Here is a 245,968-nt window from a genome sequence, read left to right as displayed (position 1 = left end):
ACTCTACTGCTTAGGGGATAAATCTTTTCAGCAGCATATATAAAATCTGAGACTCAATATATTTTTAAAAAGTATCCATCCTCATCCTGTGGGCAATGATTTTGAGCTCTGCCCTCTTCATCTATCCAATGGCCACGTGAAGAGTTCATCCAGGAGGTGAAGCTGAGCTTTGGTGAATCCTTAACATTTATCTGGAATTCAAGGAAGAAAGTGACTAGTGAGGAATAGACCTCACTTTCTCTTGGCAAAATTGCCCTCGCAAAGCAGATTCTTTTTCTCAGCTCCATCACAATGCATTTCACACAGAGCGAACAACTGAACCAAAGAAAGGAAACAAAATAATGATTGGATCCGAGAAAAATAAAGTTTGCTTTGAATTTGGACCTCTGGATATTAATGTTGCCATTAGAGATGGACATCTGTCTGTGCTTTTATGTATCTTGAGGGCTGCTGCTCACATTGAGCGATGCTTGAAATAATTCACTTTCTTGGGTCATTGCATACTGCAATTGTATTCCTGTTCGTATCAAGAAGGCAGCACTTTTTCTTATAGCAGTGCTTGTTTCAATATAATGTGGTACCTGTTATCAATTTCTATAAAGGAGAAAGCATATATTAAACTGCTGTGGGCCAGTGAATAGTAACAACGCCCCCCCCCCCCAGTGTGCATTAATATTCCTTTTCATGCAAGTAATAATGCTATTTTTCATAGCTAGGGGACTCTCTAGGGACACAGCTTATCAACAGGTTGTAAACAGCAGCATATGGGAATATTTAAGAGTTAGATTTTGGCAGAAGCAGACATCAAATCACTAACCAAATACCAGGTTTACTGGGCTACAAGACGTTTACGTACGTTTGTGTGTGTGGTCAAACCTGCAATAACATCTGCTTTATGTTTCTTAGCTTTGTTGTATATCTCTATACAGCAGGTGTGGGGAAGTTGTGGGCCTATAGAGATTTGACTACATCACCTCTGATCGTTTACTATGCTGGCTGGGGTTGATGGGAAAGACATCAGCCTACATAGGAGCAAACTCCTAGGGACTGAGGTCCCTTTGCCCCTCCCCCCAAAAAAAATTATTTGAGGGGGCCAGCCACCACCAGCCATCTCATTTATGGTTATTATGAGGGTTGCCACAAAACTCCCCTATCATCTAAAATTCTGTAGCTAAATTAGATATGCTTTTGGAACATGGGGAGTTTTCATAGAATGTTCATATGGCATGAATTGTGTTCACGCTGCTACTTTATCCTTGGTCAGCCCATTGGTCCAGCTAGGTCTGCTCTGATTGGCAGAAGGCTTTGCAGGGTCTCAGGTAGGAGGCGGGTCTTCCATGTCACCTGATACTTTAACTGGTGATGCCAGGGATTGAACCTGGAGCTTTCTGCATGGAGGCTTACCTAACTTTGTCCTTCGCTCCATCAGTGGTGCAATAGAGGGGAAAATCGGGGGGGGGGGGGCATTGCCATGCAAATGGTATCCGCCACGTCTTGTGATCAATTATGTGGGGCAAGGCTTACCTACCCCATCCCCAGTATTTTATTCAAGCTGGCACCGCTGTCAGCCTATAACATTCTTCCATGCCAGTCCATGTGTTGGTTGGGTTTGCCAGAGCAGCATATTGGTTCAGCGTGTGACTTACGAACTGGAACGTTCCTGTTTTTCCACTTCCACTGCACCACACATTCGGTCGAGCTACTTCAGCATCTGTCATCATGGGAATACTACGGACTTTCTTTGTAGCCTTTCCTTAATGATTACTGGCCTAATTTAGATGAAACTTGCTTCAGAATAAAGGGAGGAGGAGAGCATCACTTTAGTGGCACAGCTGTTAGGCAAAGAAGGGACATAGATTCAGATCGGCTGCCAATCTCTTGCAAGTGAGTAGAAAGAATGAAGGGGGTTTCCTGAATTTAACTCTATTTCACTAATAATAGAGAGTTGCTCGGGGTTGTTGAAAACTTAGGTGTGCTGCAGCAGGAAAAGAATAATGCCCTAATCAGTTTTTATTGAGAATCTTTGATGTTTTCCCTCAATGAAAGAGCTTCCTAAAAGTTCATGGGAACAATAGGGGAAGGGCCTTAGCTTAGTGACAGAGCATCTGTTTTGCATGCAAAAGGCCCCATGTTCAATTCCTAGCATCCCCTGGTAGCACTTGGGAATATCTTGGAGCTAACCCCACCCCAATTGATCTTCCCTTCTACTACACCACTAATGGGGGATGCAAGTGGCACTGTGTGTTAAAACCACAGAGCCTAGGACTTACCGATCAGAAGGTCGGTGGTTTGAATCCCCGTGACGGGGTGAGCTCCCATTGCTCGGTCCCTGCTCCTGCCAACTTAGCAGTTTGAAAGCACGTAGGTAAATAAAAGAAAGTGCAAGTCAAAGTGCAAGTAGATAAATAGGTACCGCTCCAGCGGGAAGGTAAATGGCGTTTCCGTGCGCTGCTCTGGTTCGCCAGAAGTGGCTTAGTCATGCTGGCCACAAGACCCGGAAGCTGTATGGTGGCTCCCTTGGCCAATAAAGCTAGATGAGCGCCGCAACCCCAGAGTCGGCCACGACTGGACCTAATGGTCAGGGGCCCCTTACCTTTACTTTTTACACCACTAACGGAGCGAAGGACGAAAAGGACAGGGGAATTCTGGTCATATCTACTTCTGAGTGAATATGCTTAGGAATAGGCACTATGTGGTTGCTTTTTGTTGCAATTTCTTTGGTGTGTTTGCCTGCCGGCTTAAAATTGAGCTGTGGCTCATTTCAACTTCTTTTCACTTGTTCTCTATTATTATTATGTAAGGATAGAAATAACATCACCTCTGTGAATTAGCTTGACCGCTGAGTTGCTCCATGGTCCTCAGCTGCCAACACTGGCTGGTATGTTTAAGGTAAGCCAAATGATTCAACTGCTGCCAAAACTTTGTTTTTTGCGGTTCTTTCTTCAAGCTAGCAGAACTGTCAGTAGAAATATCTTTCTTTGAACTGTAGATTTTGGAGAACCACCCCCACTATACATATATATATTCAAGCTGTTTGCAAAGTCCTTTTTCTGGGAACTGGTTTATTTATTTTAGGGCTTTAATATTGATTGGCATTGTATGGCAGCCAGTGTATTTGGTGAAAAGTACATACACAAGAACATATGTTGATCAGGTCTATTTGGCAGTGGTGACGATTTGGATCTTGTTACAGGGGGCACTAAGGCTATAATTTGGTTTTACTCTGACGTTACAGTGCTCAAAATCTATACACATCTTTAAAACAAAAGGCCTATATTTAAACAGCATTACCCAACACGGATGAAGTAGAGGTGGATTGGATCTGCCACCTTGAGAATTCGAAAGCATTCAACTGATGAGTTGGGATCTGCATGCTCTTCTGAATAATTGTTCAGACCAGTGCTTTTTTCCTAAAAAAATATGTTTGGGGGGACTCTAATTTTCCTACTCATATTGAAATACTGCCCCTCAATGAAGCCAAACCTAGATTCACAAAATGTTTAGGGATATGCATACCCCTGCCTCCCCCCAGAAAAAAAGCACTGGTTCAGACTGGTGAGTTTCCACCTTGGAGCCAGTTGCCAACCTCCACTTCTTGGGCAAGGCTCTTAAGCAGGTAGTTGCGGACCAGATCCAGGCGCTCTGGGAGGAAACTTACTTTCTAGAGCCACTGCAACTGGGGTTTAGGCTCACTTTTCCCACAGAAACTGCTTTGGTTGCCCTGTATGTTGACCTCTATCGGAGGGGGAGTGTGACCTTTTTAATTCTCCTCAGCGTCTCTCGATACCATCAACAACGGTATCCTTCTAGAGTGGCTGTCCGAGTTAGGGGTGGGTGGCATCACTTTCCAGTGCTTCCATTCTTATGTGGATGGTCATTTCCAGAGGGTGGGGCAAGATGGTTTGAGCATATAATCCACTGCACCAGATATTCGGTCGAGCTACTTCAGCATGCCACTTCAAAGTGCTGGTTTTGACTTAGAAAGCCTTAAAGATTCAGGACCACAATACCTCAAGGACCACCTCGCCCCATATGAACCGACCAGGATCCTGCAATCATCATCGGAGGCCTTTCTTTGTGTGCCTTCTCCACATGAGATGGGGCCTTTTCTGTGGTGGCTCCCTGCTTGAGGAATGCTATCCCCAGGGAGCCTTCATTACGTATCTTTTTTGTGCCAGGCAAAAACATTCCTCTTCTCCCAGGCATTTGGCTAATTAAACAATTGATGGCCTTTTAAATTGTGTACGGGGGAACAGGGTCTATGTTAGGTATTTGTGTGTTTTTATATTGTAAATCCATGGATGAAGCATGGTATAGAAAAGTAAATAATTAAAATTGATGATTTGCAGGACCTATTCTGGGCAACGTGTCGAGTGTATAGACGTCAAAGCTGCCTTCTGCAGAGATCAGCTGCCCCATTGAACTGCTCACAGAGAATTCTGATGTACAGCTGGTCCAGCAGAGTGGAACTTGCCACTCATCAGCTGATGGGCAGTGATTTCAAAGTGGCTTTCTGCACAGATCAGCTACTGATGGGGTTTGGCCAGCTCAGCAAAGTGCCAAGCATAGGGCTGGCAAAGCTGCTTTCTGCCGGGATCAAGTGTGCAATTGAATTCAGCTGATGGCCAGTGACTTCAATCCTCCTTTTATGCAGGGATTAGTTGGATGATCTAGTTGCCCATGGGAAACCTGGTCACACAGCTGATCCAGAAGTGTCTCTGTCTGTCCAACACCTGACACCTGGGGCTGGTTGCTCCTGGTTGAGGAAAATGGCCTTGTCCGCCTGCCCGCCCCCCACCTTATCCTTTAAAACAATTGCCACAGGCTAACACGTTCAGAAGTTGAAATTACTTCCTCTGGCCCTCTGACTTTGGCATTTGTGCTCAGTTAATCTGGCTCAATGAGCAACAGAATTGCTCAGAATTAAGTAGATGGCTCAAGCGGATTCAAATGCCTGGTGTGCGTGTCCTCATTTCATCAGGGCTAATTTTTGCATTAGCTGCATCTTAAAGAAGCAAATTATCTGCATTATTATAACCATCTTCCTGAGCCCTAATGAATCACTGTCAGGGTTTGAATTGGGTTTTTTAAAAAGCCAGATGCTGTGCCAGCATGGAATCAACAGGATCAGCCGAAAGTCTGAAGGGAAAAGGAGAACTCAGTTCATGGCTGCATCCAGGAAAGGTTGAAGGGGCCTCCCATCGCGACTCAGAATACTTACACCTCCATCACCTCTGACTGGAACCAACACCAGGAAGGTACACCCCGGAACATTTTGGGCTGCCTTTTTGGAAAAGATTGATCTCTTTCAGGCAGGACCTGAAACATCTCATCGCTTCCACAGATTTCCATTCTTTACTTCGTGTAAATTATGCCCATCTAAGTGCAGGTAAACAACAAGAAAAGCAGAAGTACTCTGAAAAGTGCAAAAGGGAATCACACAGACACGAGCTTTAAGATAAATCCTTTTGAAAACGAAAAACAATAAACCCTAACTCTTTCAACAATAATTGAGGTGGGTATGATTGTAAGGTCATTTTCAGAATGGCATATGTAGTGTCTCCCTCTGCTCCTCTCGAAAAACCACAGCTCTGAATGATTATATGTGATTGAGAGAAGCTGTTCGTGCCGCGTCGTCGGATGAAAATGGCCAATTTGCTTTGGGCCATGTGGGGGGAGGTTTAAATTTTTGCCTTGCTATTACATGTTCCAAGAGCAGGGTAACCTGAAGTCTGACAAATTTCTTTTATTTTGTTGCCTGAAAATGTACATCAGCTCATGGACAGAGTAGGGGGAGGGGGGGGATGAAACTATGATAACATGTATTTTTCAGATGATGATGAAATTCACCTCTCTTCTTTCTTTCACTTCTAATTAATAATAATAATAATAAATTTTATTTATACCCCGCCCTCCCCAGCCAAAGCCGGGCTCAGGGCGGCTAACAACAATAAAAACAATCCAACATTCTAAAAACTTTTCACCATAAAATCAATCAGAAACAAATTGATGGCAACCAGCAAGCAGGACCCTGTGCAGATTGCCAGAGGAGGGGGTCAGGCTGCGCCCTGACCAAAGGCCTGGTGGAACAGCTCTGTCTTACAGGCCCTGCGGAAAGATGTCAAGTCCCGCAGGGCCCTAGTCTCTTGTGACAGAGCGTTCCACCAGATTGGTGCCACAGCCGAGAAAGCTCTGGCTCTAGTTGAGGCCAGCCTAACCTCTCTGAGGCCTGGGACCTTCAGGATGTTTTTATTTGCAGACCGTAGGTTTCTCTGTGGGGCATACCAGGAGAGGCGGTCCCGCAGGTACGAGGGTCCTAGGCCGTATAGGGCTTTAATTAATTTAGCAATAGCAAAATCAGGTTTTCAACCAGTCCAGAATTCAGTTTGGGTGCATCTTTATCTTCTGTAGCAAATAATTAAAGATTATTTTAAACTGACACCCCACTTGGGACTCAGTAAAGCTTCTAGCCCTCCTAATGACTTTATTTATTTAAAACACACAGACACACACACACATCCCTGTGAGGCTAAAATGGGAGGAATACTTTCCCTCCAGTATTTTCCCTTTGCAACTTGCTTCTTTTCACCATTTTATGTCCAGGCTAAACAAACCCAGCTTCTTCAACCTTTCTTCACAGGTCTTGCTTTTCAGGCCCCTCCAAACCCTTTTCACCCTTCTCTTGGCATATTCCACTTTGCCAGTGAGTTAATTTTATTGTAACCTGGCAGCACCCAGTGCCAGTTCAGGAGAACCCTCAGTGCCACCCCCACGCCGCTGAACACAATGAGATGGCCTTTGGAGTAAGGTATTTATGGGTCCGTGCTTTCAATCTCAGTTTTTCCCCCAGTGCTGGATCTACGTTTTTTTTGCCAACGGAGGCAAAAGTCTGCACTGATGCCCCCGTCTCTTGCAAGTTCATATCTGCCCTGCCGCCACCCGCAGAAGAAGCGGGCAAAACAAACAAAAGGTTTTCTTCACTCCCAGTTTCCTTCTGATGAATAATGAAAGGAAGAAAATCACCACAGAGAGATGCAGTTTCGTGTCCCCTCACCATCACACACCGAGAGGAAGATGCCTTAAGGCAAATCCTCACATGATTAACTTCCTCATATCTGAATTATAAGCTTTGCCATTACACTGTTCTGTGGCAGCCTCCTAAACCTGCCGCCCAACAGAGGTTTGGGACTATAACTCCCATCAGCCACACTAAACTGAAGCTGTTGGGAGTTCCATAGGCATCTGCATTGTGAGAACAGGATGCTGGACTAGAAAGGACTTTGGTCAGATCCAGCTGGACTCTTATGTGCTTACATAGCTGACGCTGACCTTATTGACTTTTTGATACCAGATTAAAACACATCTCTTTTCCCAGGTTTATGTTTGGGCTTTGATGTAACACTGCCTTTTGCTGACTGAGGATCCGCCTGTACTAAAATTAAGACAAGTGCTTTTTGTCTGTGTGACAATATTCATTACCTCTTTTTCTGCTGCCCATGTCAGCCATTTTCTACTGTCACCAATGGCACTTTTATCAAATAATGAGTACCGGCACCTCATTTTTTACCAGAAGAAAAAGAAAAGCACTGACTTAAAATGTTTATATCATGGTTTTCATTTTTTAAAAAATTGATTTTGGTACATTTGATTGTTTTATTCCTGTTATGATGGAACTCATCCTGGTATTGATGATTGATTGAAGGACATGCTAGGAATCAGCCGAATGAATTTCTCCACACACCCACACATAGCTCATTCCATTTTCCTGCAATTTTATCTTGTCACAGGGAGCCTTTCTTTTAAAAGGATGCTAAAATGCCACACTGTGAGATGGAATCCTTTGGAACACACCCTATGAACGTTAGCTGGAGGCATGAATGCCTGGTGTCTGCCTAACAATGCCACAAACATTATTATATTCCCTCTCCAACTTTTCCTGCTTCTCTCTCTTTCTCACCATCTCATTTCATTTTGTTCTCTCGTACTTTACCTCTTCTATCTATTCCCTTTTTCATTTATCCCAGTGATATAATGTGATATTGTTGTGTGTGTGTGTGTGTGTGTGTGTGTCCTCAATGCGGCACACCACTTTGGCTGAAATACAATACAGTCCTTGCACATCGTGGAGAGATCTGCTGGGTTCTGAGGCAGGTGAGACAGAGCACATTTTCACAGCCCAGCTATCCACAAAGTCTTTTTCTATCAGCACTTGAAACAGCCTGGCTGGAGATAGTTCTAAGTCACTCCTGTTATTCCTCCTTTCCCGTCCCCTTCTTTGTCTCTTTCAAAAGTTTGTGCCGGCTGTGATTTTGGAAGGGTTGCACTGAGGCTGGAAGACCAGGCTTTCTTTTCTCAGCAGCATTGCACACAGTGGGTAGTTTGAAGAAGATTATGCCATAAAGAGTAGAATAAAACGCTGCACTTAAAAGAGTTCAGGAGATGAACCACCTTGTACTCGGTTCAGGTGCTAAGCGTGCTTTGCTTTGATACCGGCATTTCAGCTGAATTTTCTTTCAGTGAGACTCAGAACCAGAGGATTTACACTAGGCAATTCTTAAGACTACAGTTCCACCCAGTGAAGTGAAAAGGCAGCACAATGGGACCTGACTGGTACCCACAAATAATCTACTAAAGGGAAGACCTAGATGAGAAAATGTTGTCGTCTATAACTTCTAACTAATGCCACTCAGATGTATCATTCACAATCTATAGGAGGGATAGAGAACTGATACCTGACCATGTGTCATTGGACTACAGCTTTCATCATCCCTGACCATTGGTCACTCTGACGGAGTTGAAGTCCAACAGCAATTGGAAGGAATTTCTGATCTACAGCTCATATTGGACAATGACACTTGTCTCTCACAGGCCTTGAGTGGTAGGCCTCTTGGTGCTTACAGACAGTCTCCAAACTTAAAGCAGTCACTCAATCAGCAACAACAGGGCAGATAACAAAGACATAAACACAGGGACCAGGCCCTGCAACAAACCCATATGTCAACTTTCCCCATGTCTACTCAGGTTTACCTGTTAGAACCTAAACAATAGGCCTCTTCAGCTGTTCCTCTGACCTAGGAATACAATATCTGAGGGAAAGGAAGCAGGGATGAGTGTGCTAGCTCTGACCTTATCCCCACCACCTTCGGTGAGCTGAAGGATGACTGTGTAATATGAGGGATATACATGGAAAATTAGAGTTGTGCATTGTGCACAGAGTCTACATGAGTACATGCGATCTCCCTACTTCAGACAATCTGCCTTCAAGTCTTGGAAGAGTAAAAGTAATGAAGATGGGCAAAATTTGCACACCTGATGAGTGGAACATCTCATAATGTGATGGAAGTGCTCTCCAGGTGGTGGTATGCACTGAACACACCTGCTGGGCATGGTGTTCTGCAATGCAGAAGCAGCATCTCTTGTGGATAAGGTAACACACAGGCAGCAATCCCTTGGTTTCTTGTATCTCTTTCCACGCTACTCACCAGGAGACTATAAACATAGGCACACTGCCTCTGTGATTCACTGTCTGAGAATTACAATCCTATGAGTACAAGAGGCTGAACAATCTGCACTTCATTCTACACATGAATGTACATAGAGATCTGGCGCCATCACTGTAAAGCCAATGGAAGATTTCCCAGGGGTTCTTCTAGTTATTGGAGTCTCCCAGTAAGTTGATTCTGCCAGAGTAGCATATAATTGAAATTGCTAGAATTGTGCCAGTGGAAGCTTCTCATTCAAGGGCTGCTGAGATGGAGGATGTGAGCACTAGTTTCCATTTAATGCTCTCCTCGTCCCTCTCCTCTCCAGACTCCCGTTATGGTACATGTCAAATTATTATCTACATATAAATGGACATATATCCATTAATACTAATTCTCTTCCTGCCCTCCGCCCTATTTTTTCATATATTTATTTGGCTGTACTCTCAGTAAATAAACCACAGAACATTACAATTTAGTATTTCCTTCTAATCCTGGTCTGGTCCCAGATCTTGTTGGATCTCAAAAGATGGAAATATGAAGAAAGACTCTAGTGGAACCGAGGGTGGCAAGGGAACCCTAATCAGAACAGAAGGCACGAGATTATTGGTCTAAGTGGCTGCTATAGTTCTTGAATGAAATAAGGACATCACACATAGTTAAAGTGCAGTTATATTTGGACTAGCTAAGACCATCCTAACCCTGGGTCTCCAGATGTTGTTGGACTACAACTACCATCAGCCTCATGGCCAATGATCAAGAATGATGAGAATTATAGCTCACCAACAAATGGATGTCGTACTACTTCCCCATGGTCTTTTCCCAGGTGGAAAAGACATGGACCACCATTTTGTTTTGTTTCTGCTTAGCAATAACAGCTGATCACACTCCACATCTCCAGTTCAGCAGGTGTCCTTAACACCAACATATAGGGTAAACAGAGAGAGAGAGAGAGAGCTGTGCATTTCATCAGCATTTTGCAGACCAGATGTTTATAGCCAACCAGAAGAAAAGTCTAAATGAAATATGCACCACATAAACAACACACATTACATGCTACGCACGTTACACATAATGCAAAGCCCAGTAAATGAAAAAATTAAGGTGCAGGAATCATGTAATGTCAGTGTTCTAAACATGAAGTAAAGCACAGAGGCCACAAACGAAATTGAATTTGGAACACACTGAAAATGATTCCCTCTGTCTTACGACATTATCACTTTAGCACTGTCAATGTGCTGTTTGTGGTTTGAACCAAAAGGTATTTTTAGCAAAATATAGATATATCTGTCTTTTGCTGTGTCCCCCCCACTGCCCCCGCCGATGTTTCCCTTCACAAATGAATCAATTCTTCCACTGTAGCAGAACAGAGAAATCTTTTGAGATGGCTCTGGAAAAAAATGCACTCGTTGGCAAGAGGATGCAGAAGCAAACAAAATGACCTGGGGGAGAAAAAATCTGAGTAACTCATTATGCCAGCAATCCATTTTTCCAACCAAAGCCTCCCATTGGCTTTAATAAGGCTGCCCTGCGATGATTGTCACTTTCAGAAAGCTGAAATTCACAACCCAAACATCCAAATCGACCATTTCCCACATCTTGATGAAAATAAGTCTAGCACAAGCTTCACAATTTTCCATTTGAACTGTAAGCACATTATTTGGATTCTGCAAGTCTAATGAACTTACTTCCATACAAATGTGGAAACAGAAGTTTATATTGGTCCATATACCGTATTTTTCACTCTATAAGATGCACTTTCCCACTCTTAAAAAGTAAGGGGAAATGTGTGTGCGTCTTAGGAAGCGAATGAAGGTGGGAGGCTCTGCTCAGCGCTCCCTTTAAAGAGCCGCGTGGAGCCCTTCTCCCTCCTCGGGGAAAAGCCCCCAAGAGCCGCACACACGCTCCACACGCTCTTTAAAGGGAGCGCGGCTCTTGGGGGAGCCTTAGCTGTGCGCAGCCTCTCCCGGGCAACAGGAGCCTTCATCCCGCTGCCAGGGAGAGGCTGCGCATGGCTATCCCAGAGGCCAGGGAGCTGAGCTGCAATCCCGCTTGCTGTCCTGGCTTCTGGGATTCAGAATTTTTTTTTCTTCTTGTTTTCCTCCTCCAAAAACTTTATGGTCTGGTGCGTCTTATAGAGTGAAAAATACGGGTAAACCTGTGGGGAAAGGTTGCACCATTTCGGATGTTTTAGTTTAGAGAAAAAGTTTAAATTTTAAAGTAAGTCCATTATGTGGCATATCATATTAAAGCCCATGAAGTTCTGAAGATATTGGTGTTTTTAGTTTTGTCGTATCTCAATGCTGACCTGAGCCTTTAAGGTTTTTCTGTAGCCTGACAAAGCCAAAATGGTTGTGTGGTTTTTTTTTGGAAATTTCAGACCCTCATAGCTCAAAAATGTGATGAGATGAAAAACTAAAATTTTAGATTTAAATTTCTATTGGAAGGCAATTAACATAATTATTGACATAAATTATAAAACTTACATAATTTCACCACAATGGGTAGTGAGATGAATAATGTAGTTTTTGATGGCAGATGACCTGCAGCAGAACAGACCCAGCACAACATCTGACAAATACAGAGTAGAAGAGAAAATGATGCCTTCACAGTAAGAGTCAAAGACCCACTTTTCAATATAGTAAGATTATATCTCCCCTGTGGGTGAAATCTAAATTACATCTTGTCCTCAAGGCAATCACCATTTTTTGTTATGTAAGTTTGTTAGTAGCCCACAATGGGTGCAGAGCTACTGCAATTAGATAAATAAGCTAATACAACTCATGAGTCATGAATTCTGACACTTAGAATTTCTAGGTTAAGGGATTACTGATAATTTGGCCAGGAATTTTTAATTGCACCGGCAGGTCCTCTAGTTGCCATAATTAAAAGCGTTCTCTCCCTGCTTTAGCCAAATAATTGCTGCAAGGACCACAGGTTGTGGTTATGTCCACTGCCCAGCTGATTCCTGGCCGTGCTGTCGTAGGACCAACATGAAGAACAGAACGGTTCCTGCCATTATGATATGCACACATGACTTTTCTGAGCAACTGTGTTTCACAGCAACTGCTTGAGAGATGAGGTCACGCAGTTGAAAGTAATGAATCGTGCAAAACAAATGCAGATGGCTGCAGTCATGGTTTATAGTCTCTTGCAACTTAATTTGAAGTGTTCACCCATTGGGGAGCCTTTTGTTATTTGAAAAAGGTTTAACTGCAAATGATAAGACATGCGCTCGTAAGCTATGGAGATTGCGGGGGGAGGGGGAAAATGTCTCAGTGCTAAGGGATGACTGGTTGAGTGAACAAAATGGAAGACGATGAGTTTGTACATAGAGAGAAAACATTATCTAGAGCAGCCTTTCCCAACCTTGGCTTCCCAGGTGTGGTTGGATTATGATTCACTTCATTCCAGCCCAGTGGCCATGCTGGTTGTACTTCAACCACATATAGGGATCCAAGGATGGGAAAGGTTGATGTGGAACAAGAATAGGCCCCTTTGAGCCTGAGGGTCACATTTACCCTTGGGCAACCCTTTGGAGATGGGCACATGATGGCAGTGGGTGTGGCTAAAAGTGGGTGTGGCTACACACTCTCTCTCAAACTCAGAGGCACACAAGTCCCACCCTCCTCCTGAGCTGCACCTCCTGGATTGCTATGGAGACAGATCCAGGGCAGGGGACGGTGTTCTCAGGTTGGTACAAGTAGGAAACATGGCGTGATCTGGGGCCCAGTGGTCACAAATAGAGGCCACGGGGTGGAATAATCCTACTCATATTACTATACCAAACTGGCTCTCATTCCGATTTTTCTATACCTGGATCTCTCTAGTACTGTTAGTACATATCATGAAATTATTTATTGTTACTTTTTTTTTTAGCTGCATATTATCTTCTCTTATCAATCTTTTATTGTATAGAAATTTTATGATGATAAAAGCAGTACAAACAGCATCTAATAAGGAAACAATATACACTGTGTCCATTTTTTATTTTTTAGTATTTTCGCCACTGCTGCCAAAATTGGTGGGGTCCTGGGGCCCCCAAAAGTTTAATTGGAGGGTCCAGATCAGGCCACAGTTTAGCCACCTCTGCATAGATGATAAAAAGGTAAAGCATGATTCTGGACTCATCTATATTTTATATTCAAAGCAGTATCACACCACTTTAAACAGCCATGGCGTCATGAACTGGCAGGACACCGAGGAAGGTGAAGAGGATCCTAGCAAGGGGTATAGCCAGGATTGGTACCCACTGGGACAAGCTGAAGATGGGGAAGGGGAGGCAGGGGGCTTAGGAGGTACTCAGTGGACATCAGATAATGTCAAAGGGGCAGTAGACCCATCACCAGAAGTGGAGGTGCAGGTGCTCCCTTCTCTGACAACATGATGGGCTCTGAGACGTTGTGAACAGCAGGAAGTGCACTTTAAGAGACTGAGGCAAGCAAGAGAGCCCAGCTTACATTCAGGTGAAGATCATGGGACTCGTTAGGTCCAGGAAGAGGCTTGTGGTCACTCAGCTAGATTGAGCTCAGGGCAGGTGAGGATCACATGCTTCATTAAGGCAAGAGGCACAGCATCTCAGCTGGAGCAAGCTCAGGTGCCTCAAACCAGGTTGGGAAGGGGGGTGGGGAAGCAAAGCAAGCCAAAGATTCTTTGTCTGCTCAACTTCTACACTTGATGGACTACAACTTCACTGTTTCGGGAGCTCCACCAGACTGTGACCCTGGGATTCCAACACTGGATCATCTTCAGAGACAGGAACCCGGCCTTAAGGTTTGACTTTGAATCTTTCTCATTGCATTGCACCTGAATCTGTGTTTGACCATTGGACTGTATGGCTCATTGTTTTTTATTGTCCCTCCCCCCCCCACTCTTTAATCAATTATTGTTTTTATCTGTAAGCTGCCTTGGGTCCCTTTGGGGATATATATATATAAACTAAAACTAAAACTAAAACTGACTTCAGGAGCTGTCATGTTGACGTTTTGGTTGCCAGATGGCTTTTGTGGCCTGTGAAAAGTACTAAGCTCTGTTCAAACTGTTATAGCACTCTTCCATTGGAGTGTTCCACATTTTGAGACAGCTTGGCAGAAAGATATTAACACTTATTGAGAAGGCTGTGAAGGTGGCAAGGCAAGGTTTTGCTTTGTGAATTTGTGGTGTTATATTACATCCTTGTGTGGCATAAAAAGGGCAGAGGCAGATAACATGGGCAAATGATGTGTGCGTGTACACACCCACACACACCCACACACACACACACCTTTCACCCTCCAATCCATGCTTCAGAAATGAAAGTACTGGGAGGGAGGGAGGAGCAAAATGACTTGATCTGAGGGCTTATCCTGCTGCTTCCCCCCACTCCCACCCTGAGGAACAGCACTCTTTAGCATTCAATCAGTTCAACCTACAATTTCGGTTTTCTCTGGCTATATAATGGAATATATATTGGATGCAGGGCATGTGTGGAGCTGCTCAGCATATTCTCAGAGGCGTAAGTGTCCGTGCCCTGGCTTTATCCACTGCCATGATAAGGTCCAGTGTTTGCATTCTGCTATCAATAAAGGGAAGGAACAGATGGGGAAGTCAGTAGTGGCACCAGACTTTGCTTGCCATACACATATGTTTCAGGCAGAAGGAAAAGCTTGAAAGAGCAAAGTGGATCCTTGTACAGCACCAGAGATAATGCAGGGCCAATGCTGTCGTGTCTGCCTAGCGCTCCAACAAAGGATGAGATGCACTGTGCCAAACTCTCTGACCTCAGAGCTATTGTGTTTGCCAGTGCTCAGTGTAGCAGCAGGGAGAATCCGCCCCAACCCAGTGTGGTTTGACTTCCAATTTTAGCACAATTCCCCATTTGCATCTGCAGCCTGCATCAGATTAGATGACTTTGGCAATCAAACTTTGCAGGCGGCTACCGGGAGAAGCGGGAACAACACCGGTCCCTGCTTTGACCCTTGTTTATTCATTGAAAACATTTGCGTCACTCAAAACATTTTGAGTCTTGCCTTTCGACCCAAAGGTCTCCAAAGTGATTTGCAAAATAAAACATGAAATAGAAACCGCAGTCAGGCGGCACAAGTCATTCACGATGGAACCATGCAATAGGATGGAAAGGGGAGCCTGCTGGTTCAGACCAAAGGTCAATGGAGTCCAGCATCTGATTCTCACTGTGGTCAATCAGATGAATGCCTGTGGGAAGCAGAACTAGAGTGCAAGATCACTCTCCTCGCCTGAGATTCCCAGTGACTGTTATCTGAAGGCACACTGCCTGCGACCATGTAGGTAGAAGATGGCAATCGGCCATTGAAGAAGAGAAGAAGAGTGGATTTGATATCCTGCTTTATCACTACACAAAGGAGTCTCAAAGCGGCTAACATTCTCCTTTCCCTCCCCCCCCCCACAACAAACACTCTGGGGCTGAGAGACTTCAGAGAAGTGTGACTAGCCCAAGGTCACCCAGCAGCTGCATGTGGAGGAGTGGGGAAGTGAACCCGGTTCACCAGAGTATGAGACTACCGCTCTTAACCACTACACCACACTGGCTCTCCTTTGACTGACATCCTCCATGCCATTAAATGATTGAATGGACTGCACTGGTGTGAGCTTCCTTACCTGGCAGACCATTATTTCAATGTAGCTACTCCAAGCGTGACAGAGCGATATTTTAAAGGAAAGTGTTGTTCATAAATATTTAAATAATAAAAACAAGGATTTGTATATCCATATGTTCAGCTCCAGCTCCAAGTTCCCCATGATTTAGACCAGGGATGGAGACTCTATATGTTGTGAGTCTCCAGTGAACAGCAGTGGGAGCTTGTAGTCTGGTAATGTTTGAAAGGACACAAACTTTTAAGCCGTGTCTGTTTAAGAAACTCTTTGGGTGTCCTACAGAGTGTAAGAATTTTGCAGGATGGATTCAAGCCCATATTGCTGTAGGTTTGTGTAGTTAAAATGATTTAAAGGGTTCTGTCACCTTCATGCCACCTTCATGCAACAAATCCACTTTAAGAAAGAATAGGACTTTCTGTGATTCTTTTGGAAAGTGACACAGGGAAATGCATTGAAAAGTGTGTGGGTGATTAATGATTGACAGGAAGGCAAATCAGGATGAAGGCTCAGTATCATCTAAATGCCCAGCAAACAAATCAGAACAAATGGTCAATACAGACTGGATGTAACCTAGGCTTCCTCAACCTTGGCCCTCCAGATGTTTTGAGACTACAATTCCCAGCATCCCTGACCACTGGTCCTGCTAGCTAGGGATCATGGGAGTTGTAGGCCAAAAACATCTGGAGGGCTGAGGTTGAGGAAGCCCGAATAACCTAACATCCATGTAAGCTTTGTGTAAGCAGAGCAAGATGAATATTCAATAAATACGTTTTCTGCAGGACCCTCAATAGCATATAATTTTACTCCCCAAGTTTTTCCTTATTTGTTCTGAGGAAGGGACTGAATAAATGGTGGGTGTTTGATTTCTCAATGAGAGGACCTGCCATACCATTGCCCTGAGCTGGAATTCCTACGTGCCCCCATCCCATGGCTGCTTTATCTGAAGAAAGAGTGGTCAAGTTTCAAGCGTGCTTTGAAAGAAAATATGTGTAAAGTAGTTTTTATAATGTGGGAGTGTGGGACACAATTTAAACAGCTCAATTTAAAAGTTTCTGGTTGGACACTTCTTCTGATTAGCCACTATGATATAGATGCAAAAAGAAAGAAACTTCTGAGCTAGATGATGCCCATTCCATCTTGTTCACTTCACTGGATTTCAGTCTGGAAAGTATTTAATATAGCTTGTGCAACCAGACAAAATCAGCTTTTCAATCTGCAAGGAAATTCTCTACTTTCCTCCCACAAAAGTGTCAATTTATGGCACAATGGCTTTAGAACTTGATCATGCTGTGACAAATTCCCTGACTTCTGAGTTTCAAATTAGATTGAAAATTTAATAAATGAAGCAAGTGATGAAACCTGCAAAATAATTCATCGTAAGAGGTAGTCAACATTGTTATTGATACAACATCCATATTTAGTACATTCGTTTCCTTTGTGACCTTACATTTCTAACATTATTATATTTAGCAGCACAATCCAGTTTGGCTATACATTATTCCATTTTTAGTTTTGCTGATGAAAAGCAAGACAGCTTTATGTCAGTTTCTGAATAATATTTGAATAAGCAGTTGTTTAGGAAGCAGAAATGAAAATCAGCAAATATTTTTAGATATTAGGACTAGAATACTGAAGGCATGAAATTGATACCTTCCTTTTCTTACTTGATACCATAGGACAGGGTTGGAGAACCTCTGGTGTGTGGGTCCTAATTTGGCCAACAGGCTCTTTTCCCCAAACCACACCCACCTGACACCCTATGTTGCCACTTTGCCCCTGTTGGGAAGGCAGTTCGGCAGTTCTGCCCTACTACATGGGTGCTACAGTTTGGTGGGATCAACTCCTAGAGCATCCATCATGTATCATAAGGTGGTTGGGGAGGGGTGCAGGTCTGGTTTTTAGACCACATAACAGCTTGAATGAGAGCTGTCACTCAGGGTGGGGTCCACAGGTTGCGCATCATTGGTTCATGCAATAGGAAGCTTATGTTTAAAATGTATATATTTTTTCTTCTTGGAAGCTACTTTACCAACAAAACAGTCCCTCAATATTTTTTGAATAAGTAAATATATATATGAGGCAGAACAATTGACAAAACTTCAGTATTTGGTAGCTGGCATTCTGACGTTAAAAGTTGCAAAAGAACTCTTCTTGATCAAAACCAACTGAGATTTGCTTCATTCCCTCTGAGCAGTTAAGTACGTTAAAAGTTCTTGGTCCCTTCAAAATGCCATGCAAAAATGAAATTAGTAATGATTTGTCTGTTATTGCCATTCCAACCTTGAGAAATTTATTTATTTAGGGAATGAATATTTGCTAGAGTATGCAGTTCTGCAAGATTGCTGGTTGCTTCTTTCCGGCTGATTATTACACAGAATTTCTCACACAAACAACAGGCGGTTATATGTTGCTTCTACTTCTCATTTCACTTAATAGTTTTTGACGGTAAAAGGATGGATGCATTTTAACGTTGTGAAGCTTCATAAAAATTTCTGTGTGCTCTGAATTCAGCTCTTGTGGGGCAACTCAGAAAGGCAGGTTGCTTGCTGTATTTTGGTGAGGCAGCCAGCAATGTGTTGGCCGGAGTCAGGTGCAGGATTGATACTGGACTAGGAAGGCTGTCCATATTCTTCTCTGCTACACCATTTAAGACCTTGACCTGAGTCCAGGCCAAGATGCTGTTGACACAGGATGCTGGTAACACCATCCATTTCTGTTTGGTGTCCTAGCCTAGGAGGAGACTGCTGAGACTGTAATGACATTGCCAGAGAGCCCAGTCTCCAGAGATCGAGTGCACTAGGACAGATGACTCCAGGCCACTTACAGCAATATTGAAATCATTATTGTTTCAGCACAGAGAATAAACTTTTTGGGTCATCTGCTTGAGGATTAGATATTGGACCTGGACCAGAGGATGAGCTGTTTTGCAATTTTAGAAGCTATGTGACTTGGCTGCTCAGCTTTTTTGTTTTTTGCCACATTGTGGTATTTTGTGTAGTGACTTTGCAGTTGTTTTTATTGATTAGTTTAGTGATGGGAGTGAGTTTCTGTTAAATTCTGATCTGTTGATGGTTTGAGAATTAATTTTGTCATTTAGTATTCTATTTGAATTGGATTATGGGTGGCGCTGTGGGTAAAAGCCTCAGCGCCTAGGGCTTGCCGATCGAAAGGTTGGCTGTTCGAATCCCCGCAGCAGGGTGCGCTCTCATTGTTCGGTCCCAGCGCCTGACAACCTAGCAGTTCGAAAGCACCCCCGGGTGCAAGTAGATAAATAGGGACCGCTTACTAGCGGGAAGGTAAACGGCGTTTCCGTGTGCGGCTCTGGCTCGCCAGAGCAGCGATGTCATGCTGGCCACATGACCCGGAAGTGTCTCTGGACAGCGCTGGCCTCTTGAGTGAGATGGGCGCACAACCCTAGAGTGTGTCAAGACTGGCCCGTACGGGCAGGGGTACCTTTACCTTTACCTTACTGAATACTACTTTAATTGGTTTAAGTTGTTTATGTTGATTGTCATATTTTCCATTATGACTTGTTTGCGTTGGATCGGATTGTTATAGGATGTGTGTTGTTTTGTTGTATATTTTGCCATTTCTGTGGCTTGTAGACAGCCTTCTGTTCACAATGCAGAAAGACGGTATACAAATTATAAATGCAGATGAAAAGAAACATACTACAGAGGCGCAATGCAACTATTTCTACACCTTGTTCTCAGGTGTGTTTTTTTAACCAGGGCTCTATTTCTCTCTACTATGTACCCACAATCATTCTAAAAGCTATTCAAATAGATGCAGATTCAACAGCCTACAAAGCTTGTTATCAGTTATGTTTGTTTTGGTATTGCAAGCAGGTATATTTTGATGGAATCCCAGCAACCTGGTTTGTTGAGACATATCAAAAACATGTCAGCCTCCTCAAGATGGTGGGGTTGAAAGTGGGGATGGCCTCCTGAGTTGGAGGCCAACCTTGCAAGGTGGGGATCTTGCTGTGCTTTGAGAGGCTCCCTGACCATTTCAAAACCTTGGTTCCAATAGGAGAAGATGGTGTGTTCGCAGGTAGCAGACGGCAGTAGTCCTCCTCTTTAAAGTGTTGGCTGTTTCTCCTGAAATGCATGCATGCATGTGTGTGTGTGTGTGTGTGTCAGTGGCATAACACAAGATGGCTGTAACAGCGGGTTCTTACAGTACAAAATGGAGGAGCAGCATGGTTGACTTTGTGACCTCATGACTTCATGATTATCAGAAGAACCTGACTAGTCAGACTAGGGACTAAATGGAGCCTTGGCCTTATCTCTCTACAGGGCTCTTCTTACAGGGCACTTTGTTTTGTTAGTGGGCTAGTGATGGAGGTTCTCCAGCCATCCAAGACATTTTGCTGAAAAACAAGATGGTGCCCTTCAAAGTGGATGTCAGCACTGGTGATAGGAAGGAATCCTTCACAACACTTGAAGGCTCGCTTAGGGGATGTAGGGCAGGCAGTGTGGCACATAACTCCTCCCTCCGAAATCTTGTTGCCACTCTCAGCTCTGGCACCTGGCACCTGAGGCACCTGCCTTAGTATGTCTGATGGATTAGTTCAATTACATAATTTGAATACGCTGCTAATGCAATGGAGTAGCAAATTTAACTGTCAGCAATTAACATTTCCCATTGTACAAAGCCACCAACATTTTGACAGGATAAAAGTAGATAAGTTAATTAATAAGAATAAAAAACCCCTAGTTGATATAAACAAAAGGAACATTATTATAATTAATTTTAACAGACTGAATGTCAGCTTCTCAAGCTCAGTAACCTTGGAAATTTATTGTTTTATGCAGTGCAGATGTATTTTACCAGCCTGCTCAATACTAAGGTTATAAAATCCTTTGCTCTTGCAATATTGACATGATGTACAACTAACTCGGAGCCCAGAGACACCCAATTAACATCTATATCCATTTTGTGTGAATACATATTTCATCATGCTCTTGGTTTATGAATGACTGTAGAATATGCCCAATGTATCTTTTTTGCTTAACAGGTGCTCATTGCAGAAATGTTATACAGGGCCTCAAAAAAAGAAAGAAAAAAGGAATGCATTTTTTATTCTGTTTATTTGTCTCACCAACAATGCCCACCCTTTCCATTGCATTTTATGCATTAGACAACTTTGTATTTGGTAGCTATTTTTGAATTCTGAAAAAAATACAATAAAAAGCCTGATAAAAGATGATTTTATAAACTTCTAACATGCCACCTCTTCCTCACCTTTTCTCAAAAATAGAAGTTCCAGATGTTGCAACCTTTCCTCACAGAAGAGTTGCAGTATAGGATACAGCTGTTCTTTTGATTTTCAATCCCCATATTTCAGGCTCTTTGCCACACGATTGGCCAATAAAAGGAGGAACGAATATGGGAGATAGAATGTATTTATGGGATTCCCCTTTTCAGCAATATCCCCACATTGTACACAATGGCTTGGACTCTAAGATAAATAAACTTAAGGAAACATATGGAAGGAGTTGACCCCCATTTCCCCATACCTGCAAAAGTCTCACAACAGAATCAGGGGACATTCTTCCTGAACAACATAGGATGGGGTGGGGACAGGAAACTCTTCTTCTGTGAACTTTGTCTTGGATCCTAAGTCTGATTTAAGGCAAATCTTCCATCCCACTGTTAGGGCTCCGAATAATGTGTTGTTGAGGTAGGGGGCTGAGAGACCCAGAAAAGGGCACGAGTAATTTATAAGGTTTGGTGCTGCCCACAAGGCAGGAGTTGGGGAAGAGTCAGGGCAGTCTGAGAAGAAGGAAGGTGCGCAGGATGTGGTGGAAGTAGCAGCTGTTCTGGTGACAGAAGGGTCAATAGATTCCCCACCTTCCTCCACCATGCAGGCAACTTCCATGCAGGAGATCTCAGGTTGTGAGTGTGCAACCCATTAGTACAGGCTTCCTCAGACTTGGTCCTCCAGATGTTTTTGGCCTACAGCTCCCATGATCCCTAGCTAGCAGGACCAGTGGACAGGGATGATGGGAATTGTAGTTTCAAAACATCTGGAGGGCCGAGTTTGAGGAAGCCTGCATTATTATATAAACAGGCCGAGGCGTGAGCTCTCACTGTTGCTGCAATTGCTTTGCAGGACACAGATGTGAGGGACAACTGTCTAGTGGCTGGAATGTGTGTGTGTGTGTGTGTGTGCGCGCGCACACAGAAGGAATTGTTGTAAGTGCTTCTTTTGTCAATAAAGACTTAACTATCAGGCAAATGCCTTTCTTAGCTGGGGTGAACTAGGGCACCCACACATTGTCCAGAAGGGACTCTGATCTGTGTGTATTTGTGTTTGCAGGTGACTTCAAAGAAAGGAAGGGACGGAATACTTTCATTTTCTAAACTTCCTTATGTTTGCTTATCTTACAATATAAGCCATTGTGTATTTGCGCACTATGGTGCAAAGCTTAGTTTGACAGCATTTAAATGAGCACTCCAGTTATACAAGAGTTCAGATCCTACTAGTGTCCATGACTGAACCATTGAGATTTGGTGTTCCAACAGTGCAAACCTGACCAACCTCTTTGGGGTAGGTCTATTGTCCTTCCCAGATGAGAATTTTGCACATTCTCAGTGTTATTACCATTAACTTTATGACCTAGGGTCCCAGGGCACCCTAATGCAATATGATACATTGATAATAAAGAACATATTATGTAAGCATGAGGTATTTCATCTTAATGTATAGTCTACAAGACTGCACCCAGCATTAAAGGCTTATAAGATGAAGAGTTTTGGCAATGGTAACCTTCAGAAGTAGCTTTTGATATAGAACAGATCTATTGTACAAAAAATAATAATGATCTTCAGAAGTATCTTTCGTATTATGAACAAAGTTCAATGAGTAGAATGAGCTGATGAATCACAAAGCTGAACAGTGTTCCATACAAAAACATGGCAATATAATAAATTCCCAATGATATAATACACTGTGTGAATAATTCCGTACAGATAAAGTATGTTACAGTTTTCAGGACTTTTATGCGTTATGTACATTTCTGTTTCAATAGCCCATTTTTTGTACTAAGAAAAGTTATATAACTACTGTACCGATATGCTAAATCTCAATAAGGATAAAAGGGATCAGAAGTATAACATTCCCAGTAAAGGTGATCTGATTTTTAAAACTGTTTCTCGGTTTTGTTCACTACATCCTAGCAAAGTTAGGAATAAAGTTTAAGAAGATGATCTTGTTGGTAAAAAACAAAACAAAAAAACACTTCCTATTATTTGATGCAGCTCAAGCAAATCTGGTCCCATTCTGTGCTGTATGATGTAATTATGCATTTAATGAATCTGACAGGCTATATTTTCTTCACCAAGCCAGCCACTAAATTGAATTTCAACCTCAGTGACTTGAATCTTTGTAGATCTGATGTATTCTGGTCACCAGTATCTCAATCTAACAATTCTAGTGCCAAGGCAAGAATGAATTTTTAAAATGCAAGCATATAGTTTATTATATACTTTGCATGTACAATTGGTTGATAATTTACTGGAGAGAAACTATGACACCAGATGCAACATACTTTATGGCCACGATCGAACCAAAGTTACACATTTTAAAATCTCACTGATTTCTATGGAAGGAGACTTAGACTGCAATCCTATACACATTTACCTAGGCGTAAGTACTATTGAACATAGAGGAGTTGACATTACCAATCATATATAGATTCCATTGTTATGGATATACCTAAATGACTTCTGTTGAAATAAATGGGATTTCAATAACATTGGATGGATTATCTGGTTTCTTTTACCTCAAAACCTCTGCACAATCTCCCTTTTCTTCATTTCTCTCTTCAGAGAAAAGGTGTAGTCTAACAAATTGCACACTTTCAGCTGTTCAGGACACAGTCTGCATAGGGTTGTGACCACAAATTTGCAATATGCAGAAATGTTTCTGTGAATTTTTGTTCAAGTCGGTTCATCATGGCCTGGTATTGTTCTGTTCACTGCAGTTCTATTCACTGTAGATCACAGAAATGAGACAACTTATAATACCCTCCTATCACTTGATTAACATTTGGCAATCTAATGCCTATCAGTACACTTTGTACTGCACATGTTAAATGGGATTATGTGGGAGGGCTGTGCAAAATGTTCCACATGGGCTGGAGGAGCCTCTACTCCCATCCTGTGTGTAGAAGCTTATGGCCAATGGTCAGGGGTGATGGGAGTTGTAGTCCAAAACATCAGGTTGAAGAGTCATAGAATTGTAGAGTTGGAAGGGCTCCTAAGGGTCCTCTAGTCCACCCTCCTGCAATGCAGGAGGAGAGGCTGACTTAGAGCCACAAAACAGTTTTGAACCCTCAAAACACTTCCTTGTGAATAGAATTTACCTTTAAAGTTGCCTGAGAGATTTAGGCCATTTGCTGAATACTGAAAAATAATCAGTAATACTCTCTCATCAAACACTTGGGAGCAATACAACTACCTCGTGTTCTCTTTAGGACAAGGAGTGTAATGTTAGGCTTAAGTAGATCTAACAATGCTAAGACGCTAAGGCTAATGGATGGGATTAGCCAGCCTTTCTAGCTGGTCCCTGGGACCCTTCCCAGAACACGCCCCTTCTCTAGGCTGGACCCCTGTTTCTTGCTCTCCCCATAAGAGTGTTGCTTCAAATTGTGAGGGGAAAGAGACTCTGGTGTTGGCCATCATGGGGAACACATGTTCCCACCTACCTTGCCCAACCCTCTAAAGTCTGCATAATGGAATTGCTTCCTGAAGAACTCTGAGGGGAGTTTTCTTGCTATTTTGTTTGAGTAATTTAATACAGTCATACCTCGGGTTGAATATGCTTCAGGTTGAGCGCTTTCGGGTTGTGCTCCGCGGCGACCTGGAAGTAACGGAACGCGTTACTTCTGGGTTTTGCCACTCGCGCATGTGCAGAAGCTCAAAATGACGTCACACGCATGCGCGGAAGTGGTGAATCGTGACCCACGCATGCACAGACGGCAGTCACGGGTTGCGTTCGCTTCAGGATGCGAATGGGGCTCCGGAACGGATCCTGTTCACACCCTGAGGTACCACTGTAATGTGTTTGGGGAGGGGAGCAGTTACTAGGTACTAAGGTCATCAGCTTCGGGACTACTTTTGGATGTGAAGGTGGGCATTCTTATCTGACCTTGATAATCACTTAAATGTTGGTATATGCTAAATCAAGTGTTAATATAATAATGATATTACTTATTTTATGGATCCAGTTATCTCAATAATTTAGATTTTGGTTTTTTATGGGAAGTGCTTTGAACATGAATGCATGACAAAATTTACTGGGACTGAAATGCTTTTGACTGGCTTGAATGGGTCCTTTAACTGTAATAATGCCTCTTGCTTATCTGTTGCTGGAGGGAGAGATCGGATGTGTTTGTAGAACCTCTGACTTTTGCATTTGTTAGTCCACAGGAAAAGAAATGCAGAAATTGGACAACCCACTAAGTTCTTCCCCCTCCAATATAGTTCTTTCATTTGAATACGTGTGTGTGTTTAGAAGCCACATTGAACTGGCATGTGCGATGAGGTATAAATGGGGTCCAAAAGTTTAAGTACCTATTGGACAACCCCTCTATGTATTCCTTATCCTTAAGAGTTATGACTTCATTAGCAAAATAAATGATGAATATTTAGAAGCAACTGTAAAATTGTAAGTATTCAGAAGCTCAGAAGTATCAATTTTAAAAAGGAAAAAAAAAAACTAATTTTGAAGTACATTTCACAGTTTATTTGTAGAGAAAAATTGTTCCCTATATCTGCTGGACTGAAAAATATGGCTGACAATTTCCCAATAAATGATTAATATCAAGCAACCAGTATATGGAATGCTGAACAAAGTCTCTTGGGTCCGCTCATTATACTCTGACAGAACCGTCTGTTTCTTAGGCAAGCTAGTCTTTTTGAATGCTTGTGGCACAATAAATATTTTACCTTCATTTCTGACTGTGCTTGATGTCAGAATAATACTGCATGAAATCCTCTTGAGACAGTGAGGATTTAAATATAATGGAATGATTCCTATTGTTTTGCTCTAAATGCAAAAAATCTTTAAGATTTTTTTACTTAAATTCAAAGATCAAAATCTTTCCAGGATGCTGAGAAATAGTTCATGTTTATGGTTCCAAGGTTGAGTGTAAAAAGAAAGTATCTAATGTAATAGCTGTTAACCATCTCCTATACGCTTTTAGCTGAGCTTGGAGAACAAAGATCCATGTATAGAAACAGTGGCATCTCCCAGGTTGTCATGGGACAGCTAATGGATGCTTGTTGTTTTTATTAGTGCATCCCTCATTTCATATGGTCAAGTTCTGAAAACTAGTGAAATTCCATGCTTCTCACTGGCTAGCTCTAGCCTTGGACCTATTGGCCTTTAAGAGTACTGGAGCCATCTGCCACATCTGTTTCTTTCAGACTCGAGCTGTTGCCACCTGTTGCTTGTATATGCACCTGACTGAGCACACTTTTGCAGTCGCCTTGAAGTCTCCTCCTCCTTGTATAAATAAGAAGTCCTTCATTCGTAAGCTAAGCAGACGTCTCTCCAGATTTTAATGCAACAAGTTCAGAGTCTTCTATATACTTTCCATTAAACTGTTCACTGTTGGAGTCGTGGTGGTACGGATAAATTGGAACCTCCGTGATGGAAGTGGCTGTGTAGGAGGTAGATCGCGTAGAACAATGTTCTCGCCGTCTTTGACCCCACTGGGTCTTATACTGCATCCATTGCCTCTTCAAAGCTCCTTGGACCTGCAGATATAAGACAATAGAGTTTAGGCTAGTGCAATAGAAGGGGATAATCTGAATTGATTCTAACACAGTGGCTGATAAATCTTGCCTCCCCTCTAAAAAACCAGCTGGTATGGTGGCTACTTTCATTGTGGGTATAACTGCAAAAGGTGATGGTGAAATCTTGGAAGGCTTAATACATTAGGTGAGATCCAAAGAACTGGCGTGCAAGTGCAAGTCCTAACGCTCCTGTTAGGCAGGGGACCCTCCAGAATGATGTGGGAAGGGGTACTGGGAGTGGCAGAAGGGACAGTTGACAACCCACCTTATGTGTGAGCAGAAATCCCTCCCATTCATGCATGGGGCTTTCTGGATCCAGTCCACTGTATATATTCTACAGTAAACCATATATTCGCAGTGCATGCTTTTAAAAAAGGATTAAATGAGCGTGCTTAGCTATTCATAAATGGGGATCTTGCTGCTGAAGATCAGGTCTGGCATCAGCTTTTGGCATTCATGGGCAGAGGCCCAGCACTCTTGAGTTCTTTGGATGTGCACTGAGGCTGCCACAGGTAGACCTGAGTGATATGTTTTTATGGTCATCACCATCCCCCCCCCCATAATGTACTGGATGTTGGTCCAGTTAATTGTGGAGAACATAAAATGGCATTGACAAGAATGTTGTCTCATAAGAGGTTTGCTATTCCTTAGTTAAATAAGTTTTGACAGTATGAACCTTTTCTGAAGTTCCTTTTGCCTAAGGCCCCCTCAAAAAAAGAATTTAATATTAATTTTCATGATGCAACCATGAAGCTAGAATCTTTCTTTTTCTTAAAAAGAAAACAATTTATTTTAAAATGAGACCCAGCAAAAGGTTTGAAGGCTGCAATCCTATGCAGATCTGTCTGGATGTAAGCCCCACCAAACACAACGGGGTTTACTTCTGAGCAAATAATTGCAATGTAAATAATATGGATGCAGAACAAATGGTTTTCCCAGATTAAGCTGCTAAAGTCCAGAAAAGAACAACAGGTAGCCAACCATGTTGCTGGTTATCAACAAAAGCCACAATGCAAAAGGAGACATATGCATAAGGATTGTTTTGGTCCAGTCAGGAAGTAAAAAAGAAAAAAGAAAGTTATGTTTTGAAAATTAAACTGAATAGAAATTTTAAAGCATTGAATCTAAAACTAGTAATGCAGCAAAGCTGAAAGGCATTTGTTCAGCTGTTTATTCTTCATTTCTTGATTCTTAAAGGCTGTGGATACAACAAGCATTACCAACGCCACTTTGTTAGCATTGTTAATAGATTTCCCTCCCTGCAATATTTGATAATATATTCTGAGTCTAGCCATTTGCTATTCAAATACAAAATGAAGTATTTGAAGAATGTTGAAAGGGCAGAGACTGAGCAATATGAAAGAGATCCTAATTTCCATCTGTTCAAAGTGGTTCATATGCAGATTTCAAAGCGTGTTGCTGAATAACGGCTGTTCCCCCAAACACCACGCATTTTGTTTAAGATTCACAAATCATCTCTCTATTCATTCTGTCTCATTAATGCACAATTCTTGATTATGGAAGGCATTAGCTTATTTCCCCCCAAACAGACCATGAACACTGGAAAGCCAGTGTGGTGTTATTAGGGACTTGGGAGACCCAAGGTTCATGCCTACTTGACTGCAAAACTCACTGGACTAGTCTCTCAGCCTAACCTCCCTCACGTGATGATTGTGTGAGGATAAAATGAGGAATGGAAGAGACCACCTTGAGTTCCTTGGAGGAAAAGTGTGTGAGAGAAATGTAAATGTAATGTAATTTGCTGGCTGGATTTTTCATGGTGGAAATTAATGCCAAAGAACATGACTGATAGGCAAATGAGCAGTGCGGTGCATAAGGCTACCTACCCACAAACTTGACATGAGCCAACAGTGTGACGCGGCAGCTAAAAAAGCCAATGCAATTCTGGGCTGCATCAATAGGAGTATAGCATCTAGATCAAGGGAAGCAATAGTGCCATTGTATTCTGCTCTGGTCAGACCTCACCTGGAGTACTGTGTCCAGTTCTGGGCACCACAGTTCAAGAAGGACACTGACAAACTGGAACGTGTCCAGAGGAGGGCAACCAAAATGGTCAAAGGCCTGGAAACGATGCCTTATGAGGAACGGCTAAGGGAGCTGGGCATGTTTAGCCTGGAGAAGAGGAGGTTAAGGGGTGATATGATAGCCATGTTCAAATATATAAAAGGATGTCACATAGAGGAGGGAGAAAGGTTGTTTTCTGCTGCTCCAGAGAAGCGGACACAGAGCAATGGATCCAAACTACAAGAAAGAAGATTCCACCTAAACATTAGGAAGAACTTCCTGACAGTAAGAGCTGTTCGACAGTGGAATTTGCTGCCAAGGAGTGTGGTGGAGTCTCCTTCTTTGGAGGTCTTTAAGCAGAGGCTTGACAACCATATGTCAGGAGTGGCCTGATGGTGGTTCCTGCTTGGCAGGGGGTTGGACTCGATGGCCCTTGTGGTCTCTTCCAACTCTATGATTCTATGATTCTACCCAACAGTGTTACTATTAGAAAGCCCTACCTAACACAACTGGAATCTGACTGTATGTTACTATAAACACTTTTTAAAAATCAGGCTTAGGCAATTGTATTTTGAAGAAAAAGTAGCTCCAGAATGGCCTCCTGATGGGGGATCACAGCCTCCCATTAGTTTCACCCTCCTCACCCCAGGAAGGCATTTTTTTATAGTATACATCTGTTCTGAATGAACTGGCAGAGGGATAACAATATGATGCAATCCTACTCATGTCTATTGAAAAGTAAATGCCAAAGAAGGGACTTATGTCCAGGTATATATGTATAGAATTGTAGCTGTCAGGTTTTATCCGACATTAGTCCTACTCAGAGGAGACCCACTGAAATTGATTACCTTGACGAACCTATTAAGTTCAGTGAATCTACATAGACACAACCCTACTGTTTATAATACTTCTGAATATTCAAAATGTTTCACACACATTATCTCTGGATTTCTTACAGTATACATGGAAAGAGAGTGTCATAATCCCCTGATTGTAGGGGAAGAGGTGAAGCAAAGGAATGGAGAATTTGCCTGTCCGCCTGGGGGGCTTCTTATATCATGGCTCACTCTCTCAGCTACGACGCACTGCACCAGTTATTTATAAATATGCTGGCCTAATTGAATCTCCCTAAGGGACTGCGGTCTAATTGGGAAAGCTTTGTGCTAAAAGATCAGTCTTAATATTAATAAACAAGAGTTTTTAAAACCCTGTGCATTATAAGCCAGAGTCGGCTAGGAGATTAATATTTGCAACAGACCTGCAAAGATTTCTGGCTCACAACAGTAATAGCAAAAAGCCTCCAGCCTGCTCCAAAGTAGGGTGCTGAAAAGCTTGGGCGGACAACCAGGAAGACATCCAAATTTATATCTGAAAGGATTAGGATGTTGTAAAAATGAAATTTTTGATTGAGCCACCTTGTTTCTTATTTCTAGATATGTTAATTTGTTAGAACCCAATCCACTATTTTGTACCACACTCCAGTTGGTGGAGCTTGAGGTTCTAGTAAAAAAATTCCAGTAAACTACTGGAATAAAATTTCAGTAATTTATTATCTCCTCCGCACAGTCTCTGTAAACACATATTATCTATGCAAAGCAGGCAGGCTGCATAAACACCATCAACATGGTAGCAGCAGGTGTACAGGCACCATTTTTGTATTATAAATGTCATTTTGCGTTCATTCACTTTTGCCTGGTCCTCTCAAACTGATCTCACAAAGAGGAGACGGCCAGCCAATAGACATTCCCCTTTCAGTAACAGTGAGACTGATGCTTTTAGAGGGCTGTGTGGATAGCGCCACCATACAGTTTAGACACTAGGAGGCACTGGACTTAGTTAGTTGGGTAGAATCATGAGTTTCCAGTTACTGTTCTGTTCTTGTTTAAGAAAGGCAATACAGTGCTCGCCTAGCTTCCTAATTGGTATGTCCTCAGACCTTCCATGACAAGGCCTGAACACAAATGACATTATGTTTTCCCACTGATTAAAGCTAATGTCACTTACCTGGGAGTAAGCCCTATTGAATTACATCGGACTTACATCTGACACGGCTAGGCTTATAAGACATGAAATAGAGCTATTCTTTCAGTGTTCTAGACAAAGCTTTTCTGGTACTGAACATTTGTGAATAAATAAGGCTGAATCACTTGTTCCAAACGCAGATATGGAACATTGTTTTTGAAACCATTTATTTTGGATCAGTTTCACCTGATTCTGCCTTCATGCAAACAGTCCAGTAATAAGCAATAAATCACTGAGAAACTGAGCTCCTCTTGCACTGTTATTAATTCCTTTCCTGAGCCATACCAGAAAATAAAACTTTGATCTCTATGCACCTGGCAAGGGCTAGCTGGACAATCTCACTGGAAGGAATGGAGAGCTGCGGCTCCCAAGCTTTAAGCTAACTGGTTGCACTGAATCTAAGGCACAACATCGAAATTTTGGGAGAGGAAACCAGAATTCTTCCAGGTTCTCTGAAAGTGTGCTGAAAAAATCAACTGTGTTTTCCTGCAAAATGAACACAGAAACTAGATTATCACTCAACCAGGGTTGGCCTAAGACTTTTCCTATGTGATGCTTCCCCAGGGACCTACATACTAGTGGTGGAATCATATGACATCCTCCAGTTCATGTGAGGGCAGCAGCCAGCTGAGGAAGCAGAGGGCAGGAAGCACAATGAGGTGGCAGATGGTCAGGAGTTCAGGTACGAGGGCAGTGTGGTGCAAATGCATGGGCAAAACGAACCCAGCACTCCTGCCAGTGTTTGCACCGTGCCAGCCTCCCTGCTGCCTCACCTCTTTCCTTCTCAGTAGGCAACAATTACCCACGTGCTGGAAAGTGAGGGTAGCAGCTCTGCCCCACTTCGTGAATTGCTTTGGGGGGGAAACTGACTAAGCTAAATAGCCGGTCCAAGCTAGTAACAAGCAAGCACTACTGGCACTAAGATGCCAGCTCACGAGGACAAGAATAACTGGCAGGAATTAACTTAGGGAGTTTTCTGCTGCTACAAGATGTGGGGATTGCCACTAGCTTAGGTAGCGGCCTAACTTTTAAAAGAGACTAAAGAGACTTCATGCAGGTCTATCAAATGACTAATAGCTGTGGTAGCAAAATAGGACTTCCATGTCACTGAAAACCAGTTGCCAGGATGGGGGGCAACATCAGGCAATTGCCTTTAATGCCCTGTTTGGGAGTTTTCTAGTGGCATCTAATTGAATACAGGATAAGATGAACTTTATGCCTGATCCACCAGGGCTCTTATATTCTTATTGGGGAAGGACCATAGCTCTGTGGTACAGCCTATACTCTGCATACAGAAGGTCCCAGGTCTAATCCTGAGCATCTCCTGGGAGGGCTGACAATGACCCCATTCTGAAGACAGAGGGAGCTTCTGCCAATCAGTGTAGACAATACTGAACTAGATGGGTCAGTGGGGTGACACGATGTAAAACAACTTCTTGTGCAACTAAAAAATGGGGAAGGTGAGGAAGTTGACATATCTCTTTCTGGTTTATACTTTTTGCCCTCAAACTCAGTTTGCTTTAGGCCAATTCGATAGCTGAAAGCTCCCTGGAAAAAAATACGGGATAGTTCTATTTGCTTAGGAAGTAGTAGCATGAAGCACAGATTCCAGCAAAATTAGCAGTGCCTGTACCTCTGGAGCCTATGTAGACGAGGCTTCCAAATGCCACACAGCGAGTTCTTAGTAAAACTGGGATGTGAAGTCTGTGGTTCCTGGATCCTGGCCTTGACCTCAGGTCATAAGACATGTAACATCTCAACTCTCAGCACTTCCAATAAGAGAAACCACAGATTATTATGAAACTATAGTGTAATGTTAAGTTCAGTATCTAGACTCAGAAAAATATCAGTAGGTTGATGCCACTGTTACGTCTGCACCACCATTATGTGGTGCATTTGTAGCAGCACACCAGACACCTTTATTTGCCCCAGCTGCAACAAAACATGTCTCTCCCGTATCAGTCTCTACAGCCGCAGCAGGTGCTGCAAGCTTGAAACAGTTTGACTTCATTGTCTCCTGAGACAGACAAATGCCTGCCCATATATCTGCATATTGGGAAAATGCAATGTACATCTAAAGATGGCCTTAAGTGATGAAGTAATCAGTAGAAGAGACACATTTCAAGTAAGCAATTTGCTCAATAAGAACACACACACATCAATTTTGTGCTTAAAACTGATCGGATCCAAATTTGGGGTGGGAGATAAAACCATGTGATTTCTAAGTCAGCAGGAAAAAGATTTCACATTGTTTCCCCCTTCCCTTAGAGGTGAGAAATTATGGGCAGACTTCATGCGGGTCAAGTTTCTTTTTGGGTCAGAGAATACATTGGGTTTTTATATTGGTCAGAGAATATATTAGGTTTTATAGAGATATATTGGGTTTTTTTTTTATAATAACATAGGTGTCGTCCCCCCCGAGAACTGTATAATTAGAAGAGTACTTGTGCAGGTGCCGGATAAAACAATTCAGATTCTGATTATTCTGTTTTCCCAGTTCAGAGCCTCTGGAAATCTCTTAGAACCCCTCATTCCAGAAGAGACATCCAGAGGGGCCAATTTATTTTCCTTCAACATCCAGGATCAGTTTTGCCCCGCCAAAGTGAAGGATCATAAGGAGCCGCTTTATAACAAGACAGACCCATTTATCCCTCTAGCTAATTCCTGCAGTGGTTGAAGCAATGGCAGCACTTACCTGACCTCTCATCAGCAGCATTGCTGCAATTTAGCAGGAGGGAGAGGGACTAGGCAGCAGTGCAGTGCCAACGCACTGGCCTGGCTGCCAAATTGTCTCCGCTGATGCATTGGTTTTGCCACTGTCTTCCCCTTCCCATCCTGTTTATGTTATAAACTGTAATCCTACCACATCTGGAGAGCACAGGTTCCCCCTCTCCTTTTATACGAGTTAAGATTTTAGAAAAGAAGAAAAAATCTATATATGCTAACACCTATGCCAAAAAACCAGTAAAGCTGGGATATCTGAGTTTAAAATAATTTACAGCCTAACCGGAAACACATTTGCTTAGATGTTAATTGCCTTAAAATTCCACTGCCTTTCCGACTGAAGGATTTCAGCCCAATTCTTGGAAGTCAGCTTAATATTAAAGCTTTAGTTTTAGGCCCTAAACAATAAATCAACAAAACACAGTTTTTAATATTCAGATTGAGGCCTGCAATCCCTCAAACACTTTCCTGGGAATAAAGCCCACTGAACTCAATGGGCCTTACTTCTCAGGAGACATGCACAGGCTCGCATTGTAAACACCTGTATGGATTCTAACCAGTCAAAGGAAACACACAGATTGCAAACCCAAATGCTTTAGGCCTTGGGAAACACATTTTGTATGGATATTTAATATTTTAAACCTGTCTATGGGAGATAATGTATTCATGCACAGCTCTGATCTGAAAACTAGGCCTTTGGGTTTCTGCGTAAGAACAGATAATGGAAAAGTTGACAGCTCCAACAGGAATTCCTATCTCACAACTTGTATATCCTAATTAATACATTGGCAAAGCTTCAGAATGATGGCATACACAGTATTTCCCCCTTCACTGAGAATGTGTCATTGGCTGCTGCTTCATTATAGCTAGAAAACGACAACAAGCAATTTTAGGATTTCCTCCTTTCCTCTTAGCTTTCATTTTATTAAGCCGTCCTGTATAAATAAAAGATAAAATGCATCTCTTTATGTCAGGCAGCTGTTTGTGAGGATGTTGTGGCAGTTATGTCTGGGTGGGTCCAATGCACATAGCAGCCTATAAAATGGCCGCAGGGCTTCTTCATGTCCCTACAGTGCTAGTGCAACAAAATGGAATGGTGGCTGTTGGCACTGGTGTGTTAGCAAAACCCCAATGTGGCAGTTTTGAGCAGCCTAATTATGCAGAAAATGATGCCAAGTTTGGGAGAGGGAGACCATGGCAGCTGGAGGAACCTTTGGTGATGCCTCACTTCCAGGTTGGGGTCCTTCTGTGAGAGCTGTCACACAAAGACAACAGGGGCAACTTGATGTTCAAATGGACTCCCAGTTTATGCACGCCCTTCTTGAGAATAGAAAAAGAAGAGGAGGAGTTTGGATTTGATATCCCGCCTTTCACTACCCTTTAAGGAGTCTCAAAGCGGCTAACAATCTCCTTTTCCCTTCCTCCCCCACAACAAACACTCTGTGGGGTGAGTGGGGCTGAGAGACTTCAGAGAAGTGTGACTGGCCCAAGGTCACCCAGCAGCTGCATGTGGAGGAGCGGAGACGCGAACCCGGTTCACCAGATTACGAGTCCACCGCTCTTAACCACTACACCACACTGGCTCTCACAACAGCCACTGTGGCTTTGCTTGGATACTGATCTCCTCTGAGCCAGGGGTGGGGAACCTCTTTTAGTCCAAGGACCTTCCTGGGGCCACAAGCAAAAGCAGGTGGCGCGAAAGTGTAAATTTTACCTTGGTACAGCAAACTAGTTTCTACATGCACCCCCCCCCGTCTTCCATCCAGATGTGCAAAGAGGCAGTGCCACAGTTTGAGACATTCCAGTCAGGCAAAAAACACTTGCGGGGCAAAATAGGACCAGTGACGGATATGAGCTTCGAGAGAGTAGGGAAGATTTCCAAGGGCCTGATAAAGAGATCTGCAGGGCCACATTCCACCCCAGGCCTAAGTGAGGTTCCCCACTCCTGTCACAAGCCACCAACATCTATTCTTATAGTTCAGCTTGCAGACTTTAGGATTATAAAAGGGTTGATGAGAGTTTAATGGGCAGAGCCAGAGTTCCCAACCACTCATACAGACTCTGTTGTCACATTCTGCCCAGGGTTCAGGGTTAAAGGCAGTGGTTGCAATTTTGCTCTTTTCGAGATACTGAATGAACACATCGATAAGGGGAGTGTGAGTTTTTGCTTTCCAGCAGGTAGTCAAATAATCTTGCAGCATCATTAAGTTTCTCTCTCCCCTTTTCTTACATGGCCTTTCAAGAATTACTTCTAATAGATATCGAAGGGATGTTTGACATTCTTCCCCCAATGTTTTTTAAATCATTATAGTAGAGGAGGAATCTAAACATAAAGTCATATAAAATATTGATGCAACAAGATGAGAGTGTGAGAGAACACTGGTTCAATGATTTTTTTGGGGGTGGCGGCGGGTGGGTGTGCTTTCCATGGACTTCTGGAAGGCCAGTGCTAGTTATTAAATGTGTGAATGAAAGGCTGGACAACATGAATGCTAAGTAGCCAGCCTTTCAATGCTTCTCAGAATATTTAGAACAAGGAATTTGTATGTATGGGTTCCATCATATAAATGGACAACGTTTGCAGTCTATACTCAGACACATTAATGACATATACATACACTTTCTGTGTCACCATTTTATGGTATTATATTTTATAGCCAGGATCCAAACAGTCATGCAACTATTTCCAGATGTGGTAAGGGATGTTGGGCTTGTGTTTCTCAAAGTGTGTCACAAATCAAGTTTTTTTTTTTAAAGAGCTTTCAAAAATGTCACAATTTATTCAAAAAATGAAAAGAGTCTATGACATTGGATCCTAAGATAAATCAGCTTAAGACAGTGCAAGGGATGAAGTCCCCCCCCCCCCACAACCATCTCCTGAGCCCTGTTGGAAAGGTGGGGAGGAAGAATAACCACTGGACTTTGATCCTAAGATACGTTAACAAAGTTTATGGGAGAAAAGTTCCTCCTCTATCCGCAGCACTCTATTCTGCACTGACACACCAAAATGGCTTTGCCCCCTTTAAAGAGCACATACCTGGCTGGGCAGCAGTAATGATGTTGTTCCAGCCCCAAGAAGGAAGGAAGGAGAGAGATCCCTCCCTTCTCTTGACCAGTGTGCTGCCAGGAAGAAATGCCCCAGTGACCCTTGGGAAATGTAGTTTTCCCAGCAGCAATTTCTTAACATGGACTTCCATGGAACAGAAACCATGTTTTTTCTGTTATTTTCAAAGAAGCAGCTTGGCTGATTTTCCAAGCCAATCTCACATGAGCTGGGAGAAAGTCATCCATGTCTCCTTATTATACTAAGAGTGAACAACAGCCTTGTAAATTGCCATAACATAAAGTTCCACTGTTTCATATGCTTACCTCTCCATTGAAGAAACAGAAAATAGTTGCCACAAGTAAACCCTAAGAAGAAGAAAAGAGAGAAAATTATTCAGACTCTTTATCCATGCCGTGGCTGCTTAGGGTGCAAAGTAATGATACAAAATTTAATACCGCCTTCATTTCATGCTGTATAGTTGGACTCCAATGTAGCTAAAGAAAACTGTCCTACAATTACAGCTTCTCATTGTTGAAAGACAAAACAGTTATATCTGCCAGGTTATATCCCCCTTACCCCTGCATCAAAGCCATCCTCAACTAAGAGAATCAAGAAAGTGGGCGTCTTTGTGTGAGAAACATATCCACTAAATGAGAGAAGGAAATCTGTGGTACATTGGTTTAAAAGCTGCCATACATTCTCAAGAAGAAAAGAAAAAAGGACCAGAAACACATCACGTATGACCCCTAAAAGACAAGCAGATCTAAGCTTCCGTTTGTGCCAGTAGCAGCTTCACTCCTGATTTGGAGTGTATTTTTGTCATGAACACATGTGCGTGAGGAATGGGTTAACCTCTCTCCCCAACCATCCTTAAGGACAGTAGGGTAGGGGCTGTAGTTCAGTGGTAGAGCATCTGCTTTGAATGCAGAAGGTCTCAGGTCCAATCCCTGGCAGCCCTGTGAGAAATCCTGGAGAGCTGCTGCCAAGCCAGTGTAGACAGCACTGAGCTAGATGGACCAGGAGTCTGACTCAGTATCAGGCAGCTTGCTATGTGTTCCTATGATCCTCATCCCCCTTGCAGCTCATATTTGAAAAAGACACCTCACAAGGCACACACAATAGCAAACTATATTGTACTACCAAAATGTGTAGTACAAGGCAATTCAATCCATGTGGCCTTGGAAGTAAACCTTATTGTGTCCAATCGAGTATTTACAGGTGTTCATCAGACTGCAGCCAGATATACTTTTCCAACACCAAAACGCAGGTCTTTCTCATTTGTGGCCCTATCCTCTCTAACGAAAGACACTTTGGGTCACACAATTCCCTCCTTTCCTGCTCTTATCCCTCTAAATTCTCTTCTCGTTTGCAGTTATATAGCCATATTGTCTTTCACAAGAGGATAACGGGGATCATGGCTTAAAGACAACGAGTTTGCTCAGATGGCCTTGAAATCAGATTTTAGTTAACTGTTCCGTAGAGGAGTTTGTCTGAGGTGAGAAAAGGAGCCTGATGTGGAGGGCAAAATGTGTCCAAAAGTGATCTTATTTCTACAAGACAGAAGGTAACAGCAGTAAATGAGTAATAAAAATACATGCACAGTAAAGAAGGTGAAGAGAGGCCTCTGTTTATGACTTGTTTAAAAAGGTGAAATGGCATGGAATTCAGATCTGTAAATGCTTGACAGTTTGACCCCGACACTACTGTCCTTGCTTAATTGGTAATTATATTGCAGATATTTGGTGGCTATATTATATTAAGATATTAAGGAAGATGGTGCAAAAATGCCAGACACCCAGAGTGAGAAACTTCCGGGTTGGCGCTTCTCGTAATGGCAGATCGGGCTGTCAAAAAGTTTTGCGATTTGAAAAAAAATAACAACGGGGAATGGAACACATCTTGATGGACGGTTGAATAGAGATATATATTTTTTCGCATTGGTTTTGTGGTATTTAAAAAGAAGAAAAGTTGAATTGTAATTTTGTTACTGGATTCTGACTTGAAATAACAAAAAATAGAAACTGTTGCCGATAGAGGGAGCTTCAGAAACTGTTGCAACTGTTACATTTGAGAGGTAGAACTTTCCACCAAAAAACAGAGGCTGAGAAATAAGCGGCCTTGAAGAGTCTTAAGATAAGAATGGAAAAACAAGAAGCTCTAGGGAACATGTTTGATAAAATAAATACTCTGTTGGAGCAATTGCATGAAACGACAGACTTGATGATAAAGAAAGTGGACACTTGTGAACAAAGTGTTTCCGACTTGGAACAGAATGTATTTGTCTTGGAACAAAAAGTGAGTAATTCAACAGGAACTGCTCGGGATGTGGAACCAACTTTGAAATGGCAAGCATTGGAGAAGAAGATGGAGCAAACTGTCTCGGCTCTGCAAGAAGAAACTCAAGTGGAGGCCCTGGCCCCAGTGGATACAAATTGATGGATACAAATTGAAGTATGAGGTTATGGACTTTGAAAGCCACAACTGGAGAGGCAGTGCCCCACTTGGACTGAATAAGGCAAGATGGGTGGACTTTCTGTTGGAGGGAGGCACTGCGGGAAAGCTCGGAAAAGTGGAGCTCTGTAACCTCAAAGGGACTGTGGAGTATGCCTTGGAACACCTTTTGGATTACAATTTTGAATATGGAGTATGGGCAAACATGTTGAAATGGAATAAAGGAGCTGCTGAGAAGAAAGCCCTTTGGGATTTAATTTTAGGTACTGAAAGAAATCTGCAGACAGAACAGGGAGAAGAGTTAAGAGCCTCGGACATAAGAGCACCAGGATGATGAATTTTATGGAACTGACAGAAAAGACTGATAAAATTGGCAGAAAGGACTGATAAAATCCGAAACCAGGGAGAAGAGATGGTGGAAAAAGATTGGGAATTTTTAAAACAGTATTTAGTATAATATTGTATAATTAAGGAATGTTGGGAGATAGTGGAATGAATTTATATGACTTTAGTGGAAACATGATAAGGACGTGAGATTTTAGGATTTAAGGGTATAAGATTTAAGTTTTCCCCCCCTCTTTTTATTAGATTGGAGTATAGATAGTTTTTTAGATGTTGATGGGAGGATAAGGTTTAAATGGATTAAGATAAATAAGTGAGTAAGCAGTGAAAGATGGAAAGAATTTGCTGACTTAATTATTAACTGGAATACAAAAAGGGAGGTGGGAGGAGGTCGAGGAAACAAATTATTGAAGGATGGAATTGTGAAAAATGGAAGCGTTTCTTTTTTAAATGTTTTTGTTTTTTCTTCTGTTGGTGGGGTGGAGGTGTGGTTTTTATGTATTTTTTAATTTTTCTCTATCCTTGTTTCTTTCTTTATTTTTACTGTATTTTGTCTTTTTCAATTTTTTCTGTATTTGTTAAAATTGGAATAAATATATTTTTTTTTTTTTAAAAAAGAGAAATACAGGCTGAGTCCTTTAAAAGAGGCCCCGTGGATACAGAGTACACATGTTTCACAGGGCCTCTTTTAAAAAACTCACCCTATAGCTAAACAGTTCCCATGATCTGACCGCTGAACACATTTTAACGACATTTACCCCACGACAAAGCAGTTTTATTCAACAGTAGTTGTTGTCAGACCCCCACATTATGTTACAGCTAAGTTGCAGTAAATCTGCAGTCTGGACTCATACATATCTAGGGAATGACGTGTCACCATTTTTATTAGAGAAAAACCACATTCAGATGCTAATATAAACACTTAGGGGCAGCAGCATAGGAAGCCTCTCAGGCACCTGGGGCGAACTGCCCATAGAGGCAGGGCAAGCGGCACCCATAGAGATGGGCCATCCCTATGGGCGCCGCACCACGCCGCGTCCCCGTCCCATCCGCTCTCCACCCACTGCCTCCCCCTCAGCTGTAGGGCAGCTGAGGCCCTGGGGCACACGGTGCCCTTAGGGAGGGATGAGGTGCGGCACGGGGCCTCAGCCGCTCTACAGCTGGGGGGAGGCAGTGGGCGGACAGCACAGAGCCTGCGGGCGCCTGAGACGCGTGGCTCAGGCACACCACAGGCCTTGCGGTGAGTACTGCCCGGCATTTTGTCACCCTCGACCAGGTGAAATCTGCGGTGAGCCACCCCCTGCACCCCCCTTCCTACGCCCCTGCCTAGGGCAGAATTGGGATTGTGAGCACCCAACTTCCATGCATGCACTAACATCCACATTATAATGGAATTATAGCAGCACATGCAATCCCTTTTCTGCCAAGGTTTGTACTTGTTCATTCAGTGATAAACGATGGTTTGTCATTACATTTGGCTTGGGCTAAAGTATATGAAATGGTCTGAACATTCTAAACCACCATATAAAGACTGTGCCTTATTACTTAGTTTAAGTTGCCCAGCTTGTATTGCATTTCACTTATTTAAGTCAATAGCAATAATTGCTAATAAATCCTAATTAACAAGGATTTAATTCATTAATATATAAATTTGTTTGAGAATGGGCCATGGCTCAGTAGTAGAGTACATGCTTTGCATGTGGAAAGTTCCAGGATCAATCCCTGGCATCTCAGGTAGCAAGCAGAAGTGGCTTGCCAGGCAGGCAGATCTTTCTCCTCTCCTGCTCTCTGAGGCAGCTTGCCAGGTGAGACCGGGCTGCTTATGCTGGCTTCGCAGCAGGTAGATCACTGTTGCTTATCCGAAGGGGGAGGAATGAGCTGGTGTAGAGTTTGCTGCAGTATAAACACCTGCACAGCCAATCTGGCACTCCTGCTGGTGCGTTTGCACCATGCTGACTTCCCTGTTGCCCCTCCCAATAACCAGTAGTGACCCACCTGCTGTGAAGCTAGCATAAGCAGCTCGGACTCACCTGATGAGCTGCTTCTGACAGTACGTGAGGAGAAAGATGTCTAATTAAGCAATAGTAGGCTAGACGGACAAATAGTCTGGCCTGTTACAAAGGCGGCTTCCTGTGCTTTAATTAATATATACCATTATTTATCTGTAATGTAATCTAAATGAAGAAACAGGGTTGGGCGAATCTGTTAATTTTGATTTCTCTCAAGTGTCTTGGTTTTCCAAACTTGAGTTCAGTCTTCCACATTTCTATATCTGTATCTAATTAAATACCTGTCTCTGAATAATGCAGCACTTCACTTACTTTGTTTTTGCTTATTCTTGTTAAGTACCACCTGTGTAACTGCAGATAGAAGGAGCAATCTATTTCCAACCCACGCCAATTTCGCGTGCTTGTTCATTTGTATGTTCTTTTCAGTTTCTGAAGTAATCATTTTTTAAAAAAATAATCCTGCACAAATAAATTCTATTTTATCACAAAATGCCAATGAAGTGCATATTTTATCTCAATATTTGTGTTTCTAAATGTGTTTTATCTTAAAATATGTCTTTTTCCAAAACCACATTATAGGGACCATTTTTTGAGGAAGAATTTTGTATCACAAAATACAGAGAAGGGCAGAGTCCTAAGGAGAATTATGTTCCCATCTGCACACACATCAGGCAGGTAGAGATATGGTCAGTTTGAATCAAGATTAACAAAAACAACTCCTCAAGCCTCCTAATGCGGAGCTATAGGATTTGAACTGGGTATAGAGAGGTGGATCTCAGACCACTTTGTTTTTACCACTTATTTTTAAGCTGTCCACTTTCTTCATATGGCAATTTTGCCCCATTTGTTGCAACAAAACTAGCTCATGCTACTAAAGCATTTATGAGCTTACCGAACAGTGAGGCAGGGTCCTCATCAAATGCTCTGACTGAAACTGCTATGTGATAAGGACAATCTCCTAAAGAGGGCAGATGATGTAAAGAGCTAGAGATGAATTGACTCTCATAGTTCAGAGCCACTTCTAGTATGGGAAACCTGGTAGGGGATACTTCATGGTGTTATTTTCTAGATGAGGATGTTATTCTGCAGAGAAAACGCTATTACATTTCTAAATGGCAACAGGCAGTCTCTATTTCAGCCCCTTGTAGCTTCTTTGTTAACTCGGGAGACTATCGGGATAGCAAGTTACAAGCAATTTCCCTTAATTCAATGGTTTTTTTTTTTGTGTGTACAGTGGTACCTCGGGTTACGTACTTAATTCGTTCCGGAGGTCTGTTCTTAACCTGAAACTGTTCTGAAGCACCACTTTAGCTAATGGGGCCTCCAGCTGCCGCCGCGCTGCCGGAGCCCGATTTCTGTTCTTATCCTGAAGTAAATTTCTTAACCTGAAGCACTATTTCTGGGTTAGCGGAGTGTGTAACCTGAAGCGTATGTAACCCAAGGTACCACTGTATGTTGTTTTCACTAAGATAGGTTTTTTTGTGTGCACTTTGACTTAATACTTGGTTGGTGAACTGCACCACAAAATTCAGAGAAGTACACATTGAAGAGGGATGCTTGTGATTCAGTTCACATGTCGGTTCAAGCAAATGCAAATTGGGTAGATATCTGAACAAATTTCTCCCCCATCTTTACATACCTAACTAAAAAAATAACAACCACAACATAAAAACCATAGTGTTACCAGACCCATACCTGGTAATGCATTAATATATGCATGATGTAATCATATACTTCGCCCGCAAGCTTGTTTTCTGGCCTCCATGGAATAATGACAAACTGAATTCCTAATAAGGGCACAAGGATTAAAGTGGCTCTGACAGCTTTCATGTACATGTTGGACTCGGCGCGATGAGTGTCTCTTAGCTTGGTTACTAGAACTCGCACAATGTTAAGCAAGAAGAAAAAATTGACCTGTAAGAACAAATGCTTTATTAATCAACCATCATTTTAGATTTATTCTATTTACAAAAAAAAAAAAAAAAAAAAAACAGAACTTGTAAAACATTAAAATATCACGCACACATATATTTTGTTTCCACAGACATTTTGAAACGAGATCAATTGAAATTGCATTACTTGAAAACGGTGCATAACTCATATCACTGATATGTAAAATTAAATGGATTCAAACATGAAGCTGACCCTCTGGAACATTGTAAAAATAAATAGTAAGACTAGAGCTGGGAGCAAGGGAAAATAACATGGACCAATGGTCCAGTTTCCTAGGTCACATATTTTAGGACTCGGCAAATTGTATTCTCAGGACCAGACTGACTCTATGGCCTGTAAGGTATTATCTGCATCCCTAAACTGGATGCTCCCTAATCCCTGTCGACTGATCCCTGGGGAATAGCCAACAGGAGCAATAGAGCATCTGGTTCAGGATGAATCCTCCTTGGTTGGATGAAGGTGAAAGATGTTGCCGACTGTCCAAATGCAGGTAACATAGAACTAACAACTGAGTGTATTTAGCAGGGGATAGTCCCCAGTCAAAGAGGTCAAAGGCTGTAAGGAGGCAAGGCACATGCTGGTGCCTTCCAGAAGTTGTTGGACTACAAATCCCATAACACCTGTGCACTGGCTATACTGGCTAGGTTGACTGGAATTGTAGTTCTAAGTATCTGGGGGCCACAAGGCTAAGGAAGGCTGCAGTAGAGACATCTATTGTCTGGAGAAGAAAACCATGTAGAGACAGGTGCTTTGCCACCCTCTGTCTGTTCCTCTATTACACCCTCTCCAATATTCAGAAGGAATAAATTGTTCTCGTTTTTCCTTTTTTTAAAAAAAATAACACTGTTTAAAAAAGTTCCTTTCCCTGTTCCACACCCTGTTCCACACCATGTTATCTGAAGTGTCTTTCTGAAGCTTAGCTCCCTGCTAAAAGTGCCACACTTAATCACAGATACATTAGTAGCTAAAACGCATATATAGAAACCAGAGAACAAATGTACACCTTTCCCCCTTTTAGCATTGAAACAATGCTTAGGCGTGTGTGTGTGTGCTGTGGGGGCGATTATAATTTTATAGTCTTTAAGTTGCTGAGGAATGCTCGTAATTGGTGCTTATTCAAAAAAACCTGCCACCTTAGGGCCAAACTACTTGTGACACTAGAAATGTCATTTGCAGTTGAGTAATTTCATTTTCTAGCATTAATTAGCATGTGTGTGTGGTGCAATTGGGGGGAATCAGGACAACAGATCATGGGAAGGAAGACGCAAGCTTTCTGGTGTAATTGTTCCAACTAAAATTACCCTCTGCTATTTGGCATGGGATGGTTGCTCCCCCAGCACCAAAAATTCCTTTTCGAACAGCTACACATTTAGTCCCTAAGCGCCTTTCAGGGGAAGGGCTATAGCTCAGTGACAGAACATCTGTTTTGCATGCAGAAGGCCCAGGTTCAATCTTCAGCATCTGCAGGTAGGGCTGGGAGAGACTCCCTGTTTGAAATCCTGGAAAACTCCACTGTTGGTTAGTATAGATCAGGCATCTTCAATTTTTTTCAGGACTCACTCATAATCCAAATATGAATTTGAGGACTCATTTCTTAATCTTTTACCATATACTGGTAGTAGTGCTCCTGCTGTGACCCACCTTGGATCAGGCTTTGATCCACTGGGTCCCAACCCATCAGCTGAAGACCAGTGGTGTGGAGAGAACTGAGCAAGATGGACAAAAAGGTCTCTGGCAGAATAAACGCAGAATTATTGGGGTTTTTTTTGTTTTAAAAACAGGTGCTTAAACTGTCTACTTTATTTTGATGACAAAGCACGCGAGCAGTAATAAGGTAATGGTAAAGGACCCCTGGACGGTGAAGTCCAGTTAAAGGCGGCTATGGTGTTGTGGCACTCATCTCGCTTTCAGGCCGAGGGAGCCAGCGTTTGTCCACAGCCAGCTTTCCGGGTCATGGGGCCAGCATGACTAAACCACCTCTGGCACAACAGAACACCATGATGGTAAATGGCACAGAAATGCCATTTACCTTCCCGCCAGAGCGGTACCTATTTATCTACTCATGCTGGTAGGCTTTCAAACTGCTAGGTTGGCAGAAGCTGGGACAGAGCAACGGAAGCTCACTCCACCACGGGGTTTTGAACCGCCGACCTTCCGATCAGCAAGCCCAAGAGGCTCAGTGGTTTAGACCACAGATTCACCCTGATCCAGAATGGACTCCTTTTCTGGACAGTGGCTCTGTACTAGTTTCCTGCTTAAAATCTCCTTGCCCCATTTGTTCCCAAGTATGCAGTTTTACAGCAAATGGTTCATTCAGGGGGCAAACAGCAGATACCCATTGGAATCACAACCTGAATCAGGGCCCCGTACTGGTTTTGTGAGCTCAGTTCCTCAGATTGCTTAAGCCGAAATCATAGGATTCTGGAAGCAACACAGACACTGCACCAATTAAGAAAAGAAAAGACATGTCTGCTTTGAGCCCAAGTACCATTATCTCTCCTTCAGTGGCTTCTGAGTTCATAGCCAATGTATTTTTGGAAAGGCAGCGCTGTAATGAGCAAGCCAGATAGTAAAGGAGAGGATTTGAAGCCAGCAATCATCACACCTGTTTTTTTTCCTTTCTTTCGTTTCTTTTCTGAAAGTGATTAGAGTTCCTTTTAAAAAAGATGATGAGCTTTACTTTGCAGAGTAACCAAAGCATAAAGCTTGGGAGTAGTGGTGGTGGAGTTCAGAAATAGGAAAAGGTTTGCACCTCATCAGCCAACCTTGGCCTATAGGATCCCAGAGGGGAGGGAATCAGACTGCTGCAATAAATCTTGAGCTGGTTGTGGTTCTCGAGAGGCCAGAGGGCATGCAAAGTATTCCCATCCAGATGATAAAATTTAGTATGGCATTAAGCACAGCAGCCCTCTTTCACAGACCGTTACACGGAAAACGATCATGTGTCGTTTCCATTCTGGGTAAATGAATTGAGCCATTGAAGCCTGACTACCATAAGCAACCTACTATTTCTCCAAATATATTATTGTTTTGTTGTTTTTTTTAAAAAGGCATCAAAACTGTCGGAAAACTGAAAGCTAAATTAACTTTGTGAAGACAGACTGAGGCTACCTCATCGCCCTTTCCGCCTTACTCATCGCCAGAGTATTTCTTCTTATGATGCACATGTCTGCAGGCAAAAGCTAAATACCAGGTCATCCCGTTCTGAACCTTCTGGGGTGTCAACATGCCGATCTTACACAGGTTGTGTATATAAAGCTGTGGGGAAGGTGCTTTGCATGTAGAAGGTTCCAGGTTCAATCCTTGGCAGGAGAGATCCCCTGCCTGAAAATCTGGAGAGATCCTGCCAGTTGGTGTAGACTGTGCTGAGCTAGATGGTCTGACTTGGCCAATCTTGCCAGTTGCAATCCTATTAGAAACAGTTGCTATCAAAATCTAGGCAGGAAACAATACACAGGCATGGAACAGCTTCAGGATTCGTGGTAGCCAGTTCAAGAGCTTTGCTTGGCGGTAGCAGCTACAATCCATATTAAGGCCGGCCATTCCTGCCTTATGCTTGGGTGGTGAGCTTTCATGGAAGGTCCTATGGGAATAGTGCACCCCCCCCCCCATTTTGTATACCACCATTTTATTTCTGTGTTGGACACCATCCTTTCTCTTTTTCAGTTCCAAGCTGTTGAATTAGGTTAGCTTTTTTTTGTATTGTTTTAGATAATACTGTATAGATTTCTTTTCTCTATTTATTGACTTTGGGCAGTATTCAACTTACTAACGCTTTGCATTAGTGCACTTCTCAGTGCTAGCGCAAGGGGATTTCCTCCCTCTCCTCACTCCTGTGCGCCCCACAGCACTTCCAAATCGTCTTCGGAACAGATTTAGTGGGTGTGTTGGGGGAGGAGAATGGGGGAGAAGATTGTGTTGCTCAAGGAGAAATCTTTTCAATGGTTGAACCTCAATCTTAGCAGCACACTGAGTACAACTCAGTCTGGTTATTTTTAGGGAGTATGTTTTCTGAATGGGTGGCACTGTAGGTTAAACCACAGAGCCTAGGACTTGCCAATCAGAAGGTCGGTGGTTCGAATCCCCACGACGGGGTGAGCTCCCATTGCTCGGTCCCAGCTCCTGCCAACCTAGCAGTTTGAAAGCACGTCAAAGGGCAAGTAGATAAATAGGTACCGCTCCAGTGGGAAGGCAAATGGCGTTTCCATATGTACGCCGGCTCCCTCAGCCAATAAAGCGAGATGAGCGCGGCAACTCCAGAATCGGCCATGACTGGACCTAATGGTCAGGGGTCCCTTTACCTTTATGTTTTCTGAACTCTTATATTTATTATTGTTCATTTGGTATGCAGTTGTGAGACACTTTGGGCACGTGTTTTTTTAAAAATTAAATTTATTTTCTATCACTTTTGGAGACTTGGGTTAGATTGTTTTGAACCTTGAGTCTGTCTTGTATTATAGTGCTGGTTTTATGTCTGTGTTCTGTTATTGACATCATACTATCACTTCTATTTTGTTATGTGATTTTTAATGATGTGGTTTATTTATTCTTATGTTAAGTTTCTTTGAGGTTATTTTGAAGTGATGAAAAATGGCATATAAACACATTAAATAGAGTTGTTCACCCAGGGCCTAATTCCCCAAATTTCAGAAGGAAAACTTCTGGGTTCCTGAGGGCAGCCAATATGCTACTTGAAGCAGCAACAAAGCTTTCTCCCTCTTCTAGTTAGGAAAAAAAAAGGGGGGGGGGGAGGAGGAAATAACAATTTCATCTTTAAATGTAAGAGATCCACTCCCAGCTGGAAATTCCTTAGTTCCTCCCTGCTCCTGAATATTAATCCAGTCTCTGAGATGACTTTTGGATCATTTGAAAGGACCAAAAACTAATGCTATAGATATATAACTACACAATCAATACAATCATGTTGCTGAAACCATGTCTGGCATACTGAGAAGCTCCCTGCTGCCACCCGTGCTTTCCAGGTATCTGGAGTCAACCAGGAACTACAAACATCCCATAATAATGAGTCAGCTCCTTCAAAAGATCACACGGGGACAATTAACAAGAAGACAAAGACGTATCAAGCTGCAATGATAATACAAGGAGCTGAAGGAAGAACACATAAGAAAAACCTGAGAAAGGCGTGTAAATTCAGCCAAGGAGGCACGAGAAAGGTGGTGGGGTGAAGAGGAGACACAGCATGATTATACAGAAAGGAAGGAAAGGAAACACTTGCTCATATTATGCTCAAGACATTGTGCAGAGAATTGAGGCCTGCCACAAAAACTGTTTCTTTACAATCTTGCAAGGATTGCATTAGGAACACAGGAACTGGCCTTATATTAGAAAACCTAGCTCAAACCTAGCTCTACATCAGGGGCAGCCAAGGTGTTGTTGCCCTACAACTCCCATCAGCCCCTGCCAGCAGAGGCAATGGCCAGGCATGATGGGAGCTGTAGTCCAATACAGTCATATCTCGGGTTACAGATGCTTCAGGTTGTGCGATTTTGGGTTGCGCACCGCGCCGAACCAGGAAGTACCAGAACGGGTTACTTCTGGGTTTTGGCACTCGCGCATGTGCAGAAGCGCCAAATTGCAACCTGTGCGTGCTGCAGGTTGCGAATATGCCTCCCACATGGATCACGTTTGCAAACCAAGAGTCCACTGTATCTGGACTATCCACTGTATCATGTTGGCTATCCCTGCTTTACAATGACTAGCTGTGGCTCTCCAGGGCTTCAGACAGGCGTCCTACTTGGCCCTACCCGACATTTAACTAAGTGAGAGTGGTGGGAACAAGTTTGCACATGCCTGACCTCTACATTTTTTGAAGGTCTTAAAAGACACCCCCCCATGGAAAACAGCTGCACATACATAGGGTAGCCCCCACTGTTTTCAATGGGGTCTTACTCTCAGCTAAGTGTGTGCAGGCTTATAGCCTCAGAATGCAATCCTATGCACTTACTTCCAAGTAAGCACACATAGGATTGCAATGCACCTGTCTGATTCTAACCAGGTTTGCTCAGATATAGTTTTACATTACCGTGTTATTTTAAAATTTAAATAATCTTATATTATTGCTATTAGCAGTGTTGGGTGCCATGCAGAAAAGGGGGGTAAAAATACAAAGTCATAACTGTAATCATTAATAATATCATTAATAAAACAAAAATAAGAAAAAATAACAGGTTGCATTCAGTGTTAGTCTGATTCAGAGCAGACCAACTGAATTTAATGGTCATGGCTATTAATTCCAGTGGGTCTACTCTGAGTACCAATTACTTGGATTTAGATACCGTATTGGCCCAAATATAAGCTGCACTTTTTTCCAATTTTCACTTTTTTCCAATGAAAAGTTAAAGTGCGGCTTATATTTGTGATCTTACGCTGCCGGCAAAGCAGCGCCCCCCCCCCCGGAAGCAGCCTGGGAGTGCGGGGTCGAAGGGGCCCCCGAACTTTAAAGATGCAACTTATGTGGGTGCGGCTTATATCCGGGCCAATATGGTGGTAATAATAATAATAATAATAATAATAATAATAATAATAATAAGCAAAATAATAATAATACAGTGCTTTTAATGCAATAGGAAATGATTTTCTCACCAATAAAGCTGCCATCACAGGCCCATGAACAACATACAACAAGTGAGTGTCCACACTAATCCAGCAGCTGGAAGGAGAGAAAAAAAAAATTTACTAAAAGAGCAAAATTGCTTTGTTTTTATAAAGAAATGCTAAGTAAACTATAAAGAACAAACATGATACTTACTTATCGTTGAAGTATTTGGTTCTTGCCACAGCATGAATTGATGCTGGCACTAAAGGAAACCCTAGAATGGATAATTATATGCATCACATTTCAGTTTTTGTAATGCAATCTGTGTTAGGCTGAAAAAACCTTATGAAAATCTTAAAGAAATGTGAATTAGAGAATAACAAGCCTATTTCTCTGTGTAAAGTGCAGCAGCTATGTGATAAAGAATGTTCCCACAAGACAGCTACTACATAAACCTGCAGCTTTCCAGATCCTGTTAGTTCTTACTAAAGGAGAGAGGCACAGCAAGAGACTTCCCCCAAAGAATCCTGGGAAATGTGGTTTACCATGCTACAATTCCCAGCACACTATAGTTCCCAGCATTGTTTGTGATTTAAATGTATGTTGTGCATGCAGTCAGGGTAACTTGACCACTGACTGTAAATATACAGTGGTGCCTCGCAAGACGAAAAGAATCCGTTCCGCGAGTCTCTTCATCTTGTGGTTTTTTTCGTCTTGCGAAGCAAGCCCATTAGTGGATTAGCGCTATTAGCGGTTTAGCGGCTATTAAAGGCTTAAGGGATTAGCGGATTAGCTGCTAAAAGGCTATTAGCGGCTTAGATCAGCTGATAAGCAGCTTAGATCAGCTGTTCAGCGGCTTAGCGAACAGCTGTTAAGCGGCTTAGGGGCTTGGGAAAAAGGCTGGGAGGGGGAAAAAACCCCCAGGAATTGCAAGACATTTTCGTCTTGCGAAGCAAGCCCATAGCAAATTCGTTTTGCGAAGCACCTCCAAAACGGAAAACCCTTTCGTCTAGCGGGTTTTCCGTCTTGCGAGGCATTCGTCTTGCGGGGCACCACTGTATTTCTCACTCTGGCTGTACGAAAGAACCTTTACAAGCCAGTCTTGTAATGAATATGCCTTGTCAGTGAGAGAGATGTTAGCGCTGCTGGCTGAGGCAAGCCATGGAGTTAAGGCTGACAAGCACATACAGTTATTTTTCCAAAGCATTTTTCTTTTAACACTGCCCTGACAAGCTTGCCCCCTGTCAAATTAAGTACAGGCTCAGGGTGTCTGAAGGAGTGAAAAGTTTTTGCAGTCAAATCATTGCTCTGGTTGAGGTAAGCCTCCAAAAATGCTGAAATAACTAAAAATAAATAAATGTCAGGGAATTCAGTTGGAGGGACTGCTTACAGATATTGATTATACTAACATTTGGGGGGTGAGGTGTAGTGGAGCATGGAATACTTTCTTTGGTTATTGATTTCCGTCTGGTTTTTTAAAAATAAAACACTGCCATTTTAAAGCAAACTGCTGCCACTCATTTTAAGAGCTATTCTTTTCTAGAATAAGGTTCAGAGCCGTATGCCTCTAAATACCATATTGGCCTGAATATAAGCCTCACTTTCCCCCCCAAATTCCGACTGTGAATAGTTAAAATGTGGCTTATATTCGCGACCTTATGGTATGCAGCCAGGAGCATGGGGCAAACAGTGCCAGGAGCGAGGCAAAGTGGCGCCCGCCCCATGCGTAGTCCCCATCCTCTCCCCTAAGTCCAGGAAGGGAGAAAGCGAGGAAGGGGAAACACAGCGCAGCTCCCCCTCTCCCTGCCCAGTGTGCAGCCAGGTGCAGCAAGGAATGGAGTGGCTTAAATTCAGGTATTTTTTCCTCCCCCCCCCTCCAATTTTAAAGGTGCTGCTTATATTCAGGCCAATACGGTAGATTGCCAAAGTCTTCTACACTTTGAAAGCATGTTTCCTGCCTCAAATGGTTTCCAAGGCAAATGGCTAGTGCTGCAAGTATACATGTGCTTCATAGGACTTTAGTCCTATGAAGAAAACGTTGCTGTTAAGGTTTTCTCCCATTCATCACAGAGCACAAAGACTATGGAATTTGCTATTGCAAGATGTAGCGATGATGACCACCAACTGAGATGCCTTAAAAAGGAGATTAGACAAATCAGGGAGGACAGGGCTATCAGTAGCTACTAATCATGACGGCTTCAGTTCTGAGGCTGGTTTACCTCTGAAAAGCAGCCACTGGGGAGTAGGAGTGAGGAGACTGCTGTTGCACTAATGGCCTGATTGCAGGCTTCCCATAGGCATCTGGTTGGCCACTGGGGGAACAGGATGCTGGAAGAGTTCGACCTTTGGTTTGATTCAGCTTTTTGCTTTTATTTACATGAATACAGTTGGCTTGGTCCTCCTTTGTTTTAACTAACAAGTCAGAACAAACCACCGTCCCTGGGTTTGCATGACTCAAGAAACTCTGGTTCCTTCGAAATCGAAGGCCAAAGCTTTTAATCCCCTCCTGTCATTTGTAAAGGAGGAGGAGATGGGAGCGTGTGAATCCAAGGCTGCTGTGTGCTTGTCTCCATAACGCTAAACCATGGTTTGGCATCACTTCTCAGCCGAGTCTATGCCTTCTCGTATTCTTCAGGTTTAAGCAAATGAGCACCGCTCTCTTTTTGCTGTAACTGAAAATAAATTCATCGGAACTGGCAACAGTAACTGGGCTGATTTGAGGATAAAGACAGAAAATAATTCTGAGAGTGCAATTTTATACTCGTCTACTCAGAGATGAGTTGGACTTACTCCTAGGTAAGCATATAAAGGACTGGAGTCTAATTTCACATTTCAAAAAACCACGGCCAGCGTAACTTTTTTACACTTTGTTTTTGTTAGTGTATAAACATTTCAAAACTAGAATGTCCTTTCGATAAAAAACCAATACGTAGTTGAGTTATGTGGATTTTGGGTGAAGGCTTGCAAATGATTTCAAAACTTATCCAAACATCAGCATTCTGGTATGTTAATGTCTGTGATATGTCATTACTGCTGATGATGTTGGAGCGACGTTTGAAAGTTTTATGGAAACAATCTGTATTCAGATTGCTTGAATAAAAACAAGATCATTCTTCTTGCAAGCAGTTCTAATTTCAGCCTCAGATAACACTGATAACTCTTGCTTTCTTGCTCCACCTGAGTGGTTTTACATCTACTGAAGTGAAATTGTAATGTGCAAAGCTGTCAGTATGACAAAGGCAAAACAGGCAGTGGTTTGTCTTCCATGGAAGTATGGCAGGAATCAGTTTTGCATTTTTAACAGCTCTCCTTAATAAAATTCAGATAGTTCATTTAGTCATCTCCCGCTTAGCATTCTCATGGATATTGATTCATGTTAAAATACATGCAGGGTTGGCATATTACCACAATGCACCAAATGCAAGATTAAGCCAGCCACTGTCTCAAGGTTTTTAGTCAAATATATCGGACCCAATGTCAAAATAAATATTTTGGGCATAGAATGCAATTTGGCCCACTTACTGAGATGCACAATCCATTTGCTCTAACGTGAGAGGCCATTTTGCTAAGCTGATTCCAGTTGGTTCACGTGGGACATAACATGCTGTGGGAGGGAGTTACTATAGCTGGAAGCTGTGGTAGCCCCTAGGAGATTATTCTTCTGACAATCTGTCTAACAAGCAATTCATCTAATGCAAAGGCATTCCTTGAACACCACTGTTCCCACCTCAAGCCATCCTAGGCACCATCTCTGGAAATAGCATGCGGGGGTCGTTTAAAAAGGACAAGGGAATCATTGCTCCTCATGCTTCAAACCAGGCGTGATTATTTCTCAGGGGCCCCTATATTTCTGGCCAGCTCACTGGTTCTGCACACTGAGTGATCATGGCTATAAAATATGCAGACTGCAAGAAGAAAATCCTTCTGGAGTAAGGAAAAGAAGATAAGTTAGCAACTGCTTTATTCAGAAATGTGATTTATTTGTTGGTGCAATAAAACGCAATGTATTGTTGAACAATGCTAGGAACACTGCGATTAACAATACACAAGACCTGGCTTTAACATTTGCCTTCCTTTTTCTATGTGTTTATCTGTAGGTGTGTGTGCATTTATATATTTGTAAATATATTGTAAAATAATAATATTATTATATAAATAAATTAATGATTTTATGCAAGCACAAACTTTCAAACTGTAGTGTGTGTAAAGATCCTGCTTAAAGGACACAGACTTTTCAGCCCAGGTGCCTTAACTTCCAATTTCTGTGGGGGGCTTTTGTACCAGTAAATTTGTAAGTGTCTTGCGTCTTCTCTTAAATCAAACATTTTTCAAAGTAGAATATCAGTACTATGTTTTATGATTCAGCAGCAGCACTGCCTAATACTTAACAGAAAAACAAAACAAAACCTTGCTCCCTCTGCAAGGCTGTCACCAGCTGGCCTAGGGGCCCTCACACTTCCAGCCACTGGAAACCAGAAGAGAGAAGAACAGAAGAAAGTAAAGAACAGGAAGGAGAGGAAATGCCACATACCCCAACCCAAGAGGTAATACCAGTGCAGACGCTGCTCTTCAGCAAATACTGCCACCACAATGAGAGTATGAAGATAAATGCCTTCACAAAGCATCCAGAAGTAGTTACAGCCCATCATGTATTGGTGGAAAAACTGAAGCACTTTGCAGCTTACCTGTCAGACAAACAGAAAAGCATTAAACTGTAGACAGACAACCGCATGAATGCCATAGGTAAGCAAGCAAACAAGAATATCAGTGCTAAGATCCAAAAGGATTTTCCATGCCTGGTGTTTGTTGGAATCTTTCAGCAACCGCCACGGACTGTGAGCTACAAATAAATCAGATATATGGAGTACATGGACCTCCTAAATCACCAGGCATCAGGCACAACGAGCCAAAATTCCAAAAGCTACTACCAGCAACTCACACTCTAGAATTTTTTTCCTTCACTCTGAAGTTCTGCAGAGCTAACAAATAAGTAGACCTAGAGGCCAGCTAAAGTGCTGGAGAGATGCTAGCTGGATCCTTCAAAGGTCACGATAACCTGCCTTTCCTGATCCTTCCTCTTGTAATTATAAACATTAAGTGGTGGTCTGTTTCTAAAAGTTAGAATTGATTTCCAAAGTTACGTATGACTGTTTTGGAGAAATGGACTAGTTATCAAAAGGAAACTCTCACGAGACCTCAGGATTCCTGTTTAAAATATGAAGTAGGGGAAACTGAGTATGGGGGAAAGTGCATCAATAATCAGGCTCTATACATTTTGGAATAAGGCTGGGTGGGCATTCTCAGCCTGAAACTTCCAAGCTGATATGAGCCATGAAAACCTACTTTTCACAAATGAAGCACTGAGACAAAAGAATTGCATGTAAGAAGAAAGCAAATATCTGCATGTTCCTTATGTACCAGCCAAAATGTAAGGTCCCTAAATCTTCCCCAGACTGTTTTCCTAAAGCATGGGTCAATATGTTCTATGACTTGTCCTTTGTATACTGAATGAGTCTCTCAGCTGGTGTTCAAGACACCCTCTTCACGTTCTTATTGATCATAGCCTGTTGAGCACTGCGGTGACTGACAGACACACAGGGCTCTGTACATACTGCTCTTCAGTCATGATGAGACTTTATCAAACCAAAACATATCTGTCTCTAAAAACTGCCAATAAACAGCCTCTGTGATCTCGACAGTGCCTTTTGGTAGATAACTTTAGTTTCTTCTATTTGACTGACAGCCAGCTGCTCCAAAAATAATTACAAGAGAAAATTTTGGTCTAAGGAGACATGCAATTATCTAAAAATGTGTTTGTTCATTCCATGGACCTGTTGAGCACAGATTAGGGTGGCCACATATACATAATCAAAAGGGGGGGGGAGCAAAAGAGGGCACATATGTAAACTGTATACAATTTACACATGTTCGTTTATATATATATATAGAAGCAAGTTTAAAAAGAATGACTATCATTTAAACACAAATGCATGTTACCATGATGAGGAAGACCAGGTAACCTATGTGCCTTCTCAGAATGTTTACCATGGTGATATCGATTGTCAGTTTCAATGCCCCTGCTCTCTCTTCGTTATATTTAAACCAGACAGCTCTTCCACTAGAAGACATCTTCAAATAGAGGACTGTTCTTAGACAGCCCTCCATATAGAGGAATGTCCTCTGTAAAGAAGGACACATGGCCACTATAGACAGATGCGAAGAACCACCTGTCAAATGATTTAGGCCCCATCTCTCTCTTAATCTCTCTTTGCAATGCAAGGGATGGGATATATCAACATCACCTAGTGCTACTACGAAACTTCTGGTTCTGAAAACAGTACCATGGGGCAGGCCAAATGGATGCCAGCTGGGATATGGCAAGTGGTTAAAAAGAAACAACGTAAAGTGTATATACCATATGAAGTACCCTATGCAGGTGATCTGATCTTATCAAAATGTCTGCATCTTTCTTTCTTAAAGGTGATGCTTTTAGAGACACACACATCCATCCGGACACTGCATCTGTGGTAGCTAGAGCACTTTCAACCAAAAAGTGGTATTGAGACTCAGCAATCAACAACAGGTCGGTTCTCAAATTATGGGACTCTGGGCCCTTGACTTCCTCAGGTTTTATCCAAAATCATGCCACTTGGTAGCCTTCTAAGAACAGTAGCTAAGAGGACCACTACAAAAGGTAGTAAGAGCAGGTGCCCCCAGTAATTCAAGAACTGCAAAAGGCCACTTCTGATATACTTTGATGCCTTTGTCAACTTGTCCTTTGCTCTTGATAAAACAAGATTGCAAAAGAAAGCTAGCTACTGAAGCCCCAGTGTTACTTTTTCCGCATGGATAAAGCCTTTTGCAACAATAGTTGAATGCAGCCATGAGAGCAGAGTTGAATGAAGCAGTGGAAATAGAGAAAGAGAGAGTTATCTGGAGGAGTCCAGCTTGTCTGAGAGGTACAGCATGTGAGCATCCCAAAGAGCTAAGGAGTTACTGTTATTTGTATTTCATCTCATTGTTCTGCCAATGGGCACAGAGTGGCATAGATGGGCCACTGCCCTTTGCCCTCACAACAACCTGGTGAGGTGGGCTGCACTGAGGCAGACTGACTAAACCAGTAATGCAGTGAGACTGAATCTGAACCTGAACCTGAATCTCTATATTCCCAGTCCAACATTTTAACCACTATACAACACTGGCTTTCTCTGAGGAGTTGGGTTGAACTGCTTATTCAAAAGCATTTCCTCTGCGTCTCCTGAAGCAGGTTGTCAGAACAACGCGGTGAAGTGGATTGGGCTGAGGTATACTAAGCTGTCATGCAGTGAGGCCAAATGGGTATTTGAACCCAGATCTCTACTAGATTTCTAGTCAAACACCTTAACCACTATACCAGACTGGCTCTCTCTGTAGAGTTGGGTCACATATGACTATCCTAAAGTGTCTCTTAAAGGAGATCCTATTAAATTTCTGCCAACTGGCCTGCAGCTCCATTATAATCTGAGCCAAATCAGTTTTTTAAAAAATGGGTGGAAAAAGAAGAAAATTTTCCTAAAATCTGAATGGTTTCTAATCCTGGGGTTCTTTGCTTGTGGCTTAGTTTACTGTTTTATGTCATTCAGAAGGACTTAATCGAATGTCCTTTAGGAAGATAAGCTCTCTGCTTGTGATACAGAGTTGTTTAGATTTAGCCTCTTTGTTGGAGGCTGATGTATTTATTGCTGATCAGAGCTCAATGTGACAGCCTTTTCCAGTCATACGGTTCAGTGTATGTCCAGACACTGTGAGCTTTTAGGACACTTAATTTCATTATGTTGCCCCATGTTCCTACATGTCTTCTGTATTTCCATACTCTCGGTCACATCAAGCGATTGCAGTTTGTTTTCTGATTTAAATTCTGCATCCATCTTCTGAGTTATTTATGGCTTTCTGAGAAGCTTAGTCTCTTGATGTGTAATAGGTTTGGGAAAGCTATTAGACAGGGCATGAGGGATGCATCTGGCTAGCGCTTAGAGTCGCGTCTCATCAATTTGAAAATATATTAGAAAATATTAGAATGAAGAGTTCAGACCTAGCAATACATCAAGATGAACTGTGTTGAAAGAAATAGTGTTGAGGACATGGTAAACATCAGCCTTCACTTGCAAATATTTACGGAATTTTTCATTCATGCTGAAGTGGTTTAAAGGGAATTTCATTTTAATTAATTAGCCTCTCTCAGTCAGCCACTATATACTAATAAGCTTCCAAGTGACTGTAGAGGCAGCCCTCAAGATCAGGCTTCCTCAACCTCAGCCCTCCAGATGATTTGAGACTACAATTCCCATCATCCCTGACCACGGGTCCTGCTAGCTAGGGATCATGGGAGTTGTAGGCCAAAAACATCCGGAGGGCCGAGTTTGAGGAAGATCAATAGCTAAAGGAACCCATTTCCAGTCTTCTCAGTGTCAGAGCCTGCTGCTGCTATGACTCACTCACTCACTCACTCACTCACTCATTCACCCACCTATATTTCAGCGGAAGATGTCTTCTTCTAACAGCCCAGAGGAACAAGGAAGTTGCAATGAAGATATGCTGCAATTATACAGGGTGCGTCTTTTACAAGAGGCCCCATGGAACATGTGTACTCTGTATCCACGGGGCCTCTTTGAAAGGACTCACCCTGTACATCCTATATAAACCCTGTGAATTGTTGAATTACATATAAGCATTTAGGGTGAGATGTAGGAGCTGCTGCACCATTGCTATTCAGCAAAAGGGAGTGATGTGAGCAGAGCCAGGACTTCATGGTGGGCTAGGCAGTATAGCTTAGTGGTGCTCCTAGATCAGGGGTGGCCCACCCATGAGGCAAGGTGGGTCAGCAACCTCAGGTGGCAGGATCCACAGGGGCAGCAAATCCCAAGGTAGATATTTATTCCTCCCTTGTTACTGATGTAGATCTTCACTTACCCTTCTTCCCTAACAGGAAGGGAGGTACCATTTTGTGGCTCGCCACAAGTGCCAAAATGTCTTGGGCCAGCCCTGTCTTAGATGCCTTCTGACCACCACCACTGGATGCGGTATAATGTTATTATGCGGCTCTAGCTATGTGAAGAAGTGTCTAGGTGGTAAATTTATCGGAATTAAGAGTAGGAAAAGCAGTATCCTGAATGAATTTTGCTTGGCTCTGTGCCAATGCAGCACTACTAACGTATCTAGTATGCCGAAAAACAACATGACAAGATGCACTGATTCACTGCAAATCCACTTAAGTCTATAAACGTTACTTCTGTGTTCCAATGGGACTTGGGACTTGTCTGCACATGCAGCAAAGTGAGGTGGAGATGCAGTGGAAAAGTTTTAAGGTGGTAGAATGGACTGTATCCATTTAAATTTATGGATGGAGAATCACTTTTTAAAAAGGGGGGAAAAGAATGCTCCATTACTCTAACAAGACACTCTACAATCAGAAAACTAATGCAGCAGGAAATGAGCTGGGACAGAACCTTTTCCCTTGTCATGCTAGTTCTTAACTGGATGAAGCTTGTTATATGGGAGAGCAATAACAAACAAAGAAAGGCAATCCCCCACAGTCAGACTATTCTGCTATGCCAGAAATCTCACTTCGTTCTACTGCGTATGTAGACCAGGCTAGAAATCACAGGTAAGCTGCAAAGAGCTGTCACATGAGACATCTGTTTAAGCCCTCAACATTCACATGCCCCTGGTGACCTGTCTCAAAAACCAACCCTGCTAAAGTTCTAGTAAATCATAGAATCATAGAGCTGTGGAGTTGGAATGGACCAGGGAGGTCATCTTAGTCCAACCCTCTGCAATGCAGGAATATTTTGCCCAATGTGGGGCTCAAACCCACAACCTTGAGATTAAGAGCCTCATGCTCTAGCAACTGAGCTATGTTGATGGACAACTGCTGAAAAATTTGCTCCGCTGTCTGTTAGTATTGAAAATGGCTCATCATTTTATTACATTTGTCATTTGATTTCAGATCATAAGACATCAGGAGATTTTCCGCAGACAATATAATTCAGTCTTAAATGAGTTTGCGCTGGGTTTGGATCGCTAAGCTCCCTCTGCTTATTAGATCAGCGCTCTATGACAGCATGCTTAAATTCCAAGTGTCCATAGATTCTAATAAATAAGCAACAGACCTTTTCCAAAATAACACAAGGCTCAACAGTGCAGCTTTAAATCAGTTTTCTGTCAGAACGTATTATACCCGTTCATATGTCATTACCTGTTTTCAGATTTTGAGCTGTTCACGAAAACCTATCTCAATTAGCAAAGTGAAAGTTGAGGACTCCTCCCAAGAGTGATGATTTCATTTACTTTTTATCCATGTTAAACACTTCCCACCCCCCAGTAGTCGCATCCTCACCATACATTTAAAGCACATGGCTTCCCCCAAAGAATCCTGGGACCTGTAGTTTACCCACCACAGAGCTGTAATTCCCAGCAGCACCAACAAACTACAGTTCCCAGGATTCTTGGAGGCAGGTCATATGCTTTAAATATATGTTATGGATGTGACCAGTGTGTCGCAGTTCTTTACAGCCATTCGCAACATTATCCAAAAAGCTACAGGCCAAATTAGAATAGTACATGCCTATGCAATCTACATCATAAGAACACAAGAGCCCTGTCATGGACAGATTCCTTTTACCCCTACTTAAAAATTCTGCTCCTCTTACGTAGTCAGGGTTCTGTAATAGCTGAAGAAGGCAAAATAATTTGTCTATAAAAGGGCATTTTGAATGATGATTCCTGAGACCAGAGAGGTTTTCCTCTACGTTTGGGTACAAATGGACACCATTTTGAATCAAGAGGGCAGGCTAAACCTTTCAAAACCGCTTGATCTTTAACCACTGATTTTTAAAATGTGCTGATTTTTTTGGTTTCTTAGAATTCCCAAGCAACATTGGGTACGAGGCTACTAGTTTTTAACATTATCAACTGGATCCTCTTGCTATAGATGACCAATACTTCTTATTCTAACGACAAGAAGTAGAAATCATATCCAACAGTTATCAGCACCTGAGGCTGATGAAAAGGACAGTTAAGTATGTCAACACAGTACAGAAAAGGTGGATCAGTGTCAAAAACTAACAGTTACCACAATCCAAACAACACTTCTTCTTTTCCAAGAGACTCAGTCTCCACAAAACATTAATGGTAATCACGATATTTTTTGGTGAATGTTCAAAACTGGATGAGATTCCAGAAGGCTACTTTGAACGATGTTCCCTTAGCATACAAGCCTAATGGAAGGGGGAAATTAAGTCCAATGCAAATGGAGACACTAATGATGATAAATTGGAAGAAAATACCTTCTCCATCAAGATGCCAGAAGAAACACAATGGCAAACACTATAGAAGCCAGGTCAGTCTGCCCTTGCCCTATTAAGCGTGCTGATCTTTAAAACACTGATCACATATTGTGCTTACTGACAGAGCTTAAATGTAGATTTACAGATTCCTGAAATCCACTTAAGCTTCTAGGTTTCTGCCTGCCAAATTGTTTCCTAAATTCTGTGACTCATTTAGTGACAGCAGATGAACAGCAAAGATCTTATCGCCATGCAGAGCTGCTGGTAATATGGAGGAAATAAGAGAGATTCCTATAGCAGAAGGAGGGCAGGCCCCTGGTGGGGTGGGTTACTCAATCAGTTTTCTGCTGACCATTGTCTTCTCTACTACCATGGTTACTAGCCATTACAACTATGTTCTGCCTCCATGGCTGGAGACTATAATGCTTCTGAACACCAGCTGCTGGAAGCCACTGAAAGGACCAGTGGTCTTGTGCTCAGGTTCTGCTTGTGCATTACTCACAGGCTTCTGGTTGGCCACTGTTATGCTTGACTACATGGGCCATTGGCCTGATCCAGCTAGTTCTTCTTATTTTCTCACAATAACCCTCCTCAAGTAAAGCTCTGGGGTTCTGTATCTTTCTTCTTGGAGGGTAGTAGTGGAAGGAAACAGCTTGGGTGATTCTGAGGGTGGGGGAAGAGTTGGCAGGCAAAAGTAAGTAATGTTCTTTTCAGACACCCATCCTGTGCTCCTGACTGCAATCTCCACTAGCTGCTTTTCATTTTAAAAGGAGAGGAAATCTATATGGCAGGACATGTAATGTGTAATTTGACCTTTGACTTTCACCACTGTGTTGTAGTAGGTAGACTCCCGGCAGTAACTTAATGGTAAGTTGCTTTCTCCAGTTTACCCCACAGAGTTATTGTGAGGTTAGAATGGGATAACTTCATGTGTGCCACCCTGAGCGACTTGAATGAATGGGATAAATTTTATAAATCGATGCTGCTATTATTCATTCATTCATTAGTTACACAAAAAACACCTAATACAGCCCAGTAACAGTTAAATGTATGTGTGTGTGTGAAAGAGAGACTCAGCCAAACCTCTAAAAATAATTATCACAAGCATCAGAACCACTCCGCACTCCAAGCACCGTAAACACAATCACCACTAAAACTGATCAGCCTACTTCTGCCTGTGGGTGAACTTGGAGGAAGGCCTCTGAAGATGACATTAGAACCATACAGGCTCATAGAGGAAGAGAGGTATTGGGGTCTTGAGCCATGTAAGGTCTATCAGTTAAAACCAGCACTTTGAATTGGGCCCAGAAACTGATCAGAAGCCAGTGCAGGTGGACGCTCAGACTGTCTCATCCCTCTTAGCCTTCTGACCACAGTATTCTGCCACAGCTGCAGTTTCTGAACTGTTCTAAAGGCAGTTCCATGTAAAATGCATTGTAGCAATTTGTGGAACACAAGACCAGCGAAGACTTTTTATCCACACCCAAGTAGGGGCATAGCCGGGTGCCAACCTGAGCTGGAGCAATGTATCTTAGAGCTCCTCACTACCACAGTATGAAGATTGAACCAAGAGGAAGAGGAAACAAAGTGAAGAGGAATGAGGGGAAAGTAGGAGTAGAAAATCTAACAACTGTTTGCAGTTTTGTCAGTCTGATTCTTTGCCCAGTGGAGAAGTTAAGTCCCCAACCGCTGGATTCCTGTATGGCCAGGCAGATGTCATCCACAAGAGGTGAGGGTTGTGACCAGCTATTCGCTGGCAGAAACCTTATGGCAATTTTCTATACTTTAACTTCTATGTGAACACTAAATCTTAAAAGTTTTGCATTCAAATACAAGTGGATTGTATGAAGGCTAATGAATGCTAACTGGGATATAAAAGGGACTATCTTTTAAACTTTGCCTTGCAAAGGATTCACTAAAACAGATCAAAAGTAACTGTAACTGGGGAACATCAAATTCCTGCTGAGTCATGCCTCATTACCAACCTGGTTTCAAATTATATATATATATATATATATCTATATATCTATATATCTATATATCTATATATCTATATATATCCTATATGGATTCAAATAATGGCCTGTCGTGCTAAAAGACTCAGTGGGGCGCCTTTCAAAAGAATATAAAAATATTACACTTTTTCTAATTTCACTCTGAGAGATTGTTTAATATTTCCTTTTTAACGCTACTCAAGAGATTTGATTATTATTATTATCATTATCATCATTGTTCATTATATCACACTTTTTAGTTGCTTTTCTTTGCAAAGTGTAACCCAAAACAACCCTAATATATGCTTAACCCTTGCACTGAAATAAAGGGCAAATAGATCAATGAGAAAAAGTGAATTGAAATCTATTTCAATTTCAGCAGTCTTCTAGACAGTTTTAGGTTGGTTCTAGTATAGCTCAAGTTATTCTGTGCTAGGGTGTAGTGTGTATTAAATCTGCAAGTAATATCAAAAGGAGATGGAAGTTGAACCAGAGACTTAGCAACATAGTTTCCAAGACTGGGGTAGTATTATTAGCAATGTTCTAAAAGCCTGGCCCGTACGGGCAGGGGTACCTTTACCTTTTAAAAGCCTAGTAAAGTCTCATTTGGACAGCATTGCAGTAGAACAGGGTTGGAGAACCTATGGCCTTTCATTTGTTACAGGACTACAACTCCCATCATCCCTGACCACTGGCCATGGCGGCTGGAACTAGCACCCAACAACATTTGGAAGGCTACAGGGTCACCCACCCTTGCCAAAGACTCAGAATAGAACTGCCAAGGTGACAAACGTTTTAGAAGATATCTTTTTTTATGTGATAGAAGTCTAAAGTGATCTGGTATGTTTTATCTAATTAAAAAAAATGGAAGGGGCAACGTTTTTTATATTTAGCAGAAATATTACAACAAGGATGGAAGAGTGTTCAGTCTGTCCACCGGCAAACTCCGAATTACAAAATAAAAAGGATGGCGTGTCAGATAAGATAAAGAAGTTGAAAAACTTCCCTCCAGTTAAGAGCGATAAAAGCAGTTAATTAATGCAATTCCCTTTGTAGAGAGGATGTGACAACAGAGAAGGGTATGTATAATTAGCAGAAAGTCTTGTGGGAATCTCCCCCCCCCCCCCAATTCCCGCTCTCTGGCTGAACCTAAATTCTCAGCTGGAGTCACTTTACTGCAAATGGGGACAGATCAAAATAGCTCTCAGAAGCAGTGGGAGAGTGATAAGGGTTTGCTCAGCTTATCTGACGTGCCACAGAGACAAGAGAATGCTTTTGCTGAGAACAGCATGGCTGGAGATCTTTTCTGACTTGGGGACTTTGAAGAGCAGGATGGAGACATATCTGTATGAAGCTCATCAAACAAATGAATGTGAGCAGAAGGTATATGGGAAAATAATAGTAAGAAAAAGGCTCTGATCCAGGCAACGTCAGTTGTGTCCAATGGAAAACAACGTTCCTTAAACTAGTCAGGACTAACTTTATTTTCTTATGGCATTTCTTACCCATCCTTCGCCCTAAGGCTGCTGGGCAGGTTACATAAACTAAGATCCCATAAGAAAAGAATAGTCAACAAACCATTCAACTTTTTTAATAAAGGAACTAAAAACACCATTTGCAAGGTGGACAACTAAAAATGCGTTATGAATTTGGGGGTGCAAGACCGTCTAACTTTCAGATCACGCTAGTGCCTGTGATAGTTAGATTCATGCATGTAATTAAGTGTCAAAAGTCAATTAAGTCAAGACTAGCCTCCTGCATAAGGTGTTTAATTAGGCTTGCTTTAAAATCTACGTGTCATAGAATCATAGAATCACTACCGCCCAGTCAGTCTGACATCAATACCAGGGAAGATTCTGGAGCAGATTCGACAGTGGAATTTGCTGCCAAGGAGTGTGGTGGAGTCTCCTTCTTTGGAGGTCTTTAAGCAGAGGCTTGACAACCATATGTCAGGAGTGCTCTGATGGTGTTTCCTGCTTGGCAGGGGGTTGGACTCAATGGCCCTTGTGGTCTCTTCCAACTCTATGATTCTATGATTCTATGAACAAGCGTTAATGAAGTCAGGCAAACTTCAAAGCCCCTTTTTTAAAGAGCAGGTACTGTCTTAAAGTCCTAGTCGTTTAAAAGAGATGCATGGATCCAGGCGCTCTAAGAGGAAACTGGTTATCTAGATCCATTTCAATCAGAGTTTAGGTCCACTTTTGGCACAGAAACTGCTGTGATCACCCCGTACGATAACCTCAGTTGGGAGAGAGTTGGGGGGAGAATGTGTCCCTGTTAATACTCCTCAACCTCTCAGTGGCTTTCAATACCATTGGCTATGGGCCCGTCTGGAGTGACTGTCTGAGTTGGGGGCGGGTGGCACTGTTTTGTGGTGGCTCCGGTCCTACTTGGAGGGTGGTGCTTGGGGAGTGCTCTTCAACCCTATGGAGCCTTCAATGTGTGGTTTCTCTGGGTTCTATTTTATCTCCTATAATGTTTAACATCTACATGAAGCCAGTGAGTGGGTTTATCCAGAGTTTTGGAGTATGTGGTCAGCAATATGCTGATGACACACAGCCCTACTTCTCCTTTTCATCTACAGGTGAGGCAGTGGATGTGCTGGACCCTTGTCTTGTTTCAGTATTGAACTAGTCAAGAGTCAACAAATTGAAGCTCAATCCAGATAAGACTCAGGTACTATAAGTGGGTGGTTCCCTACACCGAATAGATGGGAGGTGGTCTCCTTTTGATGGGGTTACCCACTCCCCCTAAAGGAGTGAGTATGAAACTTGAGGGCATTCCTGGATCCTCTGCTGTTGCTTGGCTCAGGTTACCGAGTGCTTTCCATCAGCTTTGGCTGGTGGCCCAGTTGCACCTCTATCTGGACAGAGATAGCCGCATGCACCTCTATGGGGGAAGGAGTTCACTGCTTTGGGGCTGCCACAGAGAAAGCTCCTTTACTGCCTCCCCTGCAGCACTCCCCACAGATCTTTGAGGGCTGCAGCACTACCAACAAGACCTCTTCCATTGATTAGGATATCCAAACTGGTACATATTTGTTTCACTGGTCATGGTAGGACTTAGCTGTGGCTAGCTTGGTCTGAAAACCTTCAACAAATGCTATCAATTTCAATTACCTTTAGCTTCTTTTTATCTTTCTCTGAGGAAAATCTAGGTACACCGTGATCTATTATAGATACCTGTCTATTTCTCAAGACAGAGTAAGGTCACATCTCAGCCCTGTCTGCTGAAGGTCTCTGCCAATAGACTGCAGGTCAGCACTATGTCAGAAATTCACACCTGAATTATTCAGGTATTTGAGGTGGCCCTGGCTGCCCTTTAGGAATTGCAACAAGCTCCTTGCAAAATGTTTGGCTTCAGCTACGTCCATGGTTGGGTCGGTGGTGGGGAGGGAGAACACCACAGTGTTTTTAAATCACTGAAGTAAAAATGAAGTTCCGACTGAGATCTCCAGTTTATTTTCAAAGGCCTAGAATTCAGCCTTGCTATGAGAAAAGGTTTTTTTAAAAAAACACCGTTCTCGAAGGCATTGTGAGGCAATGTAACAAATGTTTCCTGCTGAATTTCAATTGGGAAAAGTGAACATTTACCTAGTAAAAACAAACAAAAACGGAAGTACATATTTCTGTCTGTACAGCACTATCCTTTCCCTTTCTCATCTGTGTACTCATTTCAGCTGCACCCTCAGGTAATAGAGAAAAATCAATTTTGTCTTTTGTTCCATAAATTACACATGAATTTCTCTTTGCACTTTAACAGAACAAACCACAGTGCTTTCTCTCTGTCCTCTCATTCCCACCTCTTTGTACAAAAAACTCCATTAGAATGGAGCTACAATGACATACTAATTGTAATGATTAGCTCATTTGTTATCAATGTCTACCTGCCATTCCTATCGTTGTTTTATTTAATTTCTTACATTTCCATTTCTTTCCTCTAAGGAGCTCAAGGTGGTGTATATGGTTCTCCCGCTACCCATTTTATCCTCGCAACAACACTGTGAGGTAGGTTGGGCTGAAAGACTGTCCAAAGCTCACTCAAGGTAATGTACATCAATTGACCAATGTATTACTGCTCTTCTTTGGCAGGGGTGGGAACAGAGAAATGATGCAATCCATCATATCTGCCTGAAATTTATAACACGCTCTGAGCTTTAGGCTCTTCTTTGTGGATTAACAAAGCTATGTCTCAAATTTTAAATTGATGATTAAATTTTGTTTGGATGGCATGATTTAAAATTTGGATGGCATGCGTGCCTATGGTATGGAAAGGCAATTATATATATGAGCTTCTCAAACCATATAATCAGAAAAAACCTCTATATGGTTTGGGAAAAATATGAAAACCTATTAGAAAGAAAAACACTGCTGTGGTTATCACCGACAGAAGTCCTCTCAAGGAAAAAAATTAACAGAGAAACAAAGTGGAGTACATATAGAGATCTTCTGAATCTCATTGGGGAGGAATACAAACTGAAAGAATATGAAGAGATAAAAGACCAAATGACAGATTGATTAAGTTATTACCAGTTAAGGGCAAAATTTAAATTAGACAAAATATACAGTTTTGCTGGAAAGACCTCACAGTTTGAAGATATTAAGATCCAAGGCTTAAATATTGTCAAAAATGTATAATTTATTACTTGAGTGGGAGACTATGGAGGAAACAGTAAAATCTACAATGATAATTTGGGCTAGGGATGTTGGAAACAATATAGATTTTATACTATGGGAACAACTGTGGAAAGTAAATATAAGATTTATGGCATGCTATACATTAAGAGAAAAGTTTATGAAGATGCCGCATAGGTGGTATCTGACACCCATCAGATTAGCAAAAATGTCAAAATCAATAAAAGGTAACTGTGAGAAGTGTAAAACAACAGAAAGAACCTTCTACCACATGTGGTGGTCATGTAGCATAATTAAAAATTATTGGGAAATGATTTATACTGAACTTAAAATATGTTTTAAAAATCTTTTGTTAAAAACCCAGTAGCACTACTGTTGGGGTTAATAACTACAGAAGTTTCCAAAAGAGAAAGAAATTTGTTTCTATATGCTACAGCGGCGGGCTGCGTATTATTAGCACAAAAATGGAAAGCATATTAAGCTGTTAGAATGTGCAAGTTAGCAGGGATGACCACTAGAATAAGAAATCAAAATGATGTAAGATATAAAGAAGACTGGATACTATTTACAGAATATATGGAAAAGTTCTATAAGCAAACAATAGATGAGGTGAACTAAGAAAACATGATGAAAAGAGGGGCTAAAAGGAACCGTAGAAGGAGAGGAGAAGTCAATGAATGTTTTCTGATTTTTTTGTCGATTATTCAAAATCTTTGAAAGGAAAGATTTCTCTTTGCTGTATCATTTTTGTAGATGCTTTGTTGATGTGGAATGTTATCAGAAAATCAAATAAATAAAATATGGAAAATGAACAAAGCTATGTCTTAGAAACCCAGGAAGCTACATGATATACCTAGTCAGACTATTACTCCATCTAGCCCAGTATTGTCTACTCTGATTGCAGTTGCTCTCTAGGGCAGTGGTGGTGAACCTCTAGCATGTGGGTCTCATGAGGCCTGCTAGGCCTCCATCTGCCCTACATGGTATCAAATGTGGGATCATAAAGGGTCTGGAAACCCAGCCTTATGAGGAATGTTTGAGGGAACTGGGTATGTTTAGCCTAGTAAAGGGTAGACTAGGATGAGATACGATAGCCACCTTCAACTATCTAAAGGGCTGTCACATGGAGGATGGAGCAAGCTTGTTTTCACCTGCTCCAGAGGGTAGATCCCAAACCAATGGATTCAAGTTATAAGAAAGCAGATTCTCACTAAACATCAATAACTTTCTGACAGTAAGAGCTGTTCGACAGTGGAATTGACTCCCAAAAGAGGTGGTGGACTTTCCTTCCTTGACAGAGGTTGGATGACCACCTGTCATGGATGCTTTAGACTGCTGAACTGCAGGGGGTTGCAGGAGACCTTGGGGTCCCTTCCAGCTCTACAATTGTATGATTCTATGAGGTGCTGATTGGTGGCAGCTGCAAAGCCCTGTGCCAGGTCCCTTGTACAGCGCTTTGCAAGCCTCAACAACCATGTCATAATGGCATCAGCTAATTGGCTGGAGGGTGGCCTCACCAACCTGTCAACCTTCACTCACAAGAGGGTGGGAGAGTTAAAGATCTGGCCCATTGGCTGGCTCTCAGGGCAAAGTGATCCACCTCACCGCACTACCTGATCTTTTTAACTGGAGATGCCAGGGATTGATAGGAAGATGTATAAACACCCCAAAAGTAAATGAAGGTGAATGCTCAATAAATACTGGAAGCAATCTAACTGCTGTGTAAACTCTATGCAAGTAAATCAGGATCAGGAAGAATGCTAATAACTAGGTCATCTGGAGAAGGTCTTTTAGATTTATTTATTTTTACATATATCCAGAAATAATTGCCTTCCTAAAGTGCCATTTACTGTCAGAAGCCTGACATTATTCTCTTTATTTAGAATATTTACACCCCACTTTGCAGCCCCAAGAGGCTCCTCAAGCAATTTACAAAAGGTTCTCACAATGAAACCACAATTCACCTTGCATATCTTCAATTTTACCTCGCATATTTATCTTCTGATATCAAAAGTACTTTGATCCAACTATTTGCATAAAAGTGGAAACATGGCAGTGGGAACAAATGCAAGCTACTTTTAGAGAATTCTCAATGGAGCAAAATGTCTCCAAAAACATAACATTTTCTGTAGCTTAATACATGCAGAGATACAAATGGACCTCTAGCGAACTTAATATGAATCACTGGCCCGTGCATTAACAAAGATGTACAAACATTTGTTGGCTTAAACTAAAGGCTTAGGAAAAACGAGACACCTAACAGCTTTATCCTATAAGGGAATGTGTCAAACGGCAAAGGGAACTGACTGCGTAGAGCACTAAGTAGCAAACTGCCATATGTGGCATAGATAGTGGTACCACATATCTACTCAGAAGTCCAATGGACAGAGGATTGTAGCCTAAGGCTGCAATCCTACGCACAGTTACCTAGAAGTAAGCCGCGTTGAACTGAGTGGGACTTAAGTGGAAGTAGATAGGCATTGGATCGGGTTGTATTGAAGGTGTTCTTTCTCCTTTCTGAACCACTAAAATTCCTGCAGATGATCATGACCTTATGTGGCTCTTTTTGCAAGACAATTAAGAATATGGGCCAGCACCACAGCAATCAGTCTCTCACCCATGTCCTATACATTTCACCACCAATCAACAACATGGGGCACATCCTAAGGAAAATGTACTCCATAAGGGGTGTTACAGTGACATTAGGGGTCTGTGAGGAGTTATGGAATTGGATAAATTTGATATAAGGCTGTTTTGTGGATCAGCCCAACGGTCTTTGCAACATGAAATTTTCCCCTGAACAATAATCTAGGATCTTACTTTAAAGGAAGATTTTGTGATGGCAAGACATTTGTCCTCTTAGCTTTCAGACCCAAGCGTTCAAAGCCCTCCTGTTTGTAACAGATTCGCCACCTAGCAATGTAAAGGGAAGAATACTTACCGGATCCTTTTTTACCAGGTTTCGATCAGACACTACTGCAATGAGGTGGGCGAGTGTAAACACAGAGTTAAGAACATAAGAAAGAAACAAATTCTTGTGCAGTGTTATCCTTTGACAGCTGAGGCTCCTGAAAGATACGCACCACAAATTGTAAATTAGTGTTTTGATTCTTATGTCACTTTTTAACAAGCACATGCTGGCAAGTTTTTTTCTGAAGAATGCAATCTGGCAACAAGCAGTTGGAAACCCATGGCTGGCAATGAACCCATGGGAGCCAAACACTTTGCTTAAAGATGCATGCTTTCCAAATCACACTTAAAAGGACCTCTCAAACCTGCTTTCTGTCTGAGCCCTATAGGCTCAAACTGTACACCACAGGCAGAAAGGTGCCCCGATACCAAGTGACATTTTTGTGTACATACAAATTGCAAACAGCAAATGAGGAGATGTTCTTCAGAACACTTAGATGGAAATTACATAATGCAGTAGGAATGGGTAATCAACTAAGCAAGGAATTTTAACCTGGAATTTCCCTGGATGTCAGGGAGATTTGTATTCATATTCTGCATGGTTTTTATTCCTTCTTGGATCCCACAAGAATGAGAGACTTATTTCCTGCTTGATTGTGGCCAACATAATCAAGGAAGTGACCTATTTTTCAAGATTTCCACACTCCAAAGCCAAAATTTTACTTGAACTAATCACAAATTATTGTGTCATTAAATCACTAGACTCATTGACACAGAGAACAGCAGTGCTATTGTATGTTTGAACTGGCCACCAGTAGTTGGGATAGTAGAAAAACAAAAAAAGCTCCTACATGTATACTTGAATGTGGACAAAGTGATAGAATTGCTTACATTGAATTTCACCTGCTATTTTGTTGCCCATTCATCCCAGTGTGAAGAGTTCCTTCTGAAGTTCTTTACAACCTGCATTGGAAGTTGCTAGCCTAAATAATTTAGGGTACCCACCCTGTCCCACCCAACTTGGCAACTCACTGCTCAATCCTGATTGCAGATCCTTCAGTACACTAAATAAATGCTGCTGACCTCCTTCCATTATGACTATTTAATTCTACCCCCTCTTTCCTATTTTTGTAAATAGACTATTGGGGCACATACCCATGTCCTTTCTTATTCATGCTCAGGCCATTCATTTCTGTTTCTGTAATGACTGCAGAAAGCATGAACAGGAATATACCAGAAGTGGTTCACCAGGTGGGAGGAAATGTAACACTAGCTTCTGAGCAGGTGAATTGCAGTTGCTTACCAAAAGGTGGAGAGACACAGGCAAGTCTGGAATGTACAAATATCCAGACTATTATTCTCACAAACTGTGAAGCAAGTTTCATCAGAGGAGCAAACTCAGCAGACAAGCAGTGAGCCACCTTTTAGCCCAATGATCAAAATAAGCCCCATGTTTAGGACTGTATGCTGTTTGGGGAGGCAGTAAAATAATGTTGTTGTTGTTGTTGTTGTTGAAGAAAACATTAAGAAGAAAACACCATGCCTGCAACCATGGGTGAGTAGCCCCTGAACACTGCAGTGAATTTTCCCCTCCTCAAATCACTGAAATGCTCCACACAAATTAGATACCTGCAGATAGGCTAGTGAATTTGGAGGAGACATTTTTATTTAGCCCTCATTTGGAGCAGGAGAGAATTATTTAAGAATAATAAACTGAAGCACTATAACAGCATTCCATGTTGTGCACGAATGGAATGGCCGGTTGCATCTGTACATCACACAAAACCATGGTTTAGTGAAACAGAACTGAGACTTTTGGGCTCATGTGCTCTCCCCTCTCTTCCTCTTTTGCAGCTGGGAGGAGGATTTTGGCAGCGTTTAATTTCAGTTTCCTTGAATCTTGGCTTGTTGTGTCTGTTGGAACAAGGAAGAGCAATTCATTCCAAACCAGTAAGCTTCATAACAAATTATTTCAGAATGGATTATTTTGAAACTAATCATTGTTAGGAATAAAACACGATTCCTGATCCAGGCAGCATGGCAAACTGAGATTCAGAGAAACTGAAAAGAAACACTGTCAAAGTCCTCCTACCAGACTTGCAAGAGAAGGAGGTATGGGGAGCGGGGGAAGTTCTAGGTTCATTGTGTCTCCATTCTGCATGTGCAGTTTACAACAGGTAAGATAATTTATTTGAGCTAGACATATGTAACCTGGAAGTATGTCCTACAGAGTACAGTGGGATTTACTTCCAAGTAAACATGCACAGGGTGGCGCTGTAGATCTACTTTGGTAAGGAAAGCAGTAGGCAATCTTCAGTTACACAGAATAGCACATCAGAATTTATCTGTTTTGAATTTTTTTGCATAATTTCAGGTACGCATGGTGCTGTACCTTCAGTGAGATGGAACAAAATGGAATTTGAATAAGGTTATTTCTAGTCACTGTAGGCTGATGAGCGAATTGTTGCATTGCATGGAACTGAGGATGACTGGTTGCTGTCGTTGAAGAAAGAAGTCATTGAAGAAAAGAAAGAAAAGAATACTTACTTGAAATGGAAGAAGATTCCCAAGGAAATCAACAGGGAGGTTATAGACAAAGCATGTCCTACTATAGTCATATAGTAAAGGATGAATACCATCTGAAATTTAAAGAGAAGCAACAAATGGCAATATTTTTGTTTGCTTAGACATCCTTTTGCGACATAGATATTAGATATGTATATTCTCATTTGAAAAATGCTAAAGTTGACGTCCCTCCATGTGTTGAAGATTTAAATGTACATAGGTTTAGTTAAAGTGCTATAAGGCCATATGTAGTCATGGGTCAGGAAGAAAACATCCCTTCATATTCATTTCTGAGCATTATCCCATCATGAATTGTTATAGAATTCTATAACATTTTGGAAGGAAATGGATCAAAACATACAAACTTTATATTACTAAAATAAACCCCTATAGTATGGTACTGATAGCTATAAGCACGGTACGCTTTTGAAGGATGATGTGGCTCATCATGAAGCCCAGTGAACCGAGGAAAATGCTTCCTGCTTCACTCAAGGTACTTTGGGGGCAGTGCGGATGCCTGACAACTACTGGGACTCTAGTTATTCTTCATATAACCATGTTGAAGCTGGAAGAATTTGTTTCAGCCACTCATTGAAACAAAATAATTAAAATTATTTTTCTACAAAGGGATCGCTCTCTTTCTTTCTTTCTCTCTCCCTCCCCCCCCCCCCTGGATAAATTGCAGTTGGTTTCAGATGCCTAGACTACTTTGATGCTCTACTGCACATCATTTCTATTTTATTTGTCTCTGCATTTAGGATAAATGATTGCCAGAGTTCTCACCGAGAATAGAATATCATTACTTCTTCTTACAAAGGGATACAGATTCCATTAGAATATTAAAAGCCATATTTATCAATCTAATTAGACTTTTCCACAGAATTATGTGCTGAGTATTAGGCCACAGCTGGGTCTAAATGTCACAAACAAAATGGAAAAGTCCTCTAACCAAAAGCAGCCTACAAGTTTACAGAATGGGGAAAAAAGTGGGCCCCTGTTATGGGTCTACTCAACTGGTCTACTCAACAGCTGAAATAAGCCAGATAAGCAATTTGATCTTCAGTTGCAAAATGGCAGCACAGAGCTGTATGGCCATGTTGCTTTGGTAAACAACGTTGTTTTAATTTGCAGGAAAATGTGCAGCATCAGTGCCAATGTGACAAGAGATTATTTTGATCGGGTGTGTAAATTTACCATCTCTTATCGTAGGGATTGCAAAGTTGAGAAATGGGCTACATTACAAAACAACCCCCCTCCCCACACCCGGCATATACCAAAGCTGAGAAAAATAGAGTGGGCTTGCTCAAAACCCTCTCTGCCGGGATACTATAGGGATTTGCCCTTGGCATCCACAATTAAGTACCCACTTTAATTTTAAACAATAGCTACCTAGTGCGTAGAATGTGTCCCTGAGGCCTATGTCATCTGAAACATAGGGAAGGGGCTAGCACTATTTTATATTGCATCCTAAATTGTAGGCAGCAAATGTGTAGGAGTCAAATTTGGATAGTGGCAGCCGTTGCATCAAACTTTAGAAGCTTACCTTACGCTTTTCATTTGTGAAAGAATTGCACCGTGTATAGTTGGACCAGGTACGATTACTTTCAGGATGCCGGAACCAGGTTCCAGTCTTGTCACAGTATTTTGTTGCTGTTTCTGTGAATTAAAAAGGCAAGAGTTTGTAATTCATACCAGAACCCTACGCCCAGACACCAAACCATGTTAGCTCTGGCACATTTCAATAATTTTAGGTGATATTTAAAATAAAGCCGATCTATTTATTCCTTTTCTTCGATTTTTGATTTTATAAATAGTGTATTAATTTTCAAGAAAAAGATAAGCATTAACTATACAATTGATTTAGCCCCTTCCCACCTCCCCCCCCAAAAACCCCCCCAGAAGACTAATGTGTCAAATTGTCCCATAAATCTATATGTGTAGGTTGCTGGGTGCCAGACATCAGGACGTCCATTTGAGTATTTTATAAAGGGGTGCCATATTTCATCTGTATCGGATATGTCATTCAAGGCATGGAATATCTTAGTTAGTTTCTCAGATAAAGCAATTGTCCATACGTTCTGTTTCCGCCTTGTGATATATAGGCAATCAAATCTTTTCATTTTTTGCTATAGGTAATTGTGCTGCTGCCAAAAGAAAAGAGACAAGTTCCTTGTCTAATAATTTGGGTATCTTTGAAGATTGTTAATAAACCTAGGCATAGATGACATCTTGGTTCTTGATTTTGCTTATTTCTGTAAAGACCCTTTCCCAAAATGGTTGCACTAATTCACATGTCCATCACATATGAAAAGTTGTGCCAATTACTTTGCACCCTATCCAGCATGCCGAAGAGGATACTTTATCTATATAACTAAGTCTTACAAGTGTTAAATGCCATCTATATATTAACTTAAAAGAATTAAGAGGAGGTGGGTGAGGAAATACGGTGCTGGGAGGGGGTGGAATTATTCTCACAATACCGGATGTTGAAAGCTATTGAAGCAGATAAGGCCTGTTTCTGCATAAAGGAACTATATAATATAACCTTAGAAATAAGTATTTAATAACCATAGTAACAAGCACCGTATGAAATTGTAAGGTAGATGGGTCCCGATTTCCCTCAGAAATCATAATATGCAATTGACATTTGAGTTTAATACATATAATGTAGGCAATGAATGCATCCCGAATACTAAGCCACTCCATTTGATTCCCCAGGACTATTTATTAAAATAGTCGGAACTATTTATTAAAATACTCCCAGAACAGAAATTCATCTAGTATTTTTTTGCTCCGTAGGCACACAGAACAAGGCCCAGAGCTCTGGTGGGCTAGTGTTCTTGGAAAAGTTTTTGGTATATAACATTTAAATAGTATTTAATATTTAATATTTTTAAATTTGCTTTTTTGGTTGATAATCTGCGTTAACTGCTGGCGGTTTTATAGGGCTGAGATCTGTATTATGACTATGTGTCTTGTATACCTAACCAAGCAGAAAATATAAGACGTATGGCTTAACAATTATAGTGCTAGACTAGAATTGAGAAGACCTAGGTTCAAGTTGCAACTGGCACATGAAGCTTACTCAGTGACCATGAGCCTGTCACTCTCTCTTAGCTTAACCAATCTTAATAGGAAAGGAAAACCATCAACATCACTTGGAGCTCCTTGGAGTTGAGGGAGGATGCAAGCATAATAAACGAATAAATAAAAGAAATAAATGAAATGCATTGGGTTATTTTCTAGGAAATTTATGAGTGCGGGTGGGGTGGAAGTGTGTAACTTTAATAGCTTTTAAAAGTGGTTCTTTACACTCTCATAATTTCATGAGTCTAAGTATTTACGTAGCTTTGCTAATCTTTACAGATCACATCGATTTCAAAGAGGAATTGTTAGAGCAGCATATTGCAACACCACACATAACACTATCCAGCAGTCACACCAACTAACTTAACTATTCTTTATTCTTTATTTTATTTTTTAACCAACTAACCTATTAAGAGCAGTTCAAGTTTTGGCAGAATTGTTTGATTCTATCCCCCCCCCCCCGACTATATCCATCTAAAAATCGGGTTGGTTTCATTTCATTTTCATGACCGTATCCTCTGCTTTTAACGAAAGAAGCGAGCCAAAAACTGAGGGAGACGTGTTCTCTTCCTATGACCAGGAACACAACTTTATATAGAAACACTTGGAATAAGCACACTCCAAGCAGTCCAAAGGAAAAGTCTTTTGGATTAACTACAGCTTCAGCACAACAGCTCTGCGGATCCAGTGTTCAAATGCGAATACGTGCCCAAGCAAAACACAAGAAATGAAAAGAACATTGTCTTTCGACTGCCTATCAATTTAACTTGCAGATCATCCTAGACTTGCTTTCCTCCTATCTCCTCCATCGCATCTGTTGCCAGATACTATCTAGGGCTGGAAAGCATCTGAAGTCTTAAACAGAGATTAAAGGTGACTATGTGATAGAACAGAATGTACCAACATTTCACCTAAATGTCCTTGCGCTGTTATCCAAGGGATCATTACATTAACAACATATATTTTTTCTCTTCCAATGGCTGGAGAGGTATATTGCTCCAGCCACTTTGAAAATGCCTGTGACTCCAGGGGGTGGGTGGAGGAGGGAGGGAGAAAATCTTTGGTCTAGTAATTATGAAGCCTAAGCAGTATATCTCTTTTCCCCAGACCCTATTCAACAAGTCTGTCTCACTGGCAATGAGCAAGGATAATCAATCAGAGGAAATTTTTCCTGACAACCCTCTGCTCTGTAGCACTATAATAAGGAGCTATATGATAACTTTAACTGCCTCAGTATGGAAGATTTGTCCCAATACACTGTGTAGAAAGGAAGTCTGGTGGGGGCAGTATGTGCATTTGTATTAGACTGTCTACTTCTAATATTGTTGTTGTTTCTTCTGTGGGAAAGGAGGTCGTGGGTCTATGCCAGGACTAGGCAATAAAGGGCATGATGTTGCAGCCTTCAACTATGACTGCTTTGGGAGTAAAGGGACCCCTGACTGTTAGGTCCTGCTGCGGACGACTCTGGGGTTGCGGCACTCGTCTTGCTTTACTGGCCGAGGGAGCCGGCGTACAGCTTCCAGGTCATGTGGCCAGCATGAAAAAGCTGCTTCTGGTGAACCAGAGCAGCGCACAGAAATGCCGTTTACCTTCCTGTCGGAGCGGTGCCTATTTATCTACTTGCACTTTGATGTGCTTTTGAACTGCTAGGTTGGCAGGAGCAGGGACCGAGCAACGGGAGCTCACCTTGTTGTGGGGATTCGAACCGCCAACCTTCTGATCAGCAAGTCCTAGGCTCTGTGGTTTAACCCACAGCGCCACCCGTGTCCCTGATAATGCCCCTAGATCTCACTAATTTAACACATAGCACATCCAAGCTATGATGGAGAATGCCCTGAAAAGTTGTTAGTTATGAAAAGCAGGAAACCATAGAAACACACATCCTGAAATCTATGATTTTTCCCCCAGAGCACGAACAAATTGAAGTTGAAGACCTGTGTATCCGTACCTAACACATTTCTTCGGTACAGTGAAGCCTGCACCATCAAGCGATGCCCACCTCCATCAGCAAGGACTGGCTTGCCGTCAACTTCAAGTTTCCCCAATTCACCCACTTTTGATTAAATCTTCCAGTGAAGATTAGTCACCTGTGAAGTCCATTTCTAGCTATACGCTAACTTGCCCAACAACTGTGATCTGTGCCTGTGAAACCTGATAAACTGACCTGCAGAGAAGTCTCTCCATTTGAAACAAAAGTTAATGAGCAGGCCAGGGAGGGAAGGGAAGAGTGCCAAATGGAGAAAATGCAGGGGGACAGAGAACACATGTGTGCACATGGGCATGGAAAAGTGTAAGGTGTTGAAAAATGCTTTGTAATTGATAAATGCATAATCTAAATAATCTAGATTCTAGATTCCCAGAATCTAAATAAGTGTTACTAAACTAAAAAGAAGGACAATGCTGACAATTATCTAAAACAAATATCTATCTATCTATCTATCTATCTATCTATCTATCTAATCAATCATCTATCTATCATCATCATCTATCATCTATCATGTATCTATCATCTATTCATCCACAGGTGTGTATGGGGAGTTAGGGATGGGAATCTTGTGTTCAGTTCTCTACATTTCTACACGTTTCCTTTTTTTAAGTCCTCATGAAAACTTGTCAATATTTTAGTGCTAATTTCTTCTAATATATACATTTTTATGTGCAATTTTGCCTAATATTCTTATATTTGCAAAACCATTTCCCCATACATAATACATTATGCATTTTCACTAATATACACATTCCTGTATGCATACCTTACCACAGTACATGCATTTTTGTATACAGTGGACCCTCAGGTTACGTTACCTTCAGGTAACGTAATTTTCGGGTTGTGAATGCGGCAAACCCGGAAGTGGCCAATTGTCTAGAAGGTACCATATTTGCTGCCCAGCTCTACAGAACTGCTAATAATCAAAATCCTTGATTTCATTTCTTTTTGGTCATAGTATTCCTGCTCCCTCCAAGCTGGCATTTCAGGCTACGTCAGTGGAGGCATAGATGTTCCCACACACGTATGCTGGTGTATCTCCCACTGAATGTGAGGCCCCAGATAGAACAACCCAGTAGCATCACTGAAAAACCATACAGACTTTCCCCTTGCAATGCTAATTTCAGATTGGCATATCTGGCTGACCTCTATCTATCTATCTATCTATCTATCCATCTTTTGTTCAAGGAGCTCAGGGTGGCATACGTGTTTCTCTTCCCATTTTATCCCCAGAACAACCCAGTGAGGTCGGTTAGAGCTAAGAGACTGTGACTAGCCCAAAGTCGCCCAGTTAATCTCAGCAGGGATTTTAACCCTGGTCTCCCAGGTCCTAGTCTAACACTCTAACCACTACTCCATACTCTCACTCTTTCTTTTTTTTTACACATCTATCTGTCCACACCCACATGTTTGTCAAAGGTTCCAGAATCTATGTAATTGGTTATATGTATCTCAATGAATGACTCATGGAGCAATATGGGGAAATAGGCATCTGTGACTTAATAAAGTGCTTTTCTTTTTCTTTTTTGCTTCTGTTCTTCCAAGAACTTTTTAAAAATCTGTCTTGGACTGTAAAATATAGGAGAGAGACCCTGGGAATAACGACATGCATTTTACCAAAATGAACCAGCTCTTTAGCAGCTGCTGTTCAGATCACTACGCCTAAAAATGGAATGATTATAAAAAGCAGGCCAGCATATAAAAACAAACAGTGCCACTTCCATTATGCTGGTTTCAAGGGATAAGTCAGACAATATATTATAAAGCAAAGGAATCTGCCCAGGCACCGAGTTGGTAGGCAGGCATCTCAGGAAAGCTATGAATATATGTAAATTACAGTCATACCTTGGAAGTCGAATAGAATCTATTCCAGAAGTCCGTTTGATTTCCAAAACATTCGAAAACCAAAGCGTGGCTTCTAATTGGCTGCAAGAAGCTCCTGCAGCCAACTGGAAGCCGCGGAAGCCCCATCAGACATTCAGCTTGCAAAAAAAGTTCAAAAACTGGAACACTCACTTCCGGGTTTGTGACGTTCGGGAGCCAATTGGTTCAGGAACCAAGGCGTTTGAGATCCAAGGTAAGACTGTATTATAGTCCATTTTTTAAAGTTATAACACCACCGTTATTTTGGATAGCATTCACCTTTCACTTTCAAACACTAAACATATTCTGCATTCAATGAAGACAAAAGTAGACACTCTACCAGTTGGATCAAAGTCTGGGAAATAATCAGGGCAATTTTGATCAGCAAATTCTCCAGCAGGTGTGTCATCCCAACAAAGCCATCCATCCCATGTCCGGTTGCAGAATAGTCCTAGAAATCCAGAAAGAACCAAGCTGTATTATTTAAAGGTGGTGGTGGTGGTGGTGAAACCACTGGCCTTCTCTTTTTTCTTTCTTTGTTAAATCTTTGTAAGATTCACAGAAACTTCTTGTGCTGCTAGTGTTTTTAAACTTGGAAGTACCATATTACTCATTGGTACTTCTCACATTGTGTCCTGCCTTTTCTCCAAAAAGGTTAGGATAGCACCTGTGGGGATTACCTGTTTTTTATCCTCTCTACAACCCTGCGAGGTAGTTAGACTGCAAGAATATGACTTGGTCACAGCTAATTTCATCCTTAGAGCAATCTCACGAGGTGGTTAGGCTGAAAGACAAGTTCACGCTGGAACCTTTGGGGCTGAGTCCACTTCATCAGATGCACGAAAGCTTAGAGGTGTAGATATGCATGTTGTATCTATGGCTGTAACTTCAAAGGTGTTGGGATTAAAGCTACAACACTTGCAATAAGTTACATGACCCAGTTGGGGGTGACAGAGAGAAAGGCAATCTATTATTCCCTCACAGATTCCTCCTTAGTAATGGCTTATTGACATTTTAATTGCTTTTGGGGGGGTTTCCTTCTTTCTGTTCCACGTTCCGATAGTTCATAGCATGTGTTAGTGGTAGCCTCTGGACTCCATGCTGTCTTCATGTGAACTTACTATAATTAATATGCTTTAGGTTTCTTTATCTTTTCAACCAGCTGCCTTATCAGACTACCGTATTTACTCAAAGGTAATGCACACCTTTTTTGGCCAAATTATGTCGCGAAAATTAGGGTGCACATTAGATTTGATGGCACATTTACACTCACCAGCAAATACTTTTTTGGTTTCAAGGTTTTGAAAATCGAGGTGCGCATTAGATTCGACGGTGCATTTGATTCACGTAGATAGGGTATTTATTTCTGCATTCTGCTGTGATATATACAAACTCCAACAAAACGGAGACTCTAACATGAAACCCAATTCATCAAGAAGCTCAGCGCTATCACCTGTGGCTTGAATCGTGACAAAGGTTTTTGTTTTTTTATTACATTATATGTGTCAAGAAGCTTACCAATGTAAGGATTGCCATGTTATCATCATCAGCACCTGCTTTTGTGAATGACCACTGTGAATAATGTAAATAATGTGGTCTTTCAATGAAGGATGGTATATAAAAAAACAAAATAAAATCAATGCCACTGCCTGTATTTTCTGCATATAATTTCCTTCAACCCCCTTCTCTCAACCATGTTACATAATTATTCTGTAACTTGGGGTAATACTTCATGCATCTGATGAAGTTGACCCTACTCCTTTAAAGATTATTCCATAATAAAATCTATTAGTTTTCAAGGTGCCACAAAGCTCTTTGTTGTTTTTATTGCAGCAAACTCAGCTCCCTCTCTGAAAGGGAACATAACAGTCAGAATAATGGCTGCTTGTAGATTTTAGGCGATGACAAAAAGTACAGAAACTTGGCAATGATTAAGGAAGAAAATTGAACTTCTCTGCTTGTAGACAAGCAAACATTCCAAGGCAGATACTGTTGTACTTGAAAACAACAATATTTTTTTTAAAAAACTTTGTAGTTGTGTTAAGTTTTCCCTTTTCCAAGTGCATTTTTCTCATTAGGTGTAAGAATATGATTTCCCCTTAGAAACACAGAGGTTCTAAAATATTTGCTCAGATTATTAATAAATCCTAACAGCATTTCAATAACAGCACTGCGGTTTCGAATCTAACAATACCCTTCCCCAGAAAATAATCTTTCTTTTCAACAAATACTCAGTTTTCACTCTACTTTGGGGATATATTTTCTATGAGATGAAATCAGTGGGAAAGATCAGCAGGAGAACCCACCTGCAATGAAAACACGGCAGGGTGGGATGCATTAGAGGTCTTGTTTTTAATTTTGCAAACATTTGCCATTCTGTAAAATGAGAAACAGTTGCATTTTTCAATACACTATACCAAGTTTCTCACCCAGGGGAAATAAGTATTTGTCCCTCCCCTCCCCTGAATATTATTCTTGTTTTATGAAAAAGAGTAAACCAAGGTTTATTTCTATATAATGTTATTTTGGGAAGGAATTACCTTCTTATTTGTTATCCCCCGTTATTTGTCTCATTAAAATAATCACTGTTTTTCTGACGCTTCCTCCCGCCCCCCATCCGGCAACGTCTCTTCAGTTTAGTTTTATGCAATGCAGTCTTGACGGTGGCGTTTGAAATTGACAGTGATGTAATAAAACTAAATGGTCACTTCTAGTTACACAGAATTCATTCTCTGGCTCAAAATGCACTGAGCATTTAAAACAGTATCAAACCCAGCCAGATGGGTGGGGTATAAATAATAAATTATTATTATAAAAAAAATTATAATGGCCTTCCCCCCAAACACCCTGGGGCCTGTAGTTTGTCGAGAATGCTGGGAGTTTTTGGGGGATCCCTATTCTCCTCCCAGAGCTAAAATTCTCAGAGTTGCTTTGAAAGATTGGGATTGATTGTTCAACAATAGTGGGAACTCTAGCTCTGTGAGGGGAATGTGAAGGTAGTATCTCTATTCTACACAAACCAAATGGAAACAAGTCTCTTATATTCAGTGGTATTTACTTCTAAGAAACTGACTTGCTGTCAAGCCCTTAGTGTGAGAGCGGGGATATGACTGACATGGTCAAGCTCAAAGGCCTTCTTTTGGCATATGTGCACAATTAAAGTGCCCAAAGACAGCACACTTCTTGCGGTTCCTTTTTTTCACATGCCTCAGAATAATCAGAAATGCAGTTTTCCCTGAGGTAGTCTGATGTTGCCTGAAGCAGATTGGCTGCTATCCCTTCAAGATGCCGAGGCATTTTATTTTATTGTTGCAATCTGCTGAGCGGGGTTAAAACTTGCTATGAGGAAGCTTTTAATTAAAGGCACAGTAGTCCTTTCATTCCTGCCCACATTCAACAAACTTTGCATGTCCACCCACAGCAAGGTAAGCGCTGCAGTTGCATTTTCTTTCTTTTTTTTAAAAAAGACCCTGTCACAACTCAGGTCTGAGGGGAAAAAAACCACAGAAAACACAGGAATGTAATGATCTGGCAAGTTTGCCACCCATGTTCTCTGTAAAACATGGTGAACTAATGATGTCAACGCCTTAAAAGGCTAGTGAAGAAGCAAGAGCCAGCAGACAACTTGGTTTTGAAGACGTCTTGCTTCACTGGATGTATCCAGCTCAATTCCAAAATTAAGTTCTCGGAGGTGTGGTAGGAAAGCTATTGCAAATCTCTCTCCCCTCCCCTCCCCCCATTTTGGAAGCTGATATATCCATTTGCTTTTGTGGGTATTCACACAGGTTATTTTTCTGTTTTTTCATGGCAGTATTTCAGATATGAATTAAAATAATTTTAAAGCACCTGTCTTTTCCTTACCTTTTTTCTTGTAAGGAGGCTGCCTGTTCATCCTCTCATAGCATTTGAACTGGGAATCTACTATCTTCTGACGTATTGCTGAATGTTCAGTTTCTATAGGCTCTAATGTGGGATCAGTATAACTTACAGTAGAAGAGAGACTTGGAGCCATTCTCTGTGCAAAGAGGAAAAACTGTTAATGGATGCGAGTAAAACCAGGAGAGCAACATCAAAAACACGAGGTGCCCATCATTCTTACTTTTATCTCATTGTATACTTAAATGTTGCTATGGAGATTTTGATGTTTTGCTTGCAAAAACATGTTGTACCTTCCCTCCAGGACATACAAAACACAGGATTAAATATGGCTGTGCAAAGGACTGCTTGCTTTGATTATGAGAGTTTTTATTGCTTCTCCCTATGGGGAAGCAATCTGCGTGGCAACTGCAGCTGAATGGAATGGAAGCTGAACAGTGGTAAGGCATAGTGAATTTCACACACACATTTCCATATTGCAAATACATTTTTGGGAGAAACAGAATCCCACTGTGAGTCTTCCAAATCTTCCCGTTGGCAAAAATTGAGTTCACACATTTAAATGTCGTCATTAGGTATTTCCCTAACACCAATGACGGAACTATCTAAATTACCAGTTTTCATATTCTCCAAGACAGTGTTCTTCAACCTTGGGTCCCCAGCCTTGGGTCCCCAGCTACAGCCAGGCTAGTCAATGGTTAGGGATGATGGGAGCAGCAGTCTAGCAACATTCGGGGACCCAAGGCTAAAGAACACAGCTCCAAGACATACAACATGCTACACACTGAAGGGGTTACTACTCTGAGCTTTCGTGAGAGCACAACCTTCTGTGAATAATTCAGCTTTCACTTTCTGCCCATACAATGAATTTGCATCGTGTGTGTTACATTTAATGAAAACTGCTGTGATTTAAAGCCCACTGGTACACAATTAAATTGTTGGCAAGCACACCATTGGATTCGACAACTTAAGGGACCCTAGCCTTCGTGGAATGAGTAATCTGCTGTTCAGAAACGGCTGGAAGTGAAATAGCAGGGACCATTCCGTATGTGACTTAAGGGATTAATTCTGTTATTGGGCAAGGCAGACTCTGATTGACTGGAGGTTCTAGACAATTGGGAGTTAGCTGTCAGCGAGGATGGCAGTTGAGATTTGACAGCTGGAGGAGTTGGAGGGAAGAGTGGTTCTGAAGGTATTTTCCCCCTGTGTAAGCCTGAATTCCTGCCTTATTTCTCTGCCTTATTTCTCCTCATATTAAGTACAGTACTGTTTTGTTCAGTTTACCTCAGTAAAGTTTATTATCACTTTCTTTTCTCTCTGGACTCCATCACCTTTATTCTAGCCATTCTGCTAACACCCCTAACCTAAGCTCTCCCTCTTTACTTCTGATACAGTGGTACCTCAGGTTAAGTACTTAATTCGTTCCGGAGGTCCATTCTTAACCTGAAACTGTTCCTAACCTGAAGCACCACTTTAGCTAATAGGGCCTCCTGCTGTTGCCATGCCACCGGAGCACGATTTCTGTTCTCATTCTGAAGCAAAGTTCTTAACCTGAAGCACTATTTCTGGGCTAGTAGAGTCTTTAACCTGAAGCATATGTAACCCGAGGTACCACTGTACTGTGCAGGCTCAAATGTACCGCTAACAAACACTGAGAACAGAGAAAGGGGAGCAGATAGAGAAGAGGCAAAGACTCTTGTCATTCGATTGCTAGAGGACCTGATACGGTCCATCAGTTAGGGATTGCAATGATAAAGAGCTCAAACAGAAATGACTGCAAGCCTTTATGAGTTTCCACAAAGTGTACCATAATTAGCTAAATGCTGGCATAAAGTAGGAGTTTTTTTTCTCCACTCCGTTGCCTGTGCTTAATATAATTTGTGCTGGACAGTAATAGAATGGTAAACTGAAATTACACAAGGCAGACCTGACCATAGATCTCCAGATATTGTTGGACTCCAACTCCCATCAGCCCCAGCCAGCATGCCCTATGAACAGGGTGATGGTAGTTGCAGCCCAGCAACATCTGAAAGGCCACAGGTTCCTGTTCCTGAATAAGGAGGATACTTTCAGACCTGCAGGCAGTCATATTTCAGCCACACTGGCCACCCATTGCCTTGGTTTTCAAGGCCGATGATCAAGGGAAAATGAGAGATGTACTAGCTAAAGAGGGCTTGACTGGAAATGGTCTTCCGCTGTCAGGACCAAGAAAGTATAGCAAGCACCATGACCTACAACCAATGAAGAGTTAGGCACCAGGAATTGATAAGTATAGATTTTCATAATGTCCCATTTCAATCCACAGATCCCATTAAATTCAGTGGAAGAAGTAGATACATGTGTGCAACGCTCTGCACATGAGAATTATCTTACTCTCCTGAAATACACAGGATTCATTTGTTTTAAATGAAATATTTTTACTGAATGCATCAGGGTATTTCATGCTCTCAGGCTGCAATCCTAGGCAAATTTACCAGAGAAGAAGTCCCATTCAAATCAGCGGGACTTACTTCCAACCAAGTAAACATACCTAGGATTGGTCTGTTTGAAATGCCAAGTTATTCCTGTCATTCCCTTTCTTTTCCTCATATTAGGACATCTTGTCCACACAAGAGTTTTGCGTGCACATCTGAGCACATCTTAACTCAGTGGACACAATCATTCACCGCTGACTTGTCTGTTTCAGCCATCTTCTTCTGTTTTGAACAAAGCATGTTTTGGGTTTAAAAATATTGTCGAAATTTATGTGCTTTCCTCAGTGGCAGTCGTTCAAGGACTGAATGGCAAATGCACATTGAAAATAACCTATGAAAGATCAGGTGGTTTTAATGTTTACTTTTATATTTTGGGCACTTGCCTTTTTTGAAACAAAAGTGAGCAGGTGAATCTACCGCCAGTGTTAAAATATTTCTCTTTGATTATATTAGTCTTGGCTTAAACTAGAGTAGAGCTCTCCCATGAGGAGTCTTGGAAATATGGTTATCTGTCTCTTTCATAAGCTATTCACTTCACCTCTGCGGTTTTATAAAACATTTAATGATTTAAACAGAGGTTTGCAGTTGTGCAAGGAGGAAGCATTAACACTTATAGATTTAAATACCAGCTTTTTTCAAAAAGAAGCATTCTATGTCATCATCCTACTTGCTAACACTGTATTCAGTTTGACTAAATACTTTTAGATGACCACAAAAATATCCTGGGGATTGAAACATGATATGGAATCACATTAACTGTTGTATTTCCAGTCTTACATTCAGCACTCATAATATTTATTCAAAGCCTAGAGAAACCTATGTAGGTAGTAAGTGTTTACGCTTTCTTTTATCAAGGATTTTGAATAAATGTTATTCATTCATTCAGCAAATCAGTCAACAGCTAAACACCACCATAAATCATAAAATACTCAACACTTTATGAAAATGCAAGCATAAAACAGACTTGCCTATGCAGAGCAAAACCTAGGCAAATTCAACATCAAAAAGGCCAGGATAAATAATGTTTTTACATCAGAGTTTTGCCAGGCAGACTTTGCTTTTCAAAGTTGTGGGAGCCAAAACAGAAAAGACCCTGTCACTGGTCACCATCCATCTAACTTTTGAGTGACTAGGGACTAAAAAACCAGTATCTGAGATTGGTTTTAATACACTGTATTGATGGAATAAGTTGAAGTATATGGCATTCTTGTTTTCCCACTCTCGGTTCATAATTTGAGATGGCATACATGCAGTAGGAGGAACATTCCTTGCATTACTTTCGGTTTTGAGAAGAAAGTAGTGTTACAGGCTCTTGTCCAAAGTAAAGTGCATAGCTTCAACATACATATTCACATCTTCTGTATTTTGTAATGTCCCCCCCCCCATCCCATCAGGTTGGATTAAACACTGCATCATTACTGAGATCCAAAGAGCTGCCTGAAGCATGGCATGCCCAGTTGATTTTGGTTGTTTGTTTACATTTTCTTTGAATAGCAGATACCCATGCCAGAGCATTAATTACCCTTGAGAGTTTCTTCAGTTTTGAGTGCTAGTATTTGAGAAAGACAAATGCCACTCCGGGTGTACAGTTCTTTGAATGCCAGTCACTGCATATAATATTGAACAAGAACAGATTAATTACTCCCTGAAATAATGACCATCCAGGGCAATATTTTCAATAGAGGAATGAATGATGTTACCGCATATAAGAAAGTGGAAGAATACCTTGAGCATATAGACAATTATTATTTATTAAAAATAAATGATTCACAGCTTCATAACTGTAATTTTTTTTAATGAAAAGGGTCAGCAATAATCATCCTGAAGAGAACAGATTAAATGATGTCCCATGTGGCAGTTTAGCAGCCGTACATATGATGTCACTCCTAAAAGTAAAAGTAAATGACGTCATACATACGACCACCAAGCCACCACGCATTAAATGATTGTTATAAAAGGTGCATTACTATGGAGTAAAAAAAACAGATTTCTTTGAATGCTGGCAACCACTTTATACCTAAAAGATGATAGTTGCGTCTTTTAGATTGAAGCAACCATGCCCCCTGCGAATTAATATTAAGACTTGCTATATTGTATACTCTCAGAATAATTCATAACTAACAATCAACAGCAAAAGGTAATAGAATGGTAGAATTGGAAGGGACCATGAGGGTCACCCAGTCCAAACCCCTACAGTGAGGGGAATCTTTTGCCCAACATGGGGGCATGGTCTTTATGACCAATTCTTTGGATGATGAAAATATCACACACAAATCCTGGGAAAAGAAAATCCTCCCCCCCAAATACTTCAGACGATGGGCAAGCATCCGAAAAGGCGCCTCCATCAATAATGCAGGCATAATATGGAATGTCATTTTTTGTGACCTTTAAAGCAGATGCCACATATCAGGTGAGTTTTCCTTCCAACCCTTTTAAAAAAACAGAGCAAAGCAGAAAAACTCTTAATGTCAAACAGAAGGCAAATCTCAAATACAAATTGTAGCTCGGTACATTTTATGCATCTTGTCACTACTCCCTCTTCCTCCCCATAATATTTAGCAGGAATGAATTGTCAATGAATCCTGAATGTCAAGTCAAGAGTTTCTGTGCCACAGGCGTGGGGAATATCACTCCACAATGCCTGGGATTCAGGCAGTGAGAGCAGCACATCTGGAAGTATATAGAAAACTCTGCAAGGAGCCCAGTCCCTGCCTAAAAGCAATGTGGAGTCCAGCTCTGACCGGGGCAGAGGAAGGGGGGTCACCACTGAGGAAGGTGACAAAATGCCGGGTGGCACTCACCGCAGGGCCTGCAGCACGCCTGAGCCACTCGTCTCTCCTGCGTGTGACACGGTGGCTTGGGCGCTCGCAGGCTCTGCACTGCCCCAAACAGTCTGTCCGCCGCTGCCCCCCAAGCTGTAGGGCAGCTGAGAGGGCGGAGGTAGGCAGAGTCTGGAGGCCCCGTGGATCGTCCTGCCACAGCTGGCCCTGCCCCTGGGCACAGGGCATGCATGCCACCCCAGGTGCCGGATCAGCTTGCTCCGCTGCTGGCTCTGACAAACTGATTACAAGCTAACCTTCCATTCTTCTATGTGTCTCCATAAAAATAAAGGTAAAGGACCCCTGACAGTTAAGTCTAGCTGCGGACAACTCTGGGGTTGCGGTGGTCATCTCGCTTTACAGGCCGAGGGAGCCAGCGTTTGTCCACAGACAGATTTTCCGGATCATGTGGCCAGCATGATTAAGCTGCTTCTGGCGCAATGGGGCACTGAAACCAGAGAAGTGCATGGAAACGCTGTTTACCTTCCCACCGGAGCGGTACCTATTTATCTACTTGCACTTGTGTCTCCATACAGTTTAATAAATAAAAATAAGTATTTTCTCCACACAAAAGAAACTTATTTCAGCTGAAAGGTACTGAACACGTGTGAATATATTAAGTGTATGGCAGTCATATTAGAGAAGCCTACAACTCACTGTCAATTTTTAAAAGAAGGATAAAGATATTAAACTACTCAACAGACATATTAAAATGAAACACTATTAAAAATCCTGTACCACAGGGAATCCTCACATTTACTAGGAAGTAAGCCTCACTGAGCTCAATGGAGCTTGTTACCATTCGGCAGAGATTGGGGCTGGTGCACAACCTTCGTAACAATACTATCATTCTTTAAAAAAAATCAAGATTACTTAGTTTTAACACTGTGCACCTGATTTTTGATTTTTTAAAAAAGTACAGTTTAGGTAATTTTACTGCAGTGAAAACAGATCACATGTGGGTCCAACAAGCGCTACCTGACAAATGTGAATTATATTTTGCAAGTAATTCTAACCAATTATTGCTAGCTATAATTTAAAATTACACTGCACATTATCTAGTTCTCTACCACCAGCCTCAAGCATAATTATATTACTTTATCTTGTAATTTGTCCATGGAAAAAAGCAGGCTAAAAATGAACGAGGCTGTTGCACTACTGAATAACTGCTTTTAATCAGGTCTGCTAAAACCAACCAACCAACCAACTACCCTTTCAGACTCATGTCCCAATGTCACTTCAGCCCTGTCACTCATATGATTAAGCAACTGAGTCTAAATTTTAGCTAGGGGTTCTTTTCCTGCCCTATCTGAAAATATAAGGGATTGGAGCTAAGACTTTCCACAAGTAATGTACGCTCTTGCCTTTCCTTAAGGAAGAGGGGTTCGCGAACTTAAGGTTGTAATCCTAACCTCACTTACTTGGGAGTAAAACCAACTGAATTTCAACAGCACTTACCTCTGAGTAGACATGGTTAGGCTTACACAATCACTCAGCTGTCACTCATGCCACCATTGCTGTATTCAAACACAGATACGGGGGGCTAACTCATGGGGGCCGAGCCTTTTTGGGGCCCCCATGTCCCCAAAATAAGGGGGTGGATGAGGTTGAGTGCAGAGCCAAGCACAGTGTGGCTTCAGTGGCTGACTCCTCCTGCCATGGAGAAGAAGCAGGGAAGCAGCCCTTAGCTGGTGGCAGGAGGACAAGAACCTGCTGGCCACTGAGTGCTGCTGCCACATTCAGCTCTGACACCGACTCCTCCAACATCCTGACAACATGTGCACATCTTAGAGACATCGGGACTTCAGGACCCAACACCACTCCCTGCATTTCTCCTTCGGAAGCTGGTGCCTCTGCATCGATAACTGGCTGAACCTGGGACCTTTTGCTTGCAAGGCAGAAGCTCTGCACTGAGCCATGGTTATTCCCCAAGTGAACCAGACCAATGCCTTACAAGTATTTCCCAAGAAAGGTAAAAAACAACAACCCAGGAGACCCCCAATCACTTCTGTTCATAGTCATTTGAATTGGTGAGCCTGATTTTAGAACAAAGTGAACTAGCACAATGCAAACAGTACCAATCCATTTCACAACAATACACATGCAATTCTAAAAGCCTTCTGTTAGTTTTTATTATGCAACTAGAAGTAATTTTGTTACGCGGTTTGCTTTTACTTACATTTAGTAGAATAATCAGTAAGAAGCAACCCTTGCTTTTTTTATCCATTGCAGATCCTTTCTGGAGCAATGTATCTCCCAGGCCCTACTGGGAATTAGAAAAACAACAACCGCTATCATTAGATTTTATTTATCAACACAATATCCTCATTAAAATGCATACAAGTTTCTTTCTTAAACACAGTGTGCATATTCAGGTGTTACCAGGAATGGCTAACACTTTTCATCCCAACTGCCACATTGAGGATTAGGCAACACGATGACCATATACATACGTAATAGACAATCTTTATAGAATTCCTTCAAACAATAACAAGTTCGAAATGAAATCTTAGACTCAGAGTCTCCGAAAGTCTTTGAATGAAGCGAGGTGCCAAACTTTGCAACACAGGGGTTTGTTTGGATACACTGAGGATTAGCCAGCATGCAACACACTCACAAAACATAACCCACACATGCATATACAAACAAGGAGACCACAGCTGTCCTTCCAGCCCAGCACTGCAATAGGGAGGGAAGTCTCAGCTTACGGTGCAAAGTTGCCTCTTTTACTTCCCGTGCGGCATCACAGCTAGAAGGTATTAGTGCTGAGGAAGTAGGAAACCTACAGAGGCACCAGAGGGAGAAGAGGTATCTTTGCAAGCCAAGGGCATGAGGAGGACGCATCCAGTTTTGGGTGTTCCGTTGCAAGTGGCATGCCCATGAGTCATGGCTTTTCCTCCCCTGCACTAAACTATAACTGAGTGTGATGAAAATGTGCCGAAGAAAACTTCAGACCTGCAGGCTCCCTCCTGTTGTCCTACTTCAGCACAGCTGTGAGTGGGAGAACAGAAGCCTTTGCTTCTGCCTAATATTGCATGCTAAACAGTGGCTAATTTAAATTAATATTGCATGCTAAACAGTGGTTAATTTAAAGTGTGCTAATAATGGCTTGTTTAAATATGCCGACTTCATAACCTACGGTCTGAAGTTGATTAATTTCAAAGAAACCTTAGTGATTAACCACAGTTTGTTGTTGCTTTCAGGTGACACAACCATCCACCATTAATCTAAACTGGAAGCAGTAGATTCTAAACTCCTCCTCACAGCAGCACCAGAGGAGGAGACGTACACAAACCCAGAGGTATCTGTGGATTGGGACTGTCACACTAAACTATGGTTTAGCATAATGTCAACAGGTAGCCTGAACGTGCGTGCACATTTTAAAAAATGACAATATAGGTGCTAAGAACGTTGTCCCAATATGGCACCTTAAAAGTTTTCTCATTAATTTTTCTTCATAATATGTAATTTGCTAAATATGTCAGTGAAGCACAGAATGTGAAATGCCATTTAAGCTAGCGTTGAGCTGAATTATCATGGCTTTCTATTTTCAGCAAGAGATTTGCATGTTCAATGAGGGAGAGCCTTTAGTCAAGCGACTAAGCAAACTGCACACTAATAATAAAAATCCTCTTTATCCTAGTTCTAAACATCATAGTGCAGGCACAGCAATGAAAATGCTCCGAAAGGGGATCTTTAAAACTGAGGTATTGGCCCACAGGGCTGATTCCAAAAAAGGGAAAGCCACAGTACCCAGGGAACTTATCTGACTCCACCATACCAAAGTTTTGGTATGCCTTTTTATATACTCTCTGTGAACCTGCCTCAACCACCAAAGTGACCAGAAACAGTCTCAATCCCAACCGCTTTCTGCAGACTTACGGCTATAGGAGAGGAAGGGCTTAGAGAGAGTATAAAAAAGGTCTGTACAACTTTTGCTCAAGGATTTCTCCAAGTTTAATCAGAGAAGCTCAAAGACTGCATAGCTCCCAAAGACATGAATATTCTGCGGGTTGCACCCTATGGGATAACTTGGGTACCATACAGTTCCCAGTAGCCACGAAACCCAGTATTAGTGGAGGTATTACGCAGATCTCTCTGCTGCCCTAATATACAATTCTGAGTTTGTATTGTACATTGCTTTGTTGTTGTTTAGTCGTGTCCGACTCTTTGTGACCCCCTGGACCAGAGCACGCCAGGCACTCCTGTCTTCCACTGCCTCCCACAGTTTGGTCAGACTCATGTTTGTAGCTTCGAGAACACTGTCCAACCATCTTATCCTCTGTCGTCCCCTTCTTCTTGTGCCCTCCATCTTTCCCAACATCAGGGTCTTTTCCAGGGAGTCTTCTCTTCTCATGAGGTGGCCAAAGTATTGGAGCCTCAGCTTCACGATTGCTTTAAGTGTGGCTTTTAATTTATTGTACCACCAAACACCTGACTTCAAAGCGAGAGGAAAATATGCAAGTTACCCTAAATGCGTAACATTGCAACTACATTTTGGGATTTTAAAGAATAATAATGTAATTCCAGTTGTGCGAGAGGCAGGGTTAGTATTCATCATGGCATGCGGAGAGGGGCATTTAACCCTTCACACCCCAACTGCAATCATCATAAAATCCATCCCACCACAAGCCTAGGGAGCTGGGGACCCACTGGGCTGGTTTTTGCAACAACAGCGACTAGAGCGTTGATGTAGTTTGTAGGTGTGCATGACGGCATAGTCCCATCCATTTCTTTGGCTGGATGCACTGCAGACCACTCCTTAGTAACTGTGGTTAGGATTGCAACCTGAATAATCTTGAAACCAAATAATACGTTTTTATTGGCTCACAAGTAAGGTAGGCTGCTCCTCACCCCCACCCCTGCTTTGTTCTTAAAAATAAATAAGTAAATTTGTGCTACATGCTCTTTAAGATCACTGGTGCAATAAAATAGTCTAGTAATGTACGTTTTTATGTCTTTAAAGCAGTATGTTCCACATACTTAATTTTTATAACAGTTAATGTTCAGTTATTAAGCCTTTAAGGATACTATTAAATTAAATCACAGTAATATTTCATAACACTTTTTATAACCTGTTCTGGGGGAATGGTCCAGCCAAAGTGAAGCACTTTTAAGCCGCCATGATTTGTGAGACAGCTTAAAGCACATGCATAACACATCCAGAGAAATCAATGGGGTTTTTCTTTTTTTTAAGTGCTTAACTTTGAACAGATGTGTCCCTAGCTACTACTTGTCAAATACTTATATATATATTTGCAGCAGTGAGGCAGGTGTATTCAGTCAAGTGTATTCAGCGATGTGCACACGGAGTTCCTGCATGTTTTGGATCTCTTGTTTACTTCAGAAGAAGATGTAGAGCAGGTATAGGCAAACTATGGCTCCCCAGATGTTTGGAACTACAATTTCCCATCATCCCTAGCTAACAGGACCAGTGGTCAGGGATGATGGGAATGGGAATTGTAGTCCCAAACATCCGGAGTTTGCCTATGCCTGATGTTACTGATGATGGAGAGGAACCTGTTACTCTCCAGGTGTTGTTGGACTTCAGTTCCCATCAGCCCCAGCCAGCATGGTCCATGATCAGGGATGATGGGAGTTCGAGTCTACCAACATCTGGAAGGCTGCAGATTCCCCATCCCTGAAGTTGAGAGAAGCATGCAAAGACAGCTGATGACATGGAATGCTGAGAAATAAATATCACCCACCCCACCTCTGAGCAGGAACTGAGGTCTATGGGACCTGGTGCTTTTTAGTGGCAGACATGATGAAGCAGTTGCAGAAGCATGAAAGCTCATGGGTCATGAGATACATGGCTGCTGACTGGCCATCAGCACTTAGCGCATCAGATCACCCTACTATTCCTCTAGCCACCAGTACTTTCTCCATGGAAGTGAACAGGGCAGGGGCAGGAATGAAACATTTGTATTCACATCGGGCTATCCAAACAGGGATTGATACTAGCATCACAGTCCTAAAATCACTCTTCACCAAACTGGCCTTTAGCTGCTTCAGACTACAATAATAATCAGCCTTAGGCAGCAGGTCATGGTGACTGAGGATAATGGGAGTTGTAGTTCAAGACTTCCGGAGGGCACCATGTTGGCAAAGATTCTGGCAATTTACAAATCCTAAAAGAAAGTTGGAAGAAGTGGCATGGGGGTGCCATAGGTGACTGAAAGGGGCAAAATTTGGGATAAATCTACAATGAAAATAATCTCAGGGTAGTCAAAAGAAGGCATGCTCAAAATAGTAATTCAGTGTCATTACCCCTGTAAGATTAGCTCCTATATTAAAAATTTTGCTACAGATTTGGGGTAAGGGCACCCATAACTGAGTTAATGAATGTTAGAAACTGATAAACGGTATAATTTAAATAATATTTGGGAATTGAAGGGAAAAATACACGCTGCAGCAGTTCTCTTGAACTGTGCCAAACATGGAAATTTCTAGGTTTAGCCTATGCAAACTGGCCTGGCAGGGCTGGTTGAATGCAAGCCATGAAACAATGGCTAGTTATCGACTTTTCAAAGAATAAGGATCCTTGGGTCTGTGCAAAACAAAGTTGCCGTGGTTCTTGTGGGTGGATAAAAGTTTAGGATTTAAAACTGGGGGGGGGGGGGAGAGAGAGAGAGAGGCTGTGCCCACAGGAACAAAAGTGTCCTTTTACAGAGGCTTTGAGCAAGGTGTTCTGAGAACAAGGAGGTGGAAATAGGCAGAGTTGATGCGAGGCAGAGGCCATGCATGGCAGAACCACCTTGGCAGGCTGGGACAGAGGCACGGGAATGCTGTGCTGCTGTAGGGAACGAACCCCTCTCGAGAAGTAATGCTGTGAACTCTCTTCTTCTCTCTAGACCCAGGAGTATACAGTGGTACCTCAGGTTACAAACGCTCCAGGTTACAGACTCCACTAACCCAGAAATAGTACCTCGGGTTAAGAACTTTGCTTCAGGATGAGAACAGAAATCGTGCGGTGGCAGCGGGAGGCCCCATTAGCTAAAGTGGTACCTCAGGTTAAGAACAATTTCAGGCTAAGAACGGACCTCCAGAATGAATTAAGTTCTTAACCAGAGGTACCACTGTATAGGTGTAAAATAAACCATATACCTTAAAACACTACAGTCTCTACTGTGTCTGAATTCCCAACAGAAACATAACCCTGATTATGCACCTATGACCCCCTAGAATTCTGCTACCGCTTGGGGATGTCCAGAGTTTTGGTGGTTTCGCAGAAGTTGTCCACTTAAGTGAGGATATTTAGGGGACCAAAAAAAAAAAAAGGATGGACATGTTGTCAAGAAGCTTGTTTCAAAGGTCAATACAAAATAAAGATGACAATCTCAAATTTAGTAATAGCATCCTTCCAGTATAGTTTGAAATGTAATTGCATTTATTTAGAGCACTTCCTGACATTTAATTTACAACAAATTAGCAAAAGTCAATCTATGCTTGGAAGGTTCTATATAAATGTTTGTTTGTTTTTGTTTTTAAATTAAATGGTGAATTTTATCCTCAGTGCGGCATATATTTTTCTGCGTGTACAATTTAAAAATTAATAGAGCGAGCCATGTCAGGAGCTGTAAAAAATGTTTAATGGGCTGTTTAGCAAAGTGATGATTTTGTCCTAATTGAAACTGGGAATTGTTTCTGTCATGTTAGATCAAAGCTCTGAGAATAAGCAGGACTTAATTCCTAGTGGCTGGGCCTGCATGGGCGGAAATAACTAGATCTGTGATGTGTTGCTCCAATTAGAGTTCTTGCTTTCATCTCTGCTAAATGATAGGAATATAAGGTTGAGTGTTTTGCCAGATATCAAAAGATTTCCTTAACTCAGCTAAATTTCCCAGGAGCAGAATGGGAAAGCTAATTTTAAATTATATAGAGAAGTGGCAATATTAAAGCCATGTCTTTTTCTGGCTTGGTCTTTTTTTTTAATCTATACGAGTTGGGGAAGGACATAGATTGGCTTTTACATTCATTTAAAAATGACTGATTAAGTGAGTAAAGTCTGCTTATGTACCCTACACAATCAGCGTTCTACCACCTGCCTGAGAGCTACCTGCTACCTGTATGGCTCCTATCTGCCTGATTCCTGCTATCTGCCTGTTGGCCCTAAGGTCTATCTTCCTGCCTCTTGGGCCTGAGCACCTGACAACTAAGCTGTTTGAAACCAAGGTATGACTGTATTTCATTTTGTTGTTATGAATGCCTAATGAACTGAACAATACCATCGGCAGCTATGTGGACTGCTGAGACCATTTATGTTGGCCTTTTGGTAAATAAACTTTTTGCTCACTTTTAAGGTTTTCCCCAGGCCTTTCATAATCCGTGGACTCAGAAATTAGCACCATACATCTTACAAAATATATAAAGGCAGACTAATATTATCCATTCTGGTTGTTTTGTTTTGCTTTGGTTCTTATGTGATTGGTAGCTTTGAAATGCATGCTAAAGAAAACCATTAACTTTTCCAGCAATGCTGTATCAAAATGGAGAGCAAAACAGTGGTTTGTTCTCGAATGTTTTGGTTCCCGAATGCTGCAATCCCTTAAGTGGCTGTTCTGGTTTGCAAACTATTTTTGGAAGCTGAACATCTGACGGGGCTTCCGTGGCTTCCGATTGGCTGCAGGAGCTTCCTGCAGCCAATCAAAAGCTGTGCTTTGGTTTCTGAATGTTTTGGAAGTTGAATGGACTTCCGGAACGGATTCCCTTCAACTTCCAAGGTACGATTGTAAAAGACAAAACATAACCCATCATGAGACAATGATAAACAGCTAAAAATCATTTTTAAAAACCACAGACCAGACAAAATGTAACCCCTTTAACAATCCTGGGTAAAAAAAAAAGGAAAGATTTAACCTGGCACTGAAAGAATTGTAAAGTTGATGGCCACCAAGTCTCTCTCTAGGGAGTATATTGCAATATACAGAAAAAGGCCCTCACCTTCGTGCATCAATGATGTCATCATGTGATTAACAGTTGGATGGCCATGCTCACCTATCAAATTTGGCCCATGATGCTGATCCTGATCAGGATTGGGCCTGAGAAGCCATTTCTGTAATACCAGCCCCCTGGCTACTGAAGCAGCAGCAGCAAGCACACAAGAAATGCACTTCACAAGGAATTTACCTTGCTCAGAAACCCAACTAGCTAAAGATGCTGAGCTACAATTAAAGGCAAAGGTAAAGGGACCCCTGACCATTAGGTCCAGTCGTGACCAACTCTGGGGTTGCGGCGCTCATCTCGCTTTATTGGCCGAGCGAGCCGGCGTTTGTCCGCAGACAGCCTCCAGCATGACTAAGCCACTTCTGGTGAACCAGAGCAGCACACGGAAACGCCGTTTACCTTCCCGCCGGAGCGGTACCTATTTATCTACTTGCACTTTGATGTGCTTTCAAACTGCTAGGTTGGCAGGAGCAGGGACCGAGCAACGGGAGCTCACCCCATCGCGGGGATTTGAACCACCAACCTTCTGATCGACAAGTCCTAGGCTCTGTGGCACCCACAGCGCCACCCACGTCCCTTACTGAGCTATAATTACTGGGCATCCATAAGGTGCTGTGCAATAGCTGATCAGCTGCAGAAACTCTTGGGATCTAGATAAGCTTCTCCAGTAGTGTAAGAGCTCTGGCCAAGTCCATGAATGGCTTGCCTGCCATTTCAGAAACGTGCAATGCCCAGGTTGCCAAAATAGGCCTGGGCACATTGAACAAGTGTGCCAACAAGCCAAAGTGAAATTGGCCTTCCTCAGAAGTAGCACAGTGGAAAGGAAAGCAGATCAAGGGCACAAAGCAGCAGTACATGCACTGCACAGATGTCTTCTACATCTGGCAACACAGAGGAGGTAATTAACTATATCCAGCCAGGAGGACAAAGACATTGCAGTGGATCAACATTACCAGAACCCCCCTATCCTAGCACTGCTTTACCAAAGGGAAAGACTAGGTGGAGGAGCATATTTGATCTTCCTAACAATTACGTGTGCTTCATGGAGAAACAAGGCTGCTTTTGACAATAAAAAGAAACAAACAAAAACAGAGCGAGGAGGGAAGGGGTTGACTGCCATTCACTATGCCAAGAGCTTTTTCTCACATGCTGGGAAAATGTACCAAAGGATAATTTATCAGTCCCTTTGGCTTTTTGCTACTCCTGCCTGCAGATCTAATTCACATTCTCTCACTTACCTTGGCTTCATCCTATCATGCCGCAGCCATTCATACATGATAAATATAGAAGCGGATAATCTAAGATCTGCTTTGCCCAGCCCATACATTAAGTCCTAGCATGCTGTTTGCCCTTTTATAAATGTTCAAATGTCGTAATAATAGTAATCAAGGTTGTCCCACTCCTAGGGATTTCAAAAGACAACAATTTGTATTTCCATATGGTAATTTGTATGCAGCAATTTGCCACCGGCAGTCTGATGTTCAGCAAAGGCAGAAATCAGGCTAATCAGCATCACACACACCCGTCAAGCAATACCTAACCTTGAAAGGTGGCAGGGGCCAGCCCCAGATGGCTTGCTGCCTGAGGCAGTTTTCTCACTTTGCCTAATGGTAGGGCAGGTTTCAAAGGATGGCAACCAAAGGTATGCCAAGGCAGGCAGGCAAACAGGAGGAATAGGTACAGGGAAAATATGTCTTCAACTGACTGCTGAAAAGAAAAGTCAGCAAGGTGAAATGTCTTGACATATGGAGCTCCATCTCTGAAGATGCACATAGTGCCACCACTTGCCTTTCCTTCAAATTCCTCCTATAAGCCTACCTTTCCTGGACAGCTTTTGCCTTAGCCTCATCTGGGAATGAGGACTGAGAGGATGTGTGTGTGTTGTTGTTTTTCTGTTGTGCTTAAGTGTCAAACAGTTCCAAAAAAACAATGCAGAGGAGTACGCTGTTAAACTATACAAACTGTACAATTTAAAGGGCAAATAATGATAACTATAAACGGCTGCTGTTACTATTATTTACTTAGCTAAACAGGGATTCTAGCATTTTGCTAATGTCTTTTCCACATCCTCAAAACATTTAAGTTTTGCATTGGCTCTCCAATGACAGAGTGTGGCGTGGCTTCTGGCATCAGGATTATGCAGAGCCCCCTTCCATATAGTATCTGTCTGAACAGAAGGGGATTTCCAAATTAATTTGGCATTTGAAACAAAGAAAGGCCTCAAGTAATAAATCATTAGCATGTCTTTATATAATGCTTTTAGCACAATACATAGGTTGATGTTGCATTTATTATCCCCACTGCTTTGCACCATACCACATTTGGCAAGGCTCGATCTTCAAATTTTATTTTTAAAGACAGCAGCTGAAGGAGACACACACTTCAGTGCATTTAAGGATCTTCATAAATTATTTCAGATTTCAGGAACCAGAAATGTGAAAATGAGGCTCATATCCTAATAACACTTGGACATATGTCTCAGTGTAATCAGTGTGACCTTCTTCTGACTAAACACAGTTCATTCTGGGGAACTCCAGATATTAGTGACTTTATATTGTTATCTTAAAAAACACATCCATATGAAATGTATCACAGCTATGAATGAAACTAATTGCAGACATGGTCTCTGATTGCAAGCCAGCAGGACAGTAATCAAAAAAGTTCTTTTCAACTGGTAATGTTCAGTTAGAATATAATTTTCTACAACAGCCATAAGGGAACTCCCCCACCCCTTCTATTTCTGCCGCTCACAAAAGAAGATGGATCGTAAAATAAAATTAAAGGTAAAATCAAATAAAGGCTTTGGCTGCAATCATGCTAAACCAGGCATAGGCAAACTCAGTCCGCCAGATGTTTTGAGACTACAGTTCCCATCATCCCTGACCACTGGTCCTGTTAGCTAGGGATGATGGGAGTTGTAGTCCCAAAACATCTGGAGGGCCGAGTTTGCCCAGGCCTGCACTAAACCATAGTTTAGTGCAGCATGCAAGAGCAGATGAACCACAGAGAGCCTCAGGCAAGCACACTCCTCCACCCAGATGCTGCTGAACTACAACTCCCAGCAGCCCCAGCCATAATGGCCAATGGTTAGGGATGATGGGAGTTGTTGCCCAACAACACCTGGAGGGCACCATTTTGACTACCCCTATTTTATGAAATATTGTAGGGTGGCGCTTTCCTTCATCAGGGCCCCTGTTTTTTTCTGAGGTTCATAATCTATAAGCTATTGTAATACAGACATTCAACTAAATGCATGCAAGGAGAGGCTAGTTCTGCCACACCCAGACACACAACTTCACTCCCCCTAGTTATGCTATGAAAATTTGGCTGCCCTCTTTTCTGTTTATTGCTGGGTTAAAACTGAGCACCATTTCATGCTCTAGCCTTCCTTAGCCATTTGTCTGGGCCACAGGACGAAACTTTGCTATTGCTTCCAGGAATCTCTGATCCCTTGAATTTGGGGCACTAAAAGGACATTAGGAATCAAATCTACTTTGTAGCTGGTAGGAGGTATTCAATACCTGATATTCCATACACAATACAGAGGGGCAGGAAAAGCAAGAACAATGGACTATGTCTGCACATTTGAAAAGGCCTGGAGTTTATGCCTTGCCTGACAAAACACTATTTTGAAGATACTGTGGTCTGCTGTGAATTAGCACCACAGTGTTTGAGTGCTAATTTTTAAGCAGTGGGAAAGTAATGTCATGACTGTGCAGAATCAGAAAATACATATGCTCCATCAAAGCACATGGCGGCCTTTTGCTCAGTATTTTAAGTTGGCATCTGGTTTTATTAACCTGTTGTTTTATTTTAAATTTGCACTGTTGTTTATTTTATTATGTTACTTTTTAATTTATTGTGATAACCCATTTTGTGAGGACTCCACCCTGAAAGACAGATTAAAATGTTTTGACTAAACTAGAACACAACTAAAACACAGGAAACTAGAGCTATACATTGTTAGAGTGGAACCTTGGGTTGCAAACGTGATCTGTGTGGGAGGCACGTTCACAACCCACAGCGTTCGCAATCCACAGCGCCGCGTCTGCGCATGTGTGGGTTGCGATTTGGCGCTTCTGCACATGCGCCGAAACCCGGAAGTAACCCGTTCTGGTACTTCCGGGTTCAGCGCAGTGCGCAACCCAAAAACACATAACCTGAAGAGTCTGTAACCCGAGGTACCATTGTACTTGCATAGCACATTACTACAACAAACACTCTCTGGTTTGGGAAAGGAAGGAACAAAATGAAAGTCTTACTCACACATTACACAGAACGCGGGTACAAGTTGCCTCTGCACATGTGTTTTTGTGAAAGATTGTTGATCAGATCAACTACTGTGTACACAGTACACAAGCTGTACACTCTTTGAACATTGCAAGTGAATGACTGTATGGTTGTTCAGTTCAATTATTCAATGTCACAGGTACAGAGATGACCCGCCTTGAATGCACCATGGGGAACATCCCCAAAGAGCTCTGCCATGAAGAAATATATGCATGCCAACTGTGATGACTACCATGACTACATGGCCTTTTCCTTTGGCTGGCACACTTTTCCTTGGCTGGCACAAATTCCTAGACGTGTCCCCAATGGACAAGAAAGAGCGGGTGGTAGACAGCATCATGGGAAGCGACACCAGGAAGCAAGTTTTCTACACACCCTTTCTGTGCATTTCTCTCTCCAAGGCCTCCTCTGCTAGCATCCCTGGGCAAATCAAGATGGCTTGTTTATTGAACATTCATCCTGATTTGCTAGCAAAAAGCTTAAGGAGATGCTATTTGAAGTCCTCTCTTAACTGCGCATCCACTGTGATTTATTTGTTGGAACGTTATGGAACACTGAACATTCATGGGCTTGTGCTGAGGTTATATACCTTCCCATCAAATAGTCATTTATTCCACACTTTCCTTGTCACTTTCCTATCTGCAATAACAACAACAACAATGCCACACACACAGAATTTGTGTGCCACAGCAATTTAATTGTACAAATCTAAATTTCCGTTATGCATTTGAATCCTGCCTGAAAAATACTGACCATCTAGAGGCAACCTGTGTCCATATACCCATGATCCAGGTTTGTGTCTTTCTCCCTGTGCCCCTCTGTGTTCATATTACCGCAGAGAAAATGTAGACAATTTCCTCAATGAACAAAAGAAAAAAAAAGGTTCTGCTTCAGAAGCACTCTTACTTCTGCATCTGTTAGCTTGCAAGACCCCAGAGAGTGGGGAACTGTACTCATTTTGAGAGGCCTCCTCATCAAAATACAACACGGAGCTCTGCTCACTCCAGAGGGTTTTAAATCAATCGACAGTACACGCCTGATGACTATACGTCGCTTCAAATGCAGGAACGGCTTATGTCTACACCAATGCTCATGCTATCGCTTCCTTGAAATGTGATTCCAGGAGGCAATCTCCGACATAGTTAGCAGGCTGCTTTCCAGGGTTTGGTATTGGAGATAACAATATTCTTCCTCCTGAGAAGGTGAGATGAACTATGAGAACCCAATAACAACACAGCAGATATGACTCCCAGCTGCAGGGCAGAGTGCGAGATAAACAGCTGCTTTCTGATCTGCATGTAAATTTGTAACTCCCTTCATTTTGGTATCTCAGAGGGGTAGAGAGCTTAAAGCCTTTGGCAATGCTGCCTTATTCAGGCATTATTTGAGAGCAAGTGTAGAGGGTCGGACTCGGCCCTTGGAGGCAAGGCCTTTGATCCCCACTTGGCCCTGAAGCTCACTGGGTGACCTTGGGCCAGTCACTCACTCTCAGATTAATCTACCTCACAAAGTTATTGTGGGGATTAAATGAGGAAGGGGCAGTGGCGTAGCGTGGGTTGTCAGCACCCGGGGCAAGGCAAGTAATTTGTGCCCCCTAACCCGTGGATTTTAGCACTCGAGTGTGAGCGCCCCCCCCCAATGTTGCGCCCGGTGCGGCCGGCCCCCCCTGCACCCCCACACTACACCACTGGGAAGGGGAGAATCTCCATGGAGAAAAAGGTGCACACTTTTTCCAGATATATGCATTTTTGAACATGTCATTCAATGAGATAACTTCAGAGAAGTCTGAATTTTGAAGGAAGATTGTGTTTTGGTTTACACACTGCTCCAAGAATGTAAATTAAGAAGTTTCTCATTAAAATTCAAATAAAATCAGATTTCCCATCCATTCCCAACCCTCACTATTTGATTCCTAATAATTTCCCAGAACTTTTTCTTCTTCTTTTCATTCCTACCACATGCAGTAAAAATCATCGCCTTTTTACTGGCATTCTAACATGTAGCTGGATAGTTTTTATTTTATTACCGCTGGGGTAATTGTGCCATCTGCACATTATTGTATAGCAAATCAAATATGTACAGCCATATTCAAAGAGAATCTAAGCGCACTATTCCAAAGCTTTCCCCATGCATTCACTGGGGTGCTTTTGCCTATATCTTGAGCCAATTTAATCATGGAGTCATTCACCTGTTCTCCATTCCACACTGCACTTCCAATAATTTAAAGTTCTTTTGCAGTTTGAAATTTCTATAGCATATTGCCTATGTTATTTTCAAAGAAAATATTATGCATGGAAAACACTTTCTTACACCGTCATTCTGGCAGATTCATAATAGTCAGATGTTTTACTATTATGACATATCTATGAAGTGGGGAAAAGATCGGCAATACACAACGGAGCGCAGTAAGAATCCAGTTTAATTTCTAGACTCCACTCAGCAGGTGCTGTTAAGAATTTATGGCTGAGTTCCAGTTTTACTATGGATTTTAATCCCATTTATACTAGGCTCATGTCCATTTATATGCTAATATTCATGATATAATCATTTCTTTATGGATGCTGAAACTACCCTTTATAAACTATGCCTGGTGTAGGGGAGCAGGGAGGGTAACAGGGCACGGCAAAGGGAGTAAGAAGGCAGTACAAATTAAGGGAAATGTTGCCAACTGGAGCAGCCTGTCAGTATATAATTAAAATCAAATGCAAATTAGCACCGAAAGTTAGACATTAATGCTTCACTGCAGAAACCATTAGTATTGTATTTAGTCCTATGAGACGGCTGAATGATAGAATGGAAGCAACAGATTTAATAGCCTTTCCTTTTTTAAATGATTTGGGCCTGATTTTGTCAAAGTTAAGTGCTTGCAAGTCCTGCTGGTTTTACTGGAAGTTAAGAACTCTCAGCTATTGTAAGATTGCAGTCCTCTATCCATCTACCTGGAAGCAAGCGCCACCAATGGGTTTTATCCAATGCTCGTCAAACTCAAAGGACACCTCTTGAAATTAATGAGCATTACTAAATTAGGTGCATTAATTGCATGAGTAAACATGAATGGGACAGACACCAATTCCAAAAGGCATCCAACTGCAGACAAAAAATGTAAGGGAAACCATTATTTTATGGTATTGATTATGGTGCCTATGCTTTACTGACCACTGTTTGGGGAATTAATTAGCAATTCATCTTTAGGCTCTTTTAGTTCTGTGGTCTATCTGTGACCCAGCCATACTATTCCCTGCATTACAAAGCAAAAGGAAAGCAGCAGGCTTCCTTCCCCTGCCTTCCAATGCTCCAGATGGTCAGCATGGGCAATGGGCAGCTTCAAGTCATCATGTGCCTTACATGAGAGAGAGAGAGAAATTACACAAGTTGTGTTCAACTAAGTCCTAACTCAGGACTTAGTTGAATTGACCCATTGAAATAAGGAACCTAAGTTAGTCACGTCTGCTCTGAGTAGGGCTAGTATTGAATACTACCCTAATTTTAAGCTGCATTTGCTGCAGATGAAAGTGGTCAAGGAACATACTATGCAAGTAATGCTTCATTATGAATGGATGCTTGCAGCTTTCAGGTGTGACATTCCATCTCATGTTTAATGAATAGGAAACGAAGGGTTTAATCTGGTCTTTCAAGCACACCTGTCAAGGGCACAAGTCTTTCCAGGTATCTGAACTTTGTAATACCCATTTTAAGCCCATCAACCTACTTTCTGCTTGATTTTGTTGCTGCTAGGAGAAAAGTATGGAAACAGAGGCTGTATTTGCATGTAATGCAAAACAGTATCATTATTTATTGAAGTAGTTATTTACCATATCTTGCCCAGGGCAGCCCAGGATGACTATCAATCAAACAGACAACCCCTCCTGTAATAGATACATTAAAACCAAGAGGAAAAATAAATACATTAAAAAACATCCCATCCAGTTCTTCTTGTTGTTGTTTAGTCGTTTAGTTGTGTCTGACTCGTTGTGACCCCATGGACCAGAGCACGCCAGGCACTTCTGTCTTCCACTGCCTCCCACAGTTTGGTCAAACTCATGTTGATAGCTTCAAGAACACTGTCCAACTATCTCATCCTCTGTCGTCCCCTTCTCCTTGTGCCCTCCATCTTTCCTAACATCAGGGTCTTCTCCAGGGAGTCTTCTCTTCTCATGAGGTGGCCAAAGTATTGGAGCCTCAGCTTCACGATCTGTCCTTCCAGTGAGCACTCAGGGCTGATTTCCTTAAGAATGGATAGGTTTGATCTTCTTGCAGTCCATGGGACTCTCAAAAGTCTCCTCCAGCAACATAATTCAAAAGCATCAATTCTTTGGCGATCAGCCTTCTTTATGGTCCAGCTCTCACTTCCATACATCACTACTGGGAATTCAAAAGCATCAGTTCTTTGGCGATCAGCCTACTTTATGGTCCAGCTCTCACTTCCATACATCACTACTGGGAAAACCATAGCTTTAACTATACAGACCTTTGTTGGCAAGGTGATGTCTCTGCTTTTTAAGATGCTGCATCCAGTTCTAAAAGGCCAAAAATAAGTAAAGGGCAAAGGCCTGGTTATAGAGCCTAAAGCTATATAATGCCCAGAGCCTAAAGATATATAATGATTGTGCCAGGTGAGCCTCCCTAGGAAGACCAATTCACAAACAGGGAGCCACTGCAGAAAAGATCCATTCTCATGTTGCCACCCTCCTGACCTCTTGTGAAGTAGGCACATGAAGAAGGGCCTCTGATGATGACCACAGGCCTGGGTTGGTTCATAGGTGGAGAGGTGATCCTTGAGGTTTTATAACAATGTGAAGAGCTGCAGCAAGCTCAGCTTGGAGCCTGCACTCTTCCCCTTTCCCCTGTGTGCACTGGAGGAAGACTTCTGCAGAGATCTGTTTCAGTTTCAAATAATGCTTACCTGTTGTGCCCTATGAAACAGGAATCCTGAATGAAAACAGACTCGGTTAGTTAAACTACCCAGCTTCATAACCCATGGTGCGAAGTTGGCTTGTTATGAAACCGACCAGATTTTCTAGCAAGGCAGGGATCCTGGCCCCTGTAACAGGAAAAGCTGACATTCTTTGAGATGGAAGCTAATTTCCAAGGAAGTCTGCATGTAAGCTTGACACCGTGCTCAGACTTGCTGCAGATCACCCACAGAGGATTAACCTGTAGTTTAGCATTAGTGTGAATGCAGTCAATATGCCCTTACTCTTCTTCCAGCGGTAACAAGGTGATCCAAGTAGTCCTAAACCACTGTTTAGTGTTACATGCTAATGCAGTCAACCTCTACATTTTTTAATATTACTCGAAAACTCACCTCCAGCATCTGATAGGGCCTTTCTTCAATGCCACAACACACATGTCTAAACCAAATGGCATCATCTCATAGCAGGCAAGTCAAGAATGAAATTAGCAGAAAGTCTTTCTGCATTTTACGAACCACCCTGAGCCCAACGTTCAGCATCAAAGCTATGTCAATGTAGTGAAAACTAGTGACTCTGGAAATATTCTCTTTTTGGGGGAGGGGAATAATGGCTTGTTTCACCTCTCAAATTGCTATTGAAATTTCAAATGCAGCCTTGGAAGTTTCAGCCACCCCAAAACCCCAACACACAAAAAGACAAGAGAAAACTATACAAGTGCCTGAAAACTCTCTACCACGCACCAAAAAGGGTTTGTTGGATTCTGGCCTTCGTGAAGAAAACAGAAGTGTTGCCACCTAACGCAAAAAGAAAACTGGCAAAATATAAATGTATGGAGGCCTGAATGTGTGACATCTACAACTGAAACAGAAAACAAAGGCTGTTTCTTTGAAAAGCATGTAGGAGGGGGTGATATGAAAAGGGCACTTAAGGGGATTGTTGACAAGGGGCAGAAGATGGACAGAGGAGCAATTTCCCCATAATTTTATGTTTTAAAATGCACTGTTTTACACAAAGTCACTGACTCTGCATCCATAAATGTGTGGACATTTGTTTGTTTTTGGTGTTCAGTAACATATTGTGCAAGAAGAAGGTCTCTAATCAAGTTCCTTCCCTGATTTTGCAGTTATAGGCAGCACAATCATACAGTTGGGAAAGGCTTGGTAGAGACCTAATCCAGCTCCTGTTCTGATGGATAAGTACAGTGGTACTTCCGTTTAAGAACAGCCCTGTTTACAAACTATTCGGTTTACAAACTCCACAAAACTGGAAGTTTGTGAACTTTACCTCGGTATAAGAACGGAATCCGAACGGTGGAAGGGCGGCAGCACGCCTTGGTTTAAGAACGGTTTCGGTTTAAGAACAGACTTCCAGAACGGATTAAGTTCATAAACCAAGTACCACTGTACTAGGAATTGCCAGTCTCTTCAAGCAAGGCAAATGAAGCCAAATCAGGACCCTGGATAGCTCCCACTGGAGCCTACTGGCTGAACTTTGGAAGATCTTGTCTTGGCAAAGAACTAGAGTCATCTGAAGTTTTATGTAGGCATTCAAAGTCTTGCCTTCCAATGACTCAGCCCCCTTGGATCTGCAATCTTTAAAGGGTCTGTAACCCATTCTGCAGTCACATAGTGACATGGTTGTGCAGTAGGAGAAGTTGCAGGGGAGTCAACCTCAAAATCTGAGGATTATGGAAGAACCACATCTTCAGGCTGGGATAGCATAGAAGTGGGTGTTGATGGCTCCCTCCTAAGTGGAGCGACTTGAATCTGAGTCCTTGTCAGGGCGACCCTGGGACCTGGATGCAGGGCCATAACATCATTTATGTCCTGATGCAGGAAGCCCACTAATACAGCACCCCAAACGGGCAGACACCCCAAAAGAAGAAGACCCCACCATTTTGTGAGGCAGTCTGTTCCTACTTTCAGACAACTCACACCATCAGGAAGTTCTTCCTAAAGTTTAGCCTGAATTCTTTTTCTGGCAATTTAAACCCACTGGATCTGGTCTTAGCCTCTGAAGCCCTTCAAATACTTGAAGATGGCTGGAAAATATCTATGTCTTGAGACTCAGAACTCATGGTAATGTGATAGATGTTCCAATGCCCTGACTTGGTATCATGTATCTCTAAAAGCTTGCCATTCTTTACACTACTATGAACTAGTAGTTCCTGGCGACATGTATATCAAATATATCTCATCAAAGAAGGGAAGATTCTTCAAACCTTCCATCATTATTACATCTCAAGGCTGTTAATACTATTGAATAAATTGTGCTTTTTGTAACACTTCTGTGCTCTTGCCTTCCCAAGAAAGCATGGAATTTCCCTCCCCCACCCTCCCCCATTTTCAAAAAAATACAGATATGGTATACAGACAAAATATGACTCAAGAAAACAATTTTAACTCCCTAGCAAAAATCAAATTGAGAAAAGGAATTTCTATTCTTCTCAGAGACTGTCCTTTTTGATTGCTATATTATGAGTAAAATAGCTTTCCTGTGTCTGGCAGATTTCACAATGTGGATTTTTATTTATTTTGATACACAATAAACCAGCTAAGATTTTTAAATAACAAAGCTTGATGAAAGCTTATCTTACCCATACAATACATCTATTTTCCATTTTTTGCTACCTTGTCCTGCTTCTGTATTGTCAAACTCTGTTTTCCAATGATTCCAATAACTAGATTTGATCATATAATACTGAGGGAGACAATATCAAAACAAAAAAGGAAGTTGCTTTATCACGTTTGCCTACGCTATGCAAAAGGTATGTGTCCAATGCTGACTTACTGTTTACCTTTCTAGCAACAGAAGTGCTAAAGAGCCAAATCTCTTCCCAGCATCGTGGTATTCTTAGAGTATTACATATAAACCAACCTCTTAGTTATCATAATAGCTTCTTGACAGTGTGTGGCAATGTATAATTGACCTCAGAAGCATTCTTAGAATTTCCATGCCAAATTTTCAAGAAACAGATTTTGGATAAATACCAGGAGAAAATTCCTAATGGTAAGAGCTGTTCAACAGTTGTGAGCTTTCCTGCAGGAGGTTGTGAGCTTTCCTTCACTGGATGGGTTGAAGCTGTGGCTGGGTGGCCATCTGTCAGGCATGCTATAGCTGTAAGACTGAGCAGCTAAATTTCGCACCCACTGAAATTTATGAATATGAATAAGTTAGCTCCATTAATTTCACTGGGTCTTTTACCCTTAAAGGTTAAAGGGACCCCTGACCATCAGGTCCAGTCGCGGACAACTATGGGGTTGCGGTGCTCATCTCGCTTTACTGGCTGAGGGAGCCAGCATACAGCTTCCGGGTCATGTGGCCAGCATGACTAAGCTGCTTCTGGTGAACCAGAGCAGCACATGGAAATGCCGTTTACCTTCCTGCCGGAGCGGTACCTATTTACCTACTTGCACTTTGACGTGCTTTCGAACTGCTAGGTGGGCAGGAGCAGGGACCGAGCAATGGGAGCTCACCCCGACGCGGGGATTCAAACCGCTGACCTTCTGATCGGCGGCTCTGTGGTTTAACCCACAGCGCCACCCGCGTACCCTTAGATGCTTACAAATATTTACAGGGAGAAAGCAAACCACACAAAAACACACAATATCTGCTTCATCCTTATAGGATGAAGCAGGGGTCAGCAAACTTTTCAGCAGGGGGCCGGTCCACTGTCCCTCAGACCTTGTGGGGCGCCAGACTATATTTTGAAGGGGGGGGGGAGAATGAATTCCTATCCCCTCAAATAACTCAGAGATGCATTTTAAATAAAAGGACACATTCTACTCGTGTAAAAACACGCTGATTCCCGGACCGTCCGCAGGCTGGATTTAGAAAGCGATTGGGCCGGATCCAGCCCCTGGGCCTTGGTTTGCCTACCCGTGTTATAGAAAATTTCTACGATCCAACTTTGCTTTCTAGTGGTATTAAAGTCAGCAGCCCAGGGCATGCTGGGTTGTTTCTGCAGCTTGGAAATCATAAACCTATGGAAGAAGAAGAAAATCCAAGCCAAATAAAAATGTTCCTGTGTCAGATCATGTGTAGAAGGTCTTTTCTAAGCATGGCAGAATGGATCTCTGAAATGAAGAGAAAAATGAGAGAAAACAAAATACCTTTTGCATCTGTATGAACTCCAGTTTCTAATGTAATGAACATTCTCCTAAAAAAAAAAAAATGTAGCTCAATGCTTGGAAGTATTTTGAGGCACTCAAAGCTGCTGGGTTGCTAAGACCCAAGAGGACAGTTTTGCTGTCCTCTTCATTACTGAGTCGAGTAAAGCAGCGATCAATAGACTAGGCTAAATGTGGCAAAAGTTTACACCCACTTATGTGTGAAAAACACTCCACCAAAGAACATTGACTCGCAGCATCAAATGCACTCAGTTCATGAACCCATTGGTCACGCTTAAAGGATCCAGTCACACAACTACATAAAATGCAGGACAGACTTGTCTATCAAATGGGAATTGGGAATTGCTGGTTTTTCCTCAACTATTCTTCTCCTTGGGCGCACAATTCTGATTTTCTTGTGACCTCTTAAAGAAATGTAATCGTTACACTCATATGCTCCCTTATTATGTACAATTTAATGTTACTTCTGTAGCAGGGTGCAGGTAGCACAGATAATACATCTTATTTAATAGTGCTTGCACTTATACTTAAAAACTTATACTTTTGCTGTGCTGATAAGCATACAGGTAGGGATTCTGTGATTAGACCTGCAGTAATGTCATGATCTGAAGCAGGGACCTACCCTATCTACTCATCATTCCCTCTGACAGTCTATCCAGTCTTCAAATGATAGATTTGGAAACAACTGTTTCCTGGCAATGCAGAAATCCTCTGAAACCTTCTTTGAACACAGCCTGTAAAGGTACTCTATTATTATTATTATTATTAATTCAACTTATACACTGCCCTATACCCAGAGGTTTCAGGGTGGTTCACAAAAATATCACAACATATAAAATCAAACCAAAAGCAGTAACCCAATTACCCCCCCCCAAAAAAAAAGTCACATTCTAAAATTCAGCACCATGTTTATGTCCTGTCCTACTCTGGCGAAGGGGGAATGTCATGCTCATCATAACTAGTAGTGAGTAAATAGACAGGTGAGAAATGTTGCCTTGACAATTTCTCCCCAACCCAAGCTGTTTATTCTAGAATTTCTTTCGAGAACTCCACCCCCACACACACATTTTAGGGAAAAAACCAAAACCTTTCTTTTCCAATAATATTTTCTGGATTCAAATATCAGTCCTGCAATGTATAAAATGGCCAGGGGACAATCACTCCATTTCTCCTATAAGTCTGAGCAAAAATAGATATGTAGCCAAGTGTATTTTTTCACCACAGAAAGAGAACAATCTCTGGGTGTCTACAGTGATTGTATGAAGTTGGATAAAAAATGATGCTTAGCTTGATAGCAGAAGCACAGTTAAGAGAGACGTTTACTGATGGATGATGGCCGGTGGCAAACAAACTGCCTCTTGCAAAATGTGAATTACAATGCCTTTGTAATAGTGAAGCAAATTTATCAGATATGACATAGACATATCAAGAGGGTGTGTGTGAGAGAGAGGGAGAATGGGGAGCATCCCATTTTTTTCCCCAAGCTGCAACAGCTAAAAATAGAATAGCTGATCTTTTGCAACTATCTGCAATCAATCCAAAGCATCTCGTATAATCGGTGAATGTACCCCCTCCATTTAAGACATGCATTCCCTGGAAATCAACAACATATTTGGCTGTCATTTTTTGATTTCTTTAGTTGAAATATTTACAACCCACCCTGTCACTGCACTTGCAGCTCTAAAATAGCGAAAAACAATAAAATCCAGCAAAAATTAACCAACAATAAAAATATGAACAGAGGGGGGGGGGGCTCATTCTTTGTCTCTCACACACCAAAATCAAACACAAAAGAATTCTCAACCAACCCTACTGGGACAGAAAAATCATGCCCAGCTAAAAGGGAATGGAAGGGCAGAGGAAGGAGAAACGGACCACCTAACAATGAGGTAGGGTGTTTAGTCAGAGACACAGATAAATCCATCAGAGGCAGTTTTAGACTATCATGACTGGTTTGCCCGCACTGGGCGCTATCACCACTGGCGGCGCCACAACAATAATGGAACACAAGGAGGGAGGGAGGTGCCAAATTTTAGCATCATACAGGGTGCCACTGATATTTGGGAGCCAAAGTCCACCACTAAATCCATCTTCCACATCCAAATCAGCTATGTCTTGGCCACATATACGAAGAAGAGAGAGAGAGGTTCGCCATGAGTTCTTGGGGAGTGGGCAGGCTGGTTATCGGAGAAATCTCCTGCAACAAAGTCATTCTGGACACACTGAACTGTGTCCAGAAATGAATTGACAACCCATGGAGCTGCTGTAAAATAAATGTAATCTAATACATTCTGGGGTGTGTGGGTAAACCACTAGCACCCTTACTATCACATTCTGAATGAACTGAAGTCTTCAAAGCCTCTTCAAAAGGTAGCTCCATGTAGAGTCCATTGAAATAATCCAATCTGGGTTACTGTCAGAATTGTAATTGAAAACATTTTCTTCTTCAATAAAGAAGCTGGGGGGGGGGGGAGTTGTTGAATATATATACATACACACACACACACACACACACAGGCTGACTACATTTAAGTTGCTGATAAGCTAAATCCAAGCACACAGCTTCCTACTGGAACTTGATCTCCCATAAATAACACCTGTACCCAGCAGTTTCAATCAACTTCACTGGGAAATAATACTTGAACGCAGCATAAAACATTTACTAATTTTACACTTGGTACGTCAGCTTCAACTTGTTTATTCTAATTCACCACTATTAGAAATGTTTTGCATTCCTTCACTTCGTTTTAAGACCTACAGCTGCTAAGTCCCGTGTGTGTTTTGTAAGTATTTTTGAATTTTCTCCATGGAGGCATTTGATGATTCTCCCTTGATACAAATATATGTCTTTTGTCACCACAGCTCTTATTAAAAACTGACTTAAGTGGTTTGGTGGTTATGACTCTATAAGATTATAAAGCTGAAAGGGACACATTGTTCAGCCTGAGGGAACAAACCTCTCTTGTAAAAAGTGTGATAGCAGATAAACACAAAAATAATCTGGCTTATCTGTGTGAGAACCTAGAAATGGGCTTTCTCCAGAAGCTTCCACGCTTTAAATAGGAATTTCCGCTCTGCATGACATATCATCGCTGGCCCAAAACACAACTCAGAACGGGAGAATAGTTTGTTCAAGTGATATAACATCCTCCAGCCTAAACACTGGAAATCATCCTAGCAGCATTCTTGAAGTGCTCAAGCAGCCTGTAACAGCTGGACACATAGTTGTTATTGGCCAAACATTACAGTGTGCCCAGCACTGCCCACATGCCTGGAATGGTGTTTTTGTGAAGAAAGGAGTATCCAACTGATAGTAATGCCTAAAACCCAGAGCTGTCAACGAGGGCTCTAGAAAAACCCACAGCAGTGAGTCTTCTGAGTAGGCATTCTGCACAGGCACACATGGCAAATTCTGTATTTCGAAGAGAGGAAGTGACCCTGTAAATCAGAAGAGATGGCCACTCTAGCAATAGGGGTAGCACAGAGGCAGGGAAGAAACTTACAGGTTAAGGCAGAGCCACATTGCTAGTTTCCTAGCCGGTGGGTCACTGTTGCTTTCCAGGAGGAAGAAGAGTGCAAGGCAACAAGGAGATCAGTGTGGTGCAAACCCACTGGCACGAGTGCCGGATTGGTTCTGCTGGTGCATTTGCACTGCGCTATCCTCCTGATAAGCAACAGTGACCAACTTGTTGGTAAGCTCGCATAGCAGCTCCACCCCACCTGATAAGTTGCTTCTGCACAAAGCAAGGCTTTCTCTTTCAGCCATTATTAGGCCCTAAACTTACACAAACAGGAAACTGCTAGTACAAAGATTCTGTGAGTTTGCAATTTGTTAACTTCTCTGGGCCATTAAGTCAGTGTGAGGTTATTTCCCAGAAAATTCTATTTAAAAAAACTCTTGGAAAGAATATTGTTCCTGCTAGGTAGCAAAATCCACAGGTAGTTCGTGTTTTGCCTGTTCTGAATAGAGACACTAATGGCTACCTCTTAAGTGCATTTTACTGGTGTAGGTTGGTTCATAGCTGCATTCCTGGGAGACCTTGTCTCTGTCATACATACCTGAGAAACTCCACATTAGGAAAGTGCAATATGCACTATATGGAATAAGACACTCCCAAACTTCATCTATTAAAAAACATAGCAGCTAAATCACTAACAGGCATAAATAATAAAACCTGTATTAATTCATGGTTGAGAGAACTTCGCCTTTTATCAATTAGTTTCTGGGTAAGATTCAAACTGTTGGTGCGACTCATTGTGAAAAATCAGGAAGGAAAAGTAAAATTCAGATTTTGCTAAGTGGCATCTTGAGACAATATGTAAAACGGGCTTCCGATCCATCAAAAAGTGATTAAAAATAACTCTATAAAAAGCTACCAGAAAAATAAACGGAAGAAAGCCAACATTTATTTTTAAACCATTTTTCCTCCCGAATTCCCCCCACCAAGTCGTGGAGAAAAATGGGGAGGGGGGAAATGCACAATGCAATCAATTATGTTAAAGAAGAAGAGAAAATACAAACACTTCAAGGAGAACAGGAAATGGATATAACTCTAGGAATGGGTGCAGAGAGTTTATCTGAGAGATAAGAAACCTGTAGGTGGCATTCAATCCTAGTCCTGCTCAGAGCATAATTGCAGTTTTTGGCAAAGGGGGGAGTGAAGGGGCTCCAAGGTCAAGCAAAAGGCTTGATCATATCTGGGCTTAGTAAACTAAAATGAAGTTGTCTGAACATAGTCTGTAAAGCACTACATACCATGATGGTACAATCAGGGCCAGTAGCAGATTCCAGGGGGCCATTGGAATGAGGCTTTCATCCATTCCAACATCTACAATTGTGCAGATTTTTTTTTTACAGCTGCCACCACTGCAATAACATAACTCATCGCCTCTTCCCTTGGATGCCTTCCATGTGCCATTTCAGTGCTGGGTGGGCAGCAGAGCCACTTTTAAATGGGTGCCAAGCTTGACTCTCATTTGTGGTGGCTGCTCACCAGTTTAATTTTCCTAAAATACAATGCCCTGGTCTATAGTTCCATGAAATGTTTATAGATCTATAGACTGGGTCATCTGGAGAGGGCAGTGAGTGAGGACACAGGCAGTGAGGAACCTTTCTGAGCTCTTGGCCACTGTCTCATTGGGTCAGCTGGTGTCACTAGATCTGGGTGCAATAATATGACTCATGAAACAAACAGGCTTATACTACTGGGTCGCTATTGGGCCAGTATTAATAAAGAACTGTGTTTAGCATTGCTTTCATCTTACTCTGCCAGATGGGGTGGATATTACAAAATAGAATTTAAGCTTTTGGATAACTGCATGCTACTTAGAAGTGAAAACTATATTTAGTCATTTGATTTTCTTTCAGTGTCCCTGCTGTAGTAATGGAATTATGATCCATTTGTCATTTCAATATTCCATTGTTTGCATTTGTCATAGATAAATTGGGGTGAGTGACTATCACAAATGTGTGGGCTTTGCCATGTGGCTCTCCATGAGATGTTTTGCAGACAGATGGACGGGGTAGAAATAATAACAATAACAATAACAACAACAACAATTTATCATCATCATCATCATCATCAATGCATGATATCAAACTACACTCCCTTGGGTTTATGGGGTGGGTCTTGCAGCAATAGCACCTTCAGATTATATCTGATCAATCCCTGCTGCATTTCCTAAAGTACACTGACATAAGTTCTTTTAATGAGTAAAGGGGAAGGCTAAACCGCTGGCCGGAAGTGAATTGCACTTCAGCTATAATGACAGATCTCTAGTGGGGACCAATTAAGCTGGTATTTTGGGAATGAATGCAGTAGGAACAGGTGGAAGATTGCTCATTTCGTTCCTGTAGACCTACTGATCAACGTTTTATGGCTTAAATTAAATCATTTGTGGAAATTAACCATGGTAAAGAATACCATATAACCCCCCAAAACTATGAACTTTTAGTAAAAGGTCACCATGTGAAATGCAAACATCTGGAGGTCTATGGTGAAATTAAATATTATCCTCACTGCAACTAATATGTTTAGGCAGCTGGTGGAAGACATTTAATCTCTTCCCTCCTTCCCCACTGCCTGGGGTATACATGGACTGCAAAAATACTGTATTTTTAAAAAGATTACCTTTATATAACAGCGTTCAAACAGAAATAGAATGAAGACACAAACACTTCTTGTTTTGTATGCACCATGCACACGTTGAACCGACATTTTTCAGCAGAAAGGTCATTGTACAAGCAAACAGGTATATTGGGGAAAGAGATGAGCATGTAACTGTGCAGCTAGAGTGCAGTGTTGCAAATCACAATGTAATATTGAAATTGCAAGAGGATGTACGAGAATAGAGTCTGAAAGCTGGGGAGGCATGCAAGCTGGGCTAATGGGCAGAATGCAAACAAGACATCCCTCTGTTGCTGGAGGGGTTAGTTTGGATGGCCACGAATCTTATTGGGCACCTCTTGGTCATTGGGGAGAATCTGATGTTGCAATTTATGATTGACGGCCAAGGGGCTATTTATTCCCGGCGCGCAGTGTTGAGCTGTACACATCGGATCACCCGCCCACCCTCCCTATATTTAGGGCTGTTTGCGTTGACCTTCCTATGCCTGTCATGGGGTCGTCTGCTTTGGGGCAGGGGCCTGGTAGGAATTTTTCCATTTGGCAGATTGGCCAGTGCCATTTGGTTTTTTGCCTACTGCGTAGCAAAATCGCCACAACTTGTAAGGCTGCAGTTAGGCATTGGTTAAATTTGGTTGGTGGAGGGGTAAGGATTGGCTGTGCCTGCTCCTCCAATGCTGCTGCTGCAAGGCTATTCCATTAAAGGAATCCAGGGGCTCGCCATGCTCTTGTCCGAACCCCTGTCAAGGGGCTAGGGCCACACAAGAGCCCCTGGGAGCATCTGCTCCCAAGGTTAGGACCCAAACCAATGGATTCGAGTTACAAGAAAAGAGATTCCAACTAAACATCTGGAACAACTTCCTGACAATAAGAGCTGTTCAACAGTTGAAAGGGCTCCCTCAAATAGTGGTAGACTCTCCTTCCTTGGAGGATTTTAAGCAGTGGTTAGATGGCTGTCTGTCATGGATGCTTTAGTTGAGATTCCTGCATTGGACTAGATGATTACTAGATGGGTCCCTTCCAATTCTATGATCCTACATCTCCTTTTAATTTATATTTTTATGTATTATATTTATATACTGTACTATCCATATAACTAAGTCCTCTGGGTGGAATTTACAAACTCAGAAAACGGCCTATTCAGCTCAATACAACTTACTCCCAGGTAAGTGGGCTTGTGCCTGAGTCTCTTTCATACCATTTGTGTAATGTGTGAATGTTGTTAATGGGGGGGGGAAAGGAAATATTTTATACATTCTCACCCAGTGTAGATTCACACTACAGAAGGAGGACTGAACTAAGACTTGCTTAGGCCATCACCTATATGAAGTTTAAGATGCTCCACAGCCTGAACCAGACCTCACCTGCCACCAGTGCTGTTTGGCAGCATATAGATACCTGGCTTAATCAATTTTTTAAATATAAATTACAGTATTTCTACAAAGAATGATCAGTACAATATGGCTAATAATTGTGTGGCCTTTAAGTATATTTTTTGTCACATCAGAATGATGCCTTTTTTAACCTGTTTATATTTTTTACCCAATTCTGTAAAAGCTGAGATTTAGGGACATTCATTCATTCATTCATTCATTCATATTCATTCAGGGGCTCCTCATAATCTGAGACCCTAAACCAGGCACCACCAAACTCAGCCCTCCAGATGTTTTGGGACTTCAACTCCCATCATCCCTGACCACTGGTCCTGTTAGCTAGGGATGGTGGGAGTTGTAGTCCCAAAACATCTGGAGGGCCGAGTTTGGGGATGCCGGCCCTAAACTTTAGCTCACTTAGTTTGTGTGTCAATATACATGCCAAAAATATTTTCTATTTTTTAAAGAACAACAACAACACAACAGCATTACTATGGTGAGCTTAATTACCTTTCAAATAATCCTGCAGCCTGTTCACACTGAAGGGTGCTGAAGATAAATCTCTTTCTAATGATGCTATTAAAAATAGCTTTCCCTGGATGCTTCAGTTGGCGCTTGCTCCAAGCGTAAGACACAGCTCACTGACAATACATTGCAATCTTTCCAGCTATGCTGCTGTGCAAAGGCCTGTCAGATATGTAAGTACGATATATGGAAGAATATAAACTGAAGATGTATTGGCTGAATTTCAGGTCCTGCTGCCTCAGCAGATGTTTGCTGGTGCTTTCTGGTCAATGGTGGAAGGGAAAGAAATCTCCTCCGAGCATTTGCAAAAGGTCAGTCAGAGGGAGAAATAATCCAAAGAGCTCTTTTTCCCCTCCTTTCCTTTTTTAACTACAAGACTAAGGTTGCTTCGGCTGAAACTTTGACATGATTCATGGCTCAAAGGGTCTAGCAAGATAAATAATGTGCTTAAAAAACTGCAGGAGGTTGCAAGAAGAACCAGAAAGTAACAGAGTGTTCATGCACAAACCACTATTTCATCATACGCAATAATGAATACAAGCTGAGCATTGCTACACAACCAGTTGAAAATCAGCTCCGTATGCCCAAAATGGTGCTCTATGGTGAGTCATTACAGATCATTACCTCTAAGAGGCACTCTACGGGTTGAATTAACAGAGCCAAGAGTTTCTGCATGATGGTTTTTTGCCTCTGTACTGTGCACTTCTATGCATGTTTACTCAAAATTAAGTCCCACTAAGTTCAGTATTGCAGGGACGCGGGTGGCGCTGTGGGTAAAACCTCAGTGCCTAGGACTTGCTGATCGCAAGGTCGGTGGTTTGAATCCCCGCGGCGGGGTGAGCTCCCGTCGTTCGGTCCCAGCTCCTGCCCACCTAGCAGTTCGAAAGCACCCCTAAGTGCAAGTAGATAAATAGGTATTGCTTTATAGCAGGAAGGTAAAAGGCGTTTCCGTGTGCTGCGCTGGTGCTGGCTCGCCAGCTGCAGCTTTATCACCCTGGCCACGTGACCGGGAAGTGTCTTCGGACGGCGCCGGCTCACGGCCTCTTGAGCGAGATGAGCGCGCAACCCTAGAGTCAGACACGACTGGCCCGTACGGGCAGGGGTACCTTTACCTTTACCTTAAGTTCAGTATGGCAAGCCTGGCCTATCTAGTTATTTTGAAGGATGATTCCAGTCTATCTGGCTATTATTATCTTGGTGTCTTGGAATTTTAGCTCTGTTTGTGTTAGGTTAACATAAATAGAAATATTTAAAAAATTTAATAAAATTTTAAATTGTAAACCAAGTGTGTATACACACACACGGCCAAATAGACAACAATAGGCTCAAGAACCTTAGACTTTTGTTGTTGTATGTCTGGCTCACCTCTTGGCCTGGGTGCTTAACAATGGATGACAAAGAGGGAACCCAATTTTGTCTGTGGGTCCTGTCATATTTTTGAGGCCTGCCCCTGAATGGAACAGGTAAGTGAGTATAGGATTGCAGCCCCAGTCAATGAATTGTCTAGCACCAGGTAGCATGTGGCTCTTCCCTAACCTATGAAGCTTCCTTGCAACTTAGGAGGTTTTCCAGCACTATATCCTGAAACCCTGGCCTCCCTGGCAGCAAGTCAGTATGCCAGGTCCAAAGTTCAAAGTCTGAAGGTCAATCCACACAAGCAAAGTCCAGAAGTCAGGAAACGCAATCTACGGTCAATCCAAGTGACCCTTGATCACATGGAATGTTTGAAGGTCAATCCAAGTGACCCTTGATCACTTGGAATGTGATATTTTACATAAAATTTATCCTGTGCATCAATTGGTATTGATAACACACAGCTGGTCACTTTGGGCTTGTGTGAAGGGAACCTATAGCATTTATGTCAAATTCCTAGAACTTCATACCATTGGGTAGTGGTCCTCTTTGGAAATTCTGGAGTCTTTGCCATTGGCAATTTTTTTTACAACCTGTCATGGCTTTATAGAGTAGGGAGACACTAGATCAAGGGTGTGGAAACTGTTGCCTACAGATGTTGTTGAACTATGTGCCCAAAAAGCATGGTCAATGGGCAGGAAAGATGAGAGTTGAAGTTCAACCTCTTCATCAGGAGGATGGCATAAAGATTGCTCATCCCTGAGATAGATCCTAGAACTGAGAAAGATAAGGGTAGGATGAACCCACACACACCAGTCACTGGGGTGGCCTAGTCCACAGAACAGGGCTGGGCAACCTCAGGCCCAAGGTCCTAATGTGGTCCTTAAAGCCTTACTATCTGACCCCTCTCCACCATTGCCCTACCCTCTATTCCCAAGCCACAACCCTCACAGCCCTTGCTTCACACCTTCCTTTAATATTTTTGCCTGGCTGGAAATATGCCCGTGGTTGTGACTCCTGCTTGCCTGAATGGAGAACAGAGGTGTGTGTGTGTGTGTGTGTGTGTGTGTGTGTGTGTGTGTAAACTAACCTGCTGCACAAAGGTAAAAATTCCATTCTTTTCTCCACCCACTTCTGCTCCTGGCCCTGCCCACCACTGGCATGTGGGGGACAGGGAGAAAGAAGCTTGCCCCAAAACCAAATTATATCCAGTTCTGACTATAGCTGGAGAAAGTTCAGCCTTGGTGTTATCTGGAGTCTTGCAGCTCACGAGCAGCAAATTTGCAATGCCTGCTGGCCAACCCACACGATCTATGAAATCACATATGGCTACCTGGCTGCTCCCGCAAGAACTTTAAAGTCCCTCTCCCATTGAATCATAATGAATACCACCCTTCTCCCCATCACAGGGTCACCAGAAAGCTAGAAGGCTTGGCTTGGCGCAGACACCTTCCTAAATAAAACAAGAATATTTTTAAAAACAATTTAACTCCCGTAGAATTATGGGGCGAGGGAGCTACAGCCACCCCTTTTGGTTTTACGGGAAATCTTGTTATCATTATTATTTTGTTAGAGAAATCCATTTCATTAATTAATGAATGCATGATGCATACAGGAACAGAGAGTACGGGGGAGGAATTTTTGATTTTTCTGGAATACTAATGTGATATCAGATTTATTAATATTGCCGAGACTTAATTGTGAAGAAACATCTTTCCTTTGAGAAGCTTTAAAATGCCATTAGAAATTTGATTGGACTGATTTGATGAAAGGTCAGAAAGTTATTTTGGTTGCTCTGTGATAAGTACTTTACTGGGGTAAAGGAAAAAATCAGAAGTCTACAGATTTATTATTAGCCAAATGTGACATTTATTAGGGACAGCAGTATAAAAAAAAATACAGTAGTTAATCAGAATCGTGATTATCTTTTGCTTATTGCTTGGGTGGCTGTGCTGTGTTGTGCCTTTCAACATACTTCCACACCACTAGTCCTTGAAACCAGAAGTTCAAAACTAGTGCAATGAAGTGGCTTTAAAAAAAATGGCAGACCAATACAGCGTTACTTTAAGGGACACAAAAAAGGTCATAGGATGAGGTGAGGGGTTTTGCCCTACTCTGCTCGTTGCATATGCCTTAATTCTGCATGAGGGGGTTTCCTTTCAACAAAATATTAAATACAGTTATAATATTCTCTGTGAAAACAAGAGCCAATTTATTTATTTTTTGCTTCTTTCTTGGAGAAAGGAAATGTCTCTGAATTTCTGAAGTATTTGCCACAACGGCTATGTTTAACCTCCACTTCAGAGGCTCTGTGTGGGAAACGGCAGCCTATGAAAAAAATTATCTGTGGCAGCCCTTAAATTGTGGAGCTCCCTTCCCACAAAAGTGCGTCTAGCACTTTCATTGTATAGCTTTTGCCAAATGGGTTTTGTTAAATAATTATAATAATGTATCTGTTTTGCTGAATTGATGTTGCTCTGCCCATTGTGAAAGGCGGGTAATAAATGTTATAGATTAAAAATAATAATAAGAAGGCCCCTCCCAGAAATGTTCCTCTCCCTCCTCCATTACTTTTTCAGGCAGGTTCCATTTTGCACCAAAACAATGGTAAAAAAGAATAAAAGTTTAAAGTTTTCAACAGAATTCTAGTAAATCAAGGAAGAATATTCATAGCTTCCAGCTGTTAGCAATACCCAAAAGGGAAACGGTTGCTTCTTCAGCATTCTTTGTTTAACAGCTTTCTCTATAAAAATGTTCCGCATAACTTATTTTCTAAGTAAGCCATAGCGACTAACACATCATCACAGACATCTTGATAAAGGTTGTAAGTATCTCTTGAAACTGAGGTCAACTTGATTGTTAAGTACTGTAATGTCTCGATTACTGGGGTTATTCACCCATTTTCTATAAGGGTTTTTTTTAACAAACAACAACAACACCCTTTTTCCATCTTCTTCGGTAAGCTTTACATTAAGCACCTGTACAACAATAAACCTTTATGCCAGAAACATTGGTTTCTGCAGATAACCAATGTTTGAAGATGCTTCATATGCCGTGTTGGGTAAATGTTCCATCTAGACCCGGTGTAGGGAACTTCTGGTCCTCCAGATGTTGCTGAATGACAGCTCCCATCAGCTCCAGCCACCATGGCCAATGACTATGAACAATGTGAGTTGTAGTTCAACAACATCAAGAAGGCCAAAAATTCCACACTCTGGATCTAGCCCAATGCTGCCAAGTCTGACTGGCAGTTGCTCTTCAAGGACTCAAGGAGCAGAAGTCCTTCCTAATCATGCCTCCCAAGACCCTTTAACCTGTAAAACAAACCTGTCCTTACCTTACTACAGTGGTACCTTGGGTTACAAACACCTTGGCTTACAAACACTTTGCATCACAGACTCCGCTAACCTGGAAGTGGTACCTCGGGTTGAGAACTTTGCCTCAGGATGAGAACAGAAATCGTGTGCCGGCGGCACGGTGGCATGGCAGCAGCAGGAGGCCCTATTAGCTATAGTGGTACCTCAGGTTAAGAACAGTTTCGGGTTAAGAATGGACCCCCAGAACAAATTAAGTCTGTAACCAGAGGTACCACTGTATCTCTTACAGATCAACACATCTCTCATGATAAAGGTAGGTGGAACATTCAGGTACCACCATTGAACATCTAACTTTGTCTTTTCTTCCAATACCTTACTTTAATAGTAGCCAAGTATTAACTGAGCCAGTTACGATTATATGAATGTAGTGGGACATTTTGGGTTAGTGACTGGCAGGTGTGTCACACAGCTGTGGGTGCCTGGGGCAGTGTGCATGGCCCTAGCACCAAAATTTGTGGGTGCCCTGTCCCTTCATGGGGAATTTTGTGGTCGCTCGGGCACCTGGGGCCCCAGGGAGTTGGCACCTATGGACTGACTGGCCATAGCAGTACACAGAGCACGAGTGTCCAGCTACATAAGAGGCAACATCTTTAGAAAAGGGTTCAAGCATTAGACTTAAACTTCTGTCTGTTTACATAAGTCTGATTCAAGCTCCTAAAAATTACACATTTTCTAATAATATTTGCATGTTGATTCTTGCTGTCCCTTAGATGCTAATATTCTTCTACATAATTTTCAGAAAATAGAATTTGACTTGTATAAACAAACAAGCAGACAAAATCTGAATTAGTCTTACCTGTATACAGGTAATTATCAAGTTCTCTAAAACAAGTATCTGCCATTCAGATATGTATATCTTATATCTAGATCCATATCTTCAAAGCTCTCATTGCTGGCTATGCAAGATGTGTTTCTCTGTTGTTACCAACAGTGGGAGAATCTTGCTTTGCACAAATAGGGCAGAATTACAGGAGCACAACCAAGAGAAAGTTAATTTTCTAACAAATCAATAGTCCTTATTCTGTATAATAAGTTACCACTCTATGTACATCCAATTTATTCTCTAGTTTTTAAATAAATCTATTCCCAAAGCTTGAACTGTCTAATCAGTCAGTTGAGAGACTTGTTTTGCAGACTCAGTTGCAGCCTGAAATTTCATACTGAATTGCCTCAATGCTCAGAGTTTTTAAATGTAATCCTGTAAGATTACTGTGGGGAAACACAATTCTACTAGCATGTCACAGAAGCCTGAATCAAAACCGTCCTAACATCCTTATATTCTAAACTACCCCTTAAAAAAAAGAATTAGAAATGTTAATTAAGGAGATACTTTCCGGGCTGTCATTTTGCATATTTCAGCAAAGTTTTGTGTGAATAAATTATGTGTACTGTTCTAGGGTGAATACCACACTCCCAGTTTAATAGTCGATGCAAGTCCCCATAGAAAATAATTCATTTTCTCATTTCCATAATAAAAGTAACTATATTCCCATAACACGGTGCATTCAATTCAGAAAGTTATCCACATTTATTCATCATTTAACATATAAGGTTAATGTGAAGGAAAAAGTATTATACTGAGAAGCTGGAGCCAAACCCTTATCTGGCACACATCGCTGCGGCTTTGTACAAAGCCCTGGCCCTAAAGAAATTTGCATCAACAATGCAAAATAGCCATAAGGAAAACAACTTTTACATGATTTAAACGGCGAGTGCCTTATGCAGTATTCAAAACTACCTATACTAGTACATTAAGCATCAAGAATCCCATCTTAGGATCCATGGAAAGCATATGCTAAGACCCAAAGAACTAATTTAGGTGGGATTTTAATGTCTTCGCTACTAAAACTTTAAGCAGCAGAAACCTCACGGGACCAACACAAACTAATTCTGAAAGCAGTTTGTCAAAAGCCATCTTGTGCCTGAGCACAGGGAGGCTGCTCTCTTAAGAAAAACAAACCAAATGTCCCTGAAGCATACATAGTCAAATGGGTCCCGGCTAAAAACAACAAAACTCAACACAGTCATCTTATATTCAGGGTAATAATGTGGCTTATATAACTAGTCAAGATATGACATTATAAACTTTTCATTCATCTATTCAATACTGGCAGCCAGTGCCGGATTTATGTATAAGCTAAACAAGCTATAGCTTAGGGCCCCACTCTCTTGGGGGGCGGCCCAAAAAATTTAAAGGAAAAAAACCTGGATGTACATTTCCAAAATATATGATAAAAACAAATAAAATAAAACCTACATACAGCAACAGTGTATATACATATCCCCCCCCCTTGTTTTAGTGGCCCATAAATATTTATTCCATCAATTTTTGCCATCCATAATTTAGCTTAACAAAGTAACCCTAGGATTTGGGGACTGCAGTGATGTATGCTATTAATTCTATTTTAATTACCTTCATGATTAGATAGCTAATGATTTATAATTAGATTGTGGGAGATATGAACTGAATCAGAGTTTGTGGCACATCTCTGATGAATTCATTAAAATTGATTTATTGAGTAGCATTCTCTGAGGCTTGATGCGGCAGGGTTTATTTGAGCAAAGTTCTCACTAAGGTCAATGGGAGGTCCTCCCTCCTCCAGATAAGCCGTCCTAGTAAGGAGAATTGCTAGCACTAAATTGTACCAACGGATCTCTGGTGTAGGGACGAGAATTGGCAGCCATTTAACAAATAGGATCCTAAAATATGCTTGGCTACAAAGCACAGTTGGATTTCTGAACCATCTATATGCTTAACTGTCCAACCATTTTGGGAGAGCTAGCGTAACAAATTTAAGAACAACAAACAAGACTAGGAAGGAGGTTGAAAGCAGATTCACAGAGCCAGATTTTAAACCACTGGGCAGATCAGTTGTATGCATGGGCTTGTCCACTGGGGATAGTAACAGCTGTGCACAGTGATAGTTGCCAGGGGTGTGCATTAGATTCAGACAAATCCCATAGAAAAGCTGGGAGCATTGGAAGGATTTGGGGATTGTCAAAGGTGAAGCGGTATGATATGGGAACTGTTTTCATGAAAAAGGTTATTGAATAAAGAATTGATCGCAGCATATAGCTGTGTGTTTAGTCTCTGGCATTCTGCTCTATAGGAGCCTCCTATTTTAAATAGTTAATGGGGCTGATCTCTCTTTAAATTTTTAAGTTTAATTTTATTAACATGTAAAACACATACATATACATTTACACAATACGCATACACAACACACTACCTTATTTTCATAATATAAAACATACCTACATTACTCTGTATAATACCTACCTATACTATACATATCAACATACCTACACACCTATCCCACATGGACACCCACCAAGTGACTTGACTTCCAGCCGTTCTTGTTACTCTACTTTATTTTTCCAACTAGCTTAAACACATTTCATTATTTCTTTAATCTCTTCTTCTATCTTGACTTCACTCTCCTTTCACTCTAATCATTTTCTGGATTCTCTCAATATCTGTCAGAAATTCTACTTTTTCCATATAAATGTTGATGTATTCCTTAAAGATAGCCCACTCCTTATTCACTTTTTGTACTGTATCTCCTCTTATCCTCCCTGTTAGTTCGGCAATATGGAAGTATTCCATCATTTTAGATGACCAGTCTGTTTTAGTTGGGACGCTGCTGCTTTTCCAATTTTTGGCAATCAATAACCTTGCCACCGTAGTTGCATACATAAACATTGGTCTGACCGTTCTTTTTATTTCCTCTGATGTGATACCTAGGAGAAAGGATTCTGGTTTTTCCCCCAAATGAAAATCTAAACATCTTTTTCAATTCGTTATAGATATTTTCCCAGAATACCACTTTAATGGGGCTTATCTCATCCAGCAGTTAATTGGCTTAAGGCAGAAATTGGGCATAGCAGAGGTTGCCTGATGCTGAATTAGAACACCAATCCATCTAGCTCAGTGCTGACTGGCAGTGACCCCCCCAAAGTTTTAGACTGGTGCCTCTCTCAGTCCTATTTGGAGATGCTTAGAATTGAACCTGGGACCTTCTGCATGCAGAACGTATGTCTCTGAACACCAGCTGCTGGAAATTAGAGGCGGTGTGTGTGCCATTGTGCTTAGGGTCTGCTTGTGGGCTCCCCATGGACATGTGTGGCTGGCCATGGTGAGAATGGCACAATAGACTAGATGGGCCTTTTGCATGATTCATTCAAAGGCTGAATCATATGGTTCTTACAATCTTAAAATGGGTCCTCTACCACTGACCTAATGCCCTTCCCCTATGGCTTAAGGGGCAAAGGCCAGACCACTTGGCACACACAGCTCTGCCCTCCAATGATTCGCAGCTACTCCCACCAGCATCTACCGCCTGAAGCAACTACTTCATCCTACTAATAGTAGAGCTGGCCCTGCCATCATAGAAGGCAAGGTGCTGTTTCAACTTGCAAAATTACTGGTGCCAATGCTGAGGATGTTTGTATTCTCATTGTCAAGGGCAAAAGGGAGGGCGAAAGGATCAGTTTCCGAAAGAATAGTCTTTGGAAATCTGTGCATTGCACCATCATTCTATATATTGAGGTGCACTTTATGTGAGCTATTTCGCATCTGGCAGAATGCTAGTTTCAGCAAGCAGTAGCCTTTTTTTATTGAAGAAATATTCTCTATCCATGGAGATTGAGTGTGCAAAGCTGCAGAATCACTTGACAACTTTGCGGAACACTGTAACATTCCTGTCTCAGTAATTTACACCTATTTAAATAATCACAGCTTTGGCTAGCTAGAGAGGAGAAATGTTACACTTCGGGAAAATTCTGAGCATGTTTTGTTCTGGCAAAAGGAACTCTACATTCACTAAAACATGTCATAATTAAGATATCCTGTTACCATGGGGGAAATTATTGTTAAACCCTACCTTTTCTATCTGAGTGCAGGAATGAGGTTTGGCTTCAGACCCATAAGCTCCCCCAATTGAAAAGCTGACAGACCAACAATCTGTTGGGCAGGCAGGTGCTTGTGGATGCTCACACTAGAACTACATACCGTATTTTTCACCCTATAGGACGCACTTTTTCCCCTCCAAAAATGAAGGGGAAATGTGTGTGCGTCCTATGGGGCGAATGCAGGCTTTCGCTGAAGCCTGGAGAGCAAGAGGGGTCGGTGCGCACCGACCCCTCTCGCTCTCCAGGCTTCAGGAGAGCCCCACCCCCAGCCCCACAAGCTCGGGGGAGAGCAGGGAGGCGGAACGCCGCCATCCCATTGTCCCCAGACCTGGTTTGGAGGCTGGCAGCGGGGAGAAGCCTGCTCCTCCCCATCGCCAGCCCCGCAAACTCGGGGGATAGCGGGAGAGGCGCGGCGCGCCTTTCCTGCTGTCCCCCGACTTGGTTAGAAGGCTGGCGGGGGGAGAAGCCTGCTCCTCCCCATCGCCAGCCCCGCAAACTCGGGGGACAGCGGGAGAGGCGCGGCGCGCCTTTCCCACTGTCCCCCGACTTGGTTAGAAGGCTGGCGGGGGGAGAAGCCTGCTCCTCCCCATCGCCAGCCCCGCAAACTCGGGGGACAGCGGGAGAGGCGCGGCGCGCCTTTCCTGCTGTCCCCCGACTTGGTTAGAAGGCTGGCGGGGGGAGAAGCCTGCTCCTCCCCATCGCCAGCCCCGCAAACTCGGGGGACAGCGGGAGAGACGCAGCGCACCTTTCCCGCTGTCCCCCGACTTGGTTAGAAGGCTGGCGGGGGGAGAAGCCTGCTCCTCCCCATCGCCAGCCCCGCAAACTCGGGGGACAGCCGGAGAGGCGCGGCGCGCCTTTCCTGCTGTCCCCCGACTTGGTTAGAAGGCTGGCGGGGGGAGAAGCCTGCTCCTCCCCGTCGCCAGCCCCGCAAACTCGGAGGACAGCAGGAGGTGCAGCGCACCTTTCCCGCTGTCCCCCGACTTGGTTAAAATGCTGGCGGGGGGGGGGGGAGAAGCCTGCTCCTCCCCGTCGCCAGCCCCGCAAACTCGGGGGACAGCGGGAGGTGCAGCGCAGCTTTCCCGCTGTCCCCCGACTTGGTTAAAATGCTGGCGGGGGGGGGGAGAAGCCTGCTTCTCCCCGCCTCCAGCCCCACAAGCTCGGGGGACAGCTTCCCGCCCCAGCCCCGCACCTGCGGGGGAAATAAATTTTTTTTCTTTATTTCCCCCCCAAAAAACTAGGTGCGTCCTATGGGCCGGTGCGCCTTATGGGGCGAAAAATACGGTATATGCATTTCTGTATCCAGGATCCTTCCCTACTACCCAATATGGAATCAATTGAAAACTTTATATAAATTGAACGGAGCTAGCTATTCTGGTTTTAAGAGCTTGATCTTTTCCATTTGTATTCCTTTCTCATCCATATCCCAGGGGCTTTGAGTGGCTCACACATTTTACAATTACAATTTCCATTTGGGGGAGAAAAAGAAAAGAATGCAAAGCAGAGAAGCTGCCAGCTGGGACGGATCTCTTGCCATCATGGAAGGACACTGGTCATCTGGTTAGTGGGTGACATTTAGTAACACCCATTAGCTTTTTAATTAATATTCAGCGTTGATGACAAATAACACAAATGGGTTAAAAAAAATTGTGCCTTTTTAGAAACAGTTTTAATAAACATTTTGAAATAAAAGGTCAAACTTGGGGACAATTTTTGGTAGCCAGGCATCTAATAAAATTAGGGGTTTTAATTCAGGGGGGCTGCAAGCAAGAGAAAAGGTGTTATTTTTGCCTGCACTATATAAAGCCAAATGCTTCTGCCAGATTCTTGTACTCTTCTCTCTTCCTTACCATAATGCATCCTCTCCAACCATAGTGGGGAGAGCACATGCTTGGCATGTAGAAGGTCTTGGGTTCAGCTGCTAGTCCTTCCGTGTAGGAAGGATCAGGTGAAAGGTGATGGGAAAGACTTTTGCCTAAAATACTGGAGATCCCCTGATAGATAACTGCCAAAGTTGTTGAGCTTTCTTAAGGATTTTACCGGAGGGTATATACTGCCATGTGGGCCAGATTAAATCGACCGACGGGCTGGATTAGGCCCCCAAAATGGATTTTGGACATGCCTGGCCTAGATGGACAAACAGAATGGTAACCTGGAATAAGGCAGTTTTCTACTGAAAAGGAGTAATGGCCCCATCGGGGAAGGAAACATGTGGCATGACAGAATGAAAACCAAGTCTATGAAATGAAGCAGAGCCAATCTTCCAGGTTTGGACAAGAGAAGGTCTCCAGCTAACAAACGAGTTATACTTGCTGAATATTTAGTAACGTGTACAAAATTGTAGATGAATGAAGTTTTCCAACTCTACTCATAAGAGTACTTCTTTACCTTTATTGTCTTTTTGTGAATTGTTTTGTCTTCCCAACAAAGCCCTGGTAAAAATAAAAGGAAGGGAGAAAAAGAAGAAAACCAATCTGTGTTGTTGGGATTCATCCTATTTATGACCCAAGCTACGATCTGCACCTGAATTGCTTCTTCAAATTATGTTGCTTAGTGATGGTCAACTGCCTAGCCAATACCCAAGAATACAATCGGCATCCAACAAGTGATTATACGCACGTATGGGTGAGAGCCGTGTCAGATTGAAAGGGACAACAAGAGATTCTTATTGCAAGGGATTGGTGAAGGAAATACGAAAGGAGAAAAGGCCAACAGACCTGTGGGGGCTTCAATAAAAAGAAAAAGCAGACTTGGATTCCTGGGCAAGGGAAGGCAAAGTGACTTCTGGAAGAGCGGGTGGTGGCAACAAATCTATTCTGTCCAGGAGTGACAGACACCATAAATACACCTCTGTACATCGGCAAAGATTTGTTGAGTATTTTCTTCAGAGCATTCTTACTGCTTTAAAGGCAAACCACTGTTCGGTTTAAATTGGGGTTTACCTTTGGCTATCTGACCTGCTGTACCCCCCCAAAATCAAGTGAATGTAGACATGCAAAGTTGCCTTATTCTGTGTCAGAGCATAGGCCTCTCAAGCTCAGCATTGTCTACAGTGTGGTGTAGTGGTTAAGAGCGGTAGACTCGTAATCTGGTGAACCGGGTTCGCTTCCCCGCTCCTCCACATGCAGCTGCTGGGTTACCTTGGGCTAGTCACACTTCTCTGAAGTCTTTCAGCCCCACTCACCTCACAGAGTGTTTGTTGTGGGGGAGGAAGGGAAAGGAGAATGTTAGCCGCTTTGAGACCCCTTCAGGTAGTGATAAAGCGGGATATCACATCCAAACTCTTGTTCTTCTACACTGACTGGCAGCAGTTTCCAAAGTTTCAGACCAGTGCCTTTCCCTGTCCTGCCTGGGATCAAATGCACGCAAAGCAAGACTCTACCACTGAGCTACAGTCACGGCCGTTTTTACACGGGGGTGCAAGGGGTGCGGGGCATCCAGGCGCTGAATTCTGGGGGGCATCTGGCACCTGCCACTGAAGCCACCTAAGCTCTTAACTATCTACCTGTTATGAAATAAAAAATAATTTTGATCAAGCTGACATTCAAAGCCGCCCGCCGTTGCCGTCTCCACCCTGGCTGCTTTCTCCTCCCCAGAGTCATGCTTGCACAGAGAGACTTTGCTCTCTCACCCGTCAGCGTGGCTTCTGTGTCCCTCTTCTTCTCCTCCCTCCTCCTGGGAAGATTTTAAAAGCACCTGGATGTGAAGCTGTGCGCCTTTGTGGAGCTTGGGTGCCCAGTTCTTGAGGGGCGACGGCAGCAAGACTCAGAAGAGGAGGTCACCGCCATCGCCATGGCCTCACCTGCAACCGCAGAGAAGTCTATCCTGGCTATAGACGTGGGCAGCACTAAATTTGGGGGCGTTGGGCGGATCTTTGCACACTGGTGGCGCATATGCTAAAGATAGCCCTGGCTACAGTCTTTCTATTGAAGCTCTAGGCTTAAGGGATCAACTGCAAGAGTAGCAGTAGGCAAGGCCAGTCATTCATGTGCACAGCCTTCCCTGTAACATGAAGCTGGGAACCAAGGAAGACAAGCTTTTTTTGCACAATGCACTGTAGACTACTTATCTCAGGTCACACTTGTTATTCAGTAGTCACAGAGCATGTCGAATCCATAGGCCGACGTTGATAACATTTCATTTAGCCTCACACTTATTCAGATAACTACACCATAGTTGATAACATTTCATTTAGCCTCACACTTATTCAGATAACAACACCATCTACTAAAGGGTTAAATGTTATGGGCTTTATTCACAGTTGGGCTCAGCTATATGAGCTGAGGAAATGGCTTCACTTTTCTGAGTGAAACTGAAATGATATTGCACGCCACTCACATATATTCAGAGCTGCTGTAAGATCCAAATGCCCCGAAAATTGTATTTCTCAGGGTCCCTGGCCCCTCTGTCACGGTTGAAGCAGCATACCAAGTATCAGCTCGATAATGGAGGAACCCTTCTCTGGCTGCAGTCGCTATGTGCTCCTGACTTCTGAATGGTGAGACATTCCAGGGGCAACAGCTCCTTAGGAGGAGATAAGACCACTGGAGACTTATGGCATGCTTGCACTATTTGATTTATTCAAAGGTGAGCACAGGTGGAAGACAGCAGCAGGGCACTTCTATCAGCAGATCCTCTACCCCACATCAGATTTCCAGAGGGGACACACTGCTACCCAAGATGCTTCCAGACTTCAGTAACTCCCTGCTTCTTCTCTGCGTTTTTATGTGTCCCTTCCCCAGCACTGTTTCCTTCCTCCCACCTCCTTCACTGACACAAGCAAAAACACAATAATATTAACAATAATAATGCAAAATCACAGCGGCACACTTAAAAAACATTTTAAGAGCCTGGGATCCCTTCCTGCACCAGCCTCCCTCTTATCAAGGTACATCACAAGAATACAATACTTTCCACTATTTCCCACTTACTGATCGCATTCCCCTGGAACATCTCCATCAGTCACTGGCATAAGAAAGGGAACACTATGGGAGGTGATGGTATATTTTTAGCTGCATCGCAACTGAGCAGCTGGAAGGAGGAGATTTTGCTCCATGGGAACACCAACATGTTAAGTTTGGGAAACTCTAGTCCTGATTTCACAGAGGCTTCCTAAGCCAAACATGCTCCAGAGGAGCTATCAGCATCTGCAGACATTTATTGTTCCTGCACATTCCTTATATTTCAGGTCCTAACACTTGTGAACATATTCTTCTCTCTCTCTCTCTCTCTCTCTCTCTCTCTCTCAGCTGTCAGGAGGCAAGTGCTCCCAAATGAGACATTAATTTGTGTGTACCCAAACAGACAGTATAGTCAGTGGAAATAAAATGAATCATTGCAGCGCGGAACCACAGAAGAACATTTTGGCGGCTGCTCTTGTTTTGCTTTACCTTATCAAGTTTTTATAAAGAACGGGGGGGGGGGGGAACGATGACGACAACTCTCATCTTTCCTAAGCCGAGCATCTTTGTTGTTGTTGTTGTTGTTGTTGTTGTTGTTGTTAAGACAGCAAGAAAATAGGCTTCCTATTTTGTTAAGTACTTCCTTTTTGTTAAGTTGTGGGTGAACATATCAGACGACACAGCAATTCTTCAAACAGCTCTTGTTTATTCACAGGCCAGAACAGAACTGAGCTGAAGGGTTCAGCCAGCCTGCTTATATAGAGCTCCACTAGAACGCAACAGTAACCACTTTCTGTAACTATCCAATCACTGAACGTCACTTTCAATCCCTTATTTGCATATGTGGACCTGAGTGAAAACTATCTACAGTATCCCCCTGCTGGCCCAGGGTGAGAACTTCAGTACATAACACTTTTCCAACCATTCTCCACCCACCCATAAAGCAACAGCTATAGGCTAACAGGTTTCATATTCCAGATATTTTCCTCAAAGCCCCACAAATGTTGCAGTTGTGATTTTGGGAGACCTGTGCACTGTGCCTTTTCCTCCCAATGGGGCAGCTGGATGCTGTGCTTTTATTGGTGGCTGTGCACTCTCATGTCAGTCTGGGTGGGGAGGTGGACCGGAAGAGGAAGAAGAGAAGCAAGCAATGGATGGCAATTGCACAGAAGCAATAATCATCATGCCCTCAAGAGTTGCTCCTTCATCCCTTCGTTGGTCAGATTCTGAGGGGTTATGTACCTCTCCACTGGCCAACTGCAGAACGAGCAATTTGTGCTTCTACTAGTTACAGACCAGCAGTCGCTAGCAAATCTTACCCCCTTGCAGCAGGTAAGGCAACAGCAGACTGAGCTAAGTGTGAATGAACCTGCATCCCAGAGACCCAGTGAGTTTGATGAAACACCCTCACATACCTAGAACAAGCAGTGGATCAAAGAGGTGAGGTGAGTTGCACAACTGATTTGCATGTCTCCTCTAAGTATAGTGGGATCAGTCAAAAATGTCAACAAGACCAAACATTTAACTTGTGGAGATTTTGATTTCGGAAAGAAAGCAGGAAGGGGGGGGGGAGAGAAGTCCTTTCTGACCCCCAATAAGCACGGCTTGCTTAGGCATCAGTTTGGAATTCCTCCTATAGCAGCAGTTATAAATTAAACCCACCCTGCTATAAATTCACCCTGCAGAATGAGAGGCCACAGACAAAATACACTGTAAAAACCTCTGAAATACACTAAATCAATTTTTACAAGGGTGCAGCCACATCAGAAAACTAATTTTAATGTGGAATATCCAAGTCAGGCCAGACAACACAGCTTGCCAATGAATAACATGCTCTCCAGTTTACCCAATTTATTTACAGGCAACTACATTGTGTATCATCCTTGAGAAACACATTCAGCTGTGGTCTGAATTATGTATGGTCTAAGTCCTTTGAGTACTTGATGTGACAGTGTCACGCTGTGGCACATAAATGAAAACCCCTGGACTTTACCTTAAGGCCCTTTTTTTAGGTAAGCCTCGGCATAAAAACTGCAGTGCTGGTGGCACACCAAGAAACATTTTCCAGAATCTGTCTGTTCCAATATGTGTTCGCAGCTGGAAATTCACCAGCACCTGTGGCCATCAGTCACATTCTGTTCCTTGTTAACATCTGCACCACAGAAGGCGGAAGGCCAATGAACTGAACCCTTATAAGGAACAGATAGCCTGACTTTTAAATAGGGGTTTCTTGACCATGTACTTTTGAACACCCCTCCTTGAATATTTGTGAGCAGGATTGGGGTAAGCCATTATCTGGCAGGAAAAGGTGCTCCAGAGAATTAGGTAAGTGCCCATTGTCTTTGTCTCCTCCTGCACCTGGGTTAAGTTTCTTTGTCTTGGAGGGAGCAGAAGACACTTCTGAAGGGTCCTTGAGGCTTGGTAAGCATTTGCTTGGAAGACATGCAACGCACTGACTCATTTAGGTGTGAACAGGAGGAGAGTTGCCCATCCCAACTACAAAGCACCATAGAGGGTAGGTATGCAAAAAGTAAATTTAAAAACTGTAGTAACAATATGCTGTTCATTCCTTTCACATAAACCAAGAGAGAGGTTAGAGACAAATGCATTTTTGTGGAAAAGTTGGCATTGATATTTCTTGCCATGAATGCCTTAGGATTTGAAATGAATAATATGCACTTCCCTCTTTCCTCAAAGTAAACTGGTTTGAGATGGATGCACCAACGAAGGGCTCATTCAAATACAACACTAAACTATTTCAAAAGCCTTGAACTCTCCTCCCTCTCCCATGTTCCAGTTCTCTTGATCCTGCTGTTAAATTACACTGAAAGAAAACAGGCTATAGAAGTCCATAGCAGCTGCGTGGCAGTCAGAAACACTTCATTTTTTAACCCGAATCCTATTAAATTAACAGTTATTCAAATTTCTGCAAAATGTTCCACAAAGCAGTAGTTAGGGAATATAATAGTGCTGAATGGATTTCCATAGAAACCGACTCTCTTACCTTATGTCTAGTGGAAACCCTACATCAGTTTTATTGAAAGCCAGTAAAGATCAAAACAGAGAAGCTGTGGCAGGCAGTTGCTTTTGAAGGGCTTGAAGGGTTAGGGTTCCACACTAGGCTTTCTTGCATGGCAAGAAGGTCACTCCAAATTCAATGCTCAGCACAGAGATGTGTTTTCCAAAGAAAAGGAGTGGTTTCCAAAGGCCGCCATGCAGCGGTTGCCACGCACAGTTGCTTGAAAGGAATCTGAAATAATACACAGCTAAGGGTGTGATAAAAATAATCTCTTATTTCTTCCCATGGCCAACTTTTCTAAACAACAGGCTGTCACATCCTGTGCAACAACTGAAGAGAAAACAGTGTTGTAATCCTGTGCTTCTCAAAAGGTAAGAAATCCAGTAATAACAATAATAACAATTTTATTATTTATACCCCGCCCATCTGGCTGGGTTTCCCCAGGCACTCTGGGCAGCTTACGGTACATATAAAAACGTCAAACATTAAAAACTTCCCAATACAGGGCTGCTTTCAGATGTCTTCTAAATGTTGTGTACCAATTACCGCATCAATACCAATTACCACATGGGACGCGGGTGGCGCTGTGGGTAAAAGCCTCAGCGCCTAGGGCTTGCCGATCGAAAGGTCGGCGGTTCGAATCCCCGCGGCGGGGTGCACTCCCGGTGTTCGGTCCCAGCGCCTGCCAACCTAGCAGTTCGAAAGCACCCCCGGGTGCAAGTAGATAAATAGGGACCGCTTACCAGCGGGAAGGTAAACGGCATTCCGTGTGCTGCGCTGGCTCGCCAGATGCAGCTTGTCACGCTGGCCACGTGACCCGGAAGTGTCTCCGGACAGCGCTGGCCCCCGGCCTCTTAAGTGAGATGGACGCACAACCCTAGAGTCTGTCAAGACTGGCCCGTACGGGCAGGGGTACCTCTACCTTTTTACCAATTACCACATCAGCAGTGGGCACAATCAGCATCACCACAATGTTTGTGACAGAGCCATTCATTGATCCAAACCTGTACTTCAGAGTCAGAAGCTAGCTAGTCTGTCCTAGAGACGGGAAGGATAATTCTAGAAGGAAGTACGGGAGTCTTTTTGTGGGCTACATATAAGGGAGGAATCGAAACAATAAACTCTATTAAGCATATTCTGCATCCAGGTTCTAATTTCTAAAAATCCCAGGCCCTCTGGCCATAACAAACGCACCTCAAATTTCTCCTCTGAATAACCCCTTGAAATAGGTGTTCCAGAGGGATAAGGTAGAGGTAAAGGTACCCCTGCCCGTACGGGCCAGTCGTGTCTGACTCTATGGTTGTGGGCTCATCTCACTCTATAGGCCAGGAGCCAGCGCTGTCCGCAGACACTTCCGGGTCATGTGGCCAGCGTGACAAGCTGCATCTGGCGAGCCAGCGCAGCACACGGAACACCGTTTACCTTCCCGCTGGTAAGCGGTCCCTATTTATCTACTTGCACCCGGGGGTGCTTTCGAACTGCTAGGTTGGCAGGCGCTGGGACCGAATGACGGGAGCGCACCCCGCCGTGGGGATTCGAACCGCCGACCATGCGATTGGCAAGTCCTAGGCGCTGAGGTTTTACCCACAGCGCCACCCGCGTCCCGCGTTCCAGAGGGATATAAGAGATTAACTGTCTTGCACTAGCTCCCTTCAATCCAAATGGGATTTCCTAGTTGCTAGGTCCTAGCGGACTGTTGCAGCAGTTTGAACTTGAGCCAAGTTACATAAACATTCAGTCCTCAAACCTTCTGTCCATGCAGCAACACAGCTCTCCAGAGATTAGACCAACCTGATGTTATCTACAGCCCACCTGCCTGCTTCCAAGCACTTTGGGGGTCAACAGATATCAGCAAGTTCCCAGAGAGCAGCAAGTGTTGATCTGTAGCATCAAAAAAGATGAGCAGTGACATAACACCTTCAGCAGCCAACTTGCACCTAAAGGCCTTTCCAGATAATAGGTTTTTCAAATTTGAAAAACAAAAGTCTTTTCTCCAGGCAGTGTTTTTTGATAACAGGGAAAACAGCATATTCCCAACACTTGAACTGCAATGTTTTGCCACTGGGAAAATGTGATTTGCTCCTATCCATTCTATAGCATCTGTTGCAATTGTGATTGTATGGTATGCAGCTTGCCTGAATCTCATGGGCCCATGGTGGTTATGACATCACTGGTGCCCCACCTGCCCATTTTGAGCCACTAAAGAGTAATGGGGGGGGGGGGATATATTTACAGGCTTAGTGCTCATCTATCCCTCTAAAATGACACTTATGGAAGATAAGGCTACCAATGGCTTCTCGTTGTGATGCCTATGTACAATCTCCACTATAAAAAAAACCAGTATGCCTCTAAATACCACTTGCTGGGCAGCACAAGTAGGGAGGGTGTTGTTGTGGACTTTGGGCTTTCAAATTCCAGCAGCGCCCTGTGCAATGCCAAAATTCAGCAGACCACAACCACCTCTCAACTTCCATTATTTGTCATTGTTGCGGTGTACCTCGCAGTGTCCTCTTGACTCAGTGCCCAGTGAGAACTGGTTGCGCTCCCCTAAATCTCCCTCCAGTGTCCTGCTTGCCTGCTTTCGCACAGGGATCTGGCTGGCCACTGTGAGAACAGGATCCTGGACTGTGGTGGGCCTTTGGTCTGTTCCAGGAGGCCTTGTCGTATGTCCTTATGTTCATTCCATAAAGCAGCTTTCCACAACATGGTAGCATAACAAGCTCAGTGTAGCACTTTAAATTCTGCAATAGTTAAAACATCTTACCTTGGGATAGGTCATATCACCATAGGAACAAAGCACAAGTCCTTCACTTGATCCTCTAAACCACTTAGCCCTTGCTTGCCTTTCAAGCTTTTGTTCCATTTTGCATTGAAGTACAACTTTAGAAATCAGCACACTTGGCTCCTTGCTTCCCCAGGTTTCTTCTGGGGTTCAACCTTGAACCAATTTATATTTCCTTAGAACCTTTTCTCTCTGTCCTCCCAAGACTTTGCTTCTGTTTTTCAAATGAAGACAGCATAAAAGGATGCTTACTTGCACAGTGGCACGGCTAGAAAATATATACACGAAGCTAAGAGACAATACTTTCAGTTTTCAGTCAGGATCAATTATCTTACATTCATGTTTCACCCTCCCTTCTTCATATATTTATGTCAGCCTGTCAGTCAGATTTTTATTGTTTGTAGCCAATGTATATATTTATACTGTCATCAGAAGGAATGAAGTTTCAGTATTACAGTGGCCTCATGTTTTAAAGAATCATCCTTATGAGAGCTCATTATTTATATTATGTATAAATGTGCATACCACTCATATCAATAAAATGGTCAGGAATGATGGGAGAGTAGTCTAAAAAAACATATGGAGGGCACCATGTGTGTTACCCCTGCTGGAAGGTCTGGAGTTCCACACATGGTGTAACCAATGACTTAATTTGTCTGCCCACAGATCACTTGAATCTATTACGATTTTCTCCTCACAACACAGAGGCAACAAAATGGTATTGAAAATATTGATGGCTTGTATATTATCATCTCCTAAGCATGCCTTTTCACAAATAAATCTTTACTGCTATATATTCAAGTATCTCATATGTCTTTATCTTCATTACCTTCCTTGTGGTCAATCCACTGACATGGGTATCCATGGGGAAAGGGCAGTCTGCCCTCGCCCAATGAACCATAATACTCAAGATTCCCAGTTTTCATTTAAAATGTTGAACTTTGATATAAGTATAAGAAAGTCTGGTTACTCCCTTCATCCCCCATTTCTGCTTCTCTTTCCAATTTCATGTTGTTAGGGAAGGAAAAACTTGAATCTGCAATTTTCTAGCTTGTGCTGCAGCATATTCACAGTCAATTAATCCATTCCCCATATTATATACTCCTAATACTTTGGGATAGATCTGAATTTCACTTGTGAGTAGTCCAGTGGAGATATTAACTGAAAAGACAGCAGGCTACCTGACCTTACCACCTGCGTCGAGCATTTCATTGTTTCACGAAGAAGAATAAGCAAAGTCTCAGAACTTTAAGAAAGGGTTTTAACATTTTTCAATACTATTTTGAGACTTTACTTCTTTTGCTTCCTATCAGTTCCCCCTGCCAAGTTCACCAGCAGCATTAAACACCTGGCTAGACAGTCAATACGACTCCCAAACAATCTGACACTTCACTTTTGCAAGGTTGAGAATAATTCATATGCAGCAGAGAATGTCTAGAGAGGCAGCATCCATGCTCATTGTTATCAATGTCAAGCCAAAGTGGAATCGAAGTCACAAATATGTCAGAAGTGATTTAGGGGATTAGCAAAACAATACAGAGCTAGGTGACTGATACATATTGGGTTTAGTTACCCAATTTTAATTTCCACCTATTTGACAATGCTTCCCAAAGAACTTGATAGTTATATTTTATATGTGAAATAAATGCCATAAATTTACTTTAAAGAACTATGCGGCATCTGACAATATGCAGTATCCAAAGTCTAGTCCAAACAAATTTGAAGTGAAATAAAGAACACAGTATGAATGCCAGTCCTTTTTTGTTCAGTCCTTTATAGCCCACTTCATAAACTAGAACATGGAATTTAAAAATCAATTATAGTTTACTTAGACTAAATCTACTTAAATCCAAGCACAGTGGTATCTTGGTTCTCGAACTTAATGTGTTCCGAGAGCCCGTTCAACTCCTGAAACGGTTTGAAAACCAAGGCGTGGTTTCCGATTGGCTGCAGGAGCTTCCTGCATTCAAGCGGAAGCTGCGTTGGACGTTCGGCTTCTGAAAAATGTTCGCAAACCGGAACACTTACTTCCGGGTTTGCGGTGTTCAGGAGACGATTTGTTCGGCAACTAAAGCTGTTCAGGAACCAAGGTACCACTGTACAAGCACTAGTTTCAAGCTGCAAGTTAAATTGCTCTAAAACACTTTGGTAATAAAGTTTATTTTAAAAAATCTGATACAATATAACCAACATCCTTTTGCATCAGTAAGCCTAAATTTTTAAGTCTGATCCTGAATATTCTTCAACCAAAGTTCTGAAATAATACAAAAAACACAGTGTTAATATATTGCCACCTGCTGGACATTTTCATCCCCCTCCTATAAGAGGTTAGGAATAAACTTGAGAGGGTTGGAGGGTTTTTTAAATAAGTCTGGCAGAGAAACGCATTGCATTTATATATATATTTTCTAATGAAGCTCTCAGTATTCCTTGCTCTGAGATTCCTTAGAGTCTGGAGTTAGCTATTATTTTCACAGCAGCTTTTCTCACACATATCTCTTTTCTCAATCTTGCAGTAGTTATTTATGGGAACATATTCATGGTTGAATTTATTCATTTAACATCTTCCTGCCTGTTCTATGAAGAGGGTTTTGACTTAGTTAAAATGAAGGGGGAGAAGCTTTTCCAGGGTTCAGACATGTGGGGTAAATGAGAAGTCAAAATGTTGCGGAGGGAGCACAAATAAAGGCATCACAAGCAAAACACTGATAGGTCTGCCGAAATAGATAAATGCATAAACACTTTGCCAAAGGCCCAGGACTGAAACTTAGATTCAAATTCCATCTCAGCCTGGTACTTTCTTGTTGGCCGACCTTGGAGAAATTGCTGTTCACCTCAGTGTCCCCATCTGCTAAGCTGAAATAATGAGCCGCTGGAGTGAATTCTTGCAACAAGAAAAAGATGAAAAAAGAAAGAGTGTTGGTTGTCCTCCTGAACCTCTAAGGTAGGGATACTGTCAAATATTTTACTCCAAAACAGTAACTGCTTTCTAGCATTTATATTTATAGAATTTTATATAGGACCTAACCAATATAAAATTCAACAAGGGAGGTAACAGAGGAAGAGGAAGAAGTGAGGGCAGGGGGGTAAAACGTGTTCTCCCTAGCAGAGAGCGTGTGTTGCGGTGGGGGATACAAGCCACCCCATTGTTGCTGGGCTGATTTGTGGAGGGACCCAGGCAGTGTATTGGTTAATCGGGTCGCTGGGGAGAACTGCTTGTTGCCAATTTTGAAGGAGGGGTCAGAGGTTTAAAATACTGATCGCCCAACTTTGAGCGTTCTCTTGGCTGCTTGCACCGGATCACCTGCCCACCCTCCCTGTATTGGGGGGGTTGTTCGCTTGACCTTGCTATGCCTGTCATGGGGTCGTCTGCTTTGAGGCAGGGGCCTGGTAGGAATTTGTCCATTTGGCTGATTGGCTGGTGCCATTTGGTTTTGCCTACTGCGTAGCAAATCGTCACAACTTGTAAGGTTGGCGGTTAGGCATTGGTTCAAAAGAGGGGTTCTTTTGAGGGCAATATGGAGCTTGATGTAACCTTGACTCTGTTGAAATTCAGTTTGTGGATCAGTTTGTGGATAGTTATACTTAATATCCAGTTCCAAAGCCCCGTTTCTTTCCTTTTAAAAATTCCTTTGATGCAAATATTAAAATCACACAGAAGTTTTTTTAAAAATACACTAAATACAAAAATCAGCTTTGCATATAAGATCAACCACACTCACAGTAGGCAGAATCAAAAATACACACAAAAATACACACACACACTACTAGGCTTGGTATTTCATTGACAAGTTTGAATGCCTCCATCCCATCTCCTGTAGAACACAGTCACATACAGGATGGTAGCAGCCCTGATGCATCCAAACCAGGACTAGACTGAGCTTAGCTGGAATCAGGGCTGGCTCTGTCATACAGCAGGGTGAAGAGACCTGCTTCAGACAGATAGATAAAGGAAGGGATTGAGACTTGAATGGAACAGCAAGACTTTTAAAAGTAAATCCGCTCTACTCTATATGGGAGGGTGGCGTTGAACACAGGCAGCCGAGCCTCAAAGTCTTCCTCCATTGGGGGGGGGGAGGTATGCTACCTCACCCCTACTTCATTGCCGGCTGCATTAGCGGCCTTTTGAGGCAGCCCCAGCCTATCAGCCGACAGAGTGGGTGAGGCCGCGGGCCATTTAAACTCGGCACGACCAGCTGGCTCTCTCCTCCTTGCCTCTTCATTGGATCGCCCAACCCACCCACTCTCTTTTTCATGCTTTGCTCTGATATAACCTTGCTATGGCAGTTGTTGGTCGCCATGTTGTTGCGGCCGGGTAGGAATTTTTCCCACTTGGCAAACTGGCACTGGCCATTTGGGTTTTCGCCTACCTAGTAGCAATCATCACAACTTTTGTGAGGTTAGGCATAAGCCTTCGTTTGGTTGGAGGGGAGTTTGTTGCCTCGCCTGCCCCTCCTCAGTAAGGGTATCCCGCTAAAGGGATCCGGGGTGTGAATCCTGTCCCATGGCCTGGGCCATGTCACAGCCCTAAGGGGACCCCTCGGGGTGTCACTATCTGACATAAGTTATAGGGCACCCCCATCGTGGACTCCCTGCAGACAGGCAAGATTCAAGATATAGCCTGGCTTCACCACAATGCCTAAGCCAAACCGCTCACATCTGTAACCAATAAAGTTGTGGCCTATTTGAACCCATAAACCAAATATTCCGTGTCAGTGTGATTTATTGTTCTCCTGGGAACTTTGGGGCTCGGGTGCCTTGGGGCACAATGGCCCTGACTGCAGTAGAGGGGGGGGAGCAGTACCGCAGCTCCATGCAAAGTGGTTACACTGGGCTTTTCTCCCCATCTGAAACTCACTGAAACTCAGTTCCAGCACCTCTCGGCTGGGCTTCTTTGACACAATAAAAGAACAAAGTAGGTGTTCGTGGTGAGTTCCGGCACCCCTTTTTCAAGAAAAATAGCACTACAGATGTATTGCCAACATATTTTATGGGCGGCGAAGGGACCAGGGCCCCATCAAGTTGGCACTACTTTCCTGAAACTTCAGGATACAGACATACGCCTACCCTCCCACCGACCCTAGAGCTACACATTTGAATACTCGTGTCAAGAAACCTCATGAACCTCAAAGCCCTTCAGAGGTAGAGTCACATATCATGCCAAGCCAACTTTTTTTTTTTTATGTGCACAGAGATTTTGACCTGAATAAGGTCAAACACACGATCCTGCATGTGAATTATCAAGGGGTACAGTCAGGGACATCTTGAGTGTATATTACTAGTTTCCACAGCAACAAAAAAATCAAGATAATGTCTTCCATAAATCCATACCCTGAGGTTTAGACTCCAAACAGAAAGCATTGAAGTACATTGAGTGACATACTGATCGCAACATGCTCAGAGTACTACATAATATTTATAAACCTAACTCAGAATGTGGTGTGGGGTTTTTGTTTTTTACAATAATAAGCATCACAGTTCTTATTTCTAGTGGGAAAATAATGGTTTTTTTGTGATAAATGGACTCTTCCATGCCCCCCAAACTGTTAAAAAGCAGGTTGCCCACAAGTTTAATCTCACCTGTGCTCTCCCAACAACTGCCTCCTGTGAGGGAGCCTATGCTGTTCACCTTGAGTTATATTGCTTTTCGCCAGTGCCACGGGACCACAACAGGCAACCATCAGATATTTTTTAAAATTTCCCTTTTATTGATTTTTTAAGTTCAAAAAATATAAATCCATTCGTATAGACTTACAAATTTGGCTGCATATGAGCATATAAATAATAGCAAATAAAATGAAACTGCCAAAATAATATCATTTTTAACTTGTAGACTGGAGTTACGAGAGGGAATGAATGCCAGAGTAATTACAATTACATTATGATGTACAATAACATATGATGTTTAAGATTGGTGAACACGGGCAAATAATAGCTTATGTTCAAAATTACTTTCAGACCTTTTTGCCACACCAGGAAGATAAACTCATGATCTGGCTTCTAGAGCCTGACTGTTGCTTATCCCAGAACTCTTTCATTATATGAAGCTAAGTAACAAGCTTCCACACACTCACTAGGCTGCTGGGAAATGAACAGTGTGTGTTATTTTTGTGTGTGCCACCAGCAACCATAGTAACTTAGACAACATCTAGGATAAGGCTTGGGAATCAAGCCAGCATAGAATAGCCAACACAATATTAATTCCAATGAAAAAGCTACCTCTGCAACCCTTTCCTGCTATGCTGTATGAAATTAAGCATCTAATTCCAAACCAGGATATGATGTGATATATTATCAGGAGATGTGAAATTAGGATGAGCTTGCAGCAGACAAATAGAGCTGGTTAAACAGGCTGGACTGAAGCTTTGACATCTACACCTTTTCTATTCTCACCCCTCCCTGAATGGACAAGAAAGTCACTATAAGTAGGCCTATATTTTGTTCTGTAAGCAGCTTAAAAATTGTGCCGCTGTGAACTTCCAAGGATCAAGGTAAATCAATAAAACTAAACCAATGAAACAGTACATTATTCACAAACCCACATTCTTTCATTCATTAGAATATTACAGTACTAGACTTCTACCCAGTTTAAACCAAGGGTATCTATGCATTGCAAGGGAATAGACTGAATGCCCCTTTCAACACTCCATTCTAAGATTCTATTCTTATAAACGTAGAACTTTATGTTTTAGTTATACATGTGATAATTTGGTAGAAACTAGAAAAAAGGGGGAGAGTGGGATTCTGAGAGGATGGCAGACAAATCATAAAATTTTGCTAAGTCACTATACCAGGATGTTAGTGAAGCATAGCTACAATCCTAAATACAGCAAGAAATAAAATAGAAAGCACAAGACCAGTTATGTCATCTCTCACTTCTTAAAGCAACTCTCTGACAGTATTCCAGGCAACTTGGCTGCTACCCGTCAATCAAAACAGTGCACACCGATGTCACCACCTGCATGGAAGGCAGCCATCAACACACAATGGCACAAATGCCTCAATAAAGCCCCCCTACGCAGTCTGTAGTTCCATCCACAAACCATTATCAGGCATGTAGCCAGAAATAGACCACACAATCCGTAAGACTCCACAGTCCAGTAGAGAAGAGGACAGAAGTGGATGTTTGCAGCCACAAGCTCTCATGGCTTTCCCTCAAACAGGGGCTTAAATCCCAAACACCATCAGCAGCAAGACAATGGAAGAGGACGAAAGCACCCCTTTTACCAATGAAAGAGCCAGGATCAGACAAGGCAACGATAGTCATCCAGTTGCAACCATCAGCCAAACTCCATAGCCCAGCGGATGAAAATAGAAGCCATAGAAGTCTTACGGTGGAATTTACGATCCCATACAGACAACAGCTTAGATCTCAGGTTCTTGCTCCAACTTGATCTCATGGAAGGGATCCTTTTGTGAGGGGAAGGACCTCTTCCATGTATGCCACTCTCTTTCTGTGAATGGAGCAAAAGGTAATTTAACTGGGGCATGACAGGGACAATTCACACAGAGTTTTATTTTTAAATGTTTGTTAGGAAATGAACATCACATAAAATGGAGGTGCTCCTCTCACCTGCCCTACTCTTATGAGACATTAAACATTCGTTTATGGTGATCAAAAGAAGAGAAGAGGAACACTTTTCTGTTCAGCTAGGTTTATTAACTGAGAAAATGAGAATGAAATGTGCATCTCTTATGATGGACTAAACGTTTCATGGAGAAACAAGCTATTCAAGGACTCTCCCCCTTAGACATATGAAAAACAATAGGACACAGTGTTAGATTTAGGGGTTTTATCCATTCTCTATTATTTGACCCACTTTAATGTAACTTCAGAATACTGCTACCCATCCTAGCTGTAGAAGCCACCTGTAATTTCTATTTGCTTAAGTGCAGCTTTTATAGCTTTCTGTATCTACTGCGTCCATTTTCTAATTGCCATCAATTTGAGCAGCAAGGGACATTCTTTAAAAACCTCAAAGCCAATTAAACCAGAAGTTCTCTCTTTCTATAATGTCAGGATCCATGTTGTCATGCACACCTTTTACAGCAGCTGAATGCCTAGTTCCAAATGGCACTGCTTGGAAGCAAAGCAATATACCAAGCACTGTATTGTCCTCTATGGGGCCAGCCTATTTTCTTTCTTTATGCTGTAACAATTGGCAGGAAAGCAGCTGACCAACGAAGGTCAACTAAATTAGAAGCATTTAAGATTCTGCTTATTTGTGGCACCGTAGCACTTAAGGGCTCTGCGTCATTATGAGTTTACCAAGAGGACTTCCCTGCAGCCTTAAATGCTTTTGATGCAGCTGGCCAAGTTGCCTTCAATTCACCAGTGCAGCTGGGCCAACAGCATCTGCCCTAAGAAAAATAATAATTTTGGAATTATTCTAGGTACCACTGAATATTGCAGTTGAAAACAGATCAAATTGCATTGCTCTGGAGCAAACAAACGATAAGGACCAAGTGGTCAGGTCTCATTTTTCTTTTCTTTTTTTTCAATCAAAGCAGCTTTGACTGAAGCAGCAGTGTGCAGGAAGGTGATGTATTGAACACTCCCCCACAATACCATTTCCTTGTGCAAAATAATCCCTCCCCCCCCCAAAAAAAATCTGATATTTTCCCTGGAGGAGAAAAAGAAAAGCACAACGTAGGCGAATAGGCAAATTGTCTACCAGTGGGATGAAAGAAGGCAATTACTCTGGCAAAGCCTTGGCCCAGCTTTAGTAACAGATTTAAAAAGAGGTGGGGAACTGGCGGGCCCTTCAGAAGATGCCAGACTATAATTTCTATAATCCCTGGTCATTGGCCACGCTGGCTGGGGCTGATAGGAGTTGAGGTCCCAAGACACCTGGAAGGCCACAAGTTTCCCTTCCCTGCTTTAAAGAATGATAAGAAGTACAATACAGGTCAGCCAATACTATACAAGTTGGAAGTTGCAGTGCAGCAGACGTCTACTGTGCCTAAGAACGCCATTTAATGAAAAGGTTACCCAAGTTATTTATCTTATGGTGCCTAGACTCGGTTAACCACTGGTTGTTGTTGTTAATAATACAGTCAGTCCTTGGATCCTGAACGCCTTGCGGGTTGAACGTTTTGGCTCCCGAACGATGCAAACCCAGAAGTGAGTGTTCCGTTTTACAAACTGTTTTTGGAATCCAAACTTCCAATGGGGCTTCTGCAGCTTCCGATTGGCTGCAAGAAGCTCCTGTAGCCAACTGGAAGCCGCACCTTGGCTTCCGAACGTTCTGGAATTCGAACGGACTTCCGGAACGGATTCCGTTTGACTTCCGAGGTACCACTGTAACGTTGTTGCTGTTTATTAGATTTCTCACCCTCTCTTCACCATAAGATCTCAGGACTGGTTATAGCAATGTGAAAAATACAATACAGTGGTACCTCGGGTTAAGTACTTAATTCGTTCCGGAGGTCCATTCTTAACCTGAAACTGTTCTTAACCTGAAGCACCACTTTAGCAAATGGGGCCTCCTGCTGCCGCCATGCCACTGGAGCACGATTTCTTTCCTCATCCTGAAGCACTATTTCTGGGTTAGAGGAGTCTGTAACCTGAAGAGTCTGTAACCTGAAGCGTCTGTAACCTGAGGTACCCCTGCACGGAAATCAAAAGAATAGAGTGGGTCCTAAAAATACACATCTTGGGTGTTCATGACCAGGGTAAAGAGGTGTGTCTTCAGCATATGAGGAAAACCATAGAATGAACATGCCAGTGAGGAAGGAATTAAGTCCTTCACAAGACTTAATCTCCAAGAAAAGAGAGCCCCAGCAGTAAACTGCAGGACAGGGTGTTCTGTTCAACTAAGAAAACACCATACAATTATTATAGCTCGACTGCCAAGAGGGGAAGATGTGTGGGATGTAGGCATCACAATTCTAGCCCACCTATTAATGAAGAGTATTTTTTAAACTTTCCTGACACTCTTTTAAAAGCCTATACGTAAAGCTAATGCTGGCAAGACAGAACCTGCAATGCAGATATAACTCCAAAAGAAGAGGTGGGGACAATCTTTCCTTCTGCAACAAGTGCTGTATGTGTGATGATTATCCATCTGGTGGACAGAGATTATTGGTCCACACACTCAATGCAAAGAGCTTCTGCTGACTCTTAAAGATCAAAAGAGTTATTGGAGAGCAGCACTGACAAGACAGAGAAGCTCAAGAGGAACATAGGAAGTTGTTTTTTACCGGGTCACCTATTTGTCCATCTAGCCCAGTCTTGTCTACTAGGGATTTCTACTAGTACAGGTATCACCTTCCATTCTGTCCTGTATTTGCCACACGCAGCACTGTTTCCATTCTACTGTAGCTTGTCTCGCTGTCTGCTGGAGCAAAATTATATGGTTTGTATAATTAATCGCGTAAACTGTGGTTACCATTATGTTATTCCACCCCATTCATTTCAGTGCAAAGCCAAGCCAATGAGCTGGGTATAATTAATTACATATCATTTGCAGATTAAAAGCAACCATAACAGCAAATGTCAATTGTATCCCTGGATTGATTTCCATTGCAGACATAGAAAAAATAAGCAAACATTGTTGATTTCAGCTCCTGTTTCTATTTTCGTAGGAATTCTCTCAAAACCTTATTGTCTATTCTGACTGGTAGTAGCTCTCAGCAGCTCTCTCAGGCAGAAGTCTTTCTCACCACTTGCTATCTGATCCTTCTAACAGGAAATATCAGAAATGGAACATGGAGCTTTCTGCAGGAAAAGCATGTCCTCTGTCACTGAACTATGGCCCCTCTGCATGTTATAACTGTTGATGAATCCGCTCCATCCTATGCTTTGTGGGCAAATTTTAGGATAAGGCTAGAAGAGTTCTAACTATGCACTCTGTGTTTTATCCATTTTTAAATTAAAAGCAAGTAGGCAGGCAGATTCCACCTCAGTTTCCTTCTCTTCTCAACCCCACCTTACTTAATCATTTTCTCCCATTTATCCAAACACAGTGGTACCTCGGGTTAAGAACTTAATTCGTTCTGGAGGTCCGTTCTTAACCTGAAACTGTTCTTAACCTGAAGCACCACTTTAGCTAATGGGGCCTCCTGATGTTACCGTGCCGCCAGAGCACGATTTCTGTTCTCATCCTGAAGCAAAGTTTTTAACCTGAGGTACTATTTCTGGGTTAGTGGAGTCTGTAACCTGAAGCGTCTGTAACCCGAGGTACCACTGTACAACATTTACTTCAGCTCAAGGCATTGCCTAACAAAAAGGAAACGCAAGTATCACACTGGAAACTACAAATGAAGCAAGTACAATGCACCAAGCACTGCTCCCTCTCTATAGCTTTCAAGACAGCTTGTGCTGAAGGACCCTTCAGAAAAGAGCACCTTGCATAAATAAATAGAAGTAGGAAAGCGGAAATATTGAAATCCAGCCCGTTTGTTAAATTATTGTTAAAACATGTTTCCAGCGCTCAAGATTATTGTCAGTAAGTATAATGCTTGCCACAAAAACGTATTCAATGTTTAAATGATACGTTAGAAGAGCATAAGCAACTAGAACAAACAAACATGAACACAACAAATTCTAGAATTTGTCAGTAGCCTTCTGAGATACCTTTTACAACTTTTGTGGAAGTCCATGGGGAAGGAGCAACCTCACATCTCTGTGGGGAGAATGCTTCAGGACTTTGAGGCAACTGTGATCAAGATCCTGGTCCTCAGAGAAGACAATGTTGTTACCTCCAAACCTGAAATTACTTGGTCCAAAAAAAAACCCCACCACAACCCAGAATAGCTACCAAGGGGGCTCATGCATGGAAAAGCAGTCTCAACTATTTGAACAATGTCTTCAATTTGCTTTTACATGTTTTTATGTTGTTACACGGTGCCCTGGCGTTTTGCGAGAGAATGGTATAGAGGTACTTTTATAATCAAACTATAAATAGGCCCAGGCTGTGAAAGGAAGCGTGAGTCTTCTGAATTCATCCTGGAATGCTTGCTGCAAAAGTATGCTTGCTGCAAAAAAACAATATTCTTGCCCTCCAGTACCCAGCTTCATATTGAACCAACTGTAGTTCCAAGTTGTCTTTATGGGCAGGAGCCCTACATGGGGCACTCAACAGTAGTCAATCTTAGAAGTTATGAAAGGATATGTTCACATGGTGAGATCCCTCCTTTGCAAGAATTATGCTTGCTTAAGTATGGGTAACTTATTGTTGCTTGAAAAGAACCTCAGTTATAGAAGCCTGTAGACAACTCATCACTCATTATGTTCCAGCCATCACTACATACTTCTTTTGGCCCAGCATGCCATTTTGTATTTTACAATATGCCAGATTTATATTTATCCTTATCATAATCACTATCACCATCTGCTATGGAATGCTTACCAAAACAATGCATGCCACTCAATTCTTGAAGGGAGAAATATCTGGCCACCAGACAAGACTTGTTTTAATGTACCGGTAAATTGTGGGCCTGTTTTAATGTAATAGAGCTGCATGACTAAACATGATATGGCAAACAATTTAATACACATGGCCTCCCTCCAAAGAGTCCTGGGAACTGTAGTTTGATACAGGTACTGATATTTGTAGCTTTGTAAGTGGTACAGTTTCCAGGATTTTGGGGGGGGGGGAGCCATATGTCACGGTCCGGTTTATGGGCGATTGAAGTCCTGGCAGGGGACGTCAGGACCAGGGGCAAGATGGTGGGGTGGGAGTAGGAACAGGGGTCCAGAAGCCAGGAAGCCAAGAGTCTGAGGGTCAGAGAGCTGGGAGTCAAGAAGCTAAGGGTCCGAGGGTCAGGAAGCAAGGAGTCATGAAGTCAGGGGTTTGAGGATCAAGAAGCAAGGAATCAAGAAGCCAAGGATCAGGAAGCAAGAAGCCAAACGCAGCAAGACTGGGAATATGTTGCTGTGGCAAAGAGCTGAAGGGAAATGCTGACCTTATATCCCTTCCCAGCTCTTGCCACCAGGTGCTGTGAGTTACCAATCGGCCTCACCTGTGAGGCTGCGCCTTGCCTCTTCAGAACAAACTTAGGAAGGCCCTAGTCCTGAAAGTCCTGTTGGTCACAGGGCCTGGCTCCTGCAGGCACACCTGACACCATATGCTTTCAAAGTGACCAAAGATGCTCTAAAATGTTTGTGGTAGTAACTGTATCAGGTTTAATATGAGAAGATAAGAAGAGCCTGCTGGATCAGGTCAACAACTCATCTGGACCAGCATCCTGTTCTCACAGTGGCCACCCAGATCCCTTTGGGAAACTCCCAAACACGTCCTGAGCACAAGAGCACTCTCCCCTCCTCTGGTTGCCAGCAACTAGTATTCAGAAGGATTACTGCCTCCAACCACAGAGGCAGAGCATATAGTACTCATGTTTATATTCTCCAAGCCCCTGCAGCGCTCTGCCCACTTCATTCCAGCATGCCTCTGCTAAACCATCTTCAACAGCTGCAACCACCATACCTATCACCTGTGTCAACTTCAAGGTTCCTGCTCTTCTAATCCTCTTTTTTAATGCTCTCCTTCATCTCTGACAGCATCTCTTAACTCCTATCTTCATAAACTCCTTCCTTCTCTTAAACCTCAAGCTTACCCTTTGTTGCTCTCGCTCACTTTTGTGTCTTTGCCTTTCTCTGTCGCCACTTCTTCCTCCAAAATCCTGTTGAAGACCCAGCACAACCTTCTTAAAACAGTGCTCCTTAATTCGCTGCCACCTTGATGATAGCCTTCTAGCAAAGTTCTGTGTGACTTCTGCCTTACAAAGCAATGAGAAATCAGCTGTTGTTATTTAGTCATTTAGTCGTGTCCGACTCTTCGTGACCCCATGGACCAGAGCACACCAGGCACTCCTGTCTTCCACTGCCTCCCGCAGTTTGGTCAAACTCATGCTGGTAGCTTCAAGAACACTATCCAGCGATCTTGTCCTCTGTCGTCCCCTTCTCCTTGTGCCCTCCATCTTTCCCAACATCAGGGTCTTTTCCAGGGAGTCTTCTCTTCTCATGATGTGGCCAAAGTATTGGAGCCTCAGCTTCAGGATCTGTCCTTCCAGTGAGCACTCAGGGCTGATTTCCTTAAGAATGGAGAGGTTTGATCTTCTTGCAGTCCATGGGACTCTCAAGAGTCTCCTCCAGCACCATAATTCAAAAGCATCAATTCTTCGGCGATCAGCCTTCTTTATGGTCCAGCTCTCACTTCCATACATCACTACTGGGAAGACCACTGAAAAATCAGCTAGATCTAAATAAATACCTAATAGTTGCATGTTCTCGGTATTGCCACACTACTGAGGTGTTTCAGGTGGGGAGGCAAAAATCTCAGCCTACTCTCTTAACATCTGTTTTATTTATCATTTGAAATAAACCAAAAACTCCAATAAACTCCCTGAAACATAATTAAACATATTCAGCATCAGTGACTAACCAAGCGATGCAGAGAATTACCCAGGTATTCAGCTCCATCTCTTCACCTGTAAAAGTGAAATCTGATGTGTTCTCAGCTCTTATTGTAGATGATTAGCTGGGGAGCTAGATTCACCAGTACTGTATTCATTATGGATGATGGCTGGAAGATACAGAGAATTTAACCTTTCTTTATTCCTAATAAAATTTACTTGGATGGGAACTGTTGCTAATGTAGATGTTCTTGCTAGTATTATCCCTAAAATGGGATGTGGGTGGCGCTGTGGCCTAAACCACCAAGCCTCTTATCAGAGGTTGGCGGTTCGAATCCCTGCAACAGGGTGAGCTCCTGTTGCTATGTCCCAGCTCCTGCCAACCTAGCAGTTCAAAAGCACACCAATGCAAATAGATAAATAGGTACCACTGTGGTGGGAAGGTAAACAGCACTTCCATGCGCTCTGGCTTCTGTCACGGTGTTCTGTTGTGCCAGAAGTGGTTTAGTCATGCTGGCCACATGACCCGGAAAGCTGTCTGTGGACAAATGCCAGCTGAAAGTGAGATGAGCGCCACAACCCCCTAGCTGCCTTTGACTGGACTTAACTGTCCAGGGGTCCTTTACCTTTAACCTTTATCCCTACAATATTGTTAACCTTTAAATTATGTCCTTAGTGACATCTGGCTGTGATCACATGCATTTTTTTTACTGAAAATCATATTCCATGAAAATCAACAGTACTTATGTTTAAGAAAGTCTGTTTTAATCTGGAGTGCATAATTCAGTTTCTTAAACCATCATAAATAAAAGGATGTTTCTTACAAGGAAGCACTCACCTTTGTCCTGACTACTGCCCAAACCCAAAAGAAACAATTCACCCATGAACTACAGTATATGTTCACTTATCCCATGATGAAAGATAGTAAAGTTAATATTATCAATTCAGCATCTCATTCTTGCTTTGAAAATATGGAGGTTTAAGTAAGTTCAGAGGTAATTATCTCAGGATAGCCAGCTGTGCAAACTGGCAGAATGAAAGGTTGGTAATCAGGGTATTTAATATAGAGTATCGTTAACCATTATTGAGTTGTTTTATCACTTTCAGAGGCATGGAACTGGGTGATTGGCTAACCTCTATAAAGCTGTTGCCATATGTTCTTGTTCATGCCAACCACTGCCTTTTATGACTGTGGATACTGTGTTGGAGAAAGATCAAGGGGACAATTTCAAATCTCTGCTTAGCCAAGAAACTCAACCATGTGTCAGTTACTTTCCCTCACTTTAGCATATCTTACATGGTTGTTTTGAGGATAACTTTTTTTTTGCCAGGCGCAGGGATTCCCCTGAACTACTTCTAGAATGGAAGAATAGGAACATAAATATAACCAACGTTATAACCTCTGTGGCATGGCAGTGAGTGGAAAATATAATTCATAAGTAGCCAAATGTATCTTAAGGCTGCAATCCTGTATCTACTTTATTGAGAAGAAGTTCCATTGAACTCAATGGGTGATCTTCTGAGTAGTGTTGATTAGGGTGGTGCTGCAAAACCTAATTCTTTGCAATACCTGGTAGAATCTGACTCATGTCACCCTCACAAACAAATGAGATCAAATATCACCGCAGGTTTGCTCTGAAAAGACTGCTTGAAAAGGGGAACATGTTTTATTTTTTTCCACAGCGACAACCAGCAAGGTTAGGACTAACTGGTAATTGTAGTTTACTGCTCTAGAAAACTTAACATCCCCCATTACTATAATTTTAATAGCTACTGAATAGCCGCTACTATAATTTCAATAGCTACTGAATAGAGGGTGATAGACCAGTCTAAGCAGCAGCTCTGCCTAGCCCTCACCCATCAGTGTGCCACAGCCCTGGAAAATTTTTTTTTGCTCAGCCTCCTCCCCACAGCTGATCTTAACAGACGAAAAAGACACCTGGATACCTGATCATGGCTTTCCCACTAATTAGGCCCTATAATTCAGCATGATTCTTCCACAAGTGTTTTTCCATATTTAACCTGAAATTCCTGCAAGCTACACAACGGTGAAGCTTTAATATGGCACAATGTGGCTCTTAATTTTGTGTGTCAGCCCTTTGGCTCTGCTGCTGTTTATGGAGAGTGGAGGTAGAGTCTAATTTCTTGTATCTAAAAAAAGGAAGATTTCGCAGTGATGAACAGAGTTGGGCAGTTCACAGGCCACACAGCCAAAACTTCAAGCATCACAGAGAGATAGCTGTTATCACCAAAATGCACTTCTCTTCATTTCCTCCATGGGCCTCAAAGATATAGGGAAAAACCCCAAGGCACATCCAAGAGAATTAATACATATATGTATTTTATACATGTGTGTGTGATTATTATTAATCTAAAACAGGGGATATTAAACCCCAACCCAGGTGTTTGATGCGCCCTTCCAAGAATTTTTTATCTGGAATGCCAAGACCCTACCAATTTTGGCAGCAGTGGTAAAAAGAAAAATGAATAAAGTAAACACAGCACTGGGAGGCCCAGAGAAGTTAACACACCCACCCCACCTAATATTGGGTAGCCTCCTTTCTGCTGATAAGGTTGATCATTTGATTATTCGAAGACAGGGCAGTGGGTGGGGGTCCTGTGGAGGGAAATGCCTGCAAGAGTGTTGGGTGGCAACACCCAATGCTAGACCCTGGAAAGTTGACTCATAGTTTTTGGCTTGAGGGCCACATTCAGCCTTAGTCACCCCTACTTTAAACGGTACCATTTGCTCTACCACTGGTATGTCCTAGTGAGAAAAGCTATAGTGTTTCACTTCCAGATAATATTAAGGGTGGTTTTTTTAAAAGGCATAAGATTCCTCCAAGGAAACCAAAATGGCAGCCCTACTTTCTCTGTTCACAAACTGTTGGTATTTGCGGAGGGCTGGCCCACCCATGAGGCAGAGTGAGGCAACTCCCTCCCCCCCACCCATGGCCTTTGATTCAAAGGTTGATTTGATTCTCTCTCCTTGTTCCCTGGCAGGTGGCAGGAGAGGAGCCATTTTGTGGTTCGCCTCAGGTACCAAAATGTCTTAGGCTGGCCCTGTAATTGAGGCATACTAGAGGTTAAATCCACAGAGAATGGAAGCTTTAAAGCAGCACCCCTCTGAGTTAATGGTATTGTTCTTTCTCTCCTGCCTTCCTCCTGCCAGGTCTTTTTGGCGGGAAAATTTATCTTTGAATGTTCAGGAGTAAATCATTTCCTTAGAAATACCCTCTCCTCCAAATTAGTCCATATTGTTTAATTGTACCTACTGCTATTGGCAAATTAAGTCTGTATTATTTAACTGTCCCAATAGCTATAGGCAAACAAGGGCATTTAAATCAAAGAATGTGCCATTCTACATATTTTTAAATGTTCTTTTTATGATCTTGCTGCACGTGCTTCCAAATGATTGCTTGGGGCTGCTAATGGGGCCCAAGCAGTTATTGGGTAAAATGTGTGGCAAGATTATAAAAAGAACCTTTTCGCACACACAAAAGCAGAATGGTCTTTGCTTTAAATATACTTGGAACGTGCTTCCAAGTAATTGCTTGGGCCCATTAGCAGCCCCTTTATGAGGCAACAGGAGATGGCTGCCTGACAGCCAAACTACACATTACGTTAAATGAGTCTTTGCACTTGCATCTCTGTGTTGTTACCTTTTTAAAGCAGCCGCTGGAGGTGGTGGCCGTAGTGCTGTGGTTGGGACTGTGGTGCAAGTGGGAGATCCATACTCCAACATTTCTCTGGTGAAAATAGGGACGTCCTAAGGGAAAGCGGGACATCCCAGGATCAAATCAGAAACCGGGATGGCATTTGTAAATCTGGGACTGTCCCTGGAAAATAGGGACACTTGGAAGGTCTGGGAGGATGGGGACAAAAGTAAACTCTGTTGGCTTCACCTGACTCTTCCTACCCTGCCTTTCACACCATAAAACTGCATACATTCTCAAATGCGGAATATCAAGATGCTTCTAAAGAAAGCCACAAAGATCTGGGCTTTCTTGGATGGGAGAGGAAGTGTGTAACCTCAAAATTTCAGGGGGAATCCCAAGAGTGTGGGGAACAGCAGAAGGTGTTGCAGCAGGCAAGGTTTTCCTATAGTCAGTGTCAGTGTGGAATCTGTGGATCTGGGAAGCGTACTCACTGTGTGAGGAAGCCTTGCAGTGAGCCTTCCCCAATACCAGAAAGCAGCAGGAGCCAGGAAGCAGTCAGGAGCCAGGAGGCAGTCAAGTAGCTGTATTTATTAGTAAACTACAGAACAGCTACTCAGCACAGCAGCTAGGACTTGCTACACAGGCAAGACTAAGACTCCAGCCCATTTCCACTCAGCTTTAGAAGGAACTATACCTAGGAAGGGGAGTTTCTACTACAGACTAGGCATGTCTCTTAAGGAGAGAGGCCACAATCAAGCGGCAGATATGAAACAAAGGCACATCTTATTCCCATAGTATATTCTTCTGAACATAGCTGTCTACCTCTTTTCCCCCTCCAGATATGAAAACTTCTTCTCAGTCTGGGCTCTTCCTGCAGCACCAACACTCACACACAAACAAACAAAGTTTGAAGTCTGAATAAAAGGCCCAAAGCCAATCAATATCCAGTCACAGAGCAAAAAGTCTCCATTTGAAGAAGGCTGGTTTTCTATCCTGAGTTTAGACATCTTACTTTGAAATTATCCCAGGCAGCCTCACCAAGAGACTTCATGATTAGCGTCTTAGTGCAAAGCAAATCACTTCAAAGATCCCTGTCCCTTTATGCTGTCACATTCTGTTTTTTATTCTTAACACTGTTTTGTCATGAGGTTTTGTTTTTTTAAAAGACACAAATTATGTCTGTTGCCTTGAGTTCCTTTTAATAGAAATGCAATTAGCAAATTTAAGAAACAAATAGCGTTCTAGACCAGAGACACATCTTGACATAGACAAATGGAACACACTGTGCTCATTAGCCTGCATCACATTTACAGTACTTAAATTTGTAGAAAATTTGAAGCCTCAATTCGGATAAGCTCAGTTTGGATAAGTGTTAGTCTTGTAACACCTTAAAGACTAACAAATGAATGATGTCATAAGCTTTCATGGACATGAGTCCACTTCAGCAGATATAGAAAGTGTAGAATCGGTATCCTGAGATACAGATTTATGGGAACATGGCTGGAGTAAGGTTGTAAACAGTGAGGTCAGAAGGAAATGAAATGCAGAAAGCACAATCATTAACAGTGATAATTGAATCATAAACAGTGATCATAGTCAACAATAGTTTTGTGAATAACAAAGGCATCCTAGCACTGGAAAGCTAGTTAACAGAGACTGTGATAAAACAAAAACCAAGCACCTTTGTCCCAGTTCAAGCCACAGGTAACAGCGCTGAACCTCTTGATGGATTATAATTCAATACTGTGATTTAGATATGTCAGGTTGCAGTGAGTGTTTAGTCCCCTAGATGAAATGCCACTCCAAGCCCCATGTAACTTTATAAAGAGAGACTGGTATTCTCAAGAAGAGGTTTCTCATCTAGGTGTTTCTTCTTGAGTACGTATCCCGTCTGTCTGCTTCTCTGTCCCATCTAGTTAATCTAATAAATTCTTGCAGGCAGGGATAATCTCTTTCCCACTATTTTTTCAGAAAGATAGTAACAAACGGTCATCCCACAGCTGGATCTCTCAGAAATACAATTACGGTTGTAGCAAGTAGCATAATTTCTGAGGATCAACCTTTGCTGTTTCTGCAGCTAGTGTAAATTTCAGAACTTATTTTCTTAGCAACAAGAAGAAACCAAAGTGAGAAAAAGTTCATTGAGCGGGACTCTTAAAAAAAGAAGAAGAAATCGTAGAACTTTATTAATAAGTCTGTATACCATCTACTGACATTATAGTAGTTTTGGAATAGAAATAAGTATTAAGTGCCTTTTCGCAGAGGAGAGATAACTTTATTAAAATAGCTATGTTATTTAAGAATCAATTCTGGACATAAAATACTGGGTTTATTCAGTGTCACCATCTATAAAACTATTTTTTCCCAGTAAGTGGAAAAACCAAGACAATGCAAGAAAGATCAGCTATGCTGAAGTTATCAACAGCCGCATAAAAACATCAAATGCAGAGAGCTCCAGAAGAATGGATTTCCACAAATGAGTCAGTTTTTGACAGATTGGAACAGTCCTCCACACCATATCCTAGCCACAGGAAAAGAAGACTCTGTGCCACTTCTGCAGGTGTTAGGGAGGAATATGTATGGTTAAATTCAATTGTTAAACCCACTCTGCCCTCATTTCACTCAAGTCATTTTGCAAACAGCTACAAAGAGAACAAATATTTTTGGTAACAGTAGCAGGGACTCTACTAATGTTAATTGACATGAATGCCAACAAGCATATTCAGAGTGTAAACACAAAGAGCAGTAGTCAGACACAGAAAAATGTGATAAGCCGACTACTGAGCACTGACATAAGGAGTCTATGCAATGGAGCAAGTCCTTCATATGTTATTTTCACGGTAAGCAGCCAAGTGGGTCTGGTCCAGATGGAAAGGCAGAAAACAAATCAAGTAACTAAAAATCTGGTGGTCTGTTGTTGAACCAGGTTTTTGTATCCGATATAAGAGCAAAACTCACAACTGCTTGCACAATTCTTGCTCCTTCTAAAGCAATATACACACACACCCTTGCTTAGAAATCTGCTCAAATGCCATTTAGGAAGAAGGTGGGAATGGGGAAGCCTAACAACAGGAAGCCAGGATCACAAAAGGGGCTTTCCTTGTAATTTGAACAGGCAACAAAACACACATGTGGAATCTATTTGCCATTCAGAGAAATACCCAGATGCTAAACACAGAATGATCCGAACAGTAAAAGGATACTGTTTTTAAAAGGTAACATACTGACGCTTGCTAAGTGGCTGGAATAAATGTAAGAATACAATAATAATCTGAGATGTGAAATATCACATCATTGTGCATTAACCTGGTGCCACTTAAATGTCCTGTGATTGGAGATTGCTTCCACCTGTAGTTTGCTCTGCATCTGTGTCACAAAAGCAAGATTAAAACTGCAAGGTTCAACTGGGTCTCCCCGTCACCTAAGTTATGATGTCCTTCCTGCAACCTGCCAATGCAGCCATCGCTTTCCTCACTGCTGCCTCTGAAGTCTTCTTCATGGAGCAGTTCTAACTCCTTTTCATGAGCAACATTTAACCCAGCTCCAACTGTACCAGGCATTTGCTTGCTAATATTTCCATCTACATTCTACAAACAGTGTGACATTGATGACTGCCTCCCAAGACTGCAGCTGCCATCCTTGATTAAGCATCGCAGAAAGATCAAGTTGTTTTCAACATGATTGGCACATGCCTCCACAGATCATCTCCCCAGATGGATCAGAGTTAACATCAACACTGAGAAATCCTCACCCAAGTTAGACTCAAGGGAGAGGCACCGAAGAGCAGCATCAAGGTCTCGGCATCATGGAATAAGTTTCCTCAACAAAATCCACCCACCCCACTTCCAGGAGGAAAAGGTCAGCCAGGATCTGCAACAGCAGACTGCCTATGGATCTGCAACTATAGCCAACCAAGAACTCCCCCCTCTAGGAACTGACCTTAGAACAGTTTCCCCGCAACTTGGTGCCCTCCAGATGTTTAGGACTACAACTCCCATCATCCTTGACCACTGACCACGCTGATGGGAACTGTACTCCCAAATCGTCAGGCTGGGAAAGGCTGCCTTAGAGAATCCACCAGGCGTCTTGATATCGTCCACATCTCCTTTATACCTGCAGATCCAGCTTCCTAAAAGGGAAACAGGCTCCCTACTAAAGAGCCCTCGTGCGACCAGGTAAGCTGAGGCGGAACGGTCTTCAGGTCTGGGGATACCTGAAGACTACCATTTGCTCCACTGCCTCTTTGCTGCACGACCGTTTGCTGCTCCCATCGCAAAATTAGTTCCGCCCCAAATAAACGAAAACGGCGAAAACTTGCGAGGACTCACCGCTCTCATGGATCCGCCAGGAGGGAGTCAGTGTTCTCCGGTTCCCCGCCGAAGCAGCTGCTTGCAATCCCGCCTAGGAAGCCGAGAGTCGAGTGGTCGCGGCGCGAGTTGGTTCCTTAAATCCCATACAAAGAGAGCGCACGGGGGGAATCGCCACTGCCAGCAGCTTTGCTTTCCAGCAGCCCTTGCTCCGGCACCCCCAGCCCCCAAGACCGACCAGGGGCAGAGATCAAGCCCAGCGGGTCTTCCTGCAGACTCGGCAGCCCTTCGAGGCTCAAGCGAGCTGCTTGCACGCCCAGCCACCAAGCGGCCAGCGCGCAGCCAAAGAAGAGCAGCGCCTCCTCGCCCCGGTCCCAGCCAAAGGAGCCGGGCGCCTCTTGCGCTTTAAAGGAGCCGCACGCTCGGCGACGGGAGAGCGCCGCTGAATGGCGCAGGAGCTCGGCGAGCGGCCGTCACGGGGGCGAGAGGGGCGGGGGCTCCCTAGGGAAGAGGAGGGGGCCGAGAGCCGAAGCGCAATTATTCCCAGCACTGAGAGATGTTCCCCTTCCAAAAGTCCAGAACCGAAGGACAAAGACAAAGGGAGAGCCTCTGAGCGCGTGTGAAGTGCCTTTCACACACACACACACCCCTCCCCGAGTGAGAAACCACCTTGGCTCTCTGCGGAGCTTCCTTTCCAAGCCGATCAGAATGAAAGGATCTTGATCACACAGGAGGGAGAAACCAGCCATCTTTCATGGGGAGATGGAGCCAATGGCACCCCCGTGCCCGTACCCGCCCCAGAAAAAACAAAAACAAACCATTGAGTCCAAACTTACCTAGCAAATCCTTCACAAAGACAAATAGAGATTGCATTTGCAACCCTCCTGTTGCAGCCGTGTTGCAAGCCCTTTCTGCTCTTGCCTTGACACCTATCAATCAGTTGTTCCTCTTGGCAGGAAGACGGTGCCTGATGCCACCTGAATGGTTTGTATGAGTGTAGCCACAATTCATTTCACGAACACACAAAAGACTACCCAAGGCAAGGTTTAGGTAAAGGGACCCCTGACCATTAGGTCCAGTCATGGCCGACTCCGGGGTTGCGGCGCTCATCTGGCTTTATTGGCCGAGGGAGCCGGCATACAGCTTCCGGGTCATGTGGCCAGCATGACTAAGCCGCTTATGGCGAACCAGAGCAGCGCATGGAAACGCCGTTTACCTTCCCGCCGGAGCGGTACCTATTTATCTACTTGCACTGGCTTGCTTTCAAACTGCTAGGTGGGCAGGAGCTGGGACCAAACAATGGGAGCTCAACCCGTCATGGGGATTCGAACCACCGACCTTCTAATCAGCAAGCCCTAGGCTCTGTGGTTTAACCCACAGTGCAACCCGAGTCCCTAAGGCAAGGTTTGCAGAAGGGCAAAACCATCATCATCATAGGAGAAAAGCATCACTGTGACACCACAGAATGCCTCAAAATAAGCAGGCAGACCTGTGTGAGGAGAAACAGCAGCATGCTGGGGCCCAGGGATGCAGCGAAGTAATTTTAGACCCTGGACTAAGGCGCACGGGCGACACCTTTAAATGACCATGCTATTATCATCCATAATGATTTCTTAATTGCCTTCTAAACAACCGTATCAGGGCAAGGTACACTGGGTGGTCATTTGGTCAGCAGCAGCGGGGGGACCCCAGACTGGGGGTCCTGCATTTCAGCCCCAAGGAGCTGCACCGCTATTGGAGCCTTGCATCTGCCTTGTTAGAGAGTGCAGGGGTGCCTTTTTGTGAACTGGGAGAGATGCTGGAAACTTGCACACCTCCACAAAATTACAAGAAGATGACAGGTTCAGAAAATTCTTGCCCTAGAAAAGATTTGCTATTATGCATAGAGAACACACCCACCCAAACAGTTCTGCAACTGTGCAGTGAAATCATTTGCGAGTTTACTTAGAACTAAATCCACTGTGTTCAACAGAGCTTACTCCCTAGTAAGTGTGTGTAGGTTGCAGTCTCAATCTCCTCAGAAAAAGAGGTGGAATCTGCACACAGATAAAAAATGCAGTGAAAATGCTTTTTTAAGATAAAACGTTTTGAAAAATACACTGAATTTCGCATAGCTCACTGTCGCCATCTAGTGCCACATTTGTATATTGCGCTTTACAACACATTTAAAACGTTTTGTGAAACAAGACTGCCTGTTTTTAGAATTAGCTGCGCTGCCCAAACAGCAATTGTAAGATGTTGAAAAGCTTTGATATTGCTGGAGGTGGGTGCGGGGGTGGGTGGGGTAGAATTGCCTCTTTTTATGTCTCTCTGCTCAGCTACTATATTTGTAAATTACAAAATACTACAAAAGCACAAGCCTTTTTTCTTTAAAACAAACAAACAAACAAACAAAACAAATCAGAAACCCATGCCCCACAAAAGCCCACTGTGAAACTTCCTAACACTTGAGGAAATTGAGTGCATAAAATAATTATTATGAGTGACAGATTTAAAAACAAACAAACAAACAAAAACAACTTGCAGCATCTCAAGGATCACCCACTTGCTTCCTTAGGAACGAGGACAAGGAATAGAGCGGTGATACAGAAATGACCCTTTAAAAAATATAAATGTGCTTGGCTCATACATATTCATGTTCACTGTATTTGCTGGCACAGAATCCAGAGGACTCAAGCTGTTCCAATGTAATTTATATTAAGATGCACGGAACGAAAAATACTATGGTAAGCATTATGTAATTCAGAAATGTACACCTTATTTCAAAAATTGGGGATGTCACAAACACACAATTAGGTGCTGGACTGAATGGAGGATAGGAATAATGAGTATCTTTTTTTAAAAAAAAAAAGGGGGGGGTGAGAATTTCCAAGAGATCTATTTCCAATTGCCTCAGCATTAGCAGGTATTTTCCAGCTGTGCTTCAGAAAGTGAAGGCTCTCTGGACCCATCTAAGCTTATGGTACGAGGTGGTATATGAAAGCCTGGCAAAAATCATTCATTGAAAGGCAGGGAAAGCATTCTACAAAAGAATACAACTCGGGAGCCAGAGGTAGGGTTGCCATATTTCAAACAGTGTTTCAAAATCCAGACAGAAATGTTGTTGGCAAAGTTGTTGATTTTTGCTGTTTTTGAGCTATTTTTTTTAAATGGGAAATCGGCAAAAACGGCATGGCCGACATGGGCTGCCATACGTCCGGATTTTCCCGGCCATCTGTCCGATTTCCGACCAGACACTGGTGCCAACAGCAGGATTCCAGATATGTCCGGGAAATTCCGGTTGTATGGCAACCCCGCCAGAGAATTAGTTGAAGGTGACATACAATTAGCAAACTATGGCATATTATAAACACAACTTATTGGGATACTTTTTAGTTTGGAAGCACCAAACACAGAAAATAGATGAGCACAACTCAAATCAATTAAAAGCAAAAGGCAGAATAATAAATATTTTTTCCCCTTTTTTTCTAAAGTTGAAACAGCAGGGAGCCAGGGCCTCTGCCAACAGGCTTTCTGAACTGGTGGTGTATATCCACAATGTGCCTGGGGGAGCTGGGGCATCTTGTGGATACAGTGGTACCTCTTGTTGCGAACTTAATTCGTTCCGGAGGTCCGTTCTTAACCTGAAACCGTTCTTAACCTGAGGTACCACTTTAGCTAATGGGGCCTTCTGCTGCCGCCGCACAATTTCTGTTCTCAACCTGGGGCAAAGTTCTTAACCCGAGGTACTATTTCCGGGTTAGCGGAGTCTCTTAAACCGAAGTGTTTGTAACCCGAGGTGTTTGTAACCCGAGGTACCGCTGTATTCCAATATTAACAGACGGACTGGTGGCTATGATTCCAAACGTATTTCATTATTTGACTTATTGGTTATTGTATTTTACATGGCTGCGACTCACCCTCAGACGGACAGGATATAAATTCTGTAAAGAAAGGAAAAAGGAAGTGATTTTTGCATTGTGCCAGAATAACATTAAAGAAGGTGCCTGGTGGATTTCTCTGGAGAGGGCAGCTGAGGGACTGCTGCTAAAAATAGACTTGTTAAGTTGTGGGTGAACATATCAGAGGACACAGTGATTCTTCAAACAGCTCTTGTTTGAAGGTGTTAGCCAGGGTGAAAACTTCAGTACATAACAAGACTCTCTCAAGTGGGGCTGTGCACCAAACCTCATTTGGTGGGCATACATATTGAAGGACTGTGATGCTTATTTCAAGGCAGGGGTAGCTAGATGATGCAGGAATATGCAGCTGTCCCATACCAGGATTGAACCTGCAAGCTTGGTGTTATCAGCACCATGCTCTAACCAATTGAGCTAGCCAGGCTGGTCCCAAGGTCCCAAAGCATGAAGGCTTTCAAAAGCCAAAATGTCATCATTTGGAATTGAGATTGTGAATATGATAAAGTACTGGCACACTCTGACCTCCACCAGCCAGGAGACCTGAGGCCACAGAAAGACTAGACCTTCTGCCTCTCAGCAAAGAAGATTATGGCAAGGCAGAGACCACCTTGGTCCTGCCCACTGGCCAGTGAAGGAGCAGCTGCTGTTGTACTTGCTTTCCTCCTTCCTGTGCAGTGCTTAGAAAGTATTTGTCACTTCATTAGGGCAGCTGCTGGAACAAATGCATTGCAGTGGGGAGATGCCTTGTTCACAGGAACATATAGTTGATGAGAAAACAGCCTCTATGATGAGGAGTCACGTGATAATGAAGGACTTTTACATGTTGCAGCAGAATGATAGAAAACCATAATCAAAGGCAGTAGAAAATTAATGTCAGAGAATAACTTAAACCCTGTGAAAAAAGAAAATTAAATAAGGGCCTCTGAGCATCTGCAGAGAGCTTTCACCACTACAGTGGTACCTCGGGTTACAGACACTTCAGGTTACAGACACTTCAGGTTACAGACTCCGCTAACCCAGAAATAGTACCTCGGGTCAAGAACTTTGCTTCCGGATGAGAACAGAAATCGTGCTCTGGCGGCGCAGTGGCAGCAGGAGGCCCTATTAGCTAAAGTGGTGCTTCAGGTTAAGAACAGTTTCAGGTTAAGAATGGACCTCCGGAACGAATTAAGTTCTTAACCCCGAGGTACCACTGTACTAGGCTAGGAACAGCTAGCCACTACAATCTTGAGCTCCAGCGCTTCTTTTTTTCAGAAAATGAGCAATGAATGCCATGATCAAGGCCAGCCCTACCACACGGTAGAGAAAGGAACAGCTGGGGGCAGCAGGGCAGCTTCCCAGCTGTTCCTCCTGAGCCACCAGTCATGTTCTTCTGTTGAAGGACAGAGCTGTGTGTGACATACTGCAGTTTCTGCAGCTCCTAAACCAGTCTGGTTTTTCTCAGATGTGGCAGCGGCTCTATCACCAGGAAGATTCAGCTGCCACTCCAATTAGCTTCTGTACATGTAGAACTTTGCCTCAGGTGACAAAATGTCTTGGGCTTACTAAGAGGTGATATGAATAAGATTGTGAGCCAGAAACTGCTCGTTCACATCTGGCAAGTCATGAAATTCACTGGGTGATTCTGCCTAAGGGTGGGGAGGAAAGCTTAGTAAAATAATTTTTTAAAAACCACAACTATCTTCATGCTAATGCTCATCGTGAGTCCCATCCTGTTGGAGAATTTCTGTTACCCAAAGGGAAATTTGGTGAAATGTTAACCCCCCCGCAGCCACTCCATTTATCTGCTTACAAACAGAGTGGATAATTTTGAGAGGCCATCTGAATGTGTACTTCTAGTTTAAAGCTCTACTTGCTCAGAGATGTCAATAAGAAGAGTGGAAGTCAGCCTGTGTCTAGACTGGAGGTTTTCAGAGTTATGTACCATCTGTTATGTAAGTTTTTGAAGGTTTCTCATAAATTTTGTTGGAACTTTTCTTTCTTGGTTAGTTGATGGATGCAACACGTTTGCTGAACGGCCTGACCTCTTCCCGTCGTGCTCAAGTGTTGTAGGTCCTTTCTGTTCCAAACATGTGAAAATATATCGATGCTCCTGGTTTTAATCATATCGTACAGAATTGTCAGCACTTTCTCCCACGGACATTTCTTCCTCCCAAAAAGAAAGCTGTTGGCAAAGAGGAAATGGAATTATGGTTCTGAGAAATGAAGTCTCTTTATTTTAAGTACAAGCAGCATTTGAAGCAGTGAGAAGGCTGGAAGCTTCCACACATCGCTCTGCCAATGCACTTCAGTCCCAGGCTAAAATATCTTTTCTATTCAAAAGCTGGGCCTTCTTGGAGAAGAAGGTGCCAAGTATGTTAAATTCTTCCAGATACCATTTGATTAACTTGACATTTATACTCACTGTCAGAAAAAAACCCCTCATCTTGCGTAGAACACAATTTCGAAATGAGTAAATAACAAAAGGAGCAGAATAATAATTAGACCACAATCTTATTATGGCTAGATGATGTTGCTCCATTGGTGAAGAGTGAGGTTTGTGGGCAGGATGCTGCTGCCAGAGGCCTCTCCTGTGGTATACCTGCTGAAAGCTCTGCTGGTGTCAATGGGAGGCTGGAAGAGTATGTCAAGGGCACCTATAGTCACCAGAATGCAAAGCCCACTTGTTTCCCTGGGACACCCAACAAATTGGCCCAAACCTATGCCAGCCCTGGATCGAGGATTATTCCCCTCCCATTGGAGTCAACACAAAGGAGGGGGAAATATGTGCCTCTCCATTTTCATCCCAGGCTGTGAGGATGTAGTGGGCAATCCATCATGGAATCTCATTCACAAACCTTAGACAGGATTACTCCACCACAGCAACCTCAGCTTTCCAAGTTCTGGCCCTTATGTATTCAAAATGGCAGCACCCAGGCACAAAAGGAGGGGCTTGGGGAAACCCCAAGATTTTACAAAAGCGTACTTAAGTGGGAGAGAAACACAAACAGCAGAGAGAGGCAGGCCAATGAGGACTGAGTGGGCTTAGTGGCTAAAGAATGCTGACTGACTGTTGGGGGTGACCAAAATTAGAGGGTAGTGGAATGAGCAGAACGGAACGGACTATCCAGGAAGAGTTGGCAATGTTGTACTCCAGCATTTTGCTGCAGATTCCACTAATAATAGTAGTAGTAGTTATAGCAGAAGAAGTGATAATAGTAATAATCATAGTTTTTCTGTTAAAAATAGTAGTTGAGGTTTATTTTAAAAGCTGAAAATAAAACTTCGCTCTGCCCATTGCTGACAACTGCCATTCCACACTTTTTAGACACTGATAGAAATAAGAGTGTGTTTAATGTCCTGACCCTCCCCGGCCAAGGACGGCACACTTCTGATAGTTAACATCTTTATTGACAAGAAAAAGCCCTTACAGCAGCTTCCACAGTGCTCCAGATACACACGCATGCACACTTCTAGATTTTAGGCAGCTGTCCATAGGTCTAGGCCCTGCAAAGCAGTTGCCCCCTGCCAGCTTATATACCCTCCTCTGATGGGTTGTGCTTCTGCAACCTGACACTTCTCCCGTACAGAAATTGCCACTGCTCTTCCCGCTTCAGGCCCCTCCTGGTTCTAGGAGACAGCAAGGCAGGGGATATATGTATGTCAGCTGAATGTATGTATGTATGTATGTATGTCAGCTGAACAGCCTCTTCTTCTTCCACCACATCTGGCACACCTTCCTCTGTCTCAGAGTGTCCTAACTCTCCCTCCTCCCCTGGCCCCTGCTTTGTGGGTGGTGTCAAACCCCAAGAATCATTGGTCCCCTCTCCTGGGTCACTTTCCTGGTCCCCTGCCTCCACCCCACACTCTTCAGAGTCCTCCAGCTCCTGACACTAAATAGCTGCTAGGTCAGACCCTTGGTCCATCCAGCCCAAAGTAACACATTCTCACTGACAACAGCTCTCCAGGTTCTTCACAGGGACCATTGGAGGCTTCCAGATCTGGAGACTGAGGCAGCAGGCCAGATAAGGGCCTCCAGGAGCAGTTGTGTGACAGCAAAAGGGAATGGGTGGGAGAAGGGGATAGGGGTGGGTTTCAGGAACAAAAGCCAAGGTCTGCTGCTGCCCTCACCATCTCCTGTCTGAGGCAGTTGCTTTACGCTGCCCAGTAAAAGGGTAAACACTGCTGTTATGTATTCAGTGGTCTGCGTTTGCCTGAGCTTGAGTCTGGACTAAGGATTCTGAGCCCCTGTGTTCTGATTCGATACATGATATCCAATCACAGTACATTTCAAGATTTGGGCCTCTGCCATTGGCCCTTAAACTCTGAGTTATGATTCGCAGCTTAGATGTTTAGACAGCCAATCATGTTGGGAGTGGCCCAGGCCTTCAGAAATATATATAAGCAGCTGCTTTGCCCCTGCTAGGGACGCAGGTGGCACTGTGGTCTAAACCACAGAGCCTAGGACTTGCCGATCAAAAGGTCGGCAGTTTGAATCCCCGCGATGGGGTGAGCTCCCGTTGCTCGGTCCTGCCAACCTAGCAGTTCAAAAGCACGTCAAAGTGCAAGTAGGTAAATAGGTACTACTCCGGTGGGAAGGTAAACGGCGTTTCCGTGCGCTGCTCTGGCTCACCACATGCTGGCCACATGACCCGGAAGCTGTACACCGGCTCCCTCAGCCAATAAAGTGAGATGAGCACTGCAGCCCCAGAGTCAGTCACGACTGGACCTAATGGTCAGGGGTCCCTTTACCTTTACCTTGCCCCTGCTGTCGAGTTCTGCTAATTCAATAATGGTTCTTGCTGTTACCACTGTGTCTTGCCTCATGGGAACCCACCTACACTTCATCTGCGTTCCTTGTGAATCAGGCCAAGTCAGAATCAGATTGTGGTTAAATGTCTGTGCAAAGAAATGTAGTCTCATCCTTAGCACATCCTCCCCATTCATTTCCTTAGCAGGGGAAGCCCCACACATAAACATCCCTTTATGCATAAGGAAGTCCCCCCTCTCTTGGCAGGAGTGACTGCGAAAACCTTTCCCCACGGGGGACCTTTCCAATATATTTCACACATCCCTGATGGAGAGTTCTTAACATTAATTGCATTCTAAAAACATATTCTAAAATGTGCAGCTCCAGCTGATTTCTTGCCCCCTTTCGGATTCTCTGAAATGTGAGATTTTTAAAAAGGAATCGTTTGGGAGCCTAGATAAATGGACACAATGTGCTTTATCTGATTTATCTGTTGCTTTTGTAGTGGCGGTGATCAAGCTGTGTGAGCCTAATAGCGTACTGGGCCCTGGAGGAATAGCTGTGCATGGAGAAGTGACTGAATCTTATAATCCTATTGTAGGGAAAGCATTCAATTTCCAAAGATGCTCGGAGAACCACCAGCATATTCACAGTTCTAAATCTCTGTGGGATTGTTCCACCTCACTCAGCACTGATCATCCTAGGAAAATGCAGAGTACAGCAGACCATGCTCAAGAAAGCAGATGCATTTGATGGTGTTTGAATAATTATCCTATCTTTATCAAATTGTCTGATAATCACAACAACAACAATCTGCTTTGATAATGCTGTTTGGTTGTTTTTTTTATGTCGTATATTTGCATACCGCTTAGGGAATTAAATTTTTTTTTCCAGTGGTTTAGAAATGTGTTGAAATAAATAATATTAATATGGGGAAAATAAGTATTAATTTCCAAAACACAAAAATTCAGTGAAGATATATTTCTGATGATCCTGTGGAGAATTTCAGGTTTGGGGCAACGTAGGACCTCATAAACAATAGCTATGGGTAATAATAATAGTAATTTGTTTTATTTATATCCCGCCATCCCCAGCCGAAGCCGGGCTCAGAGCGGCTAACAAGAGTAAAACGATAAAACATTCTAAAATCATTTCTTTATAAAATTAATTCCAATCAAATTAATGGCAACCATTGGGCTAGAAGTTCTGTGAGGATTTGGAAGACACAAGATTTACCCACCCGGGAAGAATGGCAGATGAAGTTGATAGACTACATGGAACTGGCGGAAATGACTGGCAGAATCCGAGACCAGGGAGAGGAGTCGGTGGAAGAAGACTGGAAAAAGTTTAAAGATTATTTACAGAAATATTGTAAAATTAATGAATGTTAAAAGATTCTTGGAATGAACTTATATGGCTTTAGTAGAAATGTTATAAGGATTTAAGTATAAATAGATTAATGGAATTTTAAAGGTAAAATAAGGTTAGAATGTGTTAAGATAATTATAGGACAGATAACAGAGGAAGATGGAAAGGAATTGCTGAAACATTTGACAGAAGTGGAATACAAAAAGGGAGGTGTGAGGAGGTCGGTGAAATAAGTGAATGAAAGATAAGATACTGAAATTGTTTGAGTGTTTTAAATTGGTTTTGTTTGGTTTTGTTGGTTTAATGTGTCTAGTGTTATGTAGTGTCTTTATATTGTATTGTATTGTTCTTTTTTTCTGTTTTTATTTGGTTTTGTGTAAATTGTTCAAAAAGTAATAAATATTATTTTTTAAAAAAAATAGAAGTTCTGTGAGGATTGCCAAAGGAAGAAGTCAGGCTGTGCCCTGGCCAAAGGCCAGGTAAGGGCATCTAACCAAAGTTCCAAAAAAAATATGAGCAAGACCAAAACCTCTCAACATTATAGAAGAGCAAGCACTTGGAACATCAGGTGTGGCAGCCAGGTGAGCAGAACAGGTGAGCTATTGGCTTCCATGCAGACCTGCTCTTACCTGTAGCCTGGCTTGTACAGGAGTGAGCTTTGACTAAAGCCTTCTTTCTTATACCTAACAGCCTTTGTTGCAGTGTTTGGGACGGGAGCCCTGATAGTATTAGATTCTTGAGGTGAGCATTCCTACATGTTACAGAGGAGAAGAGGAGAACTCAGTCTGAACTCAGTTGGAAGAGGTTAGTGATTAAGATGAATAAAAATGTGCTGCATTACCCCTCGCAAAAAAAACCTCACTGTAGTCAACTGAAGGCAACCAACCATGCCCTGCCCCCCCAACCTCTCTCAATGCCAATGAAAATTAATTAATTAATGAAAAGAAAGAGAACCCACCCACGTGATGCTGACACAGAAACCTTGCACGTACACTATGTAAAAGAATACATAGTGTACTCTTCTCCATAGAGGCATACCAGTAATAGATCGTGTCTATATTAGGGGATAGCCTGAATTAGAGGACCTTATGCATTATATCTTGTGCTGCCCCTTGTTTATTGAAGCAAGAGAACGGTTTTTGACACCTATAATGATAAGGTCCCCAGGCCAGAATCTTTCTGACATGATTCTGTATCTTCTTGCAGACATAGATAAGTATGTGACCTGGCGTGTAGCACTTTTTGCAACTGCCGCCAGGAAAATTAGAAAAAATTATATAGCCGAGATAGCTATCAACTGTAAAGGAGATGAATTTATTTGACCCCATCTACACCAAGCTGTATCTTTCTCACGAAACTTTGTACATAATTGTCTATTGTATTATTTAATTTACTTTTAATATATTAGTGGCCCTGTGGTGATTTTAGCTTATAAATGTTTATTGTCTAATGTTTCAATTTGTATATTAATGAGTTTCTATAGCTTTGTGCAGATTAAGGTCATGTTTTGACAATGTAAATGTTTTAAGTTTTTGTATCAAACTAGTATATATTTTTTTGAATGACATTGTATACATTGCAGCAGCCTTTGGCTATAAGCAATAAACTTCTCTCCCTTCTTCCTCCCCAAACCTTATATTGTATACAACATTAAGACGCACACACATTTCTCCTTAATTTTTGGAGGTGATAATGTGAGTCTTATAGAGCGAAAAATACGGTAACTGATCTGTTACAAGGACTTTATGAACTGAAAATAGAGACGATATATGTACTTTTATGTGACCCACGGAAATCTTTAATTTTTTTTTTAAAAAAAATAATGTTGGGTCATACATACAAAAATGAATCTTTTAAACTAAATAAATGTTCTTAAAAAAATTAATATCATTCTGAAAATAACTGGGTATACTACACACAGAATCTATTTGACCCTGTAAAGAAGTCTGGTATTCGTTGCCAAATACAGATCACACACATACATTATAATGAAGTTATAATAGGAACAGGAGGCCAGCCAGCATGACACTAGTTTCAATCTAACAGCTGGGAAAGAAGGCACAGGGGGGCATTATCATCTGTTTCATGGCTGTGCAGAGCAGCAAACTTTTGAAGTCACATCTGCAAGGACATTCCTTCTAAATATGAACAAGGCAGAGAATTCAGGAAAGAGTGAATTCCCAAGATCCTAGGGAAAACAGTGGCGTAGCGTGGGTTGTCAGCACCCGGGGCAAGGCAAGTAATTTGCGCCCCCTAACCCGGGGCAAGGCAAGTAATTTGCGCCCCCCCGCTGCACTGTCCCTCCCCCAGATAGTCCCTCACTCTCTCTCCGCACTGCACCGCATGCCTGGCACCCCCCCCCCGACAGTGGGCGGCGACCCGGCGGCTCGGATCAGATTCGCACAGCCAGCACTGCAGTGAGAGAGAGTGAATGAGCCAGGTAGGGGCAGAGAGCTGCGAGCACGCCCCCCCAAATGTTGCGCCCGGTGCGGCCGGCCCCCCCTGCACCCCCCACGCTACGCCACTGAGGGAAAATAAATGAAAACGTGTTCATTCGAGGTTGAAGGCTGGGAAGCTCAACCAACAGATTAAATATCAGGGATGACAGAACAAACAGCTCAGAAATTAGTAAACCTGGAGCTGGGAGACCCAAGGTCAGGAGAAGCATGTGGTGTGCACAATTTTAAACTGCAGGTGGAAGAAGATATGTTGCAATGCCACTCCATTAAAAATAGAATCAAACATATAAACAAACCCCAAGCAGGTCAGAAAAGGTGGGTTCTTGCCTAGTTGTCCATGTATTTTTCCTATGGGGAAAGTATTGAAATACTTTCAATATTTCCACCACTACCACCCTCTCCCTACAAGCTGAAACTGGTTTCTTCTTTTGCTGCTGCTGCTGAATCATGGACCTTACATGGGAACTAGTTCAAAATCAGCAAGCTCCGAACGCTCATATCTTAGAAAGCCCTGTAACCCTGTCTAGGGGCCAAATTAGACAAAATGCTGGAGAGCCACCATCTCATGATGTTTCCTCCTCCTCCTCCTTCAAGGGATGTACTTGAAAAGGGATTATGGTTTTTGGGTTGAGGGTTTCCTTTGCCATTTTGCAAAAAAAAAGCCCACACCCCACTTCCGCCAAAGCATCCCAAGAATTGTCATTTTTAAGGATGCTGAGGCCTGTAGCTCTGCGAAGGGTCTCCTAAGCACTCTAGTCACAGCCACCGCTTTCAATGGGTCTACTCTCAGTATGCCTCACATCAAGTACAGCAGCCCAGAGTACTGGAGAAAAGACCATTACTTTCAATGTGATTTGCTATGGATGCGCAAGGGGCTCTTCAGTGCTATTCAATGGCGGGGAACAGACCCAGCAGGCCCCACGCTCAAGTACCTGTCCTCCATAGAACCGAATGAGGAAACTCACATACACACGAGCTTATTTAATTTATTGCATTTATATCCCACTTTTTTCTCTAAGGAGCTCAAGGTGGCATAGATAGTTCTCCCCCCCCCCTCATTTAATCCCCACAACAAACCTGTGAAGTAGGTTAGGGATTGGCCCAAGGTCACCAGTGAGCGTCATGGCCAACTGTGGCCTTGAATCCAGGTCTCCTGGGTCCTAGTCTGACACTTTAACCATTACGCCACACTGACTATCTTGATGCACACATCTACATATGCATAGCTCTGGATTTGGGGTAGGAGAATCATATCCACACACTTCATATTCCATGTCTAGGAATAGGAAAGTGATTTCCTCCACCTTAGGGACTTACATCAGATCACCTGGTGCTCAAGATACACCTCTAGGAAAAGAAAACACCTTGGTAACAGCAAAGGGAAATCTCCCCGAAACATCATAGCCATGTCGTCCCCTCCCTGTCACTTTTTTAAAAGGCGCTCTTAGCACATTGCTAACAATTAGATTATTGTACAGCAAATTGAAGAAGAAAAGCAAAAGCAGTCCTAGCTGTCAGCATAATTTAGAAAAATGGATGACTCTCAAGCCCTTCAGCATAAGGAGAGGATTGCTACTGTTAACAACCCCACAGTGACTCAGCTGCAGATTGTATGAGTGTAAGTCATTTTGCCACTTAAATTTGTTTATTGAATTTGAAACCCTCCCAGCTCTTCTGGTAGTAATAGGTACTGTTTAAAAACTCAGGTGTGAAAGAAGGGATCTCTTTTGAAAGGAAAGAAGAATAATTAAAGAAGTTCAAGCTAAGTGTGAAAAGAGGCTGTGTCAGGTTAGGATTACTATTTTTAACCAGCCAACCTTATTTTGAACTTTTATTCCAGCTTTTTTTAAATGAATAGGTCTGCACATTGATGGTTCCTGTTCCTGAGAATTTCTGTGTAACACAAAAGGGCCAGCTCTACCATTAGGCAAAGTGAAGAATCTACCTCATTTGTGTTAGGACAGGGCAACAAATGATTGGCTGCCATAGAAGGGGACAGGCATCCCCCCTCTTTTTTTAAGCTCACATGCCAAAATAACTTGACTGGTCCTTGTGGGTCTTGTGCACCTTGACTTGGGTGAGGCAGACAATTGCGGCTCTACATCAAAATGTTTTGGGCTGGTACGGGAAGCCCAGAAGAAGACATTATAATATTATTTTTAACATTAATACAAACGGTCTATCTGAAGTAATGGGTTGATATGACACTAAGGTCACATGAACATTCTAGAGTTGCTAAACATAATTTGTGGAAGCCCTTACGACAAGTATTTTGGGATTGCCTAACATCAAATTAGGCTGTCAGATCTGTCAGACCAGGTGTTAGTTGAATGGGTTTTTTTTCCAGAAGGGGAAGAAGTAGTGAAATAGATTTGAGCAGGAGGGATTGATGTTGGGATTTAAAATAACATTCATACCCTCCTGAGGCCACTGCATTAAGGACTCAACAGAGTAAGAGAACGGTATCCCATATTATTAAAGGTCTGGAAGAAATGTTGATATGAACAAGCTGTATTTCCTTATGCTGCTAACTTTCTTTATCAAAACAGACCCAGGAACAAAATCAAAGAGGGGTCTTCACAGTTTGGTAGGGCGTGGCATCGGTGAGATTTTTGAGGGAATTGTGGGAGCACCCTTTGCAAGGCATAGTTCCCGTTGAATCTGGTAAACTTTTTTTGCTTTTTTGCCCTCAGCCTATTCAGGATGCGGGTGGTGCTGTGGTCTAAACCACTGAGCCTTGGGCTTGCCGATCAGAAGGTTGGAGGTTCGAATCCCTGCGATGGGGTGAGCTCCTGTTGCTCGGTCCTAGCTCCTGCCCACCTAGCAGTTCGAAAGGACATCTAAGTGCAAGTAGATAAATAGGTACCGCTCCAGTGGGAAGGTAAACGGCGTTACCATACGCTGCTCTGGTTTGCCAGAAGCGGCTTAGTCATGCTGGCAACATGACCCGGAAGCTGTACGCCGGCTCCCTCGGCCAGTAAAGCGAGATGAGCGCCACAAACCCAGAGTCGTCCGCAACTGGACCTAACAGTCAGGGGTCCCTTTACCTTTACCTTCAGTCTATAGTTGGTGGTGACTAGAAGGCCACAAGGCAGGGAAACCAGCATTTGGAAAAATGACGTTTTGATTCGTACATTGCATATCGGTTTGTAGTAGTATGTTCTTTAGCATGGGATTGTGATTATTAACACCATACCCACTGTAGTATGTAGGGAATCGGAGAGAGATTTATGCAAGAATGATTTTGAATATGCAGCCTCCCTCTTTCTGGCATGAGCCCCCCAAGAAACCATTCAAAGACCAGCAACTTTGCTGCAGCAGCACCCGCCCCCATGAAGTTTAAGAGGCTGAGCCCACCTCTGTGTGGGAAAACTGCCCTCTTTGGCATTCCTTTTCCCTTGAGTTTCCGTACACTCAAGGAGAGGGTTAATCCAGCCCAAGAAGTCCTTGTAATAATGCCCAGCATTAAAGTTTTTTTTTTTTTTGTTAGCAACTTTCAAAATTATTTATCAGGAAGGTCTTTAAACTGATTCTGCAATATAATTACTTGCATTCATCTAAGTTGTCTTCCAGTACACCAATTATCTAATTTTATCCTGGGCTTATTTGGCGTCCTACCCAAACCCCTTGAGTAACCTTCACTAAAGTTGTATCATCATCCATCAGCAGTTGCTGTAACCTTGAAGTTTTACTGCAGCTTGACCCTTTGCTCTTTCATATTTTGAACACGGATGGCCTTTTATTCAAGCATACATTCTAGAAGGACAGCTTCCCAGTTTCCTTTCCAGGGCTTATGGTTTCCTTCATGAGAAATTCCATTGCCTTAAACAGTGCTTTTGTCAGCAAACTCACTTAAATAATGCAAATGCAGAGAGAGAAGTCCTGATAAGACTTTACTGGGCACGTGGAACGGTGTATAATTTGAGAAGAAATAAACAGAACTCTCTTTGTTCAGGCCTTGTACATAGCAGGAAGACATTCTGCCAAACATACAGAAGACAACTCTCTCAGAACTACACAACCTATCAGAGCATGTGCCACCTCAGTGAAGCTCATTCCACTCTGCTTGGTCAACAAGCAACACCTCCACCCACCCCTCTTGGCTGTTTGACTTTAACACTAACAGAAGTTATCCTTAAGTTACAAACTGAATGATCTTTTCAGCTACACTTCCAATAGATATACTGTTAATTGGGACAGACCATCACTAGCACATAACTCTGCTGCATTGTGCAACAGTTGTTACACAGTTAAAAGGACTGTTGTGTTTGTTTTTCCTGGAACCGCTTCCCTCTGTGCATCCACTTACAGAATGCTTTGGTCCCCTGTCTGTGGTGCTTAGTTTCTTCCCATCTACCTCTGCTCCAGAGCCACACAGGTATATCACTCTTCTATAATTTGATCTGGGTGACCATAACCTTGTCCATGGGGCTTCCTTTAGATGAAGATTAATCTTATCATCGGACTTTTTATGGGAAACAATGTAACAGAAGTATACAGAAGCCACTTTATCAGTCAAATTTACTACATTAGGGTCAGGCGGGGAGAAATCTTTCATGTATATTATTAACTTCAGTGTTCCCAATTTGCTTAACTCTGAAGAGCTCATAAATCAAGTTCCAGGTGGCTGCCAGGTATATCTAGCCTACAGACTAGCTTTTAGTCTATACATAAATATGTGTAGTGTGTGTGTACATATAATTTTAGGGCAAAATTAACAGTATTAATCCCAATATTTTCTCCACAACAATTATGATTAATCAATTGTTCCTTTATTTCCCGTGGCTGTTCTTAAAGCCGCATGTTCAAGAGACTCCTTCAGTTTTCAAAACAGCATTTCCTATAAAGACACACAAGAGATATTGGTTGCATGGAGGGTTATGGTTGGACCATTTGGGCCATTGCTGTGTGCTCCTTCTGTCTCCCTCCTCTACCTTTCTGGCACATGGCAGCTGCAGTGCAGAGATCCTGCTGTGCGTTAAAGCCAGAGTTCTCTGCTATGTCCAAACCGGTGAACTCTGCCTTAATGTTCCTTAAGAACCCTGGGCAATAAGTCAGGCTCAGGTGTTATGGTGAACTCTGGCTTGATGCAAACCAGGATCCTGGTGTGCAATGAGAGGAAGGAAGGGGAGTGGGCCAGGGCATCGCAGGTTGTCACGGGGGTTCGTTCACATTCACAGACTGTGGTTTATGAAGCTGTGGATGAATAATCTCTGAACATGACCTGTGTCAGAAGAGACCCACGGCTTGCTTAGGTCCACTTGATTTGCTTAGCTGCAATTGCTAGCCAATGTAATTAATAATGTGGCTGAATGTGTCCAATTCCTATTGGTGTCACAGATGACTACAGCCCACTGTGGACAAGAAAGTTACTTAGAATCATAGAATCATAGAGTTGGAAGAGACCACAAGGGTCATCGAGTCCAACCCCCTGCCAAGCAGACATTGTGCCCTACTTCCTAGGCACTACTTACATTTTGTTCAAGCTTTGCAAACAAATGACTCAGACCATATCTATTGCAGTTCAGGTAAACCATTTTTATGATTTATGACTTAATTCTTTATACCCGCTGTATCTCCCCACCTGCTCCCCTCTTCTTTCTCCCCCACTCTCTCTGATATAGATATATATCTGCCAGCTCAGGATAACACATTCAATTGCAATAAGCTCTAAATCACCAATGTTCATGTCACAATCATTGTGTTCTGCATTTACTTTCCAGGCTCTGTTTCTGAAGGAGCTATTTGACCAGGTATGCAAAACATAAAGGGGAAAGTGCCCTTTGGAAAGCTCCATACTTGAGCAGAACAGCAAGAGGCTTAGTATTCTCAGGACCACTTATGCCTCTTTGTACTGACTGTAGGATAATACATTATCCATTACCATCACTGCAAGAAGGTAATTGTGCATTTGGAGGTGGTTCGTTACAGGCAGTTTGTACTGCTTCTATCTTCCAGAGCATATGGACATCTGAACAGCAGAGAGGATAGCTATTGACACTATCAAGATGTAAAAACACATTTAAAGAATTGGGGTTCTTTTGGTTTATGAGAGAGAGAAACTGTTACTAAAGGACATTGCAGTGCAAGTCATGTAATATGACATTATTTCCCTTTATAGTTTCATTGGTCTGTACACACATGAATGTTCACTGAATGACTGTTAACTTGCTCTCTAGTGTTGTGTTTATCATTTCCCATTGAGTTTATTACTGCAGCAATTTTCAAACACACTGAGGTGGAGCCATTAGTTTGCTGCAAGAACTGAGCTGATGGTGGCCTTCTGGGCTGCCCCGGGGGTCATGTTGATGTTTGTGTCTGCTACCAGGGTTGACGGGTTGTTTGTTGGAGTCGCTGGGACACATCCTCATTATCTCTCCGCTTGTGATCTGCTTGGTGAAATTGCATTCCTCTCCAGCAGGTGTCACTGCAGCCAATTGGAATGGAAGGTGTATAGGGTAGATAAATGAAGTGATGTTAAATCTTGCTCACTTAATAAGAAAAAAATAATAGCAAGCACTTTTTCATTGATGAGAAGGGAATCCTGGTTACATTTGTTGGCAGGCAATTTTGTTTAGGGATTGAGCCACGATGAGCCACACCCTTGTTCTTTGTTTTCCGAAAGCAGGATTATTCAGTATATTTCAAAAGTCTCTAGTAAATGGTTCCCTTTCCTCACAGTTCACCTGGTGGGTCCCTAGTTCCTGGAGGAGCTCAGAACCTAGTTCATCAGCTGACTTCTTCTGCCAGTAGGCTTCTTTACATTTACAGACACTTCTCTGGCTCACTAACGGAGCATATGGTTCAGACTCCTGCCTTGCCAAGCAACTTCTATTTCCTTCCATCCTCCTTCCACTCTCCATAAAGAGTCTTCTAGTCTGATTCTCCTGGTTCCTCCATAACCATGCATTATTGGCAACCCCAACACACCTTGTGTCTAAGTTTGCTCTCTCTCCCTCACATAACCTCGATCTCCTCTTCAAACAAGGCTCTCAGTTTCCCTATTCCTCTCATGTTTGCCTTACCTGCTCTTGACGCATCACTCTAGCATTCCAAGCTAACCCACATCCTGAGACTCCTGCTAGCTTTAAGTCTCAGGTGTTGTGTCGCTTCTCCTTCCAGCCCACCGTTTCCCTCCTCCAGAGGAAACACAAGGAGGATACTACAACAGTTGTCACACTTCTTCCCCCACATCTACCCAGTAACAAGGTGGACATGGGGGACTCAACTCCAGGGCTTCCCTGACACCTCTCCAGCTAAGCCCTTCTCCTCATATATGTTAAATTCAGTTTCTTAGATTTTGGCTTCTGGCTGGATATTTTAGACATAACACACTTGTACCCTTTTTCATCATCCTTGCAGCAGTTAAGTTCACAGAATACATGATGTGCAATTAACTTTCAGTAACTTAAGCATAACCTTTGGCACAGCAAGAACTCAAGTGAAAATGAATGGAATTTCTGTACCAAAGTGTTGCCGTCCAGAAGTTGTATACTACAGTTTTCACCATACCTGTCCATTAGCCACACTAGTTGGGCCTGATGTAAGCTGTAGTCCACAAGAACCATATTGGATACCCCTGTTCTGTGCAATTGCGTGTAGACATTTAACTGGGGACAGACATCTATTCAGTTCCTTACCTAGGAAGCGGACATTGAATAAAATCCTGTTTTCTGTCTGGCAAACAGCTAAGAAAACTAACTTCACTTAAATGTAATCAAAACACTTATATCCAGGCAAATTCATCCTTTAGCTGCATTTACTGCTTGCTTTAAGTTCAAGTAATTGATTACGATGTGGTATATTAAATGTGGGCTCTCCAGCATGAAGTAATTTTCTCCTTACAGTATCTGCAGAATAAATAATAACCTCTGCAACCAATTGATGCCCATGGCTTGAGATTTCTTTGTGTAGGTAGAGATGGATTGCCCTGCGTGATGGTGTGCCTCCGAAAAGTAACATACATTTCAATCAGTTGTTTAACTCCTAGCACTGTAAGGATGGCTCACAGCAATGATTCATCGAGTTGCATTGGGATATCTTATGATTTCTCCTGTTCCTATACTGTAGGGGTGTATGGAGTGTTAGGGGAGGGGTAGTGCCCTGGGCTGCTGCTGCTAATGTAGCGGTTTCACTTCGTTCCTGGAGGTGCACTCCATTTTCTCTAGAGATGGATGAATGCCAACAATGATACTGTAGGACCCCATTGAAGATCCACTGAGTTTAGAACAGGGGTTGTCAACCTGGTCCCTACTGCCCACTAGTGGGCATTTCAGGAGTCTAGGTGGGCGGTAGGGGGTTCTATGGCACAAGCTAAATCCTTCTTCTATTGAGCACTGGTGGGCGGTAAGGAAATTTTACCATCAAGAAAGATGCATTAGTGGGCAGTAGGTATAAAAAGGTTGACTACCCCTGGTTTTATGGGACGCGGGTAGTGCTGTGGTCTAAACCACTGAGCCTAGGGCTTGCCAATCAGAAGGTCGCGGTTTGAATCCCCACGAAGGGGTGAGCTCCCATTGCTCGGTCCCTGCTCCTGCCAACCTAGCAGTTCAAAAGCACGTCAAAGTGCAAGTAGATAAATAGGTACTACTCCGGTGGGAAGGTAAACGGCATTTCCGTGCGCTGCTCTGGCTCGCCACATGCTGGCCACATGACCCGGAAGCTGTACGCCGGCTCCCTCGGTAAACGGCATTTCTGTGTGCTGCTCTGGTTCACTAGAAGTGGCTTTGTCATGCTGGCCACATGACCCGGAAGCTGTACACTGGCTCTCTTGGCCAATAAAGCGAGATGAGCGCCGCAACCCCAGAGTCGGTCACAACTGGACATAATGGTCAGGGGTCCCTTTACTTTACCTTTTGCTCCTGGTTTAGAATAATGTTTCATTCAGGTCTTACGGATTTCCCATAAGCATCTCATTGGCCACTGTGAGAACAGAATGCTGGACTAGATGGGCCATTGCCATGATCCATGATCTTATGTTCCTAATGCAAAGTTTGCCTCTCTGCCAGGAAAACTGATCAATAAAACAAACCAACCAGGTTTTTATGGGCCAGAGCCCAGAAATGACTCTAAGCTACAAAAACTTTTGCTACAATATGCAACCCTAGACCTATATACTCAGAAGTAAGTACCATTCGATTCAATGGGAGTTACTCCCATGAAAGTGTATATAGGATTCCATGCCCACTCTGTGATTCTTAAAGATACCAGAAGAATCTGTTTTGTTTTGTTTTTGTATTTGCTGCAGCTACCCTTCGGGTACGAATATTTCTGGTAACATTATTTTTTCATAACGTTTATAATTATGTTGGTTCTTGACTTTTGCCTCTCCAGCTATATTTGTATCTGTGTCTTTAAACAAGATAAGCTACATTCTGGTTCTATGGCTTTGACAAGTCCTTTGTGATATATGATACGTATATATATATATTCTGTTTGTTTAAAGTAAATTTTAAATAACACGTCATGATTTATACAGCTCCACCAGGATCCCTAGTCTAGGGTCTTTACTAGATAGGAAAAAATGTATATTATTTATAGCTGCCCGACAAACGTGGCTCCGGTAGCAATTAGAGCATATCTGAGGAATTTGTAGTATGTTTCTCATGGCTATCCCAAAGACTTATGCTTGCGATGAGACATTTTCCTTCCTGTGTTGGCCCTTTTGCATTCATGGTAGATCTGAGGACAGGGTTTTTAAGTTACTCCCCCTACGTTACTGCTAATGTAACAGTGTTTTTCAAGATCAAGATGTATCTGCTTTGTTTTTTCCAGGGCCATGTCAGAGATCACATCTTCCTGATACTGGTCCTTATGTCAACTCCAGTAACCTCAGCAGGCTCTGTGTCATTTTTCGAACTCCACATGAACAGAGCAAGCTGCCTTGCTATTTGTCCAGGCTACTTGTCCATCCATCTGATCATGGTCAACTCAGACTGCCAGCAGCTCTCTTGGGACTCAAGCAGAGGTCCTCTTTTTTAAAAAAAAAACAAAAAATTATTGAAGATTTTCCTAGTTTACAAAAGTACGTGCATTGTCTCTTTGTTCAGGCTGTGTTTTCTACAGATCAGTTACAGCTCAGTTGTTGTGAGACATCAGTGTTGTATGCAGTATAAGAGGTCTTTGTGATCATCAAGAAAGGGGTGGACGGACACTAGTATTGGAGTATCACAAGGCCACACTTTTATTTATTTACAGTCATGATTGACTCAACATAACATGCTGTGGAGGGCAGAAGGTATCATTCTCAGCACTCATGTTCACGTAAGGAACTAAGTCAGAAAAAGGCAACATAGCCGTAAACTATAGGAGCAGTTGTTGTTTTTTCTAAAAATTGACAAATTTGGAGGGGAGCATAACACTCTATCCCTGGGTGTAGCCTGCCAGCAACAGATGAGCCACCGCTGCAGTAAAGTAAGAGATAACTCTCCTACAAAACAAAATTGGAGTAGAAAAATGGCTACTGTTTTCGCAGGGTGAGAATATTTGGGGGAAATTGGGGGAGATCTTAGCCCAGTCTTAGAAGCACAGCCTTTCCATCAATTTCTCCAAAACTATGGACAAGCAAATTCTTCATTCCCCCTCCTGACTGTTTTTTAGAAGGTCTAAAACAGTCATACCTTTTCCATCTTGCCTTTGGTCTTGGTGAATTTTGCAGAGCAAAACATCTGGGGTTCCCTGAATGAGACTGATGCTGCAATCCAATGCTCATCCACCTGGAGAAAGGCCTGAACTGAACATGTGGGCCATACTTTCAAGTAAACATGTAGAAGATCTGGGTTGTAAATGATCAGTCCAATCTTAGTAATTTCAGACTTTTAAATCATGAGCTGTAACAAGGAATTACATTGTGGTCTTTAAAAATGTTAGAAACCAAATCGCTGCCATGCACTCAGTACCCTGCATGGGAGAGATTTACTGATTTCAAGGAGATCACTCGAGCAATTTGCAAGCTGGGCCAGCAGCGTGAATAGATATAAGTCTATCTCTGAGCTAATTAGTAATCCAGGAGATGCAAATAGGAGTTGAATAATTGTTTTGGTGCCTCACATTCATCTGCTAGAAGCTGATCAGGAGAGTGATTGCCATTCAGCTCAATGAGGCTGCTTCAGCAGTAGCAGTCGGAATAATTGATATTCAAGAAGCAAAATTATGACATGAAGCCTCCATTTCTGCTTATTGTGCTATTCATGCATTGCCATCACGGTAAAAACATGGTGCCCGTCTTGATGTAGCATTCTGCACCATAGGAGTGTTGGCCTGGACTCTACTGACATCTGCAGACTGTTACTTTTGCCATCACCATTTGAATAATTAATTGCTAATCACTCCCATGCCTGAAGAGAGGTTCTAGCTAACATAAAAATCAGAACTGGGATACACAAGCCACGCTTGGAGACCTGTGAATAGTAATGGGCAAATCCAACCAAATCTATTTCATAATTCATCTAGAGTACCGAGGTTAAATTCCTGGATGTCTGCTAGATGCCCTCACAATTAACCTGAACTCAGGATCCAGTCGATTGAAATGCTATGTCCTGTTGGGACATTCCTTGGAGTTCTCCTCCCCATCCTTAATTCCCCAAAAGTAAATGACCACGTTCAGGGATGACATCAGAGGATCTCTCTTCAGGCATTCAAGCAGTTATGGGTCCATTTCTGATGGGGCTGGACTCAATAAATAAATAAGTTGTTCTACCTCCAGTAGAATGTACAGTAATATATTAGCTGGAAATCTTTCCACATTGCTTGGATTGACAGGAATAGAATATTACTGGAGGTCTAAGGTCCAGAAATTAAATATTAATATGAGCAAAAAATAATGAGGGAAAGGATGTGGAAAAGTAGTACAAAAGGTCCCTCTTAAATAAAAAATTGTAAGTCCTCACCTGCCTACTCTCTAAATTTATATCTCACCTTTCTTCCCAAAGGACATTAGGGCAGCAAAAACATCTATCTATATATTTTGTGCAGCAGATTCAGATGAATCCGGAACTGAAGCAGGACATTTTGCAGGGTATTCTGGGTTTGTCCAAGGTCATTTTAAAAGGGAATTGAAATTATTGGGCATGTCTATCTTTGGCCCATTAATTTCAATATAACTTAGTTGGTTACAAGCCATTAAAACATCATAACATTCAGAAATATTTATTTATAAGATTTTATATTTTAATTTTATGGATGTATTGTATCTTCTTCTTTTTTGGAATCATGAAGCAGCCAAAAGACTTACCCCCACTCTGAAATGAAAGGGGTTTTACAAGTAGATAGAACCATTCATTGTGGTTGCATCCCTGGACTTTGTTAAGCTCTGAAGGATTTCTTACCATCTGTGCTGATTTCATATAATTTCATCAGGATTGCCAGCTGTCTTGCCTGGATCCTGTTCCAGCATGTAGGATTAATGCTAGCATACAAAATTATAGAGGACGATGGTCCAGTTTTGCAGTTTCATGCCAGCAACTGAACTCACAAGCCACTGTATTTCAACTTAAATCATCTCCTTCAATCCATAAAATCAGCTGCAAATCAAGGTTTAGTCCAAGCTTGTTGCATCAGCTTGAAATAACTTTTATTGCTGGACCTGTGCAACACTTAACCACAGGAACAATGAAAGGTAGGGTTGCCATATTTTGAAGAGCAATAAAGAGGACACATTTGCCAACTTCTACTTTTAACTATGGATCTTTATGGCGACTCTCATTTTACAGACCCATGAAAAAGAAGACATGTCCTGGAAAAAGAGGACATATGGCAGCCCTAACACAACACCCTGAACTCATCCACAGCTTTTGATCATCTTTACTATTTCCAGGCCAGCAAAAAATTTGGCTTATATTGTTACCTGTGTATATTGCTACAGTGTATGTGCAAAGGCTATACTCTTAAGCAGAAGTGGATTTAGGGCCTTGCGACTGGTTCTGCCGCAATGTGCGCCATGCCTTGAGGGGCCACAGGGCGCAGCAACTATAATGTAGTGAATTGAGTGGAAGGCTAGAAGCAGGCAGGTGATTAGACATGTACATGTGATCAGAATTCCTATGCCATACAAGTAAGCCTTGTATTGGGAAGTTTTTAAATGTTTGACGTTTTATGTTTTTATATGTGCTGGAAGCCACCTAGAATGGCTTGGGGAACCCAACCAGATGGGTGGAGTATTTATTATTATTATTATTATTATTATTAACATCAGTGGTTTGGGAATAGGTAAAGGTAAAAGACCCCTGGACAGTTAAGTCCAGCCAAAGCCAACTATGGGATGTGGCGCTCATCTCAAATACACCACCAAACAATATCATAGCTCTTGATGTGGCAGCTACATATGCAAACCTACCTTATCTTTGCAGAGGTAATACTTGGTGCTATTTTTCTATAATAATAATAATGATGATGATTTATTATTTAGACCCCGCCCATCTGGCTAGGCTTCCCCAGCCACTCTGGGCGGCTTCCCCAAAAATGTTAAAATACTGTAATATTTAAAATACTGTAAACATTAAAAGCTTCCCTAAACAGGGCTGCCTTCTAGAAAAAGAAGTGCTAGAACTCATCATGAACACCTCCCGCGTTCTCTTAGGATGGCAATGGCACCCACCTGAGAGGTGCTGATCTTAGTTCCTGTGAGTTCCAGCTGAAAAAAACCTGGTACAGTGGTACCTCAGGTTACATACACTTCAGGTTACAGACTCCGCTAACCCAGAAATAGTACTTCGGGTTAAGAACTTTGCTTCAGGATGAGAACAGAAATCATGCTCCGGTGGCGCGGCGGAAGCGGGAGGCCCCATTAGCTAAAGTGGTGCTTCAGGTTAGGAACAGTTTTAGGTTAAGAACGGACCTCCAGAATGAATTAAGTACTTAATCCGAGGGAATTACTGATGGGGAAAGACAAGGATGGCTAACATGTCAAGAGGGCACCATTTAGGACTGCAAAAATCTCAATTTCTAAAATGGCAAACTTGCACTGGGCGAGTTTTTGGAATACCTAAATCGATCAGATAAGATCTGCAATGAATTTTAACTACGGAAAAGTTTTCATTTCCTAACGAATGCAGCCGCTGCATGCAACTTCCCTCATGAACGTTCTTAACCTCACGTGCCCCCTCTGTCAAAAGCAATACTGCAAATGTTAAAAACCACTTGTAATATGTTTTAATGAAGCTGTCCTTCCTGGTGAAAGTTGACATTTGTTTTATATTAATTGGTGTTGCACCCACCTCGCCGAAGAACAAACTTACTTTACGAAATGGTCTATACAAATATGTCTCGTTAGACGGCTTATTTCTTCCAAAACCCACCTCATAATAGAGAATGACATGGATCGCGTTTTTCATTGTTTCATTTTCTTTCATGATGCAATGGCTCCCCCCACCTTCAATGCAACAGTTTGAAGCCTTACAACAGGCTGCATCAACAACTGCTAGCATTCTCAGGATAACTGTGGGGCACACTTATTTATTGCTAAGCGTGTATAGGACTGCAACCTAAAATATATAGTATAGTGGAGCTGGACCCTCAATGTACTCTCTGAATTCACTTCTGATAGGACTAGGAATGGAGAAGAAATTGGATTCATTTTGTACTTAGAATCATAGACTCATGGAATTCTAAAGTTGCAAGGGACACTGAGGGTCATCTAGTCCAACCCCCTGAGCTATTGGGCCACAGGCTTCTAAAAGTGAACCTTCAAAGCAGGAACCCGATACTCTGGAGCATATATTTTTTTCCTGTGATTTTGGCAGTTATGCCAGAGGACAATTATTCGAGGCCCTAAAATTTAATAGGCAGATTTTTACACAACCAACTGTTCAGAACCTGCTGGCGGACAGCGATGATCGAGTCACTTCAATAGTGGCTGAATTTTTAAATGCTGTCCATGAAGAAAGAGTGGCCCATGATAAAGAGACTTAGTGGTTTTTAATGGTAGGTGTTGTTGTTGTGTTGTATTATACTATCAATGTACATTGATTTATTTTTTGGAGTTAAGATTAGGACTGGGATAAATTGTGTTCACTGAGCCCGTATTTTATACAGTCTATATATGATGTTTGTATGTTAATTTGCGGTGTGCTATGCCTAATAAAGGATTTTGAATTGAATTAAAAAGTGAACCTTCCTAAACTCTCACTTTCCAAAAAAAAAATCCATTGAAATTAGATCTTCTCTTAATTTTGTAATGCAGTTCTTCAGTCAACTAAGCCAGGGAATGTGTACCAAAGTACACATACTAGGATAAATCATGCATACAAATGCATATATTGGTGAAACTGACATACAAAAATGCATTATAGTATGGGAAATTGCTTTGCAAAGCTATATTAGGCAAGACTGCATACGGATATGTGCCTATTAAGAGAAATTTGTGCTAAAATGCTGCTGAATTTTCACAATGACTTTTAAAAAGAAAACTGATGTGGAAGTGTGGAGAACTTAAGATTGGGAAAATGAGGAAAGGAGAGAAACTGAAATAGACAGATTTGCCCACTGCCAGCTATGACCTAACTTAGTTTTACATCCAGTACAACCCTATGCATATTTATTCAGAAGTATTTCCCACACTGCTTGAAACTGTTGAATCCATCTAGCTATAACTAAGTTGAGTGTCACCTACTGACTAAGGTTTAATGTATGGCGGGATCCACACAAGGACCATGTCGTTTGAAAAAAATGGTGAGAGAGAAATTATAGTCACTTCGCATCTTGCAAGTGGATTTATTCTTTAGGTACCAGAGGGGTTCAAGTTATTCTGGTAAACGTCCCTAATTCTGGAACAGTAAGAGCTGTTTGGCAGTGGAGCAGACTTCCACAAGAGATGGTAGACCCTCCTTCTTTGGAGGTTTTTAAGCAGAGGTTGGATGGCTATCTGCCATGGATGTGTTAGCTGAGATTCCTGTATTACAGGGGCTTGAACTTAGATGACCCTTGGGGTCATCTTTCAACTCTGTTTCCCTAATTCTGTCTAGCAATGCAGACAGTAGCAGCTTTTACACACAATTAATGTTTGGGGAATTGAGAAAGCAATTAACATGATATGAAGACGCATATATCATTTTGCAGATTAATTACACAAAGCGAGAAGCAGCATAAATTATCCAAAGCCCTTTTCTTATCGCACAATTATACATTAGTGTATGTACTGTTTTATAGCTGTTCATTTAGCAGCCACAGCCAATTAATCTACTAACAAGCCTTGATGATGACAAAGGAATGCACCTTCCGATAGTTCAGGTAAGCAACTGACTTTGCATCCTTGCTATGATGGAAATACCTCTTCCTTTTTTTTATTACGAATAAACCTGTGTGTGTATTCTACCACTGAGAATGGGTGACGGTGGAATCTCGCCGATTCAGAGGCATTCAAAAATAATGGCCAATTTTGGTTTAAGTCCATTTGGAAGCACAGCTTCGTCCAGATGTGAAGTGTCTCAACCCATCTTTCCCCCCAGAAGTATATAAAATTAACTTTTAAAGAAATTTCATTTAGGCTCATGGACCTGAACTCTTAGGAGTTAGAGCTCTCTGGAAACTGCAGTTCTAAGGAGGAGATAGATCTAGGTCCACCCAATGTTGGACTGCAGGCACTGAGGCCCAATCTCCTATTACCCTGAAGATACACCTCTGTTGACAAGCTCTGAGGGCTGGTCAACGGGCTTCTTAGGAGGATCAAGAGAGTCCTGAAGAGAGAGCTTCATAGCTGGAAACCCCTTTACTACAAAGAACCAATAGATGAAGATGAAGGTGCTGGTTCTTTAACTGACCAGGAGGTAGCACTCAATGGGCGTGGCTTCCAGTCAATGACCACCTAGCTCTGGTATAAAACTCAGCCAGTTGTTCCTTCTGAGACAACCTGGATGTTTGGTCCTGATCTCTGCACCACAATTGCCCTCCAGGCACCTTGTCTTGCTGCCTGAGGAATCAAGACCTACTGACCTGCCCTTCCTTAAACCCACCTCCGCCTTTCTCCCTTTCCTACACTGTCTATCCTATGTCAAATTTTAGACCATCAGAACAGGGACCTAGTACTTTTATACTTCACAAAGCACCGTGTATATTGAAGGTGTAATAACAACAACCAACATTCTGCCCCTCCTTCTCTGTAAGTGAAAACCAGCTACTCTATGCATTATCTCTCTCCTTGTATATGTATCATCCTGTTGTACCATACAGTTTCTGGAAGCACTCCTCTCCCAGCAACTCAATTATAATAATTTAGGGAACCTTCTGTCCTTCGCAGTCTCCCACAGTACCAGGACATCTCATGCCTGCCTTGTTTCGTGTTATTAACTTAAAAAAACATGTTGTGCCCTGTGAAATCTGGATGTATAAAACTCATACTGTGATGGCGACAGATGTTCTGGAAACAATTAGTTCATACATTCCTTCTCATCAAATACCTCGCCGTGTTCAGTTTAACAAGGCAAATTACAGCTTTAATATACTCCATCCTACACTCTTATTTGCGATAAAGAATAAGAGCACTCTGTGCACATAATGATGAACTTTACAAAGGGCTACAGAAGGGAGGGAAGGAAAGGTGGCAAGAGATGGGAAGCCACTCTATGGAAGGCACAGAGGGCACTGTCAGGACATCTGCCTTACATGCCAAAGGTCCCAGGTTCAATCCCCAATATTTGGGAATGTCCCGTGCCTGAATTTCTGGGAGCCAATACCAGTTCGTGTTAGTGCTGTGCTAGGTAGACCAATGGTCTGACTCATTATAAGGCAGCTTCCTGCATTCCTTCTCCATCACAGCTGAGGTGTCTATGTCAGCACCCAACTGCTCAGAGACCCATTTAGCATCTATACCCATGTAGTCCGACATCCATACCTAGTCATTTCATAATGAATTGACCTCCAAGGGGCCTTGTATTAAGATTCAGGGCAGGAAACATTGCCACCCTGTACCCCTGACTGTGTTGTTTAGTGGTTAGAGTGTCAGACTAGGGCCAGGACCCAGATCTCTACTTTGCCACGAAGCTGACTGGGTGGTTTGGGCCTATCCTCTTAGCCACTCTCATAACAGAGGAAGGAAGGGGGTTGGGCTCAGGAAATGGTTATGCTGGGGGAAACGGAAAGCCCCTTCAGTTGAGGCAACTGACTCACCATGATGGAGATGGGCTTTTGAGCTCTTGTACATAGTGAGAAGAAGCCATTTTAGGATAAAATGAGGAGAACCATGTGCTCCACCTTGAGCTCCATGGAAGAAAGGTGGGCTATTAATATAGTCAACAATAAAATAACCATGAACTAATAAATATCCACTTTATATTTTTTTTTATTTGGACACAGCCTACAGCCTGAGGGCTGCATGTGGTCTTCAGTCTAATTTCAATCGGCCTTCCACAAATAAATAATAAATAAATAAATATATGAGTGGTGAAGTGGGAAAAATGGGGGGAAAGGTGGTGGCAGACAGAAAGCATGAGAAAAGAGGGTGATGGAGTGAAAAGCAGGTAGCAGAGAGATGGGGGAACATCTGCACAATATATTTAAAGCAGTATCATACCACTTTACACAGCCATGGCTTCCCCCAAAGAATTATGGGAAGTGTAGTTTGTTAAGGGTGCCAAGAGCTGTTAAAAGGTAAAGGACCCCTGACAGTCCAGTCGCAGATGACTCTGGGGTTGCGGCTCTCATCTCGCTTTACAGGCTGAGGGAGCCAACATTTGTCCGCAGACAGTTTTTCTGGGTCATGTGGCCAGCATGACTAAGCCGCTTCTGGCAAAACCAGAGCAGGACATGGAAACGCCGTTTACCTTCCCGCCTGAGCGGTACCTATTTATCTACTTTCACTTTTATTATTATTTTTAAATTAATTTTCTTTTCTCTCATTACAAATATACCATACAACTTACCTAATATCTCTCCCTCCCCCCTTTTGGACTTTCCTCAACTTCCATTTCTGATTTATTAACCTCATTAGTATATTCTGCTATTTTCTACAAATATCATCATCTTTTTATTACATTATTTGTTCCTTATCCATAAAGCTGTGAATGTTTATTTAAATCCTACTGTCAGGGAATTGGAGGCAGAGAATGGAGAGAGAATGGGAACTTACAGAGACCAGGCTCCGTTAATTAGCAGCTGTTCTTCCTCGGACGAGGAAGGTGACGAAGGGCTGTCAGGAGGCAATGAATCTGAGAGGGGGGAGCCACTTCCGGGGCCCAGCCACTCTCATAACAGAGGAAGGAAGGGGGTTGGGCTCAGGAAATGGTTATGCTGGGGGAAACGGAAAGCCCCTTCAGTTGAGGCAACTGACTCACCATGATGGAGATGGGCTTTTGAGCTCTTGTACATAGTGAGAAGAAACCAATAAATCTTTGTAAATATGGCTGGATTCCCGGACTCTTATCTCTACTAGAGCCCACCAATCATTCCTGACACTACCATCAGGTCAATATTCTTTCTTTGTTTCTGCAAATATAATATAAAAGGTTCCCACTCTTTTTCAAAATCCCTATTGTCCTCTACTTGCACTTTTGGGGGCATGCTTTTGGAATGCTAAGTTGGCAGGAGCTGGGACCAAGCAACAGGAGCTCACCCCGTCACGGGGATTCAAACCGCCAACCTTCTGATTGGTAAGCCCAAGAGGCTTAGTGGTTTAGACCACAGCACCACTCGTGAAGAGCTGTTAGGAGATGCCTATTCCCCTCACAGAGCAGCAATTCCCACTGTAGTTTAACAGTCCATCTTTCTTCCTGGGATAATGGATATACTAGTGGGGGGGATATATGGGGAGGGATGAGGAACACTCTTTTACCCAATGTGCCCCTGCCCAAAAATCCCCTTCTGAGAGTTCAGTGGGGTGTTAAAAAAGCCAAGAAGCCTTGACCACATTCACTCAGCATCTTCTGATCGAAGCCTGTGCTGGAGAACAATGCCAACATTTTTCTCCTTCATAATTAAGGTTTTCAACATAATGCTCTTAATTTTAAAATGACCGCAGTGATATTAAAGATGGTATCTTGGTATGAAATTATTGCCTCGCTTCAGGTCCGTCTAATTCATATGCTGGGATTTGTCCTTCTGTTCTCAGTTGGAATTATGGAACATGTCATCTTCCACAAGTCCATTCTTTGCTTACTGCCAGCGCTGCCAGTATAATTTCTTCTGAGAGCCAAAACTTTACCCTGTACACTCTAGACCCTTAGAGAACTAGCTGAGGGGAGCACCCACCCCATAGAAGTAATTAGACACTAGGCACCCTCAGGAGCATGACAGATGTTAATGTGCAACATCTATTCTACACTTTATGTGAAATGCATTATCTATTTTGCACTATACCTTTAAAAATATTGTTTAATGTAAATAGTTAACTGCTTTCGTGTTTATATCTTTATTCTTCAGTATACTAGAATAAAACATATTTCAGCTATTTAATGGACTGAAGCTAAACTTTGATGGCTCATTGACTGCCAATTTGCCGCTACCAGGGCTTCTAATGGCCATATTGCCATATTGTCTGCTGTCAGCAATTTGTGGGGGCCCTTTCCTCCATATGCTGCATGAAAACTTCATCTGCTCTGCTTTATGAAATTGGGATAGCTTTGCTACACACAGACATCCTAATATAGAGTGCTGCTTGCAACCAATGTGTTTCCATTGCGTGCACTTTGAAAGTGTGTAAAGAGCTGCGAAGTGTTCACTTAATTGAAAGTAATGGTGCAGACCTCATATTATTCAGTATATTTTTGTCTCTCTGGTGCAGAGTGAATTAGGGTTTAACAATACCCCTCTACAGGGTGAGGAATCATGCAGGTGTTGAAAACTGTAGCAAACAGACAGAAGTTGCAAACAAATTGCGAACAGACACACCTTTGAATGTCTTTGAATGAAAGCAGCAACAGAGAACACTGACAAGAATAGGGCACTTAAAGAAAAAAAGAAAAGCATTATTTTAAAAAGTGTTATTTTTAAAGCATTTAATAATGTGAGCTTATTAGATAACATAGGGTTTGACCACAGAGCCTAGGACTTGCCAAACGGAAGGTCAGCAGTACGAATCCCCGTGATGGGGTGAGCTCCCGTTGCTCGGTCCCTGCTCCTGCCAACCTAGCAGTTCGAAAGCATGTCAAAGTGCAAGTAGATAAACAGGTACCACTCCGGCGGGAAGGTAAACGGCGTTTCTGTGCGCTGCTCTGGTTCGCCAGAAGCAACTTAGTCATGCTGGCCACATGACCTGGAAGCTGTAAGGCGGCTCCCTCGGCCAATAAAGCGCCGCAACCCCAGAGTAGGCCACGACTGGACCAAATGGTCAGGGGTCCCTTTACCTTTTTACTAGATAACATAAGAGCCCTCCTGGCTCAGGTCAAAGGCCCATCTAGACCAGCATCCTGTTCTCACAGTGGCCAACAAGATGCTCATGGGAAGACCAGATGCTCAGTTAGAGTGAAACACTGCTCTGTCCACCTGTGATTCCCAGAAACTGTCTCCAGCGGTAGAGGAAGAACATACTGGTCATGACTAGTAGCCACTGATAGCATTATCCTCCACAAATTGCAAAATGTACACACTTCTATTTACTCCCATTTGGGAAGCGGTGTATAACATGTCAACCACAAACCATATCTATCAGCTATCTATGCTGCATTTCCCCCCAGCTTCAATCCAAACTGGGGGTGGGGGAGAGAGAATGACCTAGCTGCATTTTAAATTGGTAATGTGTACAAAGTCTTTGTCTAATCTTCTCTTAAGCCACTCAAGCTGGCGGCCATGACTGTCCTCTTGACAGACTTACAGTACCCTCCCCCAGCCTCTCCTTGCCAGTCTACTCTAACTTCACTATCCCCAAAATATTTACAAGCAAACCACTAGATTCCCTAGCTGAATCTGCTATAGTTCTTTAAAGTTTCAAAGTATTAAAAATTGTAATATGCACAAGTAAACCTTCTCTCTTTGCACATCTCTTTCTAAAGCTCACAGAGAAATTAGAATAAAATCCAGTCTCCTGCTTCCTCGTTGTTGAAAGCTAGATCCTCTCTCAAACTCTTTCATCTGTAGCATTTATTACTAACCTGACCTCTTTAGCTTTCCTGTCCTAAAATAAATTAGCCACATCTTGCAGACTGCCAAGGTGTGGGGGATCTAGCTCCTCTGATTAAGGTACTGGTCATGGAAGCCTATGTGTGTCTACTCAGAAGTAAGCCTCATTGGGGATTACTGAATTCCTGAGGATTACTGAAGCTTCATTTTTTTTTTTTTTTAAGCATTGCTTACATGGATATTTTTCAAAGTTTCCAGCTAATGTCTATGCTGAAAGCATTCAATGTGGGTATCAATCCAAGACATGTTGCCACCTGAAGTGGAACCCAAATCCTCCCATTGCCAGAAGCAAAAAGGGCCCTACACTTTTTAAATATATATTTTTATTAACAAACCAATCAAATCACATTAATTCCAAATTACACAGCCAAATTTTTAAATTTTTGTTGGGAGTACCCATGCTTCAAGCTCAGGAAGGGATCCAAACATCTCTCTTGCTGCTGCTTTAATGTTCACAGTTCTGTCCAGATAGTATTCACAGTTCTGTTCAATCTTCTCTTTATTATTTTCCTCATCTTCTTGTTGTTGTCATATATTCCTTTCTTTGTGACCTCTGGTAGTCTCCACAAGCGGGTTAAAAACAAACGTTGTTATATCCTGTGTGGATTTTGCATTCCTCCAAGGGCCATATTCAGACAGACAGACGCCATTTCCACACTTCCGTACAAAACATTCTTAAAGTCTGTCCTTCAATCCTCGCAGGCCTGTCAGTCTCTCCTCAATCTTCTTAGGGGGTTCTGCCAGGTCAAACTCACAGTCCGATATAATAACAAACCATGGTCTCCTCGCCCTCGATCATAAATCCTGTAGCCAGGCCTGCCCTAACGAGTCTCTTTTTATAACTGCGTCACAAAGGCCTTTCATTCCTTTCCAGATATTCCCACAAGCCATATCTTTGATTAGTAATTTATTTCCACACAGTTCTTAATCATCCTGCTTGTAATCAGTAATTGCAACGATTCTTCTTGGGGGGAGGATTGTTAGGTACTCACATAAGATAAAAAAAGAAAAGTCCCCCCCCCCACGCTTTTAATATTTGTGTAGCTGAGGGGATTTCAGCTGAAATCCCCTCTTTTGCACTGTTAAAGGTGCAGCAAAGGCTGTGTCCCTTTCTCACACTGAGCTACCCTGACTGAAAGCCAATCAAATGGAAGCTTTGAAATTACCTTTTGCTGGGTTGTTACATGGCCTTTACGTCTTGGACTCTCTGGCTCATTCACAGCAGGTTATTAAAGTGCTGAAAGAAACATGAAGCAATGAATTCTATGCATGAAACAGGCATGAAACCACATCCAAACCTTGCATATCACCCAACTGAAAATGAAGTGTTTTTCCCCCAACGGAGGCAATTTCACAGCTGTTGAATAACTGACTGATGCTACAGAGTGGTGTACACTCTAGAGAATTACATGTGAATCAGCCCTTGGAAATGAAAAGTGGCTTCTTGAGCCCTGTGTTAGTGCATCTCTGGTCTTTCCTGTGCATTCCCTAGTCTCTTAGTGGAGGGGGCAATGCAAGCAATGTAAAGCAAACACATTTTGTAAACCCTGCAAAGAATACTAAACTATGTAAATGTACGTATCTTTGCCTTAATTTGCATGCATTATCCTAACAGCAGCATTTACAGTTTGCAACAAGAACAACCCACTGGAGGAAATTGGACATAAACACACCTAATTTTCACAAACAGCATTTCCAATAACGTAATCTGGTCTGGAACTGAGAACTTTAAAACTCTGCCCATGTAAACCTTGATCCATAACCATCTCTGTATGACAGGCGATGTCAACGGGCTGTTGGGAAACAATGCTTGAGGATTTCTCAGCTTTCAGAAATGTTCTCTCTGCCAGAAGCAAATGATTGGATGTATGTAATGTTAGAGATTCATAGCAGGGGAAGAGGTTTTTCATCAGTCTATTGGCATTTGGCACATTGTCAGTGTTTAAGTGAGCTCCTTGACCTGATTGCTGGAAAGCAGGGAAGTGTTTTCCTGTGAAGGACAAAAGCAACACTGGACCAGCTATTCACAAGAATTCCTACTAAAGTGCTAAAACACACTTTTTTTTCATCAGTGCAGTTGTCAAGTAGAATCCAGGCTCAATAACAAGAAGTATAATGATGTTAGGAGGAGCGGCTGGTGCAGCAGCTCCCATCCATGTTGTCAGCCTGATGGCCAGATGGAGAGGTGAGTCAAATAGACCAGAAAATGTGGGGTGGGGGGAGGTGTGCTTTTGTAGAAGGAGAGATGTTCAACCAGCTGGAGGATAAAGGCATGGCAGGCAGCACATTTAGAGCAGGTTACAAGCAGGGATGGAGCAAGGATTCAGAATAAGTAACAGCAAAAGAGGAAAGAGATAAACGATGGGCTAGCTTTACCACAGCAACTTAGGAAAGAAGGGGAAAGGGAGCATTTCTGGGGCTAGCCAACACTGTGGTGGCGAGGAGGAAAAGGGTTCGCTGACGGAAAAGAGAGATTCCTTGCACATCTGATGACAGAGGGGTGAGTGGAGAAGCAAAGCTGCTCAAATGAATACATTTCAGAAGAGTTCTGAGGATGAGAAGGGCTCTAAACCACCTGAGTGACGATTTCGCCTGCTCTTTTCTAATAAGCAATCTGGGAATCTGATCCCAAGGATTCCTTGGGATCCTTAACAACTTAGAGGTAAAGTACAATCAAGCAGTATCTAAATGTTGTTAAATAAAAATAGTAGAAAAGTGGGAGTTCATCATCATTATTATTAACCACTAAAATGAATGGAAGATGTATAGGAGGATATGTGAATTGTTGCCCATATGTCTACATCTCAAAGTATGCAAGACAGTGGGATGTGTCAAACTTAAATTATACTCAGAGTAAGAGCATAAGAAGAGGCTGCGGGATCAGGAAAATGGCCCATCTAGTCCAGCATTCTGTTATCATAGTGGCCACCAGTTGCCTGTGGGAAACCCACGTGGAGGACCTGAGCCCAAGAGCGTTATGCCCTCTTGTGGTTTCCAACAAGTGGAGCAGTATTGCCTCCCATACTGTGCACCCATTGAAATGATTAAGTTAAGTCATGTCCATTAATTTCACTTGCCTCCTCCCATTTATTTCTATTATTGAAGCATTTCTGTCCAAGGCCACATCACCTCCTCCCTACAGAGGGCTTGCTGCCAGTCCCAGGCACCGCCATCATGGATTTGGCCAGGCACGGTCTGGTCATTGGCTACCAGAGAGGAATTCTCTCATTAAAATAAAGCATGGACGCATTTCTATCTCACCTTCTTCCTCGATCCGTGTGACTCATAGAAGCTCTCAATGGACCCAGATTGTCTCAAAGCATCTCATAATTCAAGCAGGCACACTGACCTTAGCCAAGGTTACCACTCCTAAAGGCTGCAGAAATAAATAGGACTCACATGCAAGTCATGTGCTGGAAAAGCCTTTTTGTCCCAGCCCCGTGAAGACTCTCTCATTAAAGATGAGCAAATGTACCCCTTCAGTAAGTAACTTGGTATATTGGCATACTATTTATAACTTTATATGGAATGTAGATCCATTTCTGAATTAAAAGCGTCGAGTGTCTTGTAAATCGTCATTCTACAGCCAGCTCCTCATTCCAGCAAACGCTTGTGTTAAAATGCTCGAGTGCTAAAATACACCATCAGTCTTCCAAAAGTTAGTTTCCCTTTTCTTTTGTCTAAAATGATTCAAATCATTGCATGCGGAATGAGATGGAATGGCCTCCGTGCTGATGGCATATCAGTTTTGTTTACCTGATTCCAAACCCATTTGGAGCTCATCAAGGCAACATCAAAGAGTGTTGTTCTAGCCAGTGTCGGGAAATTGCATTGATGGAAGTGGCGGGAGGAAGGGGAGAGAACTCTTTTAGGAACAGATCCAGTGTGTCCCCCCCCCTTCATCTTCATGTTTGAAGGGATTATTAAGAAGCAAATTGGGGAAGCCTTTTTTGTTAGCATTAAACAAATGGAGCGCCTTCAAGGGAAAGAGGCATCTTCCAAGACTTCAAGGGAAATTTTTTGTTCTTTCCAAACAAATAATTGATAGATACACACTTGCTGTCAGTAATGCTATTCTGCAAGGACTCATTAAAATGATGCCTCATTTAGCTGTCAAGCCAGTAGGATGAGCAGTTCCTGGAATACAACCACAAGCATGGTGAATTTCAGGGTATTTTTGGAACTGAACAAATCACTTGTTACAATAAATGTGATAATTCAATCTTTTGCCCTTAAAAGTAATAGAAACTGCAGCTAAGTAATTTGTATGTTGTATTCCGGCCCCAAAGCCTAACCTATTGCAGTGATAGGGTGATAGCCAACTAAGTTATACTCAGCGTAGACCCAAGGAAATTTATATACATTCTCTTACTTGGGACACTACTAGTCAATCTTTCCTTAAAAGTTGATAACTTGTGTGGACATGTCCTAAGGTTGATGGAACAGTGGAAGGTCTGAAATTTCTATATAAACAGCTGATTGTCTCTTCAACCTGTGACCCTCCAGAGGTGAATTTTGGACCTCAAGTCCCATCTGCCTCAGTCAGCATGGCCAATGGTTGAGGATAATGGGAGCCTTGGTTCACCAATAGCTGGGGGGGGGGTACAGGTTCCACGCTCCTGCTCTCCAGATGAAAGTTGTGTTTTACACCAGTCTTCAGTCTGTGATTTCCTGGATCCCAAATCACTTTCTTTCTAAGGAGAGAGTCCAAAACGAACTATAATGGAAGGTTGCTCTTCCAGAAACTGTGGTCATCTCTCATCGCCTTGTTCATTAGACATACAGTATACTTAAACTAACTTTCTTTAAACACATGCATACACATTGTCGGTCACCTTGGGCTCTACCAAAATAGTCTGAACAACAAACGTAAGCAATGAGGACTACTTAAGAAAAGGACCTTTTTGGATCATGTCAATGGACCATCAAGTCCAGCATCCTGTTCTCACAGTGGCCAACCAGATGCTTTTTGTTTGTTTTTTGTTTTTTTAAGGAATATATAGTATGTATATATCCTGTCCTTGATCACCTTGAGTTCAATAGGACTCACTCCCAGGTAAATGTTTATAGTGGGGGGGGGGAGCTCCAGCCCATAGGCCAAACTTGGCCCACCAAAGGTTCAAATTTGGCCCACCTGGCTATTTAACATAAACCACACCCTCCTACCCCACACCTGACATCAGATGTGGGGCAGGTAGCATCATAGCTGTGATTGCAGAAAGGGGAGCCTTACATTGTGGTTTCAGTTGTGCATTGGCAAGGGAAACCAGGCTTCAGCTCAGCAGTAAAGCCAAATCCTGCAGCATTTTAAAACACTACACAGGGATCTTTGCAAGCACCCTGCATGGTGCTTTGAAGTCCTAACTTCAGGACTTCAAAGTGTTCAGCTACCTGACATCATTGTGTTGTCTGGGGGCTGGCAAATGGACACCCTTGACCACGCATAGAGCCCTTGTTTATAGAATTACTGCAAATGGTTTTTCTTTTTACACAACAACAAGTGTGTGTGTGTGTGTGTGTGTGTGTGTGTGTGGTGAGGGAGAAAGAAAAGGGGAAGAGATTTGTGGAGGAGAAAATTGCTTGGTGCAACATTGTCTAGGCATTTACATGGACATAGGAGTGGTTGGTTGTTGTTGTGGGCGGGTTTTTTGCCAGTGTGAATTACCTTTGCAAAATTGAAATATGCAGCATCTTACCTTAAAGACTACAGTGTTAACCTTTGGTTCCTGATACTGGCTCTCTCTGTTTCTTTTGCAAGGGAATTAGACCCTCACTGACAATTGGTCCATGCACTCTCTTCACATGACAGTGGCCCCGCTATTACAAATTAATAAACACAAATGGGTATCATAGTGTCATTCATTTAAAAATAGACTATACAGCTGAGTCCCAAGATTTCTGAAACCAGCTATCACATCATGATTAATATAATCATGCCCATCATTTCCCATGCAATTGAACAGAAGTCTCCAAGATCAGCTCCCAGATCGTTAGCATGAGGTTAGCTGGAGTCAAGGTGTATTTTGAGCTCCTTCTACACTTGCTGAATTCCAATCAATTTGACTCGTCTCTCTCATTTTTAAAATAATATGTCTTGTTATTGGGGAGGAGGAGGTGTGAATACCAATTTGTATACTGTCATAACCTTCTCTGCACCTACACACCTGAGAGGCGGACTCGTTACAGATTTGTTTTTTCATAATTATTATCGCCATTAAAGTTGGGTTCAGTGCTACAAAGGAGCATGGTAATAATTCTGCAATGCAATGCTCTAACCTAGGGAAGCTACATAAAATGTGCCACCCAGTAGATTGTTGTGATGGACTTTGCAGAGTCTTTTCACAGAAGCATGCCTTAAAAACAACAACTTGTCAATATGACAAAAATATCCCCTCCCCAGCTGAAATACAGAAGAGGATGACTGTGGCATGCCAAGGCCTCTTGTCTAGAAAAATGAAACCTGTGCTGCTTCCAAAAAAAATTGCCTGTGCAAATATAAATATATATATGTAAATAATATGCATAATATATATGTACAATATAATATATACATTGTATATAATATTGCACAGTATCTCTCTCATATGTACAGATCCACATTTTGGGGAGAAATACTACAAATTAAACAGAAAGATCTGACCTGGTGACCTGCATCTCTGCTTAGTCTACTGTCCAGAAGCCAGCTATTGATGGACAAGTTCAAGGCCCCTGTTTTACCTTCTTAGGGTTATCTTTAAACTGAACTTGTACCAGACAGCCCTTCATGTACAGGGGGTGCCTTCAAGTAGAAGACTGCCCTCTGTAATGCAAGACACATGGGCAACTTGTATAACATATACAGTGGTACCTCGGGTGAAGAACTTAATTCGTTCTGGAGGTGTATTCTTAACCTGAAACTGTTCTTAACCTGAAGCACCACTTTAGCTAATGGTTGTATACCCTGAGTGCAAATCTGTACAGTTCCAGCTACGGTACTTTATTCCAATAGTTTCATATCTTTTAATTTTTGAGGCTGCTTCATCGTTGGCTTGTGTGTATGACTTTCTGTGTTACGATCTGTTTGTTTTATTGCAAGTTTCCCTGAGTACACTTGGTTTTAAATATTTAAATAGTGCAATTGCATGCAAACAGGCTCTCTCTGTGGAGTCAGGAACCCTGAAAATGGGCTGCTGTTAGGAGAGTCGACAATCGTTTTGTGATACATGGCTTCACTCCGCCCACCCACCTTCCCAAATACATGAAGTCTCTCGAAGAAAAAGAAAATACACTGTGGTGCTATAAATGCATGTCTTTATTTACGAGTCAAATTTGTGTAGCTTGGCTCATAAACCGAGGAGGCTGCTGGGGGGGGGGCAGCCTTGAGAGTGTTTAAAGCAGTGTGATCTGTTGTACACGATCTTGCTGACTGGAGGAGGTTTCACCACTAATATCATTATCTACCCCAGTTTTCTTGCAGCAACATATCTCTGCCCCGTGTAATTTATTTATACCCTGCCCATCTGACTGACTCAACTACCCTGAGTGGCTCTCAAAAAAATACCAACAATAATAAAAAAGCAATAAAACATCAAACATTAAAAACTTCCCTAAACAGAGTTGTCTTCTAAAAATCAGGTAGTTGCTTATTTCCTTGACATCTGATGGAAGGGTGTTCCATAGGGTGGGCACCACGGCACCACTATGAACCCTTTCTGTCTGGACAGCCCCAAGTTCCGTGGCTGCCTCAGTCGCTGGCAGAATCCGTCAGTGGGCGTTTCTTGAACCTTTTCCAGCATAAAAGCTGTTTGACGCCCAGTCTTCTCCCTGCGCGGAAATCTTCTGCGCATGGAGGGTGTGGGCAGCGGAGTACCCGTACTCTCTCCGCTGGTCTCCGGGGAGGAGTCCTGGAGCCACCTCTCTGATTCCCCCATCTGCCCCCCTTCTCCACTGGTGTTACGCTGATTTCCTTCCCCAGCGGATGGGCTGCCTCTCTCCCTACTGGGACCCTCTCCGGCATCCCTCTGGAGCCTTCTCTCCGCCTCCAGCTCTGATGGCAGTTCCCTGACAATATGGGAATGTTTGATACTCATGTGCTACTTGTATGAAATAAATGAACTATTTAATAAAATACAATAAAATGGCTAGGGCACTCTCACTGACTCTGACTAGAGAAATGTGCGGTTTATCAAGACATGGGTTTTTATCTGGATGGAAATGTATTGCACATATGTATGGCATTCTGTGGTCAGACGCAAAAATGAATACTGTTAATTCTTCACGGCTTATGGACAGGTTGTTTTGGTGCATGAAATAACTACCCAGAAAGAAGACACAGCAACTAGATCTAGTTCAAGTCCCAAATGCAAAGAATGCAAACATTATCACTGCCATAAGTGAAGAAAGAGCCGTGCAGAGTTTCAGGACTTAACAAGCTTGCATTTATCAAATGCAAGGGGGGGGGGGAGGTGAGTTGTAGCCTGCACTGTGGAATTTCCAGATTGGGATCGAGAGAATAAGCAAAAAATATTTCCATGTGAACATAACATCTGACAAAGTGAAGTAAGATATTCTCCAGAGATACTTCCAAGAGTTTATCGGGGTCATTTCAAGGCTCTCTTCAAGATTTAATCTTCAGTGGCATTTGTTCTACATTGTAAGTCATTTTGGGATCTGCTATTTGAGGCCATTCTACTGTCAGATGTTGTCAGTTTCATTCTGACATTTTCAGAGGTCCCCCCCTCCAGAAAGGTGCTGGTAGTGAAGCAAAGTAACAGGGGCTGGCATGCCTCAGCTGCTGTGAAAACAGTTATTTCCCAAATAGATTTCATCTCAGTTCTATAATAAATAGAGCAGCCTTTGCCCGGGGCTGATGGGAATTGTAGTCCAAAACAGCTAGAGGCCACTAGGTTAGACTCACAGAGCTGGAAGAGAGTCATCTAGTCCAGGCATGGCCAAACTTGGCCCTCCAGATGCTTTAGGACTACAATTCCCATCATCCCTGACCACTGGTCCTGTTAGCTAGTGATGATGGGAGTTGTAGTCCCAAAACAGCTGGAGGGCCTGATTCTAGTCCAATCCCCCATGATGCAAGAACCTCAACTAAATCATACATGGCAGGTGGCCATCCAACTTCCCGTAAATCTTGGCAAAGGCTGAGCTATAGTTTCACACAAATATGACAGCTACTTGAACCAGTCTCATCACTGATGGAGATCTTCTCATAAAACTGAGTACCACCCATTGAAATCCACTGGAGGGTTGATTCCATGTTCTCACTGAATGAATGCAAATAAATGGCCTTTGCATGATTGCTGTCCATTACAGAAGGGTCCATTCTTAGTGTATATTGTAAACTCTTGATAAGCTGGTTACCAACTGGGTGAGGAGGAGTAGCAGTCGATAACTCAGCATGACAAGCGTTAAGGGATGGCTGTCATGCAGTGCTTGTGTGGTAGGAAGACTCACATACTGTGGCACTGATGGGCCATTAATAATCTAATAATAATAATAATAATAATAATAATAATTTATTATTTGTACCCTGCCCATCTGGCAGGGTTTCCCCAGCCACTCTGGGCGGCCTCCTGAAACCAAAAATACACTAAAATATCACACATTAAAAACTTCCCTGAACAGGGCTGCCTTAAGATGTCTTCTGAATGTCGGGTAGTTGTTTATCGCTTTGACATCTGATGGGAGGGCGTTCCACAGGGCGGGCGCCACTACCGAGAAGGCCCTCTGCCTAGTTCCCTGTAGCTTTGCTTCTCGCAATGAGGGAACCACCAGAAGGCCCTCGGCGCTGGGCCTCAGCGTCCGGGCAGAACGATGGGGGTGGAGATGCTCCTTCAGGTATACTGGGCCGAGGCCGCTTAGGGCTTTAAAGGTCAACACCAACACTTTGAATTGTGCTCGGAAACGTACTGGGAGTCAATGTAGGTCTTTCAAGACCGGTGTTATGTGGTCTCGGCGGCCACCCCCAGTCACCAGTCTAGCTGCCGCATTCTGGATTAGTTGTAGTTTCTGGGTCACCTTCAAAGGTAGCCCCACGTAGAGCGCATTGCAGTAGTCTAAGTAAGTAGTCTAAGTAATCTAAGTAATTCATAGTGCTTTAGCCTTCAAAGAGCTTCACATACATTATCTTATAAACCAACCTGTTATCACAGAGGCAAAGGAGAGGCTGAGAGAGAGGATTATCTAAGGACACATACTCAACTTGGCTGTGGAGAAAAGATCTGAATAATAATAATAATAATAATAATAATAATAATAATAATTTTGTGCTGGTCCCGGGGGAAAGGTACCTTGGGTGTAGCAAAGTCCACACGAAGAGGGGCAAGGTCCGAGGCAGAGTGCCGGGCGGTGAACAGGAACGCTGGAACAGGAGGCTGTGCAGGGAACAGGAACACCGGATGGTCGGGAACAGGAGGCCGAGCAGGGAACAGGAGTACCGGATAGTCAGGAACAGGAGGCCGAGCAGGGATCAAGAACGCAGGAAGGTCCGAAGCCAACAACGACGTTGCTCCCGCAACCTGGGGCCGGGCTGACTGGGCTTTTATCCTCTTCTAAGGCCAGGGGCGGTCCCGGCCCCCAGGAGCCCCGCCTCCTCTGGCCTTAAGGCGAGCACTCCTCCTGGGGGCAACCAGTTCCCTTCGCCTCTCTGCTCTAAACCTCTGCAGATCAGGAGAGGCCGAAGGGTTACTGGGCCCTGGAGGAGGCTCACCTGTGGCCACTGAGTCGTCAAGCCTCTCTGGGGCCAGAAGGGCTTCACCTGGGACCAGCTCCTGATGCACTGCCACAGGTGCAGGCTCTTCAGCATCTAGGCCTGGCCCCAGTTCAGCCGGCCCTGGAGGCGGGGACTCCTGTGCAGGCCGGGATTCCTCTGTTTCATCCTCCGAATCGGAATCCCAGGCCATCACACCATCCCCCCTCCCAGGCCCCCCCCTCAACCGAGGGTCCGGACCCGGCTTGCCGGGGTACGTCGCATGGAACTCTCGGAGGCAGGCAGGTGCGTGGACGTTGGCCGCTGGTTCCCAGGAACGGTCCTCCGGTCCGTACCCCTTCCAGTCAATGAGATACTGCAGCTTTCCCCTGCGGTATCGGGAGTCCAGGATGCGTTCCACCTCGTACTCAGGCTCTCCCCGAACCAACACTGGCTGCGGTCGGGGACGGTTCGGGTGGAACTCGTCGGGTGGGGCCACCGGACTCAAAAGGGACCTGTGGAAGACCGGGTGAACCTTCAGGGTTGCGGGTAACCGGAGACGAAATGCCACAGGAGAGACTTGGTCTACGATAGGGAACGGGCCGGTGAAGCGGGCGTCCAACTTCCGCGAAGGTCGAGAGGGGTGGAGGTGGCGAGTGGAGAGCCAAACCAGGTCACCGACGCGAAGTTCCGGCCCCACCTGGCGGTGGCGGTCGGCCTGGGCCTTGTACGCTTCCTTGGCCTGGTGCAGTTGCTCCACCAAAAGCTGTTGCTGGGACTGGAGCTCTTGAAGCCACTCCGTCACCGCCGGGACTGCGGATGTCGGCAGCACCTCTGGAAACAGCCGTGGATGATAACCATAACTGGCCTGGAACGGGGTCTGCTGGGTGGACGCATTCACCGCGTTATTGTAGGCGAACTCCGCCAATGCCAGGTGGTCGACCCAGTCATCCTGCTGGTAGCTGCAGTAACACCGGAGGTACTGCTCCAGCACCGCGTTCGCCCGTTCCGTCTGGCCATCGGTCTGTGGGTGGTAGGCTGACGAGAGGCAGACCTCCGTCCCGAGGGTCCGGTGTAGTGCTTGCCAGAACCGGGATGTGAACTGAACGCCCCGGTCGGACACCACGCGCTCAGGTAGGCCATGCAGGCGGAAGACATGCTGAAGGTACAGCTGAGCAGTTTCCTTGGCTGTGGGTACAGATGGACAGGGAGCGCAGTGCACCATCTTGGTGAAATGGTCGGAGAAAACCAGAAGGCAGGTACAGCCACGAGACGAGGGTAAGTCCACTACAAAGTCCAACGAAACCGTGTGCCAAGGGTGCGGTGGAACTGGCAATGGCTGAAGTAGGCCGGGGGGTCGCCCGGTAGGTCCCTTGGCGCGCCGGCAGACATCACAACCAGCAACGTAGCGAGCCACGTCAGCCTTCAGGCGGGGCCACCAAAACTCCCGACTGACCAGATGGGTGGTCCGATACCGTCCAAAGTGCCCCGCTGCTGGGGCATCATGGGCCATCCGGAGAACCTCCAGCCGTAGTGGCCCTGGCGGGATGTACAAACGACCGTGGTGCAGCAGAAGGCCCTGATGCAGGACCAGCCCCGGATACTGTGGGCTGGACCCTTCAGCCAGCTCCCGGAGTCGTTCCTGGGCCCAAGCGTCGACCCGCTGCTGTTCCCGCACCCGAACCTGCAGTGGCTGCGCCTCCTGGGTGGCCAGGAATGCAGCCGGAGGTAGGATCGTGGTGGGTTCTGCTTGCTGTACCGTGTCTGCGTTGTCGTCAGGTTTCCGGGACAGGGCATCCGCCTTCTGATTCTGAGAGCTAGGGATGTAGCGGATCCGGAACTGGAACCGGGAAAAGAACAACGCCCACCGGATCTGTCTTTGGTTCAGCTTGCGGGTGGTCTGGAGGTACTCCAGGTTCCGGTGGTCGGTTCTCACCTCCACCGGATGTCGTGCCCCCTCAAGATGGTGGCGCCAGACCTCAAAGGCTACCTTGATGGCCAGTAGTTCCCGCTCCCACACAGTATAGTTACGCTCCGCTGGTAGGAGCTGGCGGGAATAGAAGGCACAGGGTAAGAGTGGCGCTTCAGGACCAATCTGTTGAGACAAGACGGCACCGAGAGCCGTACTGGAAGCGTCGGTCTCCACCACAAAGGGTCGAGAGGGGTCAGGATGTTGTAAGATTGGTGCCCTCTGGAAACAGGCCTTCAACCCCTGAAACGCCTCCTCTGCCTCCTTGTCCCAGGAAAACGGCGTCTTTGGGCGCAGTAGCCGGGTCAACGGGGTGGTGCGATGAGCATAATCAGCGATGAAGGTCCGGTAGTAATTGGCGAACCCCAGGAAACGCTGTAGGTCCTTGCGGTTCCGGGGTGCCGCCCATTCTTGAACCGCTGTCACCTTCCCCGGGTCCATTTGCACCCCATCTGGAGAGAGCCGGTGACCAAGGAAGTCCACAGTCCGCTGATGGAACTCGCACTTGCTGAGCTTTGCGTACAAACGGTGCTCACGCAAGCGCTGCAGCACGGTCCGGACATGTCCCTCATGGCGAGCCGGGTCACGGGAGTAAATCAGTATGTCATCCAAATACACCACCACGTACTTGTCTAACAGGTCCTGAAACACGTGGTTGATGTAGCGTTGAAACACAGCAGGCGCGTTGCACAAACCGAAAGGCATAACCAAATATTCGAACTGCCCGTACCGGGTCCCAAACGCTGTCTTCCACTCATCCCCGGCTCGGATCCGAATCAAGTTGTAGGCCCCCCGGAGGTCCAGCTTGGTGAACACCTGTGCCCCTTGCACCCGCTCCAGCAGCTCCGAGATAAGGGGCAAGGGGTACCGGTCTGGGACGGTAATTTTGTTCAGGGCTCGGTAATCATGGCAAGGGCGGAGTTCCCCACATTTCTTCTTAACAAAAAGCACCGGCGCCGCGGTGGGCGAGGTGGAAGGCCTAATGAACCCACGCTCCAGGTTCTTGCGCAAGAAGTCCTGCAAAGCCTCGCGCTCTGGCTCTGTTAGGGAATATAAGCGACTCACTGGTAAAGGCGCTCCGGGTTGGAGGTCTATGCCGCAGTCAAAAGGCCGATGCGGCGGCAGCTGGTCTGCCCCCCGTTCCTCGAACACGTCCTGGTAGTCCTGGTACACGGCTGGGAGCGTGGGTGCTGCCTCCTCTGAGGGCGCGGCCGCCAGCGTTCCGGATTGAGCATGGGAACATGGGTCTGGGAAGTGCACGGTCCGTTTGACCCAGTCAATCTGAACGTTGTGGGCCTCCAGCCAGTCCATCCCGAGCACCAGGGGGAAGCGGGGCATAGAGGCAATGTCCAAAGTTCGCAACTCCCGGTGCTGCTGGAGACACAGGACCAGAGGCTGGGTCTCCTGAGTAACGGCACCTGAACGCAGAAGTCGTCCGTCAATCGCTTCCACCTGGACCGGTACTGGCTTGTTCCGAAGTGGCACCTGATGATGGGCGGCAAAAGCAGCGTCCATATAGGAGCGGGTTGCCCCTGAATCTACCAAAGCATGGGTGAGGATCCAGGGCCCACCTGGAGGGTATAAACGTACCGAAACCATAAGATGTTGCAAGTCCATTGGTGCGGGCCCATTCTGTACGGTTTGGGACCCCCGGTAGCTAGGGCCATCAGCTACTGGGGTTGGCGGTTTCCCTGCGGCTGGCGTTTCCCAGGGCAGGACCGAGCGAAGTGTCCACTTCCGCCACAGTAAAGACAGAGATTTCCATCCCGACGCCGCGCCTTCTCTGCGGGGGAAAGGCGTGGCCGCACTGCCCCGAGCTGCATAGGCTCCTCCGTTAAATCAGTTGTGACCGTGGGGCTGCCGGAAAAAGCTGGTGCCGTGAACTGGAAGTGTCGGCGACCCCGGGCCTGACGACGATCCTCCAACCGGTCGCCTATTTGTAGACTCCGTTGAATGAGAGTGTCCAGCGTGGTGGGGCGTTCCATTGTGGCCAACTGGTCCAGTACCTCGTCCGAAAGCCCTTCGAGATACTGGTCCCGCAGTGCCGAGTCATTCCAGGTCAAGTCCTGTGCCAACAGCCGGAACTCCGTGGTATATGTGGCCACCGTGGACTTGCCCTGTTTCAAATGCCGAATCGCCCGGTTGGCTTGACTCTCTTTCTGGGGGTTGCCGAACGCGGCCTCCAAACGATTGCAAAACCCCGTATAGTCTGCCAGCAAGGGGGAGTCTTGCCTGAGTAGCGGCAACGCCCACTTGGCCGCCTGGTCCTTTAACAAGCTAATCAAAAAGTGCACCTTGGTACGGTCGTCAGGAAAGTTCCGGGCTCGCCCCTGAATATACAGTTTGGCCTGGGCCAGGAACATGGGAAAGCTGGCCGGGGCTCCATCAAATTTCTCAGGCAAAGCCACTGGGTACTTGCCCGGAGCCGGGGCGTCGGCCCCAGAAGCCGGTAGGGCTTCCAAGCGTTGCTGAAGTGCCTCAACCGCGTCACTGAGCTGCTGCACGGTGTGAGACAAGGCCTGGTTCTCCTGGGCCAAAGCCACCAGTGCAGCCGCCTGTTCAGCCATGGCCTCTGGCTCTTCCCGAACGCACCCCGACGAAGGGGGAGTGCGGGAGGTGGCGGGAGCAAACTGTGCTGGTCCCGGGGGAAAGGTACCTTGGGTGTAGCAAAGTCCACACGAAGAGGGGCAAGGTCCGAGGCAGAGTGCCGGGCGGTGAACAGGAACGCTGGAACAGGAGGCTGTGCAGGGAACAGGAACACCGGATGGTCGGGAACAGGAGGCCGAGCAGGGAACAGGAGTACCGGATAGTCAGGAACAGGAGGCCGAGCAGGGATCAAGAACGCAGGAAGGTCCGAAGCCAACAACGACGTTGCTCCCGCAACCTGGGGCCGGGCTGACTGGGCTTTTATCCTCTTCTAAGGCCAGGGGCGGTCCCGGCCCCCAGGAGCCCCGCCTCCTCTGGCCTTAAGGCGAGCACTCCTCCTGGGGGCAACCAGTTCCCTTCGCCTCTCTGCTCTAAACCTCTGCAGATCAGGAGAGGCCGAAGGGTTACTGGGCCCTGGAGGAGGCTCACCTGTGGCCACTGAGTCGTCAAGCCTCTCTGGGGCCAGAAGGGCTTCACCTGGGACCAGCTCCTGATGCACTGCCACAGGTGCAGGCTCTTCAGCATCTAGGCCTGGCCCCAGTTCAGCCGGCCCTGGAGGCGGGGACTCCTGTGCAGGCCGGGATTCCTCTGTTTCATCCTCCGAATCGGAATCCCAGGCCATCACAAATTTATTTATACCCCGCCCATCTGGCTGGGTTTCCCCAGGCACTCTGAAATGGAGATTTCCCAATTCATTAACCTTTGTCACTTGAAGTGTTATCCTAAGCATGTTTTCTCAGGAGAAAACCCCACTGAGCTTCATGGGAGTTACTCTCTCAAGCACATTTGCATAGGATTGCATCCTTAGCCATTCCTCTGCACAAGGTGACCAAGGAACTGAGAAAGACCTAGTGGTGGCTGCGAAATGTTGTGGAGAAATCGCAGCCAGGAGATTGCACCTAAATCTGTGGATGACACTAGTAATGTTTTCTGTGGTCCCTGCAAACAATCGGGAACAATCAGGGTGCATTATGTGCTGAATAGTTTAATGTATGAGCTATTGGCATTTTCTTGGCAGCCCCTAAATTGTGGACCTCCCTCCCCACAGAGGTATGTCTGGCATTTTTATTATACAGCTTCTGGCAAATGCTGAAGATGTATCTCCTGGCCCTGGCTTTTGACACTTCAAGGAGATCACAGTGGCGTCCTTGGCCCTTCCCCTCTTCATTTAATCACCACAGTAACCCTGTGAGGGAGGTTAGGTGACTAGCTCAAGGTCACCCAGTGAGCTTTGTGTGAGTGAGACTTTGAGTCCTAGTTTCCCAGCTACTAGTCTAACACTGCCACTGACTCTGCAAGTACTGCCCATCCGTATGAAGAAGTAGTAAAAGGTTTTCCATGGGCATTGCATAGAAAGTTTCCTTGGGCTTGGAAAGGGAGATAAGAAAGGCAGGCAGGCAGGCAGGCAGAAAGACAGATACATATGTATGTCAGCCCAAGCGGTGCGAGACTCCAGGTATTCTAGGCCTAGGGTTCATGTTTCCTTCAAAACAAGGCACAGGGCAGACTCTGGTGTCTTTATTATATATGGTTTATTTATACATATATAACACCTGAGCCAACCTATCCATTCTTAAGGAAATCAGCCCCGAGTGCTCACTGGAAGGACAGATCCTGAAGCTGAGACTCCAATACTTTGGCCACCTCATGAGAAGAGAAGACTCCCTGGAAAAGACCCTGATGCTGGGAAAGATTGAGGGCACAAGGAGAAGGGGACGACAGAGGACGAGATGGTTGGATAGTGTTCTCAAAGCTACCAGCATGAGTTTGACTAAACTGTGGGAGGCAGTGGAAGACAGGAGTGCCTGGCGTGCTCTGGTCCATGGGGTCACGAAGAGCCAGACACGGCTAAACGACAACAACACCTGAGCCTTAGGATGGAGGGGTTCACATCATTAGCGCCTCAAGAGGGCCTTGCTTCCAACATTGCTCGCTTGCTGCTTTGCTTCCATCTCACATTGCTCCACTCCCTGCTCTCAACTCTACCTTTATCCTTCTAGCTACCCAAGAGTTGAAGGAGGGACCCCCACCCATCTCACATTCCCATCTCACACAGAGCCCTTTCCTTTGTTCCCCTTAATGGCCCCATCACCCTAGGCTTTGTTCCCCTTAAGGGCCCCATCACCTCACCAGGAAGCTAGCCTGGCTATTCCAGACGTTAGAAGAGGACCCAGGCAATCAGTCTAACACCCCTCCCCCCCCAAAAAACCCCCTTCATAGCACTGGGGCCTCATATCTGTCCAGCTTACTTTCAAATCTGGGACAGCTAGATGTATGTTACCCGTGTGTGTGTGTGTGTGTGTGTGTGTGTGTGTAGAGCAGTAGCAGAGGCTGCAGTATTTTACCTGAGGCAGCCTGTGCCTTGCTTGCACTACAGTACTTTTTGTCTACTTTTCCATATATAGAAGATTAATCTTCCCAACATAGTTCTGGCTTTGCTCACTGTCTGATTTTAACCATTCATTACGTGACTCCCATGCTAGCATGGGATCCAGGGACACTGAAGCCCTCCTGTCCGTGAACAAGAACACCACAAGCAGCGATGGCGGCAGGCTTACCGGAAAACACCCAAGGCAGATGCTGACTCAGCCTTCCATCTTCAATGAAACAATTTAGCTGCGTAATCCCTGTAGAGCTGCTCCCTTTTTTTGTTGTTTTGTTTTCTGTTAGATGAAAAAGCCAACTCTGCTACCGTTGACTCTGTGCTACCTTCTGTTCAGATCTTCCCATCCCTCTGTTGGCTTCTTTTTATATCTGCAGTCTTATTGCCTTCTTTGCCCAGGGATGAGTGTCAAGTGCCTCCATGTGGACTAGAAACGTATCCCCCCATGCCTCTTTATCTATCCCAGTGCTTTTTCTCGGGGGGGGGGGGGTACGCAGGGGTACGCATACCCCCTAAACATTTTGTGAATCTAACGGAAGAAGGAACTAATTTTTTTAAAAAAAATTCTCTATCACGGTGAATTGTCAGTTCCGTTGCTACCCCCAATGGCGGCCACATTTTCTGTCACGGTGTTTCCTGAGTCTCAGACGGAAGCGGGTGTTTAATGTGTGAAGTAGGAGTTGGAATCTGGCATGGTGATTGGTCAGTTTCGTTGTTACCACGTCCGATGGCGGCTTCATTTCCTTTCCTGGCGATTTTCTTGAGTCAAAATGAGAATACCCCTAAACATTTTTTTAGGGGGAAAAGCACTGATGTATCCCAGTACTAGGCTCTTATGGTTATCTGATGGAAAGGCCAGAAAATAAAAGTGAATTATAACTCACATTAAAAGTGAATTTTAAACTGGAGGCTGGAATCACAAACATACATTTAAAAATAAATAAATGTTGTAATTCCAGTTTTATAACAACATTCAATCGCTCCCCCATGTTCTGCCTGTCCACATGAGTCTACCTCATGTGGGTGGGGATGGGGCTACATCCACATGAGGATGGGGATACAGCAATGGCTATGTCACTGTATCAAACTCAATGGTTGCCAGCCATGGGTTTGAACGGCAGACTATCTCTTGAAAATAGACAGATTTGATAGGGATTATAACTCACTGTCCAATTCTGTGGGCACTTGAGGCCTGCAGGGGAAACAGGCAATGTTCAACAACAGCCAGGCCAGGTGGCAAACAAGAATAGCATCTTATTCAGCTCCAAGAGGATTCCTGCTGATGAAAGCTCTTCTCTGCTACAGGAAAATGTTGTCTCTGCAAACAGCTAGCGCCAACTGATGCCTTATGTAGGCTATCAAGACCTGGTCAGTGCCACCTGCCTGACACAGTGGTTAAAGAACCTTTGCCTTATTTTTGCAATATTTGCCTATGTAGGGATTTTGGAAGATAACTCTGCTGTAGGGGAGTCGTCCTGAGTCATGGGTCATGACACTCACTTTGCTCAGGATGACAATAGACGTACAGTGTTCCCATTTAATACATGCCCAACGAGAACAAGCTTTTCTGCATTTTCCCAGGCAAAGTCCTCATTTTGGGACTGAACAACAACAGCCTAAACACTCTTAAGAGTTTGTGGTAGAATAATTTCCCAGAAATCTTATATTGTGTTGTTATCCTACTGCAGCTTGATATCCTTGGGGCAATCTAACTTTTTAGAGTTTATTGCTACATTAAACTCCAAGATCTAATAATGTAAAAATAACAAGTCTCCTGATTTATTTATTTTTAAAGTACTGTAGTTAATTGTACAGGGATCTCATTCAATAGGCCTTTAAAACTATCTGTCTCTTGGGCAAATATTATGTAGCATTGTCTCTGCAGACATGTCCTTTCATTGCAGTCAAACTGATTTGTCATTTCTGTACACACTACAGACCTTTTAAGAAGCCTAATTAAAAAAAGATGTTTTCATACCAAGACATCAATAGAAATGAAGACATGACACTTAATTCCTAGGGACTCAATTAAACTATCCCTTTGGTGTCACTCCCCTATGGATTAACATGTTAAACACATTTAGTGAGGAGCGCAGCTGAAGAACAGATAATCTTTTTATCATTACTTATTAGAATATTCTTTGTCAAATGACATTCTATTATTTCTTGGAGGTGAAACAAGCTCTTGATTATTTGGTATCTTCTCTTTTTTTGCAGGAGCAGAACTCTCCTGCTGACTGTTTATATAACACATGCAAACACAGAGTCCTTATCCAGCTTCTACTACAAACAATTCATAAAACTTTACCAAGAGATTGCTCATCCTTTTGCAGAAAATTTGAATGTGCACTTAAAACAACAACAGCGTGAAACAGATATATGAAAACATATGAGGGGCAACTTGCATAAGAGGACTTCCCCTTTCTCTTCTCTCTCTCCTCCTGCTCCCGGCACACATACCCAAACCTGCTCCATAGGGTCCCCCAACCTTCCAAAGTGATTTAGGGTCATGCAGTGGCTTGGGGGGGCGTTATCAAGAAAGGAGAAGCCCCCACTGTGCAAGCAGATACCCACACCCAATACAGTGCATCTCACCTTTGTGTTGACCTGTTTTATTTATCCATTTTATTTCATAGAATTTACACACTGTCTGATTGCCGGGGGCGGGGCGGAATACAACTGTCAAATAAGTTTTATATCTCTTCTCCTCCTCCATTCTCGAGGTGCTATACAAAGTATGCAGTAAAACAGGGCATAAAACCAACAATAAAATCATGAAGTTATCCGACTTGGAAGTTCAGTTACTGTGCAGAACAGAAGCGACACAGAAGACACCAGGAGCAGGTAAGATGGTGGGGGAAGCGCTGCATTGCTTCTGTCCCAATGGTGGCATCACCGCTGCTTACCAGGACAATGGTCTGGAGCAGGGGTAGGCAACCTAAGGCCTGGGGGCCGAATGTGGCCCAATCGCCTTCTAAATCTGGCCTGCGGATGGTCCGGGAATCAGCGTGTTTTTACATGAGTAGAATGTGTCCTTTTATTTAAAATGCATCTCTGGGTTATTTGTGGGGCCTGCCTGGTGTTTTTACATGAGTATAATGTGTGCTTTTATGTAAAATACATCTCTGGATTATTTGTGGGGCATAGGAATTCGTTCATCCCCCCCAAAAAAATATACTCCGGCCCACCACATGGTCTGAGGGACGGTGGACCAGCCCATGGCTGAAAAAGGTTGCTGACTCCTGGTCTGGAGCAAGGCCAGCCCTGCTGCCACCGCCACAGAGTCAACAACAGCTGAGGCACATTCCTTGGAGGCTGGATCTGCTGCCGCCTCAACAATGACCTCTTGGCTAATGGGAGGCGCTGCTGGTCTCCTCCCCACCTTGTTCTCAATGTAGATCTATACTCACCCGTTCTTCCTTGGTGGTGGTGAGCTGTGCTTTTCATTATTATTATTATTATTATTATTATTATTATTATTATTTTAAAGGTGCCGGCACTCACTCACTTTTTAACAACAACAAAAAGAGGTGCTGGTAATATGTACCCTTGAGTACCCTCTTTTTTAAAAAGCAGTAGTGGTGAGGAGCATTTTGTGATTTGCCTCAGGTGCCAAAATGTATTGGGCCAGCCCTGGGTATCAGCAAGGTCAGGGCTCCAAAGGCACCCTGGTGCGAGTGCCAGGTAGACTCAGCCAGTGCACCCAAATAACCCCATCTTGCTGCCTCACTGTCTATTCCCTGCTATTAATGTGGACCAGCACATTCATTTTAATGTCTGAACCAAACATATCTGCACATGCGCACGCACATACACACACACAACATGGGCAGAGCTTGCCACCATGATGTGGTCATTCTACCCACTTTGAACATCTAAGATAGGTTCACACCAGTTCTCAATAGAGAAACTGCCCGTCACAGGCCATAGCTCAGTGGGAGAGCATCTCCTGTTCATTTTGTGAATTGAAGGTTTGAAACCCTTGTATCTCCAGGTACGGCTGGAAGAGAACCTTTACTGAAAGCCGGGAGGGCCACTGGCAGTCAGTGTAGACAATACTGAACTAAATGGACCAACAGTCTGACCTGGGATAAGTCAGCTTCCTATGAACCTGGGACTTTTTTTCATAAAAGACATGCAGTCCACCACTTTGTTACTGCAGTCCCCTGCCTAGTTTTTTTGTGCTGCAGATTGGTGATATTCTACAGCTTTCCCTCCAAGTCTCAGAAAACAGAATCTCATCCCCCCCCCCAAAGCATTCACAGATTATCTTTCCCCATCACCTCTTTGCAGCTCTATCCATCCTCCATCTAGAAATGAAGAACAGAATGTGGAAATCAGCAACAAGCATAACTGACCAATAAACTGCTATTCTGCTGGGTGGACTGATGAAACGAGTGCTGGCGTCATCTGTGAAGACAGCAAGCAACATTCACCAGCATGGCTCACTGATTCCACATTTCAAAGACTGCTTTATACAGGCCATAATCTATGGAGGCTTCCTTCTGGAATCTTTGATGCTACTTAGCTGCATCAGTGGCCTTGCAACCCATAAATCCCAGCTGAGTCATGACTCCTGTTTAGACAACAACAAGCACACCACCTGACGACGCATGAAAACGGTTCTGAAGTTCTTCTCTGTGCTCAGTCCCCCTTCACATTCAAGCTTTCTTTTGCACTGCCACCTAGTGGTCCGTTGCTGAATTTCATTATCTACCTGTGTTACACAGTTTGGATTGGGGGAAGTCCCAGGAACCAAAGGACTTGAGCACAGAAAAAGGACACCCTGTTTTGATTCCCATAGGAAAGCAATGGAGATTTGTCACTCTAGATGCATAAGTGGTTAAAAAACAGTTCTAAGAAGATTGGGTTGTCAACAGGGATAGAATGCAAATTAGCAGAGAGGAACTTCAAGGAGAAGGACGAGATGACATTATGGTAGGCTGGCTGGCTGCCCCAGCGCTGTCTGGCTTCTCAATTGCCAGCCAATATCCTTCCACTCCTCTTCCACGTGTCAGAAACAGGCTTTTCAGGTAGTGAAGAGGAGAAGGGAGATAGAACTGCACATGTAATTGGTATATATGAGAGAAGTAGCGGACGTCAGGTGCAAGATTACACAACTACAGGCCAGTTTAAATGGAAGCACAAACCACAATTTCACATTTTGTACAGTTTCATGGCCCACCATTTTCCTGCTCAACTCACTCCTGCAGGCTATTTTTTGCTCCACTGGAGAAAATATACTTGTCCTATTATGTTCCAATTGGCTGTCATATTATTTCCTTCTACTATAGACTTACAGGCCTATTCTGCGAAGGCTACAATGCAGGAGAAAAACATGTTAAATTGATTGCCTGGAAACTCCCTTAGGGAAGGTAAGATTGGGTGTCTGAAGCTATGAAGTCCCTCACTATATGTAACAAATGGTGTTTATTTTCTCAACCCCTAAATGCACTGCTGTCCATAACTTGCTTCTCACCTTAGAAACTCTGAGGGAAGCTTTGGACAGGATGTACTGTTACAGACTAATCATACACTTAAAGAGCTTCACCTAAAGTTACTTTCCTTCACATTGCAACTGCAAAAATGTCTTCTCTTGCACACCAGGGGGAGAGAGAACCTTGGAGAGGAGATGAGGGATGCCGACAATCAGAGGCTTGAAATGGAAAGCCACCAGGTGTGTGAAATGGCTGAATCTGCCCATTGCAATTTCTCATTTCTCCAGTCTTAAGCTTGGTTCATCACATTTCCATTTGTGCATTATTATTTTTTAAGTCCTTTTGAAAATACACCAACATTTTACTGCAAACTTCACCTAATATTCTGTAGGCAAATTTGCCTCATATCTACATCAAGGCATGTTTCCTCTAATACAGTGGTTCCTCGGGTTACATACGCTTCAGGTTACAGACGCTTCAGGTTACAGACTCTGCTAACCCAGAAATATTACCTCGGGTTAAGAACTTTGCTTCAGGATGAGAACAGAAATTGTGCTCCGGCAGCGCGGCGGCAGCAGGAGGCCTCATTAGCTAAAGTGGTGCTTCAGGTTAAGAACGGACCTCCGGAATGAATTAAGTACTTAACCTGAGGTACCACTGTATTTATATCTTCCCTGACAGGATGTATTTTTGTAGGTTATGCACATTTTCGTATGCATTACTTGGTTGAGAACTGCATTGCAAAATTCAGAGAAGTGTGAATTTTGAAGGATGGGTGTGTTTTCGTTTGCATATTGTTGCATGAGGTAGATTTGTTCTTAAATGTGAACGGAATCAAATTTTGCTTTCAGCCATAACACTCATTAGCCCAGGGCAAACACTCTACTCTGGCTGTGGGAATGGACTGTAGAGAGGGAAGCAGAACAACATGTGTTCTCCAGAAAAGGAATGTGTTTATGTGGCACTTTGTCCAGGACCATTCCAGTGCTGGCAGGACAATATGGCATTGTAGTGTCAGAAGGATACAGATGGAAGCTACCCCAGCTGTCAAAGCCAATGTCCATTTAATTTATATACCACCTTCCTAAATATTCTCCAAGTGGTTTACACTGAACTGACCCTAATACATCAATACAAACAAAGCATAAAAATCAGGCTGCACTATCTCATGAGTCAAATTCATAATAAGACAACGCGTAAATATCAAATTATTAGGTAAAAACAATCCCTTGAGCAATCACAACAGAGTTCATAAATTCTAGATCATTGCATTTCAAAGCAACTCAAAAGCATAAACAAAAACCCAAACCTCTTCTAACAGGCACAAAATATTCAATTAGTGCAGATCACAGGAAAATCAACAAACATTAACAAATCCAGAAGTCAAAATTACATGAGCCAAGAGTGAGCAAGAATATATCATTCATTCCACTGAATAAGCTGACATTTACAGAGATGCAGTGGTACCTCCAGTTAAGAACTTAATTCGTTCTGGAGGTCTGTACTTAACCTGAAACTGTTCTCAACCTGAAGCACCACTTTAGCTAATGGGGCCTCCCGCTACCGCCACGCTGCCAGAGCACGATTTCTGTTCTCAACATGAAGCAAAGTTTTTAACCTGAAGCACTATTTCTGGGTTAGTGGAATCTGTAACCTGAAGTGTATGTAACCTGAAGCGTATGTAACCCCAGGTACCACTCTACACTTATCAGCACAGAAAAGAGTTGTTCTTAAGGGAAGATTCTCACATGTCTTAATTGCCTGATCAACACACAACATACATTTTCTTTAGCGATCAATTTAAAAATTACTACTTCATTTAGAAAGTCTTGCTGCAATTTAAATAGTATCGGAATATATCTCACTGTAGTGGGAAAGACTGGGACTAAGTGGCCGCTGTGTCTGCTTAGTTTCCTGCTGAGATGTTCAAGGTCCTTATTCTGCCTTCTTAGGGTGTTTGCTTGCTTGCTTGTTTTGTTTGTTTGTTTGTGTTTGTTTGTTTGTTTGTTTGTTTAAATGGGAATTGGACCAGTAAAAAAATGTCTTTTGTATACTACATGTCACGAACTGGTAGGACAATGGGGAGGAGGAAGAGGATCCTGGCCAGGGGTGTAGCCAGGACTGGGACACACTGGCACAAGCTGGGGATGGGGAAGGAAGTACTTACAGGGTGATGGAGGATGGAGATGGGATGGAGGTCTGTGCACAGGAATCAGAGCAGCAGGACCCAGAGCCAGAGACACCTCTATGAACATGGTGTGCTTGAGGCACAGGGAGAAGTGGGAGAAGTGCTCCAGGAGGCTGAGGCAGGCAAGGGCCCACAGCCCAGCTCCCTTGCTGGCCAGGTGGGGCTCACAAGCTCTGGGAGGAGGTGTGTGATTCCTCAGCTGGAGTAGGCTCAGAAGAGGTGAGGGTCACATGTCTCGCCAAGCCCAGATGCTGCAATCAGCAGGCAAAGTGATTGACAGCTCGGCAGCCCCAAACTTCTGTCAGATTTGACCCACATGGGGTGGGGAAGATAAGGGCCAAATCCATTGGCCAAATTCAGTTTCCCGCATTTGGTATAGTCCCCTTATTCACAGGACACAAATTTGTGGGCCTTTTCTTAAACAACTTTCCTATGTGTGGTCCTCCTACCTGATTCCATATTTGAAGCAGTACCAGCGCAGCATGGGAACTAATCACATAGCACAGGTATGCATGAACCCAGTCAGAGCAGAACTGGTTGCTGTCTCTAGAAGTCCCCAGTAGCAGTCACACACATTTCCCAAAACAGCTTATGTTGTGGCAGAAACAAAGAAAAGGTGTCTCCTGAGGTACTATATCTATTTGATCTCTCCTCAGGTGTTGTCAAGTTGTTGTTAATTGCCATTTACAGATAAGAGGCGAATTCTAATGAGCTGCCTGTTAAAGGCAGCCAGTGACACTGATAACAGCTTCACATCACAACCAGGAAGTGAAACCTAGAGCTGGACAGGTTCTCTTCAGTTACTAGGCAACCGGACCACAAGGCTTTCACTGAACTGAAAAGGTGGCTTCTGAAAACATCATAAATCAATGTTGTGCTTCCCAGATAGCTTACCACAAGGGACTCCTAGAACCTAATGTTATGTCTGCTACGTGGTGGTACATGTTATTTCTGCTACATTGTTCCTGGCGCAAATGCTTCTCTGTGGTTGTGCACCCAAGCCACGATGGAAAGGTGCTGCAAGTAAAGTATCAACTTCGTAAGTTCCCAGACGATGTGGCTACCGGTCCTACCAATGGCTGAGACCCCTGTGAAGCTGCTATGCTCATGTGGGATATTAGGTGACCCATCTGATCAGTGCTTTAGGCATTATAAAATGGATGCAGGATCCTGACTATAAGGAGTTCTCATTGTGGTGGCGAACCTATTGTGCTATAGACAAGGGATGAGGAAATTGTGACTCTCCAGATGGTGTTCATCTACAGCTCCCACCATCCCTAACTATTGGGCATGCTGGCTGGGGTTGGGGTTCAACAACATCCAGAGGGCCACAGCTTCTCCATCACTGCTATTGAGCAATAAAATAGTTCTTCCCCTACAGCTCCCGAGCCTCTCGGACTCTAAAAGGCCCATTTTAAATGAGACCATCTTGGCTGTGAGCCCTGGAAGCCCTGCACCCTGCCTTACTGGCCCTTTCCCATCTGGCCTGGGAGAGTGGAGTGCTGACTGACTCCAGCTACAAAAGCTGAGGCTGTTGAACAGATTCTCTGGCTGGAGTATTGTTTATGGGGCGTTGAGAAAGAGCTGTTGCTGTTATTGATATTATTGTTGTATCTTTAGTTTTAGATCTTATGATTTATGTGGAAATTGTTTCCATTAGGTTGTGTACTTTTTTGATGTGTTTCATTTATTGTTTATGACTTCTGTTATGTTTGTAATTATCTAAATCTTGTCATGTTGTAAGCTGCCTTGAGTATAGTTTCAACTATGGAAAGGCGGTATACGAATAAGCAGTGGCGTAGCGTGGGTTGTCAGCACCCGAGGCAAGGCAAGTAATTTGCACCCCCTAACCCGGGGCAAGGCAAGTAATTTGCGCCCCCCCGCTGCACTGTCCCTCCCCCCAGATAGTCCCTCGCTCTCTCTCCGCACCGCGCCGCACGCCTGGCACCCTCCCCTCCACAGTGGGCGGCGACCCGGGGCAAGGCAAGTAATTTGCGCCCCCCCCCCCGCTGCACTGTCCCTCCCCCCAGATAGTCCCTCGCTCTCTCTCCGCACCGCATCGCACGCCTGGCACCCTCCCCTCCACAGTGGGCGGCGACCCGGCGGCTCGGATCAGATTCGCACAGCCAGCACTGCAGTGAGAGAGAGTGAGTGAGCCAGGTAGGGGCAGAGAGCTGTGAGTCCGAGCGTGCCCCCCCCCCCAGATGTTGTGCCCGGTGCGGCCGGGCCCCCCTGCACCCCCCACGCTATGCCACTGCGAATAAGATGATGAAGATTATGATTTGCATCCTATTACATACGGTGGGATTTTGCACTCGGAAGCATTGCTGCAGCTGCCAAGAAACATAATCCAGCCTACTCGTTACCTTTTATAAAATATAATATGGGGGGGTCGCCTGTTTTCCTCTGCTGTTGGCTTCAGTTCATGGTTGCATAACTGCTGACAGTGTCCCTGGAAATGATGGCTGGAACGGTGCAGCGAGTCTGCCCTAAAGGAAGGACCCCATGGCCTTTTGATGCTTATGAGCTTCGTGCTGTCAAGGAGGCATTTGAAATGCCTCTTTGGAGACTGCAGGGCTACATTGCCTCAGAGCAAAGAAAACGTCTTGCCAAACTGGAATTTAAAGAGGATGCGAACTCTCTAGATCCCAAGCCGCAAGCTGCAAATGTGATGAGTCAGATGAGATCTCAGGCAAGAAAGCCTCAAAGGATGACAAATACATCGCTGATTTGCATGAGAAAGGAGAGGCTTCCCACAAAATGCAACAGTTCTGAAAACCCTTATAATGAGATAATGCTTAAAAACTTTGTTTCTAGGTCTGCACATACAGGAGCTGGATAACCCAGGTTTCATTATAGCTGTTTTCCTGACATTGCCAATTCTTACTAGGCACGTAATAGGAAACTCCCCTTTCACGTTTCATTTGCAATTCTAGACCTCATGATGACAGACAGACAGACAAGCACACACATGTGCAGGTAGCTGAAAACATGTCTTTGCCCATCACCAGAAAATATTATTTGGAATCTTGATGCCAAATGCATGTGTGGTTATTTCGACAAATGCATTGCTTGTTCATTGCCATACACCTTCAGTTAGCCAGGGAAACTGGTTTCATTTCTCCTTTGGCTTCTAATTCTTAAACTATTTGTCATTTGATGTTAGTTGCATTTTAATGTTACCTATGATTATTTTAGCCTTGTGAGCTATTCAGATAAGAGTGTACTTAGCAGCCTACGTAAATTGCATAAACAAAACAAAAGCTGAAGATTTAGAGGTGATGTGGTCTGGTATAAGATTTGTTGTTTTAGCTAGAGAGTAGTGATATGATCCAAACCTACGTGCCACGGAAGATCCAGCACCAAGGGCCAAGCTATGTGTTATGCTAAATGTGCAACATGCAGCAATGCCTTGGTTTTCACTTTAATTAATTACAGGTGTGGGTGGCGGTTTTTATTAGGACAGCAGTATAAGGGGCTGGTGAGAGCTTTGTAATATTTATTCCTTCCCCTGTTGTAACTGGGATGAATTCCCCCTCTCACTGCACCTCTTTGGCCTTAAAATAATAGTTCCCATTGCAACCACCAGAATTATTTTCTAAGTATCATAGCCACAAAGGGTGAGGGGAATAAATTTTTATCCCAGTAATGGCTCAGGAGGAGAGGTATAAACTCTCTGTACCTAAGTGCTGTGGTCCTAATAACAGTCCCATACCCTGCATCTGCAGTTAATTAAAAGAAAAGTATTAAAAGTGTGCAGTATGGCCTTCAAATACTGGACACGTATTTTAAAAATATTTTTATTCACCGAACCTTAAGAACACCGTGTCAGTTTATTTGCTTAGCTCCGGAGACATAACAGTGTGAGGAATTTGCAGCCAGGCTTTCCATTTCCATTTCAAAAATGAAAAATAGCGTGACACGGGAGCTTATTTTGACTCTGTCTATAAAAACAACAGTTACTGTTAAGAGGTGGCATTCATAAAACCCAGCGGTGCTTTTGGATTGACAAATTTATGTGTATTCTTTAAGTGATTTAATGCAGCATTTCTTAGATCTCAGTCATTCTCTCTCTCTCTCTTCAAGATCTGAAAAGAGGCACTGAGACAATTTCATTATAAACCAAAGGGCTTGGGAACAGTACCGTATTTATTAATATGCGATGCAGCCCCTGAGGATCCTGTCAACGCCGAAAAGAAAAACCCTCAAAGTAAAACTGGAACAAAACACAATATGGCCCTGCTTTAAAAGAACACGCTTCCTTACAGCCAAACTAGATACAAACCCACACACCCTTACGCATGCTCTACTTGCGCTGTGTATATGCATGACACCAGGGAAAAAATAATTTAATTCATATCTGGAAATGGAGGGAGAGAGCTGGTGAGTCCTCATGGTTCATGAGGAGACCCTCCCTGGAATCTGAAGAGTAGGTCAGTGAGGGCAGAGGGAGCCCTGAAGAGACTGGAAGGCTCAGGGGGGCTTTGTTTAGGCTGCTCAGCCTCCTTGCCTAACAGCTGGCACACAGGATCGCATCCTCCAGCTTTCAGGCAGCCCCAGAGCATCAACTCTAAATATTTTGGCCTGGACTGGGGAGAGAGAGCAGAAGAGAGAGAGAGCTGAAGAGCAAGAGAAAAATGGGCATTTAGAGGATTTTAAGAAGTTGTTTAGAGGGCGCTTTCCATTTCGCACAATTTCTCTTATGTGTGGGGCGTGTGTAAGTGGAGGGACACCTTAAAATCAAAGAACAATGATCAACTGTTATTTCCTTAAATACATTATTTAAGTGGAGACCAGGGGCATGCCAATTATGATTGGGACCACAATATTGATGTTGCCTGATGCAAGTTGCTCTGTCTCAGCCGTCTAGGGCAGGAATCCTTGCACCTATTACTTTTCCCTAGCAGATTCCAAAGGATGGGTCAATTTATGTTAGGAAAAATTGTCCAGTATAACCCTTTCCACCATGCTGCCCCTCTGAACCAGTTGTCCCCACCAGCCAGATCTTGTAGGGAAGTGAATGGTGATTTCGCCTGAGGACATGGAGAGTGAATGATGAAACGATAACTCAATTGATTTGAAGTTCAACTCAAAAAGCATCCTTAACTACATTATTCCACAAAATGTGGGTCATTTTGTGCAGCCACAACAGCATCTCCAATCAGCTGCTCTGCTAGCGACTAGCGTCCCTGTATCACTGTTGCTGACTGGGATCCTCCAGATTTTGGGACTCCAGCTCCCATCATCACTGGTCATTGGCCATATTGTTGGGGTGGCTGGGAGTTGGAGTCCAACAACATCCAGAGGACCCCAGGTTCGCCACCCCAAGGCAGCAGGAAGACTCTCTTCGCCATGGACAGCTCTGAGGCACCACACAACTACTTCCAGTAAACTGAGTTGCAGGGATCAGTTAAGGGTCAAGATATATGCAGCAGTCTATAACCAGTTCCCGGTTACCGTATTTTTTGCTGTATAAGACTCACTTTTTCCCTCCTAAAAAGTAAGGGGAAATGTGTGTGCGTCTTATGGAGTGAATGCAGGCTGCGCAGCTATCCCAGAAGCCAGAACAGCAAGAGGGATTGCTGCTTTCGCTACGCAGCAATCCCTCTTGTTCTGGCTTCTGAGATTCAGAATATTTTTTTTCTTGCCTTCCTCCTCCAAAAACTAGGTGCGTCTTGAGGTCTGGTGCGTCTTATAGAGCAAAAAATGCAAAATGCAGCCACAGAAGCAGCAAATTAACATAAAAAACCAGCATGAGCAAAGGGGTTTCATCACTCTTTTCCTCTTTTTTTTGTACCAAGCTTTATTAATAGTCTTACAATACATTACATATATATAGTACATCTCTTAAAGTAAATTCAAATTTCAATCGTGTACACAAAAAAGAAAAAACCCATATACTTATTTTCTCTTACATAATTATGAACCTTAAGCTTCAGCTGTATTTATGCTGCTTTTTATGCGATTATTAACAAAAATTATTAGCAAAGATTATTAACAAAAATATCATAAAGACTTTGGACTTCCTGTCAATTCCTATTGTATGATTTTATTCTTATAGTGAATGTACCTATCATTATTAATCTATTCTTTATATATTCTCTTTCATCACTCTTTTCCTTTCTGCCATTTATCTATAAAAATTCTTCCCAACCTCCTTTCTGTCCCACAGGTTGAAAGATGCAGGTACCTCAGAAGCTGGGACAGGATTATCTTTACAGCACGAGGGAAGGATTTTGTAAAATGGGAGTAGCTAACATTTTTTAGGCCAAGGATAGCATTGGCCCAATGCCAAGCAGGCAGATCACATGTCAAAGTGGGTGTAGCTGAAACGTAAAAGTGGGTGTGGCCAATTTTGATTATTATTTTTTAAATGATTTTTGAGGGAGGGCTATAAACCTTTTGGCATCACAGCAGGGAATGCATGAGAGTGGTAGCAAATATAATTATTTTAAAATGACACTATCACAGTGGGATATGAATGGAAGTAGTCAGTGGCCAAGAAAACCTTTTAGCATTGTGGCATCACAGTGCGGGAGCTGGGGGAGTAGTTTAAAAAATGTGCCTAAATTTAATTTTAAAATTTAAGGTCTTAGCTGGAGATCTTTTGCATCACCTCCTGCCTGAGCCATTTTATCTGGTGATGCCAGGAATTGAACTTGAAGCCTCCTGCATGCAAACCATATGCTTTACCCCCTGAGCTATGTCCCCTTTCCACCTCCCAGGCGCCCAGCCTCACAGAAGTAGCCTTCCATTATTCTCTCAACCACAATCTACATTTTTCTTTCAGATCCTGCCTGCCCCACCATCTTCACATTAGCTGCCGTCATTTTTACAAACTGATTAAAGGTTAGACCGAGGCAAGGAATGTGATGCTTGGCATAACCTGCTAGAGTTTCGGATGGATATGTGATCTTTGCTGCTAAGAATTACAAGAGGAAGTGTGTGAAGTGCTCTGCACATTCGAAATCAATATATACATGCTAGATATTGCTATTATTAAAAACAGCAGGGAGGCGGATTGCAAAATCCAATTTAAGGCCTTTACTAAGACTCTTGGTGCAAAAAGACCTTGGACCTTATACGGCTAGCATGCTGCAGTTTCCTTCCTCGCAGCGCACACATTTCTTTCAAGTTTCTCCCCCAGATTCTCACTTCAGCTCTCTTATTTTTCGTGATCTGATTAAAGGTAGCGAGTGCAGATTGGAGGGTGGGAAGCAATGCTTTCTTAGCCTGTTGTTGTTCTTTGAAGATATGCCATTGTCTGATGGATATGGGTAATGGGATGGATTTTCAATAGAAAAACAAGAAAAATAGCCACTTCAAAAACAGAGGTCCTAAAAGTCATAGGAAAGGGTGGGCGGGAATAGGGATCTGGGAGAAACATTATCTGAGAAGAGAGCTGGCCAGGTAGCTGCAGGTGAGACCCAAAAGTAGTGAGAAGACACTGGTTTACAGTAATAGGAAGATTCCAAGTTTGCGAGTGGTGAAGGCTGAGGGATTAATCACAGCCTCCACCTGCATCTGTTTAATGGCGTCTCAGCTGAGCTTCCACTCAAGGGAGGCTTGTAAGAAATGCAAAGGTTTGTCTCGAAAGGCCATTGTAATTTTAGGTCATCACGTGGGAACCTTTACGTTGTCTTTGCCGCTTGCAAATTTTATATATGTGTTCCTGCTGGCATTTTATTGGCTGCAAGTCCTCTTTTAGGCTGCAATCCTATGCACACTTACATGGGAATAATACTCATTGAATTCATAGTGACTTACCTTTGAATACACAGGTGCAACTTTTCCTATCAGTAAACTCCTGATTGTTGAACTATGGCCCCTGGGTGCAAACTTGTGGGGTTCACAGGGACGGGGGGGGGGGGGGATGCCAGAGCCCCCAGATAGCATGTGGGACAAATCATAGGGCAAATCATGGTTACAGCTTGTAGTTTGTTTGAACCATGAACCTGGATCCGGATGACATACTAAGCCAAACTATGGCTCAGTTCAGACTGCATCCTGATCAAAAGTGACTGCGGAGAAGGGCCGTATCTCAGTGGCAGGGAATCTGCTTTGCAGGTTCAAACCATGGCTGTCCAGGTAGGGCTGGGAGAGATTCCTGCCTGATATCCTGGAGAACCACTGCCACTTGGTGTAAAGGTAAAAGTAAAGGAACCCCTGACCATTAGGTCCAGTTGTGATCGACTCTGGGGTTGTGGCACACATCTTGCTTTATTGGCCAAGGGAGCCAGCGTACAGCTTCCAGGTCATGTGGCCAGCATGACTAAGCCGCTTCTGGCGAACGAGCAGCGCACGGAAACGCCGTTTACCTTCCCGCCGGAGCAGTACCTATTTATCTACTTGCACTTTGACGTGCTTTCGAACTGCTAGGTTGGCAGGAGCAGGGACCGAGCAATGGGAGCTCACCCCATCACTGGGATTCGAACCGCTGACCTTCTGATCGGCAAGTTGCAGGCTCTGTGGTTAACCCACAGCGCCACCCGTGTCCCTTTAGCCACTTGGTGTAAACAATGCCAATAGTGTAGAACAATGGTCTGACTCACCTTCCTATGTTCCTCACATAGCTCAGTCCATTTTGTTCAATAATGTGTAAGAATTGCAAATTTTGGCATTAAATCTGGATCATGATGAGCAAAGCCAAAATTCCTTTTTCTAGCTTTATATCTGCAAATAGAGAGAACTGCATGTTTTTTTGCTGTTTTCTTATATGTAGTTGTTATGAAAACATATTTCTTCTTGCCCATGTAACTATTTCTAAAATAAGATCCCCCAGAGAGTAAGAAGAAAGGTGTGAAGGATTATCTATTAATCATATGAATCAGGAATGTGATTCACAGCCAAATGACAGCTTTGTTGAACATTGTATGAAATACATCAAAGCTATTCCTGAATACGTAACCTATTACTCATAATTACTCTGTAGAAATTAAATCTACATTCAAACTGAAAGCTAAGTGTGATGGCCTTTGCAGGGGGCTAAGATCTGGATAATAATAGCAACGCATTCTACTTGCAACTTGGCACATGAAAACAGCAAAACACTTTCATAAATGAAACGTTCCCCTCCTAAGTTTACCACCCAATTCTAGCAAAATGAAATGAAGGCTAATTTTTAGATTTCTGTTTCTTCCACACAGTGGGATGCAAGGACCTGCAAGGATAAAAATAATACTGCTTGGACTCTAGGTGCAGAGCAGTTCTCTACTGCAGGATAACTTGCCAGCTAGTGGTCAAAAAGGTGGTCGAACAGGTGGCCTGAGGGGCTTGGGGTGGGCTGTGGGGGGATAGCGTAGGGGTTGGCCAGATTTGGGGGAAGGGCAAGTGGTAGGTGAGGCTGGCGAGCAGGCGCTGTAGCCTCTAGTTATCCATACGTTTGTTACTAAATCCTGGACTAAAGGCATTCTGGGCCTCAAGGGCAGGGGATGGAAAACCCAAAGGCAATAAGGCTACCTCAGGTGAAAGCAGTTTCAGCTAGTACTAGAGAGTCAACGCTAAAAATTAATTCCTGGTGGTACTGCATGCCAGTCAAACTAAGCCAAATTTATAAGCATTTGCCTAACACCTGGTAGTCAAAGCATTTTGGCAGATTATTCCAAGAAAACTTGTCATTAGTTCATCAGTTAATTCTGATGGACCTGGGTTTTGGTTTATTATTGATACACCCTGCGACTATGGGCCGTGTTATACAAAAGCTTTAATAGCTCTACTGATGGCAGCGAATGGTCTGCAAATAGCCAAGCTGTGGTATTGACAAAACTCCATTTTCTGTACAAGGCTGGTGGGCAAACATACAGGACAGAGCTTTGGCAGAAAAAGTAGCAGAGGTGAACAGAGGGCATAAGGGAGCTAAGGGATTGTTTGTGGGTACATGGTATCCTCTCAACACCTTTGTTTGTCAGCAACGTGGATTTGCTGAAGCGCCGGAGTTAAATAAATCATTCTGGTCTGACTTCTTCCCCAAACCACTTATGGTCCTAACGGTGATCTCAATGATCTTTAGACATTTTACTGACAGCAAACATGCATCTTTTTCCTGTGCTTGTCTTGACCCCTGATAGATGTGCAGCACAGTTACACAGAAGTTTTTGTTTTATGTCATTTTTATTATTTTATTGTTGTGGTCTCTTCGGGAGTCTTGCAAATACATCAGCAATTCTACAAGCTGTGAAAAACCTTTGAAAACCCAATAAAAAGGTTTTTTAAAATAATAATAATAAATACATTGCAGCAAAGGGTTTTCAATTCCCTGTACCAAAGCATAATTATTTCCACCAATTCTATATATCCCAGAGCTGGAACAGTAGAAATACTTCACAAGTCAAATGTTCCACAATTGCAGGGGATGGATGTGGATGGACAACTTGTCCCAATAAATCAGAACTTTGATCTTTTTAAAAAAAAAAAAAAAAACCTGTGTGGACTTTCTCCTTCACAAGCAGCTATTAAAAAGCAACAGGGATCTATCTTTGAGGTAGTTGTTGGCATAAGTGATGAATTCCTTTCGTTATAAATTGTAACTGAAGTTCTGTAATGTTTCACGTCTGGTTAATGAATCAAGCTTCGGTGACAGTTTAGGTAAATTACGTCTTCGTAACTGCTTTGGGAAAATGAGATCTTCTGTTCAAAAGTATGATGCCTTGTATAAATATTGCTAGACTTCATATACTTTGCTTTAGCTATAACTATTTAACTTGTCTCGTTTGTCATAGTTACCTATTTTTAGACAATGAATTCTTGCGGTACTAGAGAAAATGAGAATGGGGTAAATTGTTTTGCGGAGTCAAGTTCCAACTCCCAAGTCTCTCCAGGGAACTTCATATCTGCTTGCTCTCAAGTCTCTGGAGTGAGTAAAAGAGCAGTGGTTTTAGAAATTGTGTAGTGAATGGATCTTTGATTAATTTTGTTTTATTATCTTTAGTGTTTGTGATTTGGTTCTATATAACATATGAGCAGCACATGTGCAGTATAGATTACTAGTGAGGTGGCCATCAAATGGCATGGCTCAGCTTCTGGTTAGAGCTTGGAGTTTTCTACCATACCATTGGGGGTGAGGCAGAGAACAAAGCAGGATTGGTTTATTGACAGTTCCTAACTCTGAGATAAAGCCACTGAGGTGTGGCTGGCAGGTAGATACATGAGATGCAGACTTCTGGTCACAGTGCCCCATCTCTGGAATTCTCTGTCATAAGAGACGCCTCCCTGCCTTGCCTTTGGGTGGGCCGGAAAAATCTAGTTATGCCAGAGGGCATTACAAGAAAAATGCAAGCTGGTTAGTTTATACTGCTGGGTGTTTGCTTGTTCCTTGCTGCTCACCTTCCCCTACCCCAGCCTGGCAGGGCTTTCCAGAGTGTGGGGACACTGCTGCATCTACAGCAGGGGTCAGCAACCTTTTTCAGCCGTGGGCCGGTCCACCGTCCCTCAGACCGTGTGGTGGGCCAGACTATATGGGGGGGGCATGAACAAATTCCTATGCCCCACAAATAACCCAGAGATGCATTTTAAATAAAAGGACACATTTTACTCATGTAGAAACATGCTGATTCCCGGACTGCCCATGGGCCGGATTGAGAAGGCGTTTGGACTGCATCTGGCCCACAGGCTTTAGGTTGCCTACCCCTGATCTACAGCCATGCCATGCACAGTGGCTGGAGCAGAAGCTTGGAGGGCAGGCAGGCAGATTGCTGTGCCAGCCTGGAGCTGAAGCAATAGTCAGGTCCAGATGTGGCCTGATGTCTTCACATGATGGCGCTGTCACCAGCTCTGGATCAAATATGTTCCAGATGAATTCATCTCTACCCCTCACACCAGAAAGCCCAGTTTTTCAGCTTTCCTCCGGCTGGCCACCAGCAGTGAGAATCCTACTTCCTTCCACCTGTCCACACAGGCAGGCACAAGAGGGACTTCTGTTCCTGCAGAGTGTTGCTGGTGCAACTTCACAGGTGACAGCTGGCAGGAGACTGGTGGAAGATGGTAGGACTGGGCCGAGGGACACCTCTGCTAGCTAAAAGCAGGCTGAGGTTGGTGAGGCCAACATCTGCTCCTGGAGGAAACCACATTGGCTATCCCCGACATGCTGTGTTGTAGCGGCAGTGGCCCTTGACGACTAAAGCTCCCCATTCCTGCCATGGGGCTGCCAAAACACCTGCCATGTGAAGGGGGAAGCTAACTGTACAGCTGCCAATGTGCAAAACCTTATCTGGGTGAATAAACACTTGTTGCCCTCTGAGGGCAACAGAGGAAGTTCAGAGGAAGTTCAGAGACAGTGATGAAGTTGTTGGCTTGATGTTTAGCACACCTGAGAGACCATAGCCAAGAAGGAACCCACTAACTGCAGCCCATGGTGACAGCTGCTTGACAAATAGAGGCTAACCTTCAGTCCTTCATCATGCATTGTTTAAAAAACAGTGCCTTTCCCTTGTGAAAAGGGAGCACTTTGTTGTTGTTGTTGTCCAGATCAATTCAACATTTGGCTGCAATCCAAAGCCCACTTTCCTGAGGGTAAGCATGGTTGAATTCAGTAGACGTTACTTCTAAATAGACTGTTGGTGCTTCCAGAGGGTCAGTATCTTCGAAAGGGATTCAGTCACGTACCAACAAATTCAACCTCCGCAATTTTAGTTTGTTAGGAGTTGTTGCACAACATTTACCATTTCCCCAAAGACTGGACTTTTTACAGTAATGAAAATGAAGGGAAATGCACTGGAAAGTATGGGATAATACTTGATATGATGCAACACCATGTAACTCCCCTACAGACAAATTAAAAAAAAACACTACTCTAGTTGACGTGTTAATTCAACTTTCGTCCCTGATTTACTTGCACAAAGCTGACACAAAGGTTAGTCTATGCCCAGCCTTTATTGAGCATTTGTTTGCAGGGCGGTTATACAAGAGTGAACATTCATTCTGATTTTATGTGCCTTTCTATTCATCATTCATTCATCCCACACATTTCTGTGCATTTCCCTTTTGCTTTCCCAACTGCAAGTAGTCTCTCAGGTTTTGAGATTACGAGTGACACCTTGAAAGAGATCAGTTGGATAGTTTGGGAGCAACTGCAAAACAATAAGCACTTGATGCTTATGAATAGATTACTTTATATCGATGCCAAATTGAATAGTTTATAGTCAGATAGGTGATCTATGTTGGTAGGTGCAACTGAATATGTATTTTGGTTGTTTAAAGCAGGGTGGTGGTTAGGAAACCTGTGGCCTTCCGTATTTTGCTGGGCTATAAATCTCATCACCCCTGACTATAGGCCATGCTGTCTGGGGGCTGATGGGAGTCAAACCCAACAAAATCTGGAGGGCTACAGGTTCTCCACCTTTGATGTAAAGTTACGTCTTACCTTTCACACATTAGTGGCCATGGCAGCTAACAGCAAACAAAATACCTTACAGTGCAGTTGGAAACAATTGTATAAAATGTTTTTGAAACCTGTATATAAAACCAGCCGGTTCAAAAAAGGACAGCAACAAGAACAGGAGCACATCAACCAGATCAACTTGACCTGCAGATTGGATTGCACAAAGGATGTTTGCTGGGTCTGTGTCTATGATTGAACATTTGACGTCTGAGGGACTAACTCCACCGCACAAAAGAGTAGGTACCATTACTGAGTAATTGTTATGGCCAAGCTATTGAACCAGCCATCTTTGCCTAGCTAAAATGTCACGCTTCTATCATTCTGCCTCCTGACCCCAACGCCCTAAGCAAACAAGGAAATCCTGGATTGTGGGTAGACCTGGCAAGCAAGTAACTTATTAGAACGCTAAATGCTGTGATGATTTTATAATGAAATATTGATTTTTCCCTTACCTTTGGTCAAGTCATTTTTGTCAGCAGCATGCTGTGAACTGAAAAAAAGTGACCCGGAATCTAAATAAAGGATGTCTGAGTGTTAGATGGGCAGCAGCATGTTCCAAGAATTATTCCTGAGCCCTTTTGTACGTTCAGGGCACGAACGGTTGTCCTGATCAAATGCAGTGCAATGATAATCTGTCTGAATTTCTGTAGACTGTTACTTTATTTTACTTTTTGTCAGCAGTTCCAACAAGCAAAGACATTTGTGTGCCTGAGTTCTGAGGAAATGGCATTTCCTGAACATTTGTGTAGAATAGCCGTTATCTTAACAGTTTTGACATCTCCTATGATTGGCTTGTCATTTTGTCATGGCTCTGTAACATTCATCGCAAGGAAGACTTCACAGACAAAAAAACAGCAATACAGCTCCTGCAAATGTATCTTATTTTGTTCATTTAGCTGCCTGTCCTTTCCTGCTGTCTGGAATCCGGTTTGCTTCTCTTCCTGGTAGCTTTGAGAGCTTGAATCAAAGCTAAGCAGGCTGCTTTCTGGAGTTCTGGCCTCGGCGCGTTTACCTAGATTTCTTAGCCCTAGGACACTGATGCGAAATTTCATTATTACTGTGAAGCCTTCATCTCACACTGTAATCAATTTCTCTCCCCCCCCCCCCCATGATGGCTGAATGTTTTTATTTCCTCATGCTTAATTACAGCTTGGGTGGGTTTATCAACAGAAAGTCATCTACTCTTCCACATTCACTTTTATAGGTTCACTTCTTTTCTTGTTTCTGGAAGTCTATCTGTTTCTCTACTTTTGAAAGCAGCCATGGTTTCCTTTACCTCATCCAATAACTCATTATCTCTCAAGTTCTGCACCTCCTTGCTCGGGTCACTAATTTTCCTGGCCTTTTCCCCCTCAGCAGCTAGCAGTTCTTATAATAATCTCATTAACCTTTAAAAGCAGCATTTAATATTAATGGGCACAGCTGAGTCTTCTTCATCCTTTGATAATTTTTAATTCCTCCCTGTTTCTTTCCTTTTCTTCCGCGTTTTGTGAGAAACTTAAAACATTTACCTCAGTCTAAGAAAGTAAAATCGAGCGACAGTCTGTCAGGTGGGTGGGAGGAGAAAGCAGACATCTGAACTAGCAACAGCTCAAGAAATTTCAATCCCTTAGGCCAGTGATGGCCAAATTTGCCCCTCCAGCAGCTTTGGGACTACAATTCTCATCATCCCTGACCACTGGTCCTGTTAGCTAGGGATGATGGGAATTGTAATCCCAAAATAGCTGGAGGGCCAAGTTTGGCCATCACTGCCTTAGACAGAAATAAGGTCTGAGGTTGCCATCCTGTCCTCACCTAGGCCCTATTTGCACTATACATTCAAAGTAATAGGATAACACTTTAAACATCCATGGCTCCCCCCCCCCCCCGAAGAATCCTGCCAGTAAACCACTGTCCCTGCTTTTTTGTCTTCTGGAGCGCCAAACTTTGTTGGTGTGAGTTAGTAGATTTCTTCAGACCTTGACCCCCAGGTCTATGTAAGTTAAATCTTTACAGTGGGTCAGTAGTAAACCAAGCTATTTTGCTGCCTGAAGCAGAGCCAGCCAAATGTGAATGAAATTTAAACAAATCCTATCTGTAAATATAATGCATAAGCTGGATAGCAGTAGATTGCACAGCTTAAGCATGTATGGGCCTAAGTAGTTAACAAATTCAGATACATTACCAGATTAAATGAGTGCAAATATAGCAGTCTTGGCAACTCACTAGGCTTCCCAGCTGTGCCGATAGACATGTTCACACATTACATTAAATGAAATAGTTGAGCTGTACAGGTATGGCTGTGTTTAGGGAAGTTTTTAATGTTTAATGCTGTATTGTGTTTTTAATATTAGATTGGGATCCACCTAGAGTGGTTGAGGAAACCCAGCCAGATGGGGTGGGGTATAAATAAATTATTATTATTATTATTATTATTATTATTATTATTACCACCTGTGTGCAGGTATATGTATAAATATTATTTATTATTATATGTAAATCATAAGTGAACCAATGGTCTGGCTGAGGATAAGGCAGCTTGCTATGTTCCTATGGCAGTAGGGGCTGGTATGAAGGGTGGATAAGGCTTTAAATCAAGAAAGGGTGGTAAATAATGGTGTGTTTTTAAATATTTTTTTAAAACCAACCCCTTCCATCCTGCTCATCCTTTCATAGTATGTAGAATTAAGGATATTGTTGCAAGTAAAAATAGCAATTTGTCTTTCAAGTTCTCCTTTCATATGCATGTCAGAGAGATTTCAGATTGTACATCAAATCCCACTAAGAATGCTATTGTTTCTTTTCTTTTTTAAAAAAAACAACAAATTGCCATTATATAACTTTCTAAAAATCAAGTTCTTATTGTCTAGCCTCTTCAGTTGACATCCTTTGCTCTATGTACATTTCCCTCACTTCCACACAGCATAGCTGTCTGAGCATGTTTTCTTGGTCTCTAAAAGAACAAACGGATGACTGATGAGGAGTGGGCCAGATATGTCTCCCTCAACCCCCTCCAATCCCTCTCCTGAGATTATTAAAAGGAAGCAAATGTACTAATTTCCTTTCCCCCAACCACCAGGGGAAAATACATCTGCCTCTAATCTCATTTAGCACTGTTGTTGCTGAAAGGCTGATTGTTACATTCAGATGGAAATGATTTCTGTTGCTATAGGCCTGAACTGAACTGGGAACCTAGACATTTGCATGCACGCAATTTACTGACAATCCCCTTAACCATCTACTTTCTTATAAAACATACTTTTGAAATAGCTCGCAGCACCAATCAGAATTCATGTTGTGAAGGTTGGCCTTTGCCTCATAGTTCATCGTGGACTTTCTTGGTATACTGTTTATTCTCTGTTCAGCCTATTTTGGAATCTTTCCTTTGGGGGAAGGACCATATTTGAGTGGTAGAGTATCTGCTTTGCATGCAAAGGGTTCCAGGTTTAATCTCTAGCATCTCCAGCTAGAGCTGAGAGAAGTTCCTGTCTCAAATCCTGGAGAACTGCTAACCAGTCAATGCAGACAATGCTGAACTAGCCTGACTCTCGCTTCTCCCGCAACTTGGGCATGGCTGTTTCTCATGAAAGGGTTAGCTATTTCTCTGACAGATGTTATTTACCCTTTCTATATTTTGTGCATTTCTAGATCTTCATTTGCAGTCAGACAGTAGGAACTCTTGGCTTGTGCCACACCAAAATATTCTCCGCTTGCACTCAAATTGGATACAAGATTCTTATGTTGATATGCAAAGCCCTGAAGAACTTTGCCTCGGGATACGTTAAGGACAGCCTGAGCCCTTATATCCCTGCCTGATTGGGGAGATCATCTGGAGGAACACGGCTAGTTTCCACCCATGTTACAACTTTGTTGTTTAGTCATTTAGTCGTGTCCGACTCTTCGTGACCCCATGGACCAGAGAACGCCAGGCACTCCTGTCTTCTATTGCCTCCCACAGTTTGGTCAGACTCATGTTTGTAGCTTCGAGAACACTGTCCAACCATCTCGTCCTTTGTCGTCCCCTTCTTCTTGTGCCCTCAATCTTTCCCAACATCAGGGCCTTTTCCAGGAAGTCTTCTCTTCTCATGAGGTGGCCAAAGTATTGGAGCCTTGGCTTCAGGATCTGTCCTTCCAGTGAGCACTCAGGGCTGATTTCCTTAAGAATGGATAGGTTTGATCTTCTTGCAGTCCATGGGACTCCCAAGAGTCTCCTCCAGCACCATAATTCAAAAGCATCAATTCTTCGGCGATCAGCCTTCTTTATGGTCCAACTCTCACTTCCATACATCACTACTGGGAAAACCATAGCTTTAACTATACAGACCTTTGTCGGCAAGGTGATGTCTCTGCTTTTTAAGATGCTGTTACTACTTCATGTTACAACTAGAAGCTGGGTATTTAATGTTGGTGTTTGCATGCAGTGGAACCCTTTTCCAGCAGAGATGAGGCAGCAGCATCGCTATTGACTTTCAGGTGTCTCTTGAAGACATTTTATGCCAAAAGGTCTATGCAGTTTAATTGTTAGTCATTTTATTAGCCAGTCACTTTAATTATCTATATTGTTTTGAATGGTGTTTTGTGTTTTAATGTTGCATGCCACCCATGTCTGTCTGTCTGTTTTGGAGCATGGTTTGTTTGTTTGTCCTTCTGTCTGCCTGCCAATTCTCTATAGGTTCAGCCGCTTCTCAGGGCATCTTAGCCAAACTTAGTCCAAGGGTCCCAGAGGTGGGGTTACCTGGCAGCAGCTGTTCCACCAGGTTGCAGCAAGTGGAGAGATGGAAAGCAGGACCACTCTGTCAGCTCCGTTCAGAGACCCACTACATTTGGTTCCTATCCCTGAAGTGCTTCCATTCCAGAGCAACTACTGAACTTTAAGAGCTGATGCCAGAGTTAGCTTTCTCCATCTTCCCTGTGCCCTTTTTCCCTTTTGTGTCCTGTAAGCCTGTGGGTAGCCACTGTCTTGGCTTTTATCTTATATGTAAATGGCACTGTGAACCCTTTATGTTGAGGAATGGGGTGGAATATGCTTGCTTTAACTAACATTGGGTCTTTTGTGTACATGGCTTTCCAAAGTGACATAACCCAAGAATAAAAATAAAAATCAGATCCATAACCTGAAGAGTTTGCAATTGCAGGGAACTTATCGTCTTTGGTCCCTTCCAGTTTGTTCATTTCTATATGCTCTCCCATTCAGCTAGCACCTCTGTATTTATGTGCTGAGCCTACACCAACCAAGGCTTTTAGCTCCTCTCTGCTAATGCGGGTTACTGCAAAATGCATTTTATTGGGACAACGAGTGGTGCCTATTTCTCTCAGAGCACAAGCTGAGTCTGTAGGGCTAACATAAGAAACAAACAAACACAGCTTTGTTGCTAGAAGGCAAAGCTGGTTTGAAATCTAAATTTGCAAGGCGTAAAGGAATGAAATGTTTTAAATTTGGGAAGGGGATAATTATATATTTTTTCAAGTAACTATAAATCCTTGAGAACAGACTCAAGGCAAGATTGAATTGTGGTTGACACAGCCTATTAATCATGTGTGGCTTTGGTTCTGCGTAACTTTAATAATTATGTAACAGTATTTATAATTTGCAACAGGGGGGGAGGTTAGTTGCCATTCAGTAAATCGAAGTTAGTCACTAAAACCACCCCCCTGTGCTGAACCTTTAAATCATCCTCAGTATGCATAATGTAGAAATAGCTCTAATGCTGCTGGGATTTATGGCTTTGTCTTGAATATAAAATGACCATTACTTTACTTCCTTAGATGTTTGATGAAAATAAATTGACCATTAACCTACTGCTGTTTACAGTTAGACCTTCTAGGGAATGATTATTATGAAAACTCAGACCTCAGGAGGCAAAGTCATTATTTGTATATGTTAGTCTGTTTCAATGCAAGCTTCACCTCACAGGCTCAGTAGCTATTCCCATTCCAACTGGCAGGAGTAGGACTGGATTTTGCAGTGTAATTGTTGTGCAACTTTGCACAGCAAATCCAAAATCAAGGCCCAGATAATTGCCATAAGGACATAAGGACAACCTGCTTGGGTCAGGCTTGAGGGGCCCATCCAGCCCAGCAACTTGTTCTCACTGTGACCAACCAGATGCCTATGGGAAGCCCACAAGCAAAGGCTTAAATGCAACAACACTCTCCACTCCTGCAATGCTCAGCAACTGGTATTCAGAATCATACTGTTTCTGACAGAAGAGGTAGAACATAGGCATCTTCCTTGATTTTGTCTAATCGCCATTTAAAGCCATTCAGATTGTTTGCTGATTGTTCTCCATTTAAAGCCATTCAGATTGTTGCTCCATTTAAAGCCATTCAGATTGTTTGTTTCAATTTTAAGGGCAAAGAAGCAGATTTCCAAATGATAAGAGCTCTTAACACGGTGGAGCAGACTGCTTTGAGAAGTGGTGAGCTCTACTTTGCTGGAGGTGTTTAAACAAAGGGTGGACGTCTGCCTGAGTCAAATTTCAGTGGGAAGATGGCAGTTGATTTCTGCCTTGCAGATCAAGACTTGAGTGGGGATCTGCCTTGCAGATAAAGACTTGGGCTCTATGATCTTCAGATCCCTTGTAGCTCTGTGGATTGCATCCAACTAAGTTCTGCTCAAAGTAGATCCGTTAAAATAAATGGACCCAAGTCACGGTCATTCATTTCAATGGGTCTACACTGAGTACGATTAACACAGTGTGCAATCCTGTGACGCTATGGAATCATCTGTGTAACTGTCCTGCAAAGGAGTAGCAGGATGACAATCTGAAGAAAACCTGATTGACATCATTGCTCAAATTCAGCAGTAAACAGCAGGTTTTCCCAGGGAAAGTGGTGGGACACAAACAAACAAACACTTGGACCCGAGCCTACAGATCATGGACCAGCTAAATACTGTGGCACAAATGGAAGTATGGGTGAGCCCTTGGTTGGGCAATATTAGCTTAGATGGTTGGTTGCCCTGGTTACCTTAGATTCAGAAATAAATGGTTTCCATTGCAATAGCCCTGAACCACATTTCACCACAAGGTAAGGCAGTTTCATACACTGATCCCTGCAGTGTTGGGTTACTAGCATTACTAGGCTTGAGAAGTACAGAACAAGAACATAATAACTGCATTCTCCAACAACAACAATAGTACCAGGATCTTCAGTCGGAATCAGATCATCTGAAATCTAGGTGGTTACATCCCAACTTTGGAAAAGAATCTCATAAAAGTGCCGCGGTATCAAGGGTTTAAAGTTGCAGGCTTGCCCACATCAGTTGACACCGTGTTACTTTGTCAGATGAGCTGTGGTCCACTTTAAAATGAAGTCTTAACTCAGCTGCACCCATTAAAAAGGACAAATAACAAACATTGGATAGGTTAGGCCTCGTCTTTGAAATGAAAGAGATGGATAGGCATGATTGCATATGCAGAGTTTACATCCGAGACTAACACTACTGTATTAGATAACGCACACGATTTGCAGAATAAGTTAAAAAAGGGAAAACTGAATATAACTGAACATAACCCGTAAACATAGGCATAAGTCTAGATCTTGTGGATAAAAGTGCAGTGAAAATATGTGTATGCCACATGTACACACATGGGTTGCAGAATAAGTTAACTAAGGGAAAACAAGACCTATACTGTATAAATAATGTGTAAAGTGTAAGGAGGGAAAAAACACTTTCCATTGTTTTATTAACACATTTTCCCCACAAGTTCACAGTGAAAATAAGTTACAGCTGCACTTAACAAGTTAGGATGTGATTTTACCAGTTCTCTGATCGGCAAATTAATAGTTGGTAGACGTACAAAAATACCCAGGAAAAGGGACAACACGAAGTAAGAGCAGATAACTGTTCCTCAGCTTCAAAACAGAAAACATGAATACGCATTTATAAAGGCCCCTCAAAATGCATTTTGTGTAAGAAATATCCTCAATATCTGTCAGGCATTCTCCACTGGGACTGTTCAGCAGAAAATGAATTATTTGTATAATCCTGTTCACTGCAATCTTCATTTTGTAGGCCCAGTCAAAAATGGGCAGAAGTTGAAATGGCCTGGACAGTGCAGGGTAGTCCATATGAGCCTCTGCATATTAAGGGGCATAGCTAAGTGATAGAGCACATGCTTTGCATTGGGGAAATCCCAGAGACTGGCATCTCACTGATTTAATACTGTGACCACAGTAAAAGACAGCTTCTTATATCCTGCCTTTCTTCATCATGGAACCCAAAGCAATAGACAGGTGTTCTCAGGTCACCTTTCCAGGCACTGACCAGATTCTGCCCTGCTTGGTTTCAGCAAGGTGATAAGTGTCATGGATCTTCAGACCAGGACTCACAGCACAAACACCTTGGAAGAAGGAAGTCCTTTCATCTTCTTTTGGCATTGTAGATGACATTGTAGAAGGACCATAAAGGTAAAGGGACCCCTGACCATTAGGTCCAGTCGTGACCGACTCTGGGGTTGCGGCGCTCATCTCGCTTTATTGTCTGACGGAGCTGGTGTACAGCTTCCAGGTCATGGCTAAGCTGCTACTGGCGAACCAGAGCTAAGCACGGAAACGCCGTTTACCTTCCCGCCGGAGCGGTACCTATTTATCTACTTGCACTTTGACGTGCTTTCGAACTGCTAGGTTGGCAGGAGCAGGGACCGAGCAACGGGAGCCCACCCCGTCGCAGGGATTCGAACCGCCGACCTTCTGAGTCCTAGGCTCTGTGGTTTAACCCACAGCGCCACCCGTGTCCCCAAGAAGGACCATAGGTAACAGGTAAGTGTTATTATTTATATCCCACTATGGGTGTATGGGGTGTGAGGGGAGGGCTAGTACCTTTGGTGAGGGACATGTTATACTCCTCCTAGGTGAGAGTATCTGATGGGTCTCAGATGAGTTGATGAGTTAAGGACTTCCCTTGTATGAGAAGACAGGCTCTGCAAAATTGAGCAGAAGAGACTAATAGCGAGTTCAATGGTCAAGAAGGCGGTTTCTGCAAGTGCTGTAGAGGGAAGTGAGGGGCAGATGGGGCTCATCAACCTGGGAAGGTAGCCCATCCAAGAGAGTGCACACTTTGACCCTGAACCTCCACTGCCTTGCGGGATATCTTCAGGAAAAGAAAACCCCACACAAATCTGGAGCGGAGTCCTTAAGATGGTTGGATGGCGCCTTGTACACCTCCTTCTGGCAACTTATGTGGCCAAGCTGATGCCAAATATATTGCTCTGCTTTCCTTCAGAAAGGCTGGGGGGGGTTCTTTTCTAGGAAGCCCAGGACCTCCATATACATTGCCCAGGCTTGCGCCCTGGAAAGGTCACTTTGGTGCTGCAAACGCAACGGTTTGACCACACTCCTGGAGGCGCACTCTGTTGTCTCTCAAGACAGACATATGCCAACAATGTGGGATGTATTGCTAGAGCAGTCAAGTACAACATTTTCTTGTTGCCTAGAATGGGCACACAGGAGAACGCGGCTCCAGACAGGGAGGACTTCCTGTCATCCCTGCTGTCGTATGTATGTGACCAGGTAGATGGGCATGACCCTAGCTGACTCTGTAAAAGGGCTGGCCACGCAGCCATCTTCCCTTTTTTTTCTTGTCAGACTTCTCTCTTGGACTGCCTCTTCCGGCTCTTAGCCAGCACATCGCTCATCCTTGCAGAAGATGGAAGCCAAAGGGTAGAAAGTCTGAGGCGTAGCTCAGACTTCTTTTCTCTACAAATGTAACTGTAACCACAGGATAAAGCCTGCCTTCTGATTACTGCTGTGAACTGAATGTGAGTAAAACTTCACTGTTATTTTCAAAAAGACTGTGTTGTGTTATTGTTATTGTAAGAGGGAAATAAAGAGGAAATTTACCAGGAACAATCCAGACTGGACAAGCCAGACTGGATTGCTTAATTAAAAGACTCATCAACTGCTTCACTATAAGCTGCAAGGGAATGTGCTCTGCTGTTTACTCACTAGCGTGAGTGAGGAGGGATAATATCAGAAGAATATATTCTCTCCTACCTCCCTTTACATTCCCACAAATAACATTTCCCACCTGTCAGGGAACTGCCATCGGCAGCACAAGAGGTGCCAAGGCTCTCTGAAGTAGAGAGAGACGTAACACCTGAAGAGGGAACCAGTAGAGGGCGAACAGGAATGTCAAGGGAAGGAGAGGCGGAGGAATGGCTCAGAGACGTTTCCAGCGAAAACAGTGGGGATGTCTCAGGTCCTCCTATAGGGACACCCGTTCCTCGCCGGAAACTGTCACGCAGAGAGTCCAGAAGACGTGTTTCCGTTAAGGAGCTTTTATG

The 245,968-nt window shown here is 43.1% G+C and overlaps 1 protein-coding gene and 1 long non-coding RNA gene across 7 annotated transcripts; one reads left to right on the top strand and one right to left on the bottom strand.

Annotated features, from left to right (window-relative positions):
- Positions 1-9,073: 9,073 nt before the first annotated feature.
- On the top strand, positions 9,074-10,786 carry LOC310661189. Its single transcript, XR_014503826.1, has 3 exons — positions 9,074-9,145; positions 9,250-9,427; positions 9,992-10,786. It is a non-coding gene; the product is annotated as an uncharacterized lncRNA (long non-coding RNA).
- Positions 10,787-21,168: 10,382 nt separating this feature from the next.
- Positions 21,169-162,978, bottom strand: CALCR (calcitonin receptor). Of its 6 annotated transcripts, none has more exons than XM_083405468.1 (13): positions 162,552-162,978; positions 91,744-91,830; positions 84,257-84,410; positions 80,736-80,846; positions 75,002-75,114; positions 73,441-73,532; positions 70,925-71,051; positions 54,563-54,716; positions 50,245-50,305; positions 50,079-50,145; positions 43,218-43,436; positions 37,044-37,085; positions 21,169-26,864 (listed from the first exon to the last, which is right to left on the bottom strand). In XM_083405468.1, the coding sequence occupies exons 2-13, from the start codon at positions 91,789-91,791 to the stop codon at positions 26,643-26,645; spliced, it is 1,410 nt and encodes a 469-aa protein (XP_083261594.1). In that variant the 5' UTR covers positions 91,792-91,830; positions 162,552-162,978; the 3' UTR covers positions 21,169-26,642. The 6 variants fall into 6 exon arrangements, with proteins under 6 accessions (XP_083261594.1, XP_083261593.1, XP_083261595.1 ...); XM_083405467.1 differs by having other exon boundaries at positions 91,744-91,827; positions 162,552-162,974; XM_083405469.1 differs by lacking the exon at positions 162,552-162,978 and adding an exon at positions 134,436-134,475.
- Between the last annotated feature and the right edge of the window lie 82,990 nt (positions 162,979-245,968).

This window comes from Podarcis tiliguerta (assembly GCF_965153285.1).
Source record: "Podarcis tiliguerta genome assembly, chromosome: 12".
NCBI lineage: Eukaryota > Metazoa > Chordata > Lepidosauria > Squamata > Lacertidae > Podarcis > Podarcis tiliguerta.
The sequence above is the reverse complement of the archived record's forward strand: the minus strand, read 5'-3'. Positions and strand labels throughout refer to the sequence as shown.

Bases quoted from the DNA above. Each gene is read 5' to 3' on its own strand.
- CALCR (XM_083405467.1), bottom strand. The intron at 84,411-91,743 runs GTAAGTAAAAGC...CTCTTTGCACAG, and splicing joins TACTGATTATTCTACTAAAT to AGAATGGCTCCAAGTCTCTC. The intron at 37,086-43,217 runs GTATGGGTCTGG...TCTTCTTCTTAG, and splicing joins ATATATTAATGCATTACCAG to GGTTTACTTGTGGCAACTAT.